Source organism: Artemia franciscana, chromosome 1, assembly GCF_032884065.1.
Source record: "Artemia franciscana chromosome 1, ASM3288406v1, whole genome shotgun sequence".
Lineage (NCBI taxonomy): Eukaryota > Metazoa > Arthropoda > Branchiopoda > Anostraca > Artemiidae > Artemia > Artemia franciscana.
This window is the reverse complement of record NC_088863.1, coordinates 13,494,130-13,734,125: the sequence shown is the minus strand read 5'-3', so window position 1 is coordinate 13,734,125 and position 239,996 is coordinate 13,494,130. Positions and strand designations below refer to the sequence as shown.

The window sequence follows — 239,996 nt, the reverse complement described above, 5'->3', positions numbered from 1 at the left end:
ACCAGTAAATGGAACACTTTTACGTAAGTTAAAACTGATGAGGATACTGGCACAAAAAGGGACCCTGAGATGGGTCCAAAGGACTCCTAAGTAGATTAAAAATAGTGCAGAAAATTTCATTTTGCAAAAATTTTACCCATTACCCTAAAATATTGCTCTTATCTAAAGGTAAATCTGAAGGTAAAGTAATATTTAAAGGTAAAAGAGGGAGTAAATATAACTCCCTCCTATCTAAAGGCTGAACTCGTGTAAAACTTTGCTGTTGAGTATATCGTAGGTTTCCAGGCAGAGGTGCATGCTCTATTGCTAGTTTTGGCCATGCTACATCTTCAAAAATGACAAAGAACTGTCAATATTTTCAGCCAAGCTTGTAGCTATTTTAATTAGGCCCGAACATATTCTCGATCATTTTTCTGTGAATAATTGTTTAATCTGCTCTGGTCCTCTATCTGCTCCAGGAGATTTATTAACACTGTTTTGTCTAATGAATTTCCAGCATCCAGGCTAGAGTTCAGTGGTTACTGTATTCGGCCTACTTCAGTTCCTGCCCATATATACATATTGATAACAACGAGACTGATGACTAATAGTCAGTGCCAGATCTGACTATTATCATAGTTATCATAACACATTACTTTTCTTATTTAATGAAATACGTCTCTTCTAATACAAGTACCCAATAATTGAGATGGAAGAGGAGCGTGCGTAACTGTGGTAGCCTCAGGCGGGTTGGTGCTGCAGTGAGTTGTAAGCAGTAGTAATTTTAATAATAATAAACATGTATAGTTCTTTAAACAATAATGTCATAAACACAAAAAATTGAATGAATTTGAGCACTGTACTTGGGGCTAAAATGTTATTTCTCCAGTGTCCCTATTACAAACAACTTTTGCCTCTTAATTGCAACATCCTCCCTAAAAACTTGTGTCAGAGCTTTGACGCGGATAATTCCACTTCACAAAGGTCATTCTTTTTGTGAAATATTTGGAAAAGCAATATATAAAAAATTTTCATTATTTTCTTAAATCATCAAGCTTTTTTCCAAATTCCAAATTCGGCTTCAGGTCTGGACACAATACTAAAAACGGTATTCTTGCTTTCATCCAATATTTTCAAGAATGCTCGGTAAGAGGAAACATTCCAGTAACAATATATTTAGAATTCAAAAAAGCATTTGATACAATATATTTTTATATTGGGTTTGTATTTGATACAATTTCTTGTATACTGGGTAAGTGTGGTGTTCATGGACTGGCACTGGATTTAGTTAGATCTTTGATAATAGAGCTAAAAACAGATGGGGGCAATTTACCTTCTCACTGTTCCTCTAATCCCAGGTCCTCTACTTTTTCTCATTTACATGAATGATCTTCACCGCACCTTGTCAATCTTCTGTCTCAACACGCATTTTGCAGACAATACCAAAATTTTACTTTCTGAGAGGAATTGTGAGACTTTGGTGAAGAAGCCAGATACTCAATTTTCTGGTCACCATATAAACGCCATCCTAAATAGTCTGAAAGAACCAGGATACCCGACCCTATTTTTATAGTATTATCAGATAACGCACAAAGACAGCTGTATCATATGCTTTTTGTCTGCGATCAAGGAAGAGTCGAAATACTTCGGCCTCTGATGTAACTTATTGTCTTTACCAGTGAAAATTAATGGCTTCTATTTGAAAGTAGTTGTGCTAGGTGAAAATAATTATCAGGATTGGACTCAGAGCTTTAATGATCAGCTGGAAAAGTATTTTGAAGAACCTATCCCTACTCTTTTCCCTTTAAAGTGTTTTGATCACCATTTATAGTTTTTGTGTTATAAAATTAAAATCCTTGCTTTATAAGCTTTGAAATCTTTTTCTCAAATTCAGGAAAAACAACTTGGTTTGGCTTAAAATCCAGCCAAAATATAAGAAATAGCACTTTCATAAACTTGAAGTCTGTAACTCTAACTTATAAGTCCCAGATTTTAAACTGTGTATTTATTATTTCTTTATACCTGTATTCTCCCCCCCCACCCCACCCAAAAAAATATTCTAATTTAATCAAACATTTGTTCTAATTCAAGACAACCAGTCTGGTTTCTGGAAATAGAAGTTCTAAAAATAGAAACTAGGTCACGATTCTCAAATTTAAACTGGAATTCATGAAAAATTAAAATTTTATGGGGTAATTAGCCCTAGGCCTAGTCTTTCTTATTTTTTCTGCCAGTTCGTTATATTTTAAAACCTTTTGTTTCTGTGTATGTTTATAGGTGAGATAATAACCTACAAATTCCTTAATGAGATTCTCATCCAGCTGAATCAGAAAGCAACAAAGCTCTTTTTATAAGGGAAGGCAAACAATCTGACGGATTTTGCCACAAAAGATGATGTCAGCAACCTTTACACATACCTATGTGATCTCACAGGAGGAAAGCTTCTGAAATCCTACATATCAGATGTGTCTAACCATCACCTCAATCTCTCCTTCCAAGTTAAATGGATGGAGAGACCTTTCTTCCAATCTTCTCAGTGCTGATGCTGTTGTGTAGAATAATAATGATCTCGCAAGCCTACCCACTAGTACCTAAGAACTGCTAATGGATGATGGTGAAACTCTCTTCACATAGGTATCAAAGGAATGGAATGCAGGTGAAAACTCACCTCTGATGACAAGGAAGGGCAACAGCATATACTTCCTAATACAAATTAAGGAGTAAATAGTCTCAACTTCAAGGCAGTTCTGAGACTTAAATTTTATGACTGAGACTGCATTTAAAATGTGCTCAATACAAGCAGATGAATGTGGAAAGGACATGATAGAGAAGATGAATGGACAAAGCTCTAAACATTTCATGGAGCCAAGAACATTTTAAAGCTAATTCAGTTTCCATGCAAAAGCTCTGGACACTTAAAGTACTGAGGTGGCACACACTTAGAGTGAGCAGGGATTGATTGCCACTGAGCTTGATTCTTCTAAAGCTTGTTCATTGACTAGGCTAGTGAACATGACTAGTACTGGCATGTTCTTTACCAGAGGCAGCCACAACAGGAGTAGCATAGTAATTGTAATTCTGGCCAACCTAGATCACCCCATCAATTTACTTTATTTTCAGTCCATTTTACATCATTTTAACATGAAATATTAAACATTTTGAACATTTTCCATCCCGATATTCCACATGAAAAAAAAACATCCTTGAAAATCAAAGTTTGGTCTCATTTTTATACTTTTTCACAATTCTTATATACATGAACACAGGAGCTGGACCACATAGTTAATCAATCCAATTTACTTCATTTTCAACTGAATTTACACAATTTTAAAGAGCTGGACCCCTTAGACTACCCCATCAATTTACATCATTTTCAGTCAATTTTACATCATTTTAACATCATATTCATATTACTTTAAAGAGAAATGTAAATGGAAAAATGGAAAATAAATATAATCAAACCGTTAAAAAAGTAGACTTGGATCTAGGAATTGAATACAAAATTAAACCAATGAAATGTACAAAAACTAAATATGGAAGTTAACTCTTTATTACTATTAATTTTAAAATTGAGGTGGTTTATATCTTTGCACTAAAACGATTTGATTCTACAGCAGCTGATTTTGAAAGGAAATTTAAAAAATTAGGCAAAGGTATGATTTTAAAGGCTAATGGAAGAAAAGGGAAATATTATAACAATTATTTAGAAATCGATATCAAACTATACACAAAATATTAAATCATATTAAATTATTATATTTTATCAGTAGTATAGAAAGAAAAGAATATAATTAAACTATTTTTTTAATTACATCAAAAATTCTTATTTCAGAAGACCTGTTTTGATCTTAAAATTCATGATGGGAAATTGTAAAAATGTCCGAAATTTTTATTTAAAATGGTGTGAATTCAATGGAAAAGTGGGTAAATTGGATTGATTAATGATGTGGTCCAGATCTTGTGTTCTTGTACCTGAAAATTGCAAAAAAAAGTACAGAAAAGAAAATGTAAAAAAAAATGTGAAAAAGTATAGAAATGAGACCAAACTTTCATTTCCAAATACTTTTTTTCAATTTAAATGTTGAGATGGAAAATGTTTAAGATGTTAATATTTAATGTTAAAATGATGTAAAACGGACTCAAAATAATGTAAATTGATGGGGTGATCTAGATGGTCCAGCTTTTTAAAATGGCGTGAATTCAATTGAAAATAGGTAAAAAGATTGATTAATGATGTGGTCCAGCTCCTTTGTTCATGTAAATGAAAATTGCGAAAAGCATAAAAAAAGCATGCTATTTGATGTTAAAATGACGTAAAATGGACTGAAAATGATGTAAATTGATGGAGTGATATAGGTGGTCCAGAATCAGCAATTACTATATTATGAACATGGTCAATCTCTAGACCCAGGAAATTTCAAAGGATGGTCTCAAATAAGTGGAGACAATTTTGCAAAGGCAGTGAAGCCTAACCCCTCCACTAACTCCCCTAACTCGGAAACTGCAACTTTGTTGCCTTGAATTTTTTTAAAAAGTAGACTTTAAATGCTCTTCACAGTTCTAAAATGTGTAGAACTACAGACTCAAGGGACAGACAACACTGTGGGAGCTGTGATGTATTTTGATGAATGCTGTGTATAGTTGAATACCCTGGGGACAAACTTGTAACATTCTAAGGGTATTTCCTTCAGTCCACTAGATATGCTCAGAGCAAGGTTATGGCAGACACATCTGACAATAACAATATATAGATTGCCAATTTTCTCTAGAACCTTCAACCTCTTTATCTCTCCCATATTCACAGAGTCATTATCTTATCCAATTCTCCTTTGGAATATTTCTGATTGAAGCTTTTTACCTACTTCTTCTTTAATGTTTTGAGCTGTTGCTGATGGCACCTCAATGAGCCCTAATAAGTGATTGCACATATATTTGAGCTGAGGACACCAGAAGCAAGCTACAGTGGCCATACATTTAACAGCAGGTATGTCTATTGATTCATCCAAAGAGATTGAAAACTATTCCCCCTGAATTTTCTCTGAGAGAGACTGATTTGCAGCAGGGGCTAATTTTTTCACAGCCATAATTTGTATTTATCACAGCTGCAAGTAATTTTACTTGCAATCACGGAATCAGGCATGGGCTCTATGATCCTTAAAGACATGTTATGCTCTGTAATGAAAGCACTGACTTCATCATGGCATTTCTGACATTCTTTTCATGACATCATACTCTTCTAAAGTTCAACATTATTTGACGATGTTTTTGATAGGTTGTTTGTGTGCTGCTTTGCATCAAAGTTCTAGATGTTAAATTAAATTCTGGGTTTGATGTAACTTTTGCTATAACGTTTTTACTTTATCTTTTACAAACCCTGCAAGGGACCTGCATACCATTCTTTTAATCCTTCTGAATCCAATTTTGCAGGTCTTTGCCAGAAATCCAATAACAACTGAATAAGTACTTGTATATCTTTTCCTTTTTTGGCTTTGTTTGGATAGTCATATCATCCTTAACACATTTCGCATCAGTCTTCAGACTCTTCAAATCTAAGCAATTCAGGTTTCTTATCATTTTTTTTTGTCTACTGAAATCATATCCAGATTGCAGTTTCTGCTGTTATTCTGCACAGGTTTGCTAGGATATTTGCATTCTTTTCAGTTATCTTTACAGTCTTCATTAACGCTTATTGCAAGTGCAGACCTAAAAAGATACTAATTCTAGAATGCTCTGTATAGAGGACCTTTTCTCAACCGACAGGAGGATCAGTAGCTGAAAATAAACTGAAGGAAATGCAGGGTATTTTACCAGACTTTGTTCACAAATTTATATGGTCCTGCAGAACATTCTTTGAAAATTGCTTTAAGGGTATTAACAAAGAAATGAAAATAAAAACAGTATGCTGACAGCTACAATAAATGTTTAGTAACTTTAGTAAGTTTTTGCAACTGGAACATAGTTTTTTTTTTTTTTTTTACTGGATATCTTATGCTCACGCACTGAAAAATTGGAAGCAATTTTAAACTAGCCTATGCCAGGCTGAAAACCAGATAATATTTTAAAAATGTACCGCCTTTGAAAAAATACAGGCTGTGTTGTACCTTTCAAAAATAAATATTTCTCTTTTAGACAGGTCAGCATAGTAATACACGACCTACGACAATTCCAAACAAATGCTTTGCTCCTAATAAATATAAGCCTTCAGAGAAATGTAGGGTAGGACTCAACTTTTTTTTTCTTTTACAATTTGGAGTGCAAAGTGTGACTCAATCAACTTAAGGTATAAGAATAAAGACTTAAGAATGCTAAGAACTGTGTCTAGACATAATCTTTCTTCCTGCAAAACAAAAAATAAGGTAAAAGTTAGCCTGGAAAATAGTGTAAAAAATGCAGGAAAATTCTGTAAAAAAATTCTAGACATACAATATAGTAGCACATAACCAGACAATATCAGCAAATCCCAAGTCTTTGGTACATTAAAATAAAGTAGCAATCCATCTATCAAACCATAACCTAAGCTCAAATATGGAATTTCCAACTTCCATTCTTTACATGAAAAGCTCACAATTTTGTCAAATAGCTAAAACTGACAAACTAGCTTGCATAAATTTTTAGGTAAAAATTTTGCAATTCATATTATTGACCAACAAATAAAGTGAACATACCACTAGATGCCATTTCTTATGCTCTTTCTGAATGTAATAATTGATTTTCTTGCAAATTCAGTGTTAAACCCTTTTAGGACCATTGATAACAATAATTTCATTCTACACTTTTTGGATATGAAAATGCATTATAACATTTGTTTCAAACTTACTATTTAGCTCTAAATCCATTTTTAAAAGTTGTACAATTCACAAATATTGATTTGTCAAGATTAAGTTGATTTAAAAAAATCAAAATCAATCTACTATGTTTTTCCTTTATTCTATTAGACTGCTTAAAAGCTGCCATTTCACCTATATCTAAAAAAAATGTCAAAGCCAACAAAAGGAACATGGCAGACAGAAAAATAGAGAAATTGTATAGAATATTTTATCCAGCTTAATCTTGATGAATTACTGCTTGTGAATTATATAACTTTAAAAAATGGATTTAAAATCAAATAGAAAGTTTGAGATTCATGGTTTAGGCCTTCTTTATACCTGAAAATAAGATTTTTTTTCAAAAAGGGCTTAAATTTGAATTTGCAAAAGAAGCAATGTAAAGCAATTTGTAAAGGGCATAAAAAAGGCATCAAATCAAATATTTGCTTTATTCATAAATCACTAATGTGAACAGCAAAATATTTAGGACCAATTTTTTCTTCACTGTTTAAGGTTGCATAGCCAAAGTTGCAATTGTTTTCCATAAGCCTACCTTACAAATGACATATTCCTAGTCAGGAGCACTAACTTAAGAGGGTATCTCATTTAGAGAAGGCAGTGCTATTAGTAGTGATAAAAACTCAGAGGTTGGAGAAAATGTCCAAAATGTCTTTTTCAAAATGTGAAAATGTCTTTTTATGATGATTAATAAGTCATTTAATATAATCCAATATGAACTTCAAAATTTTTTTAAGGAAACTTTTCACCATTAATATATATATATATATATATATATATATATATATATATATATATATATATATATATATATATATATATATATATATATATTTCTTTATGGATTTTTTTTCAAACATTTATTTTCTTTTTTTTAATTCATTGTCTCTAATTGCTCATGATGTCATTCTCTGTGCATGTTTATTTAATTCTTTTGTTATTGTGGTATTTATTTTGTCATTCTGCTTTGTGTGGTAGGCCATGGACTTCAGTATTTGATCTTCAAATGGTCTTACTTATGTTGTGAATATTGATAGGGTTACAAAAACCACAAGCTGTGTTTCTCTGTAGTGACCCAGTGTGGACTATTTTATTTGTTACACATAATATATCAATAAATTGAACTGAATTAAAGGAGGTGCAGCAGCAGCATATATTCCAAGGCATTATAATCAGAGAAGGTGCCTTAAATTCTTATCAGTGATAACAGTACTGCCTCCTCTAAAGGAGATACCTTCTATCTTCTATTTAAAGATATAATAAAACAGATAATTTTGATTTTGAAGTGATTAATTTCCTATTCCCTGAAAGTAATAGGCTATACACTCAAATATCAAATATTCAGCATTTTACTCACAGTTACTTAGATATGCAAGGATTTATAGTAATTATATTGATTTTAAAAATAGATGTAAAATTTTAAGCCAAAAATTGATTTTAAGAGGTTTTCCTGCAAATAAATTAACTTGGCAATTTAAAAGATTTAGTTTTCATTATAATGAACTTTTAAATAAATAACAAAAGAATTATCTTGAAATAGTTAGTGAAATCTTTGGTTGATTTTGATTTTCCTTGTTGCTGACTTTGTCATGTCCCTAAGTTTGGCAATGGATTTCTGGAGGATTTTGCATATATTGTATTTTTAAAAGGTCTTATTTTGTATTCATTTCCTTGAATTTTATCTAGGTCACATTTACATCAATACAGAAAATTTGATATAGTGAAAAAAATTTAATAGTTGTTTAGTATTAATATAGGTTGTGAATTGGTAACATAAATACACAAGGGCCAGAACCAAGGTATGATAAGCTTGTTTTGGTGTTACTTGGTTGTTCTACATTTGTTTTTTCATAGGCATATATTTTGGGGGTGATACCTAGCACAGGGATACCATAGGGAATTTAGGGTAGGCATGCCACTTGCCTGGGTAGGGAATTTAAAGTGCCAAAACCCTATAGGCAAGTGTATATTCTCCTGATAAGCCCTTGTGTTTGGTTGTTGTCTCGGAATTATTTGTCCTTTTTTTACTGTTTTTAATATTTGGTAAATGACAACTTATGCTTACTTACAACATGATTGCCTGTCCATGAATTATTCTTTATGGTTGATTGTGTATGGCTATGCTGTTTGACCTATGTAGGCTAATTGTATGGATGAGTAGGGTTAAGGCCCCATTCAAGTACTGATCTATATTAATTACTGATGTAGGAAAATAGTCTTCCTTTTCTTTTTTTGTCTTCTTTTTTTTGTGATTGTGCTGTTGCATTGGTAATTTCTTTATTCAATATATAAATACTAATAAATTGTATTGAATTAAAGGAGGTGCGGCAGCAGTGTAAATTCCAAGGCATTATAATCAGATAAGGTGCCTTTAAATTTTTATCAGTGATACCAGCACTGCCTCCCCTACATGAGATACCTTCTAAACTTAGTGCTCCTGACTGCATATTCTTGACCTGATCACAAGCAATATATAGACCTAAATAATAAGCTGGCTATATGACTACATATTTAAGGGTAAATGTAGGTTAAAGAAGTCCCCCCCCCAAATAGAACCAGCATATAGACCTAGAGTAGAGTGATTTTCTTATAGCCTGATTCTACGCCAGACATACTAGAAAGTATCTGTGCCGCTTTACGGCCCGACTCTTATGCAGTAAAAAATATGTTTTCATTTGAGAGGTAGCTAATCTGCACCTTTCCATATTAAAGCATTACCAATGACTCAAATGTTAAGCATACTTCAACAGGCATTGGCCTTGTGACTAAAGTTTTAAATTTGTTGCCAATTTTATGAAATTTTTTGAAAGTTGTAAAGGTACGCTCGCACATAGCCCAGTTGTATCTCCGAATCCAATAACGCTTGAAAATGCTTCTGGGACATATATATATATATATATATATATATATATATATATATATATATATATATATATATATATATATATATATATATATATATATATATATATATATATATATATATATATATATATATATATATATATATATATACATATATATATATATATATTTATGTAAATACCCCCTCATTATATACCCCCTCCTAACGTATTATATTTCATCAAATTCTAGTATATTTTATTAGGGTCAACCTAATTTCACTTCTTGGGTGTTCTTGGGATATTTAACAGGTACTTTTTATCATTCTAATAATAAACTTCATTTATAGGTTAAAGTGCTTCAAGTACTACATGCTGCTTCCAAAATTCTGTCAGCCGCATCTTACTTTGTTAAAAATTGAGGACTAGCTTGGATTGAATTTATTGATGAATGTATTTTACTCGGGAAAAAATTCTTTTTTAAGAACTCAGCTTCAACACCTAACGAAGCTAATGATTCATTTATGGAAATCATCGCAAATTGCTTTCAGTAGTAAGCAGCGTTTGTAGGGAACAAAGACGCAGAACTGCTATCTGGCCATGTGCCATCTGAAGATGATTAAAATAATGCACCTAGCACCAAGGTCTGGAAAATTGTCGAGAGCAATCAAAACTTCAAGAATCACGTTCATCTAGAAGAATTTAAACAGTCAGGTTTCAAAAATGTGTACTTCCTTGTGGTCTGTAAATTATGCAGAAAAAGATTTTATTTCTTCCGAGGCGGAACAAATAATCCAGTTTTATCGAAAGGAACCTAGTCGCTGTCAAATCGTCTAAAGCTTGTGATTTTATTCCATGTATATTTCTGACTGATTTAATCGACGAATTATTCACGACTGCAGACGTTTTACTATTTATGACGGAAAATTGGTTGATTTTCTTGCCTTGCAGAAAATAACCATTATTTAACTGATTCTTTGACCTCAAAGTTAATTTGCAATGATATTGATATCGCTATTTTTCAGCTAGGAATCACGGCGGTTTGGGCTATGCGTTTCGCCAAAAACCTGGCAGTTATGAGCATTTGTCTTACTGATTTGTAAGAAGTAGTCCATGAAAAAGTCCGTCTTCAAATTTTAATTTACATCGATAATGAAGTTTGCTTTTAATTTTTTGTTGGTTTTTTTTTTCAAGGATTTTTAATCGAACAGTTCATGGCAACAAACTATAAATAACTATAACAAACTGCAAAAATGTGGAAATTTTGTATTTTTGCCAGAGGAAAGATCATGGCTATGTCTTTAGTTGTTTTTTTTTTCCAGGGGTAACTCGGAGTACTTCTTGTTTCAACGTTCATATTTCGATTTTATGAATTATAAATGTTACAAGCCTATCCAGCAACTGAATTTTTTTTTTGGTTCTTTTGATGCATTTATTGATATCAAAATTCCGTTTTTCAGAGTTTCGGTTACAATTGAGCCGAGTCACTCCTTACTTACAGTTCTTTATCACGAACTGTTTGAAACAGTCAAGAGAATTGGCTAAAAACTACAAATAACAGGAACAACAACTACTTTCAAATCAGGTAAAAACACCATTTTGACTTCTCAGAAATTGACTTCAGCAGAAAACTCAAATCAAGACCAACATGACAAAATTTTCCTGCAGAGTCATTAAACACAAAGCACAAATTTGTATACAAATAAACAGTTATGGATGAACAATGATAGACCAAATTTACCGCCCTCACAATGCACTGATACTTTTCTTATGGGCTACTTGAAGGACTCATAATAAGTATGATAACCAATAATTAGAAAATATGTTTTTAGAAAATGTAGTGCAGAAAATTCTTATTCAATACTGATTCAGGAATGGTTAACTATTGCCTGGGATGAACTACAAAGTAAATTTGGAGCGCGAAAAAAATTTCTACTTTTTTCAAAAATAGCCTGAAACCCATGAAAAATAACTTCGGATCGAAATGAAAAGTATACCAATAAAATAGTCATGACCAAAATCCCTTTATAATTAATTTAAAGTCGTTCATCTGAAGAGCCATTTCAATAGAGTTACTATCCACAGTTCAGTGTAAAGGCTCCCAACCTTTATCTTAAATCTAATATAAGGACCAAAATAAAATGTTAGAGGACAGAACAGTATCTCTTACCAAGTCCTCGAAAAGTGTTAGTAGCAACTGAAAGGACTTGCGACTAACTCGTAAAATCGAAACACAGAAGCAGAAACAAGAAGTATTAAAAATTACGATGATATGCCGATGATTTTCATGTGCATGTTGATGTTGAAATCTGTGATTTTTCTTGTTTGTATGTGTGTGTGTTTTTGTCTTTCTTTTTTCTTAGAGTCAAGAAAATATATGGTTTTGATCCGGCATATGAGCAACAGAAATGTCTTTACCACGAAATTGTTCAAAAAATTTGTTTAAAAACTTATCCAAAATCACTCGTACAGAAATATCCCTTTTCTTGGGAAAATACAGGTTAAATCTTAAATATAAATTTCTGCAATGTTTAGTGGGTTAAGAGGTCATTTCTTTTTAATTAAAGTCCAGGGAGACCGATTCTGACTTCAGAATTGAAAATTTTCATCTCTTAATATCCCAATACAAACCTAAGCGACATTAGATGGGGAATAAAAACAAAAAAAATAATTTGTGTAGTGTTTGGTGGATTGAAAGGTCATTTTCTATTAATTCAACTCTGGAAAGACGGGAAATGACGTGAGAATTGAAAACTTCTATCAATTAGAACCCCATATCCACCCTAAGCGAGGCCAAAGGGGGATGAGAGCACCCTTTTTAACTATTGGCTTACATTTGGTTTTCACGGGGCATCATTGCAGTTGCACTCCCGTCTAATATTGAACCTATGTATTTATCTTAACCTGACTTAGGTTTTTCACGGAAAATTTCCCCAGCCCCAACCCTTTAGTAAGGAGGGTGGGGGTAAGATGAGAACATGATAAGTTTACCATTTTTAACTTCCTTTTTGGATTTGATAAATGCATAACATAATGGCCAAAAGAAAAGTTGAGGCAGCTAGTTTTATGGCACCAGCCACGAAAACAAAGAAAGTTACTCTGTTTGCAACAGTATCGAAGACTCTCACAGTCAACTTTTCAGCTTCAGTGAATCAGAATGAAGAGGCCTTCGGGAATAGGCGGTATATCAGTCACAATGGCTATTTAACCGTTTAACGGAATATTCCAGTCCCAATCTTAAGGTACTAGAGGTACTGCTAAGTGTAACCCACTGGTTAAGCATTACGCTTTAGGGGCAGAAGAAACTAGTCGCACTGGCTGCTTTTGATATGAATACACGATGGTGTGATGACCAACTAGCACCGGTCTGCTGACCACCTGCTCAGTATACTGGCTTTATCTTCGACCTAAAGGTTAGACTATCCGTATGAAGGTTTAAGCCGAGGATTACACTGCAAACAAGACAAAGATCCTCTTAAAAACACATTGGATTAATTGCTGTACATCCGGCTCTGCAAGTATAATGATAATAACTCTTTCTCTCAACTCTACTTTTTAAAACAGTAAAACATTTTAGCGTAAAGAGTATGGCGCTGAGGAGGGAGTAGCCCTTTCCATGTACGGAGTAATTTCTGTTCGTTTTAAGTTTTAATTTCGCTCCTTACTTTCAGTTAAAAAAACCTGTTTTTTTATTTAATTACTGGACGTTTTTGAATTAATGCATGTTTTAGTATTGGCTCTCCGCACATGAATAATTAAAATGAAATTAGCATACTAGTTTTTTTGGCTAAATGGCTTTCTCATAGTTTCGACCGGCCAATTTCGAAAAAAAAAGAGTGGGGGAGGAGGCCTAGTTGCCATCCAATTTTTTTTTGTTACTTAAAAAGGCAACTAGAGCTTTTAATTTTTGCAAACGTTCTATTAGTAAAAAACGTACGTAACTTAAGAATTAACTTACGTAACGAACTTCTATATTCGTATGTTTTTATTACGTACATGAGGGGCTTCGCCCCCTCGTCAACACCTCGCTCTTTACCCTAAGGCTTAAATTTTGTCCCAATCCTTTAAGAACGACCCCTGAATCACAAAGGCCGTAGAGTAAATGGTAAAAATTACTAAAAATACTTTAGCGTAAAGAGCGAGGTATTAGGAGGAGGTGGACCCCTCATATGCGTAACAATTTCTGTTCGTTTTAAATTTTTATCGCCGCTCCTTACTTTCAGTTGAGAAAACTTTTTCATATCTATTTTTTCATTTTTTTTAAATAGTGCCAGAAAATCCCGCGCCCCCTTCATGGAAATTCTCTTCCCCCATGACAAACTCCTCCATGAAAAAAACTTCCCAAGTAACCACCTCCCCTCAACCCCCCCCCCCACCAAAAAAAGAACAATTTGAAAACGTCTATACACTTCCAATAACCTTTACTATATCTAAACACAGGTCAAAGTTTGTAACTTGCAGCCCCTCCCACGGGGACTGTGAGTCGTCCCCAAAGACACAGATATTGGGTTTTTCGACTATGCTGAATAAAATGGCTATCTCATAATTTTGATCCGGTGACTTTGGAAAAAATGAGCATGGGAGAGGGCCTAGGTGCCCTCCAATTTTTGTGGTCAAATAAAAAGGGCACTAGAACTTTTAATTTCCGTTAGAATGAGCCCTTTCGCGTCATTCTAGGACCATTATGTCGATACGATCACCCCTGGAAAAAAAAAAAAACAAAAACAAATAAACACGCATCCGTGATCCGTATTCTGGCAAAAAATACAAAATTCCACATTTTTGCAGATAGGAGCTTGAAACATCTACAGTACGGTTCTCTAATGGTGTTATTTTCATTAATTCTATGAATTTTAGGGGGTGTTCCCCCCTATTTTCTAAAATAAGGCAAATCTTCTCAGGCTCGTACTTTTGATGGGTAAGACTAAACTTGATGAAACTTGTATATTTGAAATCAACATGAAAATGCAATTCTTTTGATGTAACTATTGGTATCAAAATTCCGTTTTTTAGAGTTTCGATTACTATTGAGATAGGTCACTCCTTACTACAGTTCGTTACCACGAACTGTTTGATACCTAGGGTGTGAACTCACCTGCCACAGGCTCAGGAACTGTATCACGATTATGTAATAGCGTGTCCAAACAATCAAACATGAAGAGAAGGAAACAACAATGTCAGACACCCTAATAACCAGTGGTGTCAATGTGAGGGGAGAAGAGCACTCATACCCTCTCAAGATTTTGAAAAATACCCGTTCTTGGTAAGTTAAAAAAATGGCTTTTTCGGTATTTTCATTGAAAAATTGAAAATATATCACACCTGCCACTTCCTTACTTTCGGTGAATTGATGCTACTGCCCGGAAACGCAAGTATGAAAAAAGAGGGTCTTGAGATAAGTGTGAAGGATGTCACCTGATAAAAATTTGAGCAGGTTTAGAAAAGGATTTTGGAATAAAGGTGAAGGATTTCTAAGGAATCTTCTTAGCGTCAGTATTATAACCAATTGTGCAACTATATAATTAAAATCTCAATTATACAGTCATAAATCATTATTAATTTTGTATATTATCAGTAATTATCATCAGCTATATAAGTAATTATCATCATTAGATGATAACAATCTGATTACAAACATAGTTACAATAATTGCAATTTGCGTCAGAATATGGATAGAAAAACTAATAGGGTAAAATGAATAAAAAGAATTTAAAGATTTAAAAAATAAGGGTATAAGCTTTTTAGGAGCTAAATTCAGTGTCATCGACCATTTTAATGTGAAGAAAGCAGAAAGTTGAAGATTTAAAAATAAATTACCTGTTTAAATCACTAGCAATAACCCTTATAATGCATAAAGAGGGCTACATTTACTTTTAACGAGGGCTATATTCCGGATCAGTAGTAATTCCTCTCTAACCACGATGTTCCTCTACCGGGTCTCCCTATCTGCTACTGGCCAACACCCCGTAGTCTCTCTAACTACTACCGGCCAGTACCTGCGGGGTCTCTCTAACTACTGCTGACTACTACCCACGGGGTCGCTCTAACTATTACTGGTCAGTGGCCCCATGGTCTCTCTAACCACTACCTGCAAGTTCCCCTGGGGCCTCAATAAATGCTACTGCGCCTGCCCTGGGGTCAATACCTCCGAAAGTCCTCTGTAGCTGTATTAGCAACTATTTTGCCACTACCCCGTACCTTGATACTAGCGGCCAAGTGAAATTCGCTATACCATGAATTCTACTAGTCGTTCCAATTCAAACAAAACGGGTTCGCTGCATAATAAAGTTCCCATTCCAATTCAAATAAACCGGTTTACAATTGTCGACTCTACCTGTACCCAAAGCTATAATATTTCTTTCCAGCAAACTTTTTTTTTAATTCGCAATATAAATTTCGACTGTGACGACTATGAGCGGAGCAGCATATTTACTATTCGGTTTGTCAATAGGAAAGGCTAAAAATATTGTAATAGAAAAATAAATTCAAGTTTTAAAACAAAACAACACACTGATTTTGACTTGGTTAAAAGAGAATGGATAAATTAAAAATGTGGGAACTGGTATTGGTGTCCAAAAGAAGTTCTTGACGCCATCTAGTGTACGGCAACACTAGGTATTTTTTTAGGGTCTTAATAAAAAATTTAATGTAATCTTTGTAGTCGGTAAAATTAGTGTAGCAATAACTGTCTAACCTCAGCTTCTGACAGATAAACGATTACTAAGCTTGAAAAATGACAAGCATCGTCAAAACACTAGATGGCTTTGATGATTTTTACCGACGCCGGAGTCACTTTTTACACTTATAAGTCATCCATGCTCTTTGAACTGGTTGTTCAAATAATTAAAGTAGATCTTCATGAAAGATTCACTTCTTGGATATGATTTGTCAAGTAAGTTTTTCTGCTAAGATATAATTTAAAGGGTGAACTTGACAGTGAATTTATAAACAGGAAAATAAATTGATTTTTGTGGTTGAACTATCTCGTTGTGGATTAATTGTTGATTTAAAGTTTCAACTCTCGAAAAGCATTCCAAGTTACTGTTTTTATTTATTTTTTTTAACTATTTTGAGTCCAAATATTATTCTGAAAGCCTCAACTGGTATGTGAAAATGGAGTAAGGCCAAAATTGACTGAGCCTGCAAAGAGTTGAATCCTATGCTCGCTTTGGCTAAATATAAGTACTCTTTATAAAAAAAAAAAACAATTGGAGATGAGCGACCAGATCCCCATGGTGTACCAGCATTTCTTTTAATGATAAGTTCTTTTTGTAACTGTATTTTTCTGATCCATAACATTTCCAGGTCATGATCGAAAGTGACCCATAAAACTTGAGAAATAATTCCTGTTTCATTTCTGTTGCTTCCATGACAAAGTTGGATGTGTAAGGCTCTTTTTTCTGTGGAAGTCTACCACCTAAGTAATTCTAAAAGCAAGTAAAACTTCATAATCTATGTAATAACTTTCAAATTTCATGAAGAGGCCTATACTTCTTCAATCGTTTCCTTGCAATAGTTTCATAGGTCATATCGAGCTTTCAGTGGTCGATCTCTGAAATGTTCTCATACTACTTTTCTTTTCAACTTATAGTTTTTTCGCAGTGAGAATTCCAGCAGGTTTCAGGCAGTCGTTTTCTTTTGTTTGGCATACTTTTCTGATCCTGTACTCCAAGTCACAAACCTTTTTTCCCTTATCCAGACCTCCTTGTACCCCTAAAATGATCAAATTAAATTTTAGATCTATTAATTCTATTAATTATTAGATCTATTAATTAGATCTATATATCCCCGTATGATGAACAGTTTAAAATCTAGTGTAACAGGAAGAAAAGTATTTGAGCTAAGATTAGAACATTGAAAGCCACAGGAATGGGAGTGGTCAAGTATGGTTCTGAACCGGGTGTGTTTCGAAAGGCTGAGTAAGAATTGTTGAATATTTTTCAAAGGGTTTGTCTAAGGACAGGCTAAGATGAACGTTTATCTGGACGTATATCTGTATATCAAGCAGCATTAAAAAATCTGGCTCGATCTGACTTTCTATGATTATAATAAGAGAACGGTGTAAGATAGTTAGACCACATATTACGGATGAATGATGACAGATTCCACAAGTTAGTGCTTTCTAAAAGTCGTCCCCTATTGGAGGGGAGGGGGAGGAAAGAAGTCATGAAAAAGGATTTAAAGAAAATCGGAACTTTATCCGCGGAGGTAGGGAGTGAACCATCAAATAAATTGGGTTGAAGAAAGGTGCACAGCAATGTTGGCCTATGCAGCTTCTTGCTGCAGTAAGTTATTAGTAGCATAAACAGTCACTCAACTGATCGAACATAAGGTTTCTTTTAATCAGATAGGATTATGTATAAAATAAATGGGAAGAATCTAGAAGTAAACACAATTTTGATTGTTATATATTAAGTTAAAAAAGATTACATATTGGAAATCAGCATAAAAAGTAAGTTATTATGGTGTGTGTTAGGTTAAACCATTAGGTATGTGTTAGGCTGAACCATTCATTCATCTAACTTTTCAACCATTTAAGATTTAGCTGTCCTCTAGGTTTTGAAAAATAAAGAAGACATTTAAGACTTTTAAGGAGTAAAAAAGTTTGAAGTGAAGAGAATGCAGTTCATAATCTAAACTCTGGAGTGTATATCCCAGAATGACTGACGCCTCGGGAATACCTGAATGGGAAGACCTCATCACTTCAGCAACATTCAAACAGTTCGTGGTAACGAACTGTTTACCACGATCTTAGTAATACGATCTTACCGAAAATCACACCATCGCATTCAGCGTATCAAAGAACCCTACTGTAGAAGTCTCAAGCTCTTACCTACAAAAATGTGGAACTTAGTATTTTTTGCCCGAAGACCGATCACGGGTGCGTGTTTATTTGTTTGCTTTTTTTCCAGGGGGGATCGTATCGACCAAGTGGTCCTAGAATGTCGCGAGAGGGCTCATTCTAATGGAAAATAAAACTTCTAGTGCCCTTTTTAAGTGACTAAAAAAATTGGAGGGCACCTAGGCCCCCTCCCAAGCTCATTTTTTCCCAAAATCAACGGATCAAAATTTTGAAATAGCCATTTTGTTCAGCATAGTCGAAAAACAAAATAACTGTGTCTTTGGGGCTGACTTACTCCCCCACAGTTATCGGGAGAGGGGCTGCAAGTTACAAACTTTGACCAGCGTTTACATACAGTCATGGTTATTTGGAAGTGCACAGACCTTTTCAAAGGGACTTTTTGGTTTGGGGGGATTGAGGGGAGAGGGCTACGTGGGAGGATCTTCCCTTGGAGGAATCTGTCATGGGAGAAGAGAAATTCCATGAAGGGGGGACAGTATTTTCTAGCAATATTATTAAAAAACAAGAGCTAAGAGCTCATATGGCACTTGTGACGAGGCGAGAAAGCTAAGAGCCAAGAGATCATATGGTATGAGCTCTAACAAAATTCTATGAATCAATAGACTGATTTAAAAAGGAAAATAAGAGGCTTAATGCCGGTCAGGATTTAAAATAAGAGCTCTGAGTCACGATGTCCTTCTAAATATCAAAATTCATTAAGATCCGAACACCCACTCGTAAGTTATAAATACCTAATTTTTTCTAATTTTTCCTCTCCCTTTAGCCCCCCAGATGGTCGAATCTGGAAAAAGGACTTTATCAAGTCAAATTGTGCAGCTCCCTGACACGCCTACCAATTTTCATCGTCTTAGCACATCCAGAAGCACCAAACTCGGCAAATCACTGAACCCCTCTCCCAACTCCCCCAAAGAGAGCAAATCCAGTACGATTCTGTCAATTACGTATCAAGGACATTTGTTTAATCTATCCACCAAGCTTCATCCCGATTTCTCCACTCCAAGTGTTATTCCAAGATTTCCCCCTCCAACTCCCCCCAATATCAAAAGATATGGTCGGGAGTTGAAATAAGAGCTCTGAGACATGAATTCCTTCTAAAAATCAAATTCCATTAAGATTCGATCATCTATTCGTAAGATAAAGAAACCCCTATTTTCACGTTTTCAAAGAATTCCGGTTTCCCCCTCTAACTCCCCCCAATATCACAGGATCTGGTTGGAATTTAAAAGTAGAACTTTAAAGCACAAGATCCTTCTAAATATCAAATTTCATTAAGATCTGGTCACCCTTTCGTAAGTTACAAATACCTCAATTTTCAAAATTACCCCTCCCCCAATTCCACCAAAGAGAGCAGATCCGGTCCGGTTATGTCAGTCACGTATCTTAGACAGGTTTCTCCCATTCAGTTTCAGCCTGATCTCACCGCTTTAACTATTTTCTAAGATTTCTGGTCCCCCAACTGCCCCCCTCCCCTATTACGCTTGGTCCGGTTGAGATTTCAAATAAGATATCTGAGTTACGAGGTTCTTCTAAATATGAAGTTTCATGAAGATCCGATCACTCCTTCGTAAGTTAAAAATACGTCATTTTCTCTTATTTTTCAGAATCAACCCCCCCCCCATAGAGCAGATCCGTTCCAATTATGTAAATCACGTATGTGAGACTTCTGCTTATTTTCCCCACCAAGTTTCATCCCGATCCCTCCAATCTAAACGTTTTCCATGATTTTAGGTTCCCCCACCCCAAACTTCCACCAATGTAACCAGATCCGGTCGGGATTTAAAATAAGAGCTCTGAGACACGATATCCTTCTAAATATCAAATTTCTTTGAGATCCGATCACCCGCTCGTAAGTTAAAAATACCTCATTTTTTCTAATTTTTCAGAAATAATCCCCCCCCCCCCAACTACCCCAAAGAGAGCGGATCCGTTCCGGTTATGACAATCATGTATTTAGGACTTGTGTTTATTTTTCCCACCAAGTTTCATCCCGATCCCTCCACTCTAAGTGTATTCCAAGTTTTAGGTTTCCTCCTCTCAACCCCCCCCCCCAATGTCACCAGATCCAGTCGGGATTTAAAATAAGAGCTCTAAGACACGATATCCTCCTAAACATCAAATTTTATTGAGATCCGATCACCTGTTCGTAAGTTAAACATACCTCATTTTTTCTAATTTTTCAGAATTACCCCCACCCCCAACTACCCAAAAGAGAGCGGATCCATTCCGATCATGTCAATCATGTATCTGGGACTTGTGCTTATTTTTCCCATCAAGTTTAATCCCGATCCCTCCACTCTATGTGCTTTCCAAGATTTTAGGTTTCCCCCCTCCAACTCCCCCCAATGTCATCAGATCCAGTCGGGATTTAAAATAAGAGCTCTGAGACACAATATCATTCCAAACATCAAATTTCATTAAGATCCCATCACCCGCTTATAAGTTAAAAATACTTATTTTTTCTGAATTAACCCACCCCCCACTCCCCCTCAGATGGTCAAATCGGGAATAGTCAAAACGACTATTTCTAATTTAATCTGGTCTGGTCCCTGATACACTTGCCAAATTTCATCGTCCTAGCTTACCTGGAAGTGCCTAAAGTAGCAAAACCGGAACCGACAGACAGACCGACAGAATTTGCGATTGCTATGTCACTTGGTTTATACCAAGTGCCATAAAAACAATGAAAAAATAAATATGAAATTTTTTTTCCACTGATAGTAAGGACCAACATTAAAACTTAAAAAGGACAGATATTATTACACATATGGAGAGTTCATCTCTTCCTAAATTAAATAAAAAAAACAAGTTTTTTTTAACTGAAAGTAAGGAGCGACATTAAAACTTAAAACGAACAGAAATTACTTCGTATATGAAAGAGGCTGCTTCCTCATCAACGCCCCGCTCTTTACGCTAAAGTTTGACTCTGTCTCTCAATTCTTCTTTTTAAAACAGTAAAAAACTTTAGCGTAAAGAGCGGGGCGTTGATGAGGAAGCAGCCTCTTTCATATACGAAGTAATTTCTGTTCGTTTTAAGTTTTAATGTCGCTCCTTACTTTCAGTTAAAAAACTTGTTTTTTTATTTAATTTCTGAACGTTTTTGAATCAATGCTTGTTTTGATTTTGGCTCTCCGCAGAGGAATAATTAAAACGAAATTTGCATTTTTTTTTTTTTTTTGGCTAAATGGCTTTCTCATAATTTTGATCGAATGATTTTGAGAAAAAAAGAGCGGGAGAGGAAGCCTAGTTGCCCTCCGATTTTTTGGTTAATTAAAAAGGCAACTAGAACTTTTAATTTTCTACGAATATTTTTATTAGTAAAAGATTTACGTAACTTATAAATTAGATTACGTAAAGAACTTTTGTATTCTCAATTTTTTATTACATATATGAGGGGGTTCATCCTCTTGTCAGATACTCGCTCTTTTACACTAAAGCTTAAATTTTGTCCCAATTCATTAAGAATGACCCCAGAATCACAAAAGCCGTAGAATAAATAGTTGAAATTACTAAAAATACTTTAACGTAAAGAGCGAGGTATTAGGAGGAGGTGAGCCCCTCAAATGGGTAATAATTTCTGTTTGTTTTAAGTTTTAATGCTGTTCCTTACTTCCAGCTGAAAGGACTTTTTCATATTTATTTTTTCTTTGTGTTTTTAAATAATGCTAGTAAATCCTGCGCTCCCTTCATGGAGATTTTCTTCCCCCATGACAAATTATCGATGGAAAGTTCCCCCAGCATATCCCCCTCTTCTCAACCCCTCTCCCAACCAAAAAAATCCTCCTGAAAACGCCTGTACACTTCCCAATAGCCATTACTATATGTAAGCATTGGTCAAAGTTTGTAACTTGTTGCCCCTCCCATGGGGACTGTGGGGGAGTAAGTCGTCCCCAAAGACATAGTTATAAGGTTTTTCGACTACGCTGAACAAAATGGCTATCTCAGAATTTTGATCCGTTGACTTTGGTAAAATAATTAGCGTGGGAGGGGGCCTAGGTGCCCTCCAATTTTTTTGGTCACTTAAAAAGGGCACTAGAACTTTTCATTTCCGTTAGAATGAGCCCTCTTGCAACATTCTAGGACAACTGGGTCGATACGGTCACCCCTGGGGAAAAAAACAACAAAAAAACAAATAAACACGCATCCGTGATCTGCCTTCTGGCAAAAAATACAAAATTCCACATTTTTGTAGATAGGAGCCTGAAACTTCTACAGTAGGGTTCTCTGATACGCTGAATCTGATGGTGTGATTTTCGTTAAGATTATATGACTTCTAGGGGGCGTTTCCCCCTATTTTCTAAAATAACGCAAATTTTCTCAGGCTCGTAACTTTTGATGGGTAAGACTAAACTTGATGAAACTTATATATTTAAAATCAGCATTAAAATGAGATTCTTTTGATGTAGGTATTGGTATCAAAATTCCATTTTTTAGAGTTTTGGTTATTATTGAGCCGGGTCGCTCCTTACTACAGTTCGTTACCACGAACTGTTTGATACCTCGCTCTTTACGCTAAAGTATTTTTAGTAAATTTAACTATTTATTCTACGGCCTTTATGATTCAGTGGGCAATCTTACAGAATTGGGACAAAATTAGAGCTTTAGTGTAAAGAGCGAGGTATCAACGAGGGGGCAAACCCCCTCATATACATAATAAAAATATACGAATATAGAAGTTCGTTACGTAAGTTAATTTGTAAGTTACGTTTATTTTTTACTAATAAACACGTTCGTTAAAAATAAAATTCTAGTTGTTTTTTTAAGTAACCGAAAATTTGAGGGCAACTAGGCCTCCTCTCCCACCCTTTTTCTCAGAATCTTCTGATCAAAACTAAGAGAAAGCCATTTAGCAAAAAAAAAAAAAAACACAAATTTCGTTTTAATAATTCATTTGCGGAGAGCCAAAATCAAACATGCATTAATTCAAAAACGTTCAGAAATTAAATAAAAAAAAACAAGTTTTTTTTAACTGAAAGTAAGGAGCGACATTAAAACTCAAAACGAACAGAAATCACTCCGTGTATGAAAGGGGCTGTTCCTTCCTCAACGTCCTGCTCTTTACGCTAAAGTTATTTACTGTTTTATAAAGTAGAATTGAGAGGAAGAGTCAAACTTCAGCGTAAAGAGTGGGGCGTTGAGGAAGGAACAGCCCCTTTCATACACGGAGTGATTTCTGTTCATTTTAAGTTTTAATGTCACTCCTTACTTTCAGTTAAGAAAATTTGTTTTTTTTTAAATTCGGGACAAGTCGAGGAGACAAGTACTATTGTGTTATAAAATAACGATTTGCATTCGGAAAGGCCAAAATTGTTACCGAAGGAAAATATAAAGGTTGGAAATTGATATGAAATCCCGACAATTAATTGCTACAAAATTCCAGTGAATGAGGACACACGGTTTCACTGTGGTATATTAATCCCCAAACAAATGGGCAATCTACAAAAATTGAATAGTTTGTGTTAAAAATTAATATAAAATTCGAAATGAAATATTTAAAATTTGAAATAATCTTTTTGTATTTTCATATAAAATTTTTCAAATTTGACTGGTTTGATAAATATTAAGTTATGTTCCACAATACAGAAACATTATAATAGAATGTGTTATTGAGGAACAGGTATTTGCAAAAGGAAAATTCATTTTTTTACATCCTCTAGCTCTATCTCTTAAGTATTTTTGCAGAAAGAGGACAATATTTGGAAACGATAAGAGTTTCTAAAAATTTCCAAATTCAAATGTGAAAGATGAAATTGAATTCAAATTATATAGAACTTTCTTATTTTTAGTGGATTGGGTATAGATCCAAACTTACAAGAACCGTGACATACCCCGTGGTAAGGTACCGCTGCCTGACATGCCTTCTGCTACAGCTCAGACATAAACAAAAGTTAAGACCATCGTACCATATTAAATAGAGGGCTACTAAAGGAAAAGGAGACATTTATTTCATGTGAGCTATAGAATAAAAGTAACAAAAAGGTGAAGCCAACACGCAAGACAATAAAATACTGACAAAAAGAATACGGTCACTTCTTAAGGAATGGCAGTTCTAGGCACTTCCCACAATGGCACACAGCGCTTTCTTGTAATCACCAGACGTCTCGCCCTGCTGAAGAAAAATATTACTAATAAATAGATTAAATATCGTAGTTGAATAAAAATCAAATTTACGTACAATATTGATTTCAACTTAATATACATGTTGAAATTAAACGAAAATTGCAGTTGAGATTCCACAACAGGTTCGGTGGGAGGTTAAATTGTTCTGGGGAGTAAGGGGGGTAATGATAACAATTAAAAAAATAACTATTAAAATACGATATTATGAAATAAGAAAGAAAGAAATAAAATAGTAACCAAAATTAATTTCTTAAACCACATTGGCCAATAAAGAAAAAAAAAATGTGGCTTTTAAGGTCGAACGAGAATACTGAAAAAACACACAAAGCGAATAGCAACAAGCGATTTCCAAAAAATACCAAAACTTAGAACTGACATTGACGGACACTAGCGAACAACAGAAAAACAAAGGAAAAAATTCATTCACTCAAAACAAAACGAACCAGCAATTAAGTTAATCGGAGAACTATGTCATCTGATTTCTGATTTTAATAATTGCATTCCTTGCAAAACACATTTTGAGACCTAAGCGGTTGTTGACATATTAGATTATGTGATTGGGAAGGTGATTCAAGGTTTATTTCAAGGATTACTATAGTATCGGAGTAAATGAAGTATTTCTTTTATTTCTCAGTTGTTCGCTAGTATTCGTCGATGGCAGTTCTAATTTTTGGGATTTTGTGCAAATCGCGGGTATTGGCGAATGACTCACTTTGTGGTTGTTAGGTACTTGGTTTTAATTCCTATAACTTTGGCTTTTATTGAATTTTATTAATTTTTTGTTTTTTTCCTTGTCTTTTTTTTCACATTGACTTTTTGCATTTGTTTTGTTGGTTTTTTCTTCAACATTTTCCTTGTATATATTATTTTTTTCGCACTGAAGAAGAGAGGCTGTCCTCTCGAAATATCCGCTTTGTGTGTTTTTTCAGTACTCTCGTTTTCTTTCTTTATTAGATAGTAACCACATCAAAGAAATAACTAATTATTAATTAACTAACTATTAATTAGTTAAACTCTAATTAAAAAATAACTAATAATTTTCCAAAAGGAATAGTTCCCCTGTCTAGAAAGGGTATGAAGTAGAACTACCTGATAGGCGATCTCCCTCCCCCTCTGGACTGAGTATGAAGCAGATTAATCTGTATCTAAGACCGGGAGAAATCTTTCCTTTTACCTAGGAATAAATGTCAGTTTAATGCATTTGCTTAACAATTAAAAAAAAATATTTAAAGCTAGTGGAGAAATGAGCAGTGGTGAAAGGCGTGTAGACAAATTAAAGAAAAGAAGAGGAAGCAAAAAAGGAGCAAAGAAAAAAAGGAGGAAGATTAAAGAGGAAAAAAGACACAACCTATAGTAGAAGTAAAAAAATCTTTATGCTATAAAAAGTGTTAAAATACTTCCCTATATTGCAATATTATAGTATGTATATTTTGATTTCATATCATCAGCGCAACTTTAAAATGAAATAATAAATTTGAATTAATTATATTTAATACTATAATGTATATGTTTAAGTTTTAAATATTATAAAATGCATATTCTAGTTTATATAATATAATAAGAAACGTATAATTCAAGAAAAAAGATTCTTTATAGTTCTATCGATTGATGCAATTTGTTTATAATATTTTTTTTGGCAACTACATGATACTAATTTACATATTATAAAACAGGTTTATAATATATCATTGTCACTCGCTAGGGCTATAATATAATAAATCACTCGCTTTGTGGTTGTTAGGTACTTGGTTTTAATTCCTATAACTTTGGCTTTTATTGAATTTTTTGTTTTTATCCTTGTTTTTTTTTTTTGTTTTTTTTTTTACATTGACTTTTTGCGTTTGTTTTGTTGGTTTTTTCTTCAACATTTTCCTTGTATATATTATTTTTTTCGCACTAAAGAAGAGAGGCTGTCCTCTCGAAATATCCGCTTTGTGTGTTTTTTCAGTACTCTCGTTTTTTTTCTTTATTAGATAGTGACCACATCAAAGAAATAACTAATTATTAATTAACTAATTATTAATTATTTAAACTCTAATTAAGAAATAACTAATAATTTTCCAAAAGGAATAGTTCCCCTGTCTGAAAAGGGTATGAAGTAGAACTACCTGATGGGCGATCTCCCTCCCCCTCTGGACTGAGTATGAAGCAGATTAATCTGTATCTAAGACCGGGAAATCTTTCGTTTTACCTAGGAATAAATGCCAGTTTAATGCATTTTCTTAACAATTAGAAAAAAAAATATTTAAAGCTAGTGGAGAAATGAGCAGTGATGAAAGGCGTGTTGACAAATTAAAGTAAAGAAGAGGAAGCAAAAAAGGAGCAAAGAAAAAAAGAGGAAGATTAAAGAGGAAAAAAGACACAACCTATAGTAGAATTAAAAAAATCTTTATGCTATAAAAAGTGTTAAAATACTTCCCTATATTGCAATATTATATTATGTATATTTTGATTTCATATCATCAGCGCAACTTTAAAATGAAATAATAAATTTGAATTAATTATATTTAATACTATATTTTTTTTATAAAAAATACTAATGTTTTTTTTGGCAACTACATGATACTAATTTACATATTATAAAACAGGGTTATAATATATCATTGCATACATTATAATATTATAATCTTTATCTTATAAAAGAAATCGAGCAAAACACGCTTGATTGATTGTTTTAAATCTTTTTCCCCTTGTCTTATTTGATTCTCAGGTTTTCCTTTGCCTTATTCGGTTCTTAAGATTATTACATTTTTTTCTGCCAAAATAGGTCATCTGACTGATTTATTCAAAAAGCATCATTCCAGTTCTTTTCCCACTTTCATGTGTTATTAATTAATGATGTCAACTTTAGTTTTAAAAACTATAGGCAAACTTCTTTTGATTAAGTACAGAATGATGCTTTTCTTGTCAAATCAAATTAAGACAAGAACTTGCTACGGCAGTAAATTCTCATAAAAAGTTTTTATCATTCTCATAGTTTCTTAAAAGTATTTCAATGTACTTATCCGGTATACCATACAACGATAAGACCTTCATTAAAGCTATTGCGTCGGCTGAATCAAACGCTAGCTCATAATCTATAAAAATGAAGATTAAAGGGGTCCTATGATTCAGGCACTTCTAAATTATTAATCTATGAGTTAAAATGTAGTCGAGACACCCCTTTCCTTCCTAAAATCACACTGCTCTGCTCTTAAAAGTTCTTGCGCAGCATCTCCATGCCTAAAAGTATCATCACACTAAGTAATTTGCTTCCTATAAAAACCAAGCAAATGCCTCTTCAAAAGGGCTGTAATTAAAGTTTTCCTAAAATTACTAGGTACTCCCCCTTTTTAAAAAATTATAATCTTCCTTAATTTGTCTCAGGCTCCGGAGAAATCATAGTTCAAAAAAAATTTACCATCGTATCTGCACCGTTAGACTAGGCAGTTCTAGGCAACCCACCCCAACCAATCTAGTTTCCCAGCCGACATGGTCTGTATTAACCAACTCTTCACCGCGAGACTAATTTTTGAACATAGAGCCAAGCATCCACAAATCATCGTCACTGTCTCCATTTACTCTCCATTTGTCTCCATTTCATTACAGCCATCTTCGATTCAGTCATCTGAGGAGAGAATTGGGTGGCGATGGAAGAGGATTACGTCCCACCTAAGATCATACGATTCATTCAGACTTACTATCAACACACACGAGCCTGCATCCAGGTCAACGCAGAAATTACCCCGCTATTTGATATCGACTTCGGTATGAGGCAAAGGTGTGTCCTCTGTCCCGAACTATTCAATTTTGTCGTCGATGGGGTAATGCAAAAATCAATGCTAAATTTTGAAGGAGTCGAGGTTAGCCTGGATTATGCCGATGATGTTACCCTTCTTGGTGAATCCGTCGATGAAACTCAGAACTTGCTTCTAAAAGTATTCGAAGTTGCTACCCCAATAAAGCTTAAGATTAATATTGACAAGACTAAATTTGTAATTTAATGTCCCGGACATAAACTTTACCCCTATAACCCTTAACCAAAGGCAGATTGACGTTGTTTCTAAATTCAAGTATCTCGGTTCATACATTGTTAGCAACACAACAACAAATAAAAACACACTACCGCCAGCACACCAGCGAATAAAAACACAGCAGCGCCAATACACCATCAACACACCAACGAAAATTGCGGTAAGATTCGACCCCGCATCCTTCGGATTAAAAGCCTGAAGTACTATCCACTGCACAAAGCAGACTTCTAAAGCCTAGTAAAAGAAACACGATGATAAGAAACACATCTAAATGCGATATTATTCCTATGAAGAATAAAATTCCACAATTAAGACTCGGACTAAATGAGTTTTTCATAAATCACGACCCATTTAGATCGTTTTTTTACACCGGAAAATGTCTATTAAAAAGTCTCTAGTCTTTAAATAGCCACTACAAATGGTAATGGTGGAAAAAAAAGGACTGAAGGATATTTTCTGATTTTTAATTCATTATTCAAAGACGCAAGATACACCCTTTTGCTTTTGGCACAACGAAAAGAACCTGGGGTCAAACCAAAGACAAACCCTGGGTGATAAATGAAAGAATGGTCATACCTTAATAGCACTTAATAGAGTACACCCATACAGCGTTTCATATTCCTTTTTTATATTTCCGAGATCAATTTCTGAACGGCTGACCAAAATTCGAATTAAAGTATCATCATCAGTTCCAAGTCCTTCCATTGCTTTGTGAAGTCTTTTGGCATAATATCTTGGTCTTGATTGCATACATTGGACTAAAAAAAAAAGATCTTTACTAAGTTGATAATTTTACCCCTAACTTGCAATTATATGGCCAAAATTATACAAGTTCAATACATTCTGTCCAAGTCCAATGCATTGTATTATCCCCTCACTTGTCTTTATAGGTATGAAACCGGTTTTTTGAGATGTAACCTAGCCATAATTATTGAATATATTTGCAAAAACCGACAATAAAGATAATGGAATAAAGAATGCGTAGGCATGTTTTTGTTGGGCTCAAGGAGATTGATGCTACAAAGAGTTTTTGTTAGTAGTAGTAGATTAAGAATCGGGATCTTGAACCCGATTCTGCCACCTCATTGCAAGCGCATTATTCTCGAAAACCTTTTGCATTGCTATATAGTAGCTTTTCTGGCCGTTCAATACTTTTCCTGTCTGGTATTTCACCTATTCGATAACATTATATGATAACTTTCTTAGGCTCGAAGTTAAAGCTCTTGGAGCAATATCTTGGTCTTGCTTGCAGGCACTAAATTGAAAAACAAAATATTTACTAAGTTCATAATCTTGATTGAATGCGTTAAACTGAAAAAAAAAAGATTAGTCTTATTCATCAAGAATTGCGAGCCTGAGAATATTTGCCTCTTTTTGAAATAAGGGGGAAACACCAACTAAAAGTCATAGAATCGTAATGAAAATCATACAACGTATTAGATAACCCTACTGTAGAGGTTTCAAGGTCCTATCTTAAAAATGTGGAATTTTGTGTTTTTTGCCAGAAGAAAGATCACGGATGTGTGTGTTTTTTTTTGTTTTTTTTTATAATGAGGCCTCATTATAACGGAAATTAAAAGTTCGAGTGCCTTTTTTAATGGACCGAAAAAATTGGAGGGCAAATAGGCCCCCTCACAAGCTCAATTTTTTCCCAAAGTCACCGGATCAAAATTAAAATTAAAAAAATTCTAGTGCATTTTTAAGTAACCAAAAAATTGGAGGGACTAGGCATCCTCCCACGCTCATCTCAAAATGGCTATCTCAAAATTTTGATTGGATGTGCTTGGGAAATGGGGGGCGTGGGAGGGATTTGTTTGCCCTCCAGTCACTTTCGACTATTAAAAAGGGCACTAACCCTTTTAATTTCCAATAAAATGAGCCCTTTTCGAAGTTCTTGCGACAACTCCTTCGATACAAAGTGCCCTGGTCTAAAACAAACCAAAAACAAAAAAATAATAGATTGCACCAACGTCGTTCTTTACTTAGGCAGCACTATTGCTGCCTATATATAATATAAATTTTATTTTGTTATTGTAACTATTTGTTGATATACTTTATGTTGTTATTTCAGGAACATTTTTAAGAGATGAGTACGACTTTCAAAGCACTACTTTACTAAAATTAAACCTTATTGTAAGCCATGGAGGGGGGTTGCTCCCCTGTAATATTAACGGTAACTCTGAATAAGATATTTAAATGGAAACAAACTAGAAAAATATCGCCTAATGAAAGAAACAAAGTAATGTTTAAACTTGAAAGGTCATAAAGTAGCCTGTATATGAGAGGGGGGAGAGCGACTGCTTAAGATCTTTTCGCATCAGTTTCCATTTATTATAGATAATAACTACAATCTCAATAAATTACAAGTTAAACTCTTGAGTAAAGAGTAGGTACAGTCACCTCATATATAAGATAATTTTATGCTGCGGATGAAATTTTATTTAACTCTTGGAAAGCTGCCGCATAAAAGACATTTTTATTTATACAAGTTTCTTCTCAAGTCAATATAAGATAAAAGAAGAAGTGTCTATAAAAGAGATGCACTAAAAAAGAAGGGCTATTCTAAATATCGAAGAAAAATAAAAAAGAGCCCATTCTTGTCTATGATAAGAGTTTTCGATCAATAATGAGATAATATGGATATTTTTCAAAATATAATTTCTAAATTCAAATTGTAATAAAGAAGAAACAAAATCTGTAAATCTATTTGCCCTCTCCACTAGTAAGAGATGCACCAACAGTTCAGAAATAAATTGCTGGAAATTGGATAGGATTCAAAAGGAAGATTAAGAAAACTAGCAAACGCAGACAAAGCTGAATAAATTGGCATTACTGGTAAGAATAGAATCTGTTGACATATCTCATTCGTGGAAATAACCTATTATACCTGACAGAGCCATTCCCCTTAAACTGACATTTTTTTAAGCTATAGTTACGTTTTTTTTCTCAACTTGATTGCGTAACACACTACAAAGTAACCGACAATTGTCTCCCAGGTTCAGTGGGAGCAAACGTAAGGTGTAAACCGTTCTTTTTTTTTTCTTTTTTTTTTTTTTTTTTTTTTCACGGCAGAAACAGGGTTTTATTGCAATTTGTCCGTATCTTTAAGAGCTTCAAATATACAAAACAAAATGTAGAGTAGAATGAGAAAAGTCTTTCCCCATTTATTCCACCCAATCTAAACTCTTGAACCATGTGTGAACTTAGTAGCTTCATTTAGGGAGAGGGGGGAGAAGAGGGAAGCCTGTTCCCTTTGTATTTTTTTGTTCTTCTCGCCCTGGATATTAAGATATACAGTCTTGGGGATATTTTCATTGAAAAATGCCTTTTTACGTATTTACATTGGAAAAAAAACACGGCAAGTTTAAACCCCACCCCCTTCCTTGATATTGTAAAATGCAGATTGCCTTTCCGCTAAATTTTCGTGAATTGACGCCACTGAGTGATCTATAATTAGCATTACAATCCTCTTAACAAAGTCTGGTTCTGAAGAATAGAAGAACCTGAATCTGTAAAACTGTTTCCACTAGAAGGGAGTGTACCTACAATTTCGAAATAAATTGCTTAAAGTGGGATACTTTCCAAAATATGAAAAGAAAAGACTTACTGATTGTCAAAATAGCTTTATGCAAATCTCCACTGAATTCAGACTTGACAGCCTGTTCCAAAGTAATTCCAGAGATGGCCTTATACTCCTCAAAGACTGCCAAAAGCTGTTGTCTTCCTGCATGACCAAGTAGGATGACAAAAGTCTCTTCGTCAGTGCCTAGCTTTTTTTCACCTGAAATGAACAAAAGATACAAATACTAATAGTTTTGGAAATATATTACGAAGTACGTATAGTCGCTAAAGGGGATATATGGGGCCTAATTTTCACGATTTCGATATTCATTCTATAACTTCCATACAGGACTCTTCACTGTGTCATTTCTGCAACATCCTGCAATCATTCCTGGGTAACTGTTGCACCCCACAAATAGAAGCGAAGTGGTTAGTACGATAGACCTGAAATCCTTTGACCGCGAGGACAGTGGTTCAATGTCTCTGTCCATTTGTTTTGGAACGGGGGTCAGTTCGTGACTCTGTAAGCTTAATCTGAGTCGACCCAGCTTTAAATGAGTACCTGGAGAAATCTGGGGAAGGTGAATAGGAAGGGTGTTCAAAAGCCCAAGATGAATGGCACCCGATCTCCATTACACTTCCTGACTGAAGGGCCATGAAAGGGAGATCAGCACTACAGATGGGGAACGTTAGGTCGAATTCCGTATTCTTTACCTTACCCCTTAAACAAATCGAAGAATTATATGGAGGCTAAGCTTAAGGAGACTAAGGTTGAAGTTAAGGAGGTATAAGCGAGGAGGTTGAAGCAATATGAAGTCATGTTTATACAAAACATTTAAGTCATGATCGGACTCAAAGATGTGGGAGGGAAGAGTTAATCATGTCGTAAGCCAACCTTTGCGCTGGGAAGGGATCTAAGATGTTTGTGATAACGCTATCTACCAGAATGGGTTTTCAAATTTTACTCTAAATTTGAAAGAAGCAAGAGCAAGTGTTCTTGTAGTGCAATTTTTGGGTTTGCATCCAATACAACCTCTACGGATGAAGGGACCGGACTGACATCCATTTTCTATTGCCTAATTCAATGATTTTTTTTATCCTTTGCTTACTATTAGGTAAAATAGTTCCAGAACTTAAGTAAAATTCAGTTTTACCCCACATGAATCCTTACTCAGATTGGGCTTAATTTTAAGACATCCGAAAGTCAAGTAATTGGCTTGTTTTTAAATTTCTCAACGTAAAATTGCAACTAGGAGTAGCTTTGAGACATTGCTGGTTACTTCTAGTTCACGCAAGGAAAAATATATCTCTTTTGCACAACTTAACCTTAAATGATAATAATACCTCTAACCGTTGAGTATTTGACTATATATATTGCAAAATTCCCCAGTGGATTCTCTGTAGTTTTGCTGGCAAGCAACACGTGTGATAACATTTTTTGTACTACATTAGGCAAGTGTTCTTATTCAAAAACAGCACATAAGGCTAGGAGGGTATATCTTATAACTATATGATTTAAGGAGAAGGCAATTTTCAATTTTTTTTCTTGCTGGGTAAGTTTTCTCCAAGGTCGGTGTTTTTTCTTTGCCAGTGGTGGCAGAAGAGTCCCTAATTTATTGTCCTCGAGACATCTACCGAAGGATGTTGTCAGGTCTCAATCACAATTAGTAGAAAATAAGACCAAGCAGTCCTGCTTGTTTTATTTCAGAGTTTAGATGAGAGGCTACTTAATATCGAGTCTAATTACCAGACCGATGATGGGGGTGGGGGGGGGAGGTCAACCAAACCTAGCCAACAGCTACAGTTATGGAACTAGATCCAAATTCTTGTGCTAGATCCAAATTCTGTGAAAGAAGGCCTACATTATAGTTGCTCAGCCATACCAAAGGGTCAACCGGATCTCAAATAAACGGGTTTAGGATTATATCTTGGGTTTTACTAGAGTCGGATTCAATATCATAAAAAGCATTTGTTACTTTACATATCTTATAACCGTGTACCACTTGTTTCATTTTGGCTGAAATGCGTCTTTCTGTCTGTAAACATTTCCCCTTTAATCCTGTCAATTTTGTTTCTGACATTTTTTAAAAACTCTTAGACACATTAAAAAAGAAGAAAAAAAATCTCTGAATTTTTACTTGTTTTTAAAAATCTCTTTACCTGGAAATACCTTTTAGTCCAGGACTTTTAGCTCAAAAAAGGGTCGAACCCGGACAAAATTGCAATATAAACGAAAATGGTACCAAAATGATCAGAAAAAAATTCTGTACAACATACTAAAAGTCCCCATAAATCCGAGTGGGGCGAGTACCCGAAAAACAGGGGAAAAGGGGGAAATGCGGGGGAAAATGGGAAAAATGCCGAACATGCCCAGAAAATAGTTTAAAGTGAGTTTTCTGGGGTTTTCACATACGCTGATTACGAAATTGACATCTAAAATTCAGTATAGAAAAAGAGTACTACGAAAACGGGGGAACAGGGGAAAGAGGGGAGAAAAGAGAAGAATACAGGGTAGGGGTAGAAAGCGGTTTGAAAGATATTTTCTGGCGTATTCCTATCTGGTGATTACGAAATTGAGAAATAAAATGATATAAAAAAATCGATTAACATAAAACGGGGAAATGGGGGGGAGGGGAAAAGGGAAATATACAGGGTAGGGGTAGAAAGCATGTGGAAATGTGTTTTCTGGGGTTTTTCTATCTGCTGATCACGAAACTGACCCCTTAAATGAAGGAAAGAAAACGAGAACCATGAAAACCGAACAAAACTGGAGGAAACAACGGAAAAGGGGAAGGGAGGCCTGACTCCTGAGCCAGCTGCTAATGGCTAATAAGTAGGCCTATGGACAAAATAACTCGCTTGAGTATCAAACTTGTACTTTCTTGAATCACAGACATTTCTTACAACCATTTGAATTACTAAACATAAAGAAATAACCGCTTGGCAGTTATATATAAAATGGCTATTATATGTAAAATTTGCACTTTCGAAGGCAGTATAGTTGACTTGAAAAACACAGCATTGATATCACTAGTCGAGCTCCTCGTCTTCGGCAATCTCGTTGTGGGGGGGGAGGTCAACCAAACCTAGCCACCAGCTACAGTTATGGAACTAGATCCAAATTCTTGTGCTAGATCCAACTTCTGTGAAAGAAGGCCTACATTATAGTTGCTCAGCCATACCAAAGGGTCAAGCGGATCTCAAATAAATGGGTTTAGGATTATATCTTGGGTTTTACAAGAGTCGGATTCAATATCATAAAAAGCATTTGTTACTTTACATATCTTATGACCGTGTACCACTTATTTCATTTTGGCTGAAATGCGTCTTTCTGTCTGCAAACATTTCCCCTTTAATCCTGTCAATTTTGTTTCTGACATTTTTTAAAAACTCTTAGACACATTAAAAAAGAAGAAAAAAAAAATCTCTGAATTTTTACTTGTTTTTAAAAATCCCTTTACCTGGAAATACCTTTATCTAATCTTAAAACAATATTTTACAGACGATTCGTAGCCACAGGAAGTAGTGTAGAATCTGACTAAAAATCTGGCTAAAAACTGGACAAAAATCTTTATTTATGCCTCGAATATGCAGATAAGTAAAAAAAAAGGGACAGGCTTTGTTAAGCAGGAATGCAGGATTTGCAGAGTTCGAAAACTGGAAAAAGCTCATAGACCTGAAAAGACTCAGAGAACATCCTTTAACACAGCTAATGCCATCCTGTTGAAGGAAAGTTCTGATAGAAAGTCAGTGAATGACTACTATAAATCTATACACTTACCTCCTTTAGAGAAGCCTGTCTCCCCTTTTGTCTCTGTCTGTAAAGGCAACAAGAAAGACATACGGCCAAAGAGTTCAGAACCTCACAGGGTATCATAAGACCCAGTATCGAGGGAATCGTGAGATACTAAATCGTATTTTACTAATATATTATGATCAACAATCCCAACTTTTTTCATCAGAAAAATTGCATGGAAAAACTGTTCTTTGAAGAAAAGGACTACAATGAATGATATATTTCTACGAAAAGAAGATTTGTTCATTTTGTGCATAATCTTCATCTTACTTCATCTTTAATTACGACGTAGCATTAAACCACATTATATATTTTCAGCCACAGCCTAATTTCTAAAAGAGAAAAAGCCATATTAATGGGTATTTTCTATGAAGATCTATCATTATTGGGTCTGATGCTACTATTTACTACTTTGATTTTATTGTAATATAAATCCAATAAAATATAAATAATTTTATATAAAGATATAAAAAGATATTAAAAGATATAATAAAAAGATATTAAAAGATATATAGATATAAAGATATTAAAAGATATATTGTTTAAGAAAACAAGACAATTTGTTTTCTTGCCTAGAAACTACAACATATTTAGCCCACTTCTGCGACCGGAAAGCAATTAGAAAAAAAAAAACTTCTTCAGAGCTATTTTATACTAAAACCAAAGAACTTGTATTACAAGACGGTAAATTGTTCTATTTCAAGCAAAATCCAAGCGTTTTTCCTTCTCGCAAAATGCTCAACACTTTTCTTATGATTGACCAAACTAGGCAGAGCAGATCCCCACTGATCATGCTTCCAACAAAATGAGACACCAATCCAAGGAGACACTATTAAGGCGCCAAACGTCAACACGAACCCAAGGCCCGATAACCATGAAATGCCCGTATTACACAAAACACTGGCTACGTTGGTACGGATATATCCAATGCCAAACAGAGACATTGACTAAAAAGGCCTCCACTGTCAGCCTCTTCCCAGATGGAAGAAACTCCAGAAAAAAGGCATACGAAACTTGGCTCTCTTTCATCAGACAAGACTTCGAGCCGAAACGAGGAGTCTGCCACTGCATTCGACGATGAGATAGAAACTAGCTGATACTAACAATTTAACAGATCTAAGATCAACAGAAATTAGACTTTATCGTGGAAGAATTGATGGATGTCATGCAAGCCTTGCAGTCACTGCCCTGATCAAAGTATAGATAATTGGCTTTATTTGTATCAAAGTACAAATAAGAGGCAAGTTATTAGTCTTTCTGTCTGTAGTACTCCAAATTTCAGTTACCATTCAGAGGAATTTAACTTGCCCCGGTTTTTCTAGTTACCACATGGTTAAATTTGACCACATGGTTATTGGCTGAAACTGACTGACATAAATTAAAAAAGAGTATAAACAGGTAGTTGAATATGATTGCGGAATTCCAAAAATGATGTTAGGCGTTTGGAACAGAAAGTGAATATTTTAGCAATACATATTGGCCTTTTCATATTTTAGCCTTTTCAGGGTTGAAGGAATGTTCATCCCGAGCACACTAAAAGATTAGAAAATATCATACCAGTTCAGACCACTGTTATTACAGGAATTTCGTCGGAGGGTTAATCCATACTAGATCAAAGTCACTACAGGCGTAAAATTGGGCAGATGAGTCCCCCTTCCTCCCAACAAACAAAGACAACATAAATTTCCAGCACAAAATGTATTCTTTGGTGGGCTAGCTACCATGTATAGACATGTAGAAATGTTTCCACACCATGTTATCCCTGAGCCTATTATCTTACTGAAAATCACCCTTTAAGGAGTCACAAAATACCATTCAAAAGATTTAAACTAAACATTTGTAGAATATAGGCACTTTCAGCATGGCAATTACATTTTTGCCCACCAGAGGGTGCAGTTAATATTTTTTTTGTTATAATTATCAATACAACACCTGAAATCAGACAACTGAATAGAAATATTGCTGTATTTTAGGTCACAATGGCTGAAGAACTGAGTCAAAAAGTTAAAAGTTAAATTTCCATACAATGCTAACAAAATACAAATAAGCATTATCACATTATATTAACAACAAGTCTCAACACCAATTAGCGTGTTTGGGATCGGCTCTTTAATTTAATTTCTTGGCTCTTTAATTTTCTTCCAAATAATTTTCTATAGTATTTCTGTGCTATTGTCTACGTTTCTAGATTATTCATATGTTTGACAAGAAGATTCATTCCAATTTTTTGGCTCTTTAATTTTCTTTCAAACAATTCTCTGTGGTATTTCTATGTTACCCTCTACGTTTTTATATTATTTCTATGTTTGACATAACAATTCATTCTAATTTTTTTTTGCTCTTTAATTTTCTTTCAAATAGTTTTCTATGTTTGATATAACAATTCATTTTAATTTCTTGGCTCTTTAATTTTCTGGACCCAAAAACACAAAAACAAATTTTATTACAATTCCTCGGAAGAGCAAGAGCTAAGAGGCCATATGGCACTTGTGACGAGGTCGGAAGAGCCAAGATCTCGTATGGCATGAGCTCTTGCAAAATTCTAAGAATCAATAGATTAATTTAAAAGGAAAATCAGAGGCTTAAGGCCGGTCGGGATTTAAAATAAGAGCTCTGAGACATGAGTTCCTTCTAAATATCAAATTTCATTAAGATCCAGTCACCCGTTCATAAGTTAAAGATACCTCATTTTTTCGAATTTTTCCGAATGAACACCCCCTCTAACTCCCACAAAATGACCGGATTCAGTCCGGTTGTTTCAATCACGTATCTTAGACTTGTGCTTATTCTTCCATCAAGTTTCATCCTGATTTCTCCACTCTGAGCGTTTTCTAAGATTTTCAGTCCCCTCCAACTCCCCCCAATGACACTGGATCCGGTCGGAATTTAAAATAAGAGATCTGAGTTACGGGGTCCTTCTAAATATGAAACTTCATTAAGATCCGATCACTCCCTCGTAAGTTAAAAATACCACATTTTTTCTAATTTTTCAGAATCAACCTTCCCCACAAGTCCCCCAAAGAAAGCAGATCTATTCAGGTTATGTCAGTCACGTATCTAGGACTTGTGCTTATTTTTCCCACCTAGTTTCATCCCGACCCCTCCACTCTAAGCGTTTTCCAAGATTTTAGGTTTCCCCCTCCAACTCCCCCCAATGTTAGCGCATCCGGTCGGTTTTTTGAAATAAGAGGTCTCAGACACGATATCCTTCTAAATATCAAATTTTATTAAGATCCGATAACACGTTCGTAAGTTAAAAATACCTCATTTTTTCAAATTTTTCCGAATTAACCGGTAAATACCAAGTGCCATGGGAATCTCTTACCCCTTCCCGGCACTCACCTAATCATAACATTTTGAAACAAGATCTAGTTTGACAACTCACAAGCATACAATCACTCCAAAATCAATCAATCAATCATTCTGTCTCTAGAAAATTGGTTAAACAAACTAACAAATGGTTATTTTATGTCCTTAAACAACCGTATCCAGACAATGTACATAGCATAATTTGGTCATTGCTTCTTCTTTTTTTGTCATATATTTTCTGTCACTAGCAAGACTGTCATAGGCAAACGTGTCATCGGTTTTTTCTGCCATCAGACTATCTGTCATTGTTTTTTATTAAACTGTCATCAAATAAACTGTCATTATACGTTGTGTACAATATACTATATCATAGTAATAGTATGCAATACAAAGCTACTATTAATTAACTTATTTGTCTAGTTGCAACTTAAAAAGTGGAAATAGTAATTAATGCATGTCTGGTTCTCTGCCATAAAAGTTTTGTCACTTGCACTAGTCGGAACAACGCTGAATAATAACAGAGTCCAGAAACCTAAATATTATGGATCAAGATGATGAAATACCTTAGAAATATTTAGAAGAAAAAAAAAATGGGAAAGAAAACAGACACTGATTTAGCCATCAGTAATGCAGTGGCGGTGAGGAATTCAACCCTTTACTTCTAGATCATTTCGGATTACCAGTTGATACCCTTTTTGCTTAAGACCATTGATTTTACCCTCAATAATTCCCCAAAGCTTCTGGAATTTATTTCATATAAAGCAAGTATTGCTCTTTTTGCGAATGGATCCCTCGATAAAAAGTCTTTGGGATGCATCAGCCCCGTCCCAGGTACAATTGAATTTCCATTAGCAAAGAAGTGGCAGTGAAACATTTGCCCTTTTTACTTTTCGAAACTTTTGGGTTTATCAACCAAACCAATTGAAACCATTTTACTTAAGGCAAGGGCTGTCACCCAGTGTTGCCAACTGCCAACGTCTAAAAAGAATGTAAATCAAGGCCAAAAAAGAGTTAATTTTTCTCAAAAAGAGTGTAAGTCAAAAGTTGCCCTATCTGAGGTAAAAAGAGTGCATTTCACACGAAAAGTGTGCAAGTTGGCAATCTTGCTGTCGACCCCAGTGACCTATTGCCAGTTTTATTGGTTCTTTTTTCTGACGTGACAAACACGGTTTTTGGTCATGGATTCCCTCCCAAAAACTCCCCGGGGGGATGGATCTCCCTGCGGATCATCAGCTCAGGCCCATACACACATCATGGTACTGAAGGTGTGACCGGAGGAGGCAAAATGTTTTAGGGGGGTTGTGAAATGAAACGTAATATACAATTAAAATAAATTTCTACTAAAAAGAATTTAGCTTACCGATACAGCTAAAATCAGTAACCTTTGTATCCTCAATTACATTGGCTATCAAACAAGATTAGCCTACCCGCTAATGGACCTTAATCTTACGAAGGAAAACTAAGATAAAGTCAACAGCCAAGACAGTAGATATTTTAAAACAAATACAATTTTATTAGCATTAGACAATGTAACATAAAAACAAACAGTATCCTTAATAAAGGCGTAAAATATGAAACTGTAAAAACACCTAGCAACTCTTTAGCTCTTTATACCCTTACTGTCCCGGCCAAAAATACCACAAAAATAAATAAGCAAAACATAAAAACATAAATAATATTCATAAATAAACATAAAAACATAAAAACAATAATAAGCAAAACATAAATCATAGCGAGAAAACACAATTTGTACAATTTGGAAGGAGAATTTGCAATTTGTTCATCAACTTGTTCCAGAGTTTCAGGATACGCAATCTGAAAAAATCAGAAGCAATTACATTTCAATGTACATAATGAGTAAACAAAAAAGTGTAAGCTCGTGTAAAGAAACAAAGTGTAAGCTCGAGCCAATTAAAATGCATCAATACGGCCGAATATACTGTTGCTTCATATCGTTGCCTCTATGACTTACAACTCAGCACTGTGGACTAGGATTGTCCATTGCATCCTATAACCAGGGAGAGCTGCTGCTCAGCCTGATTCTGTGTCAGTATAAATCGCTATGTTATACTGAAATCAAGTGCAATTCAAATCAATACAATAAGGGATTCTTGCCTGCCCGCACAATGTCAATGGATTTGATTTTATAACGCTCCCCTCCCTCGATGTCATTAGATGTAGTCAACCTTGAGGAAGTCAAATCATCTGATTGGATGGCTTTTGAGGTTTGCAAAATGACTGAAGTGAAAAATCTGTGTCAGCATCAACAATATGCACTTACAAAGCCACATGTATGTTAAGAATTTGGAAAAATCGAGAATTCAATTTTTAATGGAAAAGACGTCTAAATGCCTTTGGGCAATTTTTGTATCAGGCGGCACCAAATTTAAAAACAGAAATATGGACAGAAATAAACTGAAACAAGATGGCACAAATACTTAAGAAGACATAGCTTTCCTTTAGGCATATCTGTTCCGAGAACAAACACATTGCTGAAGCTTGAATTTTCATATACGAAAAGCATTGTCAAATTTACAGAAAAGTTTTGCCTATTCATTTTCAAGGTGCAATATGGCAACCCTGACAAAAACACGCGACTACCTTAAAAAGCTAATAATATTGAAACCAGTAAAAGCAAAACAAAGAAAATTGCGGTTTTCAGATATGAATAGAACAAAGGTGGAAAAAAAGTAGGCGCAAAAAGTGGCAACAAAAGTGGCAAAAGGTAGGTAACAAAAAAATGGACAACATATTTCAAAAACAGAAACGTGGCTAAAAATATGCCGGAATAAAAGCTAAAACAAATACGACAAAAAAGCGTAGGAAGGAAAAGATTTTCTTGTAGGTGTAGTTGTCTTTCGGAATAAAAACATTGTCAATGTTCGAAATTTATTGACGAAAAGGTTTGTAAAATTTAAAGAATTAGTTTTGCTATGTTATTTTCAAGGTTTAAAATAACAACTCTGAAGGAAAAATAACACTGCCCTAAAAATTTCATAATATCGAAACAAGAAAATGAAAAACCTTAGAAAATGGCGGTTTTCAGGTATGAATACACTTAATATGGGAAATTAATGAGCACAGAAAGTGGTACATTTCCAAAAACACACATTTCTAAAACAGAAATGTGATAGAAAAATCACACAAAATAGAAGCTATAACATATTGGACCAAAATGTCAAAGAAAAAACATCCCTTGAATGTTTAGTAGTCACTTGAAATAAACCGACTGTTAACGTTCGAATTGTTGTAGACAAAAAGCGTTGTCAAATTTAAAGAATTAGTCATGCCTATTCAAATTCAAGGTCAATTTGGCAACACTGACGAAAATAATATACTGCCCCGAGAAGTTTATAATTTTGAAACAACTTATATATTTATTAAAAATGGCATTCTCAAGGTACGAACATACCAAAGATGGCCCAGGAGCAAACAAATATTTGAATTTTGATGTCTTTGGTAGCTCAAATAAGTAATTAAGATAGGCCAGATGTATATCGAAATTCTCTACTAACTCTAAAATTACCGAACCATTTATTGCCATAACAGTGAATATTGTCCCAAAAGGATATAAAACTAATAAATGGGAATATTGGCCACTAAATTACATAAAAATATCATATAATAGACCTTTAATACTATATACAGAAGATTAATGGAAATTTATTACAGAAAACCTGCAATCAGTAAAATTAGAGCCCGTGCCTTTTTTCAAAACTTGTTAAGTCACCCAAAAGTATAATCCTGGACTACAAGCCTAGCGTCGTTTCAGTAAAGCTACTAAAACTATTTTTTTGTTGTATACTTAAAATAATGAATCGTTGGACAGTTTAGAATTTCCATTTCTAAGCTATCCTGAAAATCAATAAATTGAAACAGAGTTATAAATAAAAAAAAGGAATAAAAATTAACTTTTGGCACTATACACAATATGAATAGAATTAATCATGAAAATTCTGAAATCCATTAAATCTTACACAAAGGAGTCCTCTGAAAATACATATCAAGCGCCATTTCCTTAACTTACGAAGAAGCAAAGTTTTAGATATTCAATAAAAAAAATAAATAAAATAAAAAAAAAGTTTTAGATATTCAATATAAAACATTTATATCCATTTCAAAACTGTCCTCAAAACCAAGACCGTATCCAGATGTCAGGCTTGAGCCCATCCCCTTTCCAAAAAAAAAGAATTGTCCGAATCGTGAGAAAATAAAAAATGCTTATTAACAAATTTTGCACAGGTACTTTAGAGTTTGTGTAAAAACCCACTCCAAACGAAATCCTGAATAGTTTTTGAAAAAACACTCCCCCCAAATAATACTCATCCCCAAAACGAAAATCCTGGATGTCCTCTAAGTTAAGAGTGATGTAAGTGCAAATGCTTGGTAGCCAATTTTTTTTCCTCAAAATTTTCATCTTCATGTTTTTATTATATATGTCCGTGTTTTAGAGTCAATTCAAGCTTGCGATGCTAATCAAAACTGCTTGTCGACAAACAAATTAATTTGTACATACCTTGGATCAAAGATTCTTCTTAGACCCAAAATTTCACAAATTTCAAGAGAACTTTTGCACGAGCCACTGGGACGATTTACTAATAGCCTGTCTGTATCCAGGCATTATGGTATGGGGTGGGGCAGCACATTGTTACTCTAGGGCTTTTTCTGATTTTTTACTATCAATTATAAAGTATCATTTTAATAATACCAAAACACAAATTTTAATTGATAATATGAATAAAAAGTGCCTTTTAGTCTTCATTAGTATCCTTAAAATCTTTAACATATTCTCCAATTATTCTCATCTCTTTACTTTTGTAAAATTAAAGGTGGGTATTTTCAGGGGGGACGCCTAGAACCGTTCAAATTAGTCTCTTATCTGGCTGAAGATTAACACAACCTTTAAATTAAAGCGATGTCGTTCCAACCATTTTATTCATCAGTAAGTTTATGCATGTTCAAGCCTCACATTTTCCTTCACTTTTAGAAAATATATATGAACAATGTGACATAATAGAGCACACAAATTTGCATGTTTTGGCCATTAGCATCAGGATAAGAATATGTTTGACAGGGTCGCAAAATATATGTTTACATTTAAAATTACTGGTCAGGTTGGGATAATACAAAACCATTATCTAATCGATGAGAAAGTATCTTGAAAAATTACAAACATAGATTGACCAATAAAAGTTTCTTCACATAAAAAAGGAAATAAATAAACGTTTTCCAATATGGAATTTTTTTTAAATAAAAAGATGAAAGTGATCCTCTCCCAGAAAATTCTAGATATTTGGGTGAATAAACCGACTCCCGTAGGAGCAATGAGGAAGCGGTGTCATTACAATAAACGACAAATTATTATGGAGTCACTCAAGGACATTGGCGCCATAAGAAACTTACCGTTTTTGTACACAAAATCAAAACACTGAAGGAAAATTAAAATCAGAAAGTTTTTCCAGTTTACTCGTTTGTTAAGAAACTTTTCAAAATGGAAAAAAAACAAAAAGGAGTTAAGAAAAACAGTCGTTTGAAAAGGGAGTTTTTTAACTTTCATGGAAACGGATCAATTGTAGTTTCGCACGGTTTATTGTCAAGCTATCCCCCCCCCCCTAAAAAATTGATAAAACATGACAGATTCTAACCTATCCAACAGTTAACCAATTTTGAACTATATTCTGAACAGTACACCAAAATATTTTCAACTATCAAGTGCACCAATTGGGGGGCAGAGAAGGGGCTACTGCCCAATCCCTAAGTTGTGTCCAATGGTAATGAGCTCTTAGTCAGTTTAAGAGTTCATAAACGATACAGTAATAATAATTTCCCATGAGTAAGAAGTAGGTGAGGATTTCGTTTGTTTATAATCACGTCATAATCACTCACCCATTAACAGAAAGTGGGTATTCACACCTTATAATTACAAAAGTTGGAAATATCAAAAACAGATTCACTGAACCCCTAGCAGTTGATAGTAGGGTAATATCAGAAAATTTTCAGGAAAGTTCTTTTTATCTAGGAAAACAAATTCGACAGAGCTTGGGAAGTTGCGAACGGTGATACTCCTCTGAAAATAGCGCCTTAGATTTACTTGTATTTCTATACAATCTCTTTCTATAAGCGAAACTTTCGACTTTATGACAAAGGAATCAATAATTTTACTATTATAGAGGTATATGTAGCAAAACAACTAATTTAATACTTTATATATTAATTTTTAAAATTAACACAACGCAAACAAAATTTGCTTAATGTTTATTTGCTTAATAAGCAAATAAACAGCACATGCAGGGCTGTATTCAGAATGGCGTTACCCGGTTCGACCTTCCCCCTCCCAGAAATGCTTGTCCGATTCGTGAAAAAATAACGTAATAGAAGTAAAGGGCAATCTCTGTCATCTTTTGTACTTTTTTTTAACCCTTCTCCCGAACAAAACTGCCCCACAAACAAAAGTCCTAGTTCCCGCCCTAGGCACAAGGCGTGAGTTTGGAATAACATGAGCTTCTTTGATTGGCTAATTTGGGAGCATTATCAAACGAGGTACTAGGTAAGCACATGTAGCCAGATAGTAGGCAAGGCCATATCCAGGGAAGGTAGGTAAGGGTTTGACCCAACAACCCCCCTTCAAAAAAAAGAAAAGTTTATCAAACTCGTAAAAACATACAAAAATCCGTAGAAGCAAATTTTTGATGCCTTTACATATTACAATATTTACAAACATTCAAACCAGGTCAGACGTAGAAGAGATCGTTGATTTTATCCCTAATCCTGATAGATTCCTAAATAATATATACTTCATCACATCAAACACCTCATCAGTTTTTGTTAATGTATGGGGATCATTTCATTTATTTAATGAAAATTCAACATTACTAGGGTTCCAAATTCTCATCCAAAATTAGAATGTGTAAATTTTAGGGGGAAATATATCGAATTTACGGGAAAAATTCAAACTTTGCTTACATGCACACTACAAAAGCAGGATTAAGGAGTAAGTAAAAACGTAACAAAACAGACAGCGCATTAACACTCCAAATTTGAAGTTTCAGGTCCTGAACAAAGCCCCGGTCTCAGGTCACTCCACACCCAGCACTAAATTGGAGCACCCAACAAAGCACTAACCCAGCACTAAGTTATTCTTGCCGGTAAAAGAGTGAGCTTTGTTTAACTGTAATGGCAACTTAGACCTTGTCACGGGTTTTTTGAATCCCACAAAGCCTTTCCCTGTGTGTGATAAATATCTATAAATAGCAAAACAGTATTATCCATTTTTAGCAATTAAAAGTCTTTGAAATCTTTATGCATGAGTTTAAAGCTTTTCAAAAATTAACCGGTGAGATGAATGGAGGTTCAACTCACCTTCAGTACAAATGATTCAATGACCAAATTTACGCTTGAATTTTAAGCCAATAATCACTAATGGAATTAAATCAAATCATACATTAAAAACATTAAAGCGGAAGCAAAAGTGAGCACAATACTCAGTAACTGTGCTAAACATTTAAAATGGAAGTTTTTGATGGCGTACATTAATTAAAAAGGAAAAAAAAAGTCCTATCCCTATTTCCATCTCAACTTCAGATCTATAATCAATGGTATTAAATAGTTTTAAAGTTATGATCAAGGTAACCATTATTTTACTTATTTTTTATTTTACTTTATAATTAATTTTACGAATTTAATTCATATTTTTAGGCAGATTTGTAGGTTGCGGTAGCCGATGGACCTAAATTCAGCCATCCCTGATCAGTCCTATACAGCAAAGACTTACCAACTCATTGTCTTCGTCTATTATATCATCATTTCTTCCTATGTCCACGGTCAATTCCGTGTGGCGTACGGTCAATTCAGAAACGAACCTTTCAAAACTAATCCCAATATCAGAGTCTGGTATTTCCAGTTCTTCAGTGACACACTAAAATGGAGAAACATTGGTTAGTACTTGCCAAGATTTTCAGGAATGAAACCTGCATAAAACTCTTAATAACATGGATCATATTTTTCTCTTGGGAAAAAAATTCAGCACATACGATCCAAATCCTTATGGAATAAACTACAGGATTCACATTTATGGTCCATACACTAAGACCTACATCACTTAGTCTGTTGCATATTAACATTTCAACAGAAGGGGGAGGGGTAGACATCAATATCTAATCACTCTTTATTCCAGGGTGTACTTTTGGTCCATGGCTTGATATTTAAACCGAAGAGGTAGAGGGTAGGCAATATAACCCCTCTAAATGCAATTATCTGTTTCTATGTAGCATAAAATATTAAAATTCAACTTCCTACCAGCACAGAGGTCAAAAACTTGAGGTGGGGCATGTGAGCTTTGTCAAAAAAATTCTTGAGGAATGCCAAGGGGGGCAAGTCCTACCAGGAGCTTTGTTTGCAGCACTTTTAATGGCAACATGTCTCTGTTCCTATGTAAATGTTTTAAAACATACACATACAATAATTTTTTTTTGTTTTGTCATCATATCGAACACAAGTCCTGGAAAATGGAGAGCCAGTTCATTCCATTGGAAAATATTCTAGTGTTATTTTTAAGTAAAAAAAAAAGTAGACGTTTAGACACATCACTTTAAAGCTCTTGATCATAAACCTGTGCTCTTTGTAAATTAAATAATTTTCTGTGCAAATTATTTTCTGATACTGTATCCATTTCAATGGTTAATATTTTTTTTAAAATAGATGTTTGAGAATTTACGCTTCAAAATTATAGAAACGATTTGAAAGTGAATGTGTCTGATATATATTAAAAGGATTCTAACGAGATTTTTTAAAATGAGCTTTGAAGCTCAATTCAACTCGCCACGTAATGTTTGAAAAGCTTTTAAGCTTTATATGAAGATTTCAAAGACTTGAATAATACTTTATATATTAAATAAAGTATTTAAATAAAGTATTAATATATATTAATACTTTATATTTATATATATATATATATATATATATATATATATATATATATATATATATATATATATATATATCACAGACAGAGCAAAAGCCCTGTGGGGATCCTCACAAGATCACAGTTGCTGCTCTAGTAAAACGAAGCTAACTATTTTACCGGAAAAACTTTGACAATTTCTCTCAACTCTGCTTTTTTAAACAGTAAAAACTTTAGCGTAAAGAGCGGGGTGTTGATGAGGAAGCAGCCCCCTTCATATACGAAGTAATTTCTGTTCGTTTTAAATTTTAATGTCGCTCCTTACTTTCAACTAAAAAAACTTGTTTTTTAATTAATTTCTGAACGTTTTTGAATCAATGCATGTTTTGATTTTGGCTCTCCGCAGAGGAATAATTAACCCGAAATTTGCAAGTTTATTTTTTTTTTTTGGCCAAATGGCTTTCTCATAGTTTTGATCGAATGATTTTGAGAAAAAAGGGAACGGTAGAGGAAGCCTAGTTGCCCTGCGATTTTTTGGTTACTTAAAAAGGCAACTAGAACTTTTAATTTTTTACGAATATTTGTATTAGGAAAAGATAAACGTAACGCATAAATTAGCTTACGTAACGAACATTTGTAATCTCATGTTTTTATTACATACATGAGGCATTCACCCCCTCGTCAGTACCTCGCTCTTTACACTAAAGATTAAATTTTGTCCCAATTAATTAAGAATGACCCCTGAATCACAAAAGCCGCAGAATAAATAGTTGAAATCACTAAAAATACTTTGGCGTAAAGAGCAAAGTATTAGGAGGAGGTGAGCCCCTCATATGCGTAATAATTTCTCTTCGTTTTAAGTTTTAATGCTGCTCCTTACTTCCAGTTGAAAAAAAAAAATATATGTATTGCTTCATTGTTTTTTTTTTAAATAATGCTAGAAAATCCTGCGCTCCCTTCATGGAAATTTTCTTACCCCATGACAAATTCCTCGACGGAAAGGTTCCCTAACATATCCCCCTGTTATCAACCCTTTTCCCAACCAAAAAATCCCCCTGAAAACGTCTGTACACTTCCCAATAACCATTCCTATATGTAAGCACTGGTCAAAGTTTGTAACTTGTAGCCCCTCCCACGGAGACTGTGGGGGAGTAAATCGTCCCCAAAGACATAGTTATAGGGTTTTCCGACTACGCTGAATAAAATGGCATTCTCAGAATTTTGATCCGTTGACTGGGGGAAAATAATTAGCGTGGGAGGGGGCCTAGGTGCCCTCCAATTTTGTTTTTTACCCCTGGAAAAAACAAACAAAAAACAAAAACAAACAAACAAATAAACACGCATCCGTGATCTGCTTTCTGGCAAAGAATACAAAATTCCACATTTTTGTAGATAGGAGCTTGCAACTTCTACAATAGGGTTTTGTGGTACGCTGAATCTGATGGTGTAATTTTCGTTAAAATTCTGTGACATTTAAGGGGTGTTTCCCCCTATTTTCTAAAACAAGGCAAATTTTCTCATGCTCGTAACTTTTAATGGGTAAGACTCAACTTGACAAAACTTATATATATAAAATCAGCATTGAAATGCGATTCTTTTGATGTAGCTATTGGTATCAAAATTTCCATTTTTTAGAGTTTTGGTTACTATTGAGCCGGGTCGCTCCTTACTACAGTTCGTTACCACGAACTGTTTGACTACTGTGCATTAGATGCTACTTGCGCTCTTTAATGGGTCGGGATTAGTAGAGCTGCGAAGGCTAGGCTGCCAAATTGACACATTTTGTGTCAAAATGACACAATTTGATGTTGCGTGACACAATGACACATTCAGTCGAAATGATGACACAATCGACACAAATGACACATTTTTCGATAAAAAATGACACAATCGAGGAAAATGACACATTAAAAAAAAATGACACAATTTTGTCATCCAAGTCTTGTTTTTTAAATGGTAATAAAAGAAAAGTAAAATTTCAGTTTTCTACCTCCAGAAAAGCTACAAATTAACGGAGGGGAATAGCACTATCTAACGGTGACAGTAGTACACAAACAGTGTGGAATACAGAACATATGCCATCACCATATTTAGAATTTAAACCATGAGAAGAAAACAGCCATAGGTGGAAATTTCAAATCAAAATGCACGTTGAATGGTGAACTTAATTAGCTGCTTGATTGAGTATGTGATGTAGCCAACTGGTACGAACTTGAATAGTAAAAAGTAAACAGCGTGCAGTTTACCAAAGTTGTATGCATAAGCAGCAACTCACATTTTTAAGAGTACAGGAGGGGTATCCCACCTCGGACAAGATTACAAATTTCCAGAGAAGACTTTCCTTCAGAATAATTCATCTCGTACCACAGGAACCCTACACGACTGGGAAATTCCTTCCGATATGCAGAAGAATTTTATGGCCTGGTACAAGAAGAAAGAAAAAGAGAACAATGAGTCCTAGATATAGCCAGGGTCGAATATACTTGAATTTCTGTGGAGGGGGGTCTGTGTGTGAGAGGTTACCAAGTTGTTCAGTGCTTATATATCTGATATTCATCTGTAATTTTTAGTACAGATATGCGATTGATTTTGGCTTACATTTTTCGTCGGCCTCTAGGTCCATTGGAAGTACGATTAAGACAGGAAGACTTAGTAGTATTGTTGGTTCAAGCTAAGCTTCAATGAGGGCATAGTGACATACTGTACAAGAGAAGAAAAGTAGACACAAAGCATGTTACAACAAAAGGAAGTATGTTCAGGCGTTAAACTTCATTTTTACGAATTTCTTCTCGATTAAATCCAGATCTCGGACAAGTTTTATGCTCGCAAACTAAAAAGCTTAACGCACCTACTGTGGTCTTATATTTTTCCATTTTCGAAGGTGTCAACTAAAGCTTAGCCGATTACGATTGCGACTTCATGCGAAAAGTCTTTAATTTACTGTCGGAATTGATTGTCCCTAAAACTTTTATAAATGTAAACTTTCCTCGTTGGCCGCCCAGACACACATTCACATTATGTAACATTAATTTAATCCAATATTCCTATTACTTTCATGACGTAATAAAAACGGCTCGATCCCAAGATAATAGTTTAAGAATAAGTTTACTCCTTTTTGAACTGATTTGGAAAAGATTATATATTCAAAACTCTAAATAAAGATTTGAAAATTAAATTTGATACCACTTGTAGCAAAAAATGACACATTTTGTGACACATTATGGAGTCTGAGATGACACAAAAAGCACATTTTCGGAAAAAATATGACACACTCCTTAAAAAAAAATTTGGCAGCCCTGCGAAGGCAGACTCGTAAGTGACATACTGGGTTCCCAGGATGATTTTAAGTCTCTTTTGCACTGTTTCAATTTCATTGTTGTGGTAGTCAATGTTATGTACTTGTGGTTCCCAAACAAGGCTTGCGTATTCAAGCAAAGAGTGTATATAAAAAGTGTATCCAAGCATTAATTGCTTTATAGGAAACCAGTATCTATCCTGATTTGCAATATACACAGATATTAAAATTACTTGGCGTTTAAGTGTGATGTAATGACGGTATTAAAAGGTAACAATTACTGTATTTGTATATCTTCAAGAACAAAGATATTATCAAACGTTATTTAGAGTTTGATATTTATTTTTTGTAGCTATCGCCCATGGAGCTACTGAGCTAATTAAATCTATCTATCTACATATATGTTGCAAATGGATAGAATTCTAGGGTGGCAAATGCTAAAAAAAAATTCTAACACAAAAAAGTGTATTTCCCATAATCGACATTTTTTTCAATATTTATATTTTAGAGTAAGGGGGATCCAGGGGATGAACATAAAGTTGTGGAGTTCTTTTGTAATCCAGTCATTTTAAATTATAAAAAAATTTGTCCCTGGAAATCAGCTTTGTGTACCAATTCTATTATCATACACTTACTTTCTTACATGGTGACTTATTCAATAATTTCGTCACTATTGCACCTAATAGTGACATCTTAAAATTTTTGAGATAAATAACAAAAAATTATCCACTAGCCTGTTCTCAAGCGGAGGATCAGTAGGGCAACCTAGGTCAAATAGTTCCATGGCAATTATCTCAGCAATGTGATAGTAGCAAATAGAACCTTTAGGTGTAAGAGCCACAGGTCATTTTCCTAAAGGGTCAATTCGCTCCTATCTTTCTATTTTTTAAGGAATTAAAACAAACCTTCTAAATACAATTGCTAAATAGCCAAGGCTAAAAATTACCATGACTAATTGTAAAAAAAAACCGATTGCAAAAAATTAATGTGTTGAAACTACTCTTTTCTTCTTAAAGAGTTAAAAATAGGCAGACATTTTGAAGAGCCAAAATCTTAAATCAGAAGAATTTTCCAAAAGCTATTTACTCCTTTAATATTCTCTCACGAATACGTCCTTTGAAGTAGTTTAAAGTCGAAACGACAATATTTAAAAACGGCTCTTTAAAAAAAAAAGACAGTAAAGATGATATTAAGATGAAATAGTAATAAAATTACGAATATGTTGGCTTCATATCCGGAAGCCTTTATTAAAGAAAAAAAAAATAGCTTCAAAAGCAGAAGAAAGAACAAAGAATGTACCCACTCTCCTTACAAAAAGAAAAACGAAAGGAAACTCATATTTAAACAAAAGGCATTTCACGTAACAAAACAATAAAGGACAAGGCAAGATATTTGCAATATATTACTGTATGAACACGTCCAAACTATTTTCTTAGAGGAATTCATGTAAGGCCAAAATTCTGGCTAAAATGTTCTTCGCCAACTAATAATAAAAAAAGAGCATCACACTATAAAAGGTAAAAACGAAGACTTCCACAATCCTCAGTTATATGGTCTTCAATATCCCTTAAAACACACCAATTTTCACTTTCGACACTTTTAAAAAATTATACTACTTTTAAATTTAACAAAACTGACTCGTTATTCGGCATTAGTATGAAGTAAAAAAAATAATTTCAGATTTATCAATATTGTAAAAATATTTGATTAGAACGATCAGAGGAAAGAATTAGAAGAAACTAAAAAGACAACAATAGAGTTTGAACAGAGTAGCAAGAGACTTACATGGATTACAAGAGACTAAAGACTTACAGAACAAGAGACTTACAAGAGATAAAAGACAGCTACAAGAATTACAAGTGACTAAAAAAAATAATAAAAATGAAAAGTAAATTTAAAAAAGCTTATATCTTCAAACGTACTGTAAAATTGTTTTAATTGGTAGCGAAAAAGAGTGAAATGTTTGTAATAAAAAAGCAGAACTCTTGAAGTTAAAATACGAAAAGAAATAGAATTTAAAACTAAAATAATTAAAAATTAAGTGGAAATACAAACTTACATGATCTCTTTGCGAGACAAGGCGTTTCATTTCAGCCAATTCTATATCGTCTGATATTTGTGAAGGAGGAAAATCGTGAGATGCCCTCTGTTGTGGAACATTATAAGCACCAACTGCTGCAGCTGGGTCAACACCCACAAGCGGGGAGTGAAGAGCGTAAGCCGGAACACTGGGTTGAACTAAAGTTGGCCCATAAATCGGGCCACCTACAGGGTGGGTAAACTGCTGAGGCCCTCGCTGCGATTGTCTAAAGTGTGTATGACCATTGATGATTGGTACTGCATGATTACCAAACATGGCTCTATAAGGAGGAGAGGCAAATAAGTACATTAAAAAGAAAAACGGAAAAATGAGTAAACACAGTTAAGTCCAAACATATGGGTATACAGGATTGTTTGACATCCCGTGTAACAACAGCATGTCCAGGATTTAGTAAAAAAAATTTCGAGAGGGGTGGGGGAGTTAACATTTTTTGGTGTAACAGAATAAGAAGACAAAGAGTATTGACTATTTATTTATTTTTTTCTACTCCCTATGTGTACGGGTACAGTAATACACTACTTTAAACCAGTTTCCTGCAACTAAAGTAAAGCACTCCGACAATACAACACGTGTTGCTGATATTCCTAAAAATCATTTAAATGTTTACAACACCTCTCAACTAATCAACTGTCTAAAAATTTTGACCCAATGTCAGCTTGTGCAAAAAAAATAAACAAAAGGTTTGACAAAGAATGGCACAACACCCCAAACTACAGATTTGCAATTTCTTTTGCTACTTAAAAAGATGAACTAACTTTATATGATTGGTAAATGTCCGTAATTCTCAGTCAATTACCGCTCTGAAAACAAAGACGAAATCGAACAAGGCATACCCTAACCGAATCGTGCATCCCCCCATAATACACTATGAGACTTATAGCTTAAATGAGCGCACATTTTTTTTTCTTGGTTTCGATAGTCTACTGTATTGATTATATTATAAGAGAGCATATTGTTAAAACGAGGGCATTAAAGAGAGATTTAAAGAGAGCAAACGTTTTTGACAGTTTTCCCAGTCTACTATATAGATTATATTGTAAGAGTCCATACTATTAAAACGAGAGCATTAAAGAGAGCAGACATTTTTGACGGTTTTACTAGTCTATTGTATAGATTGTATTGTAAGCGTCTATTGTAAAGATTGTAAGTTTGGCTTGTTGGGCTAGTCTAGTTATTGTGTTTGGTTATGTATTTAATTTATTTATCTAGTATGGTATGGCTCAGAAGCATGAGTGCTCCGAAACACAGATGAAGATCTGCTAGATGCTTTCCATAGAAACTGCCTTCTGATTGTTTTGAGTACCCGACTGACTGACCGCATCTCAAACAGTAAACGCTACAAAAATGTGGCTCAATTCCATTTACTAGTAATGTATTAAGAGAAAGGATGAGATGCATGGGACACGTTCAGTGAACGAAGCCCGACAGATTGCCAAAGATAATCCTTGTCGGCCAACCATCTAGGGCTAAACGAAAAGCAGATCATCCCCAAATGCGTTGGGAGGATATCGCAAAGAAAAATTTAATTGAAATGGGAACTTCTTGGAAGGGTGCAAAGATCGAGGCATTAAATAGACTAGGACAGAGGAGGAGCGTGCGTGGCTATGTTGGTCTCAGGCAGCTTGGTGCTGCAGTGAGTAATTAGTAGTACTAGTATCTTTGGCTGGTCTTTAAAAGTTGTGCATGAGACATAAATTATGTAAAATTACAAATTTAATAGAAAATAAAATATAAGTTTGGTAAAATAGGGGTACATTAGTCACGGATACCCCCATGGACGCCCCATACTACATTTTCTTATGCTTATTCTTTTAAAAAAAGTTAGAGATGGAGGAGGAGCATGCATAACTGTGTTGACAACAGATGGCTTGGACTACAAATAATTTCTTAGACTAAACTGTTTCTCCATTCACGAAAAACTAAGCAAGAAAAACGGGTTTTAATTTCAACAAAGCAGCGAACAAAAAATAAAACAAAACAAAATTTTAATTAAAAAAGATCGAATATTTTGGCCCCACGTCCACAAGCCTTCTTCAACGAAAAAAAGCAAAAAAGCAAAAAAATTAAGTAAGAGATATAACAGTTGTTTTTAAAAATAACACAAAAAAAATGACAACTAAACACAATAAAAGAAAAAAAAAATAGTAAGAACAACTCACATTATAAACAAAATTCCAGAACTGATGCTACTGCAAAAGAATAAAACCAAACCGAATGTTTAAAATGAAAACAATGTGTCCCTCTCCTCTCAATTTTCAATGGAGAGTGACCGATTATTTTCACTATAGACATTCGGTTTGGTTTTATTCTTAAGTAGTTGCATTAGTGCTGGAAGTTTGTTTATAAAGTGAGCTGTTCTTACTTATTTTTTTTTCTTTGTGTTTTTTTTGTTTGTTATTTTTAAGAACAGCTGTTTTTTTCTGTTGAGAAAGGCTCCCAGGCGTGGGGCCAAAATATTCGAATTTGTTTTTTAATTAAAGTTTTGTTTTGTTTTTATTTTTTGTTCACTACTTTGTTGAAATTAAAACCCTTTTTTCTCGCTTAATTTTTCGTAAATTGCTTGATATTGCAGTGATTTATAAACAATAAAAAGGAAAAATCATGACAAGAATTGATTTTTAGACGAATATATCTTTCGGGATAAAAGCCAATGAATGCTCCTCTGGCATAGTTAGCTCATACAAGGCTGTCTCTAACAATGTAAAAGGGAGGGATAGGTAGGTGGTTTCTGGTAGGGAATAGTATAAAATACGAAGGGAGATCTACAGGGTTCACCCTTTGAGACACATCCCAAGGCCAGTCCATTTGAAAACAGAAAATACAGCCCTAAAAACACACGAAATGCACTTTAGGTGATATTTTATTTATTCCTTGTGAGATTAATCCCCCCCCCCATACCCTTGGAACTCTTCCTTAATAGATATTAATTACTAATTTCAGTATTTGACACAAACCTTTGCTCGATAGGGCTGTTTGGGGCACTAATGGGGCTTTTGCTTCGAACCATGACAGGAGACAAGGAGCCATCTTTAGCAGTATTGGCGTTTCTTTGTTGTCCAGTCGGAACAGGTGGCGTTCGAGTCACTAATGGGCTATTTGGAGGCAAAGGTGACGATTGATTAGCCATCAATTGCGCTGAAATTAAAGAAGATATTACCAATAAATAATGGAAATAGGCTTTCTAAATTTTTCATTAGGTGAGAATTGCAAAAACAAATCCAGAAAAGAGACTTAATATATGGTTGGTAGTGTGTTTATTTGTGTGACGTTTTTCGCTTGCGTAATCACTTAGATTGGTTAGTCGTATAGAACTCTATGACTCATCACTCTGACTGTGAAGTTCAGTTTCAGTTTATGTCTGGCTTTATTTGATTAATAAACGAACCAAAAGTATTAGAACGATTTCTGTTCTTAGCGATAGGGCCATTACTTACAAACTAAAACTTGCAGCACAAACAGGCGTTTTTCCGCCATACATGGCATCTGAAAGTCAGATGTTACTTGGTAATTTATTTAACTTGGAACACTTAATTTGTTTATTTATTTATTTAAAGCTTATTTATTTATTTAAAGTTTATTAATTTATTTAAAAAAATTATTTATCTAACTTAATTAAAATTTATATAAAATTACGAAGTTAAGTTTATTTATTTAACTTGGAATTTAAGTAAACTAGGCACAGCATACAGTTATTTAAGTACTATTTGTATTTTCGAGAGCTAATGGTTACCGACAGTAGCACCAATCACTGAAAATGTTCAGAATTAGAAGATATATATCAAAACCTGGGGGGGGGGAGCACTAAAACAACCAAAAACGGATAATTTTCAATGACAATACCAGAAAAATGTATTTCTCGATGGAAATACCAAAAAGTACTTTTCAAAAAAGGAGGGGGGAAGGCAAAAGACCCACCTGTCCATCCTCCAATTGGTGCCACTAGTTGGCAGGTCTCAGTCAGTACAGTAATACAGCGTTCATATACAGATCTAACAAGGCTATCTTGCCAAACATGTTTTTGTTATACACTTGGTCAGGTGAAGAAATCCAATCAGACATACATTTGAGCGCGACCATAAAGTGGGAATGATAAATATACTGAGGAAAGAAGCTTCCCTTTGGGGTAGAATTCGAAACCATGCTTCAGTCAATCACTGATTTCACTGATTTATGTAAACGGGAAAATGTCGATATATATTTTGATTACCTAAATAAAAACTTAAAAAAGAAGAATTTTTGCAAAGAAAAGTAAAGAGCTATATTAAGCCAAAGAAGAGTAGAAATAAACATGTTTAGCATTTCAAACTAAAAATGAACAACAATCACGATAAAAAGTTAAGTCAAGCATGAAAACCAGAAATTATCACAAATAGAAGTGGAGCTCCCCCCCCCCCTTTGTTTCACAGGATTAACAACACAACAACAAAAATGATATCTCAGGCTAATCGTAGATTGAAAATAAAAGGGATGCTCCTTGTTTTCTACCCTCCTCCTCAAAACCTCTAAATGACTTGAATGTCTAATGACTTGCATTTCGTTGAAAGTATGTTTAACAATGTGTTGTTGTTCGTCAAAACATGAACAACAACAACAAAAAAAGAATATAGCTATAATAACTTTGGTTACTGAAAATTACTTTTGAAAGTAGACTGATTGTTTAATATATAATGATAATGATTCATGGAAGTATCAGCAATTTTTGATTTATCAATGTTGTACAAGAGAAAATGTTTAAAAATGACTTGGCTAGTGGAGCACAGATAACACTTAGGCCTTCAAAAAACTTAGGGTATGTTAGAACCAGTTCTGTTTGATTTAATTTTTCCTTTTTTTTAGGTTTGCTTTATCGTTCACTGTACTTTCTGTTCGCTTTCAATCTCACTTATCCACTGAATAGTAATTTATGTTCCTTTTAAGCTTGAAATATCATACGAGTTTATTTCTGCTTGTTTCAAGCTTGGCTCAATACAGCTATTTAGTCTCAATTCATCTGAATTGGAACGAAATTCAAACTTTAGTGTAAAGAGGAGATATTGACGTAGGGGTGAGCCCCCTGATTTACGTAATACAAATACACAAATATATAAGTTCATTGCGTAAGTTAATTTGTAAGCTATGTATATTTACTACTAATAAAAACGTTCGTAAATTAAAAAAAAAATTCTAGTGGTCTTTTTAAATAACAAAAAAGTGATATGGAGAGAAAAGAGGGGCTTTCTAATTGTGTAGATTAAAAATCTTTGTAATTTCTGGTTTATTATAGAATTGAAGCCATTCTGACCCCTATCATGAGAAGTCCTGATGCCCATTTGACGACACGGGCAAAAGGACCACAGTAGGAGATACTTGTCACATTGCCTTAAGAAGATCCAATTGTGTATGTCTTTGTTAAACAAGAAAAAACAATAACTGAATCACATGTTTACAAGGGTTAAGGTTACAAATTTATAATTATAAATTTTATAATTATAATTAATATTCGTAAAATTATCTAATTTATATTAATTTGTAAATTCTATGGTTAATAATTTTATAATTATAAAGTAAAATACAAATAAATAAAATAATAGTTACCAAGATTATAATTATCCATTTATTACATTTGTTACACCCATAAAAGCTTCTTATAGTTTACACTAATGATTTATTGGGATTTTGCAAGGAGTTAAGAAGGGACAGTCCCAATCGTATACGTGATATTTTCAAGTTATTTGTAAGGTATAATATAAATATTTTAGTCTATTAAAAAAACTCTGTTTATTTGTTGTCAAAATATTAAAACTTCAGCAACAATTTCTGATGCAACGGAAGATCAATATAAGGTCTATATAAGTTTTATATAAGAAGTTTTATATTAAGCTAAATATAAGTTTTAAATATAAACTAAATATAAGTTTTTATATTATTAAATATAAGTTTATATTAGCTAAATATTAAGCTAATATAAGTTTTATATTCGCCAAAAATGATTAGAGGGAAACCAGCCACTGAGTTAGGACATATTTAGAAATCTGGTTCTTGTGTAACCCCTGTGTACATCTTATCAAGCTTTTGAGGTGCTTATTTTGTTCATAATAGTTTAAAATCTCAATAAATTTGCATCTAATGATAGTGTAGCCATAAGAATCCATGGGGTAGGGACTGTAACTTATGTTAAGTTTCAATCCCTTACAGATATATCTTATAGTGAAAAAAAGGAGGAGGTTTGATCGTGTGAGCCCAGTGGCGTGAAACTATAGTTTCTCGTTGGATTGCATAAAATCAGATAAATAGTGGTAAATGTGAAGTTTCGTCATAATTATAAATTTATAAGTCTCACCTTTTACCATCAAAAAAATAACTAAAATAAGCAAATCAAAGCCAAGTGAATGGAGACAGGTTCTGGCCTGTCTCTTGTACCCAAGGCAAAATCTTGATTATACACCACCACCACCCCCTGAGCCAATTCCTGTTCAGGAATTATGTTACTGGTAAAAAAAAAAATCAACATTTCACTTTGTGAATCAACATTTCACAAACTTATTTACTAAACAGTTTGTAGCTTGTGTTCGTAAGTTCTGAAAGAAACTAATGTATAAAAATTATTTGAAAGATTGTTACTTTTGAAAATAATCCCTTCTTCAACAAAGCTAACTCAGAAAAGCGTAAAATTTTGTCGATTGGCCTGAAACTTATTTGAACCTTGGGCTGAATGGACCTCAATTCAAAAAGATATTAAAAAGAAATATTGCTTTCCTCAAGATGCTGCACAAAAAAAGGGTCCGAAAATTGCCAAGATTATTTCACATCCACTTCAAATGGGTAGATTTTCCTAGAAAATTTGGAGGGGGTTCTTTCGATAAGACATTATATGTTCTTGAGTCCTGTTTAGAGCCAAAACAGCTGCTTGGGGGTGAACCTCCCTCTTGGTTGGTTAGAACTAAGACCTCCATCTATCTTTTTTGTTAAAAAAGTTTGAAATAACTTATAAGTTTATCGTTGGGGTTAATATCAACCCCCTACCCCCCTTAGAATACACACATTTCCAGTGTAGAAATGTGTTTATCGACTCTATCGACTCCGTGGTTTATCGACTCTTGAAATGAAAACTCAAACCCTAAGAAAAAAAGAACTGAAATAAAATTGTAAAAGTGAACACGTAGAAGTGGCAAGAGGCAGACAGAGAGGGGTCCATTCTCAATATATTTTCAATGCTATAATATCTATACTGAATGATCCATCAGGTAAGTGTGATATGCATTGCCATTTTTTCACTATTCCCCGTGTTCCTAGGCTCAAGTGGCCTAGAATTTCGTATATAAATCAGTTTCAGCTCTTCCGTGGAAAACTGTATCTGATATTAAAGATAAATTAACAATATGCTATGATAATTGCAAATCAGGGATGTTACAACAGGTGCAGTCTCACGAAATTTTATTCAGATTTTTCCAACCGTGCTATCCTCTTTGAATCTGATCTTCACTATTTGCTTCGAGAAAGCAATATTCATTTATTATTTCCTGTTTTAAATTTTCTTTATTATTCGGCATGTTTTTACCCGAAGAGAAAATTAACTAACTTGACAGGAATGATATTATGTTTATTCTGTTCCATAATCAAAAGGGTACAACATCTGATTCATCATTAAAGCTGTGTCGTTATTACGTAGTTAAGCTGCTGAAGGATACAAAATATCAAGGAATTAGCTGACAATCTTAACTGTTTTATTGTCACTGTTTACTCTCATTTGAAAAAAGGCTTACTTTTGTGATGTTTTAATGAAAAAAAGAGCAGAGTGAGACCTAGGGAATTGTCCAATTCCTGTCATTGGAAACGTACGGGGGTGGAGAGCCATCCCTAGGAAACAAAAGAAACAGGATTTTCCAAGCCACTAGAAAACAACTATGGACCATAAAAACCTTTCGCTCGCAGTGGTCAGCCGAATTGTGTGTTTTTTTTTATAATATGAGCAAAATTTATGTTAAAAAAAGTTGTTCTTTTCTTAAGTCGTTATTACCATTTTTATTACGATGGATGGGCCTACTATTAGTGGGTCGGGGGTCAGGTCTTTAAGGCCCATTGTCTTAAAACCCAAAAACTAAGCTCTATTTATGGTTTGGGGAAATATGATGGGTATGCCTCCCCACCCTTACCATATATCTTGTCAGCTATCGGACTTCTCCTTCCCTTACTATATCCTCCAGCATAGCAATAATATTATGAAATATATCAAACCCCTGTCTAATCCTAGCTGGTTATTCTTCTATCAGATGCCTTCTTATTTCCACAGAGATCATCTCATATATTTTGCATAATGGGGATTCACCCATATCTGTTTCGGAAAGATTTTCCCTAGTTTTCCAATTCCTGTTATGGCTTCTGTAACCAATCTCGTCTTAAACCTTTTCAGTCGTAGAAAATGTTTAGCCAGAGCGGGATTGAACTTCGGGAGTAATTCCTTGGTGTCTTTACACCCTACTTTCCTATGCCAATTTTGTTTTGCGCTCTCATTACTCCAACCCCTCATTGCATTCTTCCAGCAACTCTGTGAAATTGGGATGAAATGTTCTGGATCATAATATCTTAGTGATATCCCACTCTTAGTTGCTTTACCTGCCATCTCCTTATCCTTTATTCCAGAGTGCCCTGGGATCCGCATTAAGGTAATTATGTTTTCTCGGAGGTGGGTCTCCTAGGGCAAGAGCAACATAACCGTGTTCCAACCTATTCACAAACTCCTTCATCCATGATGCAGTCCTCCTGGAACCTAACTTTTATTATACCCTCTTCTAATATCGTGGAGGCAAGGTCAGGACCAAATTCTAGACTCCCTTCCATAACTTTGGCAACTTTAATGATTTTGCTCATTTTTCAGTGCATATAGACGGATTTGCTTTCGGTTTTATTTATGCTGACATAGAAAGACGGAAAAAACTAATTAATTAGATTTATGAAAAGAATTAATATAGAAATATAAAAATATAGTTCAATCCTGCTTTCTAGGGCTATAGTGAGAAAAATATTGGGATGGCTAGACACCAATACGGACGAAGGATGATAGATTGTCTTTTCCGGCCAACAATCTTGGATCAAAAGAAAATAAGGCTGTTCTTATATGGGATGAAAAGAAAAAATTTGGAAAAAATAGGAACTTCCTGGGAGGGTATAAAGAGCCCTTGAATAGATTAGGACGGAAAGAGAGCGTGTGAAGCTGTTTTGATCTCGGGCGGATAGTTTCAGTCGAGTAGCAGAATTATCCTCCTATATGTGGAAGACATAAAATATGGTTCAATCCTGCTTTCTAGGGCTATAATAAGAAAGATACTGGGATGGCTAGGACATCCTAAAAATGTTTAATTACGTAAAAAAAATGTCTTAAAAGTGGCCAGACCACTCTTTTCTGTTTGATATGTTCCTGGAAATTATATTGTTGTAAGCATAGTGTTAGCGATATGAGTTGTCATGCAAACACAAACGCGCAAATACACTTATGAACTCCCTCAGACAGTATCTGATCTGTCAATATTTTCTTTAGCCTTGTTACGAAACTTTTAACTAAAAAAGTGTTGCTTAAAATTTTATTTTACATCAAAGATCTATAACTTAACCAAAATTATTATTATTAGTTCATGAATCCGTTAAAGGAAAACAGTGACTCTATCATTGAATCATGCAGCCTCAAAAGGACAATTCAACAACTCAGAATATGAGATGCTGAATGTGTTGGGTGTTTTATGATCAACTCAAAATAGTTGTTATGACTGTTATGTTGAAATGACAAAACAGTCAAATCAACGTTTTTGATCCGCTTAAAAGAGCATAAAATTTTATACAACAGTCTGTTTCCATTAGAGGCTTAAGCTCAGTCAAAAATGTATAGCTTTGTGTGCCAGCATAGAATATTGACCCACGTATTGAGAAAGAAAAGAACCAAGTGCAACTTCGCTCCCAAACAAGATTGCCTACGGGTGGCAGTCAAGTGGAAATGTTTTTTACATTGAATGGAGAGCCAAAATCAAACAGTTCGTGGTAACGAACTGTAAGTGAGAAAACTCGGTCCAACAGTGGCCAAAAATTCACGATCACTTGGTTGTTGGGTTTTTTTTTTCAGTAAGTACAAATTATACTCCGATCTTGAGAAGGCATGTGGGTTGTCCGCGCTATTCATTCTTTTTTATGCTTGTGTTGAGATTGACTCGGTTATTTATGTTTGTTCATTTTGGGTTTCATTTAATTATCGATGGTAATGTATGGTAGTTGTAGGTTTGGAAGACTATTTGACTTTATTTTTGCTTATTTCTGGCTCAATCTTCTGTTTAAAAAATCATTTTGTAAAAAAAAGTGTAAATTAATTCTTATTCGGTTTCCGCTGATATAGCGTCAAAAAAGTTAATTTAATAGGTTTTTTTTCTATAGGAATCCATAGTTGTTCATTTTAAACCTCCTCAAGTTGAAATGAAAAATAAAACTTAATACTTTCCCAAAATATTCTACCAATGCTCTCTGAGAACTCGGATAATCTTAAACTCTTTATTCATTCAAATCGTTGCAGCTGAAGTAGTAGTATACTATATTGCTTTAACAACAGGTGCGATCTAGCGAAATTTTATTCAATTTTTCTTCCGACCATGTTATCCTCTTTGGGTCTGGTCTTCATTATTTGCTTTGAAACAGTGATCTGAATAAAATCTCCATTTATTATTTCCAGTTGTACAAGTTTCTTTTCAATTAGCTATGTTCTTATCCGACAAGAAAATGAAAATTAACTGCTTGGTTAGGCGCAATTGATATTGTGTGCGTTGTATGGCATAATCAACAGGATCTATTCTTCAAGCTAGGCATACATTTAACTGCTCCAAGCTAGGAAACATGTGTTTAATTTGTATATTGATTCTTTCCTGGTGAAATTGGTTCCCTCCTTTTTATCAAATAGATCACAGGTAGTCAAATATCAGAATCATTATTCCAGCCCCTCCCTGTTCACAATGGAGTACCACTAGATACTCTCGTAGGTCTCCTCCTTTTTCCTGTTATAATAAACAGCCTCCCTAAGGAATTTTCGATAGATGGAAATTTGTGGATGACCTAACGATTGTTTCAACCTGCTACTGAAACTTAGTAAGTAGCCCTGAATATCTTCAATAATATTGCAGATGACGATGCGGTTTTGGACATGAGATTAAGCCCCTCTAAATCTATGATAATGCCAATGTGTTTCCTTACGACTTCACCCCTTTTACTCAACCCTATCCCCTCAGATATTTCTCTGTCTTCCCTTAAATAACTTGGGGTTACAGTTTCCTCTAATTTAAAGTGAGATATCCATGTTAAAGATATTGTCCATAAAGCAAATGCGTCCATGTCTCTTCTTAAGCTCTTGAATAATTTTAACATCCCCCCTTCCCATTCTTTAAGGGTCTATACTTCCTTTTGCCGCCCATATCTTGAGTATGCTTGTCTAGTTTGGCATCCTGGCGCATCCCGTTATGAATCAGAAAAAATTGAATCCGAAAATTGAATCCCCCCCCCCCTACCAGTCATTTTCCAAACATATACAATGCGATTTTAAAAGATATAGTTGAAAGGTCGAGAACCTACGTCTCCAGTAATTTCAAGCCTCCCCTCCCCCGCACTCCTCATGGTTAGAACTGTAAATTATGCAGTTTTTTATATTTAAGATTTTAATGTAAGGAGTGGTAGTATCAACTCCGAAAGGGCTCACTCAATTGAAAACTTGAACCTATAGTGCCTATTTAATTGTTAAAACTGGCTTGCAGGCAATTTCTCCCTCCTCCTTCCACTTCCGTGTTTCCCTAAATACATTAGATTGAAACTTTGAGTTAAGTATTTTGTTCAGAATAGTCCAGAGATCATATACCTGTTCCACCTTAATAGAATGAATCCCTCAGAGCCTAGGGGCAAGGGCTGTGTTATTTATCGGGGGATATATATGGTATTCATCGAGGAGGTTCTCCAGTAACTCTTTAAATTCTTCCATTGTTTACATATATGCTATTGAGACTGGTGGGCATTTTTGGCCTTTACCTTCCAAAAAGACAGAAGCCATTCAGGAGAGTCTTTGGAGAATGCTGAGGGGACTGTTGAATTATAAGCATACGGGTTCTCAAAAAGGCACAACTCAGGAATGACTGAGTATATTAATCTCGAATTTTCAGGAAATGATAGGGGAAGTAAGCAATTGACCCAAAAGACAAGATTTGCACGCTGCTACAAGTTTTACCACTACTATTACTGCTATCACAACTCAACTAAAACCTACACTCCTTCTGCGAGTACTACCAAGCCTACCAAGGGTGTATATATATATATATATATATATATATATATATATATATATATATATATTCACTACCGACATTGGCTTTGGTTTTATTCTTATGTTGCAACATCAGCACTAGAAGTTTGTTCTTATTTAAATTAATTTTTAACAACTAACTTAACATTCTAACAACTTAAATTAATTTTTAACAACTAAACATCTTTGTGTGTTTATTGTTATGTTGTTTTTGTATTTGTTATTCAAAAATAAACATTTTCTTTCGCTCCTTTTGTTTTTTTTTTCCACTGAGAAATATAAAAAACTATTTGACCTCCCCCCCCCATAACCAAGATGATAAGAGAAAGTAAAGTAATTATATAACTAATAGTCTTAGCTGCAGGAAGTAAACTACATAGCACATTTTCCTCATCGGCCTACTGTCAAAGACAAAAGAGGCTTAATTTATGGTAATAAGTCAAGTCTAAATAAACTAACAAATGTTACCTTAAGTAAATTTGGAATCAAAATTAAAGTCAAGAATCAAAACCACATTAAAGTCCTTAATGTATTATATATTTTTTTCTCCTACTTCTTATCACTAACAAGGTCTTTAAAAGAAAAAGAATTAAGCAACATAAAAAATTTATGAACAACGGCGCCGGTTTCTAAGAGCGTCACCAGTTGGGGTGTTGTATTTCATTGTCGTCTTCAGAATAGAATTTGACTAAGTTATATTTTTTTACCATTTGTTCCTGGTCTCGGTGAAAAACAGATTTTACAAAAACATAAGGGTGATACAGGCTTTCAGTCAACAGACCATTATAGTCGCCAGAATGTGTATCTTGCTTATTTTTATTAATACCCATACCAGAAGGGACATAAATGTTAAGGGTGGATCCCAGGGTAGTCGATCATGCTGAAGACAAAATCGTAGGGAACATGTTAGCCGTTGGGGTGTTTCTGATATATAGCCCAAACACACCAAATTCGCCCTATAATGGGGTTCGACGATTCTATAACTTTTTTACGAATAAACTTGGTAAAATCCAGCAGACTCTTGCATCAATCGAAAAAAGAGTCTTTGGATTACACTGATATGATTTTTGTTTGTAAAACAAGAGCTAAAAGCCCATATGGCACTTGTGACGAGGTCGGAAGAGCCAAGAGCTCATATGGTATGAGCCTTAGCAAAATTATAAGAATCAATACATTGCTTTAAAAGGAAAATCAAAGGCTTAATCTCGGTCGGGATCCAAATAAGAGCTCTGAGTCACGAGATCTTTCTAAATATCAAAATTCATTAAGATCCGATCACCCACTCGTAAGTTAAAAAAAAACTTCATTTTTTTCTAATTTTTCCTCTCCCTTCAGCCCCTCAGTTGGTCGAATCGGGGAAAACGATTTCATCGCCCTAGCACATCCAGAAGCACCAAAATCGCCAAAGTACTGTACCCCACCCCCTAACTCCCACAAAAGAGCGGATGCAGTCCGGTTATTTCAATCACATGTCTACGACATTTATAAGCGTTTTCAAGATTTCCAGTTTTCCCCTCCAACTCCCCCCATAGTTAACAGTTCTGGTCGGGATTTGAAATAAAAGCTCTGAGACATGAGTTCCTTCTAAATATCAAGTTTCAGTAAGATTCGGTCACCCGTTCTTAAGCTAAAAATACCCCAATTTACCTAATTTTTCCGAATTAACAGCCCCCAGCTCCCCCAAAGAGAACGGATCCGTTCCAACTATGTCAATCTCGTATCTATAACTTGTGCTTATTCTTCCCATCAAGTTTCATCCCGATCTCTCCACTCTAATCGTTTTCCAAGATTTCTGGTGTCCAAGATTTCTGGTTCCCCCCCTCCAACTCTCTATGTCCCCAGATCCGATTCGAATTGAAAACGGAGCATCTGAGACATAAGATTCTTCTATATTCATAAAGATCCGATCACCCATTCGTAAGATACCTCGATTTTAAGTTTTCCAAGAATTCCGGTTTCCCCCTCCAACTCCCCCCAATGTCACCAGATCTAATCGGGATTTAAAATGAGAGTTCTAAAGGACAAAATCCTTCTAAATATCAAATTTCATTAAGATCTGATCGCCCGTTCGTAAGTTACAACTACCTCATTTTTTCCAATTTTTCCGAATTACTACCCCCCCCCCCAACTCCAGCAAAGAGAGCAGATCCCGTCCGGTTATTTCAATCACGTATCTAGGACTTGAGCTTATTTTTCCCAGCAAGTTTCTTCTCGATCCCTCCCCTCTAAGCGTTTTCTAAGATTTTAGGTTGCCCCACAACTCCCCCAATATCGCCGAATCTGGTTGAAATGTAAAATAAGAGCTCTGAAACACGATAATCAAATTTCATTAAGATCCGATCAATCCTTCATAAGTTAAAAATGCCTCATTTTTTCTAATTTTTCAGAATTAATCCTCCCCCCTGCACACCTCCAAAGTGCGGATCCGTCCTGGTTATGTCAATCACGTGTCTAGGACTTGTGATTATTTTTCCCACCAAGTTTTATCCTGATCCCTCCACTCTAAGCGTTTGTCAAGATTTTAGGTTCCTCCCCCAAAAAAAAGATCCCCCCAATGTCACCAGATCCGGTGGGGATTTTAAATAAGAACTCTGAGACACGATATCCTTCCAAACATGAAATTTCATTAAGATCTGATCACTCCTCCCCAACTCCCCCAAAGAGAGCGGATCGGTTCCGGTTATGTCAATGACGTATCTAGGACTTGTGCTTATTTTTTCCACCAAGTTTCATCCCGATCCCTTTACTCCCCCCCTAACTCCCCCCAATGTCACCAGGTCCGGTAGGATTTAAAATAAGAGCTCCGAGACAAGATATCCTTCCAAGCATCAAATTTCAATAAGATCCGATCACTGCTTCGTAAGTTAAAAATAACCCATTTTTCTAATTTTTCAAAGTTAACCCACCCCCAAACTTCCCCAAAGAGAGAGGATGCGTTCCGGTTATATCAATCACGTATCTAGGACTTGTGCTTATTTTCCCCACCAAGTTTCATCCCAATCCCTCCACTCTGAGCGTTTTCCAAGAGTTTAGGTTCCACCCCCCCAACATTCCCTTCACTGGATAAAGTTGAAATTTAACATAAGAGCTCTGAGACATGATATCTTTCCAAAAATCAAATTTCATTAAGATCCGATCACTCCTTCGTAAGTTAAAAATACCTCATTTTTCTAATTTTTCAAAATTAATCCTCCCCGTCCCCACTCCTCCAAAGAGAGCGATTCTGTCCTGGTTATGTGAATCACGTATCTAGAACTTGTGATTGTTATTCGCACCATGTTTCATCCCAATCCCTCCACTCTAAGCGTTTTCCAAGGTTTTAGACCCCCCCCCAATACCCCCCAATGTCATGGGATCCAATTGGAATTTAAAATAAGAGCTCTGAGACACGATATCCATCCAAATTTCAAATTTCTTTAAGATCCGATAACTCCTTCATAAGTTAAAAATACCTCATTTTTCTAATTTGTTCGGAATTAACCCCCCCCCCCCCAACTCCCCCAAAGAGAGTGAATCCGTCTTGGTTATGTCAATAATTTAACTAGGATTTGTGCTTATTTTTCCCACCAAGTTTCATCCCGCTCCCTCCACTCCAAGCGTTTTCCAAGATTTTAGGTGCCCCCCCCCCCTCAATTCCTCCCAATGTCACCGGATCCAGTCGGAATTTAAAATAAGAGCTCTGAGACACGATATCCTTCCAAACTTCAAATTCTATTAAGATCCGATCGCTCCTTCGTAAGTTAAAAATACCTCTTTTTTCTTTTTTTTCGAATTAACCACCCCCCACATCGCCCCCCCCCCAGATGGTCAAATCGGCAAAACGACTATTTCTAGTTTAATCTGATCCGGCCCATGATACGCCTACCAAGTTTCATCGTCCTAGCTTGCCTGGAAGTGCCTGAAGTAGCAAAACCGGGACAGACAGACAGACCGACAGAATGAAAGACAAACCGAGAGAATTTGCGATCGCCACTTGGTTAATACCAAGCGCCATAAAAAATAACTAAAATAAGCAAATCAAAGCCAAGTGAATGGCGACAGGTTCTGGCCTGTCTTGTACCCAAAGCAAAATCTTGATTAGCCGCCACCACCACCCCCTGAGCCAATTCCTGTTCAGGAATTATGTTATTAGTAAAAAAAAAATCAACATTCCGTTTTGGGAAAGAGGAGTAACTAAGGGCCCAGAATTGAGCCACAAAAACTTGTTTACTAAACAGTTTGTAGCTTGTGTTCGTAAGTCCTGAAAGAGAACTAATGTACAAAAATTATTCGAAAGATTGTTACTTTTGAAAATAATCCCTCCTTCAACAAAGCTAACTCAGAAAAGCGTAGAATTTTGTCGATTGGCCTAAAACTGATTTGAACCTTGGGCTGAATGGACCTCAATGCCGATATATATTAAAAAGAAATATTGCTTCCCTCAAGATGCTGCACAAAAAAAGGGTCAGAAAATTGAGAAGATTATTTCAAATCCACTTCAAATGGGTGGGTTTTCCCAAGAAATTTGGAGGGGGTTCTTTCGATAAGATATTATATGTTCTTGAGTCCTATTTAGAGCCAAAACAGCTGCTTGGGGGTGAAACTCCCTCTTGGTTTGTTAAAAATAAGACCTCCATCTATCTGTTTTGTTAAAAATGTTGAAATATCTTATAAGTTTATCGTCGGGGTTAATATCAACCCCTGCTCCCCTTAGAATACACACATTTCCAGTGTAAAGGTCTCTTTATCTTTGATAATGCCAATGTGTTTTCTTAAAACTTCACCCCTTTTAATCGACCCTATCCCCTCAGATATTTCTCTGTCTTCCCTTATATAACTTGGGGTTACAGTTTCCTCTAATTTAAAGCGAGATATCCATGTTAAAGATATTGTCCATAAAGCAAATACGTCCACGTCTCTTCTTAAGCTCTTGAATAAATTTAACTTCCCCCTTCCCATTCTTTAAGGATCTATACTTCCTTTGGCCGTCCGCGTCTTGATATGCTTGTCCAGTATGGCATCCTTTTATATCCCTTGATAAATCAGAAAAAAATTAAATCCATTCATAAAAAGAGTCCAGAGAATAGTTTTTAAGGAAGCTAAGGTACCATACTCATTCCTTCAAAAAAAAAAGGCAAAGCAGCAAAAAAAGGAACGTTGTGCCTCCGTCTTGCCAAAAAATGCAATAACAAACCTTTGCACGGGAAACATTTTCCCCAAAAGACACTCCCCATCCAGACGCCCCTGTTGTGTGCTGTTTCTGAACCCGTTCCTATCTTATCCCCAATCCGTTGTTTATGCTCCAGGTATGAAAAAAATCTTTTTCTCCTTCGCTATTGATAAAAATAAACCGCTAGCTTTTCTTTTTTCTTTGGAATTGGATGCCTAATCGGATACCGAAGTAGTATGTTCGTTTGATTCTTTTGTTTCCTCCCCCTTGTTTATATATTCTCTTTTTTAAGCTTTTTAATGCTAATTTTATCTCACTCTTTTTTAGTTTTGTTTTAGTTTTACCTATTTTATGTTTTAATTTTGGCTCTCAGCACAAGAATACTTAAAACGAAACATGCAATATTTTTTTTTTTTTTTTTTTTTTTTTTGCTAAATGGCTCTCTCATATTTTTGATCGGACGTTTTTGATGAAAAAAAGAGCGGGGGAGGAGGTCTAAATGCCCACCAATTTTTTGGTTACTTAAAAAGGCAACTAGAACTTTTAATTTTTATGAACATTTTTATTATTAAGGAATATACATAACTTACGAATTAACTTACGTAACGAACTTATACATTCGTACGTTTTTATCACGTATATGAGGGGATTTGCCCCCTCGTCAATACCTCGCTCTTCAGACTAAAGCTAAAATTATGTCCCAATTCCTTAAGAATGACCCCTGAATCAAAAAGGCCGTAAATAAATACTTAAAATATCTAAAAATACTTAGCGAAAAGAGTGAAGTATTAGGAGGAGGTGAACTCCTCATACGCATAATAATTTCTGTTCGTTTGAAGTTTAAATGCTGCTCCTTACTTTCAGTTGAAAAAAAAACTTTTCATATTTATTTTTTCTTTGTTTTTTAAATAATGCTTGAAAATTCTGCACCCCCCTCATAGAAATTCTCTTCCCCATGACCAATTCCTCCATAGAAAGATCCTTCCGCGTAACCCCCCCCCCCCCCCCCGAAAAAAAAAGAGACTGAAAACGTCTGTACACTTCCCAATACCATTACTATATGTAAACAATGGTCAAAGTTTGTAACTTGCAGCCCATCCCATGGGGAATGTGGGGGAGTAAGTCGCCCCCAAAGACATAGTTATTAGGTTTTCCGACTATGCTGAATAAAATAATAATATCACAATTTTGATCCGGTTGCTTTGTGAAAAAAAGGACAATCACCCTTGAGGAATAAAAAAAATGAAAAACAAAACAAAAAAAAAAAAAAAATAAATAAACACACTTCCGTAATCTGTCTTCTGACAAAAAATACAAAATTCCACATTTTTGTAGATAGGAGCTTGAAACTTCTACAGTACGGTTCTCTGATACGCTGAATCTAATGATGTGGTTTTCGTTAATATTCTATTACTTTTAGGGGCCTTTTCCCTAATTCTTTTCTATTCTATTACTATTTTCTAAAATAAGGCAAATTTTCTCAGGCTCGTAACTTTTGATAGGTAAGACTAAACTTGATGAAACTTATATATTTAAAATCAGCATGAAAATGCAATTCTTTTGAAGTAGCTATTGGTATCAAATTCCGTTTTTTAGAGTTTCCGTTACTATGGAGCCGGGTCGCTCCTTACTACAGTTCGTTACCACGAACTGTTTGATAATATTACCAAGGTAAGTGAAGATACTCATCTAGTCAAAATCTGTTTGTTATGCAACGTCACCTTTTCATCTTCACTTATTCTAGTTTTTTTTTATTACAAAGATGCTGAGAAGATTTTCAATGCTTCAAATCTTCACAAAACTGAACTTGTAGGTCTAGAAACTTTGAATTATCAAAGTATTGTTGAATCATTTGAGTGTAAAACATAAATACCAAAATACAAAAAAAAAATGCCAAAATACAATAAATAACTGCCACGACATTAGAAAGTGCCACTTTGGCAAAAGAAAAGAGTGACTTATGGAGAATTCAGTGTGTATACACAACTCAAGGTATACAATTTGACAGCGGGGAAGTAAGGGGATAAAGCTAATTTTTGATACAAAAGATTTTAAATTGGGATTCAGGATAAAATCCTGAATATAAAAGTGGATTATGTCTGTATCATAGCTATTTCATTCGCGGCTTACTCGAAATACTTACAAAATTTATAAATGGAAAATAATGAATTAATAATTAATATTTTTTACCTGTTATTTATCTGTTTCTTATGCAAGAAATCAGCTCTTTTTAAGTTTAATCGAACAGTTCCTGACAACAAACTGTAAGTAAGGAGCGACTGGGCTCAATAGTAACCGAAATTTGAAGAGCAGAATTTTGACATCAATAAATATATCAAATGATCCAGATTATTATGTAGATTCCAGTTGTTTAGTACTTTTAAAAAAGCTTCTTATTGTTCTAGTTAAACGGCTTTTGTGTTTCAGGAGTCGTTCTTCAAAAACTGGGACACAATTCTAAATTTAGTGTAAAGAGTCAGATGTCGAGGAGGGGGTAATCTCCTTCATATACGTAATAATTTCTGTTTGTTTTAAGTTTAAATGTTACTCCTTACTTTAAATTAAAAACAAACTTGTATTTTTTCATTTTATTTCTGGTCGTTTCCTAAATAATGTCAGGAAATCTGGCCCCACCTTCACGGAGAATCTCCCCATCAGTCAAAAATATTCTCTAAACCATTCAATTTCGTTGAAAATATACTCTGGACAGTTACCGTTGACAACACCATGCGTAAAATTGAGGCTGAATTGAGAAAGCAAGACTTAAAAAAGAATTTTGGGTAGGAATTCTGGCAAATTCCAACAGTGTATGATTTCCCCTGACAATTTCACTCCCTGGAAACTTCCCTTTCTATGGACAATTCGCCTGTGGGAAAACCCAAAGGAGAAAATTCGTCCTCCCCCCCACTCAAAAATCTATAAATATTTCCCAGAAACGGATACAATGCGTAAGCAAGGAGACAAATTTTATAACTTAAAGATCTTTCCCCTGGGACTATGTGGGGTTCATTTTATATCTAGAGGCATAGTTATTGTGCGTTTCAACTTAGATGAACAAAATGACTATCTCAAAATTTTGATAGGATGGTTTCAGAATAAAAAGGGGAAGGGGGCCTGGCCACCCTCAAATCTTTCTGTTCACTAAAATTGGGAACTAGAACTTTGAATTTCCGTTCAGATGATCCCTCTCACGATATTCCAGAATCACTGAGTGAGAATCACTGAGATACAGAATTTCACATTTTTGCAGATAGGAGTTTGAAACCTCTTAAGTAGGATTTTCTTAGACAGCGAATATGAGGGTGAGAATTTCATTAACATTGCCTTTTAAAGATTGTTTCCCTCTTTTTTCAAAAATTAAGTAGATTTACTCAAACTCGTAGCCTTTAATGGGTAAAACTAAACTTAATGAAACTTATATAATGGAAATCAGCATAATCTTCGGACTTTTTTAATATGTCCGTTGGTATCCAAATTTTGTTGTTTAACGTTTCGGTTACTATTTAGCTGGATTGCTCTTTACTTACAGTTCGTTACCACGAACTGCATGAAATTTTGTCTCAATTTCTTAGGATCGACTCCTGAAACACAAGTAATGGTTAATTAGAATGATAATCTTTTCCTAAAGCAAACTGAAGAAAAAAGTAAAGCAAAGCAAAAGCAATAAGTTCTAAAGCAAAATTTAGCTTACAGAGCAAGGCCTTGAGGAGGGGGTCATTCCCTTTTCATATGTAATAGTATCTGTTATTTTAAAGTTCTGATGTTGTTCGTTAATTTTAGTTGAAAAATTGTTTTCTTATTTAATTAATACAAGTTTATATTCAGTACCAGTTGGGAAATCATAGGCCTATTAGCCAGTTTCATTGGAAGTTGAAGGAAAACATTTAGTTCTTTTCTTGGCTTGATATTACCTGAGAAATGGAGAAATTGGCCCTAAATAGAATATAGATACGTTATTAAGACAAATCAAACATGGTTTCTGTGTTCCCTTCTCAAATACAATTAGAATTTGTAAATAAATGTCATAAATCTCCTGTCCTTAACTGATAGAGTGCCTTAACTGGACTAAGAGGAACACAAATTGTCGCATATATTTTTCATTTAGAAAACAGATATTCAGGGCTCAGATTCCAAATAACATCTCAAAATTCTGTCAGCGAATTTTTGCAAATGCGAAACCTTTTTATAATCTTTTAATGGCCACAAACTGATACTTGCTGGAATAAAGTAACACATTTTTATGACACTTGATATCTACCAAGTGACATATATCGATCGTAAATTCTGTCGGTCGGTCAGTCTTTCGGTCTGTCTGTCTGTCTGTCCGGGTTTTGCTACTTTAGACACTTCCAGGTAAGGTCGGACGATGAAATTTGGCAGGCGTGTCAGAAGCCAGACCAGATTAAATTAGAAATTGTCGTTTACCCGATTTGACGATCTGGGGGGAGGGGAGTGGGAGGACGGTTAAATTGGGAAAATTAAAAAAATGAGGTATTTTTAAATTCCGAGCAGATCCGGTGGCATTGAGGGGAGTTGGGGGGAACCTACAATCGTGGAAAACGCTTAGAGTGGAGGGATCGGGAAGAAACATGGTAGGAAAAATAAGTACAAGTCCTAGATACATGATTGACATAACCGGAACGGATCCAATCTCTTTGAGGGAGTTTGGGGGAGAGGGTTAATTCTGAAAAATTAGAAAAATGAGGTATTTTTAACTTACGAAGGAGTGATCGGATCTTAATGAAATTTGATGTTTGGAAGGATATCATATCTCAGAGCTCCTATTTTAAATCCTGACCAGATCTGTTGACTTTGGGGGAGTTGGGGGGGGACCTAAAATCTTGAAAAACACAGAGTGGAGGGATAGGGATGAAACTTGGTGGTGAAAATAAGCAAAAGTCCTAGATACGTGATTGACATAACCGGAACGGATCCACTCTCTTTGGGAAAGTTTCGGGGAGGGTTAATTCTAAAATATTAGCAAAAATCAGGTATTTTAACTTACGAAGGAGTGATCAGATCTTAATGAAATTTCTTATTTAGAAGAACTTCGTAACTCAGATCTCTTAATTTAAATCCCAACCGGATACAGTGTCATTGGGGGGGGGGGGCGAAGATCTTGGAAAACGCTTAAAGCGGAGAGATCAGGATGAAACTTGGTGGAAAGAATAAGCATAAGTCCAAGATACGTGACTGATGTAACCAGACCAGATCCGCTCTCTTTGGTGGAGTAGGGGGGGGGGAGTAATTCGGAAAAATTAGAAAAAATGAGGTATTTGTAACTTAAGAATGGGTGCTCAGATCTTAATGAAATTTGATAATTAGAGGTATCTTGTGCTTTAGATCTCTCATTTTAAATCCCGACCAGATCAGGTGACATTGGTAGGAATTGGAGGGGGATACCGTAATTCTTGGAAAACGTGAAAATCGAGGTATCTTACGAATTGGTGTTATGATCTTAATGAAACTTGTTATGTAGAAGGATCTTATGTTTCAGATGCTCCATTTTCAATTCAAATCGGATCTGGGGACAAAGAGGGTTGGAGGGTGAAAACAGAGATTTTGAAAACTGGAAATCTTGGAAAATGCTTAGAGTGGAGAAATCGGGATGAAACTTGATGGAAGGAATAAGCACAAGTTATAGATACGTGACTGAAATAATTGGAAGGGATCCGTTCTCTTTGGAGGAACTGGGGGTTGTTAATTTTGAAAAATTAGAAAAATGGATGTATTTTTAACTTAAGAACAGGTAACCGGATCTTAATGAAATTTGATATTTAGAAGGAACTCATGTCTCAAAGCTTTTATTTCAAATCCCGACCAGATCTGTTGACATTATATATATATATATATATATATATATATATGACTATATATATGGCAGTTATTTATTGTATTTTGGCATTTTTTTTTTTTGTATTTTGGTATTTATGTTTTACACTCAAATGATTCAACAATACTTTGATAATTCAAAGTTTCTAGACCTACAAGTTCAGTTTTGTGAAGATTTGAAGCATTAAAATCTTCTCAGCATCTTTGTAATAAAAAAAAACTAGAATAAGTGAAGATGAAAAGGTGACGTTGCATAACAAACAGATTTTGACTAGATGAGCATCTTCACTTACCTTGGTAATATTATCAAACAGTTCGTGGCAACGAACTGTAGTAAGGAGCGACCCGGCTCCATAGTAACGGAAACTCTAAAAAACGGAATTTGATACCAATAGCTACATCAAAAGAATTGCATTTTCATGCTGATTTTAAATATATAAGTTTCATCAAGTTTAGTCTTACCTATCAAAAGTTACGAGCCTGAGAAAATTTGCCTTATTTTAGAAAATAGTAATAGAATAGAGAAGAATTAGGAAAAAGCCCCCTAAAAGTAATAGAATATTAACGAAAACCACATCATTAGATTATCAGAGAACCGTACTGTAGAAGTTTCAAGCTCCTATCTACAAAAATGTGGAATTTTGTATTTTTTTGTCAGAAGACAGATTACAGATTACAGATTACTGTCTGAGTTCACCCAATTCGGCTGACCACTGCAAGCGAAAGGTTTTTATGGTTCATAGTTGTTTTCTTGTGGCTTGGAAAATCCTGTTTCTTTTGTTTCCTAAGGATGGCTCTCCACCCCGCATGTTTCCAATGACAAGAATTGGACAATTACCTAGTTGTCACTCTGCTCTTTTTTTCATTAAAAAACATCACAAAAGTAAGCCTTTTTTCAAATGAGAGTAAACAGTGACAATAAAACAGTTGAGATTGTCAGCTAATTCCTTGATATTTTGTATCCTTCAGTAGCTTAACTACGTAATAACGACACAGCCTTAATGATGATTCAGATGTTGTACCCTTTTGATTATGGAACAGAATAAACATAATATAATTCATGCCAAGTTAGTTTTTTTTTCTCTTCGGGCAAAAACATGCCGAATAATAAAGAAAATTTAAAACAGGAAAAAATAAATGAAGATCGCTTTCTCGAAGCAAAGAGTGAAGATCAGACTCAAAGAGGATAGCACGGTCGGAAAAATCTGAATAAAATTTCGTGAGACTGCACCTGTTGTAACATTCCTAATTTGTAATTATAGCATATTGTTAATTTATCTTTAATATCAGATACAGTTTTCCACGGAAGAGCTGAAACTGATTTATATACAAAAATTCTAGGCCACTTGATCCTAGGAACTCGGGGAATAGCGAAAAAACGACAATACATATCACTATAGATATTATAGCATTGAAAATATATTGAGAATGGACCACTCTCTGTCTGCCTCTTGCCACTTCTACGTGTTCACTTTTACAATTTTATTTCATTTCTTTTTTTCTTGGGATTTGAGTTTTCATTTCAAGAGTTGATGAACCTTTATACTGGAAATGTGTGTATTTTAAGGGAGGTAGGGGGTTGATATTGACCCCGACAATAAACTTAGAAGATATTTCAAACATTTTTAACAAAACAGATAGATGGAGGTCTTATTTTTAACAAACCAAGAGGGAGGTTCACCCCCAAGCAGCTGTTTTGGCTCTAAATAGGACTCAAGAACATATAATATCTTATCGAAAGAACCCCCTCCAAATTTCTTGGGAAAACCCACCCATTTGAAGTGGATTTGAAATAATCTTGGCAATTTTCTGAACCTTTTTTTGTGCAGCATCTTGAGAGAAGCAAAATCTATTTTTAATATCCTTTTGCATTGAGGTCCATTCAGCCCAAGGTTAAATAAGTTTCAGGCCAATCGACAAAATTGTACGTATTTCTGAGTTAGCTTTGTTGAAGGAGGGATTATTTTCAAAAGCAACAATCTTTCGAATAATTTTTGTACATTAGTTCTCGACGAGAAACCATAGTTTCACGCCACTGGGCTCACATGATCAAACCTCCTCCTCTTTTTCACTATAAAATATATCTGTAAGGGATTGACAATTAACATAAGTTACAACCCCTACCCCATGGATTCTTATGGCTACACTATCATTAGATACAAATTTGTTGATGTTTTAAACTATTGTGAACAAAATAAGCACCTCAAAAGCTTGAAAAGATGTACACAGGGGTTGCACAAGAACCAGATTTCAAAAATGTTCTAACTAAGCGGCTGGTTTCCCTCTAATCACTTTTAGCTAATCTAAAACTTATATTAGCTTAGTATTTAGCTAATATAAACTTATGTTTCGCTTAATATAAAATTTGTATAAAACTTATATAGACCCTATATTGATCTTTCGTTGCATCAGAAATTGTTGCTAAAGTTTTAATATTTTGACAACAGATTCAGATCTTTCCTTACGGTATTCTCCCACCCTAACCAGGGATGATGTTTTGCCCTAAATAGTCAGCTGTAAAGGAGAATCCTTAGCAATCTGTCATACCTCATCTGCACAAAGTGCCCTAACTGTCTAGATCTTTCTCTCATTGTAGCCTTAGAAAGCAGGATTAGGCCACACGTTTTGTACAGACTACTGTAAAAGCAGGGGTTCCCCACTAAGCTGGAAGGGCTCTGACCTCTTATAATCCTTAACATGAGTAAACAATCTCTTATTATGCGCCACTCCTCAAGTGGGAATAAAGTTGACAGCAAGGTCCTCAGTCTTGCAGATACCCCAAAAGGGTCGAGATACTTCTTTGCAGAGGCTGTTGATCATAGATCTGATAAACGCAGTTTTCCTCTTATAGAGGATCCTCCCTCGATGGTGTTCTGCGTCACGATGCAATTTAACCCATTGCTGGGGAAGGTTTGTAACTCATGGGACGCTTGGACACGCCGTTGGGTCCTGTTGAGTGTACATTTGAATTAAAATGTACATGGAGTTAAAGATCCCTTTCCGGAATAAATTCCTTTCATATTGTAAAGAGGGATGAAGAGCCAGGTGAATGAAAGATTCAAGAATTGACCCACATATCAAATTCTGAAAATTTCTGAAACTTTAACTAACGTTAGAAGCAGTTGAGTAAGAGAGGTATGTTGTGCCTTATAAATACAACAATAAAGTGTGTTACAGAACACATTTGTTCGAATAGACACTTCCTACCCAAATTCTGACCTCTTTGTTCCTAATTTTTTGTGCCCTTGTTTCCCGTTGGATATTGTACCTCTAGTAAAAATCTTTGCTCCCTACATTACGAAAAAAAACAAAAAAAAACATTCGCCTAGTTTTCCTCTTTTTTAATTTTTTTTGGTGCTGACGAAGTTTTGAATTTTTTTAATGGCTTTCTTTCCTTTCCTTCTCGTCTTTAAAGTCCTTTTGCCTTTTTAACTTGTTATAACATTTCCTAGTTTTAATAACTGACCGGTGAATGATTTTAAGTTGTAAGAATTTATATATTTTTTGCCTACTATATATATATATATATATATATATATATATATATATATATATATATATATATATATATTTATATATATATATATATATATATAAAGCTAGGTTTTTATGACGAGAGAAACGGCTTAAACGCCAAAAATTCCAAAATTTTTGTCATTTCTTCTGCCACCACTTCATGTAATTGAACAAGAGCTAAGAGCTCATATGGCACTTGTGACGAGGTCGGAAGAGCCAAGAACTCATATGGTATGAGCTCTAACAAAATTCTAAGAATCCATTTATTGCTTTAAAAGGAAAATCAGAGGCTTAATGCTGGTCGGGATTTAAAATAAGAGCTCTGAGTCACGAGGTCCTTCTAAACATTAAAATTCATTTAGATCTGATCACCCACTCGTAAGTTCAAGATACTTCAATTTTTATAGTTTTTACTCTCCCCTCAGTCCCCCAGATGGTCGAATCGCGGAAAACGACTTTATCAAGTCAATTTGTGCAGCTCCTTGACACGCCTACCAATTTTCATCGTCCTAGTACGTCCAGAAGCACCAAACTCGCCAAAGCACTAAACCCTATGCCCTAACTCCCCCAAAGAGAGTGGATCAAGTCAGGTTATGTCAATCACGTATTTACAACATTTATAAGTGTTTTCCAAGATTTCTGTTTTCCCCCTCGAACTCCCCCAATGTCAACAGATCTGGTCGGGATTTGAAATAAAAGCTTTGAGACATGAGTTCCTTCTAAATATCAAATTTCATTAAGTTCCGGTCACCTGTTCTTAAGTTTCCGTTACTATGGAGCCGGGTCGCTCCTTACTACAGTTCGTTACCACGAACTGTTTGATAATATTACCAAGGTAAGTGAAGATGGCTTATCACAGCCATATTTGACCACTGTCATCACTGTACCTTCCAATATTCTAATCTTGGTTTGCAGACTTATCTTCCTATTTTTACAAACTTTTTTCAATTATGAAAACACCCTGAGCCTTAGCTATTCTACTTTTATCATCTTCACTGCTCACACTGTCTTTACTAATAGTATTACCAAGATAAGTGAAGATGCTCATCTGATCAAAATCTGTTTGTTACCCAACGTCACCTTTTCATCTTCACTTATTCTAGTTTTTATTACAAAGATGCTGAGAAAATTTTCAATACTTCAAATCTTCACAAAACTGAACTCGTAGGTCTAGAAACTTTGAATTATCAAAGTATTGTTGAATCATTTGAGCGTAAAAAATAAATACCACACTACAAAAAAAACAATGCCACAATACGATAAATAGCTGCCACGAAACTAGAAAGTGCAACTTGTGCAAAAGAAAAGAGTAACTTATGGAGAATTCAGTGTGTATACACAACTCAAGGTATATAATTTTACAGCGGGGAAGGGAGGAAATAAAGCAAATTTTCGATACAAATAATTTTAAACTCTGATTCAGGATAAAATCCTGAATATAAAAGTGGACTATGTCTGTATCATAGCTATTCCATCGGTGGATTACTCAAAATACTTACAAAATTCATAAATGGAAAATAATAAATTAATAATTAATGTTTTTACCACTTGTCTTTACTTATTTCTTATACAAAAACAAATCAAGTCTTTTTAAGTTTAATCAAACAGTTCGTGACAACAAACTATAAGCAAGGGGCGACGGGGCTCAATAGTAACCGAAATCTGAAAAGCGAAATTTTGACATCGATAGATATATCGAATGATCCAGATTATTATGTAGATTTCAGTTCTTTGGTACTTTTAAAAAAGCTTCTTATTGTTCTAATTAAACGCCTCTTGTGTTTCAGGAATCGTTCTTCAGAAATTGGGACAAAATTCAAACTTTAGTGTAAAGACTGAGATGTCGAGGAGTGGGTAATCTGCTTCATATACGTAATAATTTTTGTTTGTTTTAAGTTTTAATGTTGCTTCTTACTTTCAGTTGAAAAAACTTGTATTTTTTCATTTTATTTCTGGTCTTCTCCTAAAAAATGTCAGGAAATCTGGCTCCTCCTACACGGGTAATTCCCCCATCCGTCAGAAATATTCTCTAAGAATTCAATCTCGTTGAAAATATACTCGTTGAAAAAATAGTTACCGTTAACAACTCCACGCGTAAAATTGAGTCTAAATTGAGAAAACAAGACTTAAAAAAAATTTGGATAGGAATTCTGGCAAATTCCAATAGTGTATGATTTCCCCTGACAAGTTCACCCCCTGGAAACTTCTCTCTCTACGGAGAATTCCCCTGTGGAAAAAAAAGGAGAAAATTCGTCCTCTCCCCCCACTCGAAAATCTATACATATTTCCCAGAAACAGATACTATGCGTAAGCAAAGAAACGCGTTTTTTAACTTAAAGACCTTTCTCCTGGGACTGTGTGGGGTTCTTTTTTATTTCTAGAGGCATAGTTGTTGGGCTTTTCAACTTAGATAAACCAAATGACTATCTTAAAATTTTAGTTGGATGGTTCGGGAATAAAAAGGGGAAGGGGGCTTAGCCACCCTCAAATCTTTCTGTTCACTAAAATTGGGCATTAGAACTTTGAAATTTCGTTCGGATGATCCCTTTCAAGATATTCTAGGATTACTGGGTCGATACAATCACCCCTGGAAAAACAACAACAAAAAATACAAAAAGAAAAAACACGCATCAGTGACGTTTCTTCCGGCAAAAAAAATACAAAATTCCACATTTTTGCAGCTGGGAGTTTGATACCTCTAAAGTAGGATTTTCTTATACAATGAATATGATGGTGAGAATTTCATTAAGATTGCCTTTCAAAAAGTGTTTCCCTATATTTTTCGAAAATTAAGCAAATTTTCTCAGGCTCGTAGCCTCTAATGGGTAAAACTTAATGAAACTTATACATTAGAAATCGGCATAACCAGCTGACTTTTTTGATATATCTGTTGGTATCCAAATTTGTTTTTTAGAGTTTCGGTTACTATTGAGCCGGATCGCTCTTTACTTACAGTATGTTACTACAAACTGTTTAAAATTTTGTCTCGATTCCTTAAGATCGACTCCTGAAAAAATAGTGGTGGTTAATTAGAATAATAAACTTTTTTTAAAGCGAACTTTAGAAAAAAGTAAAGTCAAGCAAAAGCAATGAGTTCTAAGGCAAAATTTAGCTTACAGAGCGAGGCCTCGAGGAGGGAGTTATTTCCCCTTTTATATGTAATAATATCTGTTTGTTTTAAGTTTTGATGTTGCTCGTTACTTTTAGCTGAAAAACTATTTTCTTATTTAATTAATACCAGTTTGTATTCAGTGCCAGTTTCAAAATCATAGGCCTATTTGCCAATTTCATTAGAAGTTGAAGGAAAACATTTATCCCTTTTCTTGGCAGCGATATTACCTGAGAAATGGAGAAATTGGCCCTAAATATAATATACACACGTTATTAAGACTAATCAAACCTTGTTTCCAGGTTTCTTTCTCTAACACAATTAGCAATTGCAAATAAATGCCAAATTCTTATGTCACATATATTTTTCATTTAGAAGACAGATATTCAGGGCTCAGATTCCAAAGAAATTCTCAAAATTCTATCCTCGCATTTTTGCAAATGCGTCACCTTTTTATAATCTTTTTAATGGCCACAAACTGATACTTGCTGAAATATTGACAAGTAAGTAACGTGTTTTTCAATTAAATGAAGTGGTGGCAGAAGAAATGGCAAAGATTTTTGAAATTTATTACCATAAAGTAATATCTCTTGTCATAAAAACCTAGCTTTTACTCCCGTGCTACATTAAGTATCCAATCACCCAATCTCAAATTAAAAATACCTCAATTTTTCTAATTCTTCCTCTCCCTTCAGCCCCTCAGATGGTCAAATCGGGGAAAACGACTTTATCAAGTCAGTTTGTGCAGCTCCCTGACACGCCTACCAGTTTTCATTGTCCTAGCACGTCCAGAAGCACCAAACTCGCCAAAGCACTGAACCCCACCCCCTAACTCCCCCGCAGAGAGCGGATCCAGTCCAGTTACGTCAATCACGTATCTACGACATTTATAAGCGTTTTCCAAGATTTCTGGTTCCCCCTTCAACTCCCCTCAATGTCAACAGATCTGGTCGGAATTTGAAATAAGAGCTCTGAGACAGAAGTTCCTTCTAAATATTAAATTCCATTAAGATTCGGTCACCCATTCTTAAATAAAAAATACCTCAATTTTTCTATTTTTACCAAATTAACCACCCCCAGCTCCCCCAAAGAGAACAGATTCGTTCCAATTATTTCAATTTCGTATCTATAACTTATGATTATTTTTCCCATCAAGTTTCATCCCGATCTTTTCACTATATGCGTTTTCCAAAATTTTCTGATTTCTGTTTTCCCCCATTAATCCTCTATGTCCCCAGATCTGGAGACATTAAAATGGAGTATTGAAAATGGAGTATCTGAGACATAATTCTATATATCAAGTTTCATTAAGATCCGATCACCCATTCGTAAGATATGTCGATATTCACATTTTCCAAGAATTCCTTGTTTCCCCCTCCAACCCTCCCCCCATTGTCACCGGATCTGGTTGAGATTTAAAATGAGAGTTCTAAAGCACAAAATCCTACTAAATATCAAATTTCATTAAGGTCTGATCACCCGTTCGTAAGTTACAAATACCTCATTTTTTTCTAGTTTTTTCGAAATACTCCCCCTCCCCAACTCCACCAAAGAGGGTGGATCCATTCCGGTTATGTCAGTCACGATTTCGGACTTGTGCTTATTCTTCCCACTAAGTTTCATCCTGATCTCTCCGCTTTAAGCGTTTTCCAAGACTTCCGACCCCCCCCCCTAATGACACTGGATCCGGTCAGGATTTATAACAAGAGATCTGAGTTACGAGGTCCTTCTAAATATGAAATTTCATCAAGATCCGATCACTCCTTCGTGAATTAAAAATACCTCATTTGTTTTTATGTTTCTTAGAATTAACCCTTCTCCCCCCCCCAACTCCCGCAAAGAGGTCGGATCCGTTCCAGCTATGTCAATCACGTATCTAGGACTTGTGTTTATTTTTCCCACCAAGTTTCATCCCGATCCCTCCATTCTAAGCGTTTCCCAAGATTTTAGTTCCCTCCAAAACTTCCCCAATATCAACATATCCTGTCGGGATTTCAAATTAGAGCTAAGAGACACAATATCCTTCCAAACATCAAATTGTAATAAGATCCGATCACTTCTTCGTAAGTTAAAAATAACTCATTTTTTTAATTTTTCAGAATGAACCCTCCCCCCTCTAACTCCTCCAAAGAGAGCAGATCCATTCCGGTTATTTTAATCACTTGTCTAGGACTTCTGCTTATTTTTCCCACCAAGATTCATCCCGATCCCTCCATTCTAAGCGTTTTCCAAGATTTTATGTCCCCCCCCCAGCCCCCCACCCCAATGTCACCAAATCCGATGGGTATTTAAATAAGAGCTCACTTCAGCGTGCAGAGCGAGTCCTTGAGGAGGGGGTGATTCCCCTCACATATGCAATAACATCTGTTTGTTTTAAGTCTTTATGTTACTCGTTACTTTTAGTAGGAAAAAAACTTTTTTTTTATCAGTTTACTGCCATAAGTTAGACGGAAAATATTTAAAAGTTTCTATTTTTAAGTTTCAAATTGCAAGCTAAGACTTTTAATCTCACCTTCAATCAATAACAAATTTTTGTTTATCGAAATTTTTCTTTTCTTGTTAAAAATATCCAAATATTACAAGTTTTTTTTAACTGAACTAAATGAAAATCAATTTGATACTGACTGTTTTAAAAGCTCAGTAGTCGGGCAGACTTTTAAAAGTCATCAGATTCCAAAAGATGCCTGAAAGATCTGCTTTCATACTTATGCAATCGTCACTTTCTTATGAACTTTTTGACGGGCAGCAACTCATATTTTCTGGTTCTGGTGAGACTCAAGTTTCTTGGTAACGAGATGATGCCTTTTCATTAAGTTGGTAACGTGTTTTTCGAATACTATATCAGCTCATTTAGATTTTATTTACGGAGGTGGATAGAAATGTAGGCTACTACCTACCTACTTAAATTCATTTTAGATGTTAGTTTCGTGAACAGCAAATAGGAAAACCCCAAAAACACTTTTCAAACTGATTTCTACCCCTGACTTCAATTGTCCCTTTTTTTCCCTCTTTTCCCTTTTTCCCCGTTATGGTGGTGTTCATTTTCTTTATTTCATTTTAGATGTCAGTTTTGGGATCAGTAGAAAAAAATACCCCAGAAAACATATTTCAAAGTGCTTTCTACCCCTACCCTGTATTTTTAAATTTTTTCCCCTCTTCCCCCTGTTCCCCTCGTTTTCCTTAGTACTTTTATTCTATACTGAATTTTTGGTATCAGTTTCGTGATCAGCGTATTGGAAAGCCTCAGAAAACTCAATTTGAACTATTTTCTGGGCGTGTTCGGCAGTTTTCTCAATTTTCCCCCGCGTTTCCCCATTTTCCCCTGTTTTTCGGGTACTCGCCCCAATCGGATTTATGGGGACTTTTAGTATGCAGTACAGAATTTTTTCTGATCATTTTAGTACCATTTTCGCTTATATTTCAATTTTATCCGATTTTGACCCTTTTTTTAGCTAAAAGTCCTGGACTACTACGCAAAAAAATCTAAGAGACTGAAGAAGTTCGCAAGATCTATGAAAAAAGGGGGGTAGGCAAAACGTAAAGTAACCTCAATAGAAACCAAAATACGAGCTTCAACATTTCAGAAAATTTATTTTGGAGTTTTGAAGTTCCTATCTTCAATAATATAAAATTGTGCATATTTATTTTTTGCCAGAAGAAAGATCACAGATGGGTATTTATTATTTTTTTTTCTGGGCTGATCACTTCATATCAACCCTGTATTTTTAAATTTTCTTCCCCTCTTCCCCCTGTTTCCTCCCGTTTTCCGTAGTACTTTTATTCTATACTGAATTTTATATGTCAGTTTCGTAATCAGCGCATGGGAAAGCCCCAGAAAACTCACTTTGAACTATTTTCTGGGTATGTTCGGCAGTTTTCCCAATTTCCCCATATCCCCCTGCGTTTCGGGTACTCACCCCACTCGGATTTATGGGGACTTTTTAGTATGTTGTATAGAATATTTTCTGATCATTGTAGTACCATTTTCGTTTATATTGCAATTTTGTCCGGGTTCGACCCTTTTTTTAGCTAAAAGTCCTGGACTACTACGCAAAAAAAATCTAAGAGACTGAAGATGTTCGCAAGATTTATGAAAAAAAGGGGGGTGGGTAGGCCAAAAGTAAAGTGACCTTAATAGAAACCACAGCACGAACTTCAACATTTCAGAAAATTTATTTTGGAGTTTTGAAGTTCCTACCTTCAATATTATGAAATTGTGCATATTTATTTTTTGCCAGAAGAAAGATCACAGATGGATATTTATTTTTTATATATACCCATCAGCGTATGGGAAAGCCCCAGAAAACTCACTTTGAAGCAGAAGATATTCTATCGTGAGGGATTTTTCTTTGAAAAATAAAGATTTGGTGGGTAGTTTTCCACAAACAAATTATGTACGGGGGAGTAATGGAAGAGAAGGAGATTTCTTGAAATGATTCGGAACGGTCAAAATTTAGGTAAAAAGAAACTTTTTTCAACTAAAAGTAAGAAGAATCATTAAATTTAAAAGTGAATGGAAACAATTATGTATACAAGGGGGCTGTCATAGCCTCAGGCCCTCACTCTTTGAACAAAACTGATTTTTGACTTTTTGTCATAATTAAGAAGGATTATTCAAACAAAAAGGCTGATGAATACGAATGACAAGCACTTTAAATAACTTGAAGAATTTAGACTAAAGAGCAAAGTTTGAGGCGGGGACAGCCCTCTCCGAGTATACGAAATAGTTTTTATTCGTTTTAATATTGCTCATTACTTTCAGATGAAAGAATTTGTTATTTTTTGTTTAATTGTTCAAAAGGCTAGTCATCAAGCACTATGTATTTCAAATGCTATTATTTGCTCGATTATTTGTGTAGTATCTACGTACGGTAATTTGCCTTCTTAGCATTTAAGATAGTTTGATTCAACAACCGTAAAGAGACTGTAATTATTAATATAGAGTGGATATCTTTAAAATCTTCTTAAAAAATGTTTTAATATATATATATATATATATATATATATATATATATATATATATATATATATATATATATATATATATATATATATATATTTCTTTTATGTCAGGGTCTAGTTTTAACTATTTTTCTATTAGTATTTTTTCTGCAATATTAAGCCCCAGAGCTCAGAACCTTAAATATCCCAAAATAATAATAATCCCTACATAATAATACCTTAAAGATTCACTGTTGTGGTGTTTACAGCCTCCCCCCCCCCCTTATAACTGATGGTTACTTTTGTTTATAACCATTTTGTTTAGAATACTTTCGTTCTGACGTATTAACTGAACTACTTGACTTGTTGATCCTGTCACATGATATGCGGCGTAGAGAGCGTAACTACTTCTCTCCTCCAGGTGGGCACATCTACTACTATAAGCCATGCCTCGACAGCAGCAATGTCAGCCATGCAAAGAAATTCTGTAGGCTGTCCTTCCATCTGGTCCGAGATCTACCTCTTGGGCGTGATCAACCATGAGATGAGAGGTCAAATTGTACATAATTCTACCAGGAGCTATCAAAGGCATCCAAAGGAGATAGCTAAGCTATCTGAGAGTTTGCTTGGCCATATGCGATGATAATATAACTTGGAGAGTAAAGGCAAGGAGCCCTTCATTACCCACAAAATCGTCCCATCAGAAACCCTCGATACGACGGACTTGTTTTGTATGGAAAGTGTGTATCGTGCTCAACATGGTGAACTTGAGGGGACACGTCTCGGCTGTCTAGAGCAGGACTGAGCTAAAAAATGAGTTATATATATATATATATATATATATATATATATATATATATATATATATATATATATATATATATATATATATATATATATATATATATATATATATATGCGTCTTCAAGCACCTAGAAATTTGGGTGATCTTCAGATGGCATTGAGCTTTGCTACAATAGACTTAGCTTTCATGATTCCGCTGCCCAGGTCTACGATCACGGAGCCATAATTCAAAATCACAGATCAAAGAAAGAAGAAGTTACTAACAACTTCGACACGGGCTCCAAAAACCCTAAATTAAATCCAGAAGCCTAAATGGCGCTAGCGGTTCGACCAACATTATTTTTGCTAATTTACTTTAAACCTGGCTTTTACCGCCTGCAGAAGATTAAGAGCATCTATAAGCTATTGCATGGAGTCGGCAACAAGAACAAGGTTGTCTACACAAAACAATGTTGGTCAGGACTCAATCTTTAAATAGGAGGCAAAAGGGCAATAGCTTTTCAAGGAGTCAACACTCTGATTGATGCTGAAAATCTACATACATAATAACCATAGCCCTACTGTTTTCTAGAAATCCATAGAATTACCCTAATGATACAAGGTAAGGGACTTAACTTTTCTATTGAGATTGGAATAGTTAGGCTTATTTCTTGAAACAACAGCTTCTAGGTTATACTGTCCACAACATAATTTTCAATAACGTTGTAGCCTACATCTTTGTCTACAAGGATAGTATCCTTTTTTCAGTTATTATATATTTATCGGTGTTCATATTGTTAGAAAAATCTGGGCTGCTATAATAAGGGAAATACGAAACTAGGCCTTAGTTTTCCCCACCTGAAACTGTACTTATATTTAAACTAAGAGTGAACTCATATTTTTACTATTGATTTTTTCAACAGGGAACTTCGTATAAACAATGTTGTAGAAACTAGCAGCCCCCCTCAACCAGTTATTTTCCCGAAACAAATCCAATGTGATTTTCCAGATGGCGATTTTGTTCAATATAGTTGAAAGGTCAAGAGTTTATGTCTCCGGTAATTCCGACCCTTCATTCCCCTGCACTCCTCATGGCTATGGCTGTAAATTATTCATTTTTTATATATAAGATTTTAATGTAAGGAGTGGTCGTTTAACTCCGAAAGAGCTCGTTCAATTGGAAATTCAAAGCTTCAGTGCATATTTAAGGGTTAAAAATGGCTTGCAGGTAACTTCTCCTCCCCCCTTCCACTTCCACATTTCCCCAAATACATAAAATTGAAATTTTGATTTAAGTATTTTGTTCAAAATAGTCCATAGATCATATAGCTGTTCCACCTTGGTTGAAGGAATCCCCCATAACCCGGGGAAAAGGGTTGTAAGTTATTCATCGGGGGACATATGGTTTTCATCGATGAGATGGTCCTATAATTCTTCTAATTCTGCCATTGTTTACATATATGTTATTGTGAATGATGGGCTTTTTTTACCTTTACCTTCCAAAAAGATGGAAGGCATTCAGAAGAGTCTTTGAAGAACGCTCAGGAGAGTGTTGAATAATGTGCATAAGGGTTCTCAAAAATACACAACTCAGGAATGACTGAGTATATTAATTTGGAGTTTTCAAGAAATGATAAGGGAAATGAGCAATTGACCGAAAAGACAAGATTTGCAAGCTGTTGCAAGTATTACAACTACCACCATTGCTAAAAGTACTACCATTACTATTACCGTTATCACAACTCAGCTAAACCTACTGATACTGTATATATATATATATATATATATATATATATATATATATATATATATATATATATATATATATATATATATATATATATATATATATATATATATATATATATATATATATATATATATATATATATATATATATATATATATATATATATATATATATATATACTAGCTGTTGGGGTGGCGCTTCGCGCCACCCCAACACCTAGTTGGTGGGGGCGCTTCGCGCCCCCCCCAAGCCCCCCCGCGCGCGTAAGTCGTTACGCGCCATAATAGTTACGCGCCATTGTAGTTGTGTCCCTATGTTATATAAACTTGCGAATATACAACATTCTTTGCTGTCCCATTGTCTTTGCATATAAATAGATTGTCAGGTTATCCCCCTGTTTCCCCCGGTGTCCCCGTTGTAGTTGTGTCCCTGTGTCCCGGTCGTCATTTATATTCCCTGTGTCCCGGGTCCCGGTCATCATTTGTATCCCGGTGTCCCGGTCTGTATATACATTCGTTTTTTAGTTTTGTTTTTCTCCTTTATTTTTTTCCTTTTTTTTCTTTTTTAGCTTATTTAGATTTTTAGATTTTTTAGTTTTTTTTATTAGTTTTTAGTTTTTATTTCTTTTTAGTTTTTTTGTCCCGGTCGTCATTTATATCCCCCTGTTTCCCCCGGTGTCCCCGTTGTAGTTGTGTCCCTGTGTCCCGGTCGTTATTTATTTTTTAGTTTTTTACCTTTTTTTAGTTTTTTTAGTTTTTTAGCTTTTTTATTTTTTTTATTAGTTTTTAGTTTTTTTGTAGTTTTTGCCTTTTTTTTAGTTTTTTTAGTTTTTTAGCTTTTTTATTAGTTTTTAGTTTTTTTTGTAGTTTTTGCCTTTTTTTAGTTTTTTTAGTTTTTTAGCTTTTTTATTTTTTTTATTAGTTTTTAGTTTTTTTTGTAGTTTTTGCCTTTTTTTAGTTTTTTCAGTTTTGACGTCACCTGATCCAGTTTTTTCAGGTGACGTCACCTGATCCACGATCCACAGATCCACAGACAACTTATTTTTATATATATAGATAGTTTTTTTTTTTTTACTTATGTCCTGGTCGTCATTTATACTCCCTGTGTCCCGGTGCTTTGTTGATTGCTAATCGAACATTCCTTTTGTCCTGGTCGCTTTCTCTTTGAGTGTCGTCATTTATTAGTTTTTTCCTTCTTTTTTTTTAGTTTTTTATTGGTTTTTACCTTTATTTTAGCTTATTTTTCAGTTTTTTCCTTTTTTTTAGTTTTTTTTTATTTTTTATTTTTTTTAGTTTTTTACCTTTTTTTAGTTTTTTTAGTTTTTTTAGTTTTTTAGCTTTTTTACTTTTTTTATTAGTTTTTAGTTTTTTTTTGTAGTTTTTGCCTTTTTTTAGTTTTTTCAGTTTTTTTTTTAGTTTTTTATTGGTTTTTACCTTTATAGTTTTTTTAGTTTTTTAGCTTTTTTATTTTTTTTATTAGTTTTTAGTTTTTTTTGTAGTTTTTGCCTTTTTTTAGTTTTTTCAGTTTTGACGTCACCTAATCCAGTTTTTTCAGGTGACGTCACCTGACACATCCATCCACACATCCATCCACACATCCACAGACAGACAACTTATTTTTATATATATAGATATATATATATATATTTATATATATATATATATATATATATATATATATATATATATATATATATATATATATACATATATATAATATAAAAATATATATATATATATAAATATATATATATATATATATTAAAATAAGCTGTATGTATTTTTGTTTGAGGGTTTGCATATGACGTCTGAAAAATAAAGAAGAAAAAGAAAACTAAAAAAAGAACATGTAAAAGCTATTTCTACTTTATTGGGATTCCTATCTCAGTCCTAGTCTGATCGAGAAGTCGTTCAAAGCAACTGGAATCATAAATCTGAGCGTTCCTATGAGAGTAAGCCCATCCGTAACTGATTATAACTAGTTTGAATCTGTCAAGTTGAGACACTTTGCACAAATGAAAAAGGAACAAAAAAAGAAGGCAACATCTAAAGTCACAACCACTGTCAACACTGAACTAGAAAAAATTACCGTTTCTATTACCCTTAGTCCAAGGAAATTGTTTGGCAACCACTCAAAACTACTGAAGAGATTCTTCTTGACTCAATCAAGTTGCCCGACCAACCATCAGTCTCAAGAATAGAAAAACTGAAGGAAATTGCAAGAGAGGCAGAAGTGATAACATCAAAAGGACATCTAGAGGTGCTTGAGAGGGAAGAAAATCTGGAAGCAAAAGGCAAAGGGAAGAAAAAATTTCAGACGGGAAGGGTGTGAAATCGAAAAACAAATTCTTCCCAAGAGGAAAGCAAATAGAGACTCAAGTGATAGCGAATCAAATATCAGCCTTGAACTTGGCTCTGACGAGGATGATCGGAGCATTCAAGATATTATTCAAGAAAGCGACAGTGATGGCGAGAAGACACCCGATAAGCACAAGATTGTTCCCAAGCTAAATGATTGCTACACAGTTAGATACGATGCCAGGAATGATGAACAAGGTTGGTACAAAGGAAGGGTTCTAGACTTTCCTGACGAGAAAAAAATTAAAGTCACAATACATTTACATTTTTATGCAGACAAATACACTTTTGCAGGACCAATCAAGTTAGTGGGAACTGGACCATTTGAAATCCCCCTAAATCCGTCAGGTTATTGTTTCGTACAAGGCAATCACTGGCAAGCATCAGTAGATCTTTGTTTTATGTCCATACACGTAAGCTACAACAGTTATGAGTTACTTTTTTGTATCTGAGGTCAAACTATATTTTGTGTGATGATTTTTCTTTTTAAAATACAAGCAATCAATTACATTCAGTGATTCGTGCACCTCGGCTAAGATACTTGTAACGTTTATCTATTGGTTAAGCTCAACACTGTCGGAGTTACCCCGCAGTGGCAGAAAAAAAGTATGGTCTGACCTTTTGATGCCAGTCAGTTTGAGATAAATATTGTTTGCTTATGGACTTAGAGTGATTCCTTAATGCCCATTAAAATGGTGAAATCATATTATTTTTAACTTATTGTTAAAAAGCTAGAAGGGGATGTCACACCCCCCCCCCCGCGCTTCAAGCTGGGGTTAGCCCAACATCGCGGACTGCACCGACTTTGAGACCTGGTGATGGGTCATACTCACAGTATATGTGAAAATTAGAAATTTCAATAATGTGAGAAACAGTTGTAAAAAAAAGGTCGATAGAAGATGATATGGGATACTTGAGAAAAAAAAAATCACAACAGTCAGTTAAAGAGAAAAAACATGTTAATAGTGTCGAACTTTTCCCGATTCATTCAACTATAAATTATAATATTGTTACTCCTGTGTTTAATAGTCTACACCTAGCAATAATAAAACAAAAATTACCTGAATTATTTGATGCTAGATCGTCAGGAAATGAGTATGGCTCTGTCTTTTTCTTTTTCTTCTCTTCTTCGTTTTTGGTCGTCTTTCTTTTATTCTTTGCTTCTTATGTTTCTTTATCTTCACTATCATTAAAAATCTTCCTCATTAGAGCTAATTTCAATTTTAGTTCATCAGCGCATAGATAAAATACATGTTGTAACAGATTTTTGGCTTTACATTTTCCTTTTCTTTGTAGAAAAAACGCACCATTTGAAGTATCAAAGTGTCACAGGTGGACGTTTAATTTGCGACATTTTTTCATAAGCCAAATAGCGGTCAAGTATTTCGGATCATTTTGTAATATGCTCTTTGAGTTTCAATTTAAGTCCATTCTCGATATACTTCACCTCTTAGGAAACGTAACAACTGAGCTGAAGAAAGCCTTCAGTATCAGTCTTAACGGTTTCTTCCTCACATTCAGTATTTTTCAATTGACATAAAAGGGAGCCACCGAAATACTGATCAATAACAAATAAATATGTATTGATTTGATTCTCGGCTTTGATTGGTAGTAGTTTTTGCTTAAGAACCGTCATTAGTTCAAGGAACAGCTCGTTTGCGTCTTGCTGAGCAAAGCGACCTCCTTCACCCCGTTCAGCGAATCGAGGAAACGCTGACAGTATTTGCGTAACAAGTAGCATTGGATGAGCATTATTGTTCTTGTCCAGTCTACTGTAGACATCTTTCATTGCAGATATAACACCGCTGGTTGGCTCAAAGCCAAAACCTTCACTTAAAAAAAGAGATGTATTAGCCAGAGCTCACACTACTACTACTGCAGTTACTATGGGTTTAGCCATAAGTTAATAAAATTATAAGTTAAAATCGTGATTTCCTTAAGAGGAAATATTTTTGATACCACATCAATGCTTTTGTGGCAGATTTTCATGGCGGTGAAAATTTTTATTTATTGAAGTAAGGTAAAACAAAAAGGGGAGAGAAATAAGACATTACATTTTGAAATCCCTACCGGCGGTGCTGATCTCCGTCTCATGGCCTTACAGCCAGGAAACATTGGGGTCATACATCTGGTGCTTCCGCACACCCTTCCTGTACCTTCCCCAGATTTCTCTAGGTACCCATTAATTTTGTGGTACCAGGGTGATTTCCATAAAAAAAATATTTTCAATGGCACATCAATATATATTTGTGGCAGATTCTGACGGCGGTGAAAAATATATTATTACACTAGCTACCTAGATAAATTTTAGGTCTATTCGCATCTGATACCAACAACTTCAAAGATACTAAAAGCAAAACTAATTACTTAAAAATGACAATGTTTTTCATTCGTAAGAATTGAAACGATAAAAAATGTCGATTCCCCTGACAATCAAACCTTAAAAGGAAAGGCACGGTTTTAAGCTACTTATAGCTTACACTTTTCACCCATGTTTTTTTTTTTTTTTTTTTTTTTTTTTTTTTTTTTTTTTTTTTTTTTTTTTTTTTTTTTTATATATTAGCGCCCTCTACTTTTCCAAACAATATAACTGTATAGGGAGGTCTTTGGTACTAATTATTGAATTCGCGATTTTTACATATTTCTAGAACATAAATCGCTGAATAAACTTCCATTTGACCAATTTAAGAATCCGGTTTTAAAAATAACTGTCCTTGATCCTATATAATTATTAATAAGGCTTAACAAACACACTAGGCTAATCAATTTCAACTATCTATTACTATTGCTTGCAATATTTTTTCTCAAGCTTTTATGATAATAAATCTTTTTTTTGTATTACTTTTTAGTTTTGAAACAGATTGCTACACATTATCTAGCCCTCTATTAATTTCTATTCTTTGACTTTTTAGTTCTCAAATTTTTGTAGCTTGAACCTATGATTGACCGGTGTTTTCCAACTTCAGCATATTTTAAAAATATCGTCAAAACTAAATATTTTTTTTTCAGTAAGAGGGCCTTAATCACGGGAGAAACAGATATCATTGTTTTTATGAGAAAAATCATGGCTGTGCAATCCCTAAACTAGGCTAAATAATAATTTTACAGGATCGATTGTACCCAACTTATACAACAGGGAAAATTGGCATTTGTAGATGACGCGCTCAACAAGACGTTAGTTAATGACGGTCAACATTAAAAAAGAGTTTCTGACAAAATATAATAAGATCCACGTAAGATTTCATAAGAAACCTTTGAATATATAAATATATTCAAAATAGAATAAATTATACTGATCTTCCAGGGCTATTGACGGCGTTCAGGGCAGCAAAAATTGATAAACATTTCAGCTTCCAGGTCTTTTTACAGGGGCAGGTATTGAGCCTATCGCCCAATTCTGCGCCAGCTCAGATGGAGCCCGGGCCCCACATTGCTAAGCAGAGATCAATCTACTTACTACCCCAGGATATATACTTACCGAATATAGTTAAAATGTAAAGAGTGGTTTCAAATCTTTCATTTTCTGTATTGAATTACAAACTAGGCTAATAACCTTTTCAAACTTTCCATTATAATTTTGTTTTTCTGGACAACTTCAGCTGCAAGTTCTGGAAACGGCAAAATTACATAACTGTTCACTCACGGCGAAACAGTTAAAATCCAAAAAGTATTTACAACCTTGTAATTACAATTTTCTTCAATTTTTGAAGGTGGAATTTCGGTATTGTATTTCAATGATTCCGTTCAGAAGATTAAGTGAGACACAAAACTTCTACAATAGCGGACATCCTAGTCTTATGCTTTGTATCATGATTTTGGATGTTTATTTCAATGTGACTTTTCTTTTCGTCTTTTCTTTGGCATACCGTTAGTGCTGTTATCTTTTTTAGTTTTCTTTTTTGGTCATGTTAGCTTCTTTTATTTATATAATTTTCCCCCTTGACAAAGGTTTCTGAATGAGAAGTTGAAATATTAAGATTTTTTTTGTATCTAAAGTTTTTTTTTGCCCATTGTCTTGTTTAAAATGCTATACCAATTTCTATATATTTTTTGACTTGTTTAAGTTCTTTTTATGTGGTTTATTTTGCAATGTTTTGTAGAGCCTTGTATTGCCTGACTTGAGTCAATTAATGCTGATATTTTTTGTTTTTATTTTGTTTTTTCATCCAGGCGCAAGACAATATCCAAGATTTTGTATGAGGGGGAGGGGGGTTAATTAACAAAGACATTACAAATCTAATCCAAATTTGTACATATGCACTTATGATACTATTTTACAAGCCCAACAAGCATTTCGACAAAGAAGTCAAAACAGATGATCCACCCCCTAGATATGGCCCTGTTCAGGTGCAACAAACTAATAGATTCTCACATTTTAGAGCAAAATTCATAAACAATTGAACTTAGTAAATCCTACAAAATACTATCCGAATTCTTGATCGAATAATATTTTATCACGCCGCATCTTAATTGCTGTAGCGGGTTGTTTTAACAGGTGAATATGGTTATATTGTTCTTTATTTTTGGGGGTAATAATATGAATAAGGCAGATGGCGCTAATAACTGAATTAACCAATTCAATATTACAATTAATTAAAGAAACAAGAACATACCTCGTGAAATCAACAATGCTATTCTTTAGCTCAGGTTCATTCTTCCAGCACTGGACACTGGTATTGATATAGCTCGTATTTCCCAAATTCTCTAAACCACCAGGCATGTCCATTGCAGAAGCTAATTCAGCTTCACTCATATCCTCCATAAACAATGGCTTCTTTGCTGGTTCTGTGGCAATGTCTTCTTCTTTGGTACCTATTAGCATTACTATAATACCATCTTTAATAGTCAACCTAAAATTCAAGATATATATTTATGATAAGTTGAATAATACAACAGTTATTAGCAACTAAGAGGATACACGCTGGACAACCTAGTACCAATAATATTTTCTTTAGCACCCACAAATACTACCATAGCACTGTTTTTTTCTTCTTTGGTACCTATAAGCATTACCATAATACCATCATTACTAGTCATCCTAAAATTTAAGAAATATATTTATGACAAGTTGAATAATACTATAGTTATTAGCAACTAAGTAGATACACGCTGGACAACCCAGTACCAAAATATTTTCTTCAGCCCCCACAAATACTGCCATAGCACTGTTTTTCATAATCAGCCCACAATTTAAAATTATGTTCATAATAGGTTGGATAATATGATAGTTCTTATCAACTCAGAGGATGTATACTGAACAACTCTGCACCAATAAAATCTTCCTCAGCACAATCACAAATATTAACATAACACTGTCTTTAACAGTTACTATAAAGTACATTTAGATATTTTACAATTCATGAGCTAAGCCACCAAACATGGATACATTTCCTAATATATTGTGTAAGCTGTTGTCTTCATAGTGCTTCTAGTGCATTCCTCTTTCCTTTTCCTTTCAAAACTGTTTGAGCTGTGAAAAAGTGGTGACAGACTACAACAACTTTTTTTGCTATTTATGTAGATAATCTGCCTATAGGATTGAATCTACCTCCAGATGGGTTGAATTATTAAAATTATGAATCACAACTCTTGTTATTAAAACTGTATAAACCTTGTTCAATATAGGATAGGTCTATAGACTGTTTTGATGTGTTAGCTAAGATCAAACAAAAACATATTTGAAGTGCATAAATATACAACATTTAATAATGAGTCCATTATTGGTATACCATCAACACCCACAGCAGTACCACCTTTTAATTTCTTAAATACCAATTTAATGTCTTGGCCATTCACATCACCCACTAAATCATAATCGTGTTCCCTCATAGGATAAATAACTGTCTCTTGGGTGTGCGCTATCTCCTGAAGATCTACACAATCACCTTCTGCTTTTTTAGGTAATCAGGCCTTGAATCAGCTTCCGGAACAACCTGGGTATTAACATTTCCCTTTCCACTATCATTCCTTATATAGCCCCAAAACTCCTTAAAAATTTTTTTTCCTAAAATCATCACCAATATCTAGTTTTTTCTTATTCTCATACTCTTCTTTTTCCCATTTTATTAAACTTTCATATTCTCTTCTTTTATCTTTATATTTAGCCAATTCAAATTTTGATCTTCCCTGCTTTCAAATTCATTCAATCAATTCAATAAATATATCACTTCCTCTTTCATTAACTTGCAATCCAAATCAAAGTATGGCTCATTCTTTCTAAAAAAAATTTTGGCAGGCCACACGATTCTGCACAACTGCTCATTTATTTCATTTAACTGCATAATTACACCATGTGCATCTTTTTCATTGTCCTCTAACGCTTTCAACTAATATTTTTTTTTTGGCAGGCCACACGATTCTGCACAACTGCTCATTTATTTCATTTAACTGCATAATTACACCATGTGCATCTTTTTCATTGTCCTCTAACGCTTTCAACTAATTTTTTTTGGCAGGCCACACGATTCTGCACAACTGCTCATTTATTTCATTTAACTGCATAATTACACCATGTGCATCTTTTTCATTGTCCTCTAACGCTTTCAACTAATTTTTTTTTTGGCAGGCCACACGATTCTGCACAACTGCTCATTTATTTCATTTAACTGCATAATTACACCATGTGCATCTTTTTCATTGTCCTCTAACGCTTTCAACTTATTTTTTACATGCGATTCCAAGAGCTGCCTTTCAAAAGGCTCAATATCTTTATCTGTTAAATCATTTCTAATTCGTTTTTCTAAACTCCACATTGTAGAAATTTCTTACTTGTAGGACGCGGTCCTGAAACTGCCCAACCTTCACCTGAAGCTTAATAGCTCTATGATAAGATCCAACTAAAGCTAATGTTCCCATATTAATTGATTCAGGTACAAATTGCGTTTTAATTAGCGCATAATCTACAACACTTGGAGTTGGTCCCGAAAGGCAAGTAAACTCGCCCCTACCCTTATCATTCCCAAACCTACCGTTTGCAATCATCAGACCATGTTTCCCACAAAGCGCCAGGAGCTTTCTTCCCCGTACATTTATTTTTGTTTTTTCATCCTTGTTACTTTGTGGTATTCTACAACAAATTGGGACAAAATCACCTAAATCTGGGATCAACACATCTAAGATCTCAGCCTCCATGCCGGTATGTGCATTAAAATCCCCCATCAACACGCACTCCAGATCTCTCTAACTTTCTTGTATTAACGATAATTCTTCTTCTATAAATTCCCAAGTATTTTCTCAATTGTCCATTCCGTGGAGGCAAATTAATAGCTTTGGGAGTAAACCCAAAATTAATTGCTTTCCGTGTTCAAAACAAATATACAGTCAAAGCAAGTTTCAGATCTACTATTAATTATCTCACAACTTTCAATAGCAGGTGCTTTGACCAAACCCGAAATGCCACCCTAATGTTTATTAGTTCTTGATACATTACGCATGATCTGTTCTACCAAATACCCAGGGAGAAGTGACATGTTACAGCTTATTTGAAACAAACTTCGTTTGTTATCTTTCCAGTCTTGTTGGTTTAAAACCAAAACCTGTCATCGGATCTCAAATTACAATTTAGAAGTCTTTTCAAGTTTCAAAAAAAAACTTGGGTTTGTTTATTTTAAGTTTAATACTATTTAAGGCTTGCTGGGGGGAGGGGTTGCAAAAAGAAACCTTAAAAAAAAACAAATCAAAACTACGTTTATATATTTTTAATATGTCTTTTTGTGTTGGAGAAATGTTTGGGTGGGAGGAGGAGGGGTATAATCCCTTCATCTTGCTTTATGGATTCAGTATATGAAAGCGGCTGTCTCCTCATCAACGCCCCAATTCCTTATGGTAAAGTTTAACTCTTTGTCACAGTTCTAGTTTTTAAAACAATAGAAAACAAGCGTAAAGAGCAGGGCGTTGAGGAGGAGACAGCCCCTTTTATATACAGAATCATTTCTATTTGTTTTAAGTTGTAGTGTTGGTCCTTACTTTCAGGGAGATTTTTTTTTTTTTTATTTAATTTCTGAACGCATTATTATTAATGTATGTTTTGATTTTGGCTCATCATAAATGAATAATTAAAACGAAATTTATATATTTTTTTTTTGGCTAAATTGTTTTTCCAAACTTTTGATTGGGACAATTTTGATCAAAAAGGGGCGGGGAGGTGGCCTAATTTCCCTCCAATTTTTTGGTTACTTAAAAAGTAACAAAAAATTTTATTTTTAAACAAAGCAGGAAAATCCAGCATCCTCTTTTTGGAAATGCTCTTCCCCGTGATAAATTCATCCAATAGAAAGATCCTCCCAAGTATCCCCCTCTGCCCAACCATAAAACATTTTATGCATAAAATGTTTGATCTCACATGTTTTATACTTTAAACATCTTTTTGTGTTGGAGAAACATTTTTTGGAGGGAGAGGGAGGGGACCTCATTGTGGTTCCTGGGTTCGGTCTTGCTATTATTGATAGCCTATATTTTCATGGCACTTGGTTTTAACCAAGTGACATAGCAATCACAAATTATGTTGGTCTGTCCTGGTTTTGCTACTTTAGGCACTTCCAGGTAAATTAGGACAATGAAATTTGACAGGCGTATCAGGGATCAGACCAAATTAAATTAAAAATAGTCATTTTCCCGATTTGACCATTTAGAGGGAGTGGGGGGCTGGTTAATTTGTAAAAAAAAAAAAGAAGTATTTTTAACTTACAAATATGTGAAGGGATCTTAGTGAAATTTGATGTTTTGAAGGATATCGTTTCTCAGAGCTCTTATTTTAAATCCTGACCAGATCTGGTGATGTTGGGGGGGGGATAGAGAGAGTAACCTAAAATCTTGGAAAATGCCTAGTGTGGAGAGTTTGGGGTGAAACTTGGTGGGAAAAGTAAGCAAAAGTCCTAGATACGTTATTGACATAACCGGAACGGATCTGCTCTGTTTGGGGGAGTTGGGAGGGAGGGTTAATTCTGAAAATTAGAAAAAATGAGGTATTTTTAACTTACAAAGGAGTGATCAGATCTTAATGAAATTTGATATTTGTAAAGATATCATGTCTTGGAGCTCTTATTTCAAATACTGACTGGATCCCGTGAAGGGGAAGTTGGGGGGGGCGGAACCTAAAATCTTGGAAAATGCTTAGAGTGGAGGGATCGGGATGAAACTTGGTCGGAAAAATAAGCACAAGTCCTAGATACAGGATTGAATTAACTGGAACAGATCTGCTCTCTTTGGGGGAGGGTTAATTCTAAAAAATTAGGAAAAATTTGGTATTTTTAACTTCCAAAAGAGTGATTGTATCTTAATGAAATTTCATATTTAGAAGGACCACATAACTCAGATCTCTTATTTTAAATCCTGACTGGATCCAGTGTCATTAGGGGAGGGGGGCAGAAAATCTTGGAAAATGCTAAAAGCAGAGAGATCAGGATGAAACTTGGTGGAAAGAATAAACACAAGTCCAAGATAGGTGACTGACATAACTGGACCGGATCCACTCTCTTTGGTGGAGTTATGTGGGGGGGAGTAATTTGGAAAAATTAGAAAAAGGGAGGTATTTGTAACTTACAAACGAGTGATCAAATCTTAATGAAATTTGATATCTAGAAGGATCTTGTGCATTAGAACTCTCATTTTAAATCCCAACCAGATCTGGTGACATTGAAGGGAGTTGGAGGGGGAAACCGGAATTCTTGGAAAACATGGAAATTGAGGTATCTTACAAATGGATGATTGGATCTTAATGAAACTTGCTATATAGAAGAATCTTATGTCTCAGATACTCAATTTTCAATTAGAATAGGGGCTTCAATTAGGGGCTGTTCCATCCTCAACGCCCTGCTCTTTACACTAAAGTTTTTTTCACTGTTTTAAAAAGTAGAGTTGAGAGAAAGTCAAACTTCTGAAGTTCATTCATGTAAGCCTCTTTGCCTCAAAGCAGCTCAGTCTTCAAATGAGAACTACATCTTTCAATCTGAACAGGGGTGGATCCAAGGAGGGCACAGAGGTGCACCCCCCCTCCCAATGACATGGTGTTGGATTTGTAATTGGTACTGCTTGCTCTGGTTTGGATCTGGATGAAAGTGATTTTTTTTTAATTGATTTTTAATAGTTGAGCTTTTCATAAATTTGTCAATATTAAGATAAGTTTATCAACAGAATCTGTTTGTATTACCGCAAAAGCCAACTGCAAGGCAAAAATCTTCATTTCATAATAACAAGGAGGAAAATTTAAAATCCTATCTTCTTTAGGCTGTCAAAATGATATTTCAGGATTGTGCTGTCACAATGGGACTGAAAAGCAAAATATTCACTTCTTTTTACTGTCAAAACTTTGTTTTTGAATCTTGCTATGACACTGAGGCAAAAAAAAATTTGGTAGGCCTATCATTACTTTTTTAGCAGTGTTTTGGTTTTTTGTGTTGTTTTTTTTTTGTGAAGAGGGATGGCTTTTACAACATAGCCTAGATGTTTTTTGGGGATTTGTATAATAGAAAGTAAATGTATGAGAAGTACAAAAATATTAATTTAAGTTTTGAATTTTTGTGAGGAACTAGTGGCCACTTTACTGCCTATTTTCATCCAATTAAAGCCCTGCATTATATGACATATCATCTCATCTTTTCATTGTAAAACATTAAAATAAAGGCAAAACTCTTTAGCACTTTAGACCATTTCCACTACCTACCTACAACGCATAATTGTTGATGTTATTTTTAAATTGTGGGTATTTCTTTGTTTGCAAGTTTATCTAAGCAGCCTATTATACACTCCCCCCCCAAAGAGAATTCTGGATCCACTATTTTCTCTCTGAAAAACCAATTTAAAATAACAAATCTCAAGACATTAAACCGTCTAATTACAAGACAAAGAGCCTGAGATCTCAGCAGAGAATGTCTAAACAGGTTTTTTGGAAGTGTCCAAGATAAAGAAAGCCTCTGTCTCAGATTGTGTATTATTGCATAATATCTTTGTCAATAAGAGAATATGTCCCAGTATTAGCTGAACTGACAGCTATTGCTAAATTCAAAAATAGGTAGAACTGTATAAGCAAAACTATTCAAATTAATAACCCACCTGTTCAGAAAACAGAGGCAATTCTAACTCTGAAAAAATCAAGTTTCTAGGTGGTAGGCTATAATAGATCACTTATAATAGATTAAATGTCAAAAAGTGTGAAGAGTGAATGAAGTGTCCCAGTACTGGTTGCTTTACCCTAAGCCTACATCAAAATAGAATAACTGGTATTTCCAAAGAGGTTCTTGTAGGCCTAGGACAATAAATTAATAATTTCAAGTGTTTCTTAAACAATTTTAATAATAACCATATTGATTTAAAGCTTAAATTTTTAGCTTTCTGATAGGCCTATATACAACTTGCACTGCCTAAATTCATGGCTTCATCTGAGGGGAGAGGTGGGTAATTTTCATCTATTGAATTCAGAATTTAAAATTAATTTGATGTCGGGACTGTAGCAACGAATCTATTTTGAGTATGGTAGATACAAATTTGATGCTGACTGTATTAACTATTATGGGGGGCTAGAGTTGTGACATATGGTGGCTGTCTTGCCAGATTTAATCATGGTTTCTGCTGTTTAACCTGATACTGTATAGCATGAGACACAGGTACAACTTGTGGAATAAATGTTGTATATATGGGGGCCTGCCCTTGCTCATTATTTGGACCAACTACATTTGGCCTCACCATCACTCCAGGATATGATGAGGATCCCAATTTACCTGCATCCCTGGTAAAACACATCGCTATACCCAGAGAAAACAAAAATATCAAACCATTAAATCAAAAATGATAGACCATGCTGAGTTGTTTTCTTAAATTCCTTTCTAATCTAGACAAGTAGGCTATGAATTTAAATATTTGAGCCTGGTACAGCGCTACCTATTTTAAGTTTGTTGATAGCTAACGGTTCAGCCGAAAGATTGGTTACAAAATATAAATAATCAGCTGAAAACGTGCAAAGCCCTTGCAGAAGAAATATAAAGGCAATGCAAAAATAATGAAATTTGCCATTATTCTAGTATTAATTCCAGCCGATCAGTGCTGTTAAAAATACTCTTGAAAGTTGTTATTAAAATTTTGCGATAGACTATGGATATGGAATTTGATAAAGCTACAAAACTAACATTAGAGGAGCTAATTCTGGATGGATATTTTATGGAAAGGATTTTCCATGGGGAGGGAACTTTTGAAAGGAACTTATTCCTTTTTTTTAATCTTATTTTGTGAAAAAAAAAATGAAGCTAATTTACTACCAAATCAAACAAACACAATGAAATACAAAGGAATGTGCAAATGCTTTTTCAATTATATGGCTCTTTATGAATTAATTTTTGCAATATCCTTGTTTTGTGATAGCACTTTTTCCTTCAAAAATTCAACCTATTAATTCAAGACTGATTACAAAGAAGGCGATTTTTCTTTCTTTTCGTTTTGATGGATTGACACCATATAAGTTTATTAAGAACAATCGATTGAACAAATTCTTTAGCATTTTTCCAAAGTTATACTGATTTTTGCACATTATTTGAATGGCCCATATGTTAAGATACGATCGCGCCTATGACGTAATTCAAACGAAATAATTGCAAAATTAAGGATCTAAATGATTTTCACCACAGTAATGAATCATCATATTTTTTTTCTGGGGGGATTTAAGCATTAAGTAAAAAAAACGTTAGCTGGCCTTCTCCAGAAAAAAATACACTCCCGTTTTCTAAAAAAACGACTATTGCTCTATTGAAGAGAGTAGAGTAGATATATGGGTTAAAATATGGTTACGCAGTCTTTGGTAGCTGAGTGCCTAATAAAAAAAAAGCTTAGGTGAAAAATAAGCAAACAACAAGCTATCATTATGTGTGACAAAGAGTTGTAGCTTTTTGATACAGAGCTGTAGCTTTCTTTTGACGATGCTGTTGTCTTTACGAACCAATAGATTTTTTGAATTTCTACGGGCAAAAAGCTTTATCATATTTATCTAATTATTTTTGCTTGTTTAATTTTCACAATTCAACTCGGCAACACTGACAAAAATGTGTTTGTCGTAGTAGCCATTTTCACGAGGATGCAAGCTCGATAAAAATCTTGCATCTACATGAATTTGTGCTAGCATGCTGGATTTGTCCAATGAGAGTATGTTTTTGCTTTCATCCTTCTCTGTCTTATTTCTTGTTGAACTTGATAAAGAGCCTTAGTTCAACTCTGCCTTTATACCACAGCACAATCAAAAATACTCTGCGCACGGTTGCCGCCAGGTGGAAAAAAAAAAAACACTTGATTTTATTGATCAATTAGGGATTTTCTTCAACCGTCCTTGCCTGATTTTCAACTGGTCAACCTTACAGCTGCCATTATGAAGAAGTTTGGTTCACCTAGTTCAGTTACAACGAATGTCGTGACCAAGAGGTTAGTTGGATTTTACTGATTTCGATAGTGTTTAGGTGAAAACCTAGGACCCCCTCCCATCTTCTATATTTAACAAAATTTCGGTACCAGATTATATTAATCACTAATTCTATAGTCTGTGAAGAAGTAGGCTCACAAGTAAAACAATGTTTTGTTTTTTTTTTGTTGGCAAAAATGAATATCGTCTTTATATTTTAATGATGGGGGGGGGGGAAATGTGATAATTACCGTATCATTGAAACAACTCAGCAATAAGTAAAGCAAGGCTGACGTAGAGTAAATTGCAGCAATGTATTTTGGTCTTGTATGTCACAGAAAGATATTATTTGACACCCCCTTCCTTTCTGGTAACTATAGTTTGTTTTTGAAAACTCAGGTTTTGTGTTCCTCATCCTTTGTTCAGCCAGTCAAGCAAAAGTAAAAGCAAACTAATTCAGTCTAGATCAGACATTACCGTTTTGCACATAAAAGAACACAAAACAGCACTTAGAAAGAAGAGAGAAAAAACAAAATAATACAAATGTTGAACAAAAAATATATAAAAGGTCATGAATTGACCAGAAACACCTGATTGGAGCAGTCTCAGTTTTGCGTACCAAAATACGGCCTTGATCAGACCACACGCTGCGACTTCCAAACTTATTTCTTGAAGCGCTCAGAAAATCGTGTTTACGTTTCGTAAGGTTCTAAGCTACAAACAACCCTGAACCAGTAAGCTGCTTCTTCGCTTTAAACACATGGCGTGCTATTTCTTTTGATCGAAACTGGACGAGAACAGGGGCAAAATTATCTGGTCTTTGAGCATTATTTAATCCAACTCTAAATCGACGAACACTATGTCTGAATCCTTAATATTAGTTCTACCCATCTTGACAACAATGCACGCTTTCCCCAACACTCAGAGAAGGAATCTGCTTTACACCATTAAACAACAGGGGAATATAAAGATAAATATAAACTAAAAAAAAAACTAATCTGTTTATGCTTGAATTATGCAGATTTATCTTAGTTTTGACAAGATTTTGAAAGAAACTGAATTTCAGCTGGGGGGGGGGGGCAAACTGGGGTCTGTTTGGTCTTATTTGGGGAATGTTTGCTCTTTTTTATATTTGGTCTTTTATATTAATCAATGTTGTGAAAATGGAATTAAACAATAAAAATGGAATTAAAACAATGTAGCCAACCATGTAAGGCTATGTTCAGCTCTCCCCTGGAATATTTAGGGCTCCAATCAAATTAAAAATAGGTACACACATGTGGCTGTTCTTAAACTTAGACATAATCCTTGATTACAATAGAAAAAATAAAACTAAACCTTAGAAATAATGCAGGAATACGAAACTAACAGAAACTTTATTAGAAGAGTACTTATCAGCGGAATAAAATAGAGCTGAACAAAAGGAACATGACAATAATTAATACTGATAAATAATCTAATCTAAACATTGGCAAATTTTTGGTTTTTTTCTAAGAAATTTTCGGTTTCAGGGGATTTTTTCGATTGAGTATTATCACTGTCACAACACTTTTGAACAACTGGTATTAGGAAACTGAAGATCGCAGACAAACCCAAAAACCCTCCAGCTACATAAAACGGAATGTCGTATGAACCCGTTGTGTCGTACAGAAAGCCAGCAATGGGTGGGCCAACTATGGCAGCGAGACCACGGAAAATGCAAATTATCCCAAAACATTTCGTCAGTTCATCGATACCAAACAAGTCGACGAGGACAATTGATGTTAGTGCGATAAAAGCGGCTGAAAAAAAAGAAGAAAAATTCAATTCATATACAAAAAGAAAAAAATAGGCATAATATTATTAGATAAGAAAGAAGCAGTTCTCCTACTGCTACTACTACTTTGATTATTGAGAACTTACATCAGTGAGTCCAACACAGCTATTTAAGCTCCTTCTTCACCCCCAAAATATAAGTATGCAACAGTAGCGAAATCTTTTTCTGAACATAACACACATTTCATAGCGCGTGCACGAAAGCGGGGTCATGAAGCTAGTGTGGTTTAAGATCTGTGTCAAGAATTTTCAATTGGAGAGTAAAAAAATTTTCGCAACTGTATATTAACTTTATTGTTTTTCGCCCCAATATATTCATAGCTTCACACTTTAACTGTCCATGAAGTTTTTATTTCCTTTAAATTCATTCTTGTAACCTCTACCCCCTTTCGGGGACAACCTGATTTTCGTATGGCCCGTGGTTGACGGTCAATTTCACGCAATCCATGGCAATTATCCGTAAAACCTGGCCTAGCCATAATAAATTTTGTGACATCATAGCCTTGAAAAATGGGATCTAACTACATTTTTTGTACAGCTAATTGATTAATATACAGTCAGCAAAACGAATACCTTAGAATATCCTTCCATAATTCCCCTAGAAATTTTTTAACAAATCTGCCTCGGCCTTTCAAAGCACCCACTTTTCAGAAATATACTCGACTACTGTCATTACCGTGACTCCCGATGTCTTAATCTAATTATGAAGAATTAACTATCCAATCTTCCAAATTTTTTTTTAACTATGAAAAAGCCCTAAGCCTTGGCTATTCTCCTTTTTCATTGTTATCAGCATCTTATAGACAACCCAGGTATTCGCTTCAATATACATATTTGGTATACTATTTGAAAACTATTGCCATTTCCAAACCCACAAATATGCACGTGGTTCCAATCACTATTTGTAAAAGACTAGTTTATTAAATGCCCAAACTTTATTTATATACAGTCACTTATCAGTGATTATCTTTTCAACAAATGGGAATCACATAATGATATTAAACGTATTATTTCGATTGGTTGGGAAAGTTAACCGCTGATAAGAATCAGTATATAAAAAAGTTTGGTCACTTAATGAAATAGTTGTTTACGTATACTGCTTGGAATCATATGAATTTAGAAGCAACAATCAACAGAAAGGGAATTCCCCTAAAATTGTGTCTGGTACCACTTGACCTTAAATATTGTCATTTCCAAACCCACAAATATGCACGTGGATCCAATTACTATTTGTAAAAATTTAGTTTATTAAATTCCCAAATTTTATTTATATACTGACACTTATCAGTGATTAGCTTTTTCAACAAATCGGAATCACGTAATGATATTAAACGTGTTATTCCGATTCGTTGGAAAGTTAAGCACTGATAAGAATCAGAAAAAAGTTTTTCGCTAAATAAACTAGTTTTTTGCATATACTACTTGGAATCAACAGCCATCAGAAAGGGGATTCCCCTGAAATTGAATCTGGTACCACTTCTCCTTAAATATTGCCATTTCCAAAACGACAAATATGCACTTGATTCCAGTCACTATTTGTAGAAGACTAGTTTATTAAATACCCAAACTTTATTTATATACTGACACTTATCAGTGGTTTGCTTTTTCAACAAATAAGAATCACATAATTTATTTTTATTTATTTATTTATTATTACGAATAGCGGTAAGCATCAATGCTTGTCGCATAATAATATTAAACCTGTTATTTCGATTGGCTGGGAAAGTTAACCGCAGATAAGAATCAGTATTTAAACAAGAGCTAAGAGCTCATATGGCACTTGTGACGAGGTCGGAAGAGCCGAGAGCTCATATGGTACGAGGTTGGAAGAGCCAAGAGCCAAGAGCTCATTTGGTACTTGTGAGAAGGTCAAAACCTAAAGAATCCTAAAGAACCTAATGAAATACCTCATTTTTATAATCTTTCAGAATTAACCCTCGCCCCCACTCCCCCAAAGAGAGCGGATCCGCCCTTCCAACTCCCCCGAATGTCACAGGATCTGGTCGGAATTTGAAATTAGAACTTTATAGCACAAGATCCTTCTAAATATCAAATTTCATTAAGATCTGGTCACCCTTTCGTAAGTTACAAATACCTCAATTTTCAAAATTACCTCCCCCCTCCCAATTCCACCAAAGAGAGCAGATCCGGTCCAGTTATGTCAGTCACGTATCTTAGACAGGTTTCTATTCTTCCCATCCAGTTTCATCCTGATCTCACCGCTTTAAGTATTTTCTAAGATTTCCGGTCCCCCCAACTGCCCCCCCCCCCAATTACGTTTGATCCGGTTGAGATTTAAAATAAGATATCGGAGTTACGAGGTCCTTCTAAATATGAAGTTTCATGAAGATCCGATCACTCCTTCGTAAATTAAATATACGTTATTTTTCTTATTTTTCAGAATTACCCCCCCCCCCCGCAATTGAGCGGATCCGTTCCAATTATGTAAATTACGTATGCAAGACTTTTGCTTATTTTTCCAACCAAGTTTCATCCAAATCCCTCCAATCTAAGCGTTTCCCATCATTTTGGGTCTCCCCACCCCAAACTTCCCCCAATGTCACCAGATCCGGTCAGGATTTAAAATAAGAGCTTTGAGCCACGATATCCTTCTAAAAATCAAATTTCATGGAGATCCAATCACCCGTTCGTAAGTTAAAAATACCTCATTTTTTCTAATTTTTCAGAATTAACCCCCCACCCAACTACCCAAAAGAGAGCGGATCCGTTCCGTTTATGTCAATCATCTATCTAGGACTCGTGTTTATTTTTCCCACCATGTTTCATCCCGATCCCTCCACTCTAAGTGTTTTCCAAGTTTTAGGTTTCCCCCTCCCAACTCCCCACCCACATCATCAGATCCGGTCGGGATTTAAAATAAGAGCTCTAAGACACAATATCCTTCTAAACATCAAATTTCATTGAGATCCGACCACCGGTTCGTAAGTTGAAAATACCTCATTTTTCTAATTTTTAAGACTTACTCCCCCCCCCAACTACCCCAAAGAGAGCAAATAAGTTCCGATCATGTCAATCATGTATCTAGGACTTGCGCTTATTTTTCCCATCAAGTTTCATCCCGATCCCTCTACTCTAAGTGTTTTCCAAGATTTTAGGTTTCCCCCCTCCAACTCCCCCCAATGTCATCAGACCCAGTCGGGATTTAAAATAAGAGCTCTGAGACACAATATCATTCCAAACATCAAATTTCATTAAGATCCAATCACCCGCTCATAAGTTAAAAATACTTCATTTTTTCTATTTTTCCGAATTAACCGGCCCCTACTCCCCCCCCAGATGGTCAAATCGGGAAAACGACTATTTCTAATTTAATCTGGTCCGGTCCCTGATACGCTTGCCAAATTTCATCGTCCTAGCTTACCTGGAAGTGCCTAAAGTAGCAAAACCGGGACTTTAGGTTTTCCCCCTCCAACTCCCCCCAATGTCATCAGATCCGGTCGGGATTTAAAATAAGAGCTCTAAGACACAATATCATTCCAAACATCAAATTTCATTAAGATCCAAATACCCGCTGATAAGTTAAAAATACTTCATTTTTTCTATTTTTTGCGAATTAACCGGGCCCCCACTCCCCCCCAGATGGTCAAATCGGGAAAACGACTATTTCTAATTTAATCTGGTCCGGTCCCTGATACGCTTGCCAAATTTCATCGTCCTAGCTTACCTGGAAGTGCCTAAAGTAGCAAAACCGGGACCGACAGACCGACAGACCGACAGACAGACCGACAGAATTGGCGACTGCTATATGTCACTTGGTTAATACCAAGTGCCATAAAAAGTTTGGTCACTTAATAATCAGTTTTCACTAAATAAACTAGTTTTTTACAAATACTCCTTGGAATGACAGGGATGTTTAGATTTAAAGCAACGGCCAACAGAAAGGGGATTCCTCTAAAGTTGTATCTGGTTCCACTTCTTAAAAACTGTCATTTCCAAACCCACAAATATCCATGTGATTCCAGTCCTTATTTGCAAATATTTTTGCACAGGGTTCAAATAGCGTTTGCAGATTCAAGTTAAAGACTTAAACAGTTGCAGGGGCCGTGTTTTCTTATTTACTCTTGATTGCTTACAATGAACGTGGCTTCCTTTTGCTGTTGCAATAGATTGTGCAACATGGCCTAACACCAACCTAAAAATCCAAATCCTCCTTCCAAAACCATGCGGTTTCAATCCCTGTTTTCTAACATTTTTGCACACAGGGGGTGAACATGCAGCAAACAACTTATATTACAGATCAGTCATTATCAGATAATGAAAAGAATCAACTGGTTATGAAATGATTTTTAATCCCCAAAAGTTTTTGTATATTACCTGACTACAAGGTCATATACAAAAACTCCATAACAACCAGATTTTTCGAAAAAAACTCTTATAAATACGTTGAAGTCATGACTCTAGGATTTATTTTGATATTTCAGAATCCCATCCCCGCTCCCCCCCCCCCCCCCTCTAAAAAAAACTTTCCGAGTGCACTTTTAAATGTACAGAATGCATCATTTTCGAAACAGTGCCACACAAAAACTAAAATTCTATATAAAAATGCGGGGATGAAAAGGGTGACAACATCCCTTTTGTACTACAAGTAGAACAAAGAAGAGCGTGAAACACTGGCGTTACGTGAAACACTGGCTCGTTACACTACAGTTCTTTTTAGTGCTTTTAAAAAAGTTTCTCATTCCAATTCAATGAATTTTGTTGTTTCGAGGAATCCACTGATATTTTAGCAGGTATTTATTTTTATAAATTTGTGCCTAAAAAGTGTGTAATCTGTCATCTAGTGTTTATGTGAACAATGGCTGATACATGATTGTTCCTGATCCTATAAGTTTACAAATTACAATTATAGTGTTCTTGAATGCATACGCTACATAGACAAGATTCTAGACACAATTCAGGGAAAGTACAGATTCCCGTGGTGAGAAAAAAACAACAACAACAAAACAAACAAAATAAACGAATCATTTTATGGAGAATAAAAAAAAAAAAAAAAAAAAGAAAGAGAGAGAGAGAAAAATATAACCTTGCTAATCTTGCCTTACGCAAGATCTGCCTAAATCTGAGCGAATCAGCTCAAAGGTCTCATTCGGTTTATTCAAAAAATTGTAAAAAATTCTTTGGATTATTAGAAGTTATTGTATCTATTTATTTTTTTTATATATACTTATTATTATTTTATTGGAGTCTATTAAAGATGGTGCGTCAATTGAAAACCAAACTCCAAAAATTAAAACAAAATCCTAGTTCATATAAAACGTAAGGTATAAAGTTTATACAGCTAGCAATAAATATTCGATTAATATAAATCAGTTCAATTAAAATTCGATAAAAAGTTCGAATTAAATTCAATTTAAACTGCAGGGTTGAAAAGAGTGACAACCTCCCCTAAATTATAAAGAGTCCTTTACAAAACCTTGTATTATAACAAAGTATAGGTAAAAAGTACGCTCTGTCAATTGAAATCGTAACTCTAAAAATTAAAATAAAATCCAATTTCATGTAAACGTTAGAAATAAAGTTTATACAGGTGGCAAATATTGGTATTAGGTAATATAATATTAGGTAATATATTACCTAATGTAATTATCTGATATAATTATATTACCTAATATAATCAATTGTTATTTTATTATGCTACTTTATTATTTATTACTTTATTTTCTTTTTTATAAAAAATTATATTTATTTTTATATAAATGTTTTATAAAAATACTGTTATTTATGACTTTATGTTAATTAATATAATTATATTAAGTAATAAATTATATTAGGTAATATAATTAATATACAATATTAGGTAATATAAAAATAGGCAGCTTGTCTAGATATCACTCTGGCACCTGGTCATCGCCCTTGGCATCCTGCCAACCCTAACTGAAAAGGAAACATATAGAAGCAACTTTTACCTGAAACAAGGCCAAACAGGCCAGCAAGTGCAGCCATTCCGGCAAAGCCATTGACAAGGGGAACACAGAAAATGAATACGCCACTCAAGGCAATACAAATATTTGTCACAAGGAGGGAATCCACTGAGGGCATATCTGCCGAATAGCCAGACAATAAACGGCCGACTATGTTTGTCACACCAATGATGGATAAGAGGTAACCAGCCATTGTAGAATCAATACCCTGAAAGTTGATTAGTAAAATTAACTGATTCTTCCTACCTCAAATATTTCATAAGGGTTTATTTTATAAATGTGCCATCAGAGCTTAAGAACCACCCCTTACAAACTAATAAAATAGATAGTTATGAGTAAATTCTTACTTTGTTGTGGGTGAGTTGTGAGTGGGTAGTTGTGATTGAAATCCTGTGTAAGTTATTCAACCTAAGCCATCTGTTGATTTTCAAACGATATTTCAAAACAATGGCATTAACTGGAGAGGGGGGGGGGGATATAAGCAATTACCCAAGTAGATTCAAAAAATATTGTTTTGGTATTTTCATTAAAAATAGCCAAAATTACCCTCCTTAGTTTTTAAAAAATGAATTTTTGGGTTTTCATTTAGAATAATAATTATAAAAAAAAATAATAAAAAAAAAAAAATCATGGATTAGCACCTATGGTGAAAACTCGTACTACCTGAAATATGTAAATGAGTTTGTTTTCTAAATGTACAATCAGAAGTTTTTGTAAAACTAAAATGTGTAGCAATGAGTTAATTTCTATGAAAGTTATTTCATAGAAGTCATCTGTTGATTTTCAAACGAAATTTCAAAACAAGGGCATTAATTGAGGAGGGGGGGGGGCTATAAGCAATTACCCGCGTAGATTAAAAAAATATTGTTTTGGTATTTTCATTAAAAATAGCCAAAATTACCCTCCTTAGTTTCTTAAAAATGTATTTTTGGGTTTTCATTTATAATAATAATTATAAAAAAAAAATAAAAAAATATCATGGATTAGCACCTATGGTGAAAACTCATACTACCTAAAATATTTAAATGAGTTTGTTTTCTAAATTTACAATCAGAACTCATCTATAGCTTTTGTAAAATTAAAATGTGTAGCAATGAGTTAATTTCTATGAAAGTTATTTCACAAAACCCATCTGTTCATTTTCAAACGAAATTTCAAAACAAGGGCATTAATTGGGGAGGGGGGGGCTATTAGCAATTACCCGCGTAGATGGAAATACAAGAATAGGTCACTACAAAAATTGCGAACCCCACATTGGCCATCTCTTGGGTTGCTAACGATAAAAAAAACAGTCGGTCAGAAATTCTAGTAGAACGGTTTTGTTGATTCGTTCCAGAGTAAAAGAAGAACAATATATTTTTTTATATAATAATAATTACATTTGACGACAAATCTTTTACAAGAAAAGCGACTGTAAAGGGAAGTTTTCGAACAAGCAAGCTCTAATAAAGAAGAATAATTGAAATATGTAATAAAAAAACGAACATAAATGTTTATGACCATAACCACTCTATTATTAATGAAATAAAAAAAAACTCAAACATTCACCAATATGAGCCCTTAAATTCTTTCATTTGTTAGTATTTAACAGAGTTCCCACCATCTTCAGTTCCTGAAGTTCAACAATTGTCCAAATTTGCGTGCTATAGAGCGATTTCGGTTACTTCAGTAGAAAAACTGATTGTAATAGTACTGAAGTAGCTACAGGTGACAACACTGACATGCAAGCTATAATCAAATGGAGACATATGATTTAAATCAATTGAAATAACTAAGCTAAATAGGAGTATGAAAAATGTAAAGAATAAAAATATAATAAACGTAACATAATGTAATATATATAAATAAATGTAATATAAATTTAATTTGAAAAATGAAAAATATAAGAACAAAAAAAAACCTTACCTTGGAAACAGCTGCATCAATTATATAAACAAAAGGCACGTAAAATCCAAGCATGCCGAACACGCTGCTAATAGCTAACAGAGCCATCTTTTTGTCTTTTAAAAGAGAAAATCCAAGAAGTCCCCATAAAGCATCGAAAAAATTCCCTACAATAGAAAAAAAAACATAGATTGGGCCGATAGGTTGATTAGGTATATTCCCTACAATAGGAAAAAAAATCATAGAAATCTTCCCTAATCAGGCTTTGAGGCAACTCAGAAAAGACAATCATGATTCTAAGGTTAAAAATAATTGGATAGCAGTTAGACACGAAAAAAAATAATTGATAAGTTGAATAGGTATATCCACTTCAATAGAAAAGAAATCATTGAAATCTTTCGTAATCAGGTTCTGAGACAACTCAGAAACAGGATAATCATGATTTTAAGGTAAAAAATAATAGGATAGCAGTTAGACACGAAAAAAATAATTGATAAGTTGATTAGGTATATCCCCTACTATAAAAAAAAATCATTGAAATCTTTCCTAATCAGGTTCTGAGACAACTTAGAAACAGGACAATCATGATTTTAAGGTAAAAAATAATAGGATAGCAATTAGACACGAAAAAAATAATTGATAAGTTGATTAGGTATATCCCCTACAATAAAAAAAAAAAAATCATTGAAATCTTTCCTAATCAGGTTCTGAGACAACTCAGAAACAGGACAATCATGATTTTAAGGTAAAAAATAATAATATAGCAGTTAGACACGAAAAAAATAATTGATAAGTTTATTAGGTATATCCCCTACAATAAAAAAAATCATTGAAATCTTTCCTAATCAGGTTCTGAGGCAACTCAGAAACAGGGCAATCATGATTCTACGGTTAAAAATAATACTATTTCAGTTAGACACGAAAAAAATAATTGATAAGTTGATTAGGTATATCCCCTACAATAAAAAAAAATATCATTGAAATCTTTCCTAATCAGGTTCTGAGACAACTCAGAAACAGGACAATCATGATCCTAAGGTTAAAAATAATAGTATAGCAGTTAGACACGAAAAAATAATTGATAAGTTGATTAGGTATATCCCCTACAATAAAAAAAAATCATTGAAATCTTTCCTAATCAGGTTCTGAGGCAACTCAGAAACAGGACAATCATGATTCTACGGTTAAAAATAATACTATTTCAGTTAGACACGAAAAAAATAATTGATAAGTTGATTAGGTATATCCCCTACAATAAAAAAAAATCATTGAAATCTTTCCTAATCAGGTTCTGAGACAACTCAGAAACAGGACAATCATGATCGTAAGGTTAAAAATAATAATATAGCAGTTAGACACGAAAAAATATTTGATAAGTTGATAAGGTATATCCCCTACAATAAAAAAAAATCATTGAAATCTTTCCCAATCAGGTTCTGAGGCAACTCAGAAACAGGGCAATCATGATTCTAAGGTTAAAAATAATACAATAGCAGTTAGACACGAAAAAAATAATTGATAAGTTGATTAGGTATATCCCCTACAATAGAAAAAAAATCATTGAAATCTTTCCTAATCAGGTTCTGAGACAACTCAGAGACAGGGCAATCATGATTCTAAGGTTAAAAATAATAGGATAGCAGTTAGACACGACAAAAATAATTGATAAATCGATTAGGTATATCCCCTACAATAGAAAAAAGAATCATTGAAATCTTTCCTAATCAGGTTCTGAGACAACTCAGAGACAGGACAATCATAATTTTAAGGTAAAAAATAATAGGATAGCAGTTAGACACGAGAAAAATAATTGACAAGTCGATTAGGTATATCCCCTACAATAGAAAAAAAAATCATTGAAATCTTTCGTAATCAGGTTCTGAGACAACTCAGAGACAGGACAATCATGATTTTAAGGTAAAAAATAATAGTATAGCAGTTAGACACGAAAAAATAATTGATAAGTTGATTAGGTATATCCCCTACAATAGAAAAAAATCATTGAAATCTCTCGTAATGAGGTTCTGAGACAACTCAGAAACAGGACAATCATAATTTTAAGGTTAAAAATAATACAATAGCAAATAGACACGAAAAAAATAATTGATAAGTCGATTAGGTATATCCCCTACAATAGAAAAAAAAAGTCATTGAAATCTTTCGTAATCAGGTTCTGAGACAACTCAGAGACAGGGCAATCATGATTCTAAGGTTAAAAATAATACTATAGCAGTTAGACACGAACAAAATAATTGATAAGTTGATTAGGTATATCCCCTACAATAAAAAAAAAATCATTGAAATCTTTCCTAATCAGGTTCTGAGACAACTCAGAGACAGGACAATCATGATTTTAAGGTAAAAAAATAATAGGATAGCAGTTAGACACGAAAAAAATAATTGACAAGTCGATTAGGTATATCCCCTACAATAGAAAAAAAAAATCATTGAAATCTTTCGTAATCAGGTTCTGAGACAACTCAGAGACAGGACAATCATGATTTTAAGGTAAAAAATAATAGTATAGCAGTTAGACACGAAAAAATAATTGATAAGTTGATTAGGTATATCCCCTACAATAGAAAAAAAAAGTCATTGAAATCTTTCGTAATCAGGTTCTGAGACAACTCAGAGACAGGGCAATCATGATTCTAAGGTTAAAAATAATACTATAGCAGTTAGACACGAACAAAATAATTGACAAGTCGATTAGGTATATCCCCTACAATAGAAAAAAAAAATCATTGAAATCTTTCGTAATGAGGTTCTGAGACAACTCAGAAACAGGAAAATCATAATTTTAAGGTTAAAAATAATACAATAGCAGTTAGACACGAAAAAAAATAATTGATAAGTTGATTAGGTATATCCCCTACAATAGAAAAAAAAATCATTGAAATCTTTCGTAATCAGGTTCTGAGACAACACAAAGACAGGACAATCATGATTCTAAGGTTATAAATAATAGGATAGCAGTTAGACACGAAAAAAATAATTGATAAGTTGATTAGGTATATCCCCTACAATAAAAAAAAATCATTGAAATCTTTCGCAATCAGGTTCTGAGACAACTCAGAAACAGGACAATCATAATTTTAAGGTAAAAAATAATAGGGTAGCAATCAGACACGACAAATAAAATTGATAAGTTAATTAGGTATATCCCCTACAATAAAAAAAATCATTGAAATCTTTTCTAATCAGGTTCTGAGACCACTCAGAGACAGGGCAATCATGATTCTATGGTTAAAAATAATAGGATAGCAGTTAGACACGAAAAAAATAATTGATAAGTCGATTAGGTATATCCCCTACAATAGAAAAAAAAAATCATTGAAATTTTTCGTAATCAGGTTCTGAGACAACTCAGAGACAGGACAATCATGATTTTAAGGTAAAAAATAATAGGATAGCAGGTAGACACGAAAAAAATAATTGATAAATCGATTAGGTATATCCCCTACAATAGAAAAAAAAATCATTGAAATCTTTCGTAATCAGGTTCTGACACAACTCAGAGACAGGACAATCATGATCTTAAGGTAAAAAATAATAGGATAGCAGTTAGACACGAAAAAAATAATTGATAAGTTGATTAGGTATATCCCCTACAATAAAAAAAAAAAATCATTGAAATCTTTCCTAATCAGGTTCTGAGACAACTCAGAGACAGGACAATCATGATTTTAAGGTAAAAAATAATAGGATAGCAGTTAGACACGAAAAAAATAATTGATAAGTCGATTAGGTATATCCCCTACAATAGAAAAAAAAATCATTGGAATCTTTCGTAATCAGGTTCTGAGACAACTCAGAAACAGGACAATCATAATTTTAAGGTAAAAAATAATAGGATAGCAGTTAGACACGAAAAAAATAATTGTTAAGTCGATTAGTTATATCCCCTAAAATAGAAAAAAAATCATTGAAATCTTTCGTAATCAGGTTCTGAGGCAACTCAGAGACAGGGCAATCATGATTCTAAGGTTAAAAATAATACTATAGCAGTTAGACACGAAAAAAATAATTGATAAATCGAATAGGTATATCCCCTACAATAGAAAAAAAAATCATTGAAATCTTTCGTAATCAGGTTCTGAGACAACTCAGAGACAGGACAATCATGATTTTAAGGTTAAAAAATAATAGGATAGCAGTTAGACACGAAAAAAATAATTGATAAATCGATTAGGTATATCCCCTACAATAGAAAAAAAAATCATTGAAATCTTTCGTAATCAGGTTCTGACACAACTCAGAGACAGGACAATCATGATCTTAAGGTAAAAAATAATAGGATAGCAGTTAGACACGAAAAAAATAATTGATAAGTCGATTAGGTATATCCCCTACAATAGAAAAAAAATCATTGGAATCTTTCGTAATCAGGTTCTGAGACAACTCAGAAACAGGACAATCATAATTTTAAGGTAAAAAATAATAGGATAGCAGTTAGACACGAAAAAAATAAATGTTAAGTCGATTAGTTATATCCCCTACAATAGAAAAAAAATCATTGAAATCTTTCGTAATCAGGTTCTGAGGCAACTCAGAGACAGGGCAATCATGATTCTAAGGTTAAAAATAATACTATAGCAGTTGACACGAAAAAAAAAATTGATAAATCGATTAGGTATATCCCCTACAATAGAAAAAAAAAATCATTGAAATCTTTCCTAATCAGGTTCTGAGACAACTCAGAAACAGAACAATCATGATTTTAAGGTAAAAAATAATAGGATAGCAGTTAGACACGAAAAAAATAATTGATAAATCGATTAGGTATATCCCCTACAATAAAAAAAAAATCATTGAAATCTTTCCTAATCAGGTTCTGAGACAACTCAGAGACAGGGCAATCATGATTCTAATGTTAAAAATAATACTATAGCAGTTAGACACGAAAAAAATAATTGATAAGTTGATTAGGTATATCCCCTACAGTAGAAAAAAAATCGTTGAAATCTTTCCTAATCAGGTTCTCAGATCACTCAGAGACAGGGCAATCATGATTCTAAGGTTAAAAATAATAGTATAGCAGTTAGACACGAAAAAAATAATTGATAAGTTGATTAGGTATATCCCCTACAGTAGAAAAAAATCATTGAAATCTTTCGTAATCAGGTTCTGAGACAACTCAGAGACAGGACAATCATGATTCTAAGGTTAAAAATAATAGGATAAAAGTTAGACACGAAAAAAATAATTGATAAGTTGATTAGGTATATCCCCTACAATAGAAAAAATCATCGAAATCTTTCGTAATCAGGTTCTGAGACAACTCAGAGACAGGACAATTATGATTCTAAGGTCAAAAATAACAGGATAGCAGTTAGACCCGAAAAAAAATAATTCACTAAAATAAGTAAAAACAATTCATTATGGATTTAAATTAAAATAAGTAAAAATCAACAATCATAAATAACGTGACATAATTATAAACCTTTGGGAAATTGGCTTAAAGTGCAATAAAAAATAAGGAAAAAATTTAACTATGGACTCCACTATTCAAATGGATGAAATTGTAAAACCTTAAGAAACTGAATTTATTACTTTTACTCATATTTATCACTTTGACCGGACCTGTCTCGGCCTAAATTATTAATTTTTAATAAGCCGCATTATGAATAGTTTATATTGTTAAGAGCATACTCCAGGCAGTTATTTATTCGTCCATTAATAATAAACAGCAACTTCTGCACGAATTCACTTCTCTGTGGGTCTCTGAAGCTGTTTGTTTAAGAATCAATTCTGGGCCCAGGACACGCCAATTTCCCCATTTTTATAATACTGACAGATGAGCTAGTTACAGCAATTGGTGGACTTAATGGAAACCATAATAAATGAATATGTATCGAGCATTGGCAAGCGCCAATTTGACCCAATCACAAATTTTTATACAACTTTCCAGCCAATCAGAAAATATAATTAAAAATCTGATTGCCTTAAATTAACGCTAACAAAATCTCGGTATTAGTAGATAAGGAGTTTGACAGATGCTCCTCAGAACAGACAGCAGTAAAACAAGGTTGGAACAGGGTTGCATCATAACCCATGAGGAAAAGGGTGACTTTGATGGGGAGGTAAAATTATACCTCCTTTTGGTTACGTACAAGATCTTAGATCACTTAGTAACAGCTTAGAGACCGTAGTAATGTCCTAATTAGTTTAAAAGAACAAGGTGCAAAGCTAGGACAAAGGTACAAAGACAAATTATTTTATCGTATATAATTTTACCCACAATGTAATACGTGATAGACCTGTTGAAACCATAGAATAAGATAAGAATCAGAGAAAGGCCGAAACCTAGAGTTCAAACATATGGAGAGAGTTCAATTCACTAGTGAATATTTAATTTCAAAATTAAATTTTATTTATTTTACTATAATTAAATTACTGTAGCTTAACTTAATTCTTAATTAATTTTCGGCTGAATTGTCAAGCCGACAAATTTCTAATTAATCTGTCATTAACATAATAATAAAAAAAAACTCTTCGGTTTAACCTTTAAAATAAAGAATTTGAACCAAATTTGTCCGTAAAATTTCGCATTCCTTGTCTTTGTTATTGGTAGGTTATTTTATCATGTGGAATTTCTTACGATGATTTTTATTCATCAATCCTTCAATTTTAATGTTTAGTCCTAAAATGAAAATTCTGCTTTTGTCGATAGCAAGATTTGGCTTTATTCTTCTACCAAATTACATTTCCGAAATTAGTAATTTTAGAAAGAACAGCATTTCGAGAATTGGTCGAAAATAGCTATAAAAATTTCCTAATTTTTAAGTAAGTTTAGAACATTAAAAAAAGTATAAGAAATATGATTATTCTGGCGTTGTAATAGAATAGACCTGAAACTGATAGAATCATTTATACAAGTATCTTGACCTTTTGAAGCAAATTACTCCTGTAGATATGTAACAAATTGTAGAGGGAGCACAAGTTTTAAGATGTGAGTTTTTCTGCTATTTTGTTTTTTTTTGTGTTTCCTATTCCTCAATTCTTATTTTGTTTAATTTCGATTAGTTTGTTTTGTTCTTTTTTCTTTTTTTTTTTTGTTGATAAAGGCTTCCGTTGGAAGAAGCGCCAAAATATTTGCAGTCTTAATACTACTAATTAAAAAGCAGAAATTTATTATTCTCTTTCCTTCTTATTTTAATGGTTACTATTATTTCATTTATTTTTATTATCTTATTTATCTTTTATTTTGCTATTTATTTTTATTTTACTAATTAGTTTATTATTCTTGTCTTATTGGTTAATTAGCAAAACCAGAATATTTATTCTCGAATTAACAAAACGTTCATTAACAAAACTATTCTCGAATTAACAAAACGAATTAAGAAAACAAAATATTTATTAACGAATTAACATAATAATTAACAAAACTAGAATTAGCAAGGATTGGACAGTGTATCATGTACTATTGTCACTTTTCCAAACTGCCTGTTTCATAAACTTAACCATTTCAGCAAATTAGAGGCTTATTTATGAATGACATCCTTTTTTAAATAAAGGTAGGACCCCTGACCAAAGTCGTATCCAGGGGGGGGGGGAGTTTATCAGGTTTGAACACCACCATCCCCCTCACCCGAAATTTATGTGTGACACGTGAAAAAGTAACAAAAATACATATAAAATTTTTAATACGTTCTGAATAGTGTTTTTTGTAAATCCCTCCCCCCTCTGCAAAAATTCCTAGATACACTCTTGCTCCAAACAATAAAATTCAGAAAACCATAGCTTACGTTCTTCCTCAATTGCCTCTTCTTCGATAACCTCAGTGAATCTCCTTGTTGAGCGAGGAATTGACATCATACTTTGACGGAATTGGGATAAATTTTGTGACTGATTAAATTCAGGGATGTTTTTGATTGAACCAGAATAAAATATATCTTTTCGGGTCAAAGGACGCGTGAAACTCCTTAAAGACGCAGATGATCTAGAAAAAAAAGAATCAACAAAATATTTTTAAGAGACATTTTTGATAGAGGATAAACTACAATCGAACCTAAGGCTCAATACAAGTTCCTCAATATATGTAGCAGACATATGTGTATGCAGAAAACATCTTTGTAGAGTCTTCCACATTGCGAATCTGAAGAAGGATAATGACAGTTCTAGCAATGCAAAAAAAAACGAAAAAAGAAAGAAAAATGCCTATGTTGAGCTATGCGTTATACTACTACTAACAACTTACTACGGCAGCAATCCACCTAAGGCCATCACAGCTACTCATGCTCCTCCTCCATCCAAAACTTTTCAAGGCCCCCCCTCTTTAACCCTTCCAGGAAGTTACCATTTTCCTTAAATCTTTTCTTACATCCTCCCACAGCTTAGATAACAATACGTTATGAAAACTGGATTTATTTTTGGGACACAGTGCGCGGTAACGATGCTAGCGGCTGAAGACAGGAAACTGGCACGTATTCAACAAAACTATTCACCCCGTATGCAAAATTAATGCAACAAAACAAAATTATGTTTTCGCCTTTGGTGTTGTAGTACGATCTACGGGTCTGAGCGCGGGCTTAGAGGAGGCGCCAAGTTCAGAGCTCTGTACCAAAAGCTTCTCATGGGCAAGATAGGAGTTTTCATGACTATATATTGGCATCTAAGCTGTGCATCCTCCCACCTATTTCGGGAGCGACAAACTTTTCGTTCAGCCATAGACGGTTGCCTAATAAGGATGACCTTGGGCAATCTATCATCCTTCGTCCGCAGAACGTGTCCTATCCGTCTCACCCTTTCTCTCATTATAGCCCTAAAAAGTGACTATGATGTTTTTTCAATATAGCCTATGAGTTATGAATTTTCAAATTTAAAATAAATTGAGTTACGGAAGCAGTATGTATCGAGTATATATCGAAATAGTGATGAGATACTTGAGCTTGTGGAGCCCTCATCTGATTCGTCTGTAAGACTCTATCCTTAGAAAAACGGAAGCAATTTTGCGTAGCTGAAAGTTATTATTGAACGTAGCTGAACGCGGGTCTAGGTCTACAAAAAACCAAAAAGCGCATTGAAATGTTTTATGTGGATCTTAGTTTAGTTTTTACGACCTGGACAAAAATCTAGGAGGGGTGGGGGGCGTAACCCCCCGGATACAGCCTTAGAAATTGGTAACCAATTTCAGGTTGGTAAAATACAGGCTTGTTTGATAGGTAAAGTTTCAAGGAAGACCAGAGAATTTTGGGTTCATAACCATACCAAACCTAATTCACATAATGACGTTATTTGGTTATTTACGGTCCCTAAAATTTATCGTCTTCTGTTAGACCTTAGCTTAAAGCTCTATTCAAACCAAAAGGAATTTCCTTCAGAAAACCCGAAGAGAAACACAAGAGACTTTTAAGACACGAATGTTTCTTGTTAGATAATTTTTAGACTAATCTTGCAACATCATTGAAAAAAAAAAACTACAATAAAATGCAATATCTAGACAAAATAAAATGGTTTTGACCTTAAATAAGGTAGTTCTTGTTGTTTTGCTTAGGATCAACAACATCTCCCTATGCTTAACAACATAAGAACCTTTTTTCATTAAGGAAAAGAAATCCAAAGAATATTTGCCCGCCTCAAAGTATTTAAAAAAAAAAATCTTCTTTTTTTGCACCAGAATTATCCTTAAATTGGGCATTGGCATGACCAGCGTCACACCCTAGTTCTTTATTGTACAACTTTGTTACCATGGATATAGGATATCAGGGATTTCCTGGAAGGGAAATGGGCAAAGTTAAAAAAAAACTTTTTTTTCGAAGTGTCCTTTTTTATAATTTCACTCGTTCTGTCACTTTGAAATATTTTTGTTTCTCAAGGAAAAGAAGCGAAATGGCACATGCGCAATTATTTTCTTTATTTTTACTTATCTTTACTAATTTTTTACTTATATAAGACAAAAAAAAAAAAAAAAAAAAAAAAAAAAAAAAAAAAAAAAAAAAAAAAAAAAAAAAAAAAAAAAAACTTAAATACCAGTAACTGAGGTGAAAGTGAAGTTAGTAAGAAAATCCCCATAACAAGTGACTGAAATGTACACGGTCATAAGGCCTTCAGGAATTGTCTAGGAGGATGTGGTAAGTTTTTTGAGAAAGAACGTTTGTCTTACTGAAGTCCTTCCTTTTTTTACAATTTTACTAACTTTTGCCATATTTAAATAGTTTTTTTGCGCCTGAACTGCGATTAAAAGGGCCACTGGCATGGCTAGCGACATGTCCTAGTTCTTTATGGTAATTTTTTTTTTTTAATAAAAAAAGAAGGAAAATATTGATTTTTTTTTTACCAACCAATAGAATGTAGACAATATTCATAGATGTTTATTCTATTTAAGAATCCTTAAGTTTTGTTGTATATCAGCAGTGTCAAAAAAAAGAAGAAAGAAATTAAATAAGATAAAATTCGGATCATTTCGATCTCCAATGCTGGATAATTTTTTCGTACTGTCTCTCCAATGTAGTTCATTTCAATAGAAACATATTTCGTCTACTAGCTGTTACTTTCTCTTTCTTCATAACAAATTCTCTAAATTTTCTCTCTTAATAAAACTTTAACTCTCCTAATTAGCAAAATACTCTTAATAAAATACAGACTTACGCAATACTGGGTGTTGCTCTTGCAGTGAACATAAAACTGTATTCACTGTGATTATCGCCAATGCTCTAAAAACAAAACGTATAAATAAACAATTAAATAAATTTCATAAATTAATTAAAGTTAATTAGTTGATTATATTAAAGAAATAAATAAAAAGAATTGACAAGGTAATATGCTCACAATACAAACACCTTTTTGCAACACACAGACACCCGATGTCACAACAACAGCGTAGACTCCTCCTCCACCCCACTCTTTTCGGAGCTTCATTTTTGCTACCGTGAAATTCCCGCATCCATAAATCTTTGATTGTAAAACGGATGTTAAAAATATAATTGGATTTTAATGCATGAAAGATTCTATACGAAAAAACAGCTTAAGCTATAGGTGGACTGTGCAACAATCTAACAGTTTATAAAAACTTTAAAGCTCATTTAATCGTTCCAATTTCGACATGCTGGTCACACAATAAACTCTAGGTGTCGATGATCACCCGAAGTTGCTCGGAATCGCTCAGGTCATATCTGGCCAACACTCGTGTAATGAGGTTAGCCAAAAGCATTGGCCAAATCTAAGGCTTGGCGTGGCTAGGGAAGCGAAGGGATGAGTGCTGATAAAAAATTTCAGAGAAAAAATACTTTAATTTCAATGTTGAAGATACACTGCATTGTTTGAAAAAAATTGGAAGTCCAAATTTTCGAGGCCAGTAGCAAACCAGAGACCCTCGGTGGTGATGACTGGAGGATTTATGTAAAATTTAAAGTTAAACAGTCTTAAAAGTTCAAACTTCCAAGTGCCAGTTCATGAGCTAAAAACCCTGGGTGACAACAGATTACGGTCGATAGTAAAAGCAGACAAAAAAAAACGTTTATAGAGATGCACCGACGGTTGCATCCAGTCAAGGCTGCTTTGAAAAGCTGCTTTTCAGACAGACCGCCTATCTTGATCTAGCCTATCCGCCTATCTATCTAGGCTTTTGCTGAGGTAGTAGAATAGGGTTTGAATAGGTAATTAACACAGCACATGGAATCTGCCGATTTCTTATTTTACTGATTTTCGAGAGCATTCATGCTGTTTAAGTAAAGAGCAATAAAGGCACAATGTATATTTTTTTTTTTTAGCTAAGAGCACTTCGTATAGAAGGAGCTGTCGTAGTATCATCGATTAGGGCTCATTCGATTGCAAATTGAAAGGATCAGTTTTTAATTGTCGAAAGTGATTGGAGAGCAACCAGCCCCAACTCTCACGCCTATCATTTCTCCAGAAACATACAAATAAAATTTTAAGATAGCCATTTTTCATGACAGCCTGATAAGCATCTATGCTTATCCAGTCAGCGCAAATCTTTCTTACTGTAACAACCAGTTTGGGACTTCCACGGAAATCCAGAACCAAAATAATGTCCCCATTTTTAGTCACATCTTATTCATATACTGCACAATCAATCCTTATGAATATATTGTACAATACGATCCGGTCCATTGTTTTTTTTTTTAGTTATCAACATTGAGAATTTTTGTCCTCGGCCACAGGGAAACCTGACCACATTTAGAAACCTCATTAAGAGGAAACTATACTAGACCTAGACAAAAGCGTACATTCAGATTACCTGTTCACATCATAACATGATTATCAATATGGATATTAATTGTGAATTCTTCTGAAATTTCTAATACTTATATTAAGATCAAACTATATATAAAGTTTCAAGTGTTGAAATCAGAAAAGAAGTTGAGCTGATAAACAAAAAATTTTGATTTTGAATTACAATCACCTTGGTGAATTGTGATGAAAAACTTGAGTGATGGCTAATTGGATTAATAACAAAACAGATAGTCTGAGTGAGAGGCAAAGCTGGCATAAGCGCTTTTTCAGAATTGTATAAAAACGATGTCATTTCACTTATTGATAGATAGTCTATAATCCATCCAAGAGCAGAGCTGAAGTAGAACTAACGTCCACCCTATGGCAGAACCACAATACTCTCAGGGCAACTGAGATTTTCAGTTGCCCTGAGAGTAGAACCTGTGGATTCTACCTTAAATTTTACCTGTATGTCCTTGTGGACCTGGTTGGTCATACATTTTTTGAACAGTTTTTAGATCTCCAATCGCCTTCAAATGTCTAAAAGAACTAATAAACCACTTGAATTACTGTTAACATAAGCCTATCTACCTTAATTCTGCCCTAGGATGGATGATAGACATGATCATCAAGTAAAAAGAATCATTTTTATACAATCTTTAGAATAGTTTTCAAAAGCATTTTCATGCCAGCTTCACTTCTAACAGAAACTTTCTGTCTTGGGTCCCATTAACCATGGGTCTCAAAGCTTTCATTATTTTAATCTGGTTGATAATTTCAAATTTATATCTACTTATTTTTACTTGCTAGGAAATTATTTACCAGGTCTTTTATAACCTGGATAAAGTGAAAAAATATAAAGATTATAAGGTAAAATACGTAAAGCAAAAAAATATATAAAGTAAAGAAATATAAAGTAGAGTAAAAACATATGCAAGAAATATATAAAGTATAACCTGGATGAAGTAAAAGATTATAAAAATTACAAAGTTAAAAATTTTATAACCTGGATAAAGTAAAACTTAAAACTAAACATGAAAGCACATAGTGATCACGATAGACAGTGCAGTCCTTGGTTAGTTACAAAATATGACATGACTATTCAATATCTTCACAAATTTTAGTTTTTCTGGGGAACAGGAAATGAAATTTTTTTCACTTTCTAACAAATTTAGAGACAGTGTTTTCTTTTTAATTATTTTTTGCTGGTATTTTACTCTTTCTGGTAAATCTTCTAAGACAGAAAAGTATAAATTTTTAAATTTCATCTTATCAATTGTCGTACGTTCAATGAAGCTAAATAGTCCCATGAAGCTAAGGAAAAAAGAAACAAAATACTAATTTACAACATTTAGCAACCCTGGACGATTCATACATCTGCCAAAAAACCCTTAATCCTCTTGTTCGGTAGTGGATTGCCAATTAGATTTCTTTCGGTCTTGGAATTTTTTTTTTCTTCGCATATTATGCTAGAGCTATTCTAGAGAGGAATTAGATCTCTTCTAGAGATGCAAGTCAAAAGGAGTTGCAGTTTCTAGTATTAAATTCTAGAGTTAAACACACTATCAAAACAGCGGAGAGTATTGCTTCTATATGGCTTTTTTCATACAAACATTGCTTTGGGCAAGATTCATAATAGGTTTCCAAAAAACTTAATAAAGTATTTAAAATTAAAATAAATTGTTAACCGACCCTGATTGTACAATGTAGAAATAGTCGAATCATCATTTAATCTTCGAATCATTTACCCATTGCTTAAAGGATATTCGAAAATCTTGATACTCGTTTTCACTTACCTGTTGACAAGTCCTTTAGAAGCTGCCAGAACTATCTTCTTGGAGCTTTTTTCAATTATGCAATAATAATTGAATAATTATATTTTTATATATTCAATTATAAAAATATATATTTTTTTTCAGTTATTTTTTGAGGATTTTTCAATTATTGAATTTGAGGATTTTTCACTAAAATCACTAAAATAACGTGTACCAGTTAAGATGCCCGTTACTTAACGGGTATTTGAACATAACAATAGAGTTCAATTTTCTTAGCAGTGAATCATGCCTTTTAATGGAATTTAGTGAATAACGGGTACCTGTTAATACAAATAACGGGTATTTGAACGGATATATAAAAATGTAAATATATTTTATTTATCGACATTGCTTAAACTATGATTATTATACTTTGTGTTGAAAGGTTGTCATTGCTTAACCTGCTTCCGTGTTAGATTACAGAGCTGTAAATTAAGTAAATTTCTCTCAACGTCTGGGTATCCATTTCCTAGAAAACCGAGGTCTTTGTTCGCATTTGTCACGTCCTTTAGAATGTAAGTGAATATAATAGACAAGTTTCCATTTGTGTAATAAGTTCCTGTTAATAAGTTTCCTAAGCATGTGATCATTTATTCTCCAAACTCTGTTAAATCTAAAAAAAAAAAAAAAAAAAAAAAAAAAAAAAAAAAAAAAAAAAAAAAAAAAAAAAAAAAAAAAAAAAAAAAAAAAAAAAAAAAAAAAAACGTACAAACTTTATGAAAGTTAGAGACGCTACAAATCCTCATTCAGTCAAGCCTCATATTGTCTGCTAACGCTACCACAAGGCTGCGAAAGAAGACAAGCACATTATTAGGGCTGTAAAAGAATATACTAAAGGAATAAATGAGAAAAGGAGAAATTGTACTACCATGGAATATACTGAATAACAGGTGCCCGTTTAGAAAAATAACGGGTAACCGTTGGACAACGGGTATTTAAAAATGTAAATACCTTTATATTTAATTTCGCTTACCTGTTGACGAGTCCTTGAAAAACTGGCACGGGAGATGGACCTTGCTGGAGCAAGGAATTTATTCTCAATTATGGGCATTGAATCGTTCTTTCTAATGGAATCCCTTTGGATAGCCACAACTGGCTGGGTCATATTTCTGGGTAGTCCATTGGGCGGCTGAGTGCCATTTGTGGTGACTTTATTTTCGCTGTTTTTCTTCACAATTTCAATTCCATTCCCAATTGGATCTTTTTTCAATGAATCAGGTTCATTAACAACTTTTGTTTCACTAGAATAATATTTTAGTAAATAAATAATACATCAAATACAATGAAAGGAAATAAAATATATTATAAATTATAATAGAATATTATAATAAAATACAGTTAAATTACAGGAACATAAATGCTTTTCAAATACTATAATAAAAAGTAAGAAAAAAAAACAATAAGAAAAAAAATACTATAATAATAAAGATAAAAAAAAAGTGCGGGGTTTTCTCCCAACCATTGAACTCTTCTCTTTCCCGAGGAGACATAAAGTTTTTATAAATGAAAATCTGCTTTCTTCTGCTTCATTAGTCTGCTTTAATTATGAATGTATGCTTTTTCGATTTTATCTTTAATTGTATTTTAAGTATAACGTTCTTCAATAAATTTTCTTTATTAGAAAGTCAGAAGGTAGCAAAATCTGGTCTGATAGCATCAGTACTCATCGTAATTTCCGCAAAGTTTCTTTTATGCTGATTTTTTAACTGTTTTTTTTTTAAGAGGCGCCAAATACCCCCACCCCCCTAAAAAGAACCAAGATTAGTTTAGATGAATCGCCAAAAAAGAACAACTCGTCCCTATATTAAAATCTATGAAATAATTATAGGGGTCGCATGACCCCTTACAAGCCGGAATTTTTTTTCTTTTAGTCTTAAATTGATATATATCTGAGAATATTTTGCAGCGCCTTTTCACTGACTGTACTCATTGTAGTCGGCAGCTCTGGTCGTCTGCACACATGAATGACACTCGCTTCGCTTCGGTGATACTTGGGTCTCAGGACCTTGAATGAGGTCATTCCAAGTAGAATTTCTCATTTTTTTTTAGAATTCCTATACTTTAAAATTTTCTCAAGCTTCTAGTATATCTTGAAAAAATTTCATGTGAGTCTTGAATTGTTTAGCTATTTATAGAGTGCATACATACATACTTTCTTTAGCAACTCTCTGCTTATAATAAGCATAATTTTTGCACGTCATTAGCAGGCCTTACATCCTTTTTATCAGTTTCTTTTTCTCAGCTTTGAAATTTTTAAGTCCCAAAACCAATTTTCTGTTAAAAGTATAATTCTCTGCTAGAAGCTGACATTAATGAGAAAAACAATTATGAGAAAAATTATGAGAAAAACCCATAATTTTGGTTCATATTCACTACTAAAGAAAAGTGGACCTGGAGCTCAAAAATAATCAAATCCTCCAGGAGATGTGAATTATTTTGAAAATTTTCATTGTTTTTCAATTTCTACTACCTATTGCAGAACTCAAGAGTAAACAGCAACAACTAGTGGCATCAATGCACGATAATTTACAAAGGAGACGGGGCAAATGTAATTCTCTAAAATCAATAGGGGGGGGGGCAAACCTATCATTTTTTGACAAAAAAATGCCCAAAAATGAATTTTTAATGTAATTACCCCCCACCAAACAATGTGATTTCTAGATTCAGGGGGGGGGGGAGCAAACAGTGACAATAAGAGGCGTCAATAATATAATAGTAGCTTATAATAGTAGAATTGGTCGGCACCCATGGAGGGCTATTTTGATTCAATGAATGTTTTGCTTTTGTATGTTTTAATTGTTTTTAAGTAAGGTGAAGTGTTGCAAAGTTTTTTGTTTAGTTTTTTAGGTCATTTTCTTTTTCCTCTTTTCTTTTATTCACATTATACTCCGTTTTTCATGTGTATTATAACGGGTTATAAATAAATTCAATTCAATTAAATTCGAAAAGCTTAGAGGGGAGCCAAAGTTTTTTTTTCAGAATCTAGGTGGGCTAATGTGTCATTTTCTGAATATCTCCAAAAAAAATACCCAAAAAAGGCATTTCAATGAAAATACCGCTCAAAAGGGTATTTTTCTAAATCAAAGTGGTCAGAAAATCTAGGCGGAACATATCCTACCCCACTCAAACCTCTTCACACCCGAAACACTACCCCTACCCCATTTTGTCTGGACATTTCACAATGATCTCTAAATAAATATTTGGCAATTTGGTGGATAAAGTTCTTTGCACAGTTATAACACTTTAGCTAACTTTTTTAGTAAATTTTTAAAAGGGATGTCATAAACCTGGCAGTTGCACCATCCTCTTCATCATCATTTGGCTTTTGTACTTCAAGAACAACATCTTTTAGCTGCGATTGAGAGGTAACAGTCAAATAATTAGTTTCTTCCATAATCGGTTGCAACGCATAGCTACTTCCTCTATCTCCAACCTAAAATGATGATCAAAATGGTTATCAAAAATTGGAGCAATAATCCAGAACTAGACAGATTTAGAACTAAAACTAAAGCCTTATCAAAGATAGTAAAGAGGAGAGTGGGAAAGGCAGAAAGACATTAATGAGAAAGAGAGAGAGAGAAAGAGAGAGAGAGAGAGAGAGAGAGAGAGAGAGAGTAAGGTTGTCAAAATAAATTTTAACAAAATACTAAAGTTTTTTCGTGGGTTTTTCCACTACTTCTTAGCTATCTCACCTCTTTCGCTAATTACCATTTTCAGAAGCCAATCTAACAAAAGCCAAAGCAGACAAAGTCTTTTCTAAAATAAACGTGGAAAAGCTTTCCGAGATCAAGCTCATCAACCAATATCGAACAATTCTCAAGAACAGAATCTGCAATGAATTTTCATTCTAACTCTACTCAATTGTTTACTGTAACTTATTAATTTATTACAATTAAATGACCTGCTTGTTCTGTACTGGTAAATCATAATATAATACAATTATATTCTTGAAAAATACAGAAATCTTTAAGAAATCTTGACGGAGGAATATACAACCGCGCGTCAATATATTCTCTAAGACTGAGAGGCTAAATAATTATCCTTCAGATTAACCTGTTCATCAGTTTTTGTTCAATAGAATTGTGCGGGGTTTCTGGTGAAAATTAAGGTTTTGCAGGACACAAGGGCAGAAATCATCTAATTAGTGAAACTTGAACTCTTATAAATATTAAACTCATATACGAATCCTACTTGTTCTAGGTTCAAGTTCGAATGGACACCAGGGTCGGTGTTTAAGGGTCCTTTTCTTCTTCTATCATAACTAAATTCAGGTCTATAAACTGCACTGTGAGATCCTGCCAAAGAGTCAACCTCTTGTTCCCTCTTCCCCTCGTAATCAGTTTGGTCCTTCGACTCATGATACAGCTGTAAAGGGCGCATCAGAGCTCCGAATACCTATAATAAAATAATATAAATATAGTAATTTCAACGACGAGTAAATAGAAAAAAAACAATATAGAAGGCAAATAAATAGAAAGTTAACTAATTTAAAGAAGTGAGGTAAAATGGAAGGATAGTAAAAAGAAAAGTCTTTAGCACTTTAAAATGGGTGTGATACGAATTAAAATCTACAATCGCCATTGTGTAGCGTTGTACCTCTGCTTTCTATGAATTTAATGGTGTTTCCCCAAATTTCCCCGAAAGAAAATTGGATTCTCCAAAATATGCCTGAAAATTAACGTTAACGAAAATTACCGATTTGTATTTGGTGCTAACACTAGTGTGTTTACGAATACTCAATTTTCTTTTTAGAATCCCCTCGGGGACATTGTCTTCATTAACCTACATGGGGTACCCCGTCGTAACTTCCGAGCGAGAAACCCACTCGCTTATTGTTAACCACCAATAAAAACGAATTTCAGCGTCAAATGATAGCATTTTGACAAATAAACTTCATTTCAATTGCATGAGTAAGATTGCATAGGGTGAATGTGCTGCAGCAAATTCTGTATGTTAAAGCTTTCTGCTGAATACTTCTGAAATCTGATATTAAGCAAATTTGGTCTTACTGATTTCGTTTCGTTCACGCTCAATAAATCACTCAAAATTCAACTTAATGCTCAAAAAATACTTATGGACGCGAAATTCACAAAATAGCTCTTTACAAAGCAGGAGAACCATGTAAGGCCATTCGAAAACCGACTGGCAATTTCAAGGCAAAGCTGTCGCACGAGTGGTCGTCTTTATTACGGCAGTAGTCTCGGTATAGTGTTTTAAGTATTTGTTCAATACTATTACTTCCATACTTACGCAGCAATTGAGTACAAGGCCACCGATAATCAAATGAGCTCCACGCCAGCCATAAGAATCTTGGAGCCAAGCGGCGAAAGGGGCACACAAAAAAGTTCCAAAGCCTGAGCCACATACGGCAATGCCAGTGGCCATGGCACGTTTTTTCTCAAAATAAAAATTGACTAGCATCAGGGCAGGCAAGTAAATCAAGCCAAGTCCAATTCCTGAAAAGAGAAAATATACATAAAACAGATCCAAAAAATAATGAGTCTAGCTTATCTCCTTACGACGGGCGTAGAGTGAACGATCAAAATATAAGGAGGCATTTTTTTTTTTTTTTTTTTTTTTTTTTTGCGTCCCATGGCCATAGGAAAACGTCTTTTTTGTTGATTAAATTTTTTTTTCCAAAATATAAAATCTGTATATACAATTTTGAAATCATTCATCTTAAAAAAAAATCGATAAATTTTTATCTCTTCTCTGAAAAAATCTATAGTTTGAGACAATGTTATTGAACTAGTTAAAATTAGTCTACAAGTATATCTATTTTTTAAATATATCAAATTCAAACTAAAAAATTTGAAATCATACGGTTCTTTTTTTATAGCCTGTTACCTTATCTTTATCTTTTTATCCCTACAATAGAAACATAAATCTATCAAGGTGATTACACGGTAATTGTACAAAATTGGAAGAGAACGTTTAAGGCAATAGTTTTAGAATAAATCGTTGCCAACACTGAGGACCGGATTCAAAAACATGTTACCCCCTTTCCCCAAGCACAAAATTCTAAGTTTCCTTAACCCCTTCAAAAACCTTTATAGTATATTTCAACTTGATCCCACAGCCATGAGACAAGAGCAGGATATCCTGTAAGGAAATTTAAAATCGTCTTCTTTATGAAACCAGGTTATATGCAACTTGCAAAATAAGAAATTTTGGCGTGGCTTCAGACATACAACAAATAATAATAAAAAAAATAATATATAATAAAAATTCCCCTATGAGCAGGTCTTCCACTTTTCGGTTTGAATTTTCCCTATTTTTATATCAATTTTACCTAAAATTCCTTGCCTTTAGATCTGATTTCTCCCTATTTTTCTCCCTAGAAAAAAGAGATATTTTGCCTTAGATTTCCATACAATCTTAAAACGTAACGTAGAATCAAAGTGTTATTTTTTACTTCAGATAATGATATACATAAAATCTTTTATACTATCGAGAACCAATAAAAAAAGTTCAAGTAAGTGTCATCTTCAGCACTTCATCGCACGTAGTGTCTGCTTTCGTCTTGAAGCCAACAACAGCTTTCGGTATGCTGACGGTTGATGGAGTTTTACCTTCGTTTTCCAACCAGTAGCTGACTCGAATAAGTGAGACTAGTGTGACGTTCCCGAAACTATTTCGGATGTCTGTTTGGATTAATTTCAGGCGACTAAACTAACACTCAGCAGGTACATTACTAAAGGGTAACGAAAATATCAGTGATATGCATTTCCACAATTCTGGGTAGTTGATTTCACCACTGCGAGTCTTCAGACTAAGCATCTTCATCCAGTACTGCTCAAATGACAGGTCTTCAACTTGAGCATCTCCCAAATGAAGCTCAGTGACATCGGTCATTGCCTGAGATCTCCATTCTCCGTCCGTTTTTTGGACGCAACACTTTTCTGTTACAACAAGAAATCTCACAAATAGTGGCCTTAGAGATTTTAGCTTCAAATTTCTTGCATTCCTTGGTTCAATCAATCCCAAAATGTCTAAAATTTCGTCTTCAAACTTGAAACGGTCTTGAACGTGCTTAATTAGGACTATATAATAGTTTCAACAAGACTGGTAAAAGAGATCAATATTAATACTTGGCTCTTGATCATCTACGAGTTCTTACATTGAATCGGTTACAGCTATTTTCATATATGTCTTGTTTAAAGGCAGGTACTTATTTGAAAGGTAAGGATTCAGTTCGGTAAAGAAACCAAGACTGCGAATACAGTTTAGTTCCATGCAGGTTAGACGCAACATTATTCACAAGTTTGCTGACACTTACCTTTAGGGAATGAAGAAGTGGAGGCTCAGATTGGAAAACTGTAGTTAAAATTATTGGAGAGACCAAGAGAGTTGTCCATAAATTCAACTTTGTCAACTTGCTTTGTAATGTTGACTAGTTAAGGTCATTGGTTATAGTTCGGTCGTCAAACGTGGTTTTTATGAAATAAGGAGTAAAAGCAACCCGGTGCTCAATAAGCCTCTTTATGCAGACCTGAAAAGACAACCAAGGGGTCTGGGGGTCTGTCCTGGGGCAAGAATTCGGAGTTCTTTGCATTCAAGGAACTTGTTAAATTCTGCATACTTATCTCGCCAGGAAGGACTCCTGGAAAAGTGGGCATATATATTTCATTCCAAGTCTTCTAGTGTCTTTGGAAGTGACAAGCATGCATAGGATGAACATAAGTGAATAAGATGGCACGAGCATTTCAGATTCAAGATATGAGGCACCATGGCTTTCGTTAGCGTTGAAGCAGATCTATTAGCTCCAAGCATGACTTTAGTAGTATCTGCATAAAATTCAACAATATTTTGCCAGGGAATTGAGTTTCGTCTCAATGACTTGTTTGATGCAGTTAGTCAGACGCTCATCTGATCCATCACTACACTTAACCATGTGCAATACTTGAACATGAAGTTTTAGATATTTCTCACTAAGAAATATTACAATGATGAATTTTTCCACTTTTTGTTTGAAAAAATCAAACTTTCACTGAAAGTCCTTACTTTATCCCAGATTTACATGAAAATCCTTACTTCACTCCAGATTTTCCTTTGTCCCTATATTTAAAATAAGTGTCCCTAAAAGAAGTGATTTCTCCCTAAAATAGGGTAATCTCCCTAAAAGTGTATCATCAGTGTAATCTCCCTATGAGTATCGGAAACAAACTGAAGATTCTGTTGCATATTCGGTTGGCATACGTTAACTGCTGTGTAGGATCGTGGTAATTGACTGCTTGGGAGTTAACAATATTTCCAATTATGTATGCTAAGGTTTTTTTCCTGGGGGGTCCTTTGGGCTTATCTTAGGGGAGGGGTGACCTCCCCTTCTACCAGAGCGTAGATTTGGAGATATTTTCCCTCTCTCTTTCGCAATCAATTTATGGACATACGAAGGAAGAAAATATTTTTTTCTTATTATTAGAAAATCCCAACTAAGAGGAACAGTAAAAATGAAAAATAAAACGCTACAAAGTTGATAATTAAAGTTTAAAATCTTACCCACCAAAATTAGAATAAAATCTGGATAGCCCTTAGAAAATTTAGCAGTTTGAATCCACCTCATGTTCTTTTGAATGCAAAGATTTAAAAACAAAATGGTAGAATTCTAAGAATTAGAAAAAAGGAAAACACAGAGAATAAGAAAAGAAATAACGAAATATATAATGTACAAAAGGAGGCTAAAACGATGCGATGCCTTAAAGAATTACGCTCTCTCGTCCATCGCAACATTTTTTTGGGTCTGTGCCAAACTGATTAGAAATGATAGGGTGATATGCCACAACTTGTAGAGTTTGGATAAGATATCCGAATAAACGACAGAAAACTAAAAGCCGACGCCTGCATTCCAGAAAAACTCTTGACTCCAATCAAACAAAATTTATTTACTTCCATCAGTTTTGTGCCAGTGATAGTGAGATCTAATAAACCAAACATCATTCTCTAAGTTTCTAATCATGTAATTTTCTTAATGATGTGAACTTTCATCATTATGTAAGTTTTGAAATATCCCTGTTAGGTCAGGCGTTCGCCAATGTGAAGTTTTATCCCCATATTTATTCAAGATGTGCATTAATCATATGTTGACTAATATCGAATCTACCTGTTTTCTGGGCTACATTGATATATACTATATTGCTTGCCCAGACAATCTCTTGTTGATTAGTAGAACGCATATGATTAGGTCTGAATGTTGATAAATGTGGTTACCTAGCATTTAATGTAAAAACGCCATCTACAGTTTTAGCACTGCCATGTGGATCTTCTTCAATCCAATGTGCTAATGTATTAATGGGCTTGGGATCCATATTTACAGTAGGCCTTCTTGGCTACGTGAAGAGGCTCTTGTCGACATGAAACAAAGCATTCAAATAGGACATGGGAAAATCGTCACTAATCGTGGTCGTTACTCACGTCGAGCGCTTGCACGTCCTTAAAGTACTTTCTGTGATCACTCCGTTTTATGTCTGGTATGTACCCTCTGCCCGAGAAAAAGCAATTAAAATCAATTCAAGTGATGCATTTTCGGTATCTGAAATACCTACTTTATTTGCCTCGATTTCACACCTCTGTTAGTAAATACGGTGCTACGGATATTTCTGTGTCCATCGAAAGATTAAATACTTGTTTTAGCTGATAATGGTTTTTATTTCGCAGGGTTGTTCCCACCCGTTAATCCGATTGTTTTGCCGCTAATGGTTGTGTCATATTTGTGCAGATTGAACCTTTTTTGCTTCTTTTTCCAAGCACTATGCTTGATTTCTTTGTTTCTAGTTGCTAGTTGGAAGCTATTATAAAGTATGAATTTTGGTTTATCAATTGGTATTGAATTGGTGATTGAAGTTTTTTTGTTTCTTTTTCCTAGTACTCTGCTTGTGTTTCTTTTTTTCGTAGCTGGTTGGAAATTATTACAAAGTTCGAATTTTGGTTTCTCAATTGACAGGAGTAGAATTTTCTTCTCCAAATTCAGGAAAGCGCAGTTCCTAAAAATATTCTACCATACCTGTTTGGAAAAATTTAAAAATCCACTCAAAGGAAGTATCCTTAGACTAACAGTTTTGGGAGTTTCCTGTTGCGCACCCCACCTTAACTGAAAACCCTGCCAGAAAACCTGACATACTATTTATGCTGTATGTACATTGAATAGACAACACTTTTTTTAACAATGAGTAAGAGATTATACGTTTTCTTTACTTTAAACTAGCCTGTCGTTAGCATTTCGAACTGTTGTGACATTCAATATCTCTTATCAATCTTTACCAAAACTGTTTTGGGAATTTCCTATGGTGCTCAGAAAATTTGCTAAAGGGCCGTTTGTCTAACAGACAGTCATTCGACGCTGAAACTCGCAAAATAATTTTTAAGATATCAAATGGCCTTAATTTACTTTTACTTAGTTCATCCTTCTTACCATGAAAAATAAGACAAATAATTCTGTTTTTCTTTTTTACCCTTTGGAAATATTAAGAATAGTTTTTCCGTCCTATAAATGAAAGCTTTTTTAATTTTAAATTCAAGTTTTCTTTGAACATGCTAGAAATTGACTTACAGCTAACTTAACTCCCATTGTACTGTAGGTTAAAAAAAAGTATTCTGTAATTTTTTATTGCCACCTTCTAAAATTTAGTAATTTAATAAAAATATAATAATTTGATAATAATAAAATCTTTCCTATACACGAAAGGTTTGATTTTAGATTAAATTCAATTCTTTTCAAACATGCTAGAAGTTATCAAACAGCTTACTTACCTCCCATAACACCATAGGTTAAAAAGAGTACATAGATGTTTGTTGCCTGGGACGCCAAAACAAATGATAAACATCCAATAATAGCTCCAATTATCAAAGTCAGCCTACAACCAATAACGTCCGACAGTGCACCAACGAACGGACCTTAAAAGAAAACAAAAAGAAAACTTCAATTTCACATCATTGAGCATTTAACTATTGTAAACTAAATTAAGTAAAATTTGTAATTGTGAAGGTTATTAATAGCAATAAACATGAATAAATAATACGAGCATAATAATATTAATGACAATAAATAATAATAATATTATTAAATATAATATAATACAACTAATAGTAATAAACATAATAATAAAAACAAAATTAATAATATAAATACTGAAAACACAATTTATACTAGAAGGTAAGTAGAAATAGGACTAATCTCAGGAATTTCACCAGCTTGTAGAATTTCAACAAAATCCTGCTTTCTCATTATTCTTGTCTAATTGGATTCATCAATAAGACTTCCTCTTCAAAAAATCCCTTCCTCAAATCTACCGATTCTTCACGTTCCTCAACAAAATACAAAATCTTTCCCTTCTTTTATATTCTTTTCCCCAATATTTTATTTTTGAGCGTATACATCAATTTAAGGGAAAAAAAAACACAAAAATGTAATGCCTAAGATGGATTTTTGTTCAAAAGTCCTAAGCAATAACTAATTAACAACAAGAAATAATAAACAACAAGAAAAACACGAAAACTAGTAAAACTGGAAAAAGAAACATAAATAAAAGAAAAAGTATTTACCACAATAGCAATGCAGAAATGAAGAAGAAAAGATGCGTTAATCGAAGCTGACAAAAAAACAATAAAAGTCAGAATTCAATAACGGTTAAAGAGACCCTTGGCCTTGAATCAACAATATAGCCTACTAACCAGGTTTCGTGAGATTTTACTAAACATTTTAAAGCCGCTGACAGCTTAAATTTTAAGCCTAAAGAAAGAAGAAAAAAGTGATAGACAAAAACAAACAAGGGCCACAACATGAAGAACAAAAAGGAGACCGACAGGTGAAAGTAATCAATATCGATCATCATAAATCAACGCAAATCTTTAATCAACGTTATTATAAACGTAAATGCAATCATCATATAACCACTACTACCACTAACAACTCACTGCAGCACCAAGCCTCCTGAGACGAACCCAGCTACTCATGCTTCTTCTCCATCCCGATCTATTCAAAGCCTCTCATGCAATTATCATACAATCACTACTACTACTAACAACTCACTGCAGCACCAAGCCTCCTGAGACGAACACAGCTACTCATGCTTCTTCTCCATCCCGATCTATTCAAAGCCTCTTATGCAATTATCATACAATCACTACTACTACTAACAACTCACTGCAGCACCAAGCCTCCTGAGACGAACACAGCTACTCATGCTTCTTCTCCATCCCGATCTATTCAAAGCCTCTCATGCAATTATCATGCAATCACTACTACTACTAACAACTCACTGCAGCACCAAGCCTCCTGAGACGAACATAGCTACTCAAGCGTCTTCTCCATCCCAATCTATTCAAAGCCTCTCATGCAATTATCATATAATCACTACTTCTATTAACAACTCACTGCAGCACCAAGCCTCCTAAGACGAACAGAGCTACTCATGCTTCTTCTCTATCCCAATCTATTCAAAGCCTCTATTTACACCCTCCCAAGAAGTTCGATTTTCCTTAAATCTTTCCTTCTGACATCCTGCCATCCCATTCGGGGACGACCTGCTTTTAGTGTTGCCGTAGATGGTTGACCGACAAGGACAAGCTTTGGCGATTTGTCATCCCACACCCAGAGAACATTTCCTTGCAAAATTAACCCCTCTCTCATTATAGCCCAGGAAAGCGGGATTGAACTACATTTTTCGTACAATTTACTATTAGATTTCTTATTTCTATCAATATAACTTTCCCCCAAAAAATCTTCCCTTAAACTTGTAAATTATTTTTATTTCTCTATAAACTACAAAAGGTTTCCCCCAATATAAAAAAAAATCTAAAATTCCATATTTGCCCCCTGTCATCACTGTGGCTTCCGATATTCTAATCTTGGTTCACATATTTATCCTCAAAATGTTACAAACTTTTATCAACTGTGAAAAAATTGACTTTTTTGTTGGCAACAACTTTCTGAGCGCTCCGAAAGATGGAGGAGGATTTGTTAGATGTTTTCCAGAGAGATTATTTACGGAATTCTTTGAACACCGGTCTGACTAACCGTATTTCTAATAGTAAGTAATACGAAAAATGTAGTTCAATCCCGCTTTCTAGGGCTATAATGAGAGAGGGGTTGATTTTGCAAGGAAATGTTCTCTGGGTGTGGGATGACAAATTGCCAAAGCTTGTCCTTGTCGGCCAACCATCTACGGTTTCCGAGAATATCTTGGTGGATGAAAATCTTCTTCCGAGAATTATTTTAAATTTTTTCTACTTATAATTTTTTGGGACTTGGAATTATTTGGACTTGGAACTATTGGAATTCCATATTTGACCCTGATATTCTAATCTTGGTTCACATATTTATCCTCAAAATGTTACAAACTTTTATCAACTGTGAAAAAAACAAAAACAAAGGGCTTTGGCTATTCTACTTTAAACATCTTCACTCTACCCAGTGTCTTTATTAACAATACTACCTGGGCTAAGTGAATCTAATCACTTGATTTATATTCTAGTTACCCAAAATCTCCTCTTTAACTTTACTTATTCTCACTCTTAAACCTTTAGAAAAAAGCTCTAAGGTTCAGCCCTAATTTCAGTAATTTCCCCGGATTTAGTTAGATTCCCAAATCCTTCTTTCGCATTATTTCTATCGATAGAACTTTCCCCAAAAACTTATTCCCTTAAATTTGTCAATTCTTTATATCTCCCTATAGACTGTAAATAGATTCCCCCAATATAATGAAAGAATAAACAACATGAAACTTAGAATTAGTTAATTAAGAATTAATTGAAAATTAACTTACTAAGATTAGTCAATAAATTAATGAAATAATTAAGAATATAACTGCCAATTCAAACCGTAAATGGCAAAAGATACGTTGAAAATTACCAAAAAAAAAAAATTCAGACTTTGTACAATACCGAGATAAAAAGAGTCTTCATATTGATTGAATCTACGAAAATGTTTTCAAAACTTAAGCCTATAAATAAACTAACTATTTCCACAATAAAAAAAAACGTGGGCAATCAATTAAAAAGCTGCAACTGCTTCCAGGCAGCAACGACACTACCAGAGGATAAAATAACCAAAATTTTATATCCCTAAACTCATTAACTTTTTTTTTTTTTTTTATAAAAGTGAAAAACAAAGACGAAGAAGGGTGTTTCGACAAATTTCCTAGCTCTTCAATAGGGACTGTAGCATACTTCGAATAGAATACTAAAAGTTTCCTTGGAAACTTTAGAAGCTCTTTTAGAACTTTTTTCTATTTATTCAAATGAAATCCCTATAAGAAGAAAATACTCCCAATTCCAGGAAAAATATATACATATTTAAAATATGTCCGTTTATAAATAGCTATACATCTTTAATGATTTATCTAAAACATTTTTCAGGTAAAAAGAAATGGCTTCAGGGAAAACAAAATAATAGCCAGAAAAGATATCAAAACAAGGGAATCATATCTGAAAGTCAATATTTTGCAATTTTCCTAGGGCTGGGTTCTTATGAACAGTGTAAGAAAATGGGAATTCTCCACTAACCCCTCTCGTTTGCATATATGCTTTGACGTTTAACCATAGCCTGCAGACATCACTAGAAAACCCATCAATCACTTGGTTTATAAAATCACCTTTCAACAACAAACAATCATCAGACATAACCTACTTAAGCCTGAATCACACCTGATTGACGCCAACCATGCCTACCTTAAAATCCTTTTGCAATCCTCAGCGTCGACTGACCGTCTCAAAGACAAGGGGCTCTTTAGTGAATTTCCCCAGCAGAACGGAAACATACAAAAGCTGGGCTCAATTATAATCTTATCCAGTCATTCCGCAAGCATTTGAATATCATGGTTGCAGCAATGGCGGCAACCTAGTAAAGAGCGAACCAAGGCCCAAAGTAATCAAAAGTTTAAAAATACGTTTAAAAAAAAAACTGACAAGCGAGGGTTTTTCAGAATTCTAAGATTTAGGGAAATATCAAGACTTAGTTTGTTTGGAACAGTTTCTCAAAAATCCATTGTAAAGACCACGCTCTTTATTTTCATTAAAAAACTGTTTCTGAATTAATAAATTAAAAACCTGCTTGATATTTAGCTGATTAATTAGAAAATATTAATAGTTACGCATATTCTGCTACGGGCATATTTGTCTACGGGCAGCGTAATCGTCAACTATATGGGATGAATATATATTTAGAACAAATAAAATAAAAATCAGTATATCCTGAATTTGCAGCAAGTTTTGTATAATTTGACTGATTACAATTGTCGTAGCAGTAAGCAACAATTGTAACAAATTAATAAAAAAAATAACGAATTAATAAAAATTAACAAAAAAACCGTTTGATGGAAGACGAACAAAACATGAAAGATAATGAAGAAAATCAAGAGAACAAGGGTAATTTTCAGCCAGCTAAAAATAGAAGCGAAAAAACAGGGAAGATTTTTTTTTTTAGGTTTCACTTGAAAAAGCCATTTTTTGTATGTGTCTGCATGTGTGTGTGTTTCAGCTCCGAGTAGAGCTTTGCGGAAATCCTTGCCGAAAAATTTGTTTCTGTCTTTTAGACTGTTTTTTCAACTGGCTCAAAATCATCCTGGTTCTCTTCGCTTTCTTAATTATTTTGTGCATTTTCGTCGTTTCTTATCAAACGTCATTTATAGCCAGCGAGGTTTTAGAATGTATTTTAAAAAAAATCAGCCACGTTTTGCTTCGTTTTTTTTTTCAGCCAGCTGAAAAAAAAACAAAGCAAAACGATAGACTATGTTAGGATTCACTTCAAAAGGCTAGTTTTTTCTGTGTGCGTTTGAGCACTGAAAAGGGCTTGGCGGAGATCCTTGACTTTTCTTTCCCCATTTCGTTTTTTCTTTTCAATTCTTGTTTCCAACTGGCTGAAAATCATCCTTAGTCTCTTGTATTTCCTTTTTTTATCTTTGTCTTTTATTAAACGTCATGTATAGCCTTTAAGGTCTTAGAACACATAGAAAAAGTACTGTCAGAGCATAAATGAAGAAAATACTGAGCGATTATCCCAGTAATGAGTTAAATTGCATGGTGAAGCAGAACACCATCGTGGGAGGATCCTCTATAGGAGGACAACTGCGGCAGGGCGTAAGATCCAGATTTATGGACAACGGCCTCTTTAAAGGGCTGCCTCGACCCTTTCGGGGTACCTGCAAGACTGGGAAACTTGCGGTCAATTTTTCCCACTTGAGGAGTGGCGCCCCTCGAGGAAATTATAGCCTAGTAAACAACACAGCACTCGTACGGGATTCTGATTATTGGATAATTTTCTGGGCTTGGTTTGTTTTGATGGGCGTTTTCGGGCTGAAAAACCTCTTCCTAGCTAATTTATCTACTATGGGCTGCCTCCCCGTAGTAGCATAATATTTGTAGGCATGAATATATAATGAGTCGGAGGTAATAGGCTTGGGACTGTCTGTGCAGGATTTCGACTCTTGTTGATAGAAGAGCATCGCCAAGTGCTGAAAACCATGTTGTGACCAAGATGGGCCCAGGATTGCACAAAGCCTCCAACTTACTGGAGGTCCCAGGGACTTCTTGCTGTCCGGTTCTAAGCCGGCTTAAGCGCTTCGGTGTAGACTTGAGAAGATATGTTGGTCCCCATCCTGCACTGGTATCCGGGATCACTGCTTTTCTTGAGGCCAAAATAATTTCAAAGATTTAAAGAACATGAAAATTGGAACTTGGAATGTTACGACGTTAAAAAATGACTATCGCATCGACATTTTGACTGACGAATTCAGACGGTTTGAACTGGATTTATTAGGAGTTTCAGAAACTCATATCCCAGGGGTAGGAAGCATGAAATTAGGTGACATAGAATTTGTTTACTCAGGAAGGAAGGATGGGGTACATAGACAGGGAGTAGGGCTCATGATGAATAAGGAAGCTGCTAAGTCTTGTTTAGGCTGGGAAGGTATTAATAATAGAATACTAATTGCTCATTTTATGACTAAAAAGTTTAGGGTATCAGTTATAGTAGTATATGCCCCCATTGAACCAACTGATGGAGATACTAGTGACTCAGATGAATTTTACTTACAGTTACAGGAGCAAATAGACAGGGTACCAGGTAGAAATATGGTGTTTTTGCTAGGAGATTTTAATGCCCAGGTTGGTAGAAATAGGGATAGATGGTATCCTAGCCTAGGTAATTTTGGTGTAGGAAAAGAAAACAGTAATGGCTATAGGCTTTTGCAATTTTGTAGGTATAACAACCTAGTTATAACCAATACGGTGTTTGGTCACAAAATGACCCATAAGTTGACATGGTATTCACGTGATGGTAAGACAGCAAACCTTATTGATTATGTTATTGTAAACAGAAGACTAGCAGGATCAATACAAGATACTAGGGTGTATAGGAGTGCCGTTATTGATGTTAAAAGTAAAGATCACCATCTAGTAGTGTCTAAGGTTAATTTAAAGCTGAAATTTCGGAAGAGTAACTCCCTCCCGGGAAGTTATGATGTTGGTAGACTTCAGGATGAAAATTTGAGAAAAAAATTCCAGGAACAGTTGAGTACTAAACTTGAGGGTTTAAAATTTGACAATGTGGAAGATGGATGGAATAATTTCAGAAAAACAATTTGTGAAGTTGCTGATGGTGTCCTAGGGAAGAGTGCTAAGACAGCAACTAGGAATATTAGTGAAAAAGCTTTAGGTTTAATAGAGAGTAGAAGGGGTTTGTATAAGAATTATCTGAGCGATAGGTCGTATGAAAACAAAAGGAATGTAAAGAAAGTGGAGAAAGCATTAAAATATGAACTAAGGAGATTATACTGGCATGTTAATAAATTGAAAGGGAGTAGCCGATCCGGACTAGTCCCAGTTAAAGATAGAAATGGGGCCACAATTAGTGATAAGGAAAAAGTTAAAGAAAGATGGGTGGAACATTTTGAGAATGTGCTAAACCGAGATACAGTTGCAGGAAAAGATATAGATGAAAATGAAAAAGTTTGTGATACCTTGGATGTGAAGGAAGATTTGTTTAGTGAGGAAGAATTAGCGACAGTACTAGAAGGATTAAAAAATAATAAGGCCCCAGGTGCTGATAGTATGATTAATGAGTTCCTTAAATATGGTGGCTCTGAGGTTAGGAATAAGCTACTGAAGATTATGAACATGATTTTTGAAAAAGGGGAAGTACCCAATGATTTTAGGAAAACCTTAATTAAACCACTGTATAAGAAAGGTGACAAGAGTGAATGTCGGAATTATCGAGGCATTAGTCTGGTCTCTGTAGGTAGCAAATTACTGAGTAATATGATACTTTTTAGACTGAGACATGCTGTAGACAAAGTTTTAAGGGAAGAACAATGCGGTTTTAGAAAAGGTAGAGGATGTGTCGACCACGTTTTCACTCTTAGGTTAATAATTGAGAAGTCCCTTCGTTGTCAAACACCTTTGGTCCTTAGTTTTATCGATTATGAGCAAGCTTTCGATTCTGTTGATAGAACAGCGTTAACAAAGGTCTTATCGTTATATGGTATACCAGAAAAATACATTAAAGTGATTTGCGCTATGTACGAGAATAATACTGCTGCGGTTAAGGTAGGAAATGAGGTTAGCAACTGGTTTTGTATTAAATCAGGAGTTAAGCAGGGTTGTGTTCTATCCCCCTTTATATGGATCATTTTGATGGACTTCGTCTTAAGGAGCACAGGAAAGGCAATTGGAGACCATGGAATCAAATGGGGAGGAAGAACGCTCCTGGACTTAGATTATGCTGATGATTTAAGCATATTAGATGAAAGTGTGAGCAAAATGAATGAATTTTTAGAGGTTTTACGAGTTCAGGGTGCTAAAATAGGCTTGAAAATTAATGTTAAGAAGACTAAGTCACTAAGGTTAGGAATAAGTGAAGATGAGCAGGTGACCTTAGGTAACGAAAAGATTGATCAGGTTGGGAGCTTCAGTTACCTTGGTAGTATTATTAGTAAAGATGGTGGGAGCAGTGAAGATGTTAAAAGTAGAATAGCTAAAGCTCAGGGTGTTTTTTCACAGTTAAAAAAAAGTTTGGAAGAATAGAAAGATAAGCCTACAAACCAAGATTAGAATATTGGAAGCTACAGTGATGACAGTGGTCAAATATGGCTCTGAAACATGGACACTCCGAAAAGCAGATGAAAATTTACTAGATGTTTTCCAGAGAAATTGCCTACGGATTGTTCTGGGTACCCGGCTGACTGACCGTATTTCAAACAGTAGGTTGTACGAAAAGTGTGGTTCAATCCCGCTTTCTGGGGCTATAATGAAAGAAAGGTTGAGATGGCTAGGCCACGTTCTACGGATGAAGGATGACAGATTACCGAAGATTGTCCTTTTTGGTCAACCGTCTGGGGCTACACGGAAAGCAGGTCGTCCTTGTCTGGGTTGGGAGGATGTCATAAATAAGGATTTAAAGGAAATGGGAACTTCCTGGGAGGGTGTAAAGAGGGAGGCTTTAAATAGATTAGGTTGGAGGAGGAGCGTGCGTAGCTGTGTTGGCCTCAGGCGGCTTGGTGCTGCAGTGAGTTATTAGTAGTAGTAGTAGTAGTAGATTAAGCGAGTAACAAAAGCAAGTAACTTCCTCACCCTCCTTACTAAACATTATTTTTTAACTTTCCTTATAATTTTGAATTGTTTCTATGTGATTCACCCATTTTTATTTTCGGATCCGTATCCCCCCTAAAATAATTTTTTATTATGTACGAGCCTGATTAAGAAACATTTAAAGAGTAAATCAATCAGAAATCAGCGATATGGGTTCTTACCAACAGTCATGTAGACTCCAGCTAATAGAGAACCAGCCCAAGCAACGACTCCTTTTCCAACTGCAAATTCATTTACAAAATCACCAATGAAAACGCCAAAAGTATAGCAAGTTCCATCAACGATAAGATTACACATGAACGAACAGAAGACGATGACCCACGCATATCCTCCGTCCACCGGTCCAAGAATATATTCGTCCATCTAAAAATAAAAGCAAACATTAAAAAAATTAATCAAAGACAATAAATAATTATTCAACTGAATAATGTATTATAAATAAAAAAAAAGGTAAAGGCAAAGGATACGGCATTAGACTTTACAGTCCGTACCGGCGGCGCTGATCTCCGTTTCCTGGCCCTTCAGCCAGGAAGTGCAATGGAGGGTTGGGGGCCAGCCATCCTGTGCTTTCGCACACCCTTCCTGTTTACCTTCCCCAGATTTTTCTGGGTACCCATTTAGAGCTGGGTCGACTCTGGCTAAGCTTACAGAGTCACGCCACTGACCCCCGTCCCAAACTGAAGAATTGGGTACACTGGGATTCGAACCCGCGTCCTCTCAGACAAGGGATCTCGAATCCAGCGCACCAACCCATGGACAGTAAAATTAGAACTTGATTTGCTTAGCTTGGTTACGAGGAGACTTGCACCACAGATTATGTATTAGATTTCACCAGATACCTAACCTTGGCAAAATGCATGAACCGCTGTGTTCCTCAATTATATTGGCTATCCAACTATATCCCAATTATATAGCCAAATTATATTGGCTATCCAACAAAACTAGCCAACCCGCACTATGTCATTGGATTTGAATGGATAACCCTCCGCACACGCTTGGAATTTAATAACGCTCCCCTTGCTCAATGTCATTAGATGTCGTTAACTTTGAGGAAGTCAAATAATTTTATAGGATACCTTTTGAGGTTTTCAAATAGATAGAAGCAAGAAATATGGGTAAGCATTTATAATATGTCTTACACAGTCATTTGTAGCCTACCGTTAAAAAATAGGAAAATTCAAGAATTCAATTTGTAGTGGAATAGTGCTCTACATGCATTTGTGGAATTTTTATCGAAACCAAATTTTAAAAAACAAAAACGTGGTGAAAATTCCGAAAAAGAAAAACTAAAATCAGATGGCGCATAAAAGCTTAAGAATCTGTAGATGTCCTAGGAATCAACAGATTGTAACTTTAAATTTTTACAGAGGAAAAGCGTCGTCAAATCTAAAAAAAAGTTTTGTTCCTTTGTTTTCAACATTCAGCACTCTAATACAGACAAAAATACGATAGCATCCTAAAAAGTCAGCAATAGTGAAACAACCAAAAGAAAAAACTTAGAAAATTACGGTTTTCAGGCATGAATACAATAAAATAGTCAACAAGCAAAAATTAGTGGGCAAAAAAGTAGTAGTAGGCAACGAATTTCTAAAACAGAAACGTGGCTGAAAAGTCAGCAAAATAACAGATAAAATATATAGCAACAAAACCCCTAAGAAGGAAAAGCTTTCATTGAAGGTCTTCAGAGATTGTAAGGTTCAACTTTCTATAGGCGAAAAGTCTTGTCAAAATTGACGGAATACGATACTGTCCCAAAAAGTTCATAATTTTGAAACAGCCGAAATATATATATATATATACATATACATATATATATATATATATATATATATATATATATATATATATATATACATATATATATATATATATATACATATATATATATATATATATATATATATATATATATATATATATATATATATATATATATATATATATATATATATATATATATATATATATATATATATATATATACAAAAAGAAAAACAGGATTTTTGCCGAAAAATTTATTGCCATAAGAGTGAATTTATTAATTTATTGCCAAAGGGCGAAACATAACTGATAAATGGGAATGGTGGCCTCTAAATTATATAAAATTATTATATAATAAACCTTTGGCACTATATACTCAAAACAAAAGGCAATTTATTACGAAAAATTTATGCTCAGTCAGATTCACACCCATGCAAAATTTCTTTAGACGCTGGAAAGGATTATCATGGAATGTATTGCCATAAGAGTGAGTATTGTTCCAAAGGGCGAAACATAAGTAATAAATGGGAATAGTGGCCTCTAAATTATATAAAAGTATTATATAATAAACCTTTGGCACTATATACTCAAAACAAAAGGCAATTTATTACGAAAAATTTATGCTCAGTCAGATTCACACCCGTGACTTCATGCAAAACTTCTTTAGACACTGGAAAGGATTATCCTGGATTACAAATATAGCGTCGTTCCAGTAAAGTTGCGAAAACCAATCTTTTCGAATACTTAAAATAATGAATCGCTTATTTCCATTTCTAAACTATCCTCAAAAGTAATAAAGGGGAATAATGAGATCTGATTTAAAGAAAGGAATAAAAATTAACTTTTGCCACTATACACACAATATGACCAGAAATTACCATGAAAATTTTGCAATCCGTGAGAACATAGCACATAGGAGTCATCCTAAAATACATATTTAGCAAAGTTTCTTTAACTAATGAAGAAGCAAAGTTTTATGATTATTCGAAAAATTTAATCATTTATGTCCATTTCTAAACTTCGCAACTGCATTATATGATGTATGATGAGCAAAGAAAAAATAAAAACAATAAAACACTTACAATAAAAGTTCTCAGTTAAAAATCCATTTTTTTTTATTAGGATATTTTATTAGGCTATTTTATAATAATAGAAATGGATTTTTAACTGAAAACTTTTATTGTAAGTGTTTTATTGTTTTTTATTGTTTCTTTGCTGAAGACGGCCCTTTGATATAGGGCCGAAATATTCAAATAGGTTTTGTTGGTTCACTGTTTTGGGAAAAAAGTCCTCATTATTCTCTCTTTTGTTGTTGTATTATGGAAAGGCAGTGTGGTCTTCGTCATTATTTAAGAATAATATTTTTCGATCGCTTGATAACTGAAATTCAGATTTGATTGACCTACCGAATAATATTCTAAAATTTACTTTAATTTCTTTTTAATTGAAAATGCCTCGAAAACTGGCTAAAATCCGTTGAAAAAAGGAGAATTTTTCTCATTTTCTAATCAAGATCATTCTCAAGCTAACATCCTAAACAGTATCATAATTGCGGCTCAGTGACTTGACAGATATGAAATGAAACTAATGATTCCAGTGAAAATTCTTGTCCTTCGCTAAAAATTACAACTGCAAATTGTTGCAAAATAGCATGTTCCAGAAAAGAAATAAACTTTTAAAATACCAAGGAGATTAAAATGAAAACATTTTCTGTCCTGGGCTTCATCTTAGCTCTATCCCTGCCACGCAAAAAATGGACAGGCATCATTTGCATTCAAGCCAAGAAGCCTAGACCCAGACGACGCTACGAGCCTCACCCAGGAAAGACAACCCTGGAGACGGTTAGAGGAAACTACTTCAGCCACATCCAGGACTACCACCCTAGTGAGTTATCAAAATTTCTGGTAATTTTTTTTTATATTGCCCAGTGATTTTCTAGCAAGTAATTTACAGTGATTTTTGCTCTAAAATTAGTAATTTTTCAAAATATAGCGCATAGATTCATGATACAATCGAAAAAAATCATACAAGAAGTTAATCAATGAAAAACGCAAGAATGATTCACTAGGCCGACATTTCCTTATATGTCCTAGATTAGCATTTATACAAATATAACGCCGTTGAAACTCGCAATTTTTCACCATATGTCTGTATCAAGATATAGACCTCAGAGCGTTATCATCAGGGTAATAGACCTAGTTAATCGAAAAATTACAAAAATGTTCTATATTTCCTATTTCACAACATTTGCTTAAATTGAACGTTTGTCTTCATATTTACGTTTTTTTCTATAAGCTATCAGTTGCCACCACCGCCAGCATAGAGGAAACAAATAGGTCTGTAAGTCAAGTAAGTCAAGACTTCTTCTGAGGGGAGGAGGGTGGTACCAATTCCTCATAGCCCCTAAATTCTAAAAAGTACACGTTTACAATATTTTCCCATGTTTTATCAAGGTGGAGTTAGACGCTCAATCTCTCCTGCTGACTATGTCATTGACGGGTCGGTCAAGGATTTTCACTTTGTAATTCTATAGTAGAACCGTCTACAGTAGGGTTTTCTGACACGCTGAATCTGATGGTGTGAATTTCATTAATATTATATCACTTTTAGGGAGTATTTCCCACTTTTTTCGAAAATGAGGCATTTTTTTCGAGGCTCTTAGCTTTTGATGGGTAAGATTAAACTTGATGAAACTTATATATTTGAAATCAGCATAAAAATCTGATTCTTTTGGTGTTTCTACTGATATTAAAATTCTGTTTTTAGAGTTTAGGTTTCTATTGAGCGGGGTCGCTCCTTACTTACAATTCGTTATCATGAACTGTTTGGTTAAGTGCAATAGCAAAAGATAGTGCGTTGATGCGTCAGATATATCGCATGGATACAAGGAAATGTTAAGGTTTTTTACTATCTCATAAGTGACAATCTTATCGTTAACAAAATTAATCACCGAGGAAATCTTTGGCGGAAGTTATAAAATGCCGTAATTAAATGCCATTCGACATTTATGATAGGTCCCAGACTTCACAATATAAATTAAAAAGAATACTATATTTGAAAAATTACATCACAAAGAAACAACTGAAGAGAATCTGTTGGATACAGGCAAGGCCGTATCCCGGAAGTTTGTTTGGAGGGGGGCTACTTTTATCTCAGAAAGTCTTTATAAAGCGTATCAAAAATGTGTTTATATGCTTTTGTTACTTCAAGAAAAGTCGGACGAAAATTTCTGAGAGAGGTTCAAACTAAGTAGCCCTACCCCCCAAGATTGCGGCCTTGGATATAGGAATCAGTTATGTTAAAATATGACGTCGATAAAGTTGAAATTATGAAAAAAAAAACTATTTTCTTGACAATACTTTATCCAAGTAGCCTAAAAGAAAAAAAAATGAGGACGGAGAAGTTAATTTTTCGATACAGCTTTCAAGACACAAACGGCAAAAAACACATGTTCTTGTTACCTTTAAAACATATTGAAAACTCTGATACTCTTTTTATTTAATTAAATAAATTGCCTAAATAATTATTAAATAAATCATAAATAAAGTTTATAATTTGTTATAATAATTATAATAATTAATTATAAAATAAATTAATTATTATTAAATAAATTAATTATATAATTGTCTAAAAGAAATTTTATTCTTGACCTAAATTATTCCCATTTTGAATCCAAATTGTGAAGTTTTATGTTTCCTCGAAATTACAAACGTTAAAAGAAAACTAAAACAAAACAACAGTCCGTTAAAATTCTTAAATTCAAAATACAACCACAAAAAGTCCATGTATATTTAAAGATTAACTGATAGCATTACTCGTGACATTTGAGGAGATGACCATTTTAAAGAAAGTCTCGGTATCTATGGACCTATATTCTTAGCCATGAGCGTTGGAAGTGCGTTCTAATAGGAGGGAATAATGCAAACCTAACATGTCATGCGGTTACTAAGAAGATTTACCAATTATTTATGAACTATGAAATGTTATTACGATATGCCTGCACGCAGGGAGGAAAGATTTGCAAACCCCAGCAAAAATTCTTTTACTCGCAAACCCACAAAAAGGCGGTTTATGTCTTAAACAATCAAAATTTTCTATTACATTCAGTAAATATTTCGGGATTTTAGCAAGAGAGGAATGTCGATGTAGAAATCACAGGGATATAAAGTACAACTACTTCTGCGATTTTTCAATACCGGTGCAAGTCCTCTAGAGTGTTCGTCATCTTATTACTAGCATACGAGGTACGTAGATGAATGAATTTGCAATGCATCTGAAAACTAACTTTGGCAAAGAACTTTGTGCCTGGCAAGAAAAAGAAAAGCTAAAGATTCCCCCAAACAATCCTTCAAAGCTGAAAAAAATCTGTCTGGATCCCGTGGTGGTTTTCGAATGAAGAAAAGAAGTCTTCTCTGAACCAAGAGGAATAAAACTTAAAGTCTTCTTCCATATTTTGGATCCACAGACCCTATTGGATCATATTTTGGATCCACTGACCCTATTGAATCATATTTTGGATCCACTGACCCATTGGATCATATTTTAAATCCACTGACACTATTGGATCCCATTTTGAATCCATTGACTCTATTAGACCATATTGGATCCATTGACCCTATTAGATCATATTTAGAAATCCACTGACCCAATTGGATCAAACAGTTCGTGGTAACGAACTGTAGTAAGGAGCGATCCGGCTCAATAGTAACCAAAACTCTAAAAAATTGAATTTTGATATCAATAGCTACATCAAAAGAATCGCATTTTAATGCTGATTTTAAATATATAAGTTTCATCAAGTTTAGTCTTAGCCATCAAAAGTTAAGAGCCTGATAAAATTTGCCTTATTTAGGAAAATAGGGGGAAACACCCCCTAAAAGTCGTAGGATCTTAACGAAAATGACACCATCAGATTCAGCGTATCAGAGAACCCTACTGTAGAAGTTTCAAACTCCTATATACAAAAATGTGGAATTTCAATTTTTCGCCAGAAGACAAATCATGGGTGCGTGTTTATTTGTTTGTTTGTTTGTTTGTTTGTCTTTCTTTTTTTCCAGGGGTCATCGTATCGACCAAGTGGTCCTAGAATGTCGCAAGAGGGCTCATTCTAACGGATATGAAAAGTTCTAGTGCCCTTTTTAAGTGACCAAAAAAATTGGAAGGCATCTATGCCCCCTCCCACGCTCATTTTTTTCCCAAAGTCAACGGATCAAAATTTTGAGATAGCCATTTTGTTTAGCATAGTCGAAAATCATAATAACTATGTTTTTGGGGATGACTTACTCCCCCACAGTCCCTGGGGGAGGGGTTGCAAGTTACAAACTTCAACCAGTGTTTACATATAATAATGGTTATTGGGAAGTGTACAGACGTTTTCAGGGGGATTTTTTTGGTTTTGGGGGTAGGGTTGAGGGAGGGGGCTATGTGGGAGGATCTTTCCTTGGAGAAATATGCCATGTGGGAAAAAAATTCAATGAAAAGGGCGCAGGACGAATCTGGTCACGTTAGAAAAAAACGTCAAATTAAGAGCTTAATATACAATGCTGGGTGTTCGGAGCCTCTCTATTATGGAGTATAATTTGAAAATAACACAACTATACGAGCGATAAAACATATATACCACAACCATAACTCAACTAACGAAAGAACTGCTAAGAGATAACACAACTATAAAGCGAAAACAGGTGAAAACTAACGGGAAAATAAACGAACTAAGAGGTGGAAGGGGCCCAGAGAAAAAATATAATCCTTTTTCAATTTTGAGCCTAACTTCCGCAAAGGAGTAATAATGTCAGAAGCCCCGAAATACCTAATTATTTTCTTTTCAAACAGTTCGTGGTAAGGAACTGTAGTAAGGGGCGACCCGGCTCAATAGTAAACGAAACTCTAAAAAACGGAATTTTGATGCTAAAAGATAAATCAAAAGAATCGAATTTTTCCGCTGATTCTAAATATATAAGTTTCAATTAATTTAGTCTTTGTCATCAAAAGTTACGAGCCTGAGAAAATTTGCCCTATTTTGGAAAAAAGGGGGAAACATCCCCTAAAAGTCATAGAATCTTAACGAAAATCACACTATCGCATTCGGTATATCAGAGAACTCAATAGCAAAAATTTCAAGCTCCTGCCTAAAAAATGTGGAATTTTGTATTTTTTGCCAGAAGACAAATCACGGGTGCGTGTTTATTTATTTGTTTGTTTGTTTGTTTGTTTTTTTTTTCCAGGGGTCATCTTATCGACCAAGTGGTCCTAGAATGTCGCGAGAGGGCTCATTCTAACGAAAATGAAAAGTTCTAGTGCCCTTTTTAAATGACCAAAAAAATTGGAGGGCAAATAGGCCCCCTCCCATGCTCATTTTTTCCAAAAGTCAACAGATTAAAATTTTAAGATAGCCATTTTGTTCAGCATAGTCGAAAACCATAATAACTATGTCTTTGGGAATGACTTACTCCCCCACAATCCCTTAGGGAGGGGCTGCAAGTTACAAACTTTGACCAGTGTTTACATAATAGTAATGGTTATTGGGAAGTGTACAGACGTTTTCATGGGGATTTTTTGGTTTGGGGGTGGGGTTGATGGGAGAGGGCTTTGTGGGAGGATCTTTCCTTCGAGGAATATGTCATGGGGGAAGAAAAATTCAATGAAAAGGGCGCAGGATTTTCTAGCATTACTATAAAAAAAAAACAATGAAAAAATAAACATGAAAACGTTTTTTCAGTTGAAAGTAAGGAATAGCATTGAAATTTAAAACGAACACAGATTATTACGCATATGAGGGGTTCTAAAAATACTTTAGCATAAAGAGCGAGGTATTTAGGAGGAGATAAATACCTCGCTCTTTATGCTAAAATATTTTTAGTGATTTCAACTATTTATTCTACGGCCTTTTTGATTCAGGGGTCATTCTTAAAGAATTGGGACAAAACTTACGATTTAGTGTAAAGAGCGAGGTATTAACGAGGGTACAAACCCCCTCGTACACATAATAAAAATATAAGAATATAAAAGTTTGTTACGAAAGTTAATTCTTAAGTTACGTATATTTTTTACTAATAAAAACGTTCGTTGAATATTAAAAGTTCTAGTAGCCTTTTTAAGTAACCGAAAAATTGGAGGGCAGCTAGGCCTCCTTCCCAACCCCTTATTTCTCAAAATCGTCTGATCAAAACTAAGAGAAAGCCATTTAGCCAAAAAAAAATTAATATACTAATTTCATTTCAATAATTTATGTGCGGAGAGCCAAAATCAAACATGCATTAATTCAAAAACGTTCAGAAATGAAATAAAAAAAACTAGTTTTTTTACCTGAAAGTAAGGAGCGATATTAAAACTTAAAACGAACAGAAATTACTCCGTATATGAAATGGGTTGTCCCCTCCGAGGTCCCACGCTCTTTACGCTAAAGTTTTTAATTGTTTTAAAAAGTAGAATTGTGGCAAAGAGTCAAACTTTAGCGTAAAGAGCGAGGGACTGCGGAGGGGACAACCCATTTCATATACGGAGTAATTTCTGTTCGTTTTAAGTTTTAATGTCGCTCCTTACTTTCAGTTAAAAAAACTATTTTTTTTTATTTCATCATATTTTGAATCCACTGACCCTAGTGGATCATATTTTAGATCCACTGACCTTATCGAAACTTTGATGTTAGGACTTCTACCAGCTGCTTTACGAATGGTTTTCAGTGTAATTCAAAAAATGAGGAAACAACTGCCAAATAAGCACGGATAAGCCATTGTTGTCAAATGTTAACCAATAAATTTGTCCAAAAAACACAATTTCCGCAACCAGCCGAATAAGTTTCAATGATATTTTATGAACGTGTTTGATCTTCAGGAAGAGCAATTTTCTCTGGGGAAAATTCCCCTAAAATAGGGATCAGGGGAAGGAATGTCTCAAGTGCATACCACCAACGCAACCTGCAAGCCCAATATTACCAGAGCTGATTTAAGTTAAGATAAGAGATAAGACAACACTTATTTTCAAAAAGCCTATCACGAGCTATAATAGAGCCGAATTCTCTTCACATGTCCAAAAAGAAAACGCAAAACAAAGAAACAACTAATACAGCGTAAATATTTCCATTTTAACAGCTAATTTGACTTTATTTTAAGTGTTTTTTTTTGTTATTTTTACAGTATTTGACTTAGAATGCAAATTCGGCAATATTTTTCTTGTAGCCTGTGATTTCTTTATTCCCCACACTTTCTGTTTTTGTTTTTGCCATTAATTGCATAAAGTTCAGTTTATTTCTTGTACTTGGACCTTTTTTATTTTTCATTTGTGTAAAAATTTTTCTTGACCATTTTATGCTTGATTGGTATTTCTTCTACTTTACAATTAATGAAAGGATTGTGCCGAAGACAAGGTCAAAAATGAAATAGAAGGAGGAGGGCGGTTATTGATTTAAAATTTCAACTATGTGAGGGATGACCGTTCTTCTATATCTTTCAGTGGAAACTCTTATTGGAGGCCCTTCATCGTTAAAGCTGACAATTATTATCCCAAAGCATAAAATCTAACAAACGTCTTATTCTAGAAATATTTGACAATGGTGGGTAATTGAACCAGAAAGCACTACAATGTGAGAAGTTCTGACTTCGTAGATCCTTTGTAAAACTGTGAATTCATGTTAAAACTTGATGTAACGCTCTAGGTATGAAATTTTTAAACTTTATGTTGATAATACCTTAATTGAATTCCCTTTTTACAAACCCTGTCTCTCTATTTGTTCCGTACCGTTCCGTTCTTAGCGTCTTTTAGGGACTGAATATAAAATACGTTTTACAATTTTCTTGGGCTCGCAGCCGAACATCTACAACGAGTAATTAGAATAAATTTTCAAAAATAATCATTTTACAGATCCCGAGTAAGGTTCGCTACTTTATACCTTGAACACAATAATCCTACAGGTCCATTTCGGTCCTACAATCATACAAACTTGAAATCTATCAAACCTCGGCTGAAGCGCAGTGTAACTTGAAGTCAGGAGTGCAATTTAAAGTGCTGAGATTCACCTGAAATTTGGCAGCCCCGGAAATTCTAAACCAATAAACTATAAAGTAAACGATAGTACCGTTTGACTCCACGCTGTTGACTCCAGAAGCTCACACTTGACTATATATAATTTTATATACAGTAATATATCTCTAGACACCAAAATTGAACAAGAGCTAAGAGCTCATTTGGCACTTGTGACGAGGCGAGAAGAGCTAAGAGCCAAAAGATCATATGGTATGAGCTCTAACAAAATTCTATGAATCAATAGATTGATTTAAAAAGGAAAATAAGTGGCTTAATGCCGGTCAGGATTTAAAATAAGAGCTCTGAGTCACGATGTCCTTCTAAATATCACAATTCATTAAGATCCGATCACCCACTCGTAAGTTATAAATACCCAATTTTTTCTAATTTTTCCTCTCCGTTTAGCCCCCCAGATGGTCGAATCTGGGAAAACGACTTTATCAAGTCAAATTGTGCAGCTCCCTGACACGCCTACCAATTTTCATCGTCCTAGCACGTCCAGAAGCACCAAACTCGCCAAATCACTCAACCCCTCCCCCCAACTCCCCCAAAGAGAGCGAATCCAGTACGATTATATCAATAACGTATCAATGACATTTGTGTATTCTATCCACCAAGCTTCATCCCGATTCCTCCACTCCAAGTGTTTTTCCAAGATTTCCCCCTCCAACTCCCCCCAATGTCAAAAGATCTGGTCGGGATTTGAAATAAGAGCTCTGAGATATGAATTCCTTCTAAAAATCAAATTTCATTAAGATCCGATCATCTATTCGTAAGATAAAAATACCCCAATTTTCACGTTTTCCAAGAATTCCGGTTTCCCCCTCCAACTCCCCCCAATGTCACAGGATCTGGTCGGAATTTAAAATTAGAACTCTAAAGCACAAGATCCTTTTAAATATCAAATTTCATTAAGATCTGGTCACCCTTTCGTAAGTTACAAATACCTCAATTTTCAAAATTACCCCCCCCCCCCCCCCCAATTCCACCAAAGAGAGCAGATCCGGTCCAGTTATGTCAGTCACGTATCTTAGACAGGTTTCTATTCTTCCCATCCAGTTTCATCCTGATCTCACCGCTTTAAGTATTTTCTAAGATTTCCGCCCCCCCCCCAACTGCCCCCCCCCAATTACGCTTGATCCAGTTGAGATTTAAAATAAGAGATCTGAGTTACGAGGTCCTTCTACGTATGAAATTTCATGAAGATCCGATCACTCCTTCGTAAGTTAAAAATACATCATTTTTTCTAATTTTTCAGAATTACTCCCCCCCCCAACTAACCCAAAGAGAGCGGATCCGTTCCGATTATAACAATCATTGATCTGGGACTTGTGCTTATTTTTCCCATCAAGTTTCATCCCGATCCCTCCACTCTAAGTGTTTTCCAAGATTTTAGGTTCCCCCCTCCAACTCCCCCCAATGTCATCAGATCCGGTCGGGATTTAAAATAAGAGCTCTGAGACATAATATCATTCCTAACATCAAATTTCATTAAGATCCCATCACTCGCTCATAAGTTAAAAATACTTCATGTTTTCTATTTTTTCCAAATTAACCGCCCCCCCCCCCAGATGGTCAAATCGGGAAAACGAATATTTCCAATTTAATCTGGTCCGGTCCCTGATACGCTTGCCAAGTTTCATCGCCCTAGCTTACCTGGAAGTGCCTAAAGTAGCAAAACCGGGACCGACAGACAGACCGACAGACAGAATTTGCGATTGCTATATGTCACTTGGTTAATACCAAGTGCCATAAAAATATAAAGCGTCAAATATATCATAGCTATATCAACTACTACTACTACTACTAACAACCCAATGCAGTACAAAGACACATGAGGCCAACACAGCTATGCAAACTCCTCCACCCCAATCTATTTACAACCACCCTCTTTACACAATCCCGACAAGTTCCCATTTCCCATAAACCTTCCCTTACGAAATCCTAATACCAAATTCGGGGGCGACCTGCTTTTCGTTGCCCTAGACCATAGACCAAAAAGGACAACATTTTATAATCTGGCATTTTGTCATTTAAGGGATTTCATTCTTTTTCTCACTATAGCCATAGAAAAAAGGATTGTACCACATTTTTCTTACAGCTTATTTATCAACAAATAAATATATAATTTGAATAATTAAATAAATATACAAATTAAAAATATAATGACGGTATCACTATAGCAATAAATTATTTTTATAATTATTTATACACACAGAAATTGACAAAACACAGCATTAAATATATCATACATATATCAATATAAATCCATAATGTTAAAAAATTAAATGAACAAATGAATCAAATGCATTATCGTTGGAATGTCAACATATTAATAGATTAAATATGTCGATAAATTTCACTTATTAATAGTTTATCTGGAAATACTTTTTTTTTAATTCAGTACACCATACGGTACTACCGGCAAAAATACAGGCCTTAGGATGAATGAACAGATTTGAAACTATAACAAGTTTCTTGTGTATGGAGTGCCAGTTACGGGTGTTGGCTTTTCACAAAATCACATGCTTCACACGGAGCACCTAACTTAAAATATTCAATTTAGGAAGCTTGGGTTTATGGAGATGCGCCTTTTACATGCAGCACAACATATTGGTTGCAAAAACGCAAACATTGGCATCTAAAAAGAAAAATATGACTTACGGGGTAGTATTCGCTGCCTTCTTCATCACCATCTTCATAAACAGAGGGTGATGGACAATTAGACATATCGGTGCGTACAGAAGCAGTTTCACTGACAGTCTGAAAAATAAAAAAATAGTAAATAAGTAAAAAGCCCATCAAATATTTGTTTATGTGTATTTTTATTACGTTTTTACGAGCCGGGTAAACATTTCAGGGGGGGGGGGTGTTCAAATCCCCTTCCCCCTGAATACGGCCTTCGTCATGAGGTAGCAGCAATTTTAGTGGTAAATGGTAAGATAATAGAGGTAAGAGCTTAGTCACGGGGTAAAAGCACAGAGTACGCTAATCTTTACAAAATGCGGGTATGTACTGAGGATTATACTGAGGAGGGGGGGGGGGGGTATTGAAATCTGTTTGATAATTTGAATATGAATTGAATAGAAACACGAACGAAACTTCGGACAATCAGAGGATCCGAATTTGAAAAAAAGCGAATAGAAATTCGACAATTTTAGGATCTCGGGAGGACCAGGCCCTGAGGCTCCCTTCCATACACCCCGCTCTAATAATGAAGGTCTTTTTATATAAAGTACTCTCCAGTTTTTGCAAAATAGTTACAATTGGTTACAAAGAAAAAAAAAACAACTTAGAACTCATAAATCGCTAGTATATCATAATCGCTAACACTTCAGATTGTCACGGATTTATCAATTAAAGATAGATAATGGATTCCGGTAAAATTAAGAATAGCCGAGATGTTTGAGGAAATAGGCGACATATCTTCATCTTAATTCTTCTTCTTGAAAATTTGTTCCTATTATATTTTTTTATTCTTTCTTTGCGGCATTAATTGGTTTCCCATTACCTACTGTTTATTTTGCATTCGTTGATGTTTACCCTATTCTGTCACTAGAGGCGGTTTTAGGGGAGGGACAGAGGGGGCACTTGCCTGGGTGCAGAGATTTCATGCGCGTAAACTTTCAAACAAATAATCTAACGGTTATAATTATTATTTTTAATTTATTAATAAATTAGAGGGCACAGCGAATAAAGTAAAAACAAATTAAAAACAATTAACTAAAAAAAAAATTTTGTTAAAATAACTAACAATTTAAATAAAAAATTGAAAAAAAATGATCAGTAAATTAGTAAATTGAAAATAATTTTGCCAATAAATGAAAATTTTGCCTGAAATTTCTTTAGTAGACTGGGGGGAGAGATGCTAGTCAAGATTTTTTCCTGGTCGGAAGAGAGGCTGGACCTTCTAGACTTGGGCTAAATATCTATTAATATTATTTTACTTAGCCTCTCTTAGTAATTAAATAAAAAAAAGAACTAGTTTCTTAACTGTAAGTAAGGAGCGACATTAAAACTTAAAACGAACAAAAATTACTCCCTATACGAAATGGGTTATCCCCTCCTCAACGCCTCGCTCTTTACGCTAAAGTTTGACTCTTTGCCACAATTCTACTTTTTAAAACAATTACAAGCTTTAGCGTAAAGAGCGAGGTGTTTAGGAGGGGACAACCCATTTCGTATACGGAGTAATTTTTGTTCGTTTTAAGTTTTAATGTCGCTCCTTACTTACAGTTAAAAAAATAGTTTTTTTATTTAATTTCTGAACGTTTTTGAATTAATGCATGTTTGATTTTGGCTCTCCACAAATAAATTATTAAAATGAAATTTGCATATTAATTCCTTTTTTGGCTAGATGGCTTTCTTAGTTTTGATCAGACGATTTTGAGAAATAAGGGATGGGGAAGGAGGCCTAGTTGTCCTCCAATTTTTCATTTACATAAAAAGGAAACTATAGCTTCTAATATTTAACGAACGTTTCTATTAGTAAAAAATATACGTAACTTAAGAATTAACTTACTTAACAAACTTTTGTATTCTTATACTTTTATTATGTATATAAGGCGGTTTGTACCCTCGTTAATGCCTTGCTCTTTACACTAAATCATAAGTTTTGTCTCAATTCTTTCTGAATAACCCCTGAACCAGAAAGGCCGTAGAGTAAATAGTTGAAATTACTAAAAATACTTTAGCATAAAAAGTGATGTATTTATCTCCTCCTAAATACCTCGCTCTTTATGCTGAAGTATTTTTAGAACCCCTCATATGCGTAATAATCTCTGTTCGTTTAAAGTTATAATGCTACTCCTTGCTTTCAATTGAAAAAACTTTTTCATGTTTATTTTTAATAGTAATGCTAGAAAATCCTGCGCCCTTTTCATTGAATTTCTCTTCCCCCATTACATATTTCTCCAAGGATACGATGACCCCTGAAAAAAAAAAAACACGCACCCGTGATTTGTCTTCTGGCAAAAAAATACGAAATTCCACATTTTTGTAGATTAGAGCTTGAAAATTTTGCTATAGGGTTCTCTGATACGCCGAATGCGATGGTGTGATTTTCGTTAAGATTCCATGACCTTTATAGGGTGTTTCCCCCTATTTTCCAAAATAAGGCAAATTTTCTCAGGTTCGTAACTTTTGATGACAAAGATTAAATTTGACGAAACCTATACATTTGGAATCAGTATGAAAATCAAATTCTTTTCATGCATATTTTAGCATCAAAATTCCGTCTTTTAGAGTTTCCTTTACTATTGAGCCGGGTCGCTCCTTACTACAGTTCGTTACCACGAACTGTTTGATCGCTTCTTTTCCGAGCGATAAAAGTAAGATAAAACTGTAAGAACGTGTCTATTTTCGGGACTGCAAAATGTGACAGCAAATTTCCCTGAATGGTTAAAAAATTGTCAAATCACCCGTTTTTCTTGATTCTCATTAGATTACCATTATAGCTATAATGATTAAAAATGGCAAGAAATGTTACATAGTTCGCTCAAGCTCCAAGTATTACTACTAAAAAAAACTATCGGTCGATCGGTCACGAGGATTCAATTTTCGTTAAATTAGAAAATTTAAAAATTGTCAAATCACCCGTTTTTGTTGATTCACATTAGATTACCATTATAGGCTATAATGATTAAAAATGGCAAGAAATTTTATATAGTTTGCTCAAGCTCCAAGTATTACTACTAAAAAAAAAAAACTATCGGTCGATCAGTCACGAGGATTCAATTTGCCTTTCCAGATAAATTTACTCAGTTCAGAATCTTTTAAAGCAATGAACATTAGGAATAAAAATTTTAAAACAAAATAGCTAAGAGCTCATATGGCACTTGTGACGAGGCCAGAAGAGCCAAGAGCTCATATGGCATGAGCTCTAGCAAAATTCTAAGAATCAATAGATTGATTTAAAAGGAAAATCAGAGGCTTAATACCGGTCGGGATTTAAAATAAGAGCTCTGAGTCAGGAGGTCCTTCTAAATATCAAAATTCATTAATACAGGGAATTCAGGAAATATTTGGGGTCTAGACTGTTATCAACTTAAAAAAAATTTCCATAAAACATGTTTGTCGAAGAAAATTAAAAAGCTCCAATAAGCCAAGAATGGACAAAAATAAAGTCAAATAAACTTCCAATCGTAAAACTACCACAAATCACTATAGAAAAATAAATGAAACTCAAAACGAGCAAAAATTAACACGAGTAGGGCTTATAACCCCCATGCCTTCCAAGGACCAGAACACAATTTGCGCTTTACAAAAAAACAAAACAAAAAAAAAAACAACAAATGACCGTAAATTGTCAGTTTAATTCACATATACTGATATTTATTCCTTAAAGTTTTGATAATTAATTATTTATGAAAGTAAGAAAAGTAAAAACATTTCAAAATCATTTTGTTTGTCAGGAAAACGCAAATTGTGATCTGGTCTTGAGGAGGCATGGGGGTTATCAGCCCTACTCATGTTTATTTTTAATTTTTTTTAACATGTTTAATTTTGAATTGGATTAGCTCCAATAATACTAAATCATCTGATTCCCAATCAAATGAGCCCCCACCAGAATTGTACGACCACCCTTTCCATAAAAACTTTATATACCCTCGGGGCATAACTTATAACCCTTGCACTGAGGGCTCTGGGCGGGGTGTCATCCTCAAAGACATAATTTCCAGACCTTTCATCTATGCTGAACAAAATAGTTATCACAAAAATTTTTGACTAGATGTGTTTTGGGAATTGATGGGTTTATTGCCCTTCAGTCACTTTTGTCTTTTAAAAAAGGTCCTTTCAATTTGCAATTGAATGAGCCTTTTTGAAGTTTCTACGACAACAATGTGGCCACCCAAAAATTTCTATCAGATGCATTTTGGGAAAATAAGAGGTTAGGGGGTATCCGCTCTATGGTCACTGTGACACTCAAAAAGGGTACTAAAACTTCTGATTACCAGCCCAGTGAACTCATCCTATGTTTATACGACCACTCTTTCTATATGAACCTTATTTGTCCCCAGGACATAACTTACAACCTTTGCCGCGAGGGCGGGGAGGGTCGTCATCCACAAAGACATAAATTCCAGTCCGTTTAGCTGCGCTGAACAAAATGGCTATCTCAAAATTTGTATTTGATGTTTTTGGGGAAACAGTGGGCGTATTACGGGGTTAGTTCCCTTCCAGTCACTTTTGACTATTAAAAGGGGAACTAGCCCGTTCAATTTACAATCAAATGAGTCTTTTTCGTAGTTTCTATGACAACAAATGGTCATCTCAGAATTTCTATAAGTTGCATTTAGGGAAAATACAGGGTTGGAGGGGGGTATCCACCCTCCGATCAAACTGAATCTTAAAAAGGCCAATAGAACTTTTGATTACCATTCCAATGAGCCCCCTCCAAAGTATCTGATTACCCTTTCTATATAAACCTTATATGCCCCAGGGCACAACTTACAACCCTTGCCATGGGAGCTGGGGGAGTGGGGGGTTTGTCATCATCAAAGAAATAATTTCCAGTCATTTTAACTACGTTGAATAAAATGGCTATCTCGAAATTTTGATTGGTATGTGTCTAGCAAGATAGGGGGCGTGGGAGGGGTGTTAGTTGCCCTCCAATCACGTTCGACTATGAAAAGGGCAACAGTACATTCGATTTCCAATCAAATGAGCCCTTTTCAAAGTTTCTATGATAATTCCTTCAAGACGAAATGCCCTGGTTTAAAAAAAAATACAAAATAAAAAATTAAAATAAATAAATAATACAATGTGCGCACATCGCTCTCTAATTAGCCATCACTATTGTGCTACCTATGGTTATGAAAGTAAGGGTAACATTAAACCCAAAACTGAGCAGAATATTTTCCGTATAGGAGGGGGGCTGCTCCTTTATCGTCCTCATTCTCACCTAATGGTCGTAGATACTCCGAAGAGTGCTCGTTAGATTAAAAATTGAGACTTTGTCCTTTTTTTTAAGTCGAAAGTTATTGGAGACCAACCAGCCACGGGGGGAGGTATTTTCTGGGAGGTGTTTCTCGAGGATTTTCCGCAGGGAGTATTATCAACAGAGGGTATTTTCTGGGGAGGGGGGTAAACACCGGCCACCAAAACCTCAATGTCATCAAGCGCTTGGCAATACTTGCCATTTTTTTAGTGCAATAATAAGGATAATTAACTTATTTTGTGTATTTGGTCAAATCAGTTTAGTAATAAGTTTCTGATCTCAGTTCTTGAGAGAAAAACGACTGTAAAGTCTGAAAAATACCAAGTGTCGCCTAACGATAGATGGCGTTGATGTTTTTTGCGACACTAACCCAGTTTCTGCTCACATAAGTTACCGGTGCTCTTTGCATTAGATCTTATTTGATTTAAGAACGACAAAATATGAGTTTAATTTTTTTTTAATCCCCTTTTTTTGCTAATTCACACTAAATAACCAGTAAACAGTGGTTGAAAATGTCTTAGTTTTATCTATTTCACCTAGACTGATGCAGAAATATTGTCACCACAGTTTTTATGCTGTAGATACGTTGAAGAGACAGCACTATGCTCAACAAATAGTAGAATATTATTTTATTTTGAACTAGCCTCTCGTTAGCTATTCGAACTGTTGACACGTTTATAATCCTATCAATTCTTACCAAAATTTAAGGAAAATATCATTTGATTAATTTGTCAGCTATGGGAGCTTCCTGTGGTGCTGGAAAAGTTTGTTAATGGGCCTCTGTCTTTGAAGTTGACAGCTGACGCTGAGACTCGCAAAATGAGTTTCATTTATGAAATGGCCATATAAGTTTTACTCTAAATTAGCGTTTTTTAAAATAAATTTCCGCCCCTTTTGGCATTGAATGAAATGCAAAAACAAACTTTAATTTCAAGAGAAACAATCAGCAGTTTCTTTTTAAATATATATGGCCTAGAAACCTCAACATTTTGTGTTAAAAAGGATGTTTAAGCTTCAGAGTCCGAAAATCAAAGCGATAATTTTAAGATGTTTTTTTGATCAGGATCTTCACTTGCAAGTTACTAAACAAAATTAATTTCAGAAAAACAAGGTAAAACGTTATTTTTGAACTCTTTCAATGCCTATCACTGTATCTTTGGTTGTTTCATACAGCAAAAACGCTCATATCGGTCGCGACGCAATTCCTGTGACATAAACGAGATTCGTTTTTTTGCCATCCTGTATTGCTTGGTCTTATTGCAGGGCCTTATAAGCGTGCAGATGTACAGGGAAGAGGAAATGCTTAAAGACAGGCCCAAAATATCCTTTCCAGAAAAAATATTGGCCTTAATTTTGGATTAAATGCGATATTTAACATGTAAAATGATTCAGCAAGAGTGCTAATTGATTTTGAAAAATGGGTGTATGAGAAAAAGGGTTTCCTTGCCAAGCAGATGCACACATCCCTTCGTAAAATACTTCCTTATGCTTGACTTGCCTTTTTTCGAGGAGGGGGAGAGACTAACTATCTTTCAAATGATCGTATGTATCCACATGCCCTCTCCCTATTTTACAAAAAAATCCCCTCCCCCCGAAATCACCCTGAAGTATTTCCTCTCTCAGAAATTTTTTTATAGAAATATTGGCCCAAACAAACCCTTTTTTATTTTCTGACTCCATCCTCCACGAAATACTACCCCCCCCCCTGAGAGTCAGATCTCGTTGAAGTTGTGTAGAGACCTAAAACTAAATTTGGAGGGAACAATTCACAGTGCAAAAGGAAGAACAAGGCCTCTTATATTAAGTTCTAGGATGAAGGCATTAAAAGGAATTTCATGATCAAAAGCTCAAGGTTGTAAGCTACTCTTACAACCCTCTTGAGACTCAGTGAAACCCTTTTAAGACTACTTACAAACTTCCATTTTATTTTTAGCACAAGTATAAAATTTTCAATACAAAATGCTTCAAAACAGCCAGAATCCTCTTACTTCTCCATAAATGTATACATCAAATAGGGCTTATCCATGCTTTTTGTGTTCAAAGGGGGGGGGGATACAAAAGAACTTAACAAAATGCGAACAAAAAGGTGTCCATACATTGTTTTTTTTTTGTGGGGGGGGGGGGAACAGGGTAACGCCCCTGGATACGACCCAGTAATCAAGTCATATTTACATTAAGACTTCTTATCAGCAAATTCGTTTATGGTAGCATAGGCACCGAAAGGTGGATTGGGAGGGGGCTACCAAAGAACCCTGGCTACAGTAATAAGTAATATAACAGTTGAATAGGATTCAATTGAAGCAGTTCAACATTACAATCAACTTGAAGTACGTCTAAAGCCAAGCTTGGGACAATTTTCAAGTAAAACATGAAATGAGAAGGCAAAAAGAAGAAAAAGGAGAAAGTGAAATTAAAGAAAAATCCAGAATTATTCCAAGGTGCGAAGGAATTGACTTTAAAATATTATAGCACAAATGTCCGTCTTTTTTCATAATTAAATAAAAAAAAAAAACAAGTTTTTTTAAATGAAAGTAAGGAGCGACATTAAAACTTAAAACGAACAGAAATTACTCCGTATATGAAAGGGGCTTTTCCTCCTCGACACCCCGCTCCTTGCGCTAAAGTTTTTTATTGTTTTAAAAAGTAGAGTTGCGAGAAAGAATCAAACTTTAGCGCAAGGAGCGGGGTGTCGAGGAGGAAAAGCCCCTTTCATATACGGAGTAATTTCTGTTCGTTTTAAGTTTTAATGTCGCTCCTTACTTTCATTTAAAAAAACTTGTTTTTTTTTTATTTAATTTCTGAAAGTTTTTGAATTAATGCATGTCTGATTTTGGCTCTCCGTACATAATTACTAAAATGAAATTTGCATATTAATTCTTTTCTTGGCTAAATGGCTTTCTCTTAGTTTTGATCAGACGATTTTGAGAAATAAGGGGTGGGGAAGGAGGTCTAGTTGCCTTCCAATTTTTCGGTTACTCAAAAAGGCAACTAGATCTTTTAATTTTTAACGAACGTTTTTATTAGTAAAAAAAAACGTAACTTAAGAATTAACTTACGCAACAAACGTACATAACTTACGTAACTTACGTTACGTTTTATCCCAATTCTTTAAGAATGACCCCTGAATCAGAAAGGCCGTAGAATAAATAGTTGAAATTATTTAAAAAAATTTTAGCATAAAGAGCGAAGTATTTATCTCCTCCTAAATACCTCGCTCTTTATGCTAAAGCATTTTTAGAACCCTTCATATGCGTAATAATCTCTGTTCGTTTTAAGTTTTGATGCTTCTCCTTACTTTCAATTGAAAAAACTTTTTCATGTTTATATTTTCATTGTTTTTTTTTTATAGCAATGCTAGAAAGTCCTGCGCCCTTTTCATTGAATTTCTCTTCCCCGATGAAATACTTCTCCAAGGAAAGATCCTCCCATATAGCCCCCTCCCCTGAACCCCACACCCAAACCCAAAAAATCCCCCTGATAACATCAGTACACTTCCCAGTAACCATTACTGTATGTAAACATTGGTCAAAGTTTGTAACTTGCAGCCCCTCCCCCAGGAACTGTGGGGGGTAAGTCATCCCCAAAGACATAGTTATTATGGTTTTCGACTATGCGGAACAAAATGGCTATCTCAAAATTTTGATCCGTTGAATTTGGGAAAAAAATGAGCGTGGGAGGGGGCCTAGGTGCCCTCCAATTTTTTTGGTCACTTAAAAAGGGCACTAGAACTTTTCATTTCCGTTAGAATGAGCCCTCTTGCAAAACTCTAGGACCACTTGGTCGATACGATGACCCCTGGGAAAAAAAACAAAAAAAACAAAAAAACAAATAAACACGCACCCGTGATTTGTCTTCTGGCAAAAAATACGAAATTCCACATTTTTGTAGATTGGACCTTGGAATTTTTTCTATAGGGTTCTCTGATACGCTGAATGCGATGGTGTAATTTTCGTTAAGATCCTATGACTTTTAGGGGGTGTTACCCCCTATTTTCCAAAATAAGGCAAATTTTCTCAGGCTCGTAACTTTTGATGACAAAGACTAAATTTGATGAAACTTATATATTTAAAATCAGCATAAAAGTCCGATTCTTTTGATATATCTTTTAGTATCGAAATTCCGTTTTTTAGAGTTTCGTTTACTATTGAGCCGGGTCGCTCCTTACTACAGTTCATTACCACGAACTGTTTGATTTATTGAGTTTCTCAAGCTTTTTTTCCACATGGATAGGAGAGTGTCTTCCTCCGGAAAACATGGGAAAAACTAAACATATCTAAACACACTCCATAGATGTAAAAGGTGAAAAAAAAAGGTTCTTACCCTTTGTCGAATAGAATCCCGTCCATCCATCATTCTTAGTCCAAGATTTAATACCTAGTCCAAGAAAAAGGGATAATGTAGACACAAAGCGTCCTGTCAAAATGAACCTTCACAAATTTTTATACTTAAAGGCTCATTACAACTACCAGAGGAGTAATGCACCGTCAAAATTCTGAAAAAAAGAAAAATGAGTGACAGAAAATTACTGGTAAAAAAATATTACTTTGGACTTGTTTGATAAGATGACAGAAAAAGAACTTGGAACATTTCCAGTTTCTTGTTTTTCTCTCTATGGGAAAAAACAGCGCATGCATTAATTTTGTAACTGAATCTCCCTTGACAATCAAATACAATTCTTAAATAGATACAATTTTAGTACTAAAGCCTTGAATTTTGACTTCTTTTCTTTTGGAATAAGGTGCTATTCAAATATATCTTTACAAAAGAGATAAGCAAATATTAACTGAAATATCGTCAATGTCTTTTTCATGGTAAACCTTCGCGATTATTCACTAATGAAAGGAAAATGTAACTTAAACTATCAAGGGTTCATCCACGATAAGATTCAGCGAATGTCTGGGATCCCTGAGGTAGCACAGTGGGATAATCTTCGGAACAAAAAGATGAATTATATGGCGAACGCTTTATATCTTAATTAGCAAACCAGAGAGTACTATGAATGTGTTTGATGCTATCCTGACTCGGCGTTAGCAAAATCCTAATAAGTCCTTAACCCAAGCAGGATTTACAAATTTTCTTTTGTGAATCTTGGGCACATGCCAATGTTTCTCTGATAAATTGCACAATAGGACTAAATAAGCCAGATATCAATATAGTCTGAGGTTCGCAATATGCATGATGCAAAACGTGGTTTTTGACGGAAAGCAAATTAATATCTTAAACCATAAAAAAGTAGCCTACCCATATCCAAGGCCCTGTCCAAGTTTTTTGTTCAGGGGGTGGGAGCGAAAAAGAATTTTATAAAAAAAAAATATATATATAGGCCTATATGTTTTTATTACTTTTTACGAATAGAACACACATTTCGGGGGAGTTCAAACCGGGCAGCCCCCCCCCCCCCCAATGTATGTGGCCCTGCCCACGGATATTAAAAACATAGAATTTCTTCCGAAAGCCACACGCAAGCTTGAACAAGATTAAAAAATCTATTTTCTGTAAACTATTCAATTTTAAATAATTTCTTCACTCAAGCAGTCTGCTTAAGTTGAGATAATGTTCACGAATCCATGGGGGGGGGGAAGTTAGCACTAGTAGTCTTCCTATTTTTAACATAAATGTATTTTGATAATTTGGTGGCTTCTACCTTACAAGCCTAAATAAAAGCAGTAGCGTTTCTATACTAGCCAGTACACACTCGAGAAGTTTGCTGAATATAAGATTTCATAGAAAACCGGTTATATATTTGCAAAATTGGGTAGGTAAGGTTAGGCTGCTTTACCCCCCCCCCCCCTAATGTGCAAATATATATATAAAACAAATATATATTTATAATAATATGAATATATTATTATATAAACCATCGTATGATCATTACATTTTGGTATATTTCATTAGGATTAACCTAGCGTCACTTCTCGAATGTGTACTGGCTAACAAGGAAGTACCAAAGACAGTAGCGTTTCCATGGCAACCATTTCCTAATGCTTGTGCTTGATAAAGAGAGGATATCACGCATTCTAACCTACGAAAATTAACTTATGAAGGGTGAAGTTCCGAGAAGCACGGGTACTTGTGTATTATTCAGAACACAATCAATAAGTGAAGTCAGGTTCTTTCGTGAAACAAACTACGATACAGGTACATTTTATGAGAAAATCCGGTTTCGTAGCCACAAAGAGAAAACTCAATTTAGTCTGCTGAGCATAGTAATAGAAGATAGTGTCTGAACGTGGATTTTGAAATGAAGATTTGTGATTTGCCAAAGACTGAAAAAGAGGCAATTATATTTTTAACAGTTAGATACCTAACTTCACTTATTGAGTATGTTCTGAATAATACACAAGTACCGAAGCACAACAATGTAGTACACTATTACGGTAAAGGCAAGCCAACAATGAGGGTTACAGTTTTCAAAACTTAAATACAGATTGTTGAAAAACTATCGGGTGACAACAAACAGTTCACAGAGTCAAATTTATCCTTTGTGTCTGGAAAGCAACCACTTTTGGCTTTTACCATATATATATATATATATATATATATATATATATATATATATATATATATATATATATATATATATATATATATATATATATATATATATATATATATATATATATATATATATATATATATATATATATATATATATATATATATATATATATATATATATATATATATATATATATATATATATATATATATATATATATATATATATATATATATATATATATATATATATATATATATATATATATATATATATATATATATATATATATATATATATATATATATATATATATATATATATATATATATATATATATATATATATATATATATATATATATATATATATATATATATACATATATATATATATATATATATATATATACATATATATATATATATATATATATATATATATATATATATATATATATATATATATTCAAGCTGCATCTAGGTCATTGCGACATTTTTTTAATAGCACAAAAGGAAATATGCAAAACCGAGGACGAACAGGAATTTATTGGGGGAGGGGAAAACTAAAGTTCGAAAAATGAAGAAATGGACAGACTAAATAGAGAATCTGAGTAACTTCAGAGAAAATCGTCAAGATCTCAATATTTCTGCCTGTGTGCTCATTGGTCAACTCTGGCTTATGCTTTTTCACCGGGGACGTTTTCTCCACTTTGTAAAAACTCTTTACGTTACACATTTAAAATACTCTTTCTGACGAAGGCAAAGAATGGGCTGAAGTGCGATTAAAATACGATTCATTCACTCTTGTTTTCTAACTGTCACGAATCAGTTTTTTTTTTTTTTTTTTTTTTTTTTTTTTTTTTTTTTTTTTTTTTTTTTTTTTTTTTTTTTTTTAGTCAAACACAAATTCCAACTAGCTTCGGAGGAGCTGTCAATAGTTCGGGTGGTAGCCCCATATTGATTGTCAACTTTGAAATATCCCCCCTTAAAATGTAAACAACATTTAAACAATTTTTGTTGCATTTTAAAATTTTCGTAGAGTCCCCCCTCCCTTGAACAAAAATCCTAAACACGGCCCTGTGTGTACTTTACTTGATCCTATCTTGGAGTTAAACAAACTATGTGCACGAAAGTCTTGAGAGTATTTGAAAACTTTAAAATCATTTTTATCTCAAAGACAAACGGTCCATGACTGGATTTTCCCAAGGGACTAATTATCGTTGAAAGCTATTGAGAATTTGTCTGAGCGACCAGGCTCAATTGACCAAAACTCTAAAAACCGGAATTTTGATACGAATAACTACATCAAAAGAATCACATTTTAATGCTTATTTTAAATATATAAGTTCCATCAAGTTTAGTCTTACCCATCAAAATGTACGAGCCTGAGAAAATCTGCCCTATTTTAGAAAACAGGGGAAAACACACCCTAAACGTCATAGAATCTTGACGAAAATCAAACCCTCAGATTCAGCGTATCAGAGAACCCTACTGTACAAGTTCCAAGCTCCTATCTACAAAAATATGGAATTTTGCATTTTTTGCCAGAAGACAAATCACGGATGCGTGTTTATTTGTTGTTGTTTGTTTTTTTTTTGTTTTTTTAGGGGTGATTGTATCGACCCAGTGGTCCTAGAATTTTGCGAGAGGGCTCATTCGAACGGAATTGAAAAGTTCTAGTGTCCTTTTTAAGCGACCAAAAAATTGGAGGGCAGCTAGGCCCTCTCCCACACTCATTTTTTTCCCAAAGTCGTCGGATCAAAATTTTGAGATAGCCATTTTATTCAGCATAGTCGAAAAACCTCATAACTATGTCTTTGGGGACGACTTACTCCCCCACAGTCCCCATGGGATGGGCTGCAAGTTACAAACTTAGACCAGTGTTTGCATATAGTAACGGTTATTGGAAAATGTCGATTTCAGGGGGATTTTTTGGTTGAGAAGAGGGGGTTATGTGGGGGAAACGTTCCATGGAGGAATTTGTCATGGGGGAAGAAGATTTCCATGAAAGGGGCGCAGCATTTTCTAGCACTGTTTAAAAAAACAATGAAAAAATTAATATGAAAAGTTCGACTCTTTCTCGCAACTCTGCTTTTTTTTATAAAAAAACTTCAGCGTAAAAAGTGAGGCGTTAAAGAGGGAGCAGCCCCTTTCACATACGGGGTAATTTCTGTTCGTTTTAAGTTTTGATGTCGCTCCTTACTTTCAGTTTAAAAAAACTTGTTTTTTTTTTTATTTAATTTGATTCAGAAGACAATGTAACGGTGTCGGCAAGGTTTTCAACCAACGGGAGTTGCACCACGGAGAATTCTCAAAATGAAAAATTGATGAGATACTATTTCTTTTGAGGTGGTTTTTGACGTTTTTCTAGCAGATAGGCTACAAAATTTTCAGAAACTTCCCTTTCCTGAACTTTAAAACAAAATTCTTCTGTTTAATCATTTCTTTTTTTTACACGTTCTAATGATACAAGTTTCATCAAAACTTGATATCTCTGTCTCCGGCACAAAACGAGAGAAGCTAAATGGTTTTTCTAAAATTTCTGGGAAACACAGTGTCGGCTTTTAGTTTTTTTTTTCTCTCGTTTATTCGGATCTCTTATCCAGCTTCTATTAGTTATGGGAAGATCATGTAATAGTCGATTCAATCAATTTTAGATATTCTGCCAGTAACAGTACTGTCAACTTTCTTCCATCCCTCATTCGAATTTCAGTTTAAAAAAGAAAATATTTAGGAAAAATAAAGATTGGTGACGGGTCATTATTTTCCGAAATTAGGACAGAAAAACACATCTACACTAATGCAAAAAAATTGCACATATTATGGTCCGAGAACGGGAGATGGGGACCTGTCTAAATGATTTCACTTTTAATATACAAAGAGTTTAAGACTACAGACGTTACCTTTGAAGTGTTCTATATTAACATATCCACCAAAATTATACTATAATCCATGTAAACAGAGCACGCATTGATAGTAGACTGCATATTCAATAACCTACGGTAAATCACATTCGTGTCAAGGCCCTTTAGTGATCAATGCAACCCTTTTGTAACTGAGGATTAATTTTCCAATCTTTCCATATAAATGCCAATATTGAGCAATTGAGGTCAAAGACTTGCTTTAACAAACTTCATGCGTTAGAATTAGTAATTCTAGCGACAAAAAAAAAGACAGCTCAGATAAAAAATGACGAGGTATGCACTAGTAAAACAAAGAAAAAACAGTGGATCCCTTCTTTGATGAGTTTGGCTTCGGTTTTACCCCATATAATTATAGCTATGATTCAAATTAAGGGATGCATATGTTCAGAGGCGGTTTTAGGGGGAGCGAGGGGGCACTAGCCCTGGGCGCAAAAGTTTCAGGGCGGCAAAATTTCAAATTAATAAACAAACGGTTATAGTCATTCTGTAATTTTTCAGCTTTTGTTAAAATTAACTAGATGGAAAAAAATAGGTATACAGGATTTAACAAATTTTAATGTTTTTGTGATATTTTGTATTCAAGTTTTGTTAGTAAATGCAAAATTTGTTAAAATCTGGCCAGTTAATTTTTGAGGGGCGGGGGTTGGGCACTAACCAAGATTTTGTCCCAGGCGGAAGAGATCCAAGAACCACCAATGCACATCTTTGTATAATTTTTTACACTTTGGAAGGGGGCTGGATCATCAAAAACCTTCGCCCCGCCACTACCGTTATCTGTTACTATGATATCCATCCCTTTGCCTCAAGGATTATGAAAAGTTTCTATTCTTTAAAGATTTCATTTTATCCATTAGATTTACCACAAATCTGAGGAGGGGTACAGCTTTGTATCCCTCCACCATCCACAATTGCAGAGCCTGCTGTTCTGTTTCTATCTCTACCCCTATTACCAACAAATTCTAAAAGCTTCACCAATTGGATACTGTGAACACCCCTTAAAATTTCCAAGAAACAAGTGACATTTTTTACATCTTTATCAAAAATCAACAATATTTTTTTAATTATTTTTATTTACGAAAAAAAAAGAAGCAAATATAGACGCAAATTACTTACACAGATTAGACACTTAATATCTTAGGAGGTCGTGTCAAGAGAGAGGGAATATTTAACTCTAAAACAGCAGTCTAGGCTCTAGAAATAAATTCTTGGTTGTAACTCGTTCATTGAAAATGCCATTTTCTTTGAGCGATATGAGAACTACACCTAGGCACAAATATCTGGCGACACATTTAATCATAGAGAAACATGTTGTACCATGGACAAAGCACTGTACGCCACGAGTGATATTTGGTACTAGGTACTCCAATTTAAAGTCAGTAAGTAATCCTCTAATCACGTGTAGTACATTTAAAGATAGGTAGGCTGTACGATGTCGACCCCTTTTATCAAAGATTATCTGATCTAAACAGCTGCTAAAGTGAAAACGAGGGTACCACCTGAATTCCATAAGGATAATTTTAACACTGAAGTTCTACTACTAGTTTGTTACACCACTTAAACGGTAATCATTATTAATATTGCAACCACATTTCTGCAATACATTGCTTTTTACCGTATAATAAATTCGGGATGTTTATTATAAGCTTTGTCATCAAATTGTGCGCCACGAGTGATATGCACAACATGGCGTACACAATTTTTGAAAGTGAGAACCCAAATAATACAATGATAAAAAACCAGCCAAGTTTTCTTTTTGTCGTAGTTTGTTTTAACAAATCGAGAAATTTGGACCACAATGAATTTGCGAGCTAACTTATAAGACATTTACCCTATTGCGTTAAAGACTACAAAATATTTTATCATTAAAGATTTTCATTTTAGCCAAAAATCCTTCACTGTAAATCTGAGGAGGCGTGCAGCTTTTCATCCATTCCCATCCTCAATTGCAGATCATGTTGTTCTGTATCCATTCCTGTCCCTGCTACTGTCAATTTTCTGAGGTTTTACCAATTGGATACAGTGAACCATCTTTGAAGTTTCCAAGGAATCAATCCCAATATTTAAGTTTTTTTATCAAAATGATTTGTTCTAAATTACTTATTTATCAGAAAAGCAAATATACACGTTAATTCTTAGATACTTGTATGGATAATATGATTAGCAATAAAGTTTGATGGAGTATCAAGAAAGGGGGAAGGGGGGCTCAACCCCAACACAGTGTTCACGGCTCTAATAATAGAGTTTTGGTTGTAACTTGCTCATTGAAACGTAATATTCTATGAGCGATTGTAGAACACCTAGACATGAGTATCTGGCAAGACACGTGTTTCACCATTGTTCCACCACGTATGACGCAATGTGCGCCACAGATAACGTGCACCGCCACATGAAAATAATTCTTGAAAGTTGGAAATCTAATAATAAAATGATATCAAAACTAGCAAAGTGTCTTTTTTTCACACTCTGATTTACGAATTCGTTAAATTTAGGTTCCCAAGAGGCTTCATTCGCCGATCTGAATTCTGCAGGTAACTTATCAGCTGAACTTACCATAATGCAGACCTGTTTACGCGGTTCTACTACTACTACTAAAAAAAAGTTAGCATCAATCAAGGCTATTTCACGTTTTTTATCAGGGAGGGGGAGGTTGCAAAAACGGATGAAAAAATTTTTATATGCGTTTTTGGTTACGTGTTTACAAGTTAGATAAACATCGGGGGGGGGGGGGGGTCCTCCCATCCCTAAGTTATTGTTTTTCATGAAGTATGGCTAGAAGCTCTTTTTCATCTTGAAACAAAACGGTGACATGGTAGTGCTATGACAAAAAGGCTCACATTTATACCAAGATATGTTAGTTCAATTTTGTTTTCAATATATCGTTGTGGCCAATTGCAACAAATAAAATATCAGCAGGGCAAATGAGAATAAAATAGCAGCCTAGGACTTGTTTTGCAGTCCGTCCGAATAAACATCAACCATCACTGTTATGGACCTTCCAGATCCGGCGACCCGATAAGAAAGAATTTTAGCTTTATTTGGCAAAATACGATTACGAGCTTACCTAAGTACTGAAGTAAAGCCATAATGGAAAAAGTATTTTCGTTTTATGTCATCCCAGTGGATTGATGAAAAAGGTCACCTGTCAAGCCCATCTAGTTTTATAAACACGTAACAGTGAAAAAAAACTCACTAAACCCCAGCCAACCACCAGTGGAACCACGAGAAGTTCCACGAAAAGTTTTTGAGCTGATTAAAAAATGTTTACTTCTTTTCTAACCCACCGCCACCCCTCCCCCAACTCAGTATTCCAACAAGGTCCAAGCTAGATATGACAACCCTACCTAGGACTTGAATCTTCATTTCAATTAGTGTTTTTAATGGTCCACGGCGTCTTAAGATTCACAAACAAAGCACTGCAACTTAACACTCAAGAACCCACAAGGACCTCACAATGCGATATCCAAGTCCGGTTCTAACTACCTTTAGTTCTAACCGGCTAGTTAAGTTAAATACTCCGAAAAAATACCCCTTACCACGTCACAACCAGCCAACTACCAAGAAAAAGTATGAAACCTGATCTAACACATATCTCACGTTTTGACTTAAGGCTAGGCTTTAAACACAGATTAAATAAAAAAAACAAGTTTTTTTAACTTCAAGTAAGGAGCGACATTAAAACTTAAAACGAACAGAAATTATTCCGTATATGAAAGACGTTATCCCCTCCTCAATACCTCGCTCTTTACGCTAAAGTTTGACTCTTTGTCACAACTCTACTTTTTAAAACAATAAAAAATAGCGTAAAGAGCGAGGTGCTAAGGAGGGGATAACCCCTTTTATATACGGAATAATTTCTGTTCGTTTTAAGTTTTAATGTCGCTCCTTACTTGCAGTTAAAAAAAACTTTTTTTTCTATTTAATTTCTGAACGTTTTTTAATTAATGAATGTTTTGATTTTGGCTCACCGCACATGAATAATTAAAACGAAATTTACAGATTTTTTGTTGCTAAATGGCTTTCTTCTAGTTTTGATCGGACGATTCTGATAAAAAAAAAAGGTGGGAGAGGAGGCCTAGTTGCCCTCCAATTTTGGTTACTTAAAATGCAACTAGATATTTTTTACGAACGTTTTTGTTAGTAATAAACATACGTACCTTACGTAGTAAACATACGTACATTACGAATTGACTTACGTAACGAACTACTATATTTGTCTATTTTTATTACGTATATGAGGGGGTTCACCCTCTCGTCAATACATCGCTCTTTACACTAAAGCTTGGATTTTTTTCCCAAATCTTTAAGAATGACCCCTAAATCACAAAGGCCGTAGAATAAATAGTTGAAATTACAAAAAATACTTTAGCGTAAAGAGCAAGGTATTGTGGAGGATATGAACACCCTTATATACGTAATATTTTATGTTCGTTTTAGGTTTTAGTGCTGTTCATTACTTGAAAGTTGAAAAAAATTATTAATTTTCTTTTTTTTAATAATGCTAGAAAATCCTGCACCCCCTTCATGGAAATTCCCTTCCCTCTTGATAAATTCCTCCATGGAAAGATCCTCCCACGTAACCCCTTCCCCCAACCCATCCCCACCCCAACGCGAAAAAAGTCCCTATGAAAACGTCGGTACACTTCATAATAGCCATTACTATATGTAAACAATGGTCAAAGTTTGTAACTTGCAGCCCCCCAAAAAAAAATTGTGCGTGGGAGGGGGCCTAGGTGCCCTCTATTTTTTTGGTCACTCAAAAAGGGCACTAGAACTTTTAATTTCCGTTAGAATTAGCCCTCTTGCTACATTCTAGGACCAATGGGTCGATACAATCACCCCTGCGGAAAAAAAACAACAAATAAACACGCATCCGTGATCTGTCTTCTGGCAAAAAAATACAAAATTCCACTATTTTGTAGATAGAAGCTTGAAACTTCTACACTAGTGTTGTCTGATGCGCTGAATTTTGATGGTGTGATTTTCTATGACTTTCAGGGAGTGTTTTCCCCTATTTTCTAAAATAAAGCAGATTTTTTCAGACTCGTAAATTTTGATGGGTAAGACTAAACTTGGTGAATCTTATACATTTAAAATCAGCATTAAAATACGATTATTTTTATGTAATTATTCGTATCAAAATTCCGCTTTTTAGAGTTTCGGTTACTATTGAGCCGAGCCGCTCCTTGCTCCAGTTCGTTACCACTTGTTATTCTTTATGTTTCATGATAGATAGATAGGTAGACAGATCGTGTATCTCAAAAGCCAAAGAGCCAAATACACACACAAATTTATAAAAAATCACCAACAGACCAAATTACAAAGCACAAATATTTAATGTGATATGTTTACATGTTTAATGTGATTATTCATTTTAATTTCTGTTCGTTTTGCGTTTCATCTACGGATTAATAGTAATTTATGCTTGTTTCCAGTATAAATGATTACATGACTTTAATTCTGCTACTCTTAAGTTTTAATATGGCTCTTTACTTTTCTTTAAAAATCCTCTATATTTGATTTTCTTTCTTCTAAAACTATTTACAAAAATTAAGGACGAGGTCTAGCAACCAAAATGATTATGTAAGAAACACTAGACAGAGGATTTCTGTCACCTCAATTCTAATTTAACTTAATTTAATTTTACTCTGTCACCTAATTCTTTATTTAATTTTCCAGAAAGTCATATTTCCCTTTGGAGTGTGTAGGTTATATAGAAATTTCATGTTTTCTCATGTGATATGCTTCAAATCCGTGACACGACTAGTTTCACGTCAAAAAAGCAAAATAATAATGTTTACATTCTTCGTCAAAAAGAGGAAAGAATAGTTATTTTAATTATTCGCCTTTTATGTGTATGTAATAAAGAATTTCTACAAGCTTTAGAAGAAAAATAGGTACTTGTATGATATACCCCCTATCGCTCAAGTTGTTCATGCATTGTCACGCTGTAAACCAGTTTGTTTTGGTAGTTTCTTTCACCTTAGCGTGAGAAAAGTCTAGAGAAGCGACAGAATAGATGGAAAATATATAGATTGGGATATATTTGCACATTAGGGGGTGAGGTGGTTGGGTGGGGGTAAATCATTTGGACAGCTTTAAGTCAGAAAACACTTATTAGGCTTCTTCATGATATGCAGAATAATCGTAGCTAACACATTTTGCACACAAACCCGCCGTACTTACCCCCCCCCCATTTATGTGCCACTATATAACCCAAATTGGTTTCTAAAGTGTAACATTTTTATCATACTAAGGTATATTTTATTAGGATTAACCTAATTTCACTTCTTGAGCCTTACGGGGTATATCATACAAGTACCAAAAATAAAACTCCCTGTCTAATTTTCATAATTCAAAATGGTCATTTAGTTCCTCACGAATTAGCAGGCCCATACCAAAGGCGAAGGAATTTGAATTGTGGGAGCAACACTTTGATTTATCCTGTCTTTTTCGGCTATTAATTTTAGGCTCTTACACGAAAGTGGTAAGGGTGCAAGGTCTGTGGATTTTACAGAGGTTGTGGACGTTCATCTGGATCAACGAATGATATTAATTTTTTTTTTTATTTCCTGCTAAGTGCCATAAGGAGGACTTAAGTTCTATCAGCATGGACGACATTAAAACTTAAAACGATCAGAAATTACTTCGTATATGAAAGGGGCTGCTTCCTCATCAACGCCCCGCTCTTTACGCTAATTTTTTTTTACTTTTTAAAAAGCAGAGTTGAGAGAAAGAGTCAAACTTTAGCGTAAAGAGCGGGGCGTTGATGAGGAAGCAGCCCCTTTCATATAGGAAGTAATTTCTGTCGTTTTAAGTTTTAATGTCGCTCCTTACTTTCAGCTAAAAAAAAACTTGTTTTTTTTATTTAATTCTGTATAAGTCGAAGTAGGGTTTTATAGTTTATATTCGACAAGACTACATAGAGCTAGTTTACTAAGCCTTTGTTTCTTCTAGCTGCGTTTCTGCTTTCGAGTGGAAAGCTATGTTCAAGCAAGCAAGCAGCAGGCAGTTTCAAATTGAAGTGTGACTGAAATCGCAAATTGTTTAATATACACAACGGCTCATTGGTCCCATTCCCAAACTATCTTCTTAGAAAAATATAGAAAGCTGAGGGAACTAAAAAAGGAAAATTTCCCCATGATTCTTAAAAAGCTTCCATCTACTTTTACGAGCCATTTTTGCTTAGAAAAATATTTCTTACAAAATTTCTTAGAAAAATATAGAAAACTGAGGGAACTAAAAAAGGGAAATTTTCCCATGACTCTTAAAAAGCTTCCATCTACTTTTACGAGTCATTTTTCCAAGTGATTCTGTTGAATTTTTTATTTATTTTCTGTGTTTGGTTCAAGTAGAGGAATGACATAGCATATACTTCCAAAACTTTGATACATATCCCATTGCAAAGAACCGGAGATTCATCTTTACTCCATTTAAATCGTTGAAATTAGAAAGAGGCCCAACAAAAAAGCTAAATTATATATTTTTTTTTTTAACATTGATGTTAGGAAATTGTCCAAAAAAAAAAAATATATCCAATTTTGAGCTAGAAGAGATACCATTTAAAAAAGATTAATGCTTCTTAAAAACCTGATGAATTATACTGCCTCAACAGTATATGTATCTTCAAAGTGTTGTCAGTAAAATAGGGCAAGAGTTGGCACTTCCGAGAAGTGGTATACTATTCCTGTCAAAGTTATTGCCATAACTCTCTACTTTTGTCGTAGGCATACAAGAGATCTTTTCCGAGTTGGCAACTCTCTGAATAATTAATCCCTCAGACCGCACTGGCCAAGCATGGCAAGACAAATAAAAAAAAAGAGAAAAATCAAAAGGAGAACAAAGAAAACCTCAAAATGAACACTAAAATAAAAGAGCCTTTGTCATTCAACAGTGAAAAGGCATAGAAAGGCTATTGGGTCAGAGAGGACCTCTTTTAGTTAATAAAGTCATCCTCAGTGCATTTTTAGTTTACCCTAGTTCAGCCCTTTCTTCTTTCTTTGTCAACTTTGACTTTCTTTCTCAACTTTCTTCTAAACTTTCTTTCTTTCTCAACTTTCTTTCTAAAGTTTAAAAAGCCATCCTCATGAGAAGTTTAAGTTTAAAAAGCCTTCTGCGACCATATTCATTGTTTTAAAGATAAGTTTGCATTTATTTTTGTGATTTATTATTGTATCCAGCTCACCATAAGGGCGGCAAAGATTAAGAAGAAAGTTGAGAAAGAAAAAGTTTAGAAAGAAAGTTTAAAAGTTTAAAAAGCCATCCTCAGTGCATTTTTAGTTTACCCTAGTTCAGCCCTTCAAAGAATAACTGGACCATTTAGTAAAAATATCAAGGTTGCATTCAAACTCCATAAGGTGGAATCCAAGAAACTAAAAGATGTGTCCGGTTTACTCCAGGAGGAAACAGTTGCTTTTTAAAGTAGTCACCAACCTTATGGAATGTTCATCACGAGCTTTACACTTAGTTCAAAGTCAATTTTAAAACTAATTAAAAAATCAAATTCTCCATTTTCAGTTGTTACATCTCTTCATTGGAAATCCTCCCATACTTCAAAATCTGCTAAGATTTTCTTTTTTATAATTTATTAGTTTATTAGGTACATAATTTATTAGGTATTTTGAAATTTGCAGAGGCCTAGAATGAAAAAAAAAGATTAACTTTGGCAATGACAGATTACCCAAGCATCTGTTGTGTTTCATTTTGGTTTGAGTCTGCTTTTATTTGACCTGATACAACAATGAACTACCAACAGTAATTAGAATAATTATTATTATATATTATTAACCTAGCTCTGTCTTCTATTGCAGTGAAAGTACTTAGAAAGCTAACTTTGTTTGGAAAAATTTGACTTTGTTTTAAAAAATGACTGTTTAAACTTTGTTTTAAGGTTAAGTTTCTTCTCATTCATTTGAAGTCCATCAATTCCACTTCCAGAATTTGTATGAGAGTATACAGACTGCATACAGTCTTTTCACCCCTTTGACTACAAGATAGCACTGGCAATCCTTCTTTTTCATCTTTTCTTCCCTTCTTTTTGGTTTGTGGGAAGGGCGAATACCTAAGCTGCCTGTCCCCAGCAGTTTAAGGCCAAGAGGCCGGCTGGTAACAATACAGCTCATCCTACTTTTCTCGTGCAGAAGATCTTCATTAATAAACTAACTCATTTTCCATTGTCTTTTTCATAATTTGGATCATTACCCTATAAATAGGCCTTTCAGTATTAGGACTTAGTTGTAAGCTAATGATGGAGTCATACATTTCTGCAATCTTTAGTTTTTTGCAAATTATCTTAATCTTATTAGTTTCGGGTGCAAGTATATTGCAACCAAAAAATATGTGTTGGGGAGTTTCCACTGTTGCTAAACACCACCTGCATAGTGGTGAATGATATAAATTCCATTGAAATCAGACAGAATTCAGAAAAAGATATCCTGATTTTCAGTCTATAGTACCACATTGTGTCTTCTTTAGAACGAAATGAGGAATTTAGAAATGGTAGACACTTTATTTGTCCACAGTATTTCATAATATCTCATAGGTTCCCCAGTTTTAATTCTGGTAGGGGGCCCATATTTGCTGCTTCATTTACTAGCCTATCAGCAGTCACGTTATGAATCAGTCCTTTATGACTAGGAATATGCTGGAAGCAAACAAAAATCCCACGTTTATTTAATCTTTGTAGATCATCTCTTATTAATTTTAAATCCGAATCAGCAGCCTTGTAATTTATTTTTCTTATTAATTGAATTGCAGGATTTGAATCTGTAAGGATTAACACATTCTTGATTAAAGGTTCAGTCTGGCCATAGTTTCAAGTGCTTTATGTTTAGAGCAAATGACTCTGCTGACAGAATTGAAGTGTGGGATGGAAGAGTTGCTGATACATTCAAAGAAACATGAGCAATACACAACCCTGCTCCTGCTCTTGATCCTTTTACTGAACCATCCGTGAAGGCTAGAATATGCTCAGGAAAGTATGAGGATATATTATTAGCAAAGAGTTGACAGATAAACTGATCTGAATAATGAGACGTGTCTTTAGAAACTAACTGAAGATGACACTCAGGAGCCACCATTTCCCATGGCGGAGATTTTGGAAAAGGGTAACTATCTGCATGTTCACTTTTCCAATTTGGGTAATCTTTTAGATAATGGCTAAAAGAAGATAGTAAGTGTTGGGGCTTAACAAGATTTCCAAAAGTGGAGGGAAAAACTGCATGAATTTGGCCATATGTTTGTATTTTATGAAGTAGCAGTTTCTCAGCATAGTAGCCCTGTCTTTCAGAGCAGGTAGTCCAAAAAGCTCTTTGAGCTTAACCACTGCAGTATGTTTCTGGAGCCCCTAAACAATTCTAATGGCTGAATTTTGGAGTATCTCAAGGATATTGAACAAAGTAACCGGAATGTTTGTAAGAAATTGAATGCCATATTTCAATTTAGACTGAATATACGTTTTGTAAAAGTCATCAACTTTCGTGAAGATCCCCATTTAGATCCTGCAAGTTGTTTTAGGATGATTAGCTGTTTTAAAATTGTTACTCTCAACATCATTAAATATGGTTGCCATTTTAAATAAGAATCAAGAATCATGCCCAGTAGCCAAACTGATGGCTCATAGACTATCTCACTCTCCTCTATCCTTAAGAGTTTCGGAAGGGTCGCTTGCCGTGTATGGAACATAATTGCTTTTGTTTTTGGTACACAAATGGGCAGTTCAAAAGCTTTAGAAAACAGGCACACATCATATATATCTTCCTGAAAGATGTTTTGGAGTAAAGTTATATTCTTATGTCTGTTCCACACAAGAAGATCGTCAGCAAATTCTCCATGTTTTGACTGGCTTCTAAGTGTTAGTTCAGAAATATATAATGTAAATAAAAGAGGGCTTATGACAGTTCCTTGTGGGAGATCATCTTCAACTTGCTTTCTTACAGACAGTAATTCAGTAATCTGTACTTGAAAAGAACAATCACATAATAAATCCCTTATAATCGAGATCACCAGAGGTGGAAAAATTTTTATTATACATAATCTCTTGTAACTTTTTGCATTTTACATTCCCATATGCATCTGTCCCATCAGCAGTATAGCAATACCAACTTCGCCCTCTTGTAAAGCATCTGTCATATCTGTTTCTATTCTGGTTATGTTGTCCATTGCACTATGACTCTTTCTAAAACCTGTCTGAGATTGGATTATTATTTGATTTACCTTTGCAAACCATTCTAATCTCCTTAAAATCATTCACTCAAACATTTCGCCCATTGTGGGGAGAACTGATATTGGTCTGTAAGATACAGGATCTCTGGTGGTTTTCCAGGTTTGATGATTGGGTTTGAGGATTGCAATTTTCCAGGGGGTAGGAAATTCCCTTCTCTCCATGCGTTATTGCATACTTCCTGGAGTTTAGCTTGGAAAATGTCAGATGTTTCAATCAACCACTTGATGCGTATCTCATCATATCCTGGTGCTGAATTTAAGCTGCATCTTTCAATAGCTGTCTCTAACTAAGATAACAAAAAAGGTAACAATAACGACTTCTTATGTTATGCTACAGAAGGGAGGACATATACAGGTAGATTTGGCAAAACAGTGTCTTGAGGTTTCTTCATGAATGTATTTGCAAAAATATTAGCGTTTAAAAAATCAGAAGTTACTAGTTGACCCTGGTGTTTTGTTTCATATTTGTGATCATCAAGTATCATTCTATTGCTGTTCATCTTGCTTACGTATTGGATACTGCATTATGATGATCTACGTTAGTCACAAATTTTTTCCATGCCTCTCTTTTGGCCTGTAAAAATCTTGTTTTCACTTTTGCTGAGCTACATTTATATTCAATTGCAGTGCTCATTGATGGATGTTTTTGAAATGCCTTTTTTTGCTATGTTTTTAGCTTCCAATGCAGTAGAGCATAGCTCATTACACCAATTTTTAATTCTCTTATTGCCAGTTGGTTCCCAAGCGTTGGGGCTTGTCTTGGGGATTGCTTTGTGAGCAGTATCCATCATAATTTTGGTAAGTATTTTACTTTATCATCAATTTGGGAAAAATCTTCAGGTAAAATATAATTAGCTTCTTGCAGGATTTGTCTGAACAATGGCTAATTACTTGTTGATAAACTCCCTTTTTCCAGGTTTGGTTTGGTGAGACATACTAGAGATTGTAGTCTTGGTAGCACAATGATCACTTTATAGATCTGTTACTCTACTAATTGAAACCTGGTCAACAGCAGCAGCACGACCTAGTTGAATATCAATGGTTGACAATCTTTTATTCTTTATATAAAAATATGTTGGCAAATAATATGGTGTTAGAACTGCTATGATTATTTCCTAACAGTAATCTTTCAACATTTTCCCAATGAGGGCTATGAGCATTTAGGTCACCAAAAATAAGGGAGTTGCGACTCTCTGCTTTTGTTGGTAAAATATTATATATATATATATCAGTATCCCCCTTTGGGTTATACATAGATTTAATCATTGACGTGTCTCCTGAGCTTAAAGTGATTGATACTCCTACCACATCTATTTCATGGTCATGTTGCCTTAATGGTAATGGATAGTGAACTATTTTCTCAGCTATAAATATGAGCACTCCACCCCCTTTTCTGCCAGAATCTCTATCTTTTCAATAGCATTTGTATCCTAGTATGGACACTTTTTTCAGATTGTTTAAATGTGTTTCTTGGAGACGAATTACATCCACTTTTTCTTTATTAATATACAAGCAAAGTTCCATCATTTTTGTATTATTAGGTGAAAATGTGTTCCACTGTAATACTATCAGTTTTTCTATATCATTAACATTGTTAATTAGTTGGAGGGTTTGTTTTCTAATCATTGGGGAACTTGAATATTTTTGACTGCAACAATAGCAATCAGTTCCTTAAATTCATCTGTAACTTCTTTCAGCAATGACTCTGGAAAGTGATTTTCTAGTGTTTTCTCACATAGTTTTTTTTTTCATTTCCATGTCATAATTTGATGATCAAATAAGCTCCTGGGTAATAATAAGTTTTGTCAAGTTTCTTAGTTGATTACCAACTAAGAATGTGGGTGTTGGAGGTTTGATATTGTTTCTTTGAGGTCCATTACCCCTAATAGATAAGAATGTAGGTCTTTTGGGTTGAGAGGGGGATACACCTGCAGGAATTCTTCCTACTTTGTGATCAAGTCTGAGGAAAGAAGGGCTAGCTATACTTATGGGTAACTCACTAGTTGATAGGGAGTAGGTCTCATTGAAGTTGATAGAATGAATTTTTTTCCACACCTGCTGTGGTTGTCTTCTCAGCTCTTGGACTTGAGTTGATCTCCTGGAAGGTGTATTGACAAAGTTTATATGAGGCTGACTAGGTTCTTTCCTCATAGCATTAGCAATTATGGGTACTGGTATTCTTTTCTCCTGAGCTATTTTTATAATCTGAGTTCTTTGTTTGTATTTAGCACAAACATTTCTGATATCAGAAAGATGTGAACCTCCACAGTTCATACATTTTGATGGGTTATGGCAGTTGCTTTCAGAGTGACCCCTTGATGTACAATTTTTACAAACAACAGCAGTGGCAAATGGACAGAATTTTTGTGTGTGTCCTAGTTTCAAGCAGTGTTTGCATTGTATAGCTTTTTCATCATAAAAGTCTAAAAGCAACTCTTCCACCAAACAAGAAAAACTTTTCTGGTGAATAATCTCCTTCAAATGAACAAAGAACACAATTACTTGCTACTAACTCATTGTTTTCATTCCTTTTCTTTAGTCTTGTTATTGACTAAACCCTAACTTAATATATCTTGTTTTGAAAAAGTTTGGGTTAATGTTCTAAAATAAATCAATTTTTTACTGTCATTGTAAGCAAGAATATAGAATTTTCAATGTTTAGTCAAAACCAAAAAACTCAAAATCTTTGATATACTTATAAATAAAACATAAATATAAATAAAATAGAACTAAAAACTGGGATACATTTTCAAACTCATTTCAATTGAAATTGAAGTACTTGAGTTGTCCCATTCTGAAAAGGGCTTTTTGAATTTTTAATTTATTTTCCTTTTTTATTTTCATTCAATTATTTATTTTATTGAATTGTTTAAACAAATAATTATTTTTAGCAAACCAAGCAAGTCATAGGCTTGAAGAAAGCTTTAGTCAAGAATTTCCCTTACCATTTCTTCATTTTACAAACTCATTTCAAGTATATTTCAAAGTTATATGCTTGAATCAAGAATTCACCTTGACATTGACTTTCCTTGCAAGTTGTGTTTCAGCATGGTTAGAAACTTACAGGCTTGAAACAAGCTTGATCCATGGATTAGCCTTACCACTGGCTTGTTTTGCAAGGTTGTTTCAAGTTTTCTTCCAAATTACAGGCTTGAAATAAGCTTGATCAAAGGGTTGGTCTTACCTATGGCTTGTTTTGAAAGGTTACTTTAAGTTTATTCTTAAGAACAAGTATGATCTGCAGATTTGGCTTGTCAATGGCTAGTTTTGCAGAGTTGTTTTAAGTGTTTTTTTTTTTGGGGGGGGGGGGGGCTTTGAACAATCCTGATCTAAGGATTTGCCTTGTCACTGGCTGGTTTTGCAAGTTTGTGTCAAGGATGTTTTCAAAATTGCAAGCTTGAAATAAGGATTGGCCTTACTATTGGCTTGTTTTAGAAGGTTACAGTATTTAAACCTTGAATTGAGTTTCCAAAAAGTCCAAAGTTAAGCAACTAGCAGACTTGAAACAAGCTTGTTTGAGATTATTCATTTGATTTTGGTACTAAATTTATGGTTAATTTACAGTTTAGGACTCAAAACAAATATAATATCCTAATCTCTATTCAATACTCTTTCTCTATATAAAAAATTTTTGTAACTGAATCCCTCCTCCAAATGAGACTTGATTAAGCCCTAACCTATAAATACAAGTTTGCTTACTTTGTTGTTGTTTGTTTTTCTTCAATTTGGCTTTATTAGGAATTATGAGCCAACTATTTATAATAAATAAGCACTTGCACAAAGCTTTGGGCTTATCATGCCCTGTTTAGGGCAGGGGGGGGGGGGATAATTTTATTTGGAAAAAATATTGAATAGGGAATGAAATGGTAAAATTCTTTTTTTTTAATCTGATTTCTGCCCAATACCTGAAAATAACCAAATTTTGAATATATAGTATTCTACTAATCTTTAAAACTTTTGGATGCCTTGATTGATTTGCAAGCTAAAAGATGAATATTTGTGTATGTTTTCATGCTCTTTAAACCTATACTAATTGCCCCTTACAAATTTTTGAACCCAAAAAAAGCCTTGAACTTCACAAAAGAAACATAATATCCTACTCCCTGTTCAATGCTCATATATATATATATATATATATATATATATATATATATATATATATATATATATATATATATATATATATATATATATATATATATATATATATATATATATATATAATAGCTTTTGTAATTGAGATCTCCCTCTCTCCCTACCTAATGAGACCTGATAAAGCCATAACCTATAAATACAAGTTTGCTCACTTTGTTTTTGTTTTTTTTTATTATTTGGCTTTATTAAGAACTATGAGCCAATTGTTTATAAGAAATAAGCACTTTTATATAGCTTTGGGTTTACTGCACCCTATTCAGGGGGGAGGGTTGACAATTGTATTCAGAAAGAATACTGAATAGGAAATCCAATAGTAAATTTCCTTTTTCTGTCTGATTTCTGCCCTATATGTGAAATTGACCAAATTTTTAATCAAATGGTATTCTACTATCTTTAAACTTTTAGATTTTTCTGATCAATTTATAAGCTAAAAGATGAATATTTTTTTGTATGTTTCCATGCTCTTTAAAACTACACTAATTGTCACCTTACAAATTCTAGTTTAAGCCTATAAATGAGACCTTAAAGTACACAAAAGAAATATAATATCCTACTTCATATTCAATGCTTTTTCTATATATCATAATTTTTGTAATTGAATTTCCCTCCCACTTAACAAGACCTGATAAATCCCTAATCTATAAATACAGGTTTGCTTACTTTGTTGTTTTTTGATGTTTTTTCAATTTGGCTTTATTAGGAGTTATGAGCCAACTATTTATAAAAAATAACCACTTGCATACAGCTTTGGGTTTATCACACCCTATTCAGGGGGCAGGAGAGGTTGAAAATTTTATTTGAAAAGAATATTAAGTAGAGCATCAAATGGTAAACTTCTTTTTTTTGTATCTGATTTCTGCACTATACCTGAAATTAGCCAAGTTTTGAATCAAATGGCATTCTACTATCTTTTAACTTTTGGATGTCTTGGTTATTATGCAATCTAGGCTATAAGATGAATATTTGTGAAAGTTTTCATGCTCTGAAAAACTACACTAATTGTCACCTTACAAATTCTAGTTTGTAACATAAAGGAAGCCTTAAAGTACAAAAAAGAAATATAATATCCTACTCCCTATTCAATGATCTTTCTACATATAATACTTTTTGCAATTGAATATCTTCAACTGCCCCTCCCCCTCCTCATCCCACAAAATGCCACTAAATCCCTTAAATTAGGGGAAATAGCCTCTCTCTTGTGATTCTTGCCTTACTCTTAAAACAGTCAACCAACACTTGGTTCAATTAATAACAGCAGTTGTTAATAACACAAACACTCAAGAATTACACTAAATTAGATCTGAGAAAACTGGTTTCAGAGCCACAAAGACAAGAAATATTTAATTTGGGCTAGATATTTTCACATTGGGGGGGGGGATAAAGAATAGAGGGTCTGCATGCAAAATATGTTAGCTACAATTATTTTGGATATTTTGCAGTAGGAAATATGGTAAAATTCTAGTTTAGTGACTTCTTGCTATCTTGGAAAGGGGTTAGGTTAGGAAAATGAAACTTTCAGGGATGGGTCTACAGGCTAAAATATGTCCTGGGAAGGTAGGCTATTTTGAAGTACCCACCTTGACTCCTTCTCCCTCTAGAGGGCCCTGACCTTTGACAACCTTTAAAAATATGTGTGTTATAAAAGTGAAGCCTTGCAAAATAGATCTTCTGATAAAGTACAACAAAATTGTTTTCAGCTTCACAACTTTGCTCAATCTCAATTTATAAGGTTTTAAGGATATGCAAATAGATTTCCTAAATTATGAAAAAGAACACAGATATGGCTTAGAATTTTACTCAAATAATACAAATTGCATTTTCAGAACTAAAGTCAGAGAAAAAGCAACCAATAACTGAAAATTAAGGTAAAATGTTGTTTTGTCAAAATTTCAATATGTACAGACCTGTCACATAGGTGAGTTTCAGGGTCCTCTAGAGAGAGAAAGAGTGGATATGGGTACTTTAAAATACCTTCCTGAGATATACCTTAAACTTTAGACTCATCACTGAAAACTTCATTTCATAAAGTTCTAGTTAGCCTAATTGACTTTTGACTATCTTGGAAAGGGGTTAGGTTAGGAAAATGACACTTTCAGGGATGAGTCTAAAGGCTAAAGTATGTCTTGGGAAGGTATTTTGAAGTACCCACCTCTACTCCTACTCTCTCTAGAGGGCCCTGACCTTTGATGACCTTTAAAATATGTGTGTTATAAAAGTGAAACCTTGTAAAATAAATCTTTGGCTTGAATGAAGTACAACAAAATTGTTTTCAGCTTCACAACTTTGCTCAATTCCAATTTATAAGGTTTTAAAGAGATGCAAGTACATTTCCTAAGTTTTGAAGAAAAACATTGATGTGGCTCAGGATTCTACTCAAATAACAGGAATTGCATTTTCAGAACTAAAGGCAGAGAATAAGCAACTGGTAACTGAAAATTAAGGTAAAATGTTGTTTTGATAAAATTTCAATAGGTATAAACCTGTCATGCAGGTGAATTTCAGGACCCTCTAGAGGGAGAAGGAGTGGAGGTGGGTACTTCGAAATACCTTCTTAGAACATAGGCTACTTTAGCCTTTAGACCTATCCCTGAAAGTTTCTTTTTCCTAACCTAACCCCTTTTGGAGATAGCAAGAAGTCACTCAACTAGAATTTTACCCAAACTTAACACTGTCTAAATAATTTAATACCCCCCCCCCCCTAATATGTAAATGCATAGCCCCCAGTAGACTAGTGTATTCAACCACTTCATGATCAAGTGATAAGGTTTTAGTCTACTTTGTGAGTTAGGATATATTTAAGCATAATATTGGAGTATAGCTACGCTAATTCCTTTTAGTCTCTAGGCTTAGTCACAATTAGGTCAATCACAGCAAAAATGGGTCAAAGCACCATTTAAGCTGCTGTCACCTACAAGACTATGTCTGGGATTAACTTAGAGTAGCTAAGCTTTAAATTTTACTACTGTTAACAAATGCCAGTAAGTGCAATAACTAAATCGATAATGACATATTTACTCTTTTTCAGTTTGACTTCCGCCATGTTTTCGTCAGTATCTTCTTTAAACAGAAAACGGTATTATTTTTAACAAATAAAAAATAGATAGCGTAATCGCTAGTGCTCGAAGATCTCTTATTCGACGTGTCTCACGAGACGTAAATTGCGTTAGCAAGTAGTGAGGTTTTCTACTTGAAATGGTCTGGTCTGGATTAGTAGTCGGATAAGTTACACCTGCTAACCCTAAAAAATACAGGATATTTTTTGGAACACACATTAAAAGACCTGCACAATCGACATCATTATTTCTTTACAATATAGATAATTTGCTGTTTGGCGAAAACTGTGATCCTGTAAATTGCAATCCAGCAATGGTAAAACAAGTGAGCTTCAAAAGTATTTCAGCACCTTTTGAAAATTTTCTCAAAGATTTCTTAAGTGCGAAAGCACAAAGTTCAATTTATTTGTTAGATCTTTCTTTTACAAGTCATGTTGACTAACAAAAAACAAAAAATAAAGCTTAACATAAATAAAGTATAAGTAAATAAATAAAAAAATAAATAAATAAATAACTATAACATAAATAAAACCATATAAATACCATCACCACCGCATCACCACAGGCATTAAGTGTTCGTACAAGAGCAATAATATGCAGGGTTTTCAGCTAGTAGGTCAATGCATGTGATCCATGAGCATCCAAAATACGTCACTATTAGCTAAAATGTACCCATCTTGAAACCTCAAAAACTGAAGGAGATTAATTTTTTTACCAGCTGGTTACCATCAAATACATTGAAAACAAAACAAAAATCCTGAGGATAAGTGACATCATATATAAACAAATAATTCAATCTTTTCAAAATGGAAAAAGATATGTGAAATACTATCCAAAGAACAAAAAGCAAGAGTAATAGTATAATACGGTACACCTTCAGGGCTACTAAGTAAGCTGTGTTCACAGCTAAGTACATATGATTATTGCTGCTGTTCGTCTAGCTGCTTACAGCTTTTCAGTTGAAAAGTTTCCGGATATTTGTTTGATGTAATGTTTAAAGGATTATATCTGTTGAAGTTAATATTAAGCGGACTAGTCGGATAAAAAATAGTTGAACGTACTACAGATGTCCAACTGAGAATATTTCATGTTCAATAATAGTCTAACAGTATTTATTTAAAAATTTTAATTTTTTGTTTTATATGAGAGCGAATTAGCAGCCAGAATTGTTTTTGAACGATTTTAATGATATGTATGAATTAATAAAATGTCTGCTCCCCAAACTTCAACTATTTGTGGCTCTTGAAAATTGGTTTGTACTTGCTTGATATAAGAAATTGATCGATTTAATTTTCGCTTGTATCTCTCAAATCTCTTCTTTCTTTTGTATTATTTGATGTGATTTACAATTTGTTCCTCTTATTTAAAATATTCCATTACTTCAAAACAACAAGTTTAAGTCTGTTTCACTGTGTAGTAAGTTAATGCTGTTTAACGACTTTTAATAATGTCTAATGCTGTTTCGTGTTTAATTTTCATTAGATTAAACGAAGCAAGATTTTTTTTTCGTTTATTAGGGAATAATTTGGGGTTTATAGTCTCTTATTTTAAGTTTCCCAATCTGTTTATTATTTCGGGGATATCAATAAAAATTACACCTTTTGATGTTTAAACATCTTTAAAATGGAAACCAGGAAAGAGAAAGACATCCTAACAGTGGAATAAATATACGTATATTACCAAATTTTCGCTCACTTTTGCAAAAGAAAACTGGAAATGACTCACTTTAGTTTAAGTGAATTTGTGTCCTTTCTTGAGTTTGTTTTGCAATAGCAATAACCATGCAAATTTATTAAGGTGTCAGTGACAACAATTAGAAGGATGGGGAGGATAAGTTTATAGAGCCAAAGTATCTTTAGGATATTAGGATCCAAAGTTTTACTTTATGGTGATTACCTTGATGCACATCATGGGCCTTAATGTGGATATCCTAATATGTTTTCTCTTTAGATTGTTTTACTCTGGGTAACCTAGCATATTTATTCAGGTGCCAATGGCACTAATTAGGGGGAGAGTGGCATGGAATATTTCGCTTCCCTTTTTTTGCCGTCAGATATTTCTAAAAATGCCTTCTTTGGTGTTTCTATTGAAAACTACTCTTTTTTTATGACATAATCTGAACACATTACGTGGACACATTGCTTTATGATAAGAAATTCATCAAGTTTTTTAAAGCCATCAAAAGCTACGAGACTGATAAACTTTGTATCATTTCTTAGAAAGGGCGAGAGCGCCCTTAAAAATAAAACTCTTCTTAATAAAAATAACAGATTCAGCATATCAGGGAACCATACTATAAGGGTTTTTAGCTTTTATCTGAAAATATGTGAAATACTGTAAGCTCTACCAGAAGAGAGGTCACGGATGCTTTTTTATTCGTACTGTTTATTATTTTTTGCCATTAGTGGGGAGACTAGGCCACCCTCCCTCCCATGCTGCTTTTTTACCAAAGTCATCCAATCTAAATTTTAAAATAGCCATTTTGATCAGCATAGTTGAAAGGTCACGTATCTTTTCTCTTGGGGTGACACGACCCTGCAAGTCCGTGGAGAAAAGGGTTGCAAGTTACTTATGAAATTTGTCTAGTGTTAACATATGGTTTTTGTCATTGGGAAGTAAACAGACATTTTTGGGGAGTGGGATTTTATCTGGGTGGAGTTTCCTTTGTGGGGGATTTTCCAAGGGGAGAATTTACCATCGGGAGGAAAGTTTTCGAGGAAGAGCTTTTAAAGGAAAACTATGCACGGAATTTACGACTTCTTATACAAGCTTCTTTTTAGTTGATTTACTTGTTCTTTGCAAATTTAATTTTACATGCGAAGACATTCGAACTGTAAAATTATGGGAAAAAATATCAAAATAAAAATATGGAGATGAAAATTTCGATATATCGTTTAGTCAATTATCTCAAAACACTCCTTTTGTGCCTCTTAAATAGATACAAATTTTGTTCTTAGTCATGGGTTAAAGCAAAGAATGGTCATAATGACAAGTGGTCATAATTAAATTGACTTAGCTGATTGAATTCTTGATGCATTTGTTTTTGAAAACACTTTGAAACTACTGTACTGAAAATTAAATTAGGTAAGAATAGCTAATCTTAAAAATACCCTTGGTCACACATTTCATGAAGTCAATTGTGCTAGCAACGTATCAAAATTGATGCATTCTTGATGCATTTGTTTTTGAAAACACTTTGAAACTACTGTACTGAAAATTAAATTAGGTAAGAATAGCTAATCTTAAAAATACCCTTGGTCACACATTTCATGAAGTCAATTGTGCTAGCAACGTATCAAAATTAATGCATTCTTGATGCATTTGTTTTTGAAAACACTTTGAAACTACTGTACTGAAAATTAAATTAGGTAAGAATAGCTAATCTTAAAAACACCCTTGGTCACACATTTCATGAAATCAATTGTGCTAGCAACGTATCAAAATAAAATTACCTCACTACTGTTAAACATTTTGGAAAATTTAAATGGAGAGATTTTTGCTGTTCGGGTTAGAAATTTAAATAGGATTATAAAACATGCTTGATTCTAGTGCTATCTTTACTACACTCTTTTATGATAAGGAAATGGGGCATACCTACCTAGATATGTAATGGTCACTGCTGTGAAGATACAATACGAACGTAAACCTGAACAGAGACTTGTCCAGTCCAGTTGCAGGTAGAGCATTATCCTATCTAATAGCATTATGAAAACATGCGTTTGTGGTTTTGAAGGATTAGGTTTTGCTTCATAGCCAGTCTAATTGAGAACTTCGTCGGCCCATGTATTTTAATAGAAATGAGAGATCTGGCAATCTCTCAAGATCTCACAATCTCTCAAAAGATCTGGCAATCAATCCTTATAGTTAATCTAAGGTACTACATCAGTAGCAAAAAATCATTTAAAACGAGCTTTCGTGTCTGGTTCGTGGACCATCAGCATTACTAAGACATTAATATGCCACACCGAAGCACGTGGACTTCCCCTGCTATGATTTTTTTTATTTTTTAATATTTGACTTGCTCAGGCTTGCTATTCGCTCAATTAAACACGAGTGTAAAACATATTTTGTCCCTATATGTAAAATGACCAAAGATTATATTGTTCAAAAATCCATTGAATACTGCAAGGAGAAATCAGTTTATGCTACTACAGGTTTTTGGTGCTTACCAAGATCTCTCACTTAAATATTCTAGCTAACATCCTAAGCATCACACCATTTCGGCCAGAAAAGATAATTGAAGAGATAACTCTTGGAAATCATCATCTAGTATTAAACATTTTTCAAAAATCTCTAGATTCCGTTTGATTTTTTATTTCTCAAATCCATGTTCCTTCACTGTCTTTCTTCTGTGCTCACTTTGCTTCTTAAATTTTATGTTTCTTCACTTTCACTACCTTATTGGACACGCACCATCACAAATCGGTAGAAAAACAGACATTAGATTATCAAGTGCTCTCGTAAGGAATTTTTCGTCAAAAAACACGGGGGTCCAATTAACGGGGTCCAAACATAAACTTCCTCCGCAAACTTTTGAAGATTTCCTTTTTTCATAAGCGTTGTCTTGATTTTCTTTTTCTTTGGGCTCTACAACTAGCACTTCTGTCACTCACCAAAGGAAGATATTCAGAACCAGAAAAAGCCACAACTTCAGCATAACCAAGCTTCAAATCAGTATAACAAAATAAAATATTATCAGTTATGGTTGCATTCTATCCAGTAATCTTTGTGGGTACACTCACAAGCTGGTATAGATCATTCGACATTATAGAAGTTAAGTAATCAACATTATGATTAGACAAAACAAGCAAGTTAGAACTAGAATCACCCATTGCAATATGACTAGCTCCAGACGTTACCTTCGAAATCAGCCAACTCATACCCCCCACAAAATCATCCAGATGAGCACTGGGTGGCTTATAAACCATATTAATTATATTATTTCTCCCCTTAAATTCAATTTAAATTTAAAAGTTTCTACCCAACCTTCAATCCATATACTAAGATCAATCTTTTCATTACAATCCAACCATCACAAGGAATCCAACACCATCACGACCCATGACCGCTCGCCTCTTAACACGAAGATAAATACCAGGTAATGAATACTTTGAGAAGGACTGGTTTGAACCAAAAAATTATTTAAATAATTCTGTAATATCAAAAGAAGAAGAAAATTGTTCAATTAATTCCAAAATATCTAGGTAGCTAGTAGTTACGTGGACATCCCAAGAACACAGTCGTAGACTCATTTCATTTATATAATGAATGGATGGCAACCGAATATAATCACTCGCCCTAATAGACTTTAGCTCAAAAATCGGTACATCATCATCGTTGTTAATACCTCTTGATAGTAGTGACAGCATGATCACTTTAAGGGGGCCAGATATTACTCCGAATCCTTGTCCCGACACTTTTTTTAAACTTTTCAAAATGGAGGTGTTATTAATTTTGTAAGAGATGCAGGTGTCTATTATGTAATAGGATGTATTTACTTTTTCTTCTTACATAATAGAGTGTCTTTCTTTGATTGTTTAAAAAACCTCTGAGGGACAGGGCTTGTTTACTGTAGGATTTCTTTGGATGTTATGCATTAGGGAAAGTTTTCTTTGGGCGTTACGTAATAGAGAGTATTTTTCTTTAATTGTTTAAAAACCCTTGAGAGCCAAAAAAACCTTCAGGGACCGCTCAAGTAAGGGTATGGACCCAAGTGCTCATTAGCCAATATTTTCATGTTTCCACCACACATATTGCCATTTTGTGTCAGTAAACAAAGAATTTTCCACCGTTTTCTACGAGAAGAGCAGTTATATAGTCTAGAAGTCTGTTGATTTTCAAGGAACAAAGGTTTTTGTAAAATAAAAAAAAGTATCCTGCTATTGTTAGGAAACAGAACCATCACGCGATCTGCTATTGATAACTATACTTCTAGCGAGAATCGAGTAATTCTCTTTGTCACTGGGGGACGGGGGTTACAAAAATGGGTACAAGAATAGAATTCTCATCAGTCTTGCATAATATTTTGAAGATATTACTTGATTAAAAAAATGGATACGTCACAAAGATAACAACAGGTAGGTCTATTTCTATATACCCCTTCCCCCACCTAAAAATAAGATGTGCATCCTAAAATTTAACCTACTTTAAACGTGCTATATCGGAATAGAATTAAAAGCCCCTATCTTCCACACTAAAAGTTTTACCACGGATACATTTGTCTCGTTTTACCACTTAAACACACTTTACTTTTATTTTGCATCCTTTTACATCATACTGAAGAATTTTAAATTTATTTGTGATAGTTGGATTAAACACAAGTTACTTATTATCCTTCGTGGGCAGAGTGTATTTCAGCACAGACCATATTTAATGTGACCAAGTATCATCAGCCTTAGGCTAGTTAATCCTGAAAAAGGGGCGCTTGTATAGCACCTGTAATGTTTGCTAAATTCCAGCTATGAAAAGGGAACGATATTTTTTCACTAGAATTAAGAGATTAATGTTAAATTGAATTTTAGCGTGAAATGGCTACATAAATGTAACTTAGCTATGCGTTAACTAAAGGTAAGAGTAATATTCTTTCTTAATAGTGCAAAAAATAGGTAAACAAGGAAAATTTAATTGTAATTATTAATTACTAGCTGTTGGAGTGATGCTTCACGCCACCCCAACACCTAGTTGGTAGGGCGCTTCGTGCCCCCCAAGCCCCCCCCCCGCGTGTAAGTTGTTACGCGCCATTGTAGTTGTGTCCCTGTGTCCCACCTGTGATATATATATATATATATATATATATATATATATATATATATATATATATATATATATATATATATATATATATGTTTTTAACTACGTAAAACATGTGAATATACAACATTCTTCGCTGTCCCATTGTCTGTGCATATAAATAGATTGTCAGGTTTACTGACTCTTGAACATGCAACATATAATTGTCCATGGGAAAAACAATCCGTATTCAGATCTATACCTCATTATTCTAATGATGTGTCCCTGTGTCCCGGTTGTCATTTATATTCCCTGTGTCCCGGTCGTCATTTGTGTCCCGGTGTCCCAGTTTGTAATTTCTCTTTGAGTGTCCCGGTCGTCATTTATATTCCCTGTGTGCCGGTGTCCCGGTCGTCATTTGTGTCCCGGTGTCCCGGTCTGTAATTTCTATTCGAACAATCCTTGTGTCCCGGTCGTCATTTATATATCCCGCCTGTGCCCCCGGCGTCCCCGTTGTAGTTGTGTCCCTGTGTCCCGGTCGTCATTTATATTCCCTGTGTCCCGGTCGTGATTTGTGTCCGGGTGTCCCAGTCTGTAATTTCTCTTTGAGGTTCCCGGTCGTCATTTATATTCCCTGTGTCCCGGTCGTCATTTGTGTCCCGGTATGTAATTTCATCAGTTGACAAACATGACGTCAATCGACAAACAACTTCATGACGCATACAGCTCAATCCTTATAATGACGTCAGTCGACAAACATAACGTCAGTCGACACACAAACATGACATCACTCGACACACACACACACACACATACACACACACACACACACACACACACACACACACACACACACACACACACACACACACACACACACAGACAACTTATTTTTATATATATAGATTATTTGAGCCCTCTCCCCTTTATCAAAGTCAGATGTAACTATTGTTGTAAAATTACCGTATAATGCAAACCAGGTAAGTAAAATTGGTAAGATTGTTACAACAATCAAAATTGGTGCAATAAGGTAAAATTGGTAAAATAAGGTAAGATTGGTAAAATAAGGTAAAATAAAGTACTCTCTTGGAAATATAGGATAAAATTGGTGTTTTAGAGTTGTTCTGTAGCTACAAGACCCGCTGAACTTTTGTTTTCATCATCACTTACAGTTTAAAATAAAATTTACTAATGATTCTCATTTTTCAGGGTTTAAGAAAAGTCATGCCCCTTCATCTACAGTTTCATCGATTGACATAGCTGTAATCTTTTGCCTTTAGTGATCTTGTGCCTATGGTAATACATCGACAACTGGACATTTCCTGATTTTACGAAATCTATTTTTTTTACAATAAATATATAAAAATTAAATTTATCATTATTTGGAAATAAAAGCATAGTAGTAATTTTTCTAAATTTGAACATAAGAAATTTTACCCCAACAGCCTTGAATATTTAAATAGCCATATTCAGTCTCATTCCTCATATCATATACATGTTATTCTTAATTTTCTTTTTATAAAAGTACCAATTACAAGTAAAAACGAAGTTTGTAACATTTTGATGACTTTGATTAACTAAGCATACAATTATGAAATCAGAACATTCAGTGACTTTCACAGTCATCAAGACTGTCTTCAACATAATTTGCTTATACATCCAGCTCCTCTCCTGTAATATTGGATTCTGATTCAGGTGACCGTACCGTTTCCAAAGCCCCCTCTTTCAAACGTCCTGATTATGGTGCCGGGGATCACATATCAATTTCTACCTTCACCCTCCAATCGTGTCTTGCTTAGAGCTAAGTCTGTATTTATCTCAAGATTCTTTCAAAATAACTACTGGAGCTTTCGATTTTCAATTGACAAAGCTCTCTTCAAAGCTTATTCGACCACCACTTCCGCATGGAGTGGTTCTGGGAAGAAATAAACGAACAAAAATTAATATATTTATACGTCGTGGGTTTTTACTATAGGTAGTGCAATATGATTGCCCCTGACTTAAAAAGGCGAATTGAAATTTCAATTTCCCTTCTAATTGAAAACAGGGGGGGGGGATTTGCCACGGTACAGGATGGAATATTCCATTGGGTGTATATCTAGTGAGGAAAGGGGGTAAACATCGGCTCAGTGAAAATATGGCATGAATACAAGATTTCTCTAATATGTTAAATTTAAATTAAAAGTGAAGATATGGGTTCTACTTTGGCACTTCACATTGTTGAAAATCCAGATCATGTAGTTCCTTTTGATGAGGCAACTTTAATATTTGAAGCAAATAGTCTCTACATTCTTTTAGGAAGGCAATTAAAATTAAATCAAAATCCATAAATAGAGACTTTGTTTTAAATAGAGATACTGAAGTCATTCCTTTAAACCTAATTTTCTTTAACTTAAAATTAAAGGATTCGAATAACATTTTCTCCATTTTAAATTAAGATCATCTGACCACACTTTTAATGAAAATTAGGTCAGTAGACAAGCTCAACTACTAAGCAGAGAATTCTTGCCCAATCTAATTAGTGAATGTTCTTTTATTTATTCTGGCGTAGTTTTTTGGTTTGGTTGATTTAGCTTTTCTTATGCTTAGTTACAGCTAATTCAAAAGATCTAGTTTTTATTCTTTTTTGAGCACTAAAGACAGCTGGGTGGAAGTCCCTGACACATCTGCCTCTATCATTTTCGCTTCTTTTTTGCACGCTTGCTGGCATTTTCTTGGCTATTTAATATTATTATTTTTTACTATTTATCGTATGTCAATCCTGTTGTAGCCCTATACGTCTTTAAGAGTTCAATGAACTAATGTAATTTTATGTACTTGATCGTTTGATAACAAAAAACATAAGTCTGACAGGCAACCTTTTAAAATGGAGAGTACAGCAATACAAAAAAAAAAAAAAAAAAATCATGTTCAGTCATTTTTCTTCTAGCCTTTTTGCACCTTTGTGCTCTGAAAATTGCAAGGCGTTGTAAAATATTTTTGCAAAATATGTAAGATGCCAGTAAAATTTGTAAAATATTGACAAAATAGGCTAAGCACGTAAATTACGTAAAATACGTAAATAACATAAAATAGGTAGAACTCCAATTTTACAGTGACCAATTTTACTACCTACAACAGTAGATGTAACTTTAAGCAACAGGCTAAAAGTTTACTGATTGTCTGGCTTCTTTCCTTCAGCATAGTCTATATTGCTCATAAACAATTTACCTAAACCACCCGAAAATTATAGCCTAACTACTTTTTGTTATCTTGAAAAAGCGATTTGGTTGGGATGATTTTACGATAACACTTTCCATAAAAACCTTATATGCCCTCGACGCAAAACTCACAATCCTTGATCCGAGGGCTACGGTGGTTGTCATCCTTAAAGGCGTAATTTCTGGACCTTTCAACTACTTTGAACAAAGTGGCTCTCTCAGAATTTTGAGCGGAGATGTTTACACAAACGAGTTGAAAAGTAGTTTTCTGTTTGACTTTTAGTTGCATTAAATTAAAACTAGCAGACCAAATAAAATGATAGCAGCAGAAAATAGTAACGCAAAAAGAAGGCTGAATTATTGAACAAATTCCCACCAGAAAAACAGTTAGGCTAAGCCTAATCAGTAAACTTGTTATTCACAGCATAGTTTAGCTGAAATGAAGGTGGATTTCTTTTTTTTTACAGGCCATATTGATTGACATTTTAAAAACGTGTTTATAAAAAAAAAACTGGCTCGTGGGCGTCCTGTGGTGGCGCAGTGGGTTTGACCTTAGCTTGGTAATACGGGACCCAGAGATCGAATCACGCTGCAGGAATGCACAGCAGAGCCGACACAGGGACCTTAGTAGTCAAGAAGCGTCGTCAATCTGATTAAATAAAAAAAAACAAGGTTTTTGAAATGGAAGTAAGGAGCGACATTAAAACTTAAAACGAACAGAAATTACTTCGTATATGAAAGGGGCTTTTCCTCCTCGACACTCCGCTCCTTACGCTGAAGTTTTTTATTGTTTTAAAAAGTAGAGTTGCGAGAAAGAATCAAACTTTAGTGCAAGGAGCGGGGTGTCGAGGAGGAAAAGCCCCTTTCATATACGAAGTAATTTCTGTTTGTTTTAAGTTTTAATGTCGCTCCTTACTTTCATTTCAAAAAACTTGTTTTTTTATTTAATTTCTGAAAGTTTTTGAATTAATGCATGTCTGATTTTGGCTCTCATAAATTACATAACAATACATAAATTATTAAAATGAAATTTCCATATTAATTCTTTTTTTTTTTGGCTAAATGGCTTTCTCTTAGTTTTGATCAGACGATTTTGAGAAATAAGGGGTGGGGAAGGAGGCCTAGTTGCCCTCCAATTTTTCGGTTACTTAAAAAGGCAACTAGAACTTTTAATTTTAACGAACGTTTTTATTAGTAAAAAATATACGTAACTTAAGAATTAACTTACGTAACGAACTTTTATATTCTTATATTTTTGATTATATATATGAGAGGGTTTGTCCCCTCGTTAATACCTCGCTCTTCACACTAAATCTTAAGTGACCCCTGAATCGGAAAGGCCGTAGAATAAATAGTTGAAATTACTAAAAATAATTTTTCATAAAGATCGAAGTATTTATCTCCTCCTAAATACCTCGCTTTATGCTAAAGTATTTTTAGAACCCATCATATGCGTAATAATCTCTGTTCGTTTTAAATTTTAATGATTCTCCTTACTTTCAATTGAAAAAACTTTTTCATGTTTACATTTTCATTGTTTTTTTTTAATAGTAATGCTAGAAAATCCTGCGCCCTTTTCATTGAATTTCTCTTCCCCCATGAAATATTCCTCCAAGGAAAGATCCTCCCATATAGACCCCTCCCCTGAACCCCACACCCAAACCAAAAAAATCCCCCTGAAAACGTCGGTACGCTTCCCAATAACCATTACTGTATGTAAACATTGGTCAAAGTTTGCAATTTGCAGCCCTCCCCCAGGGACTGTGGGGGGTATGTCATCCCCAAAGACATAGTTATTATGGTTTTCGACTATGCGGAACAAAATGGCTATCTCAAAATTTTGATCCGTTTACTTTGGGAGAAAAAATGAGCGTGGGAGGGGGCCTAGGTGCCCTCCAATTTTTTTGGTAACTTAAAAAGGGCACTAGAACCTTTCATTTCCGTTAGAATGAGCCCTCTTGCAACACTCTAGGACCACTTGGTCGATATGATGACCCCTGGGAATAAAAACAAACAAACAAACAAATAAACACGCACCCGTGATTTGTCTTCTGGCAAAAACTACGAAATCCCACATTTTTGTAGATTGGACCTTGAAATTTTTTATATAGCGTTCTCTGATACGTTGAATGCGATGGTGTGATTTTCGTTAAGATCCTATGACTTTTAGGGGGTGTTTCCCCCTATTTTCCAAAATAAGGCAAATCTGATTCCTTTGATATATCTTTTAGCATCGAAATTCCGTTTTTACTATTGAGCCGGGTCGCTACTTACTACAGTTCGTTACTACGAACTGTTTGATACCATGCAATACTGCCTCGTGGGAAAAAATTGCCATTTTTAGTTGGCTCATGAATGGTAATTATTATTTTCCTTAGTCTCAATGTCTCATTTAGAATAGACTATCTTCCTTTTTCCTTAGAGATTGCTCAGTTCATTGAAAAAGTCTAGCCTAGGCTGTTGAATCTGTATTCATGTGTGTATATAATTACTTTGTCTGAGGAATAATTCCTTTACCGTTTCTTTGGCTCAATCCATTTCCAGCACGCATGAAACATGGTATTTATTTTGAATTTGTAGCTTAGCGAACCTGAGTGTCAACCAGACCCAGACATGTACAAATTAACATAATTTTTTGTAATATAGAATAAAAAAGACACAAAATATAAAATTTGCCGACTGTTTCACCTTTTCCAAAGCAACCATAAACGAAATGTCAACCTTTCTTCTTACAAAATCCCAAAATTAAATGAAAATGGCCAAAAATAGCAGGATTAAGCAATAAAATCATCAAAAAAGGCAACCAAAAGTGAGTCAAATCGCCAAGTTTGGTGAGAAATCACCAACAGTGGCATCACTGTCCACATTTGCACAATGTTTCAGTCTTTATATGTGTGCTCTGAATATAACGGCTTCTCCAGTAAAGCTGTTCTAAATAAAATTTATTGAAACAAAATTGTTCAGCAACATTTTAATTGGGAATTCAGATTAATTAGAAAAAAAATAATTTGATTTGAGGAGTTTGATTTTTAAAGATGTTCATAAGGAACTCATTCTTTTATTAAGCGCTAAAACATTTGAAAATATTGAAAGGTATGCCAAATATGTTTTATTGAGTATCCTTAAATATTTGATTTTAAACTGAATCAGAACGAGATGTTTAGAGGTACAGCCTGGGCTCCTGTCTCTGTATTGGTACGAACATATTAATTGCATGTGAAAAGGTATGGCTAGCCAATGACTGTAATCATTTCCCAGGCTTTTTTTTCAGATCTTATAACTCATGGAAGCCTTTCCCCAGGAAAGATCTCATCAATATAGTTTCAGTCATGTACCAGTAATTCAAATTGAGTATAGGCTGTTTAATTTTTTCGCTCAGTAATCAAATCCACGGAATGCACAAAGAAAAAAAATATTGGCTTAAAGAATTAAATGTTCATTAAATAAAAGAAAATATATATTTGTGACTAAAAAATTTCGCGAATGCTAAAATGAAACCATTTCGTCTTTCCACCAAGTGCTTAAGTCGGCCAGTAAAAGATCTTTCTTATTCTGCAAATAAACTTTTACTTTTAGTCAAGGATTCGTATCTAGGATTTTGTTTGGGGCCTCGGGGAGGGGGGGGGGGGGGGTTGTGTGGAGCTAGGGCATAAAATACTTTAAAAGAGGACATCAAAATTTTCTATACGAATTTATTTGAAATTTCCAAGAAGGAGGGATTTCGTGCATGATCTAAAAGTAATCAGATATTAAAGAGTTCTTTAAATGAAAATCTGCTAAGAAGAACTTTTCAGGTGGAATCGTTCCCAAGAAATAATACGTCGGGAATTTTCAGTGAGAACGGAATTGTCAAGGGGGAATTTTCCTAGTGGGAGTTTGGGGGAGGGCTGCCTTCTTAATGTTCTTTCTCGAAATCTGGTCTGTTGTTAAGCTTTCTAATGTGAAACAGGCTCTGATTATCTTCAGCTTTATCTGAATTGTAGAAGCCGGTGGGATTGTAGCTAGACGGTTTCTCCTGTCTGCTTTGGCTATTCTTTAGCAAACAAAATAGTCTTTCAAAAACAACATTCATAAACAGGAACAAAAACATACCCTGCACGAATTTAACAAGGTTCAAAAAGTGTATATTCCCACAATAATCGCATGAGCTCAGAACAGTTTTGATGTAATCCAATGCACTAGCCAATTCAATGTCTCTGGGTAACTACTAATTCTCTCCATGGATGCATATCAAAATTTTTGAATCGTGGGATAAATTTTTTCCATGAAAATATAAAAGGCCCTTTCCAAGGTTGTTGCTCGTGTTCCAGTAATTACAGTAGCTCAACTAGAGAAAAAGGAAATAATTTCTATATTTTTTGGAAAAAAAACCAAGGTTTTGAATAGACAAGGAAAAAGAAAATTAAAAAGAAAAAGCAAATATTTTGGATTAGATCACCGATAACCAATTTTCAGTAATCGGGGCATAAGCCAATGGAAAATACAGGAAGGAAGCAAAGATTTTGTTCTATTCTGTGTATAAAGATGCAAAAAAGCATTTTCCAAATTTCAAGAGTAATTTTTGCTTGACCAAAAGCAAAACGTCAATCTAAAGGTATTTTTCCTCTTCTAGGGGGTAATTTTACCCCCTTCCCGTAGGTGTACCTGAATAGAACATGGTGAAGAAACAAAGCAGTTATTAATTAAAATGATAAAGAGTACAACAATTCTAGTGATCTTTATTCAATTATCTAGTTATTTATGTGCTAATTTAGTGATTTCTTTCAATAATCTAGCATTTTCTTTTTCACCGGGTGGCAACCTTGATTGGCGAAACCACTTCAAACTGATATTTTACGTTGGAAGCTGTTGCATTTTCTTCGTTAGCCTTGATTGGCTGAAACCACCTCTGGCTGATTGTCGATGATTGATTAAGTTTGTCATTCTCAACGATGGGCAACTGGCATCGTAAGCATAACCAATTAGGGTTTTTAAGGCGACTACTTTTTGTGATGGCAGCACAAGCCGGGTACAATCAAATATTGTGCTTGATAAAGCCCATTTATTTCAGTAAAGTGTAAACTATGTTCTGGCCTTGAAAAGGCATATGAGCCCTACTCATGTTAATTTCTGATCGATTTGAGTTTCAATTGGTTATTTACTGTTATTTCTGTTCGTTTTGGGTTTCATTTATTTATTGATGGTAATTAAAGGTAGTTAAACGCTTCGACGATTATTTGACTTTATTTTGTCTTATTTTCGATAATAGTGCTCTCTATTTTGAGTTGAATAACCTTTTTTTTATTTAATGTCTGGTCGTTCTGCAAATTCCTCCCTGGAAAGTTCTTACTGTTTAATTCCCTCCACGGGCCAATTCTCAAACATTTCTATCTTATTTGAAAATTCCCCTCAGATAATGGTCGATGGACTATATCGATTGGAAAATTCTGTTTAGCCTACTTTCTTTAAAAAAAAGATTTGATTCATTTATATTTCTCACAATATTTCAGAGCACACCAAAGCACACCGATCCCTCTGTAAATTCACACAGGAAATTCCTCTCCGCAACAAGTTTTTTTTTTTTTTTTTTTTTTTTTTTTTTTTTTTTTTTTTTTTTTTTTTTTTAACAGGCGAGGGTTGACCAAAACAATAGAAAAAAAAATGTCCAATATATATTGAAAAATGCTTTTCGTCTTCTCTCCCTCTCACTCCGTCCGAGTTTTTATTTACGACATGAACAGCTGCAGGGACAAAATACATAATAAAGAGATAATTGTCAAACATATGGGGTTGCTCACTATGCCGAATCGCAATTTACAGTTTAAATTTTACAAAAACAAGTTAAATATTATATATTTTGCCTTCAGATGCTTTAAAGTTTTGTGTGAGGTATAATAAAGATTCCATGAAAGCTAAAAAATGTAAAAAAAAATTATTATTTCTGGTTAGAATAGTTTTGTAATTTGAATTTATTTTCTTAGCAAAATGACTTAGGGAAACAATATTTATATAAGGTAACTTGTTATCAATAAAAATAATACAGTTTTTATGCTAACATTTTAACAGTTTCTGAAGAGCTCGGTATTTGGGGTTATGGTGTATCCTGATCTAATTAAATTAGAGTTCCGATTGTGCTGTTCATATCTAGCTTTGAGAATCTACAGATATAATTAAGAAAATTGAATGTATATAAAATATTATCAAGGGCTGACACGCAAAAACAGATTAATGACTATATATACATTGATATAATAATATATATATATACATATAATATGATGATATATTGTTATAAAATTGAAAATGATATAAAAAATACATACAAAAATAATGATGCATTGAGATATATATTTTTACAATGCTGGTATTAACGCCTGTTGTTTTTTTATTGTGGGAAATTCTGATTTTTATAAGGATTACATAAAGGATTACTGACTTTTATAGAAATTACACAAAAAAACTAGTTTTTTTAACTGAAAGTAAGGAGCGACATTAAAACTTAAAACGAACAGAAATTACTCCATATATGAAATGGGTTGTCCCCTCTGCAATCCCTCACTCTTTACGCTAAAGCTTTTAATTGTTTTAAAAAGCAGAATTGTGGCAAAGAGTCAAACTTTAGCGTAAAGAGCGAGGTATTGCAGAGGGGACAACCCATTTCATATACGGAGTAATTTCAGTTCGTTTTAAGTTTTAATATCGCCCCTTACTTTCAGTTAAAAAAACTATTTTTTTATGTAATTTCTGAACGTTTTTGAATTAATATATGTTTGATTTTGGCTCTCCACACATAAATTATTAAAATGAAATTTGTATATTAATTCCTTTTTTGGCTAAATGGCTTTCTCTTAGTTTTGATCAGATGATTTTGAGAAATAAGGGGTGGGGAAGGAGGCCTAGTTGCCGTGCAATTTTTCGGTTACATAAAAAGGCAACTATAAATTTTAATTTTTAACGAATATTTTTATTAGTAAAAAATATAAGTAACTTAAGAATTAACTTACGTAACAAACTTTTACATTTTTAAATTTTTATTATGTATATGAGGGGGTTTGTACCCTCATTAATACCTCGCTCTTGACACTAAATCGTAAATTTTGTCCCAATTCTTTAAGAATGACCTTTGAATCAGAAAGGCCGTAGAATAAATAGTTGAAATTACTAAAAATACTATAGCATAAAGAACGAGGTATTTATCTCCTCCTAAATACCTCGCTCTTTATGCTAAAGTATTTTTAGAGCCCCTCATTTGCGTATTAATCTCTGTTCGTTTTAAGTTTTAATGCTACTTCTTACTTTCAATTGAAAAAACTTTTCCATGTTTATTTTTTCATTGTTTTTTTTATAGTAATTTTAGAAAATCCTGCGCCCTTTTCATTGAATTTCTATTGCACCATGACATATTTCTCCAAGGAAAGATCCTCCCACATAGCCCCCTCCCCTCAACCCCACCCCCAAAACCAAAAAAAAATCCCCTGAAAACGTCTATACACTTCCCAATAACCATTATTATATGTAAACACTGGTCGAAGTTTGTAACTTGCAGCCCCTCCCCCAAGGACTATGGGGGAGTAAGTCATTCCCAAAGACATAGTTATTATGGTTTTTGACTATGCGGAACAAAATGGCTATCTCAAAATTTTGATCCGTTGACTTTGGAGAAAAAATGAGCGTGGGAGGGGGCCTAGGTGCCCTCCAATTTTTTGGTCACTTAAAAACGGCACTAGAACTTTTCATTTCCGTTAGAATGAGCCCTCTTACGACATTCTAGGACCACTTGGTCGATACAATGACCCCTGGAAAAAAAAAAAAAACGCACCCGTGATTTGTCTTCTGGCAAAAAATACGAAATTCCACATTAAGATTCTATGACTTTTAGGGGGTGTTTTCTCCCTATTTTCCAGAAGAAGGCAAATTTTCTCAGGCTCTTAACTTTTGATGACAAAGACAAATTTGATGAAACTTATATATTTAAAATCAGCATGAAAATCCAATTCTTTTGGCGTATATTTTAGCATTAAAATTCCGTTTTTCAGAGTTTTGTCTACTATTGAGCCGGGTCGCTCCTTACTACAGTTCGTTACCACGAACTGTTTGATTACGACATCAGATCTAGTATTTCAGGGACGTATCCATGCTTTTTCTTTCACTAAATAATTCAACACTTTTGCAGACAGGAGCTTGATGCCCCTGCAGCAAGATTCTTTGATACGCCAAATCTTATGGTTGGATTCTAATTAAAATTATTTTTCTTTTAGTGTGTGTTTCCTCCCTGTTTCAGTTACTTTTTTTGAGTTTTCTTAGCCTTTTATGGGTAGACTAAGCTTAATGAATCTTATGTTGTAATCAACATAATAAGCCGATTACATACCCGAAAATTATAATATATTGTATCATAATTTAGTATACATAATAAACCGAAAATTTCGTTTCTAGTCTTCCGGATAATATTGTTGCTCCATTCTTACAGATTGTTGCCACAAACCAGGGGCGGGTTTAGGGGGGAGAAAGGGGTACAGTTGCCCACCCTCCAATAATTTGAAAAATAGTATACAACCAATATCCCTTGACTATCTGGATATGAGCCCCTGTAACCCCCCCCCCCCCCCCCATAAAAAAGCTTGAGATTCGTCCCTGCCACAAACTGTTTATTTATTGAATATTTGAAAAACCAAATTATCTCTGCCACAAATATAGAAAAATTAGTTTTTCCTCCTTCAATTCTTTATTTAATTGGTACCACTGCAAAGTGTTACAATTTCTTTTTTCCATTAAGGCTTTTATTACGCTCTGTTTATAACAGTCCCAGAGAGTTCCTGCTTAACAGATTTTTTTTTTTTTTTTTTTTCAATTTTCCGCAGAGTAATATCTTACATAAAGTAAGTAAAATTATCTGTAAAGCAGTTGTTAGTGTGTCTTAACAGTATAGCCTATTGCTTGACCTATTCCTTTCCAGGCTCACGACATCTTCTGCTTGCGTGGGGCTGGGGCAAGGAGTTGGTTGACTTTGTCTTTCCACTTAGTGTCGGGGGTCCTCTGGGACGTTTCTATCCGTGTAGGGTGGTGTGCAAGTCAAGCACAGAAGGAAGGAGGCGTGGTAGACGAAGGAGGCAATCGTACTAGTGAACAGTGCACTGGGTAAGCTGCGTCGAGGAAGGAGTTTGCGAAGTACGTAATGGAAGGGTCTGGTTAGTAGCAAAGCTAGTGCAGTGAAGACCCGTGATTCTTCGAAGGTATTTAGGCATAAGTTTGAGCAAAATCATATCGTGTTGAAATATAATCAGCATAAACAATGATTAAAATGAAAATTCGTCAGTCAAGGCAGCAAAATAAAGACAACAACTTCTTCATAAGTCTGGAAGATTACTCTGAAATATAAACTCTCTCTTTAATTTAAAGCATTTAAAAACATAAGCAAAGCAAAACAAATCACATTAAATAAATGAGCATGCTTCATTTATAATCCATCATCTTCATCATCAGTTTCAGGGTTCGGATTACTTAAGGCTGAGGTATTGAGCGTCTCATAGCTGGGTTTTCTTTCTGTATTTCTGGCATCATTTTCTTCAATAGATTTTTGTTTTGATTCCTTTCTAGAACGTCTGACAGGCATTGGTTTATCGTCTATTAAAAACTCGGGTGTCGAATCACAATCACTTTTTATTTTAGATTTATTTTCAAAATTACTTCGATTAAGAATTTGAGACTGAAATATAGAAGGCCTTTGATTTGTGAGACACTTTTGCTTGGAGGTAGGTAAGAAATTAGGTATATTTAAATTTGAGTTAGATAACTGCGTGGTTTCAGATGATCCTAAGCTAATGACTGTCTTCAGTCCAGATTCTATTGTACAATCGCCGTTAAATCCAGGGTTGTCTTGACTTCTAGAAGAAGGTAAGCTACTATTTTGTGGCCTAAAACATAATGACAATATTTAACATAAAATAATATGCATAAGAAACATTTGCAAATTTTTATCTTATCATAGCGAAAAATGCTGCATTTGCTTCTCTTATCTAACTATAAGTTATCAAAGGAGAAAGAATCAAGGCATGAACTAAAAACAAAACATAGGCCTATTGTATATTAGTGAAAATGTTTGAACTAAAGAAATCCAAAAAACGAACGAAATTCAGAACATAACAAAATATATACACATGTATGAACACAAGTGCCGATTAAAATGGGTTAAAATTTACAAGTGGTAGAAAAGGGTGTAAAAAAAGGGGATAAACTGCACAAGACAAACGAGGTATAACGAAATGCGGCAAAACAAAGCGTTAAGTAATTCAGAAAGATAAGGGATATGCAGCAAAATATGAACAAGTTTTAAACACTTGAAATGAAAATGGTAAAAGAAGTCACCTATGCATTTCACAGCGAATTCAAGTAAGATTTTTGAGCAAAGTAACTACAACAGCATCTTGTTGACAGGGATTTGCAGTCTGTAGGATTGGAAGGAACCATTTGGGCTCTGGGGCCGAGGGGTCTTTTCCACCAGCTTTGTGTATAGCCTTAGGCAGCTAACCCCTATCTCAAGATGAGGGACCGTAATTTTCCTATGTTGGGTTTTTGTCCTTGGTGACCCAAGTCTGTTAATGGAAATTATTCCTCATTTGACAGTTTTTAGAACAGTTTGCAGGGATTTGCAACCTCTAGTCTTGGAAGGACTAACTTGGGCTCTGGAGCCGAGGTGTCTTTTCCTCCAGCTCGGTATATATAGACCTCTTGAACCTATTTTTACTCAAGCTCATTCAAGGATCAAAACATTTCTCCTGTTCCATGATTAGCTTTAGGCAGCTAACTCGTATCTCAAGACGGGGGACTGTAATTTTCCTATGTGGAGTTTTTGGCCTTGGCGATCCTAGTCGTGTCTAACGGCAATTCTTCCCCACCAGTTTTTTTTTACAGGTTTCAGGGGTTTGCAACGTGTAGGCTTTGAAGGAATGACTTGGGCTCTACAGCCGAGGCGTCTTTCCCTCCAGCTTTTGTACCAGGGGTGTCATTTGGGAGGGAGAAGGCGGGTAGAGTTGTCCCCTGAATAATTTAACAAAATATTATACACCCCATGCCCCTTGACTATCCGGATATGAACCCTTCTTGCCCCTCCCTCCCAATAAAAATGCTATAGATTCACCCTTGCCAAAACTGTTTGATATGTCAGAACATAAATTAAAGAATTAAAGAATAGGACGTTAACTGCGCATATTAGGGGCGCCGTTTTTTTTATTAATTAGCTCTTTGTATGATTTATTCGAGTGAATCCTGAATATACGTGCTGGCCTTAGTCACTGTAATATTAAGTCACTGTAATATAAGTCACTGGCTTTAGAACAAAAATCGCTAGCTAGAAGAAAATCACAAGGCAACAAAAAAATCACTAGAAAGAGTGATAAATCACTAGGGCTGGCAACTTTGGCGGCAATTGGTATTGTAAATTCCTCAACCGTACCACGTGTTTCGCATAAATGACAACAGTAATTCTCCTGCATCGATCTGCATGCATTATGCAAAAATAATTACCTGTCATCAATCCCAAATTACCACACATGTCCCTTGTTCTAGTAAAGATGAATTGACACGCAATGTAAAAACAGATTGTGTCTGGGAGGTCCCTATCTGTGAAGTTTGCCTAAGAAAAAGACGTAGAAATTGTCAAGCTTGAGAAATGGATTATTAATCTCGAATTTCTTTATGAAAAATAAAAAAAAACAAGTTTTTTTTAAATGAAAGTAAGGAGCAACATTAAAACTTAAAACGAGCAGAAATTATATGAAAGGGGCTTTTCCTCCTCAACGCCTCGCTCTTTGCGCTAAAGTTTGACTCTTTCCCTTAACTCTATTTTTAAAACAGTAAGAAACTTTAGCGTAAAGTGCGAGACGTTGAGGAGGAAAAGTCCCTTTCATATACGGAGTAATTTCTGCTCGTTTAAGTTTTAATGTTGCTCCTTACTTTCATTTAAAAAAACTTGATTTTTTATTTAATTTCTGGACGTTTTAGAATTAATGCATGTTTTGATCTTGGCTCTCTGCACATAAATAATTAAAACGAAATTTGCATATTAACAAATTGCAATTAATCGGAAGATTTTGAGAAAAAAGGAGCGAGGGAAGAGGCCCAGTTGCCCTCCAATTTTTGATTACTTAAAAAACAACTCGAACTTTTAATTTTTAACAAACTTTTTCATTGGTAAAAAAATGCGTAACTTACGAATTAACTTACGTAACGAACTTCTATATTTGTATGTTTTTATTGCGTACATGAGGGACTTCAGCCCTCCTCGATACCTCGCTCTTTACACTAAAGCTTAAATTTTGTCCACATTCCTTAAGAATGACCTCGGAATCACAAAAGCGGTAGAATAAATAGTTGAAATTACTAAAAATACTTTAGCGTAAAGAGTGAGGTATAACGAGGAGGCAAACCCCTCATATACGTAATAATTTTTGTTCGTTTTAAGTTTTAATGCTGCTCCTTACTTTCAGTAGAAAAAACTTTTTATATTTATTTTTTCGTTGTTTTTTAAATAATACTAGAAAATCTTGCGCCCCCTTCATTGAAATTTTCTTCCCCCATGAGAAGTTTCTCCATGGAAATATCCTCCAACGTAAGCCCCCTCTCTCAACTCTCCCCCCTAAACCAAAAAAATCCCCCTGAAAACGTCTGTACACTTCCCAGTAACCATTACTACATGTAAACACAGGTCAAAGTTTGTAACTTGCAGCCCCTCCCACGGGGACTGCAGTGGAGTAAGTCGTCCTTAAAGACATAGTTATTAGGTTTTTCGGTATGGTGAATAAAATGGCTATCTCAGAATTTCGATCCGGTGACTTTTGGGAAGAAATGAGCGTGAGAGGTGGCCTAGGTGCCCTCCAATTTTTTGGTCACTTAAAAAGAGCACTAGAACTTTTAATTTTCCGTTAGAATAAGCCCTCTCACGACATTCTAGGACCACTCAGTCGATACGATCACCACTGGAGAAAAAAAAAAACAAAAAAACAAATAAAAGCTCATCCGTGATCTGTCTTCTGGCAAAAAATGCAAAATTCCACATTTTTGTAGATAGGAGCTAGAAACTTCTACAACAAGGTTCTCTGATACGCTGAATCTGATGGTGTGACTTTTGTTAAGATTGTATGACTTTTAGGGGGTGTTTCTGCCTATTTTCTAAAAAGAGGCAAATTTTCTGAGGCTCGTAACTTTTGATGGGTATAACTGATCTTGATGAAACAATCAAGATCAATGGAAAAAATTCCATTTTTTAGAGTTTCAGTTACTATTAAGCCCGGTCGGTCCTTACTACAGTTCGTTACCACGAACTGTTTGATAGCTTGTCTGATCTTTACGAGAGCCAGAAAAGTGATCTTTTCAACAATGAAATTGAAAAGTTAAAAGTTGCTTTTCAGCTAACAATTGTTGATGCTATAAATGCATTAAAAACTCCTACACCACCCAGAGTTACTTTTTTAGCTGATATTTCTGCTCCAGATAGCCATTACAAAATTCTTCACGTAGTGTAAAAACTACTGTCAAACCCCTAAAACTAGAAAACGTCACCAAATGTAATCAAGCCAGTTCTAGTGAACTTCCTTCTTCAGTTGTTTCTCAAGATATTGAAAAGGCTACGAAAACTAATCCTATTAAGCTCGTTTCAACTGATGATAATTTATTCTTGAAAGTCAGTGACACATATGTAAAAGTTGACCATGAGGTCGAACTTGCAAGCGGAAATTATCTACGAATGCAAGCAATTATTCAAAAAAATAAACTCAATGATTTTAAGAGTAATCAACTTGCTGTGTGCCTTAGTTTTTTAGACAACAGATGTAAGTGTAGTAATTCTAAATATCTACATATTTGTAAATTTTATGTTTTTAGCTATTGTAGAACTAAGCTGCGTAAATATCCCATGTTGATATTTATAAATTATTTTCAAGTGGAAGATGGTTAGGCTGTGCGATATTAATCATTATTTAGACATTACTCGCATACAAGAAAGCACTCGAGCCTATCGCTAAGTCAACCTGTCCTTTCCAACCGAATACATATCCAAGAAATATCCCCGCCTCTATATCCAAATCCATATCCCCTTCCTATGATTTCCAAGATAGACTCACCCACTCTCCCAGCCGTCCTGCTTTTCACCATTTTGCCACCTTTCAATCCATCCTTCACCACCCCCTTGTAAACCTACTCAACGGGGATTCTTTGAACCATATCACTGCAAAAAATAGCGTCACCTCTCTTTATTCCTGCAGTTTACCCCAAGCTCAACATTTTGTTTACATTTGTTACAATGGTTACATTTGTTGTTACATTTGTTGTTGTTACATTATTTATTTATTACATTATTTGTTGTTGTTACATTACATTTGTTGTTACATTATTTATTTATTACATTATTTGTTGTTGTTACATTACATTTGTTGTTACATTATTTATTTATTACATTATTTGTTGTTGTTACATTACATTTGTTGTTACATTATTTATTTATTACATTATTTGTTGTTGTTACATTACATTTGTTGTTACATTATTTATTTATTACATTATTTGTTGTTGTTACATTGTTACATTTGTTACATTGGTTAGATTTGTATAGATTTTCCACTGCTCAGTTAAACACCTTAGCATATGAAAAGGATGGGTATTATCCCCCAGCACCCTGTTCAGACAACACGGGATTAGCCCGTGATATTAGTCCCACTAGAACCCTCGACCTCGTTTGAGATATAAAAAAAGTAAAGTGTAAAAAAGTAACTTTCACAATCATTTTTAATTCCTCAAATTTTTGTTAAGCAGAGTTGAACGCCTTAACTTTAAAAAACTTGAAATAGAACTCTTTTTTAGAATATATTGATCAGATGTAATCGCTATTGCTGACGTACAAGCTCAAAATTTGCACATGTTAAAAATTAATAATTTTTCGCAATTTTATCAAACTCGGGCCAGAAAACCACCTCTGGGTGCGAAAGGTGGCAGAATTCCGTTGCTTGTCATGGTTATACCCATGTAAAACCTCCCGTGTCTTGCTTCCTTTGATGAGATTATGCGTGTGTATATTCGACCTGAAGTCTTGTTGCGTCCTTTCAATTTAATTGTCCTGTGTTGATCTTATTACTCTCCTAATCAGAGATCCGCTGAAACAATAAATACATGCAATTGTAATTGGTGACGCAAATGATTCAAAACTTGAATCTACCTATAATGCTTTCAATTCAAAAGAGAATGTAAGGTCTCAACTACCAAAGGCGATACTACTCTTGATTTAATTTGCACTAATCTATCAAACATTAACAAGGCCGTCTATACTCTTCCCCTCCTAAGGGTAGTTACCACTATTGCCTTTTGCTATCTAAGCTGGACTAATTTTTGAAAATGGAGGGAAATACTACCAAAACATCAAGTGATTGTAATGATATTCGCTCTATCGGATTCAGCATACTAGATAACCTTACTGTAGAAGTTTGAAGTTCCTATGTACAAAAATGTGGAACTTTGCATTTTTTGCCAGAAGAAGGATCACGGATGCCTGTTTTTTTTTTTGATTGTTTTTTTCCAGGGGTGATCATATCAAACTAGTGATTGCAGAAGATCGGAAGAGGTTCATTTGATTTGAAATAAAAAAGTTCTAGTGTCTTTTTTAAGTGAACAAAAATATTGGAGGGTAGTCTCCCACACTCTTTTTCTCCAAAGTGACCCTAAAAAGTTTGAGATAGCCGTTTTGTTCAGCATAGTCGAAAAATCTAATAATAATGTCTTTGAGGACGAATTAACCCCCCACGGTCCTGAGGGAAAGGGCTGCAAGCTATGAACTTGGCCCATTGTTTACATATAGTATTGGTTATTGAGAAGTATACAGACGTTTCCAGGAGAAATTTTTCCGATAGGGGGGGGGGGCTACGTGGGAGAATTATCCATGAAGAAATTTTTCACGGAGGAAGGGAATTTTCCGTAGAGGGGGGGGGGGATTTCCCGGTATTATTTAAAAAACGATCAGAAATTAAATTAAAAAAGAAAAAACTTTTTTCAACTGAAAGTAAGGAGCAACGTTAAAACTTAAAACGAAAGTAAGGAGCAACGTTAAAACTTAAAACGAACACAGATCATTATGTATTTGAGTGGGTTACCCATCATCAATACCTTGCTCTTTACTCTGAAGTTTTTTAGTACTTTTAAAAGAGCTTTTTATTTTAATTAAACGGTCTTTGTGATCAAGGAGTCATTCTTAAAGAATTGGGACAAATTCAAACTTTCAAGTAAAGAGCGAGGTAATGACGAGGACAGAACCCCTTCATGTGCGCAATATTTTTCGTCCGTTTTAAGTTGTAATGCTATTCATCACCTTCAGTTGAAAAAAAACTTATTTTTTATTTAATCTATTGCTAAAACGGTCTATGGACCTCTTATTAACTCAGTCCGCTACAACTTTGGCTCTTGGATTACTACTGAAAATTGGTTCACTGTGTATCGAATAAATAACGTTGACTGCGATGCCTTGTCCCTCCAAAATTTACTGAGGAATAATTATGAACCCCATTTCCCTGAGAAGGCAAAATTAAAACGTGTTTTACTGACAAGCCTTCTGTTGCTGAGACTTTTAAAAAACTTACAAGAAAAAAAAATTTACATCAAGGTCGTATTACTGAGGTTAATAGTCTAAGGAAGATCTTAAAGAAAAACATTGAGATAAGTAGCTTCTGATATGTTGAAAACATCCCTCTGAAATTAATTTCATGTCACTGAGCCCCCTGATAATATTGCCAACGATTCGAACTTCTAACTTGCTTCCATCGTTCAAAGTCTCTCCCCTTTCACTGGCTCATGTCCAACTATTCCTGCCAAACCTCCTTCCCCCTAATTTCTGCCTTTGATGCTATAAATAAAATACTAAAGCTTAGAAAACCCCAGTTGCCTTTTCAGACAAAAGTTTCTAAGCTTTATCATTTTTTTGTAAATCAAAAATGTAATGTGTCCTTCGCTGAATCTAATTTGGACCCATAGTACATTTTAGTAACATAATTTACTTTGATTATAACAATCAGCAAATAGAAAATACAAATTTTTTGGATGCTTTAGGAGTTACTGAACATCTCGAAAAATAAGTTATTATTTTCAATGGTTTTCACTCCATTTTCGCTTCCATAAACACAAGTATTCACCCTTACTGAGATAAAATACGCTCCACACACCCTCGTTACAAATAGTTAATCACCGATTTGATCATCGACAAGACCTCTTGAACCTATTTTTACTCAAGATCATTCAAAGATCAAAACGTTTCTCCTGTCGCACTGTAAGCTTCAAGCTGATAACCCCTATCTCAAGATAAGGGACTGTAATTTGCCTATGTGGGGTTTTTGGCTTTGGTGATCCCAGTCATGTTTAACAGCAATTCTTCCCCACTTGACAGTGTTTTTACAGTTATCAGGGATTTGCAACCTGTAGGGTTGGAAGAACTGACTTGGGGCTCTAGAGTCGAGGCGTCTTTCCCTCCAGCTTTGTGTATATAGAACATTTGAGCCAATTTTTACTCATGCTCATTCAAGGATTATTTACGGAATAGAATTAAATTACAAAATAAATCCCGTTATCAAGTAAAAACAAACACCTTAATTCATTCCAATAGGAAATTTTTGGGCAAGCTTTTTTAAGAATTGTTGATCATACTAAGATTCAACTGAATTATAAAGTGTATTTAATACTCACTGCTGTCTGCTTGATGAATTCTTTCCATTGCCCAAACGCTCAGTGATAGATCCCATTGTGTGACCTAAAATAGATTACGTCTGTTATTCAGAAAGAGGCTAACCCAACCGATCAGGTATGAATGTGAGACTTTATTTAGGGGGGAGGGTCATAATTTACTGTAACCTAAATTTGTAAGGTTTGCAGAAAATGGTGAGATCTATAATAATAATAAGGTGTCTTGGAAGATCTTATAGCTTTAACATTTCACGTACTAAATGTGTATCTATATAAATTCTGCAGTATTGTTTAGATCGAGATTCAACTCGATATCGAGATTAAACTGTAAAATTGTTTCGATTGCTGTATAAGTGTTTCGATCGAGCTTTCACACGTCAAGCTCTTCTCTCCATTATCATCAGTTATTATTTTATTGTAACTATTTGTATTCAAACTGTGTTATTAACAATTTAATCTAGGAGCAATTTATCAGCGCAAAAAGCAGCACATTGGGCATCATTGCGCCAAAATAAGAGTCACACATTTTACAGCTACTTCAAAATTTTTCTAGCAGCATTAACATTTGTGGTTATTTTTATTTCAAGTATTTATTATTAAGCATTTCGAGTTCTAATCGCTTGTATTAGTTTGTCTTAACACTAAGTCGCTAAAAAAAACAATGAAAATAGGCACTTATCAAGCACCTATTTTCAGGCGCTCGATGACACACCGAGCAAAATACACCACTATGACCCCTACTAGAAGGTCGTCCATGTAAAAATTATTTTTCTTGTGTTTTAAGATGACCGTACCTTAGACCTTAGTTACTCCAGAGGCATACAAGGCGTCAGTAAACAGCCTCCAATTTTCCCTCAAGTGAGCCACTGCGTAATTGCCCTTCCACTCTGGTATGAGACTCGCATGGAAGCCTCTTTTGTCACGTTCAAACATCCTACAGAGCGTTTCTTTTTGTCTTCCTCGGTGACAGGAGCTTTCCAGTTGCCGGTGGAAGAGCATTTAAGGATCCTTATGATCTGGTATACGGAGGATATGCCCATGGTATTGTCATCTTTGTTTCCTCATAGCAGAGTCAACGTCTGGTTATAATGTGCAAGTACAGATCTCGGCAATGCTAATATTGTCTCTCTAACTAATCCTTAGGATCCGACGAAAACAGTTATTTTCAAAGACATGAAGGCGTTTCCTCCTGTTTCACGAATAGCTTTAAGCAGCTAACCCCTATCTTAAGATCGTGAACTGTAATTTTCCTATGTGAGGTTTTACGCCTTGGTGATCCCAACCATGTCAAATGGCAATTCTTCCCTACTTGAAAGTTTCTTCAAAATGTCTTTTTAAATTTCGGGTAGCTATTGCTCCTGATTCGTTATTTCGTAGATTTCAGTCGCAGCTACAACAATCATAGAAATCGGTTCAGCCTAGGTACTAACAATATCCTAATCATGGTAACATACCTGGGCGATCATCTCTGGATTGCAAGCGAAAACTTCTCATCGATGATTCTTCGTCAACACCCTCATCAAGAGATACGGGAATGCTCAATGTTTGCTTCTTTTGAGGAACGCTGAAAAATTTGGGATTATAAATTTTGCGAAAAATTTTCGATAAAGACTGCGAATTACCTCCTCGATACCTCGCCCTTCACGATAAAGTTGTTTAGTACTTCAAAAGCTTCTTATTGTTCTAATTAAACAACCCTTTTGTTTCAGGAGCTTTTCTTAAAAAAATGAACAAAATTCAACTTTATCTTAAAGAGCGAGGTGTTAGGGAGAGGGTAACCTGCCTCATATACGTAATAATTACTGTTCGTTTCAAGTTTTAACATTGCTCCTTACTTTCATATGAAAAGACATATTTTTTATTTAGTTAAAGATCGTTTTTTTTAAATAATGCCAGGAAATCTGGCTCCACCTTCATGAAAAAATCCCGACTGCCCACTAATATATCTTTTATAAAATTCAATCCTTGTGTAAACTTATCCAGGACAATAACCCTTAACCTTTCCGTGGGTAAGATTGAGTCGCTAAAGAGAAAGCAAGGCATATAAAAAAATTGTATAGGAATTCCGGCAAATTCCCCCAGTGTAAAATTTCCCCTGAAAAGTTCACCCCAGGGAAACATTCCTCCCCTTGGAAAATTCATCCCACGGAACATCCCTCCCGCAGAAAGTTCGTCACCGCCTCCTGAAAAATGTATGCATATTATACAATTACAAATAGTATACATATGCCTTTAAACTATATTGAACAAAATGGCTATCTCTAATTTCAGATCGAACGATTTTAGAAAAAGGGGGAGTGGAAGAGGCCCAAGTTCTTGTAAGTTACCCAGTTTGGTAACTTAAAAAGAATATTAGGACTTTTCAATTTTTAGTCGAACGATCCTTTTCCTAATATTTAAGGACCACTGGTTCAACCAGGAAAAACAAATGAATGAATAAACAGACATTCGTGATGTTTCTTCTGGCAAAAATACAAAATTCCACATTTTTGTAGATGGGAGCTTGAAGCCTTTACAGTAGGGTTTTTTTTTTAATACACTGAATCGAAAGTTTGATTTTCATTAAGAATCGTCGACCTTTTAAGGGGTTTTCCCTCCTTTTGCAAAAATCTGGCTTATTTTCTCAGGTTTTTAGCCTTTGATCGGTAACACTAGACTTAATGAACCTTACATATTTTGAATTAGCATAATAGGTTAATTCTTTTGATATTTCTTTTGGCATCAATTTTTTTTTGGTTACTATTGAGCCGTGTAGCTTCTTTCTTACAGTTCGTTACCGCGAACTGTTTGATATTCTGGGCAATTAAACTTTCAGTTTCAAATTTGCCAGATAATTAACACAATTTCTCTGGCAATTAATATCTTTTACGTGAAGTAGCCGAAAGCCTTATTTCTTTCTTTCTTTAAAGCTCCATTAAAATTTACATGAATCTCAAACGCAAGATGGTATTGGCGATTTTTTTGGTAAAACTACCACCGGCTTCTCTTATAGGCTACCAATCCTCTTTATATAGAAGTATTACTTACATAATATCTGCTGCGGAGCCTTTGTAAGTATCCTTTTTATGATGAACAGATGCCTCAGTGTATGGAAGTGTTGGATCAATCTCGTCAAAATGTATATCTTTCTCTATAAGCGGACTATTCTGATGAATTTGGTCCACTACAAGGTATGATACCTGAAATGTGTTTTAATAGATTAAACATGATAATTGCTAAGAAATAAATTCATTGAAGTGATATATATATATATATATATATATATATATATATATATATATATATATATATATATATATATATATATATATATATATATATATATATATATATATATATTTACTAGCTGTTGGGGTGGCGCTTCGCGCCACTCTAACACCTAGTTGGTGGGGGTGCTTCGGGCCCCCCAAGCCCCCCCCGGGCGCGTAAGTCGTTACGTGCCATATTAGTTACGAGCCATTGTTTTTTTGTCCCTGTGTCCCACCTGTGAATGTATATATATATATATATATATATATATATATATATATATATATATATATATATATATATATATATATATATATATATATATATATATATATATATATATATATATATATATATATATATATCATGGGGGAATCTGTCATGGGGGAAGAAAAATTCAAGGAAAAGGGCGCATGATTTTCTAGCATTACTATAAGAAAACAATGAAAAATAAACATGAAAACGTTTTTTCAAATGAAAGGAAGGAGTAGCATTGAAACTTAAAACGAACAGAGATTATAACGCATATGAGGGGTTCTAAAAATACTTTAGCATAAAGAGCGAGGTATTTAGGAGGAGATAAATACCTCGCTCTTTATGCTAAAGTATTTTTAGTAATTTCAACTATTTATTCTACGGCCTTTTTGATTCAGGGGTCATTCTTAAAGAATTGGGACAAAACTTAAGATTTAGTGTAAAGAGCGAGGTATTAACGAGGATACAAACCCCCTTGTATACATAATAAAAATATAAGATTATGAAAGTTTGTTACGTAAGTTGCTAATTTATAAGTTACGTATAATTTTTACTAACAAAAACGTTCGTTAAAAATTAAAAGTTCTAGTTGCCTTTTTAAGCAACCGAAAAATTGGAGGGCAACTAGGCCTCCTTCTCCACCCCTTATTTCTCAAAATCGTCTGATCAAAGCTAAGAGAAAGCCATTTAGCCAAAAAAAGAATTAATATACAAATTTCATTTTAATAATTTATTTTCGGAGAGCCAAAACCAAACATGCATTAATTCAAAAACGTTCAGAAATTAAATAAAAAAAACTAATTTTTTTAGCTGAAAGTAAGGAGCGACATTAAAACTTAAAACGAACAGAAATTACTCCGTATATAAAATGGTTTGTCCCCACCGCAATCCCTCGCTCTTTACGCTAAAGTTTGATTCTTTGTCACAATTCTACTTTTTAAAACAATTAAAAACTTGACTCTTTGCCACAATTCTGCTTTTTAAAACAATTAAAAGCTTTAGCGTAAAGAGCGAGGCATTGCGGAGGGGACAAACCATTTTATATACGGAATAATTTCTGTTCGTTTTAAGTTTTAATATCAATAATATCAGGATTTTTAATCAATAGCAGCCTTGTTCTCTTTGGGTTAAAATTGCACTTCGGTGTAACAAAATGATAGAAAACGCCACTTGCTGATCCACAATCTGTTTGATTGTTTAAAAAGTTCACTAAAAATTTGAATTTTGTTTTAATGATCTTCTCGATTTTCTGGGAATATTGTTTCGAGACGATAAACCCTGGGGTAAAAACAGCAAACAAACATACAAAAAATAAGCAAGCATCCGTGATCTTCCTTCTCGAAAAAAACAGCTAAATTTCTATATTTTATAGTTAGGAGCTTCAGACCTCAACGACCGTGTTATCTGAACGGCTGAACTGGATAGTATAATTTTCATAAAGATTACTTGCCCTCTTGGGTCAGTTTTTTCGTTTGTCTAAAATCCCAAAGGTTTTTTAGGGTCGTAGCTTTTGACGGATAACTTCAAACTTGATGAATTTTATATACACGGAATCACCATAAAACGTTTATTCTTTTGATACGGATACTGCTACATAAACAATTTTCTTAGAGCTCCAGTAACTATTAGCCCAAGTCATGCCTTTGTTTGCTTGTGACCTAGCAATGAGGATCCTAAGATAAACATAACCCCAAGAATTAAAACACTGTTTATAAGTTGGAAATACTTGAAGAGCGGTATTGGGAATGGAAAAAAATGGAGTACCTTTGTATGCCTGTCAATCAAGAAGTTCAACTCAAAGTCTTCATCATCGTCACCAAATGGATTGATCATCTGCTCAGCAACCTAGAATAAAAATTTGGCAATCACAAAAAATCAAATTAATCAGAAAAAAAACACATTAGAAGTAGCTGCACATCGAACGATCTGATTTGAAACAAACCAAGGGTGATCCTCGATTCATTATTTCAGATTTTCTTCAAATTTCATTAGGATATAGATCCTTTGGATTGATTAGGCTCTGATAGTTTCTTAGCTCCAATATAGGACTCTAGGGGTTAAAACTACCCTAGTGGAGTTCAATCTATAATGAAAAGAGAAATCACCAATGCAACAGCACAAACAACAAACACAAAGACAGAAGGAGAAAAGGAAGACTGTTTTCCTACATTAGTGATTAATATAGACCAGCACTTGAATGAGGCCTTAACCCTACTCATCCATACAATCACATAGGTCAAACAGCATAGCCATACACAATCAACCATAAAGAATAATCCATGGACAGGCAGTCGTGTCGTCAATAAGTTGTCATTTACCAAACTAATAAACAGTAAAGACAAATAACTTGGACGCAACAACCCAACACAAGGGCTCATCAGAAGAATACACACTTGCCTATAGGGTTTTGGCACTTTAAATTCTCTACCCAGGCAAGTGGCGTGCCTACCATAAATTACCTATGGTGTCCCCGTGTTAGGTATCATCCCCAAAATATATGCATATGAAAAAACAAGCAAATGTAGAACAACCAAGAAACACCAAAACAAGCTTATCCTACCTTAGTTCTTGCTCTCATGTATTTAAGTTACCAATTCACAATCTATATTAAAACTAAACAATTATTCAAAGTTATTCACTATAGTAAAAGTTATAGTTATAGTAAAGTTTCACATAGTAAAGTTTTACTATGTCAAAATTTCTCTATTAATGTAAATGTGACCTAGATAAAAATCAAGGAAATGAATGTAAAATAAGACCATCCTAAACGACAATATATACAAAATCCTCCGGAAATCCACTGTCAAAAATTAGGCACACGCCAAACTCAGTAACAAGGAAAATCAAAATTAACCAAAGATTTCTCTAAGTATTTCTAGATAATTCTTTTGTTATTTATTTAAAAGTTCGATATAATGAAAAATAAATTTTTTAAATTGCCAAGTTTATTTATTCGCAGAAAAACCTCTTAAAATCAATTTTTGGCTTAAGATTTTACGTCTATTTTTACTATAATTACTACAAATCCTTGCATATCTAAGTAACTGTGAGAAAAATGTCTGGTATTAGTTCCTGACACAAAAACGATTACAAAGCTTGAAAAACGTCAAGTGTCACCAAAGACTAGATGGCGGTGATGGTTCTTTTTTCTTGATTAAATAAAAAAACAAGTTTTTTTTAACTGAAAGTAAGGAGCGTCATTAAAACGAACAGAAATCACCCCGTATATGAAAGGGGCTGTTCCCTCTTCAACGCCCTACTCTTTACGCTAAAGTTTGACTCTTTCTCTCAACTCTATTTTTTAGAACAGTAAATACTTTAGCATTGAAGATGGAACAGCCCCTTTCATATACGGGGTAATTTCTGTCCGTTTCAAGTTTTAACGTCGCTCCTTACTTTCAGTTAAAAAACTGTTTTTTTTTATTTAATTTCTGAACGTTTTTTCGGTTAATCCTTGTGTTGATTTCGGTTCTCCGCAGATGAATAATTAAAGCGAAATTTGTATATTTATTTATTTGGCTAAATGGCTTTCCCATAGTTTTGATCGAATGCTTATGAGAAAAAAGGAGGAGGAGGTGGCCCAGTTGCCCTCCAATTTTTGGGGCACTTAAAAAGGCAACTAATACTTTAGTTTTTTACGAACGTTTTCATTAGTAAAATATATACGTAACCTACGAATTAGCTTAAGTAACAAACTTCAATATTCGTATGTTTTGATTACGTATATGAGAGGGTTCGCCCACTCGTCAATACCTCGCTCTTTACACTAAAGCTTAAATTTTGTCCCCTGAATTACAAAGGCCGTAGAATAAATACTTGAACTTACTAAAAATACTTTAGCGTAAAGAGCAAGGTATTAGGAGGAGGTGAACCCCTTTTATGCGTAATGATTTCCGTTCGTTTTAAGTTTTAATGCTACTCCTTACTTTCAGTTGAAAATTTTTTTTCATATTTATTTTTTCATTTTTTTTAAATAATGCTAGAAAACGCTGCGTCAACTCCTCCATGGAAAGTTTACCTCCCATAGCCCCCTCTTCTCGACCCCTTCTCCCAACCAAAAAATCCCCCTGAAAACGTATGTACACTTCCCAATAACCATTACTATGTGCAAACACTGGTCAAAGTTTGTAACTTGCATTCCCCCCACGGGGACTGTGGGGGAGTAAGTCGTCCCCAAAGACATAGTTATAAGGTTTTTCGACTATGCTGAATAAAAAGGCTATCTGAGAATTTTTATCTGACGACTTTTAGAAAAAAATGAGCGTGGGAGGGGGCTTAGGTTTCCTCCATTTTTTTGGTCACTTAAAAAGGGAACTAGAACTTTTTATTTCCGTTCGAATGAGCCCTCTCGCAAAATTCTAGGACACTGGGTCAATACGATCACCCCTGGGAAAAAGAAAAAAAACAAACAAACACGCATCCGTGATTTGTCTTCTGGCAAAAAATACAAAATTCCACATTTTTGTAGATATTAGCTTGGAACTTGTACAGTAGGGTTCTCTTATACGCTGAATCTGATAGTGGATTTTCGTTAAGATTTTATGACTTTTAGGGGGTATTTCCTCCTATATAATCGTAATCGTAACTTTTGATGGATAAGATTAAACTCGATGAAACTTATATGTTTAAAATCAGCATTAAAATGCGATTCTTTTGATGTTACTATTTGTATCAAAATTCTGTTTTTTAGAGTTTTGGTTACTGTTGAGCCGGGTCGCTCCTTTTTACAGTTCGTTACCACGAACTGTTTGATCCTAGCACAAATTCCCACTTTTATAATTTACAAATACCCTTTGACGCATCCCTCAAGATGCAGACACAGACGTGCAATTATATAGGTTCCGAAATGAGTTTTATGTGTGTAAAGTAAGCATCAACCTTTGGTTTTAGTATTGTTTTCGTTTTTAACTGAAGTAAGACTCTGTAATATTTATTATGTAATATTTATTATATTATTGGAGATAAGGAAATTTTATTTTGGTTGTTGGAGAGATAAATTATAAATTAATATTAAATAATAATTTAATTCAATATATTATAATTTAATAATATAATTTAATTTAATATAATATTTATAATATAAAAATTACTACCAGCATTCAAAGTTTTCTTTGAATACTGGCTCTGAATGTCAGCATTCAAGATTTCTTAAAAGTTAAACTTCGATACAATTATATTTTACTTAAAAAAAAGTGTGGGGAATTTGCAGGACCAAAGCTTCAAAATAGAAAAGTCACTGAAAGGATTTTTTTTCTGTAGAACCAATGTGAGCTCCAGTTTGTAGACAACCTAGATCCCTCAATCCGTGTCTGAAAAAAGTCTTCCTAGTCTATAAGAAATGCTACCTAAAGGTTGTCAAGAAGACCGATACGCGGTAACAAATTGGGAATTATTTCTTAGCGTACTGTATCTTTCGGATATAGAAGAGTGCATGTCTTCTTGCTTACTTTTCATGGTATTAGACGGTTAAATTGTAAGAAAAAAACAAAAATTGTAAATTTGATAAGCAAACTTTGGAAATAATTTCTAAAAGAACGATGTAATTTCGTATCTAAGAAAGCTCATGTCATCTTGCCTACTTTTTATAGTTTTTTTTATACTTTTTATAGTTACTTTTTACAGCTCGATTAAATTACAAGGGGCATCAACTCAAACATTTCAGAAAACAACTAAGTGACTATCAATTCTGTTCAATGATAACAATTTTTAATGATCCCACAATTAGAAAAACAAATCTTTCACTGAGTATACCACCAGAGGTCAACTTATTTTTCGAAGCATTGACCTCAACGAAGGTTCAATCATCGCCTAAGACCATACCAATGGTATTTAAACAGCAATGCACGTTTGTTTCAGAAATAGGGCACATCACAGCGCAACAATAGGAGGTGGTCAGGGGAGGAACTAGCGTTGGAGTATTTGCGCATGAAAATACTTGAACTAGCATATGGAGGTTAGGAGTAATTTCCTAATAGTGTAATTCACTACTTGACACTTGACAATCTTTTTAAACAAATTTTTGTAAATTTGATGTTGTACTTAGTGAATAATGGTAGCGGGAAAATGCGTTGTTGCTGGCTGCTAAAGCAGCGAAGCCAATTATAGTGTATTGGGGGTAAAATTAAGTTGAAAGTTTATTTATTGAGTCATGCGTAGAAAACACTAAAAAAGGTCTCCTAGTATCTCTACCGTATGTATAACCAACCATCATTACAAATTCGTCATTGTGCGCGCGTGAAAAAGTATCCAAGGGAAAATGCACGACACATGATATGCCCAGAAAGTCTTCAATAGAGAAGATGGAAAGGGGTTGTACTGTGCCCACATTATGCTTTGCCCAAGACTGAGTGACTGACCACTGTGGAAAAAACTGACGAGTGAGCCTAGCTGCGCTGGCAACACCGCCGAGCCTTAGGTTTAATTCAAGTAAGTATGTCAAGTCTAACAGGGTGATGCTAGTGCTTGCAGCACAAGCTAGTTGAACTTTATACTCTCACTACTAAAAAGTTTAAAACTTTATCGAGGACGAGAAATCATGCGTAAAATTGAAGCTTGTCAAAAAAAATTTTTGGTAAAGTATTGTTTGAAACGAAATACTTATTAATATAAATTTGTAACAACCTAAATACTGTTGTGAGAAGAGATGTGTCATATTTACCTTTTGAGGCAGGAACATGACGTAGTAATTTTACCTGTCTAGAAGGGCTTACTTACGATTAGATTACTACTACTACTACTACTAATAACTCACTGCAGCACCAAGCCGCCTGAGACCAACACAGCTACGCACGCTCCTCCTCCAACCTAATCTATTTAAAGCATCCCTCTTTACACCCTCCCAGGAAGTTCCCATTTCCTTTAAATCTTTATTTATGAAATCCTCCCAACCCAGACAAGGACGACCTGCTTTCCGTGTAGCCCCAGACGGTTGACCAAAAAGGACAATCTTCGGTAATCTGTCATCCTTCATCCGTAGAACGTGACCTAGCCATCTCAACCTTTCTTTCATTATAGCCCCAGAAAGCGGGATTGAACCACACTTTTCGTACAACCTACTGTTTGAAATACGGTCAGTCAGCCGGGTACCCAGAAGAATCCGTAGGCAATTTCTCTGGAAAACATCTAGTAAATTTTCATCTGCTTTTCGGAGTGCCCATGCTTCAGAGCCATATTTGACCACTGTCATCACTGTAGCTTCCAATATTCTAATCTTGGTTTGTAGACTTATCTTTCTATTCTTCCAAACTTTTTTTAACTGTGAAAAAACACCCTGAGCTTTTGAAAAACACTTCTTGAACGCACCATCCTACAGTTATCCTGCTACTAGTTTAAACTCGGGTAAGGTAATTCTTCTCTGATCCCCTCTCATATAGCGTATTTGTTCTCGCCGCCTTAGAAACAAGAAACAGTATATGAGTTGCGTTTTCGAACTAGGCCGATCCACCACAGAATAAGTGTTCAGAACTGAACGAAGTACTGAAAACAAAACTTCCATATCACAAATTAAAGTTCTTAAGTCATATGGACTGAAAGTCCATATCACATCTCTGTCTGCCTCCATATCTCTGTCATCCTAAACCTTCCCTTGCCCATAGTGCCAGCTATAGTTCACCATCTTCTGATGTCCTTGTTTGTTTTGCTGATGATAGCACACTCGGCACTTCGGGGAACTGTGAATCCGAGCTTCGATTAAACTTGGAACACTTGTTTGAGAGAGTAATTTCATGGCTTGATGCTAATTTTCTTACCCTAAATTATTCAAAATCCAATTTTTTGATATTTTCGCATGTTTCTCAGATTTATCCCAAGTTATCAGAAATTCATCAGCCAAATGGGGTAATTCACAGATCTAAAGATCGATATGTTCGTTTTTTGGGCATTCTTGTTGATGGAAACTTGTCTTTCAAGCGTCACATTGATTTGATTAAAATGAAGATATGCAGGAGTCTCGGTATTTTAAGGAAACTCAAACATATTTTCCCTGGATCAATTTTGGAAATCCTTTTTCACTCCTTGATCCGATCTTACGTTTCCTACTGTCCAATAGTATGGATGTCAACCTTTCCTTCACTGTTAAAACCACTTTCTAAGGTTTACAATAAAGCTAGAAACCTCATTAAGGAAACTAACCGTTCAAGAGTTATCCCATTACTTGATCTCGAGTCACTGTATATTCTTTCGTGTGCATGTTTTACTTTTTCTCAGCTTCATGGTGGCCTCCCCCGTCCCCTAAGTGTTCAGCCATCTTTCACCTCTGATCAGAATAATTATAATCTTCGCAATACCGAAAATCATATTCAAGTTCCTTTTACTCCTTGTGTAAGGTCAGACTTTAATCCTTTAATTGCGAGTTATATTGTATGGAATAAGTTGCCCGAATCAGCTCGAAGGTGCCACTCATTCGGTTTGTTCAAAAAAATTATTAAAAATTCATTGGCTTCTTAGAAATTATTTTATCTCTTTTTTATATGTGTATATGCGTGTATGTATGCATATATATTTCCTGATTATTTCATTGGAGTCTATTTTATCTACAGATCTACATAATTAATTTAGTCTGTTCAATCTATTAGTCTATTTAGTTTTGTTTTCTATAGTTTTTCATTTTATTTATACTTTCCTCTCTTCTCCTTTTTGCTCTTCTCTCTGTGAGTAAGTGATTATTTTTTTTCTTCTCTGATTAAGTGGCTCGTTCATTTTCCCCTTTTTTACAGGCCAAAGAGCCTTTGGGGAAATAGTAAAATGTAATATTGTATGTGTGTTTCGTGATGAATAAATCTTATCTTATCTTACAATCAGAAGAAAACAAAAACGTTCTCAATAGAGCACACTAACTTGGTGTTACTAATGCTGTTTATTCCAAATATATGAAAAATAATGATGAGAATAATTCATTTATTGGATGCTTAAAAATTTGGCTTAAGGTTAGATTAGCTAAAAAGGACATTTTTGTGTGAATAGTTGTGTACATTTAAGTTTGACATTTCAATTTTGGGAGATTGATTTTAGATTGAATAAAACAACGTTTCGTTGAAATTCACCTTTGGTGCTCACTGTAATGAACTTTGAGTTAAGTAGAGTTTGCAGTTAAGAGTTTGAACTCATTACCCACTAAGAAATCTTTCCATTGCACGCTACCAGCGTGTAACGACAGGTTAAGTGACATCAATCAACGCAAATTTAAGTGAAGGGACAAAATATGTTCTAAAAAAATGGCGGGGGATAATGTTTGTCTTTTTAATATTTTTTTTTTTTTTTTAATGAAGTATGAATAAAGACATTTATCAATAAAAATGTGAGACAGAAAAGATACTTCCAAATCTATAGGTCAAAATCTAGAGGTCTTTCAAAATACAAGTAGTCAAAATCTAGAAGTCAAATACTTTCAAAGTGTAGGGGTCAAATTCCTCTCCTGCCCCTCTCCCAATTGACACCACTGGACAAGTTCTGTCTATGTTCAAACAGATCCGGGATGTAGGTAAATCTAATCAAACCACTATACAGTATTAAACTGTCACATGCTCCACAGCTAAATACACTTCAAAAAAAAAGAAAAAGGCTTACAGGAGGCATTTTGGGTGTCTACGTACTGTGAAACTATAAGTAGTCCCAATAAACTATAAGTATACCCAATAAACTAATTATATATAGTTTATTGCTCATAAATTTTCAATGCAACAGCGGAAGCAAATCTTCTTGACCTTTTTGGTTCCGGTTCATTAGATTTATCTGACATATCAGGTGGACAGAGGTCATAGCTCTTAGGTGAAATGCGATTTACTTTATTTGACCTCAGTAAATTATCATAAATTGAATTCAATCCAAATTCAGCTGTATCTCTGTTTATGGAATTATTCTTGAATAGAATTTTTTTTAATTTCTATCGTTTCCCTGAAAATTTGCTTTAAAGCTTGGTTCCTAGAAATCAAAAAAACATTTTCAAACTAAATAAAATGATTTGGATAATTATAAATATGTACCGATAGAGCCGGCTTGAAATCATCAGGTTTGGAATTTTGCTTTAAGGATGATTAAATAGAGTTATGATGTTGTAGTGATCTCAATCTTAAATTTTGGTTAGTACATCCCACATAAGAGCTTCCATAAGTACATGGGATTTTATGCCCCACTTTGTTGCTCTATGGAAGTTCGGTCCTATCCAGAATTTAAAAAAACTAGCCAAAGTATTACTACTTCTTAAGGCTACCTTAGACCATTATCTTGTAAAATTCTTTTAAGTTTTTCACTCAGCCCTGGAACATATGGTAAAGAACAAAAATATCCTTATTTTCTGTTATTTCCAGAATATCGTTAGAAAATTCTAGAAATGTTTTCCTTCTTTTCGAAAAAGTCTGGTCAATTAACCAACCTGGGTAATGATTACTTATTAAAATTTCTTTTAACAACAATAATTCCTCCTCAATAAATCTGGAGAGCAAATTCTAAAAATACGGTCTGTTAAGGATATGATTAAACCAATTTTTACTTGGCGAGCGTGACCGGAGAAGAATGACAAAAAACTATTCTTGTTAGTAGGTTTTCTATAAATTTTAAAATCCAGACTATTTTCATTTCTTAAAAGAAGAACATCCAGAAAAAGGAGTTTATTATCCTCTTCTAATTATAATGTAAATTTTAAATCAGCTCCCGAAAAATTAAGATGTTCTAAAAACCTTTTAACTCCTCCTCCCCATAATTCCATACTGAAATTATGTCATCCATATATCTCCCCCAAAATTTGTGTTTAAAAAATATGAATCAAATGCTATTGTTTCAATATTTTCTACAAAATAATTTTCTAATAAAAGACATAAAGATTCTTAATAACTTAAGAAGGGATGAATCTATCATTATTACAAAAGCAGACAAGGGTAACACTTTAGTGGTAATTGATACCAAGTACAACGATTCAAAATTAAAGGTTTTACTGAAAGATGAAAAAAAAAAACATACAAAAAACTTTCTTTTGACCCGACAGACTCGTACACAAAGAATCTTAGGAATGATTTATAGAGTTTGAAGGAAGAAGGGAAGATTACACCTCAACTTTGCTACAAATGCTTACCAAGAAGCTCTTTTTGCCCTAAATTATATGGACTTTCAAAGATACATAAGCCAAACCTACCATTATGACCAATTGTTGCAAGTACAAAGTCACCAACAAGTGCTCTTAGCAATTGGTTAGTGTCATTATGTAAACCACTCATGCTGACACAAATTTCTTACATTAAGAATTCGTCAGAACTTGTGAAAAAAAAACTAAAAGAATTGGAAATTCCTTCAAATTCTATAATCTCAAGTTTCGACACAGTATGAATGTATACGAATATTGATTTAAAAGCCACAGAAATTCTTCTTGAAAGAAAGATATTAAAAAACTCGGACTTAATTAATGACAAAACACTTTTGAAAGTCGGTGCAACTATGAATTTAGTTAGGCTATGCAATACGTTCTCATATTTTTTCAATTCAGAAGGGATTTTTTCGAACAAGTAAGTGATTTACTTATGGGGGCTCCTTTAATCCTTTATTAGTAAATTGTTATGTAGAAAATATTGAAACAATAGAGTTAAATTTATATTTTTTTAAGCACAAATTTTGGGTGAGATATATGGATGACATAATTTTTAGTATGGATTTATGGGGAGGAGGAATTAAAAATTTTTAAGGACATCTTAATTTTTGGGGAGGAGATTTGTTTCCGCCGTTGCATTGAAAAAAAAATAAGAGCAATAAACTATAAGTTTATTGGGTATAAATTTTGTTTGTTTTTATTAATATTTTTTAGTTTTACTGCTGATGATAGGCACTGTATATGTGTTCGAAATATCCAGTTAAAAATTTTTTTATTTGTTTCACTGTCAGTTAAAAGGTTTAATCCCTATTTTGAAATGATATATTTTCGTTATGTTATGCTTGTTTATGCACTGCGGTAAGCTCCAAAAATACTTGTGATAAAATACTTTATACCTTTAGAAAGCAGACGTACTATAAAACGAAAAAGAAGAGAATATGTAATAAAACACATTTTTTATTTTCCTTACTTTTAATAATCCCATGTAGAATAATAATTGAAGTATGGTAAAGATAGGAAAATAGTCATCAACAGCAAGTCGATCATCCTCGCTGACGAGTAAATTTTGTCGGGCGACGATACAAGCTAAGTAAAATGTATAAGTGGCTAAAGTGACGACCTAAAAAATAAGAGACAAAATAAACGATAGCAAGTCGATCATCCTCGCTGACGATTCAATTTTGTCGGGCGACGATACAAGCTAAGTAAAATGTACACTTAGTGCTAAAATGACGACCTAAAAATAAGAGACAAAATAAGTATTTTTTTCAGATTAATAATTCTAAAAAATTATTCAGACTTTCAGAAAATTA

General features: G+C 34.4%; 5 protein-coding genes across 17 annotated transcripts in view; all 5 read right to left on the bottom strand.

The window, feature by feature from the left end:
• Positions 1-9,608, bottom strand: part of LOC136026085 (FGGY carbohydrate kinase domain-containing protein-like) — a 99,894-nt gene extending 90,286 nt beyond the window's left edge. For 5 of the 8 annotated variants that reach the window (XR_010617202.1, XM_065702343.1, XM_065702359.1 and 2 more), the window contains exon 1: positions 9,522-9,593. The gene's annotated coding sequence lies outside the window, so the exon portion shown is untranslated. Of the gene's footprint in view, positions 1-1,312; positions 1,408-9,500 lie in introns of those variants that run through there. The other 3 variants (XM_065702310.1, XM_065702299.1, XM_065702320.1) reach the window with 3 other exon arrangements.
• A 14,821-nt stretch (positions 9,609-24,429) lies between these two features.
• LOC136034386 (annexin B10-like) lies at positions 24,430-39,611 on the bottom strand. The gene is made up of 5 exons (XM_065715902.1): positions 39,498-39,611; positions 36,913-37,095; positions 32,247-32,445; positions 29,216-29,397; positions 24,430-24,612 (listed from the first exon to the last, which is right to left on the bottom strand). The coding sequence occupies exons 1-5, from the start codon at positions 39,609-39,611 to the stop codon at positions 24,556-24,558; spliced, it is 735 nt and encodes a 244-aa protein (XP_065571974.1). The 3' UTR covers positions 24,430-24,555.
• A 1,184-nt stretch (positions 39,612-40,795) lies between these two features.
• LOC136026059 (uncharacterized) lies at positions 40,796-105,190 on the bottom strand. Of its 5 annotated transcripts, none has more exons than XM_065702246.1 (7): positions 105,101-105,190; positions 97,946-98,182; positions 94,394-95,164; positions 56,555-56,735; positions 53,559-53,859; positions 47,077-47,220; positions 40,796-41,120 (listed from the first exon to the last, which is right to left on the bottom strand). In XM_065702246.1, the coding sequence occupies exons 4-7, from the start codon at positions 56,725-56,727 to the stop codon at positions 40,914-40,916; spliced, it is 825 nt and encodes a 274-aa protein (XP_065558318.1). In that variant the 5' UTR covers positions 56,728-56,735; positions 94,394-95,164; positions 97,946-98,182; positions 105,101-105,190; the 3' UTR covers positions 40,796-40,913. The 5 variants fall into 5 exon arrangements, with proteins under 5 accessions (XP_065558318.1, XP_065558327.1, XP_065558349.1 ...); XM_065702255.1 differs by having other exon boundaries at positions 94,394-95,159; XM_065702277.1 differs by lacking the exon at positions 47,077-47,220.
• Positions 105,191-108,064: 2,874 nt separating this feature from the next.
• On the bottom strand, positions 108,065-196,500 carry LOC136025989 (monocarboxylate transporter 14-like). Of its 2 annotated transcripts, none has more exons than XM_065702132.1 (14): positions 196,451-196,500; positions 172,956-173,127; positions 163,361-163,459; positions 150,076-150,277; positions 141,083-141,226; positions 135,587-135,792; positions 134,528-134,731; positions 133,624-133,769; positions 131,310-131,577; positions 126,939-127,003; positions 124,097-124,290; positions 116,370-116,515; positions 114,450-114,672; positions 108,065-108,488 (listed from the first exon to the last, which is right to left on the bottom strand). In XM_065702132.1, exons 2-14 carry the CDS (start codon positions 172,986-172,988, stop codon positions 108,169-108,171), a joined length of 2,250 nt encoding a protein of 749 aa, XP_065558204.1. In that variant the 5' UTR covers positions 172,989-173,127; positions 196,451-196,500; the 3' UTR covers positions 108,065-108,168. The 2 variants fall into 2 exon arrangements, with proteins under 2 accessions (XP_065558204.1, XP_065558213.1); XM_065702141.1 differs by lacking the exon at positions 196,451-196,500 and adding an exon at positions 181,402-181,537.
• A 19,265-nt stretch (positions 196,501-215,765) lies between these two features.
• LOC136025983 (bestrophin-2a-like) overlaps positions 215,766-239,996 on the bottom strand; it is a 142,582-nt gene continuing 118,351 nt past the window's right edge. Inside the window, exons 8-12 of the mRNA XM_065702120.1 lie at positions 229,374-229,454; positions 227,133-227,284; positions 225,560-225,669; positions 224,109-224,172; positions 215,766-216,310 (exon numbers count right to left, since the gene is read on the bottom strand). Of these exons, the coding sequence (XP_065558192.1) occupies positions 215,854-216,310; positions 224,109-224,172; positions 225,560-225,669; positions 227,133-227,284; positions 229,374-229,454 (864 nt within the window). The 3' untranslated portion in view covers positions 215,766-215,853. The remainder of the gene's footprint in view (positions 216,311-224,108; positions 224,173-225,559; positions 225,670-227,132; positions 227,285-229,373; positions 229,455-239,996) is intronic.

Bases quoted from the DNA above. Each gene is read 5' to 3' on its own strand.
- LOC136034386 (XM_065715902.1), bottom strand. From the start codon at position 39,611: ATGACAGATAGTCTGATGGCAGAAAAAACCGATGACACGTTTGCCTAT. The intron at 37,096-39,497 runs GTACATTGTCTG...TTAAATTGTTAG, and splicing joins CAATGACCAAATTATGCTAT to TATCAGCTAGTTTCTATCTC. The intron at 24,613-29,215 runs GTATGACCATTC...TTTCTTCAGCAG, and splicing joins CTCTATTAAGTGCTATTAAG to GGCGAGACGTCTGGTGATTA.
- LOC136026059 (XM_065702246.1), bottom strand. From the start codon at position 56,727: ATGGCTAATCAATCGTCACCTTTGCCTCCAAATAGCCCATTAGTGACT. The intron at 53,860-56,554 runs GTTTGTGTCAAA...TCCTCCTTATAG, and splicing joins AACAGCCCTATCGAGCAAAG to AGCCATGTTTGGTAATCATG. The intron at 47,221-53,558 runs GTAAGTTTGTAT...TCTCCATTTTAG, and splicing joins TTGTCTCGCAAAGAGATCAT to TGTGTCACTGAAGAACTGGA.
- LOC136025989 (XM_065702132.1), bottom strand. From the start codon at position 172,988: ATGATGGATGGACGGGATTCTATTCGACAAAGG. The intron at 134,732-135,586 runs GTAAGTATGGAA...ATTTTATTATAG, and splicing joins GCCTTGTACTCAATTGCTGC to GTATTCGGAGCTCTGATGCG. The intron at 114,673-116,369 runs GTAAGGTTTTTT...ATCAACTTTCAG, and splicing joins TTGATGCAGCTGTTTCCAAG to GGTATTGATTCTACAATGGC.